The sequence below is a fragment of the Cnephaeus nilssonii genome (assembly GCF_951640355.1).
Source record: "Cnephaeus nilssonii genome assembly, chromosome: 6".
Taxonomy (NCBI): Eukaryota; Metazoa; Chordata; class Mammalia; order Chiroptera; family Vespertilionidae; genus Cnephaeus; species Cnephaeus nilssonii.
Genome location: NC_137077.1, coordinates 26,445,288 through 26,683,058, shown reverse-complemented (window position 1 = coordinate 26,683,058; position 237,771 = coordinate 26,445,288). Strand labels below are relative to the sequence as shown.

At 40.9% G+C, this 237,771-nt stretch overlaps 2 protein-coding genes across 2 annotated transcripts; both read right to left on the bottom strand.

The window, feature by feature from the left end:
- Positions 1–115,332: 115,332 nt before the first annotated feature.
- Positions 115,333–213,958, bottom strand: DERA (deoxyribose-phosphate aldolase). Its single transcript, XM_079775957.1, has 9 exons — positions 213,829–213,958; positions 184,471–184,568; positions 182,968–183,115; positions 180,942–181,037; positions 178,605–178,739; positions 160,270–160,398; positions 120,535–120,647; positions 116,465–116,614; positions 115,333–115,914 (listed from the first exon to the last, which is right to left on the bottom strand). Exons 1-9 carry the CDS (start codon positions 213,857–213,859, stop codon positions 115,858–115,860), a joined length of 957 nt encoding a protein of 318 aa, XP_079632083.1. The 5' UTR covers positions 213,860–213,958; the 3' UTR covers positions 115,333–115,857.
- A 6,892-nt stretch (positions 213,959–220,850) lies between these two features.
- Positions 220,851–237,476, bottom strand: STRAP (serine/threonine kinase receptor associated protein). The gene is made up of 10 exons (XM_079774031.1): positions 237,047–237,476; positions 236,159–236,294; positions 230,134–230,215; positions 229,520–229,592; positions 228,646–228,742; positions 227,436–227,573; positions 224,870–225,006; positions 222,818–222,967; positions 222,201–222,266; positions 220,851–221,526 (listed from the first exon to the last, which is right to left on the bottom strand). The coding sequence occupies exons 1-10, from the start codon at positions 237,156–237,158 to the stop codon at positions 221,465–221,467; spliced, it is 1,053 nt and encodes a 350-aa protein (XP_079630157.1). The 5' UTR covers positions 237,159–237,476; the 3' UTR covers positions 220,851–221,464.
- Between the last annotated feature and the right edge of the window lie 295 nt (positions 237,477–237,771).

The window sequence follows — 237,771 nt, the reverse complement described above, 5'->3', positions numbered from 1 at the left end:
ATAACAGTTATATTCTTCCTTTTAATATATTTATTGAGCATTTATTATATGCCAGGCATTGTGATCGTATACTATGTCTGAGCAAATACTAAATCTACAGATAATTTGACAATAGTGGATCTTGAGGTTACACTATCTATATGTGAACTAAGGAAATTTTCTCAGAATTGAAAAGCAATGTTACTAAAATAAAGGATCTTAACAACGAGCAGATACCCACATGCTGAAGAAGTTGTAAAATAAATGTAAGTGGTGCAAATACTGGGATTAAAGGAAAGAAAAAAATTAAGTAAGGTTAAATGAGTGCTGAGAAGTGGGCAACAGGTCAAATCAAATAGAGATGCTTACGGGATCCCCTAACCCAGTGGTTCTCAACCTTTCTAATGCCGCGACCCTTCAATACAGTTCCTCATGTTGTGGTGACCCCCAACCACAAAATTATTTTCGTTGCTACTTCATAACTGTAATTTTGCTACTGTTTATGAATCGTAATGTAAATATCTGTGTTTTCCAATGGTCGCAACCCACAGGTTGAGAACCGCTAGCAGGGTCGCCTAAGACCATCGGAAAACACAGATATTTACATTATGATTCATTAACAGTAGCAAAATTACAGTTATGAAGTAGCAACGAAAATAATTTTATGGTTGGGGGTCACCACAACATGAGGAACTGTATTGAAGGGTCGCGGCATTAGAAAGGTTGAGAACCACTGCAACCCAAATGACATCTTTGGGTCACCATTGCTACCAATTCAAACACAGTCAGAAAATTGTCTTCCAGAAGAGACTTTTCCTGTATAGGCAAAAATATGTGAAAACTCGTTTTCTAAAAAAGTAAATAAAGCTACCACCACATATCTTTGTAGCAGTGCATGTCCAAGTTTGATTGAAGACCACCTGCTTCGGGAGAACCTTCTAGCCCCTACCACAGACTGCCTTAATGCCAATCTTTTTCCAAGAAGCAGTGGTTTAAACAAACAGACCTGAATTATTTGTAAGCTCCCCAAAGTTTGAGCAAGCACCACTGCCTTCCAGGACAGTTCATGTTGGATAGGGTCGGCGGGTTTATCGGCCGACTGCAAATGATTCTGCAATTAAGTGCTCTCCCTTGTGTATACCTAAATTGTTTTAGATCTGTAGAATAAAAGATTTATTCATCTTGATTAGGTATGATATGCAGTTTTTATTGCAAAAGAGCAGGTGTAAAGCACCGGGTGTTTCTCTTACTCAAACAATATTTTGTTCATTGGCTTGTTTTAAGGACAAGTGAAAAAGAAAAAAACCAGCTCTTACAGACATCAATACTTGCCCTATAATTTCTTCCAATCATCTTTTAGCATTTGTTCTCTGACAAAACAGTGAGGCCAACCCGATATGCGGTAGACGCTTTCTTTGCTACAGAGGGTTAAATGCCAAGTTTGCAACTTGAGTTTAACGAACACCCAAAAGATCAAAACAACTTTAAACACCTCACCTTAGTACACATGAGAAGATCGAATAGTCTCTCTCATCATTAGAAAAAGGGTCTTATTTTGTGTGTTTTTTCCCCCAAAAAATGTGCCTTCCTCTCTTAATTTCTACATCATGATAGAAAAAAGTGCTCATTCTGCTTTCACTCATCCTTAGAGATAAAAAGAGATCTACAGAATTATAAAGTGGACCCAAAGCAAACGCCCAAAGAGCTTAGAATTCTCACATTGGGGTTGACACTCGTGATTAGCTAAATTGCAGTAACTACACATGCTTCCATTCGGAACGGGATGCATCCACACAGCAGTTTCTTCTCTAGTGCCTAGCAACATTATCATTGAGCACCTGGAATAGTTTAGGCATTAAGTGTAATTGGTTTTGCTTTACATAAATCTGTAGCTTTGTAAATAAGCAGAGCATTTCAGCTTCTCTATAACACCAATTAACTTAAAGGGATGTGTTGTTTGCAGAAGCCTGCTGGGTCTGTACTGTACTTCCCTGGTAATATGATCAGTGGCGGGCAAGGTTCTGTGTCCCTGTAGTGTTCCATTTACTCCCAGGCACTCAGTGCCAAGGGTCTGCACCCAGGCACTCATTTGCTCTATTTTTCGCTTGGGAAAGATTGGGGAAATGAAGCCTTCCCTAATAAGCACCTTCTGTGCTCTATTTCTGTCCATGGTCCAGACCTGAAAGGCAGGGGATTTGAGAACGTTTTCTGTGACCTGCAGAGCACAGGTCTGACCCCATCTGATTCTGTCCGCAACTGACAGGGACATCTCTTTCCTCTTTTTTTCTTGTAACACTGCAATCCAATGCAGCCAAAAGCCCCTACATTGAGCCTGTATACAAAATTAAGAAAATCATATTCTTATTATATGAAAATGTTTCCACCAGTTATTATTATTATTATTATTATTGTTGTTGTTGTTGTTGTTGTTGTTTTGGAAAAGCACTCAGAAATCCACTCCTAGAAATTGGTAAATCTGTCCAAGCTCTTGGACATTACCCCTTGCTATCTCTTTACTTGGCTTAATCCCTTATCTCTCATATCCCCTTCAGGTAATCTTGATTTATAGCATTCATTCCTCCCTGACCAACCTCTAATTCTCTTGGTTTCTGAAAGTGTTTTATTGACTATCAGATTAATGGTATCACAAAAAAAAACCACAGCTCATGATTCCCAAAAGTTTCCTGTTAATATTGTGTGACTCACAAATTGAAGGAAGGAGAATCACCCCTTTTGAAAACAGTCAAGTTTCCTTGTTCTATGAGAACAGAACTTTGGCGTTATTACCTGAACCAGTCCACCAATGAGCAGTTTTCAAAGATTATATGGGCACTATGGACACAATAAATATCTGGACCAAGAAACTGGCTACCAAATCCAGGGACTAGCCCTTTCTCCATAATTGCTTAAAGTACAGCTATTGTCTACAATATACTTACAATATTCTCAGGGGGATTTCAGTCTTTTTCTGTCCCAACAAACAAGAATACAACTCCCTCCATCCAGTAACTGCTGGATTGGAACAATAGTGATTCTTAACAACTCTATGGTGTGCCCTCCCCTTTTGTGGAAAATTACTGTCTTCTGCTTAAACTCAAAGGCATGACTCTAAAGGCAGAATTTCTGGTTCTGTGGGAGTGAGAACATCTATCGAAGAATTATTGTATGGGTACTTTTTTCGTGCTCTTTAAATCACAATGTAAACCATCTTTTCCTCAAATAAAACAGTCATCATTGGATCAAGATGGGAACCTGAGGTCAACTAGGCTCTCCACTTCCTTAGCATCTACACAGGCATCCCCTGGAATTCCTCCAGGCCTGTGTATTCATTCACTCATTCTCCAGTGAGTGCAAAATTGTCAAAGATCATCAAGGATTGTGATAACAAGACTTGGTCTTTCTATATCTCTCTGCCTATCTCTCTCTCTCTCTCTCTCTCTCTCTCTCTCTCTCTCTCTCTCTCTCTCTTTCTCTCTCTCTCTCTCTCTCTCTCTGTCGCGCGCGCGCGCTCTCTCTCAACTGTGTGTCCCACTAAGGTTGTCTAGAATGGATGTTATTTGACAGCCAAGATCACGTTCCAAGGTGTCCAAGGTGATACACTGTCACTAGTCCACTCAGAGACTGTACTAAGTATTAAATAATGACAGCACCCAAACCCTAATCTATCATCCATCTTAGACAGGTTTGAATCCATTTACTGGCTGGGAATAAGGTTGTTTCTTAAGCCTGCTAAACCACAAGTGACCAAACCTCATATAAATACAGTAATGAGTCAATAGCCTATGACAAGTGCCTATTACCATGGTAGCAGCAAGTCAGGAGCACATTTAATGACATTTATGCAAAGAGCAAGGAACAATTCTGCCAGGCATAAAAGATGGAGGAAAATGGAAACAATGTGAGGATGAAATGTGGCAAAAATCAGGAGGAAGACACGGTAACATCAAAGATATACTAAGAAAACATACATTTTATCATCATGGACAATTTTCATGTTCCCAAAGCAATCTCTTGAAGCGAGATGATAGAGTGGAGAGAATATGCTAAATTTTAAAAATAAGGGAAAGAGCTCTCTATCAGAAATGTGGAAAGAAAATGTGAGCTTCATAAGTGAGAGCAGTGAGAGGCCATCTGGAAACACTGACTTCCCATTTTGACATGCTACATTGCGCACAGTAGGTGCCTCGTTTTATATGAATTGATTATGTCCCCATGAGCATGCCAGAATGCATTTTACCATTTCCCAAGCCTCTCTTATATGAGTTAAACCTTTCTGACCAGTTTCCACAGCGTCTCCAAAAATGCAGACTTCTGTTTCTGGTGCAGCTTGTGTAGTTAGTTCTGCCTTAATTCATTGCAGCCAACCATGCCTGAACGTCAGGAACAAACAAGATGGACAAGTGTGGCTGTGAATGAACCATTTTACTGCAATTAGAAGTTCACGGAGAATAAATTATCCTCTAGTTCAAGCTGTCCAGCAGTAATTTTCATTACTAATAACACTTCAACAACAGTCTGCTTCCCACAACCACAGTGAGTGCTAGAAACTATATTATTACTCTTGAGGCAGGAGCCACATCCCAGACGGCCAGCTCAGATCACCATATGCAGCACACAGAAAGGGCTTACATGACAAAGAAGCTTGAATGCATAACTGTCCATGAAGTTCACTGGCTAGATGAGCAGGTGGAAAAAATCTAAGGGTTTCTCTCCTTCCAGCTTTCCCTTCTAATTTATGCTAAATTACAAATGGTTTTTCACACTAATGAGTAAGTCAATCTTAAAGGATACTTACTTTCCTCTCTACTTGCCTCATCGAGGACATCTCTTTTACTACAGCATCCTTATTTCCTACACATGACCCACAAGGTTACAGAGGATTTGTGGTCCACAAAATAGAGATTTTTGTGGATCTCTATATCTCCACATATTTGGACTATACATATACATATACATGTAACATATACATATATAGCAAGAGAGAGAATTCTGGCCAATAATTGATGCTGACTATTGGCTAAGGACCTCTGTGCCTCTCCATATGGACTTCTTCATGTTGACTCTCTACATGGGCTATTTTGGGCTTCTTTGGAGCTTGGTGGCCGGTATCCCAGGGCAAGTATCCTCCAAGTAAGAAAGAAATCCAGGCAGAAACCCTATAGCCTTTTATGACCCAGCCTCAGGGGCTACACAGCATCTCTTCTGTATTCTATTTGTTGAGGCGATCAGAAAGTCCTGTCTGGACCTAAAGAGGCAGGAAATAGGCGCCATCTCTTCAGGAGAAGGAGCAAGATGCTAGAAATTCACTTGGGACCTGAAATGTTGCTGTGGCATTTTAAGTTTAAAGAGGAACAGATATCTGTTAGACAAACAAAGGGCAGTGGCAAGAACATTTCAAGTACCTAATGTTAGCATAAGTAACGTAACATAAGCAAAATGGCAAAGTGTGCAAGAACACAGCTTATTCTGAGAAAGGCAAGTCATCTGGACCTCTGGAGCAGCTGTTTGGCGCACATAATTCAAGGGCAGAATAATGTGACAGATGTGTTTCAAATACAATACTCACTCAAAACAGTAGAGGATAAATCGGTAGGGACTAGATAAGAGTTAGCCCAGGTTGGTGATGATCTGGAAGTGAATATTGGTAAGAGATAATGTGATCTGAGTTAGGATGACAGTACTGTGAATGCGGAAATGGGGAAGAATATCAAGAGATTCAAAGGTAGGATAAAAGGAAGAAACCATTTACTGAATTTCCACTGTGCATTTAATCATTTCATATAATTTTCACTAACTCTATGATCTTGAAATTACTATTATCTTCAGAGTCATAAAGCATTTATACTTAAAACAGACTTTAAGGAACATCTAGCCAAATTTTTATTTTATAAATGAGGAAATGTGTGCCCACAGAGGTGAGGCAACTTGTCCATAGATAAATGCCTATTTAACTGGGATGCTTTCAGTACTTCTGACTCTAAATCTAGCTTAGTAAAGTTTGGATTCTCCAAAGAATTATTAGGAAAAAGAAAAGTGTCCATAGCCAAATGCTGGATTTAACTAACAATTTAGTATGGTTTGTTTAGGACTTCTCAGAAACTTTATTATGTACATTGGGAATCACTAAAAAGTACATTTGTTACTCCAAGTTTTCTAAATCCATGTGGCCATACAATATTTTACTCAGAGAACACTTATAAACACTGGTCTTCTTTGTTGTACATTGGAAATGCTGGTAGGATTGTATGGCCACATGAATATAGATGCAAAAATCCTCAACAAAATACTAGCAAACCTAATCCAGCAGTACATTAAAAGAATCACTAAAACCAAGTGAGATTTATCCCTGGAGTGCAAGGATAGCTCAATATATGAAAATGAATTAATTTGATACACCACATTAGCAGAATAAAGGATAAAAGTCACATGGTTATCTCAATGGATGCAGAAAAAAACATGTGACAAATTTAACACTCTTCCGTGAAAAAAATTCTCAACCCAATAAAGGCAATATATGAAAGCCCACAGTTAATACTAACTCAGTGGTGAAAAACTGAAAGCTTTTCCTCTAAGATCAAGAACAAGGCTAGGGGCCTGGCCAGCATGGCTCAGTGGTTGAGCATGGACGAATGAACCAGGAGGTCATGATTCGATTCCTAGTCAGGCCATATGCCTGGGTTGCGAGCTAGATCCCCATTGTGGGGCATGCAGGAGGCAGCTAAACAATAATTCTCTCTCATCATTGATGTTGCTCTCTCTCTCTCACTCTCCCTTCCTCTTTAAAATCAATAAAAATAGATTTTGCACTAACTGGTTTGGCTCAGTGGATAGAGCTTTGGCCTGCAGACTCAAGGGTCCCAGGTTCGATTCCCGTCAGGGGCATGTATCTTGGTTGCGGACACATCCCCAGTAGGGGGTGTGCAGGAGGCAGCTGATCAAAATGTTTCTCTCTCATCGATGTTTCTAACTCTCTATCCCTCTCCCTTCCTCCCTGTAAAAAAATCAATAAAATATGTATTTTCAAAAAATAAAGAAATGACGGAACTTTAAAAAAAAAGATTTTAAAAAAAAGAACAAGGCAAGGATGTCACTCTTGCCATTTCTATTCAACATAGTATTAGAAATCCTACCCACAGCTTATAGGCAAGAAAAAGAAATAAAAGGCATCCAAATGAGAAAGGAAGAGATAAAATTATCCTTGTTTGCAGATGACAAGATCTTATATATGGAAAATCCCAAAGACTCAATAAAAAACTGTTATAACTAATAAACAACTTTAGTAAATGTTTAGCTTACAAAATTAGCAAGTAAAAATTAGTTGCTTTTCTATATACTAAAAACAAACTTTCTGAAAATAAAATTAGATAAACAATACCATTTGTAATAGCAACAAAAAGAATAAAATAAGAATAAACTTACTAAGGAGATGAAATACTTGTATACTTAAAACTATAAAACACTGGAGTAAATTTGAACACTGACAATGTTTGGTAATATTAAAAAATTATTGTTAATTTTTAGGTATAATAATAGCATAGTAGTTATGTTGTTTTAAAATAATTCTTATCCTTTGGCTATTCACATAGAAATACTGGTAGATACAATGCTGAGATATCTATTTGCTTCAAAATAATTTAGAGTAATGGACAGTGGTGAGAGTTTATCAATCAAATTTGGCCATGAGTGGATAAATACTGAAGTTGGGATTAGATCCATGCTTACTGTTTTTGTGTATCTTTGAAATATTCCATACCAAACACTTTTGTTGAAGGTGTGCTTGTTATGAAAGCTATCAGTATGTCAGTGACATATGCAATTGGATGTTTAATAGATGATTCTTTTTTAAAAAAATCTTTATTGTTGAAAGTGGAAGGAATTTTTATGGGTAAAATAGGCTAGTTTAGGAAGTTTTAGGAATTAAGGGGTCTTTGGGGGAGAACCACAGGGCTGCAAAGCTGGTAGCTGCCCAAAGGTATATATTCACAGAATAATAGAGCTGCAGAAGGTATACATTAGAAGAAAAGAGGAACTTCATGCAAGGTTTGAGCTCTGAATCTGCTATATGACCAATCAGAGGGGATATCAAGACACACAGAACTGCAGCCTTTATAAACCTTAGAAAAAAGGGACTTAGTGGGACTCTCTCCCTCCCCATGTGGGAGTCTGTACTTGTTTCTCAATAAATTTCCACGTTTTCCTATACCAACTTTTGTCCATGGCTTCATTCTTCGAATCCACCTGGACAAGAACCCAGGAAGCTATCATTGCACCCTGCCCAGGGGAACACCATGTGTTCTAGTTCAATTTTCGCATTTCAAAAGTATATGTCCCCTTTTTTTCCCCATTGACCCCTTCTAGCCTGCCCCTGCCCTCTGCCCCATTAATAGATGATTCTTGATAATTCAGTTCTTTTTTTTTATCTAATGTTTGGAAGATCCACTGTCAAAACTAAGGGAAAGTAAATAGGAAATAAAAACCATATTGAATATATATGTTTGCCCCAGTGAAAGAAGCTCCAGATTTCAAAACTACAGCTAAATAGTATGCCCCAATCTAAAATAAAAGACTAGCATCTTCTAATCCCCATCTTTCTTATTGGCTGTACTGCCACATTGTGTTGAGCCCAACGTAATAAAGGGGAAATATTGCATTCACATGATGAGTTTTTGTCTTGACTCTGAGAATGTGTAGTAACTCTCTGTCTTTGGTATCTCTGCCTTTCCACCTGTCCAGAGGAAATCCCAGTCTACTGGTATCTTCCTTGGATTTTATTCTTCATTCCTAAACAGATTTAACTTCTATGTTTAGCTGAATTGGATATGGATGAGGTTTAACAAGAGGAAATAAGTACTCTTCTTACCCTCACATGCCAATTATAAGTAGAATTACTTTAAATGCACAAATCTTTAGATTAAAGACATGGGGGCTAGAAGTGTAATAGAGAAAGTGAAAATAAGGAAAGCAAAGAATGGAGGGAGAGAGGGAGGATAACATGAAAAAAGGAAGAGAAGAAAGAAGAAAAAGTTGACCCTTCTCAGCAGAATGTAGAACATTTCAATTTACTAAGTTTGGTGCAGATGTTCACATAAACCCATGAAGAGTGGAGCCAATTGCCCATTAAAGATTTACCAGCCATTCCTAATCTTCACTGTGCAAAGTGTCCTTTGGAGATTTCCCTGCACTAGATGGTGAGGATTATTTTTCCTTTCAAAGTCATTTATGGTCACTGAGGAATCTGAACTCTAAGAAATGGATTGTTGGTTATAAAACTAAAAATTTACATATGATTACAGGCTTTGTCAGATCTCCAATTGTCCCAAAACACTCTAATGGGACCTTAAATGTGTGCAAAAAATATTTGAGGGGAGACCAACTATTGGAAAAGTTAAATAAATAACATCCCAAAACTAGAGCATCTCCCTTTGTTTGGCTGTAAAAGGGACATTTACTTGGGAATAGTAGCCTTTCCCTCTTAAGCCGATACCTTCAGAAATGCAAAGATGTAGCCAGGCCTAAAACAATACTTCCTGTCTTCTGAGATAACTGAACTAGGAAACTCTAGAAAAACCAGTAACCCTCTGAAATGTCAAAATAGCCTGATTCAAATAGTTCAATTATTCACATTCACATTAATTATTTCAAAGATATATACTGACTGCTGACATACCAAGTTTGATACCTAATAATACAAATGTGATGAAGACAGGGAGGACTTCTCATGGGGCACACAGTCCAAAAAAGAATCAAGGGATAAGTCTCATCTAAACCCTAAAAGATGGGTATAATTTAACCAAACAAGGTGGGACATTTGGCAGCCTCCTCAAGTGAGTACATTGATATAGGAAGTCCTTGGAGATCTGGAATTATTCTTGCAAGGTCTCTTAAAAGGGGCCTCATCCTCTTCTCTCCACTCCCATTTCCAGGATTAGTTTCAAAGAGAGTGGAAAAAAGAATAAAATTCTTGAATAATTTGGGGAATGCAAAAAAAAGAAATGACAACAGACTCCCTTCTGGAACCCTGGGAAACAGCATTTGCATCCATTCAGTCAGCAATCAACAAGATTCATAGGGATCCTTGTATTCCAGGCATATCTTTATAGGCCTTTCTTTTATGCCACTAAAGCAAGGCAGCAGTGGGGCCAAATGGCTTCATGGGATTTCTGGGGCAGAGGTCCTAAGATTTCTTCAAATGATATGCTGGAGACTTGGAGACACTGACCTTTCCCCTTGTTCCTATCTTTTTGCGTTACAGATGATACCTCTGAAAAGAGAAAGAAGTGAGGGTATGGGGGCAGGGGGAGAGGAGAGAGAGAGAAAGAAAGAGAGAGAACAAGTGCCCCAGTGTGCCTTGCAGTCATGATAAAGGCCACAGAAGCAGGAAGCAGCATGAAGGACCAAATGGGTGAATTGTATATGTATCTCAGGAGAAACCAATGTAGGACAAGCAAAGACCAAGGAGTAGATACTATCTCTTCACTATTGCTGTGAGACTGTGAAAACATTACAGCTTAGAACAGTCCCAGGAAAAGGGAGAAATTATAGCTTAATGGAGTTTAAACCAGAAATAAAGGAAACTCAGAATTGACTTAGATTGTGTTGTTTTTAAGCAGGGAGTAATGGTGTCTTTGAATATATATTTAGTTGAGTTATATGAAATAAAGGTCTTTTTTTATACATCCAAGGCACTTGAAAATACTGCATCTGTATACATACAAACTGTGTGTGTGTGTGTGTGTGTGTGTGTGTGTGTGTGTGTGTGTGTGTGTTTACCAACATAACCAAATGGACCTTTCAGAATAGCCACCTTGGGAAATTCTATTTATGATGTTGTCATTGTTCAAACTCTTTCTTAAGCCTTCAGCATCATTTTATAAACCATACAGGAAAATCAATCCCATTAGTTTATATTGATTCTCTATGTTTGATTATAAATTATAAATTGTAAAAGAAGAGAGAGAGAGAGAGAGAGAGAGAGAGAGAGAGAATTTATTTGCTTAAATCATGGATTTATTCACCAAACTTGGCACAGGCCAGTTCCAAAACTCAGCAAATAGGTCACATTTATTAGCTCTGTATAATACCCAAAGAATAAAAGCAACCCCAAAGTTGTTTTAAGCAATGACTACTGTTTTGTAATACATGTGTTGTCAAGGTGACTATTTTGAATGAAAACATTCATTTGGTTGAATTAACATATTTGTGAAAAAACAAGAACCAATCCAAAAAATGGCCACATTTCTTTATAGTGATGGGTATTCAGGGCAGTGACAAACATCTCAGCTTTGACCAAATGGCTATTTCCCTTGAAATCACATGCTCTCTGTCACTGTCTCAATCTCCAGAATGTCTTATATTTCTCCACACTCTGGAAAGAGCTCTTTCAAGGAAGCCACAGCGTAAGTGCTGTCGTGCAACAAGAGAGGATAGCTTGAGAGAGTCTGGGTCACACAGCCTGCACTGTCTCTCGTACAGGTATCTTTGCATTTTTACAAGCATTACTCTTAATCTCATTTTTCATTCCCATCTTGCAACTTTCTACTTTCCTATTGATCTTAGTTCGGCTGCTTAGAGACACCAATGAGAAATGCTGAGAACATTCAATAAATAAAAAATATCCACCCACCCTGTACGTGATGCCTCGTTAGAAAATTATGCAAGTAAAGTTGTGTTTTTCTGCTCCCTGTTCGTTCTTGAGACCAAAGCCTACGTCGTGCATGTGGAATTGACTCCAGGGATGGGTAGAGGGTGTTCTAAAATTCAAATCTCAATCCTGGTTCAGAAGCCCAATATTGCCTTAGAGAAGTTGCCATCTATAATTATTGATTACCCTGCACATACTGTAATTGAAGTCACATCTACAAAGATCTCAGTTTAGATTGTAGCATTTGTGATTTTTCATGAATGAGAAATGCACTTATTTGCATTACTTCTATATTTTCTTTAAAAAGTTGTTTTAAAAAATGAGAAAACACTTCCCTATAGCACATATTTTGCTAGTTTGAATTTAGCTAGCAATCTTGGTATATCGGTGCATAGTTCATTCGAATGATTCTTGTTTTTAAAAAAATGCAATCAAAGACTACTGGAGAGGTGTTTGTTTTTTTTTTAATCAAACATTTAAGTTAATTCGGGGATCAAAATTATAGCCTTCATTTCTGTACTATAGACAATTGAGGTAAATGCCATTGAATAGTGTGGAAAGAATTCTAAGCATCAGGAAAGTGGGTTCTAATATTTGCTTCCCAAGCTATCTGGATTTAATTTGACTTTCCCAACTTTGTTTTATTTATTTGTTTGTTTGTTTGTTTGTTGGCTTTATTGGGGTGACTTGGTTAATAAAATTATATAGGTTTCAGGTATACAATTCTATAATACATCATCTGTATATTGCATTATGTGTTCCCATCCAAGTCAAGTCTCCTTCTATCACAATTTATCACCCCTTTTCCCTCCTCTACCTCCTCTGACCCCCTTCCCTCTGGCAGTCACCATACTGCTGTCTGTGTCATCTGTGAAAATGAAGGGGCTGACACCTGATCTCCACTGCCACTGATATTTCTGGAGCTTCAAGCACAAAGTGTGAAGGTATATTTTCATAAGCAGCTGTTGCACTTCGTGGCAACTTTATCTGTCCCTCTTCCCTCATTTTGAAGTCTCTTAAGAGCATGACAAATATTTGGTGATGGAGAGCAGAGTACTGAGGAGAGAGCTGAGAGGCTGCGCTTGGGAAGCAGTCTCAATTAGACCCAAATTCTAAGTGATGAAACCCCCCAAAACAACAACTACAACAAATAAACAAACAGCCTAACTTGATGTGATGAGAAAACAGCTATTTTGAATTGCTGCCTGGGAATTTGACAGTACAACAACACTGCTCACACCACAGTCTACATTTAGATAAGAACCTCAGTTTAGGATTCTACCACAAGTTCCTGCTTTGGTTTTCCCAAGGCACCTGTTGTTTTTGGTTCCATTTTCATATTCTTTTTTTTTTTTCAATTACAGTTCACATCCAATACTATTCTGCTTCAACTTCAGATGCATAGCAGAGTGGCCAGAGAACCATGCACTTCACAGTGTGGTCCCCTACCTTCCCCGCTGATACCTCAAACACCCACCTGGCCCCACACGTAGCCACCATGACTACTGACTATATTCCCCATGCTGCAACCCACACCTCTGTGACTATTCTGTAACTGCTAATTTGTACTTCTTACTCCCTTCACTTTTTCACCCAGCCCCCCAACCCTCTCTCCCCTCTGACAATAGTCAATCTGTTCTCTTTATCTATGAGTCTGTTTCTATTTTGTTTGTCAGTTTATTTTGTTCATTAGATTCCATATATAAGTGAAATCATATGGTATCTGTCTTTCTCTGACTGACATTTCATTTAGCATAACGCCCTCTAGGTCCAGACATGCAAAAGGTAAGATTTCATTCCTCTTTATGGCTGAGTAGTATTCCATTGTGTATATGTAGCACAGATTTTTTACTCTTTTAAAATAACCGCACCCTAGCCAGTTTGGCTCAGTGGATAGAGCATTGACCTTCGGACTGAAGGGTCCCAGGTTTGATTCCAGTCAAGGGCACATGCCCAGGTTGCAGGTTTGATCCCCAGTACGGGGCATGCAGGAGGCAGCCAATCAATGATTCTCTCTCCTCATTGATGTTTCTATCTCGCTTTCCCTCTCCCTTCTTCTCTGAAATCAATAAAAATATATTTAAAAAATAAAAATAAAATAACTACTTACAGTTGGGCCCAATAAAAGTTAGTGACTTCTACCCCAACCACCTTATAAGTAATAGATTCTTGCTACCCTGCTTTCTATCGCCTGCTCAGTCATGACCTAGGATGAAGGACTACCCTTCCCTGGGCACATTGCACCAACCAACCCTGCCCCACCCTGTTTCTGGGATCTCTAATAAATCATGTGACTTTATTTCCTTTAAGTGAGTGTATTGAAACTCTACCTTTAATCAAAATGACCCAAGGGTTTTCACTTCCCCCAAATGAGAGCTTGGATGCTAAAGGAGACACCTACCAACTCCATGTGGGCAGTTTGTAACTCCTCAATCAAGCAGGTCATAATCTGCATATTCTTAATTTAATACACCTGCTGCAGGCCCTCCTGCACACTTGACATAAAGAAAAAAGAATGTATTGGCTCATGCCATTGAAAAGTCTAGTTACAAATTGAATTGCATTACCTCAAAATTCATATGTTCAAGGCTTACCCCCAGTATCTCAGGATGTAACTGCATGTGGAGATGGGGACTTTAAAGAAGTGTTTAAGATTAAATCAGGTCCTATGGGTGGACCCTAATCAAATCTAACTGGTATCCTGATAAAAAGAGGGAATTGGGACACACAAAGAGATACCAGGGGTGCACATGCACAGAGGGAGACTAGGTGGAGAGGCAGCCAGGGGGATCCATCTGTAAGCCAAGGAGAGAGGCCTCAGAGGAAACCAACACTCAAAGCACCTTGATCTTGAACTTTTAGCCTCAAGAAAATAAATATTCTGTTGCCTAAGTCCCACAGTCCGGCATGTTGTTATAGCAGCCCTAGCAAGGTAATACAAGGCTCTTGCAGGACTGAATATATTACTTGAAGAACCCAATGAAAAATGATAATGTGGCATCCCTGCTTCAAAAAGCAGGAAAAAAAATTGCCACTATAGACACTATAACATTACGCTTTTATTTCCTTCTTCTCTGGCCTTCCTCTAACTTGTCATGGTAGTTTTGTTGTTTGGGGTTTTTTTGAATGTTTTTGTTTCAGTTTTTGTTATTTAAGTGATTCCAAGAAAAGGAAAATTAAAAAGTTAAATCATGAACCTGAATATTACCTCTATATTACCTCTATATTGCACAATGCCAGTTTTAAATGCAAATGTAAGATCATTTAACTCACATGTAGGATCATCAAAATTGCACAATTATATTCTGTAGCCTGTGGTACATGCATATGTATGTCATTCTCACCAGAACAATGGAAACGCTGCAGAAACTAGCTCAAGTGTTTTCATTTCACTTCTTGATACACAAGCATTCTACCAACACTTACTACCCTAGATTTATCAATGAGTATGGAAGGACTGAAAGGAAAAGGACTGAACCGTTGTCCTTTCTTTCCCTTTTCTTCTGTGTCAGAATTGTCAGTGTAAGGGGTTGACTAACACAGGGAAGTTACACACAAGCAAGAGATGATCTGACAGGGTGCTTTGGTCAGTTGTGTTTCTTAGAATGCCACTGTCTTCCTTCTGCATTCAAAGTAGATTCTGATTCAAAGGGAAAGCATGACCTCTCAGGACTGTCAGCACCCCTGCTTACTCAGTCATAAACATGACAGGCTTGCCTTGTACTTGCTTTGAGTCTCACTGAACCTCTACACCCCGGGGCTCACTAGAATTCTGTGCTTCTGGTTCATCAGGAATGCTATATGCAAATGGGGTGCCAAGGAATGGCAGACACGTATTACGTGCACTCCTCTGTTCACATGCATGCTCTATTGTCCCACTGAACTTCACTTACTAACACAAGTTCAAAAATAAATGTATTAAGATATTCAAGATTGCAGCCGCTGAGCAATAAACCAAATGCAGGGTCTGTCTGAGCACAGGGCCCTGTGCACCTGCACAGGACCTAGACCCGTGATGCGATGTTATGGAAAGCTCATCATAGCATCAGAACTCAATGTCTCTTTTCCCATTATCTGTCCCTACTCCCCTCCATGTTCCAGAATATTCCATTCCAATCCTTCTTTTTGCATTTTCCCTGCATTGTTACCATTATCATCACAAATTTACCATCAAATTACCCAGGACCCCAAAATATCATTTCTATTTCTAACTTTTATGAAAGAATTACTTAAAAACGTTGCAGTAACCAGCATTGCAACTGTTTTAGCTCTGTTCTGTTCAGACTTCCCATGAGATGTCACTCTGACAGGGGGTGGCCAGAGAGAGGAAGTTGAGGTGTTAGGTAGTTGGAGGGAGAGCGAAAACAAGGGTGAAAATGAAGTCACATTTCCAGTTATACACCATGTTTGTCCAACTCATCCCTGGACCTCTGATTCTTGGGGCATCTGCACTACCCTGGGTGGCCTAGTTTCGTCAAATGAAGAAGAGGGAGGCAGAAGTGAATGTGTTTTCATGGAAGAGCCTTCTCCACCATGTGGAGTACCAATTATTGCCCCCCCCCCCCCACACACACACACACACACACATACTCCTTAAAAAGCCACTCAAGAGGATTTCACTGGCAGAGATGTAGCACGTACCCACAGTGAGGCCACCAACTGTTAGGATCCAGCTTCACAGTGTGCCCAAGACCTCCCCAAGCAAATACCATCACTACCAGACACCCTAGTTGGAGCCTCTAGGTATCTCCAAAGCTCCTTTTAGAGCCTTTAGAGCAGTGATGGGCAACCTTTTGAGCTTGGTGTGTCACACTTCACCAAAAAACTGAGCATAACTCGGGTAATGTGTCACTTTGAGTCAAAAACTAACTCCAAGACTCTAGTCGCAAATGTTTCATCCTCAGGAGCAGCAAATGTTTCATCCTCAGCATGTGGCCACGTGTCATCAGAAATGGCTACGTGTGTCAGTGCTGACACGCGTGTCATAGGTTCGCCATCACTGCTTTAGAGTCTATATTCTGAAGCTTTTAATTTACCAAAGCCACAGTTTTGTGCCCTGCCAAAGAGTTCACCCATTTTGCACTCTGCACTGCCACACAAATACCAAAGCAGAGTAGCCAGGCACTTGTAGGTCTTTTGGTGATGTCTGTGGGAAAATGCTAATAGAAAAAAAAAACAACAACAACAGGTTTTATGTATGCAAACCCTTTCAACTACCAAGGCTAGTGATTAGACCAAGTTTGGGTGCCTAGAACACTCCAAGAATTTCTTCTCTGGACAGAGCATACGTAGAGTTGAAGGGTCTACTGTGCAAATGGGCTCCTGATGAGTGATCTCATTGGCCTAGTTTTACCAAAAGGAGATGTGTCCAACTGTCTCCAGTGACAGCAGCTTAGACTCAGGGTTGGAACTCACTAGCAGCAATTTAATTCTAATGATGAATTTGGGCAGGAAAAGGTCTGAGCTTGAGATATTGTTCAGAACTGGGAGTTAGAAGGATATAAATTAAAGAAATATTGCTCTATTTCTCATAGAATCTTCTGTCATAAGAGTGTTGAAGTTGGGTTTTATAGAAACATAGCTCTGAATGAGAACTTAGATGTCATCTGATATAATGCCTTCTTCTTGGCAGTTAGTGAGAGGCAAACTTGGAACTAGAATTCAGATAATTCTTTGTTTTTTCTCCTCATGGAAAAATCACAAGAACAGGGCAGAGATTACTGATGCTCTCGTAGCTTTGGCATTAGCCACATTTGTTCTGGAGTATGGAAAACTTGCCCTCATACAATCCACTCCTTACTCTGTAGTCTCATGAGAAATATTAGATCACTTCTTATTCTGTACTCTATGAAAAATATTATAGAGAAGCTGTCAAAATCCTGCAAATTTTGATTGGCACCTACTCCTTAGGTCAATATAACAAAGCCAAAGTCTTACAACTTATTTTCCATAGCAAGTACCCTGGCTCCCCCAGTTTTTCCATTGATTTTTTTTTCTCATCTGTGATCCATCTAAAAAAATGTTCTCATCTGAATAACTTCCTCTCACATTTACTCTATTTTCTGTAAACTAAGATATAACTCTAGAAAACTGATGAACTCACATCTCTTTAAATTTCACAGCTCTCTCTGACATTGACCTCACCTCCAAAAGTAGTTCTCCGGAGGTATGCAAGAGTTTTCACAGAGAAGAAAACAATAAAGACTTAGGTCATTTTCATAATGGAGAAACTGAAGAAGAGTTAAGTAGGAGTCAAACAAAGACACTCTACAGACATGACTGAGACATGTGTGATTTTGTTTCCAGGCTACTAAACAGAGCCTAGATAGAGGGTGTCCCAAAAAATGTGTACACACTTTAACAGTTGATAGCTCAATTTTGAAAATGAAATGTATTTTAATAAACACTGCCTTTGTAATTACCCAAAGTGTGTGCATACATTTTTGGGACACCCTATATTATTTACAGAATAATCTTGCTGACCCTCTGCTCTCTGTTTATAATTAGGTAAAGATCAGATTCTCTTGGAGAGGTTTATGTGTATGTGTCTGTGTGCATGTGTGTGTTTGGATCATGGCATCTAGCCTGAGTAAATAGTTTACTATTTAAAACAAACCTAATGCTTCCTGAAAACTAACTCAATAATCTCATTCAATTCTGCCTCCCTCTTCTTCATTCAAGTGACAAAACTAGGACCCGCAAGACTAGTCCCCTAGGTCACCACCTGAGTGATTTAGTTGTCAGCCTTTTTACTAAAACAGCCTACTTGGATCTCAATTAGTGCTAATTATTATAGGGACTCCATTACCCCAGTGAGGAAATGTCTCCCCTGATAAAGTTTGTGCTATAAAAAAAGAAATTTAAATTTGCCTGTGTTTATGATTCAAACATCCAAATTTTAAGTGAGTCTAATATCTGACCTATGAGTAGAGTAGACATTAAGATTCAGCATGACAGAAGTGTAACCCCATACCAGTAGCACCAAGTCATGAAGAGCCAAAGACAGTGTTGGTAGGAGTATCTTTATACATAAAAGATTAGCTGCCATTGGCATCTGGCATAGCACTACAGTACAGGAGTCCAGGCTACTGTTAAAGAAGCAGCCCAGCATGAAAGGAGCCATGTCTCCCTTGTCTTCAACTCTGCCACTTCTCACCGAGTGCCAGCTTCACCAGATCTGCCCCTAGTCCCCAGATGGCCTTCTACTGACATTTCCTCTAAGGCTGGGTTTCTCAACCTCAAGTTTCTTAACCTCAACAGTTGATATTTTAGACTGGATAATTATTTAAGTGGCTGTCCTGTGCATTGTAGGGGTTTTTTTTTTTTTTTGTAGCTTTCCTGGCCTCTACCTACCAAATTCCAATAGCATCTGATAGTAGTGACAACTATATCATTTCAATATGTTACCAAATGCCCCAAGAGAGGAGGGGGCAAAACTGCCCTTGGTTGAGAACCACTCACCTAGGTCATAGAAAGTGAGGTCAGGAAGAGGCCACGGGTAAGCTGGCTCTCAGAGGATGACTGTTAACCTTTATGGTGGCTCAGTACTCTCACAGAATTTGTCTGGAAAATTTTTTTACCTGTTACACACAAATGCACGTAAGTACATATAGGCAAAATTTTATTTCAGGGACCCCTTCAAGTTCAAGAATTCATTAATGTTCTAGGGCATTCATTCCTCTATGTCAATGTGGTAATTTTTCATACAGGACTTTCCCAAGAAGCAAAGCAGAAGCAAAATAAAAGACAAATACTGAAAATGTAGAAGCTCAAACACAGACAAGTTTACAAGATAGAGGCATCTTAAAATAACTGAAGTCTAATCACAAAATGGCTTGGCACAGTTTAAGAGCTCACACGCTCTACTTTTGTTGTTGTTCTCAATAACCTCATTCCATTGCTTCATTTTCCAGCTCTATCCACATCCCCTTTCCTTCCCGGGAAAGCACTGAATTGGAAAAGTACTAATAGCTAACTTTTATCTAGCACTTACTCCAGGCCAGGCACTGTTCTGAGTGCCTCTGTTTATATACTTATATTCCCTCATGTCATCCTCACAATAACTCTATGGGATAAGTACTATTATTATTCCTATTTTATAGATAGGAAACAGAGGCACTTAGAGATTAAGTAACTTTCCCAAAACCATACAGCTAATAAGTGGCAGAACCAAGAGTTACACCTAGACAGTCTGGTCCCGTGTCCATGTTCTTGGCCCCTCTGCTCTGCAGACTATGTGAGGTCCACAGTCCTAAATAGACAGTGGATAATATTTTCTAACAGTGAGAGAAAGTTTTCATTACATTTCCCAGGATGCATGATTATAGCAGTCAATACCACAGACATTTAGCCAACTTCATTTCCTCCCTGTTCCCTTCTCTCCCTCAGTTTCCCTGCCCTATGGTTTCTCTTCCCTTAGGATCAAGGTGAAGCTTTGTTTCCTCATAGCATCCCGATTAGTCTCCAGTGAATTCAAATAATTCAGGCATCATTTTATCATTGTTTCTCAGAGTTTGGGCCAAGAACTACCTGAGGCTATATCACTAGTAATACTTATTAAAATGCAGATTCTTGGGTTCCACCATTGATTCACTGAATTAAAACCTCCGAGGATGATGCCCAAGACTGTTGTCTAAACAATCCCCCTAGATAATTATGATTCACACAAAAACTTTGAGCTCAATTTAGACTTAGTGATCGGTTAGCTCAGCTAATTAGATCGAATTAAATTATAGTTCAATTCTCAGACAGAAGGGTCAACTTTACTTGGCAGTTCTACTCCTGCCCTTTCCTTATTTATTCACTGGTTTCAAAGTATAGGTAGCTAAACAACATGGGGATGTGGAGAAACAGTCTGCATAGATAAAGTCAAGCTTATTAGCCAAACTGGGAAACTAATTTCGAGTGCATTATTTTTATTCACAATGGGCAATAAGTTTTCCATTGGCATTTCTTGAATGGGTAAACATACCTAACTTAGAATCAAGATACAGTATTAGTTACCCAAAAAAGTAAACCAACAGTGAAATATACCCCAATTCTTAGTTATCTTATTTCTGTGTCTTAGATCCAAAAATCTTAAGGGCAGCAGAGCTGGTACTGCACGCAGCATCTTGCATGGGTACATTGTGGGTGGAGTCTTTTTTACAAAATATGGTCAACGAAAGCTCTCAATGGGCTAGCCAAAGCCAGTTTACAAGAGTTGTACCCCAGCCATGCACCCTGATTAGTGTGATTTCTTCATCCACCCAATTCCTGAACTTTCTAACATCTTAGCAGTTTAGATTCATACTCAACCAAGTCAAAGCTAATAACAGCCTTTGAATCTTACTCTAACAGTCAGATCAGACAATATCTCTGAATCTGATTTAACTTTTATTTAAGCTGCCAATGCCATAAAGACTATCTGATTTTTTTTGCTAACCTATCTTATCTAATAAAGATAGAATATGCTAATTGACCATTACACCCTTGCAAAGATGGCGGCACCCACAGCCAATAAGGAGGAAATATGCTAATTGACTGCCACATCCTCAAAGATGGCGGTGCCCAGTTTCCTCAGCCCTACCAGGGCAGCAGGCGTGTGGCATGGCCAGGCCTGCCCCCAGGCGCCTGCCTCCGGAGTCCCCCAGTCCCCTCAGCTGCCCAGCTGCCCAGGACTGGCCTGAGGCTCAGGCAAGCCTCAGATGGTGGATGCCCAGCCACCCAGGGCCGCCCGAGGCTCAGGTAACCAGGGCCGGCTGAGGCTTGTGCTGCTGGCAGTGGCAGCAGCAGAGGTGTGATGGGGGTGTTGCCTTCCCCTGATCGCTGGGTCACCTCCCACCCCTGGGGGCTCCCGGACTGTGAGAGGGGGCAGGCTGGGCTGAGGGACCCCCTTCCAGTGCATGAAAATTCATGCACTGGGCCTCTCTAGTATAGAAATATTGGTGCTATGGTAGAGAATACATAACCCAAAAAAGGGATGGGCTTCCTCCTCTGAGAAATACTAATTAATAGCCTGGTCATCAGTGCTTCGAAGTGAGCACAAAACTCCCCCAGTTGATGGGCTCCAATGCTGTTTTCCCAGCAGGAACTGCATGCTGGGACTGCTCCTTAGTTACAAGCAAGTTTTATTGTTTCCCCTAAATGAAAATAGAATAGTCTGGTGGTAGAATGGAATTACAGAAACAAGACTTCACTCGGGAGCCTGATCGAAACAGTTTAGAGAGGGAATTTTCTCAGTTTTCCATATTCTCTGTTTCAGACCACGGTTCCAGAAGAGACGGCAGGAATGCTGCCTCACTTTGTCCTCACTTTGACTTCTGCACGGCCCTGTGACTGATGGTGCCAAGTTGCTTCTCCTCAACCTTGCACAGCAGTCTGTGCTCCAGCTTCTCATCAGTAAAGAAACTGGTTTCATTTGTACTCTCCTTCCCTCTTTACAAAACCCTAAGAACTAACTAAGTGTAGCACTTTTCTTTTAAGAGGGTTCCATTTTCGAAGGCTTTTTTTTCTTTTTGAAGTGAAGCATTCAGTAGCTGTGCATAATTCTCCCACCCAGAAAACCTCCCTCCCTCCTTCCTTCCCAATAAAAGGAAGAGCTGATGTGGTTAAATAAATATTCATTAACTCTGAATTGATAATAAAATATACAGTATTGTGATTAAAACGAAATCTTCCTTTTTTTCCATTTTAACTAGGCCAAAGGTTTTGAAGATTTAAAATGCCTTCTTAACTTTTAATTGCCTCCCAGATTCCTAATATATCGGACATTTATTCTGTAACCACCAAGTCTTAGACTCTTTCATATAAATAACATATCACTTAAGCTTCTTGACAAATCTGGGGACAGCACTATTATCCCTCTTCTACAAACAAGGGCCTGAGGTTCTGGAAAACAAGCAGGCTTGTCCAATGTCACGGAGCAAGTAATAGAAATAAAATTCAAATCCTGGCCTCCTGACTCTAAGCTCGATATTGAGTCAATTATCCTACAGTTATTACCTGGGTAGGTACAACTGCTGAGAATAAATAGGTGATCAAACTTCAGAGTGTCTACCATGCCGAAGAATCCCATAGACTTTTTATCCTTCACTCTCAGGTAGCAGTTTCTCATGTATTTTGCAAGGTTAGCATGCTCCCGTATTCTCCTTCCTCCCAATTCATGTTTGTTTCACCTGCAGATATTATAATATCCATATCCTCAGACTTTCTTCCTTTATAGAGCTTTTTAGAAAAACCAGTCATTGGAGAGGAGTATAGAACTAAATATGCAATGACACAGGGTGACATGACCCAAAGAATTCCTTCCACTGCATTCAGTCTCTAAGTGGCCCATTTCTAGTCCATCATGCAGTCACCAAGTACAGGCAGTGCTGCCACGCACACCAGAACTCATACAGAATCTTTCTAAAGGATCCCTGCAAAATGCATTGTTTTTATAACTGCCAGTTAGGTGATGCCTCGGCTGCATTTGAGGAAGAGTGGGGACATCCAGTGGCTGTGAAGGTTGATAACAACTGAAATATCCCTACAGTGATATGTGATGATTTGATACAAACTCTTGTGCTGCAAAGGGTCTCAAAACACTTTTGGTTTTGGTAATTTTTAAATTATAGTAAGTGGGATCCTATGGCAGCCAGCATATTTGTATTTAAAGTTCAATTGGCAAGTATATCTCCCCTCAAAATTATGTTTTTGAATAACTGGGACATAGTCCACTGCTCAGAGTGAGCTACCACATTAAACCAAAGTACATGATGAGATTAACTTCTTTGTTAAAAAAAAAACTGAACATAATAAACTGTTCAACTTGGTCCATTTATAAAGATGACCTTCTGCCTCAGGGTGTGCAAGGTACACCAATATTGAAAGGAGTCTTCTTTTAGACAGGACAGAGGAAAATGAAAAAGTTTGAGGAGTCAAGAGGTCTCATTGACCAGCTAGTGTAATTTGGGAATTAAAATCATTCAACGAGGAAAGACAACATTGAATATAAAGCTCAGGTAGATAGCTCACCTAATGATTCTTCTAGAATAGATTTCCTTTCTGAGGTCTGCCATCTCTGTTTTGTGGGAACACAATGTTATATTTCAGGATTGCTTTGGAAAGACTGAGGATCAAGAGACCAGTGTTCCCGCTCTGACTCTCCCACTCATTAACCATCTGACCCCAAGCTAGTCAGCACACAGTTGAAACTCAGCTTTCTCATCTGTAAAACAAGTCAATGAGATAACCTCTAAGGGTCTGTCATTATAAAACACTCCCTCATCCCATTTCCTTGTTTGTCATGTAAATATTTGTCTAATATTATGGCTGTACTAAAGTCATCTGACACCTTGAGGTATTTTAGAAGACTCCTTCTAAAAGAAAGAACCATAGAAGTTTCATTAGCAGAAAAATAAAAACACACTCTGTATTAGCAAATTATATACTCACATTAAGCTAAATGATATATGGCACAGAAATGCCTTGTATTGTATCCTCCTCTAAACTCCAAAAGTACTTTATTATACCTCCTGTCTTCTGTGAGATGCAGAAGGGAGGATGAAAAGAGAACCCAGGAATCCTGCATTCTCACTCCCTGTTCTAAACAGTAATTATTATGATTTTTTTTGGGGGGGGGGCAGGGTACAGGGAAAAAATGCTTGTGCCATGGTTCTCAACAGTTTGCCATAAAGTGCATTTGAAGATGGTTCTCATTTTTATCCGCCTACACAGGAATAGGAGGCAGATCAGCAATGAGGTATATCACAGGAATTGGCTTTCTCGGTCTTAAGAAGAGCCATTGCATTTCTTGCCTGAAGTTTAACTTGATTATGCATTCATTAAAGACGAGTGATGGCGACGATTAAACAAAAACATCTTTAAAATGCAGAGTTCATTTCAGCCCATTTGGTTTTGTTACACACAAATTGGATTTGCATTGCATCCTGCACAGCAGGTACTCCACTTGAAATCAAAGACAGATGCTTTTATGGGATTAAAAAGAAAACCTAGAGGGAGGGGGAGGGGGAGGGGCTGGAGATTGAGAGATTTTGCATTTCGGTAATAATGGCTCCAAAATGAAATAGTGATCATATTGCCGCTTTATCCATAGAAGTGTTTGGGCTATAATTAAAAGGAAACAAGAACCCCTCATCATAACTTGAATCATTGTCAAAGAAGAACATTTAATTTGCAAGGGGGAAAATGACTTTTCCCATAAATGCCTAATAATACCTTAGCATATTTGAAATTTAATCATAAGTGGCTTAGAATTAAACCATTTGAATTTATTGCTGAAACATTTCAAGTGGTGACATTAAATGCTTTGTTTGAAATTAGCCATTAATTCAAAAGTCTTCTTTGGAGCTGCTGTGGGAGTTTAACTCCTTGTCTGTAAACAAAAGTCCCTGGTTCTCACTCTATGTAATTAATCTTCATTCCTCTAGAACACTCATATTGCTGGCTATTTACTCTGATCCTTTTGGTTAAATTACTCTGGACACTATAATTTTATAATTGATATCATCTGCTGCTTTTAAATTTGCATATACCTATCAGCTTATTGGACATCTGTTGGGAACACTAACTAAAAATAAAGTCAGACTGACAGAGCCCCAGTGTGCCTCACCTTTCCATTACTTCCAAGAAACTTTGTACAGGGAATGTGGTTAATCGCTTATAATGTCTTGCAGAGGGTCTCACTCTGTAACAGGCTTATATTAGCATTTCTCATCTATTTAATGATTGCATCTTATGATAGATTGATTGCACTGATGGCCCCTATTATTGGCCTCCCTGTATCTGTGTTCACTGCAATGTAAACTTGCAGATCTTCTCATGAAGAAGTGGAATCTTATTTCTGCAGCTCTTGAATCTGAGCTAGGCTTGTGATTTGCTTTGGTCAAGAGTTTGGTGAAAAAATGATATGCCAGTTCTAAGTCTAGGCTCTGGAGGCCTTGCGCATTCAGCTCTTTCTCTTTAACCCCTGATTCTGCAGTGAGAACAGACCCAGGCTAGCCTGAGATGTGTGGCCCAGTAACCCTGTAAGTTCTGCCAACATCTAACCTACCCCCATATGCAGAGCTGCCAGGGAAAGCAGTCCTGAGAGGAAGTTTATAGCACTACAGGCCTACCTCAAGGAACATAGTCAATCTATTCTGTTCCATTAATTATTATGCCTATTTCACACTCTACTGATTAAGGTAAGTTTTATAGTAAATCATGAAATCAGGTGGCATTCATTCTTCATCTTCATTTCTCCTTTTCAAAATTGTTTTGTCTATTCCAGATTCTTTGCCTCTCCTTATAATTTTAGAATCAACTTGTCATTTTCTATGAAAATCACATTCACACTAAGATTTTTTTATTGGCATTAGATTGATTCTATATATCCATTTATAAAGAATTACTCTTAACTATATTAAATCTTCCAGTCTATGAATATGATATATCCTACCCTGGATTTAGGTTTTCTTTAATTTTCTTTAATGTTCTTTTGTTTCTCACTACACAGGTCTTGTACGTATTTTAGCAAATTTTGTCTAAGTATTTCAGAAAGTATTAACTCCATTTTTTAAGTGAGAGAACAAGATGATCAGGAAGATTATATAGTTCATCCAAGGTCACACAGCTAGCAAGTGGCTGAGCCAAGATTTGAACCCAAAAGTGACTGAACCCAAAGACCATGTTCTTAACCACTAGGCCAGCAATTGTCAGAGCAAAGATATGAGGAGTTAAACCAACTAGGAAGTTTTTTTTCAAATCTTACACACCACCTCACTAGACATTCTGATATCTCATTAAAGAGAGGATTAGTGAGCCTGGATAGCTTGAAAAGCTCCCAAGGTGTTTCTGTTATAGCCTGCTGGTTGAGAACGACCGAGTAAGGCTTTTTGCAGTCATCAGACTCAGTATGGTCAATTTTAGCTCATCACCATTTGTAGCCCTTTCTACCTGGTTTCTAAAAAGATCAGGCCAGGAAAGAGAACTAGCTTGGCATGACAACAAGAGCCAGACAGAGCCTATGTTACCAGATACAGCTTTATAAACAACAAAAATGGATTTCGCTCCCACATTCTGGTCGCACCTAAGCTTCTATCCTATGAATAAGCTTATAGTCTAATCATTAAAGATAAGACACAGAAATTAATTTCGAATGCAAGTAATGTTTTAAAGTCTGACATTTATTTAGTTTTTCTTCACCTATTCTACTTTAACCTATTTTGTTTCCCTTCTGTCTCTCCTCCCTTTAATAAGTTGAACATTTAGTTTTGAAGAATGGAGAAGCAAGCAAGAAAAAATGGGATAATATATTGCAGATTAGATGTGCCATGTTTATAGAAAACAGGGTCATGGTCATGGGCAACCTCCAGTATGGAGCCATGCTCAGGAACTTCCTGCCTGCTGTGGGACTCGTCATGATATGCTGGCTGGGGGATACACCATTGAAAAGAAATGGGCTCAGTAGTGAAATCTGTGTATCTGTCACAGAGGAGAAGATGGCTAATATTTCACAAATAAACTATTTGAATGAAAATCAAACTTTTAATAGATATTATTCATTGTAATATTAATAATTGCTAAAATTTATCTAGTCTACTAGGTACAATTACTGCCTTTGGAGATTCATAGGATAAAAAGGGAGAAAAAAGATCATGTTTACTTCTCTATTTTTGCCTTTCTGTTGTTGTTGTTGTTCTCTTTTTCTACTTTTTTTTATATATGTTTACTTCTCTCAAGTAATTTTCACTTCATAAGGGAGAAAACAGACATGTGTAAAAGACAATTCAAGGTATCCCCAAGTCCAGTCTGCAGGACGCCCTGACGTCCTGGCACCCTGATATAAATAAGCAGGCATCTTATATGAAATAGCAGGGTACCTGGACACACTAGAGCTGAGTCAATATGGCCTAGATCAGGCGTCCTCAAACTACGGCCCGCGGGCCACATGCGGGTGTTTTTGCCATTTTGTTTTTTTACTTCAAAATAAGATATGTGCAGTGTGCATAGAAATTTGTTCATAGTTTTTTTTTAAACTATAGTCTGGCCCTCCAACGGTCTGAGGGACAGTGAACTGGCTCCCTGTTTAAAAAGTTTGAGGACCCCTGGCCTAGTTAGTTGATGTATCTGAGTGTATGTTTTTATCTATAAAATAGAATGAAAATACATGCTTTACACATTTTTCATGAGTTTTAACAGAGATAATAGAAAATGCTCAGTAAACTGTCAACATTGTTATTGGTGCTGATGGTGGCAGCAGTAGTAGGAATAGAATGATTATCATCTGTCATCCAGCCACTGCCTATAAGCCTACCTCAGTTAAATTACTTCTGTCTTCACATATTTTTAGCAAAACACATGGTACCCTTTTATCAATAAACTTATTTGGTTCCATACCTCTCATTCAATGGAGTTCCAAACATTGTCAGAATACCAGAACCAAGATTCAGATGCCTGAGTGCTGACTGTGGGACCATTCATGACCTTAGAGCAAGTTTACCTTGTTGTTAATCAGACCTAGAACATTGTTACAACTATTTGGGATCTGCGTTACTCCAAGTCAAAACACTTCCAATCCTCAAAATCTGCCCATCTACATAAAGACCTCTGTCTTGACCTCTGATGTAATCTTTGGTGTAATTTCCCCTAGAGCAAGCATGTCAAACTCGTGGCCAATGTGTTTGACATGCTTGCCCTAGAGTATCTGGCATCCTGTCATGATTAGCACTCTTGATTGATCCATTCTGGAAAGACTGTATTGCTTTACAATAGATAGAGCCACGTCTTTTTAAATGTTGAACTATAATAATACAGAACGTTTGAATCTTATTTGTCATAATGACTAACATCTAAATAGCATTTTAGATTAGAATAATAACCTAATTCCCACACACCCAAATAATAACCTTGAAGGAAAGATATTATTTCATCCCCACAGTGAGGAAATTGAGACTGGAAAAGGTGAAGTAAATTTCCCACTAATATACTAGTATACCCAAGTTAAAATTTAGAACCAGGTCTTCTGACTCTATCACCTATGAGTTTATCATGCCCAAACTTCTATTTGGTCAAATAATCCCTTTTGCCAGCTTAATCAAAACATGCACTTATTTTTTCACTCCAAAAATATTTAGTGAGTAACTTTATGTTACAAATACCTTTGTCCTCGAAAATATTCACATTCTAGCAAGAATACAACGCTGTAAACACAGGAGTGGTGTCGTATTCCACCTGGAATTATCAACTCCTAACACAGTATCTGGCATGAAGCATATTTACTGAATGGATTGATTGATTAATTAATTAATAGTATATGAATGAATATATTAAAAATTAAATTACCTTTTAAGGCAAATGTTAACAATGAGAAATTACTCTGAAAAAGCACAAGTGTTATAAATGTTAAGCAGTATAACTGTATTCAATTTTAGGTGGAATTTTAATTTCAATTAGAATGCCAGAGTGAGTTCTTAGATAATTTTAATAATGTCTTTTTTATCCTAGTTAACATTATTTTCTTCATATTCAACATACCATTGGTAGGAAGACTGTTTTAAGTTCCTACTTCAAGTGTTCTTGAGTTCTTTGACCTGATTGCAATCACTTCAGCAAATGCACCCACACCCTGATGCTGTCATTGCCAAAATTCCCATATGGAAGGGGAGGAGCTCTCTCAGAGGACTTGGCACAAATCCTTAGAATACACTCATCACATTCTATTATGATTATCTGTTGACATGTCATTTTCCCCCTCAAATCAATGCCACTTGATACTTCACCTACCAAAAGTTTTCAAGATTTTAAAACACAACTCACAACTTTTTAAGTAAAATTTTCTCCTTGAAAGATTAACCCAAAATAAAGTTCCTTTATATTTAGAAAATATTTAACAACACCTCCACTGTTCAGTTCAGTTTCCTTAATACGTCCCTTTCACTAAAGTTGTAAATCAATACATAAAGTCCTAAAATGAATATTAAATTTCTGAAACACATCTAAGCTAATTTGAGAGGACAGTTTTGAGGTAGAGAGTCCTCTGTCTCCAGCTGATGGCAATGGTACCCAGGTTAACACATTTCATTACAAAAGGTTAGTCTACCCAGGCATTACCAAATTATTAGTTAAAACACAGTACTGTGGGTCTAAGAACTTCATGAGGCACTTTCAAACAGAAGTCATGGACCTTGTGCTGATTTTTTATATAAGACAAATTTAAAGTAGCTTCTTTTAGTTTAAGAAAAATATTTAAAGACTAGGTAAACTCACTGTTTTAATAACAGAGGGTCATTGCCTCAAATTCATTTTCTTATGTGTTAAACTTGCTTGTCATTTTATGTGATAGTTGTGTTCAGAGACTCCAGTGTCGTTAGAATCTGATAATTACCAATTCCTCAGAGAAGGAGAAGTACTAGCAGTATTTTGGAAGCTCAGTGTCTGAGATAGTTGAACTAGTTCTTGATGTGATCTGTTACTGAGACCCTTAGAAGGCCAAGATTTTCCTACTTAAATATGCCACACACGGGTGTTTGGAGTTTACACTGTATACCAGCACCACCACCACCACACATTTGTATTTGCTTCAGACTTCTGAGAGGGACAAGACCAGAAACAGTATTTGACTCCCAGGACTCTCAGAATTAAGCTAAACAAGAGTAGGTAGTTGATTTTAAGTAAAGCTTGGAACAAAATCTATAATAATAAAAGCATAATATGCTAATTAGACCGGACAGCCAAACAACCTTCCAAATGAAGCCGGGGCTGTGCAGGCCGAGGTAAGCCACCGTGGCTGCGAGGGCCAAGCCCTTTGCACGAATTTAGTGCATCAAGCCTCTAGTATTTTTTTTTTTTTTTTTTACATCGATCAGTTGCCTCCTGCACACTCCCTACTGGGGATGTGCCCGCAACCAAGGTACATGCCCTTGACCAGAATCGAACCTGGGACCCTTGAGTCCGCAGGCTGACGCTCTATCCACTGAGCCAAACCGGCCAGGGCGTGGCCTCTAGTATTATATAAATGGGATAGTATGTGGCATTCGTTGTTTAGCTGTGTATTACCTATATACTATTCTTTATACAAATTCTAAAGCCCATCCTTTCAATTCATTATTCCCCCAAATTATTTTCAAAACATAATTTCAGACTAATGATGGTCAGAAAGTTCATTTTAATGGTGAACACAATAGAAGTAAAAGACTCACAGACAAGTTAAAGAGGAAGTTTGGAGAAGGAATATTCTGTCAGAAGAATTCCAGCCATATTGGCAATAACTCAGTGACAGTGGTTATTCCTATAGTCTACTGTCGAAGGACTGACACATTTCATCAAAGCTTCCACTCACTGCCTCAGCCAACTGTCGCTGGTAAATGACTTAATCTTTGCTAAACTTTTATGCAGGAAAAGCAGAGTAGTTGAAATACACCCACATATAGACCTAAAACTCTAATGAGATCATTTGACATTCTGATTGATAGGAAATCTACATTATGTTTTGACTTGCCTGCCACCCTTGATATGGTGTATTTCCAGTCTGAAAGGTTCAAACATGATAGTTATTTTACAGTACATCCCAGCTGTAGCTGAGAAAGAAGAAATGTGGAAATGAATGAGTTAATTGCCAGTTATTTGTTACAAGGTAAATTTTTAATCACATTTCATATGTATTATTTTTATTCTTAGTGAAAGTAATTGGTTAGGAGGACAGCGGGACATAAATATTTTATGTAATCTCCTAAAAATAAAGAGTCGTGTGGGTTCTTTCATGAATGTGTATTTATAAACCTTAGGTTGAGGGAATTTACTTGTGAAGGCTGAAATGCAAGACAATACCAGTTACAACATCTGCTTGAGTCCATTGTGGATCGGGCATTGCCATCCTAAGACACCCAAAGCTTTACTAGAATTTTGGATTGATTTGTATTTTATGGTAAACCCACGCTTTCCAAAAGTGTTGGTATGGCGTTTTTCTGCTTAATGCTGATCTTTCCTGCAAACCTTTCCTAGTGGAGGCACCCAGAACCACAATGAATTCTGGGTGCCTCCACTATACTGTATCGCTAAGTCAGGTAAGTCCTATTATTACATTTACATATGAGGTGGGCAGAGAGGTCTGGTATCTGCATTCACGTGCATTCCTCCATTCCCACCACTGTTTTATCTGTTTGAAAAAGATAAATTGCTATTACCAGGAGAATTAAGAGGAAAAATGTTTGGCTAATGTCATCCAAAGCTTCTTTACCAGGGGAAATCGGCCTAAGCTTGTTAGTCACCCAACACACTAAGGCTCTGGGATCAAAGGCAACAACCTCCAAATTGCATTCTGACAATCACTGTTTTCCCTTCCACTTCTTAAAAAAATGTCAGTCCATCTGTTCCTGATTCTTTACAATTGAATTTGCACATTGGGTTTCTCTCTCTCTCTCTCTTTCTCTCTTTTTCCCACTCTCTCCATCTTTCAGAGTCTTAAGAACTGATTTTCTTTTAACTAGGAAGTTTTATCTTGCCAGCAATCAGAGCTCAGATACAGACATACACAAGTTTCAGTCAAAACTCTTAATACGTAAAATTTTAATTGCTACAAGGTTTGGCAAAATGCCATGCTTTTTCCAAATTCATAAGACAGATGAGACACAAGAGTGAGATAAATGATACTGCCTTGCTATTTCAAATGCCATATTGATATAGTCATTATGTGTGCCAATAAGGCTCACTGTCATCTAATTTTAACCTGTTTCTGTGTTGATTATGCTTAATTTTGGTCTTTTCTCTCTTTTGATATATGTTCTTCATTTAATAGCATCTAAGTTTGTGAAAAACGAAATCTTTCAGACAACTTATTAAGTGCCTATTACGTGCAAAACACTGTATTTCTTATCTCAGGCAGAGGTTAGAGATTATAAACACTAAATATTCCTGACACATAATATGGACTCACTAAAATGTGTGAGGAAAAAAACAAATAGGAGGAATAAAAGGATAGCAAGACAGAAGAAAAAGACAGCAAGCATCTAATAATTCATTCTACTTAAGAAAATGTATACTCCATCCCATCATTCTGCCATAATTTCTTCATAGCAGATATTATTACCTAATATTGTCTTGATTACTTGCTGTTTATCGTCTTTCTCGTTAGCCCAAAAATAACGACCATGGAAGCAGCAAACTTGTTGGACTGACTCACAATTGTAAAAAAAATCAAAAATAAAAAGTGTTTTTGCCTAGACCCTGGGAAATGCCAAAGAAATGTGAAATCAAAGAAAAATGAATTAATCCCCTGACCTTAGAAGGAAAAGAATACTTTTCCTCTTTCCACATTCACCCGCAATGAGAAGCCTTCCTTCCGGAATCTTTACTCCCACCATGGTGAGGAAACCTGCTCTGAATGTACCTTGCTCATCTAGTAGTCAATTGTTGTGCAGAAAAGAATTAGAATCTGAATTTGTCCTCATCAGGTGAAGAATTTTCTAATGGAATCCAGGTTGGAAATTGCTTTTTCTTTTTTAAACAGGTTACATAGATTTTTTTTGTCTTTTTTAAAAATTGAGGTAATGCCCTAACCAGTGTTGCTAAGTAGTTAGAGTGCCAGCCATGTGCAGAAGGGTCATGGGTTTGATTCCCAGTCAACAGCATGTTCCTGGGTTGCAGGTTCGATCCCTGCCCCTAGTAGGGGCATGTGCAGGAGGCAACCAATCAATGTGTCTCTCTTACATCAATGTTTCTCTCTTTCTCCCCACCCTCCTTTCCACTATCTTAAAAAAATCAATGAAAAAATTATCCTCAGATGACGATTAACAACAACAAAAAGATAAAAATTGAGGTAACATTGTTTTATCATATAAGTTTCAGATGTACAACAGTATAATCTGACATCTGTATACACTACAGTGTGCTCACCACCACAGCAGCACTATTTATAATAGCCAAGGTATGGAAACAACCTAAGTGTCCATCAACAGATGAATGGGTAAATAAGATAAAATAGATACATATATACCCACACACAGTGGGATATTACTCAGCCATATAAAAGATGAAATCTTGACATTTTGGGGACAACATGAATGGACCTTGAGGGCATTATACTAAGTGAAATAAGTCAAAGACAAATACCATATACTTTAACTCAAGTGGAATTTTAAAAATGAACAAACAAAACAAAAACAAACTCACAGATGTGACCAAAGATTGGTGGTTACCAGAGGGATAGGTGGGGGGAGGAGGGCAAATGGGTAAAGAGGCCAATTGTATAGATGTATGGAAACTAGATCTTTGGTAGTGAGCACTCTAAAGTGTATACAAATGTCGAATTATAATCTTGATTGCTTTTCATTCGACTTCCCCTAGCAGGTTAGAGGCACAGTCTCTATACCTCCCTTTTAGTCCTGCTTCCTGCTTCTCAGCCTACCCCTTCTTTCCATTTCATGTTTATTTGGTTTTTCTTTCATTTAATTCTTATACATTTAGCCTACAAAAGTTCTTCTACTTTTCCTGACTCAGGAGTTCTTACAGCTACTTCCTTGAAGTTTTATCTTTCTTATTTCCTATTTTGTTATATAATCTTTTTCTTTATCTTTTTTTTTCCACACACTTCTGATTGACCACAAACAGTAAGCTATTTCCTCCTGGGAAAGGTATGGTTGCCTCAGAGAACACACTATTAAAATAATGGAAAGTTCATAGTTGATCATTGTACTGAATGATAGTTCAGATACTCCTGAAAAATTATTTACTCTTCTTTGCAATTAAGTGTAGCAATTAGGAAACTTTGTATATCACTCTCCAGTTATCCTTTAAAAGTCCTCCTGTATTTGATGGTGGTGTAATTGGCTCTTAATTTTATATTGCACTAGAGGCGCAGTGCACAAAATTCATGCACAGGGGTGGGGGTCCCCTCAGCCCAGCCTGCACCCTCTCCAATCTGGGACCGCTGGCTCCTAACCACTCACCGGCCTGCCTGATGCCCCTAACCACTCGCCCCTGCTGGCCTGATCACTTCTAACCGCTCTGCCTGCCTGCCTGATTGCTCCTAACTGCCTCTGCCTCAGCCCCTGCCACTGTGGCTTTGTTCGGAAGGACATCCAGAAGACATCTGGTCTATCCGGTCTAATTAGCATATTACCCTTTTATTAGTATAGATAGGTAGGTTAAAAAGAGGCAGCTTACTTTTAAGATATCTGATGAATAGGTTTTTAAATAAGGTGATAAGGAAATTAAGACCACACTGTCTGTCACCCCACTTGAGTCTGGGGTCTCAATTTTCATGTTGGTAGAAAGCAAAAAAGAAAAGTGTATCACATGAAATGATATAGTTTTATATAGGCACTAGTAGCCCTGCACACAAATCCGTGCACCAGTAGCTCGTTAGTAGCTTGCTGCGTCCTCCAGTAGCTCTCTGCCCACTGCCTTGCCCTCCTGTAGCTCCCCCTGCTCCCCTCCCCCTTGCCCCCCCCCCATAGCTTGCTGCCCTGCCCCCTCCTGTAGCTCTCTACCGCCCACTTGTAGCTCGCTGTCCCTCCCTCCTGCTGATCCGTGATCCGGTCGTTACGTTTCATGGCATAACAACCATTTGCATATTACATCTTTATTATATAGGATTGCTTTTGAGGTCAGCAGTCGATTTCCCAGAGATGAACTTTCTATTTTCTGAAGGGCTGGAAAGAAAAGTGATTGTCTTCCAATTGCTTCCATGTAAACATGGGGTACTAGGTCTTTCAGTGGAAAACTTAGTTTGCAATTTCTTATTCCTCTTAAATCTGTGTCTTTAGTTTTTGGAGGAAGTGGGCTTTGTTGTCTCTTCAGGAAGCATGCAAAATCATGTACTGGGCTTTGTGATCTTTCGGCCATGCAGTAGTCACTGCCCCCTTTGTGGTACCAGTGTTTTTCCCATTTCCTTTGCTTAAACTCCCTTTTCCACTCTCCTAGTATGGAATTCTGGTGCAGTTGCCATCACTCCCCAGTGCTGGAGATGAGCATGTAACTCAGAAGAAAATTCCATCCTCCTAGCCATGGTGATTTATTTGGGGTTGAGACTAGGACCATAGCTGGGCTGATTAGACACAGTCCCAAGACTTATGCCTAGACTGTTTAGGGAATGGAGGTCTACTTGGTCATGAGACATGAACCTTGGAAGATGTAGGGCTGGAGGTGCAAGTTTCCCACTTGCTACCAAACAGAATCGTGAATAAAGCCAATAAAGAAGGCAGATGAAGAGACGACGAGAGAATTGGAGAATTGGTCCTGACTGCATCATTTTAGCTGGATCAAGGCACATCTGAAGTTACTTCTAGCCTGACATTTTGCAGTTCCCAAGCCAATGAACTCTTTTTTTTTTTTCTTTACTGCTTAAGCAAATTTGAATTGGGTTTTCTGTCATTCGTAAATCAAAGAGTTTAATATAAAGAAGATGGTTGGAGTTATGCTACCCATCGGAAGAAAATTCCAGATGACAATCTGCAAATGATCTGTCGAGAGACAAAAATCCATGCATCACTCCCATAGCCTCATCTGTATGAGGGATACCCATTCAGAAATCTGGCTCTCAGTTTCTTTGGTGTTAAGTTGATGGAGGAAATCCATTTTATTGTCTTCAGGTGTACCTGGCACTTTTAAATCTGCCCCCACATTTGTTCAGCTCTCACAATACCAGGAATACAGGATAAAGATTTCCTTAGAGACTGTAAGAAAATTTGAGTCAGATTGTCAAGCTCTATTCTGCTCCTTAGAATATGTTATGGCTATGAGCAGTGGCACTGCAATTCTAAGACCTAGCTAGGATTATTTATGTAAACCTAATAAACTTGTCTCCAGGTTTCCTGCTCTTCAGCTTGGGGGTCTGATTACTGTCATAATCAATTTATCAAGGATCGGGGGCCAAAGGGATTTTGATCTCAATATTATCCTCCTTCAGACTCCTCCCCCCCACCACCCCACCCCCGCCCATTTAGGCAGAATCTTAACTAAATGTGTTTAAAATAAATCTATTACCTTTTTACACAGATCAATGAATAGCAGGTCAACTGACTTTACTATATCCACATGGCAAACTACAGAAAGAGGTAACTTTTTGTTTGTTCGGTTTGGTTTTTTTGAACGAAATAGGAGCTGGCACTGCCTAATAAACCTTGTTCTTTTCATCCTCTGACAAGGGTTCCCAAAGGAAGATTCCGTGGGACATTATCTATCCCGGCAGGAAAACAAACAAAAGCCCATCCTGCTTTTGAAGTTTATCACTTTAAAATATTGCTATTATGATGATAAGCCCTTTTGAGATTGACTTTTTATTTTCATGGATATTCTGATAGTGTTCAAATCAGAAGCAAAACAAAGTCACCTTTGGATTTCCTCTTTTGTGAAATGCACTTCACTGAAAACCCGAACGCCTCATTAACGGGGAGAGAAGAGGCCAGCAAGGTAGAGAGGCCTTTAGCTCCAAAACTGGGTGCTCCTGGGTCAGAGGACGGGAGGCTCCCTAATATAGGCTGCCCAACATCTCTGTGTCCTTAGACACAGGACCCATGCATGGTCTCAGTGTACTGACAGTGCTTCTTCTACTTCTGCATTCTAGAAAAATGTATGTTATATAGCTCAGCCAGCTGAGAAAATATTTTATCTTTGAACCCTTGTGACCAATTTGTAACTAAGAGATAATGCTTCCGGGGGGCGGGGGGGGGGGGGGTCGGCGCAGGGATTTAGTATGGCTATTGGAATATGAGTGGGATATCCCTACCCTTCCCCTAGCAAGAGGCAATCAGCAGAATCAAAGTAGTCTTCTTACACATTCAACAGATAACTGTTGGAAACTCACAGTGGTACAGGCATCCTTTAGCCTCATCCTCAAGAAAGAATATCTATAGTAGTATCGTTGACTGAATATTATTTATCACTTTTAAAGCCTATTCTAAATCTTGACATGAGAGAAGTCTGTTTTGCCCTATTCCCATATAGCCCACTTACAATATTTTCATGTAAATTGTGAATGTCAATGGCATAGGATCAGAGTAGACAATTCACAGATGAACAATTGAACAACAACAAAATTAAAAACCATATGAAAAATTTTTCAGCCTCATAACTTATTTTTAAAAATCCAACTTTAAATATCAATGATAGAAAACCCAATTTAATCTTCACAGGGAAAAGCCTACCAGGAAAATCCTTCCCCAAACCACACAATTCTTCAGAATTACTTACAATTCTTTCTAAACCTTATTCCACTTTCACTCCGTGAGTTCAGTGCATGGATGGCAGCATCTTGTCCTTCATAAAGCTGTCCTTTTTGCAAACACTGTGCCACAGACGTGGACCACATCCTCTTCCCTTCATGTTCATATAAATAACAAACTGACCAAAAATGGATGGTGACAGACAGGCTGTAAATCACTATTTTTCTAAGCCCTACTTTCTCTAAAGACTGCCTTGCCCCCTCTATTTTCAGAATCCCTATCCTAGGACTCAACCTACCCCCCAACTCCTTCACCCTTACCCTCCCCACCTCTGCTCTGAATCTCCCACCCACATCGAAACTCAACCTCCCTCACTTTTTCCTGCAGTCTTCACCCCCTATTGGCTCCAGTATAGTGAGTCACGTCGATTTTTCCCTTAATAATAAATTTCTTTTGTGTGTCCCACCTTCAGCACAGAAAAACCAAACTGGCAGAGTCTTTGATATTTCCTGCCTTTCCCTTCTGTCAGCTCCACAAGCTTCTCTGAAAAGAATGGAATGGTTTAGATATTTGTATTCTCATGACTTTGAATTGTGCCATCTCCTATAAAAAGCAGAAACTGCTGCAATCAGTTTACTGTTGCAATCAGTTTCGGTTTTAAGTAACATTTTTTTTCTTTTTTATATTAAATTAAATAACATTTTCACAACAGTAATACTCAATGTTAGCGAGGGTATAGTGAGACAGACACATTCACACTTAACTACTAGGTGTACAAAATGATACAAATTTGCTGAAAATCAATATAAAAAGAATATTAAAGTCAAGACATTTTAAAGAATCCAATCTTTAGAGCCTCATAATTCTACTTCTAGAAATTTATGCTAGAAATAACAATTTATGAATTGTCTTATATGTAAGGATATTCCATGCATTATTACTTATAACAAATTTAAAAATCCAATGATAGAGGATAGTTGAACAAATCATGGGATGTTCATACAAAATGTAGGCATTAAAAATTGTGAGATTTTTGAGGAAATTTTAAGGCACGTGATTCCTATTACTGGACTTAATCTCTCTAAAACATGATTAATTGATGACTAATTCATATTTATACCTCCCAAAGTTACAGCACAGTGCCTATCATGTGATACGTGCACAATAAATATGTGTTGAATCATAAATAAATGAATAAATAAAACAGTGAATTTTGGCTTTGTTAAATTCCTTCTCATTTCCCCTAATGTTTTATGATTCTACATGAATTTTCTGTCAGAATATACACTTGCATTCCCTTTGAGAGTGTAAAGGTTAGATGGGAAGACAAGATAAACACATAAAACAATCATGAATGAAAGAAGACTCTGACATGAAGTACTCCTGACTTCACTGAAGTACTAGTTTCTAGTTCTGCATGTAAGGATCTTGGAAGTCACCTCTCCATGCTAACAAGTGAAAACCTGAACAGACTGAAACATCAACTCTCCTTGGATGTGTAAGAGAGGGGAGGACACAAGGCACACTGCTGCTCCCAATACTGGGAAGACAGGGGAACAGAAGGAACCATGGCTTCCCAGAGCAGAGACTCACAAGCAGAAACCACATGGGAACCGGCCGGGGTAGGAAAACCTGAACTGAAATTGACATATTGCTGGAGGCTCAGTGCGGATAACTCTAAGAGTTATAACCAAGTTCTGAATTAGGTTTATACTATGGGAGGTGGGGGACAAGAAATCATAAATGTCCTGGTGAAAACTCATAACCCATCTCCACTGCTTGGATAAACAGACCCACGTATGTTAGCTACTAGCCTTTCAAGAGTTATATAATATTCATAATCAAAGGATAGCACATTTTTTTCAAAAGTGCAATAAACATCTTTCACCCAGACTCCTACTCTCTCCAACACTTTGAGGAGACTAGCATAGTTATATAATCCATGAAGAATTCAGATTTATACCTGTTAGCCTATACTAAAGTCATTTTTGTTCACTTGTTAGTCTTAAAACCAAGTTTCCAACAAAGCCCGATCCTTATAAAAATCACCTGGTTAAATACCCTCCAAAATAATACTTTAGTGAAGGAAATTTTCAATGGTTAAAGCTGCCTATTATAAGGTGAGATTAAAATAAAAGACAGTTAATGTATATCTCTTTATGTACCACAACTCTTTGGAGGGTCATAAACTAATAATTCTGTGTCCAGCCCCGCCCCCAGAACCAATTTCTGCAGTCTTGGAGGCAAGGTCATCCCCACTGAAAATGAATGGTCCACACTACTCTAATGGGGGGAAATGTTTAAATGCCATGCTCTTAAAATGCAATGCTGGATCTCTAGGATTATCTTTGTACATAAGCTTCACCACATATATAAAAGGCAGCACATTACTTTCTTAAACACTTGATCTAATCAGTTTGAATGTCTCCCCCTCCCCCAAAATGGTTTCTATGTCTTTGAAACAGGGGTGAGAAGTAAAATTTTAAAAAAGAAAACAAAACTCTGACAACAGAAAACCAACAAATGATTAAATTAGAGATAAAATTCACTGTCTAGTCTAGCATTCCTGACATTCCTTTGATAGATTGCTATTGGCAATTCTATACAGAGTAGCTTGCATTTCTCTCTTTGTTCCCCTCCCCCATTCTCTCTCAATCATTCATTCTGTGTATAACACATACAGCCACATATCTATATCACTGAGAAAGGATCAATCATTTTTCCCCCTGTGCTGCTGAGACATACAATATTTATCACAGGTTAAAGAAAAAGAAGAAAAGAAAACCTAAGAATGTTCCCTTCAGCTGTATTTCTGTTGTGGACCCAGGAGCGTCCCAGTCCTCCTCATTTTACTTGTTTGTCAGCTCAGCCCAGAACAATCTGTAGTGCAATGAGGCTGATAAAGTTAGGTACCCACCGGCCACTGGAAAGAAAAACAGACCTGGTTATTGGTGATCTTCCTCACTATATTAAACACAGCTCCCATTAGGCAAACTCCCTTCCATTTCTTTAAACCTCTCAATACCTTGTAAATCAAATATTTATCAACTGAGAACCTCTTTTCTAGCTGTCTGATGTTTCAGCTCTGACAAAGTTGGACACTAGCCAGTTGGTGAAGAAACCTGTGAAAGAAAATCAGCCACAAGAAAAAAGAAAACTCTATTTCATTTTTATTTCACAGGAACAAACTGTCAATAAATCCCCCTCCCTCTTTTTCCCTTTAAACTTGGCCTTGGAAAAAAATACTTACCTGGAATGAGCCGGTCTGGCCACTGACTTAGTCAACAAATAATTACTGGACACTCATCAGCTGGGCCATATATCTTTGGGTCCTTGTAATGCATATTAAAATGTTGCTGAATGGCTATTAAGGTGGAGATTGTGAATAATATGCAACTTATAGAAGTATGTGCATAAGATGCAGCGATTTACAAAGGTAGACCAGAATCCGTTTGACAAACTGTATTCTTAAGGAGAATAGACAAAGCTGTTTATGGCAAGCTTTCCGAAGGAGACAAGCCCTGAACCCTGACTTAGAACAGGAGAAGGAATCCATATGGTGAGTGGGCAGCGAGGTGACAAATCTACAGGAAAGCACAAGTGGCATCTTCCCAGGAAAAGTAATTGCTCCAACAAAATTACCATATAGATGGGCCACGTTTTAAATGAGTCAGCCCCAGCTGATGTGGCTCAGTTGGTTGCGCGTCCTCCCATACACTGAAAGGTTGCCAGTTCCATTCCCTGGCAGGGCATATACCCTGTTGTGGGCTCCATCCCCAGTAGCGGGCAAGCAAGAGGCAGCCATTGATGTTTCTCTCTCTCTTTCTCTCTCTCTCTCAAAATCAATTTTAAAAAATCTTAAAAGAATAAAAATTAAAAAGAACCATTTTCAGGACTGTTCTATAACAATCATATAGACCATGGCCTAAAGTAATACGACTGATGATTATCTACAGAATATTTTCAATTAAGAAACTTAAATGTCATTGCCCGGCCAGTATTGCTCAGTAGTTGAGCATTGACCTATGCACCAAGAGATCATCCATTCCATTCCTGGTCAGGACATATGCCCAGGTTGCAGGCTCGATCCCCAGTAGGGGGCGTGCAGGAGACAGCCAATATATGTTTCTCTTTTTTTTTTTTTTTAATATATTTTATTGATTTTTTACAGAGAGGAAGAGAGAGGGATAGAGAGTTAGAAACATCGATGAGAGAGAATCATCAATCAGCCGCCTCTTGCACACCCCCTACTGGGGATGTGCCCGCAACCAAGGTACATGCCCTTGACCGGAATCGAACCTGGGACCCTTCAGTCCGCAGGCCGACGCTCTATCCACTGAGCCAAACCTTCTCAATGATGTTTCTCTCTCTCTGATCTCTCTCCCTTCCTTTCTCAAAAATCAATGAAAACATGTTTTCCTAAAGAAACTCAAATGTCATCGATAATCTGGTATTCATTGTAGTTACTGGTGTATAGATTTAAAAAGGACATACATACTGAACACAATCTGGTTATCCAGGATCAAAGGTCATTCTCTATTTTGTTCTAAATGCCAGTGGATCCAGAGGGAGAGCGGGGACTTCAGAGCTTTTCAAAAACTCTGCAGACGATTCTAAGTTGCCTACAAATGTAAACTATGGCTCAGCACAGTTTCCTATTACAACCAGTTCCAAAGTAACTGCTTCAGCTTATTACATGAGCACATCTATACACGGCTTTGAAAGTTGGTTCTTTAGCTTACCATACATACTTCATTTTCAGAATCTACACTCCCTTTTGGCAGAACTTTGTGACCACTGTACTCCCAGATGCTATATAGCTAATGGTTTCTGCATAATTTACTAGTCCCTTCCTTATAACACTAAGATAAGAACTCTTACGTGGACTGAGTATGCAACACTGTTTGTAAAAGCCTAACGGTAGTCACATGACCAAGAAATGTTGGTAAAAATGTTGCTGATTCATATCAGGGATGTGTGTGTATATATATATATGTATATAACCGAAGAAGAAAATAAGGAAGATAAAAGTTCTGGTCCCAGCTCTCTTATCAAGTGCCCACACAGGACCAGGCACCTTGCTAGGCTCTGGGCCAGGGGTCCTCAAACTTTTTAAACAGGGGGCCAGTTCACTGTCCCTCAGACCGTTGGAGGGCCGGACTATAGTTTAAAAAAAAAACTATGAACAAATTCCTATGCACACTGCTAAGTCGGCTGCTAAGCAGGACAGGCAGCGGCGGCAAAAACACCCGGCGGGCCGGATAAATGTCCTCGGCGGGCCTCATGTGGCCCGCGGGCCGTAGTTTGAGGACCCCTGCTCTGGGCACTGGGGGATTGCTGGTTCCCTCACCAGCTCTGCCTTCCTGAATCTTACAGTGGAGCAGGAAATGAATGAGGAAGTGCACAGCCTGTCATGTAAGTGAAGGGAAGAAAATCAATTAGGTACGTGATAGGGGAAGGACAAAGAGCCTTCCCAGACAAGAAAGTCAGAGAAGGTCTCTTTAAAGAGGTGAATTTTAACATTTAAGCTTTCAGCTAAGACATGAAGGAGAAGGCGACAGCCATTTGAAGCATTTCAAGCATGTGAGAAAACCTGGGGCTGGAAAGAACTTAACCATCCTGGGCCATCTGTAAAATGATGAAATTGAGCTGCACAGTTTCAAATGCTATTTCCTGCTCTAAAAGTCTGTAAAAAAACAGACTCAAGTAATTAGTGGCTAAGTAAGAAAATGAAAAGCATTAAGCAAAGCATTTTATCCTAATCTGAAAGACATACTAAAGTTAGAGATGGAAAAGATGTTTGTCTCATTCCGATTCCACCAATTGGTTTAATGATGCAGAAATAAGGTTGCATAGCCTTTCATATTAGTATAACCAGGAACCTCTGTTGACAGATCATCTATATGGCATTTCTTGAAAACATCACTCTAAAAGGGAACGCTTAATGGACAAAAATACATAAATGGATAATGTAAAAAGAAGACAGGAATCAATTATTTTCATTAGTCAAGAAGACAGAACAAGGACTAATGGCTTTTAAGCCTTAGTAGGGGAAACTCGTGTTAAATAGAGCAGAACCTTGCTAATTCTCCCTTCAATAATTTCCAAACCCTATAATTTCCAGAAAGAAAACTAGTAGTCTTAGTTATATTTCAATAAGCATTTACTAATACAAGGTAGACAGAGAACTCTCATGAATTACTTTTCATTACTCTCCAAAATATGCCACAAGAATGTTTGCTTGCCAGGGTCCCATGTTATATTACTAATAAAGTAAGTCCTTTGTCAAAAGTAACAAGCTACATATACATTTGAGTACTGTCCTTATAGAACTTTCCCTCTCATTGAGCTCTTATTCTCAAAGTCAATATATCATCAGGGGGTTTTCTATATAGCAGTATGAATTAAAAATCAGACATCAAAGCATCCTTTTTCCACCAGCAAGGATAAGGTTTGTTTCATAAATTTTTTCATTGTATTTATTTTATATTGATATATACATCACATAGAAAGATGAAAATTCTCCTACAATGTCATCTTTTCTATATACCCAGAACACAAAGAAAAGCATTACTTAAAACAAAAAACAAGAAACAAAAAATAAAACAAAATGTAAATGATGTCAGCATTTAAGAAGTTAACCATTTGTCCTTTTAGCAAGTTCATGGCTATGCTTGGACATGGGGTTATTCAACACACACTAATAGATTGCAAACCCTCCACTGACATATTAAAAATTCAACCCACAACATGGGGTGATGGATGTTTAGCAGATGCTGGCTTTGAGAGAGGATATCAAGAATCAGACATTCTCCTATCCAGACCCTGCCCAAGCCTTAGCACCATGCAAGGCCCCTGAAACTCAGTCTTGGCTCCAGGGGAAGGAAGATAAACCTCAAACTGATGGGCATTAAGTGCCCAACACCTTGGGAGAATATATAAATGGAAGTTTAGCAGAGTTACACTTTTTTCTTTCCTAGTTTATGAACTGAAATTCAGATACACTGCAGTATATTTAAGGAGGGGTACAAAGTAATTTTGGAGCAAGAGAAGAGCAGGAAAACCAGGCTGGGGGGCTAGGAGTTATCTGCCAGTAGCAATGGCCTTGAGCTAAGCATGACAGGAAGAGTAAGAATTGAATGCACAGGAACAAGGGATAAGAAAAATGCAGAGACCTTCCTGGCAGAAAACAATGTGAGCTTCGGTCCAGAGGCAAGAAAGAATATTGGGGCACTGGAATTCTTTCAGTATCAGCGATATAAAAGCTGTATGAGAAATAGTAAAAGGAGATGGGGCTCGTGAAGCCACTGGAGCCAGGTCATGCATGTCAGAAGGATGGCTCCTGCAGGTAAGTGAAGAAGAGTGGGAAGTCCTACTTCTCTTAACATTAACTTTTCCTGGACCTTTATATAGGTTGACCTTCACAATTTATCTATAGCACTCATGCAGTAAATCTTTAAAAATTAAAAAATTGCTCCAAAAAATAGACTAGCCTCTGATTTAAGTTAGGTACTTAGGTTTGTTTCACTAACATGTCTTCTCAAGTTTTCTCTGAGGCTCATCCCCAGATTCTACCACTGGAAGAAGTTAAAGGAATAAAGTAAATTCAGTGGCTATGCAAATGAAATGAAGTAACTAATACATACCCTATCCCTTCTCAATCTCAACAATCCAGATTTGGTGGTTGGTGTCCAGCAAACTCATAAATACTGATGCATAAATGTCTTTAACATACTAGATTTTAAATTACTCAAATAATAACTAAAATTTACTAGGTTGTTCCCATTTGCAAACTCGGAGTTAAGGAAACAGGTGTAACCTCTATCCATATATGAATTGATATTTCTTAGGCAGCTTCTGTGTGGTAGCAGGCTGTCACCTGGTTGTCTCCCACAGCATGTAGGTTTAAAAAATGGAAGGGATGCAGGGAAGGAGGGAGAGAAAAAGGGAAGAGGGAAGAGAAGGGAGGGAGGGAGAAAGGGAGGGAGGGAGGGAGGGAGGGAGGGAGGGAGGGAGGGAGGGAGGGAGGGAGGGAGGGAGGGAGGGAGGGAAGGAAGGGAAAAACCTTAGCTTTTATCTAAATACTCAGCATTGAATAAGTCATTTGAGAACTAGACAGCAGAGTCAAATCGCCTTTTTGTGTCTCGAAATAAATTATCAGCCTGGTACAGACCCCGGCTAAGACAGATATAGCATTTAACTTCACGGGTGGCTATAATTTCTGGATTTGTGGAAGAGTGATTCCTGCTTAGTATATTCCAAAAAGGACATGAAGTTTCTTAAAGGCCCTGTATAAATCAATTCACAATCATTCTGAGGTAGTTTGACTGTGACTCCAAAATGTCTGCATTTCATTTTCTCCCTGTTAGGGATGAAACCACTGACATTCATTTTTTATGGACATTTCCAGCTAAAGACATTTTGGTAAGTTAAAATTTGAAGAGCATGAAAGAGAAATTATTCTGATTTATGACGACTTCCAATCAGGACCAATTAAGAGAAAATGAACCAGGGAAATTGGAGTGGGGAAGGGAAATAAGATCCTGCAAAGTGAAAGTATTTAAACCTACGTTTTCTTTCACTGGTGTTCCCCTGGGGAGAATCCAGCAAAGGCAGCTTCAGGCTCCAGGGTCCCTGGGCCCCCTAGCCCTCCCCCACATCCTGCTTTTTCACTGCTAATCTTGCTCTGGCATTAGTCTACACTACCCTTTACTCGGGAGTCTACCAGATCCACAGAAATGCTCCTCCTTTATTACAATAGTCAAGCTAAAGGAAAAGCGAATTCTTCCAATACAACTATATGCTCCACTTATTTCTGACTTGGTTCCCACCTAAACACCTTCTGGTTTCAAGCTTAAAGTTCGAGGCCTCAAATTCGCACATTTTCCAAAGGTATTTATGTCACCACTTCCCTTAGATCTGAGCACAAGGAACCTCTATGGTGGGTCCCCATAGCACTCTGCCCCCTCACCACCACCACCACCACCACCACCACACACACACACACACACACACACACACACACACACACACAAATACATTGATTAAGGATGCATGGGTGTCGCTGTCTCTCAGAATCTGCACTGACACAGGACAACTTGTATTCTCAACATCCACCCTCATGACCAACCCTGTTAAGATCCCAGAGAAACACTCGTCATCTCTTGCCCCATATCCTCTACACAAAAGGTGACTTCATTCAATTACTGTAAAAGTTTGTGGGCTGTGCCAATGCTGATGAATGGGCGAAGGAGGCTTCAGTGGCAGAGGTACTTAAGAGACAAGACAAATTAATTAACCTGTCAAATCTTTCCTCTGAGGTAGCGTGTGAATGCATGGATTACTGCATAACAAAGTACTGTTTCCCAGTAATGCTAAATGTTTATTTGCTTTTCTCTGTGTTCCAGTTCATGGTTCCAGAGGTACTCACAAATTGGGACAATAGATGGGGGATGGGCAAAACTTGGTTTACAGTTAGTTGTTCATATGTTTTCCAGATAACTGACTGCATAAAAGCTCGAGTCTTTAAAGCTTAGATAGTAGGACTTGTAGAGATGGGCCACAAATGTGACTGCCTAGTGACCAAAACAAAGGGAGAACCATTATTTGTTTCAAAATTCACAGAAGGCATCAGAAAATAAAAACAACTAGTTGTTCAAAAAAAAAAAAAAAACATGCACCTTTTCCAGGAACTGGAAAACTGCAAAAATCTATTCCAGATTCTTGGAGGTAAAAATCATGTTTTGTATGGATCACACCTAACATTTATAGCAGGAGGTTTTCTACACCTACCATCAATGGGGGAGAAAAGGGGAGAGATGTAATACTTTCAACAATAAAGATTAAAAAAAAGAGCCCGGCCTGTGTGGCTCAGTGGGTGAGCATCGACCTATGAACCAGGAGGTCATGGTTCAATTTCCAGTCAGAGCACATGCCCAGGTTGTGGGCTCAATCCCCAGTAGGGGTGTGCTGGAGGCAGCTGATCAATAGTTCTCTCTCATCATTGATGTTTCTATCTCCCTCTCTCTTCCTCTCCCTGAAATCAATAAAAACATATTTAAATAATAATAATCCTATATAATAAAAGGCTAATATGCAAATCAACAGAACGGCAGAATGACCGGTCATTATGACGCATACTGACCACCAGGGGGCAGTCGCTCAGTGCAGAAGCTGCCCCCTGGTAATCAGTGTGCTCCCACAGGGGGAGTGCCACTCAGCCAAAAGCCAGGCTCAGGGCTGGCGAGTGCAGCAGTGGTGGCGGGAGACCTCCCTCCTCTGTGGCAGCACTAAGGATGTCCGACTGACAGCTTAGGCCTGCTCCCCCCAAGGGCTCTTGGACTGCAAGAAGGCGCGGGCGGGGCTGAGGGACCCCCCTGAGTGCACTAATTTCATGCACTAGGTCTCTACTACTACTAATAATAAAATATAACTAACAGGTTCTTTTCATATTATGCTTTCCTTCACAGGAATGCAACGGAGCCCAAGGTAGTGCATTTGTTCTTACCCTTGCTTATTGTCAGCACACTGGGCTTCCCAGGTGGTTTCAGGGTGGGGAACCAGGAGAGATAGACCCAGGAAGGCACATTCATTCATGCATCCCCTAATCGTCAGGAATGTACTTCAATGGCAGCATTGCCTGGGGCACCAGGAAATTTCTTTTGCAATAAACGCATCGTACCCAACCTTTCTTTATCTTCCCCAGATTCTGGGCACAGAAAATGACCTGTATGTTGGCTTCTGGATAACAGGCATCTTATCACTGAACAAAAGATATTATAGTCAGAAATTAGAGAGGAGCCATCACATTTACACATTTCAAATCACACATTTTTGCTCAATAAAATTAAGTGCTTCTATTACCTCATAAAATAGTGAACTCAGCAGAGGGGAATGGGAGTGTGCATTACACTGTACAAAAAGAACCATACTTTTTATAAACAACTATAAACTTATTGCAGTTGAATAATCTAACAATTCTCACCAATGCACATTTCAAGTAACCACTTCAGTACAGTTTGGTTACAATTATCAGGATTATAAATGGCATTTCAAGTAGTGTCCTGGGGGGCCTGACAAAGTTTTCCATTAAGTGCATGGCACCCCAGCTCTCAGTGGGGACCGGAGGGACTGGTGGAACCCAGTGCTATGTGCTTTCTTCCAGAAGAGCTTATAAAGGACCCTGCACTGAGCAGAAACTGCTGGGATGTAATCACAATTGAACAGAATGGACCCAGTAGAGGCAATGGAGAGGAAAAAAAAATAAAGATAAAAGTAAGGAGGAGAGCAGAACCCAGAAGTCTTAGAAAACAACAGAAGAGAGAACTCTCTGAAGTTAGAGCAGCTACCCCAAACCAAGCATCTACAATTTCAGAAGAATGATTCCACACAAAAATTAGCAGCAGGAAAGTATCAAAGTCAAGTCCTTTGCAAAGTGATCTATACTAATAAAAGGGTAATATGCTAATTAGACCAGATAGACCAGACACCTTCCAGACATCCGTCTGGACAAAGCCACAGTGGTGGGGGTTGAGGCAGAGGTGTCTAGGGGTGATCAGGCAGGCAGGCGGAAAGTGGTTAGGGATGATCAGCCTGGCAGGAGGTAGCAGTTAGGGGCAATCAGGCTGGCAGGGGGGAGCGGTTAGGGACGATCAGGCCGGCAGGGGGGAGCAGTTAGGGACGATCAGGCAGGCAGAGGTGGTTAGGGGTGATCAGGCTGGCAGGGGGGAGCAGTTAGGGATGATCAGGCTGGCAGGGGGGAGCAGTTAGGGACGATCAGGCTGGCAGGGGGGAGCAGTTAGGGGCGATCACGCAGGCAGGCAGGTAAGTGGTTAGGAGCCGGCAGTCCTGGATTGTGAGAGGTATGTCCAACTGCCAGACAAACCAGCAGTCAGACATCCCCAAGGGGTCCTGGATTGGAGAGGGTGCAGGCCGGGCTGAGGGACCTCCCCCTCCCCGTGCACAAATTTCGTGCACCAGGCCTCTAGTTAAAAGATAAAAGAAAATAAAGAGCAGAATAATATCACTATAGATAATAAAGGCATATCAGAAAGACAGGGACAGATCAAAACTGTAACATTTCAAAATGAGCTAAAAGACATTAAGAAAATTATACAATATGTAAAAGAACAGTATAAATTAGAAAAACTCAGGAATGAGATGATGGAGCATAAGGAAGAATTATAAATAAATAGACATTTCTGAAATAAAGACTAAATTAGAAGGAACACAAAAGTAAATAAACACAAAAGAATAGAAGGTGAAAAGGAAGAATATTTTAAAAATAAGAAAGAAAAGAAATAAACAGGCTTAAAGAGAAAGTGTCAAAGAGAAGATAAAGAAGATTCAAATTACATAATATAGAAATCCCTGAGGGGGGTAAAAAAAAAAAAGCAAGAAAGAAAATAAACACTAAAAACAATAATTCAAAAAAACTTTCCTGAAATTAAAAGTTAACTGAAGCTTTATATTGACAAAATACACCTCACATCTGGGATTATCAATTCAGAATGACCAACAGCAAGGCATATGCTAATAAAATCATCAGATTTTAAAGAGAAAAAAAAATTCTTTGAGCATCCAGGAAAAAAAAGGCAAGTAATTTATAAGAGGGAAAAAATAATGTTGCCATCATACTTTACAACAGCAATGCTTTGTGACAGAAAAAATAGAGCAACCTAATTAACATACTCAGGGAAAGAAATGTCTAAAGTAAATATTAAAAAAAGGATTATTTTTATCCAGCAAAAGTGACTTTCAGATATAAAGAGCACAAACAAGCTATTATCAACATGTAAGAATTCAAGGAATATCATTTCCATGAGCCCTTCCTGAGGAATATACTAGAAGTGAGCTTCTTAGACAAGGACTGGTGGTGAGGACTAACTACATAAAGCATATAGTTATTATAGAACTAAGACCAAATGAGCATTAAAGAGGAAAATATAGTATTAATGGCTATATGCTTATGCAATAAAGATATAGTATAGCTGTAAAAATTAATAGAAGATGTGGGAAAACATATGAAAAAAATTAGTTATTTTTAGTGATCATATTGCCGGTAATAGTATTAGTATTTGTGTATATAATATTGAAATTAAGTAAATACATAATGATGAAATATTCTGATTCTATACTCCTCTGTGTCTTTGAAGACTCGGATTTTGTATGGACGAAAAGAAATAGAGATATAATACAGAAGTTAAATAAAAAACACTGTGTTCCTGAATCTAAATTAGAACTGTCAGATGTCCTGGCTGGATAGCTCAGTTGGTTAGACTGTCATCTCAGTACTCCAAGATTGTGGGTTTGAGCCTCGGTCAGGGCATCAGCCAGTGTATGCATATATAAGTGGAATAGCAAATCTCTCTCTCTCTCTTTCTCCCTCTCTTTCTCTCTCTCTCTCTCCAAATCAATAAATTTTAAAAAATTAGGATTATCAGTATGAACTCATGAAGTAACTCAGTCCACTGAAGAGACCTAGAAACAATGGCCATCCCTAGCAAACAGATTGCAGTTTTGAAATACCATTTTCCCTGAAAGAACACTCAAGGCTTCTTAGAGAAATAGCCACTGGGGCAGGGAATGTACCAGATGAGCCTGGAAAACCCTATCACACCAAATAGCAAAGACTTTATCAGAAAGTCACATAGAAGAACTCAGAAGCCAACTTGAAGAGCCCACCTTGTGCTACACATGTGAGAAGTGACATCCTCTGTGTGAGAACATAAAGACCCCTGCAAGACAGCTTAGTCTTCCTTGAGTCTCTGGTTACCATTTTTAATGTTTTTGGGATACGTTGGGTGGCTGCATTGAGCTGGAACCAAGGCCCTAAGCCCACCTTTCCCCTGGAGTGTTCTAGCTCTTAAAAGAGCACCTTCTTTTCTATCTAGAAATAGTATGTAATGTAGAATGTCTCATGTCATGCTCTACAGCACACCAACTCCAAGAGAGAGGACTCCATGCATGAAGGTTATAGGGAGTACCCATGGAGACCAACATCTGTGAATAAGTGAAGGAAGAACTGGGCAGAGGAAAGAATGGAACTGCAATGCAGGCAAAATATAGACCTCAGACAATCCTAGAGAAAAATATAGAGCTATCCAGAGTTGTCCCACCTTAGAGAAGGAGGCATGGGACTTCATTGTCACCAGGACCACCCCATTATCCAGTCTTTGAATGTGGGCTGTTCCTGGGGAAGCATTGTGACCTTAAGCTAAGTAGCTCTCTTCCCTTGAGGGTAATGCCCCTAGGGTCACTCAGCTAAGAGCTTTTAGCCACAAATATGACCAGGTGTTAGGATGTGAGTGCCTCAGTCCTAAGGAGGATCTGGACAATACACCACAGCATCCACTACAGAGAGCAATTCTACCACCTCACTTTGCTTCATTCCATCATGTCTCAGGCATATTTTGTCTTCAGAAGTTTCACCTTGCATTTCACCTTGTCTCTTCAATACCTGCGGTCTTATGTTCTAAAATAGTGTTGCTTCAAAGTTCCAAAGATGCCTAAGAGCTTGGCCTCTGAAGAATATTCTTTGCATATCAAAACTTAATTTAAGTGAGGACTTGCAACACATTCCTAAGATCACAATATTCTCATTCACTCATTCAACCAATATATTCTGAATGCGTTCTAGGTGCCAAACCCTAGGAGCTAAGCAGTAGGAACACAGTGGTGAATAGAACAGAGTCCTCATTTGACTAAAGCTTGTTCGATTCGGCATATAATGATGACATTCTGCATATGTTAATTTTTCATTTTACTTCCATTCTGGGGTTGAATGCTGTAGCAGATAATTATGTCATTCTTGAAAAATCTGTAACACTTCAAGATTTTTCTGTGACATTTTTTCTCTGGCTTAAGTGGCTTCTTTGACTTGATATCTATGTGAGATTGTAGCCAGAAAAATTAGGATAGGGATTTAGATAGCAATTCAAGATAGTGTCCTGACATGCTTATAATGACCAAGTTTCACATTCTGGGACAGTTGGGAAAAAAAAATCACACCACCTGTGATTGTAATCATTTTATATCATTCACTTTCTTGCATAAATCCATAGAACAGGTATCAAGATATAAGTCTCTGTGGATCACTCACATTTCTGCATGTTTAAAGCTGAAACCTAATTCTTGGGCAATGAGATATATTTATCACTTTATAATGATATTGTTTTTATTAGCATCAGGTTGCTTTATTTCTAATTATTTGCATACAAACATCATTCCTTCCTGCCTTCCTCAATATTCTGCCCTATCATTTATTTCTTCTTCCCATTTGTCACTTCTATTACTTGCTCTTCATAAGTGCCTTTGTCTCAGCTAATAAATATTAAACATACTCAAATTTTCTCTACCTTAAAAGAAATCTCCTCCTCAACTTATTTTCCTCCTGGATTTATTGATTTAGCTCTTCTCTTCATTTTGCAGTCAACTTTCTTGAATGAGAAGTCTTCACCTACTGTCTCTATTTACTAATTTCTTGTGTATTTCTCAGTTCTTTGATATCTGAATATCACTAGAACCATCAAAGGATCTCCTCTTAATAAAGTAACTAGTGATTTTTCACTGCTGTGATAGTAATTCTATGTATCAACTGGCCTGACCAATGGAGTGCCCAGATATTTGATTAAACATTATTCTAGGTATGTTTGTGAAGATATGTCTGGATGAGGTTAACATTTGAATTGGTAGAATGAGTAAAGCAGATTTTCCACTCTAATGCTGGTGGGTCTTATCCAATTCATTGAGAGCCTGAATAAAATAAAAGGTGGGATAAGGGAGAATTCTGTCTCTCTGCCTGACTGTTTTGACATCTGTCTTCTGCCTTTGGACTCAGACTAGATAGATAGATAGATAGATAAATAGATAGATAGATAGATAGATAGATCATTGATTATAGATAAGATAGTTGATAGATGAATGGATAGACAGACAGATAGATGATAGATGATAGACAGATGATAGATAAAGATAGGTACAGATCCTATTAGTTCTATATTTCTGGAGAATGCTGATTAATATAATCATTATGTCCAAATTAATTCTACTTCACCTATTTATGGCATATGACGTTGTTCACCAAACTTCCTCTTCAAACTCTCCCCCCACCTTAGCATTGCCACACCCCTCTCTTCTAGTTCTCTTCTTACTTTCTGACTCTAGTTTATCAAATCTCCTCTCAACTGTCCACTAAACTTAATAATTAAAGTGATTTCTTTTTATTTATCCCTACTTTGTTCCCCTGGAGGACTTTATCCACTCCTTCAACTTCAACTACCATGTATTTGCTTTGTCTACCAAGTGTTCATCTTTTGTAAGTTTTTATCCCCCTGATCCACACACATTCTAAGAAGTGTGCTTACCTGAATTCTAATTCTAATGTGATCCACACACATTCTAATTCATGTGCTTACCTGAATTCTAAGAGGTGCTTTTACCTGAATGCTTGCATGAGCTTCAGTCTCTACAGTCAAGACTAAGCACATTACTCTCATCATCATCATCATAATCATTAACCCAGTTATCTATCCTGAAATGCAAAGTGACTTCGACCCTTCTTTTCATTAGAAGTTTCCTACATTCAGGGTTTACCAAATCCTTGCTATTTTACCTAATTGGCATTATTTTGATTCATCTCTTCCCCACTCTTCTGCCTTATTTCTGGACCTTTATGAAAACAGCCTCCTAGTACCTCTTCCTACCTTCTGTCTCTCCACCACCTATAGTCAACGACACTGCCAACAGAGGTATTACTCTAAGCAAAGACATGAGAGTGTCCCTCCTCTGCTTAAATGACTTCTAGGGTTCCCCATAGTCAAAAGAACAAAATATGCATTCTGACTCAAACCTATTTTTTCCAGCTCATCTCACTCACTCCACCAAACACACCATGTCCAGTTGAACCAGGAATTCATAGCTGTTCTTCTTTCATGGTGACTGCTATCCCTCTGCCAAGTTATTCTCCATCTGGTGAACTTCTATTTACCCTTCAAAGTCCTCACTAAAATGCCACTTCATCCTGAGCAAATTTTTCTCAACACCTTCAGGTATAATCAGTCACTACTTCCACTAACTATCCATAGGGCTTGCTACATTCTCTAGCTCTTTTGTCATGGTTGATTTACATGTTGATGTCCCCCACTCTATTAAGAAGTCCTTCAGAGAAGAGACTACATTTTATCTACCTTTTGTCTCAAGCCGTAATGAGGTCTCTTGAACATGGGAAAGACTCAAAAAGTATGTTAAATATTAGTGTGTTAAATAAGTGTGTTAAAATGAATTAAACTTGAGAACATGAAACTGCATTATAATGGTAATATCTATAACATTTTATGTCATTAACACAGCAAGTGTTAATTAATTCTAAGAATTTATCCTAAATAATTTAAATTGTACACAAACATGTAGCCAAAATGATGTTTGAGTTTTTACTTTTGTTTATTTCTTTAATGCTTCTTGGAAACTTGGATACAAACATCATATGTTATCTTTAGTCACTACACCTCCTATAATTGGGGGAATATATTTTATATAGAAAAAAAGGTTTCCAGTATGCCTCAATTTTCATTTTATGACCTTAAAAACAATTTTTTTCTAAAAACCTTGATCCTTTAGCAAAAAGCTTAGACATTTATTGAGGTTACCTATGTCTTTTAGCTATTATTAATACACAAAGATTTTAGGAATAGGTGACCTTGGCAACTATATTAAAGATGTAATGTTGACACAAGTTTTAGTTTCTCACCCTTCTTTGGCCTGTGTACCTATTAGAAGACATTTATTCTCTTAGATGAGAAGCAAAAATGTTATCAGATTTTATAAAACTTAATGAAGTACAAGAGGTCACCTACAAATGTTCTGTGACACCACTTTACTGGAGCAAGATGACAGGGAGCTGAGCTGCAGGTTAGGGCTCCTCAGAGAGCTTCGGGGCCCTCATGAGGAAGAGATGGAAGATCTGGAGGAGTGGACAAGCTGGGACTCTTGATGGACATGGTGGGCCGTGGGTGCCTGGGTGGCTGATTTCACTCTTCCAGCCATCATCTAACTATAGAAAAGATTCTCGTAAGAGTTCCTGAAACCATTTTCCTCCTCCTTCTGGCCTTCTATCCAGACAAGTGCCAACAGGGCTATCTCTAAATATTCTTGAACTTAAATCAGGTGAAATTGTGTATCAGCTCCAATCTCCACGAGGATCACTATGAATACTTACCTCCAGGCCCAGCCTGCAGCAAAGGGAGCCCTTGCCATGCTATCTGCATGCTATCTGTCATTGTAAGAGTGGTATTTAGTTTTAGAGTCATGAGCTGCTTCCCGAAGAAAACCATGTCTCATTTAGTAATAGCAAATTGGTCCAAATTTGAACATGGCTTTCTGTTGCAGGGAAGTAAAAATTCTTTTAAGGGATTTATTTTAAAGCAGTGCTAATTAATCCCTGGAGCGACACAAGGGTGTTGTTTCATGCTGTTCCTGAGAAAGAGCCTCTCTCGGGGCATTAGCATTTTTCTCCCAGCTTCAAAATGCAAAAGCTCTCTGGAGGAGGCCAGCACAGTTGTACACTGTCTGCCACCACTAGGCAGAGACCACAGAAGTGTCCTTCTATTTTCTTGAGAGACTCAGCAGATACCCCCAAGATGAATAGAAATGTAAGTAGAGTCAGGACAGAATGCGGATAGAGCAGTTCAAGAATTCCAGAACTTGATAAAACTGAACAACGATATAGGCTCTGAATGAATCAATATATGTATGCACAACTTTAATTCTCTTTTTGCTTTATCCCATGGGATTAGGGATACTTACAGAAGGCACCATACTTAGAGAAGGTGCAAAATTTCAGTCATAGCCTTAGAGATGAATGCTTACATTTACCTTATGTTTCAAAGTATTAAAGTATAAAGGCCACCTGTAACTGTAGAAATATTAAACTGCACTCTGTCCAAGGGCCTCTTTAGAGGAGGGGAGAAAAGATAGGAATCCACTAACAGATATTTGCAGGAAAAGAGAAGAAAAGAAGTTGATGGAAACTTAGGGACACAAAGCAAATTGCAAGTCAGGAGTTAGATTTTGAAAGATGAATAGGCACCAAGATGAGGGAGGGCATTTGGGACATAGAGAATAGCATAAGGGAAAGTGGAGAAGGGTGAATGAGCAGGCATTGTTCAGAAAACCTGGAGAGTGCATATTGGTGAATACGGATGGTTACCTGGGAATGAGGCTGGAGGGAGGAGGGAGGCCAGGCCAGCTAGGGCCTTTTTGCCACACAAGACTTTCCTTTCAACTTGATGACTTAGGCAGTGGGAACTCAGGCCATGAACAGCACCATGTCACAAGAGCTTGAAGTACAGAAACACAATGTGCTGTAATCAAGCAGGAGAGAGCCACTTCTTCTCAAGGGCGTACATGAAAACTCATCTCTCTACTCTGTAACCAGCCTTGTGTTCAGAGGTTCCAGTCCCAGCGCTGACATTATTCACTAAGTGAGGAAGTCACCTCCATCTCTATGAAACTCTTTTCTTTTCTTTTTTAATATTTTTATTGATTTCAGAGAGGAAGGGAGAGGAAAAGAGAGATAGAAACATCAATGATGAGAGAGGGTCACTGACTGGCTGCCTCCTGCTCGCCCCCAACGGGGGATCAAGCCCACAACCCAGGCATGTGCCCTTGACCGGAATCAAACCTGGGACCCTTCAGTCCTCAGGCTGATGCTCTATCCACTGAGCCAAACCAGCTAGGGCTCTATGAAACTCTTTTACATCCTTCAAAGGGGGGATATTTATATCTATTTCACATTATAGTGACAATTAAATGAGTCTCTAATGTGGGTGAAAGCACAAAATATAATGCCGGGCATGTAAATATTCAAGAAATGCTATTTTCTTTTTTTCCTTTCTTTTATATTTGTATATGTTACCATAACCCTATTGAAATAATTTCTACCCCTCCACCCATTCAAAGCTTACTTTATTTGCTTATTTATTTATTCATTAATCCATTTATTCCACTATGATTAAGTGCTTGTGATAGGGGGTTGAAGATATATACAGCAGTACCTGTTCTACAGAAAAGGAGAAATGAATAAATACACAAAAGCAATCCTATATAATAAAAGCCTAATATGCTAAGTGTCCAATCACCTGCCTCCAGGAACTCTTAAAATCTTTTTATTATAACTGTGCTGGGAGGATATGTATGATATTGTTACTCAAGAGAAAATAAAGTTGTTTATCAAAGAAAAAATTATTTGAGATAAGAGAAAGGATAAAAAAGAATAATTTGTTTGCATTCAGTAAATGTTTGTTTAATTGAATAAATAAATGAATGGATGATGGCATCACTACTCCTTAGCAAAGTGCTGACATAGGAGATATATCTTTGGTTCCTGCCTTCCTTTTCTGCAATTATTCGATTATTCCTGTCTCTCCCAATTTATGCAACCTTTCATGTTGACCAGTCTCCTTTTTGAAAGAGAAAATGTGATCTGATAAAAACTCTCAGTGTGAGATGTAGGAGACCTCTCCTAGGAATACTCGCGTGTTGAGAAGTCAATGGGGTTGCACAGTTTAACAAAAACAAATGAATGACAAGTGAGGATAACTGGGGATTCATCAAGGGTGTCTGCAACCATCTCATGCTGCCTGTGAAGAGCAGAAACAAAATTCTCATGATATAAAGGAACTATAAAGAAGTACTTATTTTGATTTGAAAAATACATTAGGGAGATTGCAGTGTTTATTATCCACTGTATAGAAACCGTGTTCTTAGCTCATCTTCTTGGTTGCAGACTTGGTGACATGGGGTAAAAATGAGATGTATTTCAATTGTCTAAAATGGCCCTTGTGGTACATGGTTTTTATGTCATAAGTCATATATTTAAACCTCAGAAACCATCATCCTTTATTCAATTGTTTAAAGGAGAATGGAAATTTTTTCAGACATGTCAATTCTATGGACAATTCTTGCATTCAGTCATTAAAGTCCCTTTTTAAAACTCTTCCGGTATTTAAGCGGATTTTTTTAAAAAGTGCAGGACAGTTTATATTTAAAGAATTACATAATACTGAGTTGGCTTCGTCCATGCTTTGTTTTTTCGTGGGTTTTTTTTTTTTTCAAACTTGAAGTGGCCCTCAGCTTTATGTGGAGAATAACGTGCTCACAGTAATGCTGGTAGGCACAGCAGTGTCCCTTTTTCCCAGGCGGCAGGATGCCTCATCCCACACGGCTAAGATGGCTAAGACGCTGTCGTACACTCTGAGCTCTCCCCAAGGCTCACCACATTCATGCAATACATTGGCGAGGATATAAGAAATTTCAGGGTGGGATCAGAATAGCAAGAGACTGGTCTTTGAAAGGCTGTGACATTATTTCACAAGCCTCACATCTCAACGCAAGAATATTTTACACCATGGATACTATAAATTACATCCAACTCTTTTTTAGTATCTGCTAAAATGTGTTTTCTTTTATTCCTGTGAAGACATTAGCATGAAAAATTGAAGTGTTCCCATTCTGCTAAATAGCAATGCTTCATTTCACTGGCATCTACACCTGCCACTGTTACTTTCTACACCAGTGATATCTGATGAATAGCATCACTGAAAGCTGTCTCTGTTATCCCCACCAACAAGCTGTGGTATAACGGAGGAAAACACAATTCCACCTCTCTTCCTCCTCTGCATGTCTCCCCCAAAATATCTCTTCCAAACACAATTCTTCGTTCATTTATTGAGTGTCAATTGTGGGCAAGAAATTTATATTCTTCCCATCTCTGCCAGAGCCCCCTTTTTTTGTGATGGTGGTAGTAGTAAAATGCTAAGGGGTATGACATACTAGTAGAGGTATTGACTTCCAACCAAAATGAATAACAGTGACCAGACTTACCATCTACCTACAATGACTTTTAAAAAATGCATTAACGAAGTAGTTTTTGAGAAAATGGACATTAGAAAATTAAGGGCAATGATTACTAAGAGACAAGAAAAATGAGATGAGCCTTACTACTGCCCTGGCTTCCTAACTGAGGAGTGTCCCCCGTCTGCAGCACAGGAAAGGAGAGTGCAGGGTGAGCCCACAGGTGGCCTTGAGTTGAGAAAGCAGAGCTGGAGGTCTGAGTAGGCCACAGCAGCTAGAATTCATAGGGAAGACTAGCCAGAAAGTACAGAGCTACAGATAGAGCTCTGGAGATCTAAATGGGTCTTCCTGGAGTATAAAACAATTATGCCCCATAATAGAATTCTGCCCCAAAATAACATAGTTGATGGGATTAGTAGTAGACAAGTACATTGAAATAGTTATTATAATTATATCTTATGTTCACTAAGTTGGAGGAAAGATTGAACATGTAGAGACATAAAATATATGTAAAAGATGCAAGTCAAACTCCTAGAATAAAAGCTACAATGCCTGAGATGAAAAGTGCACCATATGGGAAAAATGCATCAAATGTTGCAGATAAAAATGTTAATGAACTTTCAGACATACAATTAGAAACTATCCAAAAAGAAACATGAAAAGAAAAAAAGACTAAAAAAATAATAAACCTATCTTCCATGAGTTATAGAGCATCTTCAAGTGGCTAAATATACACACAATTGGTATCAACAAAAGGAGAGAGCAGATAAATTATTAAAAGGTATAATGATAAAATTATTCCAAATTTGGCAGTTGACTGCAGGCTTGCTTGTTCTGCCATTCATTTTTGGAGTAAAGCAATGTGAGCCTATAGCATGGAAAGAAACTTGACCAAAAAAAGCACATGAAAAATATCTACCTGTTACTTTTTTAAGGGTTCATTAGTCGTTTTGTGTGCTTTAAATCAAAGTCACCTATTTGTGTCTGTGTGCTTGAATACCCTCAATTAAATCTGCCTAAACTCGAAGAAAATTTATTTTCCAAATTTGATGAAAACTATAAACCCACAAACCCTAGAACCTCAAAAAAAAAACAAAAACAATACATATGAAGAATACTACACCAAGGAACATCATAATTATACTACTTAAAACCAATCATAAAAATTATTTTAAAGCAGCCAGAGATAACAAGGCACGTTATATACAGAAGAGCAAAGAATAAGAAGGATAACAGACTTCTCACTGGAAACAAGACAAGTGAGAAGACAGTGGAGCAGCATCTTTTAAGTATTGGGAGAATAAAACTGTCAACATAGAATTTTATATCCAATAAAAATATCTTTCAAAAATGAAGGCAAAGTATTTTTTGAACACATAAGGTGAAATAATGCATTAGAAACTATGTGGATAATATAAAAAAATTTTTCTTATTATTTAACTTTCCCTGAAATATATAGCATTTAAAGCAAATATAATAAGCATGCATTAAGTGGATCTTAAACATCATTAGTAGTTAGGGAAATGCAAATCTATATATATAAAAGCATAATATGCAAATTGACCAGATGGTGAAATAACCGGTCGGCTATGATGCACACTGACCACCAGGGGGCAGACACTCAACACAGGAGCTGCCCCCAGTCTGCAGTCCCCAATCACCTGATCAGGGCCTGCGGCCAACCTCTCAATCCCTCCCCCCAGCCAGCAGGCTCTGATCACCTGATGGGGAATGGGGAGCCAGGGGTGGGTGGCAACAAATGCAGGCGGCACCAGGGCCCCGATCACCCAGTTGGTCACCCCACACACAGAGGGCGACCAGCAGCAGCAGGAGCGGGGCCAATAAGCAGGCGGGAACAGCCAACATCTCGGTCCCTCCCCCTTGCCGGCAGGCTCCGATGGCCCAAAGGAGAACTAGGAACCAGGGATGGGTGGTGGTGGAAACAGGCGGCACCGGGGCCCCAATCGCCCCGCCCATCACCCCACACACAGAGGGCAACTGGCAGCAGCCACAGCAGGGTTGGCTGCTGGCAGCCGGGGAAGATCGGCCCTGATCGCAGGCCAGGCCTAGGGACCCCACCTGTGCACAAATTTCATGCACCGGGCCTCTAGTTAAAATATACAATGAAATAACATTACACAGCTATTAAAATCTCTCAAATTAAAAATTCTGGTAGTGCCTTGGCTGGTGTGGCTCAGTTGGTTGAGTGTCGTCCCATACACTGAAAAGTTGCCAGTTGGATTCCTGATCAGGGCACTTGCCTGGGTTGTGGGCTAGATCCCCAGTAGGGGACATGCAGGAGGCAGCCAATTGATGTTTCCATCTCTCTATCCCTCTCATTTTCTCTTTAAAATCAATAAAAACATATTTTGAAAATAATAATAATAAATAAAATACTGATGGTATAGAGCAACTATAGCTCTCATGCATTGTTGAAAGAAATGTAAAATAGTATAAACACTTTGAAACAGTTTAACAATTTCTTAAATAGTTAAACATAGGCCTACCAGCCTTTCCATTCCTAGGTGTTTACTCAAGATATGAAAGTTATCTCTACACAACTTATACACAAATGTTCACAACAGCTTTATTTGTAATAGTCAATAACTGAGAAAAGTTCAAATGTCCATCAACAAATTAATAGATAGACAATGTGGCATATTCATACAATGGAATTCCATACTTGCAGCAACATGGATGAATATAAAAATAATTATGTTGAGAAAAAGAAGTCAGAAAAAAATAGTATATATATATATATATATATATATATGTATATATATATATATATATATATATATATATATATATATATATATTTCTAGAAAATACAAACTAATCCATATTGACAAATGGTTGTTTGGGAATTGAATAGAGTGGGTAAGGGATTTAACAGGCATGTACATATACTAAATGATATTACTTTAAAGTTAAATTTTATAGTTTAAATAGATGCAGTTTATCATGACAGTTACACTTCTATAAATCTGTTTTTAAAATATAAATGAATGGCATCCCAACCATAAATGAATGACTGATACATACTATATATTTACTGAATATTTCTTGAGTCCAAAGTACTAGAAAAACTGGCATGTGGTTATAGTTGTCACATGTATCTGTGCCTCGTTGCCTTTTCTCAAAACCTCATGTGGAAGAGGCCCATTGTATTAAAATATGCCCCTACTCTTTTCATTGGCCACTAGAGATTCTTAAATACGGGATATTTTTAAATATCAGATGGATTCTGGAAACAATGCTCAAGGATGGTAGATATTGCTCTCTGTCCACCAAATATGCATGGTCTGCTTCCATAATAGAGAGTTGTTATTGGGAAGGGGCTGCCCTTCAAGGATTACATTTCTCAGCCTCAGGCCATACTAAACAATTTGTGTGGCCTAGTGCAAAATAAACATACAGACACTTTTTTAATTTTAATTAATAAGAATTCCAAGATCATGATAGCAGAGCATTGAACCCAGCATGGAGCCCTTCTAAGTATGAAGTCCTGGGCTGCACAGGTCACATTCCCATGAAGCCATACCTGCTCAGCCCCCACTGCATCTGCAGTATGGCCTGGCACAAAACAACAAGTGAATGCTGTGTGTGGTAGCAGGGAGTGAGCTAGAAAGCTATAATACAAATTCCCTTTTGCTTGAGTGTCACGAGCTTTTCGGCGGGGTTCAGAATCTGAAGGAGGAGCTGATGCACAAGTGAAAATGCTATACAAGAAATATGAATTTAGAAGGCATTGGGGGGCAGGTGGAGCCTTTTTCTTGAAGAGACACACCAACTTCTGGCCTAATCCGCTATTTATTTACTCGAATACACATTTTCCCTTTAGCAATGCATATTGGCAGATCAAAGGTAAAGTTTGGTAAACAGTAAAAGGATTATCAGGTTAGAGAATTGCCTTGATACAATTCTCTCATCAGACAAGGTGCTTAGCATCAGCCCTGCTAATGCCCAAGGTCCATCGGCCTTCCGTGTTCCTTGGTGCACTCCCATGACAGTATTGTCAAGTGGTGGCTTCCCACATTTGAGGAAATCAGAGCTTTTGGAATCATTTCAGGGTGTGCTCTATTGCTCTGGTAAACCATCACTTCTAGTGTTTTATCTAGGGAAGAATAGTTTAGACCGTGAAGCACTGGGCAAAAAGATCTCAGTGCAGCCCTAACCAGTGTGGCTCAGTTGGTTGAGCATGGTCCAGTACACCAAAAGGTCATCAGTTGGATTCCCAGTCAGGCACATACCCAGATTTTGGGTTAAATCCATGGTTGGGGGTGCATATGGGAGGCTACTGGTCAAACATCAATGTTTCTCTCTCACTCTCCCTTTCTTTCTAAAATCAATTAAAACATATTTTTTTAAAAAAAGATCTCTGCATATCTAAATCTGCTCAGGGTAACCCAATTCTTAGATCAAGAAATGGTAGAAATTGGCAAAAATGATCAGCTCAGATGATGCTAATTTCTTGCCATGAAATTATAACTGAAAACCAGTAAAATGGTTTAAGTTTGTGCTGGTTTATTCTCCTAAGCAGATGTGTCTTGCTTATCATTTGTTTTAATTATTCCTGATGTGTTGCCTATCACATCACAAGCTTCTTCAAAGAGAAAGGAATAAGCAGTTGTCATAACAACACAATTCTTCATTACCCTGGGAACCTTCGACAGCTTTATTTAAAATGAAGGGAAAAAAGAACCCTAACCAATTAGCTTTATCAGTCCGATTCATGTTCTTCTTAAACTGATAACAGTGTTTCCTGAAGAACTTACATTTTGATGGGGAATGTGTCATGAATATTTATGGTAACATAAACTCAGGAAAAAAAAATTGGCAAGCTAATTATCACTCAGAAGGTGTTTCTGGTCAAATTCCTGCCCAATGACCCATTTGATTTTTTAAAGTGACTTTTATTGAACAAATCAAAGAATTAGTGGGACTTTTGACAGCATCTACCCATCGGTTCAAGAACAGCAATGAGAACTATCTAGGTCTAAACTTTAAAGCTCAGGCCTCACCTGCAGCTAATTTGATTTGCATTAACTTCACTTGCATTCCGTTAAACCGGAAATGTTCTTGCCTGCTTTCTACCCTTCCTTCTCTGTGCCGGAGATACAGCGAAAGTCCCTAGAGAATTTTAATTCTGCCCTTCTCTGCAGAATTAAAAAGGCAGATGTTTTCTTCTGGCTGCAGGAGATAAGACTGAGAAGTAATTATTGTTCTGGTCCCAAATCCCACAGGTGTTTTCATTCCTGCCCTGTGACCATAAGAAAAATAAACAGCAAATCTGAGAAGGTCTAGTTGGGGTACTCTTTAAGTTCAATCTTGAAGCCAAATATTTGAATATCTCCTGCAAGACAAAAACTATTCAGGAATCAGCAAGCTTTTTCTGTGAAGAACTAGATATTAACTATTTTTTTTTTAATTGTGTGGGACTGACACGCAACGTTGCCTTTGTGGTGTGAAACAACCACAGGCAATATGTAGACCAATGGGACTGGCCTGGTTGGGTCCAGCTGACGCAAAGGGTTCCTAAGAAATTAGAGATCTACCACCAAAGGAACACATGCATAAATTCTTCAAATAAACAATAGCAAACCCTTGAAAAGCACATGCACAACGGTTTTCACATATAATTTCATTTAATCCTGAGATGAGGATTACTCAAAGAGGCAGCCATACCATTTTTTTTCTTCTACGCTTGAGAAAACTAGACTCGGGATACTCAGGTAAATTCCTTGCCTTTAACAATCAAATAGCTGATTTCTTTTTTAAAAAATATTTTTATTGATTTCAGAGAGCAAGGGAGACGGAGGGAGAGACAGAAACATCAATGATGAGAGAGAATTACCGATCGCCCACCTCCTGCACGCCACATACTGGGAATTGAGCCAGAAACCCAGGCATGTGCCCTGATAGGGAATCAAACCATGACCTTCTGGTTCATAGAGGTCTATGATCAACCACTGAGCCATGCTGGCCGGGTTGAACAACTGATCTCTTGATTGCAGTTTCAATTATCTTTCCACCACACATCCAACTGTCTCATAAACAATGCACTTCATACCGATCAAACAAAAGAACTACGAATAACAAATTTTAAACCATGTCTCATGAATAGATAAATGTGGTTAGTGCTCAAGAGTTTTTTAAAAATCTATCAACACACCTCAACCTCTGTTGAGTAACCCCCTGACACTAACTCAAGCGTTAGAACAACCATTTAGTAACCAGAAAGCCAGAAAATACTACATCCTGAGTCCCAGGGTAATTTCAGAATTAACCATATCAGCTAGTTCACACTGAACTAGCCAAAGTGAAACCAAGAAGGACTTCATCAGTTGTTTGGGGTCAAAGAAGGAAGTCTACTCCAAAATATTCTGCACTGAATCAAATGCAGGATCAGTTACTCAACAGGATTGGTACATACTTATAGCCCACATATAGGAAAGATTCTTCAGTTATCAAAGACTGAGCAGGCAACTACGACTTAATTATGACAACTATACACAGTCAGGATACTGCATTAGGGAAGACAGATGCACCATCTGTTAAGGAAACATGATTTAACTGATTTTTCCCCCACTAGACTTTAGACTTGTAAATATTAACTCTACATTGTTCAGCTCAAATGAGAGTCTCCATGAAAAACACTGCTGATGGGGCACCTGTAAATGATATCCTCCATATCCAATTCAATTCAATTCTCTAACATTTACTGAATGTCTCCTAGGTTTCAGACATAGTAAAATAATCTCTGCCTCCAGGGAGTTTATACTGTGAAGAATAAGAATAAAACATTTATACGTTAGATACATGGCAGAACATGGTGTAGGGAAGAGTTTAATATTACATGGATTCAGAGAAAAAAGAGATCTGGCGAAAGAGAAGGGAGGTCTCATGAAAAGGATCAGGGGAAGTTTCAGCGTGAATTCACAGGAAAAGAGGGAAGACAGCTGCCCTGGCCCAGGAACTAGCATGAACAAGGAGACTGGGGCAGGAAATTGAATAAGGGGTTAGTTTAGCTTGCCACAGAGCTTAAAGCTAGAAGTTCAAGGACAAGATTCATCTCAGAAACTTCATTTTCTTTTTGGGTTTAAATGGTGAGGTGTGTGTGTGTGTGTTTTAATTTGAATCAATCCCACATTCAAAGGTTCGAAATTTCACATAGGAGTTAGATTCCAATAGGTCACTGGTTTGATTCCTGGTCAAGGGCACATGCCCAGGTTGCAGGCTTGATCCCCAGTAGGGGGCGTGCAGGAGGCAGCCAATCAATGATTCTCTCTCATTGTTGATGTTTCTCTCTATCCCTCTCCCTTTTCTCTCTAAAATCAATAAAAAACGTATTTTTTTTAAAAAAGCTAGTAAACCAGAGGCACCATTACTGCATGTCAACAATCAGAGCTGTGTAGATGCTGACGTTTAGACAGGGTGCCCTCTCCCATTTGTCTAGTCCCCTCCAGATCCACTGTACCTGCTGATGTTACCTACATGCCCTTGAGAGGCATTGGAATTTGCAACAACCAGTCCAGAGACACACATGAAGTATCTTCTAAGAACCTGAAACAATTTCAATCTGATTAGAAAGGTGCTTAAAGTTATTCTGTTCACTTCAAAAAGAAGTGACTAACTATTAAGTTATAAGCCATGAATTAATGAAATAGAAAAAATAAATTGAGTCATCTATACTGTGTAGAAGATAATTGAGTTATGATAAGCTGAAAATTTTTCATTTGATTCAATAAAAAATGGTGAGCAAGTGAAGGTTTTTGTACAGAGGAATGATATGATTGTAGCTAATTTTGGCTCTTTCAAATGATGTTAATTCTGACTAAAGTAAATTTTAAAATTTATACACTTTGTTTCAGCAAGTGAACAGGTTATTTTATGAACTATGTTGGAAATAAATGTACTGTGAAATACATTTATATTTTGATTTATAACTTGGTTGACCTCAATATGAATCATTTGTCCTATAACTGTTTTTCAGTACTCTACATGAATTTCAAAACACTTCCCATAAACTCAACCATAAATATCTGTGGAACCAAATCATTAAAATACTTTAGTTTTATAAGTTGTATGTTTGCCTATAACTTTACTTTTCTTTATAGCACTTACAGGCAATTATTTCCAAATGAAAAATAATTTATCCTGAATTTATTCTAAAGACCATTTATAAGTAAAACACAATCATCTGAGATTTATGTATTCGAAAATTCTTCACATTTGCTGTTGACTTTTTTTGCAGTTCACTATATAAAATGCCAAAATGTCAGTTGATTACATAAATTTAAAGTTATTTCTTTCATGACATTTATATATGCATAGTCAGCCTTTTGAGTAAATAGTATCTACATTTAGAACATTCATGTTTTCTTTATATATTCATATAATAAATTCAGTAATCTGTGACATAATATAAGTATCCTTTAAAAATGAACAAAGGTAATTTTAAGCACCTTCCCGATGAAAATTAAATTAATTCCAGCTCTCTCACCTTTTCAAAAAAACTATGTCACTGAGAGCACATCTCATCCTTCAACCTTTTTTTAAATAATTTCTTCTTTTCATTCCATTACCTCTTCTTTCCTAGGTTATTAGTCACCTGTCCCTTTAAGATATTATATTTATAAAATTTTAAACCCTGACTTGGGCTATTGGCCAAGAATAAGTCCAGCAACAACTACTAGTTTTCTGTCAGCTGAGGTTATTTCTCATTTCTATTGCCACTAGAGCCATTTGTTTTTAGAACTATAGTCTCTTTAGTTTATTACAAATGAGCTTGAATTTTACAACTGCCTGTGAGTTGCACATAATTGTATTTCCTGAATCGCACCTGCCTGATGACAAAGTTTAAAATAATCTCATCCACCAGGCAAGGGATCTTACTTAAGCCAACAAATGCTTATCCCTGAGAATAGAACTGCAAAAGAATACTATAATTATTTTGATAACCATTGGGTTCCTCTAAGAGATGTGCACATATATGCACATATTTAGGTGATTGTTGTGCCATTCATACCTCATAAATCAATCTGGCAGGTCCTTATAATCACTCGTGCTTTTCACATACAAATCTCCTTTGTTTTTCAATGTCTTCCTTGTGCTGCAATCCTGAGATCATGTGTATTATTCCAAAAGTGTTTCGCCAAGGAGATATAAGCAGCCTTGCCTATATTTTTCTTGATCTATAATGTGATTTCTTTGCTTAGTCTACCGAAAGTCATATTGCCTTTTTTTCTGCACCCCCTTGCATTACACGTTCATATGAATTTGCTACGAGTTATCACCCCAGGCCATTTAGCGTTACTACTTTCCAAATTTTTCCTCTATTATGAGTGTCTGTGTTTCATACCACATTTTCCAAATACATTAGCTCCATTTATCGAAACATCAATATTTAAAATAATTCTATGCATTAGTCAGCAAAATTTCTCTTCACATTTTATGCTCATACAAATTCCAGTAGGAATTTGGTGATGGTTTTGAGAGCCCCTCTAACAAATAATTACATCAATTTCCAAAAATATTACTGATACTGAATTTCCTTCATTTAGATTTCTAACTTACTCCTGCTTAAGGTATTAAGTTCATCTAGCATCATTGGAATTAGGTAATATCTACCTCTTCATGATCTATAGAGTAATGCTATCTCTGTGTGAAAGAAGAAATCAAAAACTCTAAATTATTAACAGCAGAGACAGAATGTGTAAAATGCTAAGTTGATAAGGAATATCATTGCTCACATATCAAAAACAGCCTTAGTACATGTCTTACAATAGTATCTTATATTGCCGTTTAACTCATATATTTAACTTTTTATACCTTGTCTCCTCAAATGGATTCTTAAATACTTGAGAACATGGAGTGTGTGTGTGTGTGTGTGTGTGTGTGTGTGTGTGTGCGCGCGCGCACACACATGCACACATTACATGAGATTTCTACAGCTCCTACCACTATGCAGCGTGTATAACAGAGGGTTAGAAACATCTGAAGAAGGAAGGAAGGGAGCAAAAGAGGATGGACTAAGCACTGGGAATAAATGCCCTTGAATAACACCAGGATGGGAAAGACAGGGGATCCAGGGCTTAGTGACCATCCTGCCAACTCACTTGTAGTAAAATGTTTACAGGCAAGAAGAGCAATAGATTGGGAGAGGTAACCCAGTCATACAGTGTTCATGCTTTTTCTAAGAAAAATCATGGCTATTGTAGAGAAAAGGAAAATTAAAAGGAGCTGAAATCAACATAAAATATAAAGCATTGCTGACATTCATCAGATTTCCCACAGTCATCCAGTGCATAGCAGGGACTCAGCACATGATTGCAGGATCCACTAATAGTGATATCTCACCACTCGTATGAATTCAGTCATATGCCAGTCACTATGCAAAAAGCTTTCTGTGAATTATCCATTTGGAAAAACTCATTAAATTAAATGAACAGGTAATCCATTTATTTTATGTAAATACTTATTTAATGTTTATTGAATTCTTGCTAAAGCTCTATGATGGAAGTACTATTATAAACCCTATTTGTACATTTATACAGAGTAAAGGCCTGGTGCATGAAATTCGTGCATGGGGGGGGGGAGGAGAGGGAGAGGGGTGTTGTGTTCCTCAGCCCAGCCTGCACACTCTCCAATCTGGGACATCCCTCTCACAATCCAGGACTGCTGACTCCCAACCACTCGCCTGCCTGCCTGCCTGATTGCCCCTAACCGCTTCTGCCTGCCAGCCTGATCACCCCCTAACCACTCCCCTGCCAGCCTGATAGACACCTAACTGCTCCCCTGCCAGCCTGATTGCCCCTAACTGCCCTCCCCTGCTGGCCCAGTCACCCCTAAGTTTCCTCCCTTGCCAGCCTGGTTACCTTTAACTACCCTCCCCTGCAGACCTGGTTCCCCCCAAGTGCCCTCCTTTACAGGGCTGGTCCCCCACAACTGCCCTCCCCTGCAGGCCTGGTCGCCCCCAACTGCCCTCCCCTGCAGACCTGGTTCCCCCCAACTGCCCTCCCTTGCAGGGCTGGCCCTCCCAACTGCCCTCCCCTGAAGGCATGATCGCCCCCAACTGCCCTCCCTTTCAGGCCTGGTCCCTCCCAACTGCCCTCCCCTGCTGGCCATCTTGTGGTGGCCATCTTGTGTCCACATGGGGGTGGCCATCTTTGACCACATGGGGGCGGCCATCTTGTATGTTGGAGTGATGGTCAATTTGCATATTACCACTTTATTATATAGGATGAGGAAGCTGAAGCAAAAAATGATGAATAACCAAGCTGACCCAAGCTTCTACAACTGGTTGGAAGGTGACTGGCAGGGTTCAGACTCAGGTGTTCTAACTCCAGAGCCTGAATTTAGGCGCTACTCCAGAACCCCATGTTACTTAGATAATATGTCTTTCTAAGAGCGATTTATGCGATTCTGTTGGCTTGTTCTTGCCATGCTAGGCACCATATGTTAACTGTATTAGATGAATCTTATGTATAACAATATCCAAAAAAAATGATATAGCCTTGGGACTTCATTAAGAGATTTCTGGGGAATGCTTGAATCCATACACAGGAATGAGAGTTACATCCATTTGGCTATTCTTAGGCCTAATTACAGACAATAAATGAGAAAAACTGTACAGTGACGATGACATACCAATTCCTCTTAGGAACCTTAAGCTACCATGAGCAAAAGAAGAGCATATCTCTGCTTTGTTCTAGTCTCGATTTTTCTCTGAGTGGTGTCCCCATTCTCCCATACTTTTGTGTTCTGGGAATGTCTTTCTGGATTTTGAGGTCTCCGGGATGAATTCTTGTTCTTTTTATATGCAAATGCCTGTCGTTCTCTTTAAATAAACCCTTTATGAGGGCTTTCTTCCCTTCCAAGAGGTAGAGTTCTAGGTGCTTATCGTCCTCAGTTCTTTTGTTTTGGGCTCAGACTAGTTTGTCCTAGGAGAGCCTTCTCAGACAATTAGTCTCTTAGGCAGAGAGGATCACAGTGTAGATTTCAAAGTCCACTATCATTGGCAACAAGAACAGTTTCTGTTTTGAAAAGATATTTCCCAGTGTCCCACGCCATAATGATGTCTGTCGGTCTACACATCCTGTTGGACGATGTGGCTCAGAGACATTACTCTTCGATCCTTTCATACTCGGTATCATGTGAGCTCCATTTCTACTTCCACACCCCCAATTCCTTCCCTGTGTTCCTTAGGACTAGCCTTTATTGCTAGTCATGTCAGGGTTCTTTGTATCTTTTCCATCTTTTGAGATTTCCAGTTCTGTGGTCCTGGGCCAGAGAACACCCTTACTTAGATAAGCCTAAATTCCAATCCATGCACACCAGGGTGTCAATCTCTGCTGTCAGTGATTCTGCAGTGGTTCCAGGTCATCTTTCACTAATCTGTTGTTTATCACAGAAATAGGAAGTACCCGAGTGCTTTATTCTGAACTGTGAGTGAGAATATTTGTGATCTGATCTAGAGAAGTTTCCGTCACTCAACAACAACAACAAAAAATTAACAACTTCAATGTCCTAGAGAAACAGCAGTGAACAAGCAAGGGCTCTGCTCTCATGGAATTTACAGTCTATGACTTTGTCATTAGTTAATATTTATCAACTACATTTTATATGGAAAACACATGTTAGGTATCTGGGGTGGCCAATAAGTAAAATCTCTTTCTCAACTGTTTAGAAATGGGAGAGATAGACACATGGAGATCAAACCAACTACTTTATTACTGTTAACACTGATTGGAGAATGTGGCTTTAGATCTTCCTTTATTGCTGAATTTAAAAGACTGGTTTCCTTATTCACTGGTATAGTTTGACAGCTGTGGGCCATTTTTCCCTAGAAACAGAGCCCTTACTACAGAGGGCTGACAAGAATGCATAAATCCAGTGGACATGCTCACTCTGAAAAAGAAAAGTCCAGAAGAGGCTGAATCTGGCATGTTCCCTTTCTTTAAAACTCAACAAATCAGAATAGCTGAAGGGAGAGGCGACTTAGGAGTATTGTTCTAGCAGAAATCCTATCACACGGAAATGTGGGAACAAAGTGATAATTTATACAAATAACGAATTAGTAAATGAGACTATGAAAACAAGTATAGTTGAGTCAGGGAAAACTTATTTGCCCTTGGAACCCTGAAGTTTATTGAGACTTACCAAAAATTCTCCACAGATTAACTAACATTGATTTTGAGAATTTGTGCCATATAGTAATTTCAGTAAATGGTCATAATACTAATGGTGATTTTATTTTGAAAGCAAAAGTTGCAGGTGAGGCAAAGATATATAGATCAAGACTTGCAAGCTTTCCATTCACATCTGAATTAAAGTAAACAGCAGCTTAAAATACAGTCCAAATAACAGTGAAGACTAGTGACAGTAATTGGAGAAAATATTTTTAACGAACCATTACATGCAGAGACAAATTGTTTGAGTAAGCCTATCATTGAAAATTTAGTATCAACTTCTTGTAGGGTTGGACTTAAACTCTTTTCCAACATAATCTATGGTTTTCTACCATAACCACTAGAGTAACCAGCAATAAGACTTCAAGTAACTCTGGACCTCACTCCGGAGGCTGCTGCACACACAAGACTCAGTCCTATTCCAAAGCTCTGTCCTTGTTCCTAGGAGATCAGGTCACACTGTTGAATCCCCCAATTTATTTAAATCTGTTATTTTATTTCAAGGGCTAATTGTCTCTCACTACAAACAGAGACTTCTCTCAGATGCAATTATTGGTATTACAATAGATAATCAACAGGAAAGCCTGAACACAGAGAGGGAAGGGTTGCCTTGGTTACAAACCTGAGGTGCTTTTATTATTACAGTTCTAGCCACGTTTTGAAATTTCCCAAAACACCCCAAGAACAAAGTATTCCATTTTTTTCTTTTCTTCTTTGTGACCCATTCGAGAAGTTTTAACCAATGTGGAGGCCTGGCCTTCTACAGATATCTGTACAAGGTCTCTTCAATAAAGAACCCTACAAAACAGAGCTTTCATTTAGAACATTTGTATATGCATGTTCATGCACTTCTATAATAATAAGGAACCACTGTTTCATGCTAGAGAAGCATAGTATTATATTTGCTCGATCCATAATCACATAATGCAGTCATTACTCCACATATACTCTCATTTCTCTTTTTGCAAAACAAACAGAAAAATAAATCCCATTTAGCCCATTACTATCCCATTCCCCAAATTTATTTTCCCTCTTGAGTGCAGATTTAGTAGGGCTAGTAGGGCAGCCAAAAGGCAGACCTCTCTCAAGGCTCTGTTAGTAATTTTTGTTTTGCTGCTTTCCCATTTATTTGGGAAATTGAGGTTTTAAAAATTAAGATGGTTATGCAGATAATGACCCATTAATGTTACTAGTGTAGGAAAATCCACGTTATCCTTCATAGAATATTTTGTTGTTTATTAGGCTGTATTAGTGGTCGGTGTGATCTTCCCCATCGATCATTAATCTTGATTACAGGAGATAGGTATTTTTGTTTATTTCCAAAATATCATGTGTACCCCCATGTGACTTACATTTCATCTGCCTCAGTAAAGATATTCAGAAGTGTAAATGATAGCTACTATTTATTAAGGACTTCATACCTGTCAAATCCTGTATTAGAACCTTTAACAAATCCTCTACTATCTAAACATTACAACAATCCTATCATGCAAAAATTATTGTCACTATTTATAATAAGGAAATGAAGGGTTATGACTTGAAGAGATTATTTTAATCCAAAAATGTTTTTACTAAAGAGGTAGCATGAAATGCTTAAGAGTCAGATTAATGGATTAAAATCCTAGCTCTGCCACTTAGGACTGTGTGATTTTTGGCAAGTTACTTAACCTCTCTCTGCCATAGTCATTTTATCAATAAACTAGAGGCCCAATGCATGAAATTCATGCAAGGGGCTTGGCCCCCGCTGCCCCAGCTTTGTTCAGGAGGTCGTTTGGCTGTCTGGCCTAATTAGCATATTATGCTTTTATTATTATAGAGGGGGAAATGATAGAAATAGGATTACAGTGAGAACTAAGTGAGTTAATACATATAAACACTTAAAACACTGCCAGACATATGGTAATTATCCAATGTTAATCCTTTAAATATTTCGAGTACTGTAAAATTTCCCAAAATGATTACATTCTAATGTTTCAATTACATTACTATAGTTATTTCTTACATCTACAATAAGTTTAATTTTTTATCAGAGTCATTGAAGGTTACAAAGTATTACTATGAGTATAAAGTATTTCTATACTATGCTTAGCAGAGTTAGATAGGCAATACATATTTTAAACATAAATGTATATTATTATTTTGCTATTTAAATACTTACTAATATTTACAACTAGCTTAAACCCTCTTTGTTAACATTACCGAGAGCCATAAAATACTTCAGACAAAGCTGACACTATGCAAAACTGTCACAAGGATACCTCCTATTCTGCTGTCCACCCTCCTAGTAATTTTATGTATGCTCTCCTCCATTTCCATTAGAATCTATTTCCCCAGGTTTTCTCCTATGTCAGAACAGTTTTCAAATCTTTCCACTAAGCCCTGGCTGTTGTGGCTCAATTGGATTGGCAGCACCAAGAGGTTGCAGGTTCAATTCCCGGCCAGGGCACATGTCCAGGTGGTGGGTGAGATCGAGCCCTGCCAGTTGATGTTTCGCTCTCTCTCCCTTCTCTCTTCCTCTCTCTCTAAGAAATCAATAAAAACATTTAAAAACATAAGTGTGCTGGTTATTAAACTAATGTCTTTCAGGTTGAAATGCATCCCTCTGTCCTTTCTGATGCTAGGGCTGGACTTGGCAAAAACTATTTTTCCTTTGTCTATAAGGCATGACCAATAGAGGGCAGTAGAGAGAGAGGGAATAAGGGCTTGATTTTTATCTTGGTTATTCTGTCTTGCCAGTACTGGATTAGTGGTAATAGTAGTCCCAGACTCCAGCTTGCCTCATCATTCCAAATACTTTAGAAGCACCAGCTGGGAAGTACCTCTCCTCAAGGTTCTGAGTCCGTAGTTCACGGGGCCACTCTTTTGACCCTCTGAGGTACCAGAGTTGCTATACAGCTCCCCACTACTGAGAAGGCGAATTCCAACTCTGCAAGGCCTCTTCCCTAAGTTACTAGGTTTAGATAATTCCAACCTCTTCCCTTTTTTTCTGGGGCCCTGAGTGGTGGCTACTCTGTAATTACTATTTCTGTGTTACTTATATGGTCACCTTTTGCTTTTTCATTCTTCCAACAATTTTTTAAGAATTTCTTTATTTTATATTCCCTCTCATGAAATACCTGTTATTTCCAATTTCCTGTCTGGACCCTAACTGATCCAGAAGTGCTATAAATAACTGTTTGAATGCTATATTCTTGAAAGTCTTGGAAACATATCAAGAATTTTTTAAAAAAAAAGAATGAAGAAGAATTTTAGGCACCTTTCAGTAGGCAGAGAAGACTTTTGTGGGGGTAAAAAAATTTTAAATGACCCCCCCTCCCAAGTAATTACATTACTAGGCAGCCAGTTCTGCACACAGGCAGGAGGAATTCTCTCTTACTCAGGGGAGAGTCAGCCTTTTTGTTCTAGTCAAGCCTTCAACTGATTGAATGTGGCCCACCCAACTTAGGGAGGGCAATCTGCTTTACTCAGTCTAACAATTTAAATGTTAACCTCATCCAGAAACATCCTCAATGAAATACCCAGAGTAATGTTTAACCAAATATCTGGGCACCCCATGGCCCAGTCACATTGACACATAAAATTAACTATCATGCTTGCCAACAAACCAAGTGACCAGTTGAAATTTAGTCCACAGTCAACTCAAATAGCTATAATTGAGGAAGAAAACTTTGGGATAATTCAGAAACCCATCACAGTCTTTCCCTTCCATCCCATCCCTGCCTTGTGAACTCTCTTTGTCTTTCCCAGTTGGGAGTTTTACCCCTGTCAGCCAGGTTTCCTGTATCTTTCTAGGCTGCTAGAATGGTTCTTAGTCCTTGGGGCTCTGCAGATCATAAGCAGTACATGTCAGTAGCAAGGAACTGAGAAACCTATCAGGAACCAAGAAATATCTTGGGAAGAATGGACTGAATAGAAGGTACAAGGTACCAAGGTAATCTCAAAAAAAAAAAAAAGATATTATATATATATTAGAGGCCCAGTGCACAAAATTCGTGCACAGGGGTGGGGGTATTTGTCCCTCAGCCCAGCCTGCACTCTCTCCAATTTGGGACTTCTTGAGGGATGTCCGACCGACCATTTAGGCCCGATCCCGGTGGCGGTTGGACATCCCTCTAACAATCCAGGACTGCTGGCTCCCAACAGCTCACCTGCCTCTGCCTGATTGCCCCTAACTGCTTCTGCCTGCCAGCCTGATCACACCCTAACCACTCCCCTGCCAGCCTGATCGACACCTAACTGCTCCCCGGCCGGCCCGATTGCCCCTAACTGCCCTCCCCTGCCATCCTGGTCACTCCCCTGCCAGTCTGGTCACCCCTAACTGTCCTCCCCTGCAGGCCTGGTCGCCCCTAACTGTCCTCCCCTGCTGGCCTAGTCACCCCCAACTGCCCTCCCCTGCAGGCCTGGTTCCCCCCCAACTGCCCTCCCCTGCAGGCCTGGTCGCCCCCAACTGCCCTCCCCTGCTGGCCCAGTCACCCCTAACTTCCCTCCCTTGACAGCCTGGTCGCCCCTAACTTCCCTCTCCTGCTGGCCTGGTCTCCCCCAACTACCCTCCCCTGCAGGCCTGGTCCCCTCCAATTGCCCTCCCCTGTAGGCCTGGTCCCCCCCCCACAACTGCCCTCCCATGCAGGCCTGGTCCCCCCCAACTGCCCTCCCCTGCAGGCCTGGGTCTCCCCCAACTGCCCTCCTCTGCCAGCCTGGTCACCCCCAACTGCCCTCCTCTGCTGGCCTATTCACTCCTAACTGCCCACAACTGCCTGCCCCTGCAGGCCATCTTGTGGCGGTCATCTTGTGTCCACATGGGGGCAGCCATCTTTGACCACATGGGGGCGGCCATCTTGTGTCTTGGAGTGATGGTTAATTTGCATATTACTCTTTTATTAGATAGGATATATTAGAGGCCCAGTGCACAAAATTTATGCACTTCGGGGGGTCCTTCACCCCACCCTGTGCCTTCTTGCAGTCTGAGAGCCCTTGGGGGATGTCCGAATGACAGGGAGTGGGCCTAAGCCGTCATATGGACATCCTTAGTGCTGCTGCGGAGGCAGGAGAGGCTCCTGCCACTGCCACTGTACTCGCCAGCTGTGAGCCCGGCTTCTGGCTGAGCACTGCTCCCCCTGTGGGAGCACACTGACCACCAGGGGGCAGCTCCTGCGTTGAGGGTCTGCCCCCTGGTGGTCAGTGTGCGTCATAGCGACCAGTCATTCCACCATTCAGTCGATTTGCATATTAGCCTTTTATTATATAGGACTAGTAGCCCGTTTGCACGAAGATTCGTGCAATAGACCTTCATTCACCTGGCTGCCTGCACCAGTTTTCTGCCGGCACCAGGACCCAGGCCTTGGCTGTGGCCACCGCCTTCTGCCTTTTTCGGGGTCGGGGCTTGGCCCCGGGCAGTGGCCTTGGGCTCGGCCGCACCCAGCGTCCCTGCTACCGATCGCAGGAGCCGACCCCCAGTGGTTTCCTGCGATCGGTGCAGGCTCCCCTCTGGTGCCCAAGGCCGGGAAAGCCTCGGGCGGCTTTCCTGGCCTTGGGCTCGGCCGCACCCAGCGTCCCTGCTAAGGATCGTAGGAGCCGACCCCCTGGTCATTGCCTGCGATCCGTGCAGGCTCCCTGCTGGTGCCCAAGGCCGGGAAAGCCTCCGCCCGAGGCTTTCCCGGCCTTGGGCTCCACCACACCCCAACGTCCCTGCAACGGTTTCCTGGTGGGCGTGGTTTGGTGGGCGTGGCTTGGTTGGTGGGCATGGCTTGGGCGTAGCAAAGATGCGGTCAATTTGCATATTTGTCTATTATAAGGTAAGATGTTTTTAAACATATAGTGAATTTTAAATGTGTACAGTCTTTCCTAAGATCTGTACTAATACAGTTAAGGTACTTCTGGAAAAAACTTAAACCAGGAATCAACAATATGAATTTCCACTTCATTATGAGTTTTTGTTGACTCTTCCCTTTGTTATCTGAATTATGTCAATAGCAAATAAAACACAGGGTCTAGTAATATATGAAATTTTAAATTATTCAGAGACTGATTATATGGCTTGTGAATTATTGTATCTCTTTTCATATCTTACACTTCCACATACACTGGCGTCTCCAATAAGAGTATGGCTTTGAAATATGAAATTCATAAAACGGGATCTTCTCAATCTGAAAGAGACTTAAAAGTTAACCATGCCTACTCCTTAATTTTGTGAGTTAGCCAATTGTTTTAAGAGGGGAAAGTAAATTACCAAGGTATGTGAATGAGTTAGTGGAAGGGATTAAAATTAGGCAATTTACTGGTAAACCTACTAGCTTACACCTCTAGGGTGCTTTGAGAGAAAATATGATAGTGTTAATAAAAGTAAGATTGGAGAATTATATAAGGATTTTAATTTTCTGCCTTATTCCTACTCCTTTGGGAAATTGGAAATTGACTTTAATGAATTGTTTATGTTCCTGGAAGAGAGAGATAATGTTTCCTAATCCAGAGTCCAAGACCTAACTGATGTGTGATCTGGGACTCATACACACACGTGCGTGCACACACATACACACACACACACACACACACACATATACACACATGTCCTTCACCTTTGAAATGTTAATAACATTATTTTTCTTATTCATGATTAGAGCTGAAAGGACTAAAGCATCCCTGGCAGATCTGCCACACTGAGACACATATAAAATGTCCTTTCTGATGATGTCCCTTGACTCAAGCACTGTCACTGACTAAGGCTGGTATTACTTGGTCTGCTTTCAACCAGAGTCCCTGCAACAGCCACAGCGAGCTTTCAGGCCTCTACAGGGGACTTTCCAGGAAGATTGGAAAAGCCTGGGACATAACTTGTCAATTCCCCGTGGCCATGCCCCTGGCATTTCAGATGTGTTTAAGGAGCAGAAAACGGAGAAAGGAAGAGAAGGCAGGGGGTGCACACTGAAGACATGTGACGGCTTCTGCGAAATGTTGGAAATAAACACTGCACTAAGTGCACTAACTTTCGATGGCTCCCTTTTGAGATGCGATTAAAATTTGTCCACGGCCACCATTTTCCTCTAAGTAAAATGCCAGACAAGGTTCTTTGTGATTTCACCTCCGACAATTTATCCAGCTTCATTTCTCACTGCATTTGCCCAGCACCACCCTCCTACCTCCGAAATCCTGAATCTTACAATTGACATTTAAACACTTTCCATTGCCCTTTTATCTTCCCAGGCCTTTTCACACTCCAGTACCTTAGTTGGGAACATTCCTCTACTCTTTACTTGCTAATGGGGCCCAGCAGACAAACTCCACTGTTCTCTCCTCAGGAAACTTTCCTCCCTCCAGTTTGTCCTTACGGGGTCTGCGGTAGCCAGCCTTTATGGTGGCCCCCAATGAGCTTACCTCCTGATATTCATACTCTTTTGGTCTCTTCCCACACTGAATAAGTTGACCTGTGTAATCTAAGGAAATTGTCAAATGTGTGACTTTTGACAGTCATAATAAAAATAATAAATCCTCCCTTGCTCTCTCTTTTATCCCTTACTTCGGGGGAGAGGGGGGGAGGGGGGGAGGGGCGGGGCACAGCCATATCTTAAAATCATCCAATCAGCCCTCTGGAGAAATCAATGTGCTGAAGCCATGTGCCAACAGCGAGTATCAACTCTCCAGCCATGTGAGTGAGCTGTCTCAGAAGCAGATCCTCAGCCGCACTGAGTCTTCAAATGACTGTAGTCCTGGATGACACCTTGGCTTTAACCTCCTGAGGGCTCCCAAGCCAGTAACATTCAGCTAAGCTACTCCCAAATTCCTGGTTCACAGAAGAAAAGTATTTGTTGTTGTTTTAAGCCTCTATGCCAGGCGTCCTCAAACTAGGGCCCGCGGGCCACATGCGGGTGTTTTTGCCGTTTCGTTTTTTTACTTCAAAATAAGATATGTGCAGTGTGCATAGGAATTTGTTCATAGTTTTATTTAAACTATAGGCCGGCCCTCCAACGGTCTGAGGGACAGTGAACTGACCCCCTGTTTAAAAAGTTTGAGGACCCCTGTTCTATGCTTTGGAGTAAACTATTATGCATATACAGGTATAGGGTCTCTCTCCTCTATTTTTCCATAGCATCCTGTGTTTCCCTCCATCAAAACCTACTTCTCATTGTTTATTTACCGACCTGCCTTTGCCACTAGCCTGAGGTCATCTTGAAAGCAGAGACATAGCAAGTCATCTTTTTATTATTATTACTAGAAGCCCAATGCACGAAATTCATTCAAGGGTAGGCCTTCCTTCCCCAGACTGCCAGCAGCGGCTTCCCTCCGGCTGCCAGCACCCAGTACCCGGGCTTCCCTCTGGCTGCCAGCAGCCAGCCCCACCACATGCTCACACCTGCCTTGGCCTGGCGCTGCCTACATCCACCGTCACCCCACCCCCTTCCCCCTCGATTGATCGCCCCGCCAGCCAGTGGCCTTGGCCTCCCTCTGCGGGCGATCGTAGGGCGATAATGAGCCCCCGGACCAATCGCATCGCACCCTCCTTGGCTGGCCTGGCACTAGTGCGTGTCATAGCTTGGTCATCTGGAAGGTCGTCCAGAAGGTCGTCCAGACAGTCATTCTGCTATTCGGTCGTTCGGTCGATTTGCATATTACACTTTTATTATTATAGATTATTATCATTATCATTATTGATTTCAGAGAGAGGAAGGGAGAGGAATAGAAGCATAGAAACATCAATGATGAGAGAAAATCATGAATCAGCTGCCTCCTGCATGCCCCCTACTGGGGATTGAACCCACAACCTGGGCATGTGCCCTAACTGAGAATCTAACTGTGACCTCCCAGTTCATGGGTCGATGTCAACCACTGAGCCACACCGGCTAGGCACAATTCATCTTTTAACTTAATTTATAAAGCTTCAATGGTCCAGAGAAGAACTACTCCTAATGACCATACAGGTTGTATAAATGCTCAAAAGCGCCTGCCTGATGTGCTGAAGCAACGGAGACCTAGCCCTTGCTCACTCAACAAGTCGAATGCCCTGGTGAGGGCTGCTGCCCCTGGAAGAGAGAGGCACTCCTTTCTTTGTAGAAAGAAAGGTACTTTTACTCACTAAATCTTGTCAAGGGGTCACCATTCTAGTTCATCCACTGTGTCATCAGGGTACATTCAGGAGACAGAATCCATACAAGGAAAGTTTAGTATCAAGAATAATTATCGCCCGGACGCAGCGGCTTAGTGGTTGGGCGTCGACCCATAAACAAGGAGGCCACAGTTAGATTCCTGGTCAGCGTAGGTGCCCGAGTTGCAAGCTGGATCCTCAGTGTGGGGTCATGCAGGAGGCAGCCGATCAATGATTATCTCTCATCATCGATGTTTTCCTCTTTCCCTCTCCCTTCCTTTCTGAAATCAATAAAAACATATTTTTAAAAAAAAAAAAAAAAGAATAATTCTCTACAATAGGGGATTGGAGTACTAGGATGTTAGCCACTAATACAAGAGTAACTGATATAAGGATCAGCCACTGCATCCACAGCTGAGGCAAAGTACCCAAGTAAGGAATAAATGTAAGAGAAAAACCCCTGTCTCTCCAGGGCTTTTGCTGCAGAGAGCATGGCGGGGTCCGCTAAATGGCAGGGGAGTTTGCTGAGGTGCAGCAAGAGCAGAACTTGCTGGGAAGCCAACCTTGGGCAAACTAGAGGGAGATACCAATGGGGAGGTGGCACTCATGCCAAAGGAGAGCACACCCTGAAACCAGGAAGAGAAAGCCCCAGCTTCCTTCTGTGTCCCTCCAGTGCCTTCTACTGACAGGCATAACTTAGTGTGAGTTGGCATGGGAGAAATGTTCCAGCATCATTAGCAGGGCAATGAAGAGCGGATTTGTGGCTGAGAGGCCATCCAGATTGATGACTGGCACATCCAAAGAGAAAGCAGTCCTCTTTCTAATTTGTCATTCATAAGGGATTCCTTTTTCAGACTCTCATTAAGGCATTCTACAGCCCTCGTGGTTTTTTAAAGAGTCCTGAAAAAAATGATTTAGGGCACTTGGTGTCTCGGGGTTGTTCTTAGTCTGGTCTGCTCTGAGCAACTGTAAGGCTCAGATGGTTGCTTCTCAGAGACAATGGGTGCTAGTATAATCTCTTGGTTATTTCTATTGACCGTGTCTTCAAACTGAACTTTGTAGCCTCTTGGCACTTCATGTCTCAGGTCTGACTGAGTTCATCTACAACATGATTCCCGATCCTGGTGGCTACATTTCCCACGACACTGCAGCCCGTTACTCCCTGAACACTGATGTCAACGGAACACCTGGACACCTTCTTATTACAAATGTGGGCCTTGCCGTGGATGTTACAGACAGTGAGTAATGTGACAGACGGAAGGTGAAATCTTCTCAATGCTGGATCTAATGAGGATACCGGACTTCTATCATTTTATAGTAAAGGCTGCCTGGCTCTTAAAAACACTCTGGTTTATAATATCTGTCAGAGAGAAGTGATGCTTTGTGGCATCAAATCACAATAGTATCTTCACTAACAGGGATAGAGTAGTAATGGATACTCGCATAGAGTTACACAGCATGAAACTGTGGCTTATCATCTCTATTTGTATTATTTTTCTATAAAATGAAATAGCATCAATATAAATACCTAGCAGTCTCTGTTAATCCTGCTGCTCTGAAGAAATATGCTAAGTATATGCTGAAATAAAAGTTCTATTTCTAATGTACTAAGGGCAGAATTAATGTCAATTAGTTCAGTCAACGTTTATTGAGTCTGGTGAAGTTACAAAGAAAGAAGATTATATTCTCGCCTTGAAGTCACATGCAATCTAATATTTCCTGCCATGGCTTTCTGTGGGATTCTATATACTACACTTTTTTTACAGTATTTCTCCTCTTTTTATGATACTTTGATATTAAATGAAAGCAGAAAACTGGAGAGCTGCACCATATGACTATCTGGATTTTGTTGAGCATTCCTGTAAACAACTTCTCCTTAATCTTGAGATGCACATCCTCACCTACTAAAGAATCTTGGAAAGGTAAACATTTAGAAAGTAAATTTAACCTACTTCTATCAAAATGTCTTTGGTAAGCAATTTCCAAATGCGAGAGAAGTGTCACACAGAACAAAATCTACATAGCAGCCATGAGTGCTTCGCAGTAGTTCTGGGAGACATAAAGAAAAAAAGGAAGATTTGCAAGCAATAAAAGGTAGTGGGCCTAATAACCATTACTTTTAAGAAAACAAACACAAACAGCTACTGTAAATCAAACTTATTCAGCAATGATGTCTTTCTACAGAATTTAGAAAATAAGCTTGATTAATACTAATTCAAAAAATGTAGGAATGATGCTGTTGAGAAAGGAAAGGGATCAGAGGTACAATGATTATAATAAAAATAATCATTGTAATGCTAACTAGTACTTCCTGAACACTTTCAATGAGCTGGGCACTATTCTAAGCCCCTAGGTCAGTGATGGGCAACCTTTTGAGCTTGGTGTGTCAAACTTCGCCAAAAAACTGAGCATAACTCGGGTAGTGTGTCACTTTGAGGAAAAAAACATTATTTCGCAAATATTTCATCCTCAGGAGCAGCAAATGTTTCATCCTCGGCATGCGGCCGCCTCAGCGGCCGCGTGTCATCAGAAATGGCTAGCGTGTCAGTGCTGACACGCGTGTCATAGGTTCGCCATCACTGCCCTAGGTAGTGTATTAAGGTTCTCCAGAGAAATAGAACCAATCTGTATCCCTGGAGAACCCTGACATATATACACATACACATGCACCACACACATATATGAGATATGTATGTATACATAGGTAACATGTATAAGTGTACATATACATATATGTGACATTTACATTTATACATACATATGTATATTATATATATATATAAAAAGAGAGAGATTTCTTATAGGAATTTGGCTCAAGCAAGTATGAAAGCCAAAAAGTATCATGCTCTGCTGTCTGCAAGCTGAAGACCCAGGAAAACTGGGGTGTAATTCAGTCCAAGTCCAAATACCTGAAAACCATGAGTGCTCATGTCCAAGTGCAGGAGCAGATGGACATCTCAGTTCAAGCAGTGAGAGTGTATTTGCCCTTCTTCCATGTTTTTCTTCGATTCAGGCCCTCAATGGGTTGGGAGATGCCCACCCACATTTATGAGGTCTTTCTTCTTTACTCAGCCCACCAAATTTAAATGCTAATCTCTTCTGGAAACACCCCATGCCCAGAAATAACATTTTACCAGCTATCTGGGCATCCCTTAGCCCCGTGGAGTTCACATAAAATTAACCATCACGGGTGGATACTGTTTTTATCAACCAGCCTAACTACCCTTTTAACCACACTGCTCCACTGCCTACTAGTATTGCCCCAACTGAAAACAGAAACACACTCTTTAATACGTGTTAACATACTTATGGAAAAGCATGAGATTTTCATCAGTATTAAACTATAAAATATAGAACTCTTAGTTGTTGTAGTCTTTACTAAATAAATGGGAACAAAAAGAAAAACAACAACAACATTTAAGAGACTGGGACTTGCCAAACACCATGGTAGGTGATTTGATATATACTATCTTGTTCATATGTATTCCTGATGTTGTGTGTGGTACTTGGCATCTTTGTTTTTACCCTTTGTCAGTCCTGCCTTCTGATGACGGTATCAATGCTGGGGGAATGAAAACAGGTGCCTTGGAAGCCCGTGAATAAACACGTGTTGTGGTGTGGCAACTCAGAGTGGATTGGGTGAAGCAGAACAGAAGCCCCTCAAAGAATAATCATAGTTTTCTTAAGACTCTTTTGGTGTGTTTTTTTTTGTAACAGGAACTCACACAAACACAGTTAAGAAAAAATAAAAAGGCAAGTCCCAGTCTCTTAAATGTTGTTGTTGTTTTTCTTTTTGTTCCCATTTATTTAGTAAAGACTACAACAACTAAGAGTTCTATATTTTATAGTTTAATATTGATGAAAATCTCATGCTTTTCCATAAGTATGTTTTAGTAGAAAGTCATATGAGTCTCCCATGCAACCAACTGCAAGAAGTGCATCCACGTCTCCTGCAGATAAGATCTGGGGAAGAACATGTTGCTAAAGTTTGCTCTTTCCTTCCCACCAATGGTCCCGCTCAATCCCACTGCTCTCTACAGTGATTCTTCTCTGTGTCAGCCTGCTGGCCTCTTCTCTTTCCTTAGGTGTCTCTCTCAGTCACCCAACCCAAGATACTTTCAGCAACCTTGGGAGAACGGAAATGTTTCACCTAATTCAGCCTTTGAATGCTCCACCCTTAAATCCAATTGTCTATGACCTGAATGGAAGGGTCAGAGTCATCCTCTCTAATAAAATGGTAATATGCAAATTAACCATCACTCTGCTACATAAGCCACGCCCACCAGCCAAGCCACGCCCACCAGCCAATCAGGGTGCGTATGCAAATTAACCCCATCCAAGATGGCTACAGCCACAGAGAGCAAGGTTTCCCAGGTAACAGAGCAAGCCAAGCTTTCCATAGCTGTTGCAGGCCTAAGCCTCCACTCAAGCTACAAAGTTTCAATTATAGAAGGTAAACAAATTCAAACAAATGGTGGCAGAATGGAGCTTGAGAGAGCAGGCCAGGGTTGCCGGCAGCAACAGGGGAAGCAAAGCTTTCCGCACACCCTGGCCGGGCTCACCCGCTTAAGGCTACAAAGTTTCAATTGTAGAAGGTGAATTAACTGCCACAGAAATTGCTGCCGCCCCGGAGGGAACAGCAGGCTTGGCTCCACTCCAGGCTACAAAGTTTCAATTGTAGAAGGAAAATAAATTCCAGATACCAGGGCCTCCTCTTGGGTCGCCAGGGGGCGTGGCCAGCCTGCAAACCACCACAGGCTCCTTGCTCAGGCCACCCCACGCCCCAAGGGAACCCCACCCTGATCAGGGACACCCTTCAGGGCAAACCATCTGGCCCCCACCCGTGCACCAGGCCTCTATCCTATCTAATAAAAGAGTAATATGCAGATTGATCATCACTGCAACACACAATATAGCTGCCCCCATGTGGTCAAAGATCCTGCCCCCATGTGGACACAAGATGGCCACCACAAGATGGCCAGCAGGAGAGGGCAGTTGGGAGGCACCCGGCCTGCAAGGGAGGGCAGTTATGAGGGACCAGGCCTGCAAGGGAGGGCAGTTGAGAGGGACCAGGCTTGCAAGGGAGGGCAGTTGGAGGTGATCAACCCTGCAGGAGTGGGCAGTTAGGGGTGACCAGGCTGGCAGAGGAGGGAAGTTGGGGGCAAACAGGCTGGCAGGGGGGCAGTTAAGCATCAACCAGGCTATTAGCGGAGTGGTTAGGGGGTGATCAGGCTGGCAGGCAGAAGCAGTTAGGGGCAATCAGGAAGGCAGGCAGGCAAGCAGTTGGGAGCCAGCAGTCCTGGATTGTGAAAGGGATGTCCGACTGCCCTCCAGGAGTCCCAGTTTGGAGAGGGTACCGGCTGGGCTGAGGGACAACCCCCCGCCGTGCACGAATTTCGTGCACTGGGCTTCTAGTAAAATATAAATGTGCGGCTGTAATGGCTCAACTTAGGTCAGATGAGTATATGGGGGAAAGAGGAGCTGGAGGCAATTTAATCAATATCTATTCTACATCAGTACTAGAAGGTTACTGCCACACTACTTCCCATGGAACTTGAGTAAGATACTTGACCTCTGTGTGCCTCGATTTCCTCAACTGTGAAATGGGGTTAGTAATTTTTTTGTGAGGATTGTTAATTCATATGACATGCTGAGAATGCAATAAATATTATCTGTTATTATTGTTGTTGTTTGCTGTTATTGTCTGCGGTCAACTCCTAACACCTGTAAATGCAATAACCTAGAGATTAAATACCATTCACCACACTCCTTATTTTACTGGAATAGTCTGTCCTTTCCTACATGAAAAATTTAATAATCCATAAATTTGGAGGTAAAAATATTGGAAGATTCCAGAAAAAGAGGAATGGGAGGTATAATTCTTTTAGAAACACTGCCTAACTCCCCAACTATTATTTGTCATATCAATGACAGTGACCCATCATTTTAGGTCACTCACATTTCTGCACTCTAGACATGAATTTAAAAATGTTGTGGTTGATAAACAATGGAAATTTTTTGATTCCAAGGAGGAACATATAGAAAAAATGAGTCTTGGGCAGTGGTCCTTTGGGCAATTGGCTGAACTACTGTAATGGAACTGTCCAGTCAATTAGTTCCATTTAATTGGCTGGTAGCTTGACCACTGTACAGAAACGCTCTGAAATGTGGGCATTATTGAACAAAGCAAAACAAAGTGACCCATTAAAATAGATTGCAATGAAAGAAATAAGGCTCTGCTGGGATTGGTGTTGAATACGCTGACCCGTTCTGAATAGCAGAGGCTTTCTTTTCAAACCTTCATTATTTGGAGTCACTTTGTGATTTAATTCTGGTACCATTCTCTGTCCCTTGAAACAATCTCCCCTCCATCTCTAGACTTCTGTGTAACAGAAATGTAGACAATTCTTCTAATTCTAATCAGTGTCTTAATTCTTATTCTTTCTCTGAAATCTAAAACTATACACTTAGTTTAAAGAATTTAAAGAATTTTCTGGTTTGTCCTATAAAAGGGAAAACTGCTTTTTTTTTTTTTTTTTTGCTAGATTGGTGTCCCTACCCCTCCACCTCCCTGTATTAACTTATTATTCACTTTGTTCTCCCTTCTCACTATAAAAATTAAGAAAGTTATTTTTTAGTTCTTTCCCTCTGTACTGTCACTTCAGATTCACAGTTGCTAAGTGTTCCAAGGAGCCTACCAAAGGGACTTTCTCATGGTGTGATTTGCAAACTTTGAAATAACACCCACCAGCAGAAGCACCATATGCTATGAAGTTACACAGTAAACTGACAGGAGCATCTCATTTGTCATTTGAAATTCAGAAAATGTCAGCAATTTTCATACCCAGCCATTGCCTAAATGCCTCTCTGGTTAGCAAGGAGTAACATGTACTATAAATGCACATGAAATATGAAAAATTTTATTGGGATTCTAGAGGAATAATAATAGCAATGCCAGTATTAAGACCTATACAACTTGATGAGCATATGGACAGACTTATCAAATTTCTATAGTCATTTTATATTCTGTGCACATATCTCTAGATGAATGGTTTTATCTGTAAGGTTTATGGCATTTAGACTGTTCACATTCTATAACATTGGTGATTCAAATGTGCCTTTTTATGATAAAATATAATACCAAAGAATATTTTTAATCTATTAAAGGCAAATTTAACATAAAACACAAGCTGTTCCCTTTGTGATGAAGCTGAATTTTCACCCAGCTGCACTTAGCTACAACAGAGCCAAGAGAGAAAACTACTTGGCAATTCTTCCTAATTAAAGGATGTTAATTACTGCTAAATACTATACACTTTCCATGTTATAAAGGTTCACCTAAATCAATGTTATTACAATACTAAAGAAATTAATGATAATTTCAGGTCTAGTAAGTGTGTCCAAAGTACCCGTCAGTTCATACTTTTAAGTGACTTCACAATGAAATTTCTGAATCGGCATTGTATAAAGACTCGAATGGCCTCACACACTCAGCACATCTTGTGTGTAATTAGTCATAGTACCTGGTGGTGTCCCTTCTTTTGTAGAAGAAGAGGATTTGTGAAAATAAAGAATGGAACACACTCAGTCTCTAGGTGTTTACTTCACTCTGAATTTGCCTTTGGCCAGGATGGCCTCTTTAGCATAGAGGATGCAAGACTGAGCTCTCCTCTCTCTGTATGACCAGTGGATCATGACCTATAGGGACAGGAAAAGTAACATTTCCTGAGGCTTGGATGCTTTCTCATTTGATAAAACAGTCCTTCAAGGTACATATAAATACCCCTGTTTGCATATGAGGATTTGAGGGCTTAGAAGTCAAAGCTGCCAAGTGTATTCAATTAATAGGTGGCAGAGCTATACTCCAAGCCCATTCTCTCTGACCTCAATTCACAGGTTCTTTCCATTTGTTCCCTGTTATAAAAGGGAAATATGAAAACATTTTGCTTTATGAGCCAATATTATTCCTTCCCTTATCACTTGGCCACAAGTCCTGCTATGTTTATTTGAAGTTTGGCTCAAGAGGTGCCTACAGACTTGGCTCTACCACTGATGGAAAGCATAACCTAGGAAAGTCACTTCATGCCTTTGAGCATCAATTTCCTCACTTACAAAATGAGTAATCACCCTAAGTCTCTCCTAAGATTTCAATGATGAACAAAGAAAGTAATGTCTAAGGAAAGAAGGTATTTACAAAACCATCTATATATCTATATATATAAAAAGCCAGCCGAAACTGGTTTGGCTCAGTGGATAGAGCGTCGGCCTGCGGACTGAAAGGTCCCAGGTTCGATTCCGGTCAGGGGCATGTACATTGGTTGCGGGCACATCCCCAGTGGGGGGTGTGCAGGAGGCAGCTGGTCGATGTTTCTCTCTCATCAATGTTTCTAGCTCTCTATCCCTCTCCCTTCCTCTCTGTAAAAAATCAATAAAATATATTTTTTAAATATAAAATAAAATAAATAAAAAGCCAGCTACCTTAACAACCAGAGACCAGAACACCACGGCCCCTCGCCCAGGCTGGCCTGCCCCCGCCCCCTCCAGGGAGCAGTTAGGGTAAGGTGACCAGACGTCCCGCTTTTGGCGGGACAGTCCCGATTTTTAACAATTTGTCCCGCGTCCCGCGGCGTTTTAAAAAAGTCCCAATTTTTGGAAAGAATGCACGACAAGCTAGGGAACGGCGGGAGAACGGGAAGGGAATATACGGTTTTCGGAGGCCATGTGGCTATTTAGCCAGGATAAATAATGCACTAATAATTGTGGAATACGCGCTGTCCTTACCAGGAACTAATGCTGCGACTGAACGCGTTTTTTCCACTGTAAATAAAGTGTGGACATCAGAAAAATCACAATTAAGTGTTGAGACTTTGAAAGCCATTTTACGTGTGAAATATAATTTAACAAATTCTTGTGAAAATTTTCATGACCTTTTAAACAACAACAGCAATCTACTAAAAAAAATTCACTCAAGTGAGAAATATGCCAAAGAATAAAATAATACTATACATAATTTTATTTATTTATTATATTTGTAAATTGTACTTAGGTTGAAATTTTAAAAAAATATATTACAATACTATTTTTGCATTCTATGAAAATTTTTGTTGCTCCATATAGACCAAATTTTTAATCAAGAACCCCACACACACCCCCCATTAATGGTGTCCCATTTTACCAATGTTAAAATCTGGTCACCTTAGGTTAGGGGTGCCCCTAGGCAACGCGATAGGCTGTGAGTTTGATGGGGGAAAGTCGAAGAAATAGAGGAGAAGGACTTAAGGGTCTGCGGGGTTGGGGTGGTCCGCCGGAGTAGGTTTGGAGTGTGCTGGGGAAGGAAGAGGAAGATCCCATTGGAAAACGGCTCAGCACAGTACCTTTCTCATTGTGAACGAGGACGGCGCCAGCTGTGGACTGAATGGGCGATTGTTTCGTGAGTGTGCTTGGGACCGACATGTTCATGGCAGCGGCAGTGCTCCCAAAACTTCACTCATTCCAAATAGTAAACAGCTATCAACGTCAAAGAACAGAAAAATCCTCTCCAACTAGAGGCCCTGGACTTGCAACGTGACTGAAGGGAAACAACATTTAAGGAGGAGCTAGAAAAACCGGAAGTGTGCGCCCAGAGGATTGTGGGATGGTGGAGGACGCCTGGGCACCTACCGCTAGAACGTGAGCCTGTTATTGCGCATGTACGTAGTCATCCGTATAGTCCTCGGTTTCCCAGTATTTGGACGTGACTTCTGGCGGGAAATTATTTCTATTGAGGTTTGCTGTTCCCATGTGGCGAGGAAGATCAGAATTAAAGGTTTCCTTTGTTACCTTGGTTTGAAGCGGAGGACAAAAGCCGCGAGTATGACCAGCTCTACGAGTACACACGCACCTCCCAGGAACTGCAGATGAAGCGCACCGCAATTGAAGCCTTCAATGAAACCGTCAAGGTCTTCGAAGAGCAGGGCCAGACTCAAGAGAAGTGCAGCAAGAAGTATCTGGAGGCTTCCCGCATGAGGGCAATGAAAAGGAGATGCAGCGGATCCTGCTGAACTCAGAACCGCCCAAGTCTCACATCCCTGAGATCCACGAGAGCCGCACGAAGCTGGAACCGGAGCTGCGGACACAGGCCTTGGACAACCGTGAGACCGATAAGGCATGCACAGCCTGAAGCCAGACCTCATGCACCGGGCCTCTAGTAAAGTATGATACCAGACAAGGTACTTTGGCCAAGTGTTCCACAGGAGAATGAATAGGAAGGAAGAACAAGTTGGACTCTTTATAACCCACAGATGATAATTATTTTTAGATTACTATGACCCACCAATGATTATAGGCAGTTGCATAGCCGAGTGATTACAGTACTGAATCCTTAGGAATGTGAGTTCTTGGATCAGACAGACCTGAGTCCAAATCCAGGCTCTCCAAATGTCTGTTTGTCTGAGCTTAAGTATGTTACTTAACCTTTCCCCCATCAGTCTCATCTGAAAAACAAAAAATGAGATACTATATCATAGCCAGGGCTGACTTTATAGACATGCAACCTGAGTACTTCCACAGGAACCCGTGCACTGAAGGGCTCCACCCATGGTTTAAATGCTCTGCGGTTCCTAACTTGAACTTCTTCATAGTTTTATCTTTGGACTTGTGTTTTGTAAGTGAAGTCCAATGTGATGATAGAGCATGCATGTAAGAAGAGACATTCCTTGCTATCTGAATTCCTTGCTACTATGTCAGAGTATAACAGGATGCCCCATGAGGGGAGCCATCATACATGGGAGTTCAGTGAGATTTAAAGCACGTGCATGATAAGCATGTTAGGTCTATGAGTGAGTAAATGGGAGCACTGACAGCCTGAGAGGCTATTCTTGCCCTTGGAACAAGAATTTCTTTGAAATAAAGAAGGCAAGTGCAGCCCGTCTGGTGTGGCTCAGTAGTTGAGTGTCAACCAATGACCCAGGATGTCATGGTTCAATTCCAGGTCAGGGCACATGCCAGGGTTGTGGGCTTTATCCCCAATAGGGGGCATGCAAGAGGCAGCCAAACAACGATTCTCTTTCATCTTTGATGTTTCTATTGCTCTCTGCCTCTCCCTCTCTGAAATCAATAAAATATATTGAAAACAAATTCATTCAATTTATATATTTTTTTAAAAAAAGAAGGCAAGTGCATTCAACCAAACAGAATAAAATCTGTGAAATCATTTGGCAGAGTGTCTGATACTTACTCAACACCTAGTAAAGGTTGGCTACTATTGTTGTGATTCTTCTTTCTGAAATTGTATGCTGTTAAAACTATAAAACAGGTGCATGTAAAAAGTGTTAAAAATGCATGCTCTGGAGTTAGACAGCCTATTTCTAGGTTAAAATCCATGTTCTTTCACTTTGTAGCTGTGTGATCTTGGGCAAGTCCCTTAACTCTTCTGAGCCTCAGAAAATGACAGTGCAGACATCACAGAATTGTTGAATCAGTGAGTCAACGTGCCTAGAATAATACCTATAAAACATGTACATGCTCATTATCTTTTTAATGATTTTTGTTTTGTTTTGTTACTGGAATACAGAAGAGGGAGAAATTAATTCAATTTTGAAGAAATCAAGGAGGGCTTTACAGAGGAGATAACACTGGCGCTGCCCCCTATGAACTTCGCATTCATACGTGAAGGGCGGAAATGAAACGCCATCCGTATATAGACAGCTCAAAAGGGCCTACACTGTTTACTGACTCTGAGGTCCAGGCCACATTCATCACAGGCTCTCCAAACTTTCAAATAACTTTTGTAAAATTATTTAGGCTAGCAAGCTAGTCTCTTTCCATGTTGATTTATGCTCTTAGGAAGACCATTATAAGGAAAAATAAAACTCGTTAAAAACACATAGGTGTCAGAAACAGTCCAAGATTCCCTCCCTGGAAGACTGCGTCAGAGAACCTCTTAGCAGAACAAAATCGCCCCTGGTGCTCAGGAGCAGGCAGGAATCCATCAGCCCTTTCCCGCAGCTCTTTCTTGTCTGTTCATTTTCTACAGTTGCCCAGTCTGACAAGACATCCAGAGAAGGGCTGAGGAGTGTTGTCAGCATGACGATGGGAGAGAAGCGATGTAGCTAACAAAAGGACTCACAAAGTCCCTGAAGTCGTAAATCCTTGCGGCTTCTAACATCTGTTTCCTTTGTAGGATTGTTATGATGGCGCTCTGACAGAGAGCTCTTTCCATCCTCTCCCCTGCATGGCGCGAACCCTGTGCTAAGTGTGTGGAGAGAAGACAAAATGCAATCTACCTTCCTGCCTGAACTGTTCTTCCCTCTCCATGAGGGTCTGGTGCAGCCTTGCTGATGCAGGCCCCTATTTTTTCTGCCTGGGCGCCCTGTCCTCCCATTAATTCTGATGGTTGCCTCCTGCCCACGTGCACTCGGAGAACTACCTGATTCGCTCACGCGTCAGTCTAAATCCTGGTACCAAGCCTTAGTTTTTATTAAGTAGGTGGGTTTCTCCTTGGTTTCAAGTAGGGTCTTCAGGGGAATCTGCCATCAGAAATATTGCGAATCACACGCTGGATTTTGACTTACCACACGTATGAACGGTATTTAAGAATTCTGCAAACAGGTCATCTCTGAGCATGAGCAAGGATCACCGTGTTGGAGGAGGACATCGAGAAGATGTGACCCGAGAACTGGCCTGGACAGTAGGAGGCTCCTGACTGACTCCATCCCCTGTCCTTGGGATGCACCTGCCGCCCTCCGTGTTTTTATCCAGAGCCATTTCAAGGAAGCAATCTTGACAGAGTAGTGTTGTTGATATGGACAGTGTACGTGACTGAACCCAGTCAAGGCCTCTCTATAAACTTTTAAGATTCCGACTCATATCACAGACACCCAAGACAAGTTCTCTTGCTTATTAAAAACTGCCACCTAATGCCCAGTGTTGCTCAGTGGTTAAGCCTCGACCCATGAACCAGGAGGTCATGGTTGGATTCCCAGTAGGTCGCATGCCTGGGTTGTGGGCTCAATCCCCATTGTGAGGTGTGCAGGAGGCATTCGATCAATGATTCTCTCTCATCATTAATGTTTCTTCCCTCTCTCCTCTCCCTTCCTCTCTGAAATCAATAAAAATATATTTTAAACAGACACACACAAAAAACTGCCACCTACCCATCAGGAGTGGTCTGCCTCTTTTTCCTGTCTCTCCTTGCCTTCTATGGCTGGGTTATCAGCTTCCCCCAGGGGAACTCCTGAGGTTTCAAACCAACACACAGACATACTCCGCTGCCACATTTCTATATTTGGGATAATCTGCTTTCTCCCAGTTGTAAAATACAACTGATGTTTATATTAATTCAGGCACAATGCAATTAGAAATATAAATTGATAAGTGCCACTATAAAAATGTACTATCCAAAAGAAATACTAATATCTTTTTATTATTGGCGTTTTTATTACCGATACAGGGGTTGGCAAAAGTAGGTTTACAGTTGTTAATATGGGAGACAGTTTATTCTTGTGCTATTATTTATTGACTAGAGGCCCAGTGCATGAATTCATGCACAGGTGGGGTCCTGCGGCCTGGCCAGCGATCCAGGCTGATTGGAGCCATCTCGCCCAGTCCCTATCGGGGTGATGGGGGCTGGCCAGCGGGGGGGCACAGGAGAGGGACTATGGGTGGTTGGCCAGCCAGCCAGGGGGAAGGGGCCATGGAAGGTTGGCCAGCCAGCCTGATTGGGGCTGATCAGGTCCGGCCGGTGGGGGGTGAGACCGCGGGAGGTTGGCCTGCTGGCCTGGGGGAGTGACCACAGGAAATTGGCCCACCACAGGAGGTTGGTTGTGGTAGCGTACTGACCACCAGGGGGCAGCTCCTGCGTTGAACATCTGCTCCCTGGTGGTCAGTGCGTGTCACAGCGACTGGTTGACTGGTCGTTCTGTCGTAATGGTTGGTTAGGCTTTTACATAGAGAGATTATTGTATTATTTATTTGTATTGCAACTGTAAACCTACTTTTTCTTACCTCTGTATATTACTTTTCCTTATACAATGTAAATATTTCAAAGTTGCTGGAGATATATAGGAACCTAAGTACCCTTCCCCCAATATGGATATTTAAAACAAAGCCAAAATAAATCCACCTTTACAAAATAAATCTAAATTATTTTCCCCTTCAACCATCTATGGCAAGCAATGCATTTTTGCCAACGCTACTGCCAGTGCCCCAAACGTCTGTGAGTGTGTGGGTCACTGTCTCATCTTCCCCTATCAGGAGACAGTCCCAGAGTGACAGACCATGAGGGGCAGAGCCCGGCTGACCCAAATGGAGAGGGAGCAAGATGTGAATCTGCTGCACATGAAAGCATCCTTCCCTGGTCCATGATGAGCAATTTGATGCAGCGTTCAGGGCTATGGAAGAAATCCAGTCTCATTACTTTAAGGCTACTTTTTCATCCTTTGTTTTCCTTACACAGCTTGAGCCTGCATGTCAGTCATGGGTAAATGACTTCAGGCTGTTTGAACAAATTAATTTTGCTCTTAGAGGGTGAGAATCACTGCCACCGAGTCTTTAGCCACTGCTCACGGGGATGATGGATGAGTGCCGTGGGTGTGTAGTCATTTATCTAGGGGTTGGACGGGATCATGGTTCCCAGGGTCAAGCTGGACCAAGAGGGTGTCTGCCTGAGCTGCTTATATAGCACCTTAGGCAAGAGAAAAATCAGGATCATGGACGAGAAGAGAAGTGAAGATTACAGCTAAAATTGTGGAGCTAGTTGTCATGTCTGAATTATACAATGAGTTGCAAATGGAAGATTACAGAATGAACTCAAAAAACTAAGAGGATCGGAATAGAGTGAGGATATGGAGTAAGAAGAGACTCCGTAGGAAGAGACCCAGGATAAGAAGCCTAAGACTTAAGGCAATAAAATGGTGAGAGAATATTTGAAGCACATACGCTCCCCACCTCCTTTTTTTTATGGAGCCACAGAAGCCTGAGGATATTCAAAAGAATGTTCCTAAGACTTTGAAGGCAATTCCAGAATAGCAATTCCAAAAATGTTTTTATCAGTGACAAAGTGACATTGAAGTGTATAAACATCCCATGATGCCTACTTTGGGGGGAGGGAGGAAGCACCCATTTGGGTGTGTGAATTCTGGCATATTTGTTAAACATCAGACGTATTACTTCAGAGTGACTCTTTAAATATGCAATATGTTTGGATATAGGAAAACCCAACCTGGAACACGGTGTGCTTTATTCCTGTATTGCTAGAGGTCCTATACTTCTCTTTGTTGTTTTTCTCAAACACAGAGTCTTCTCACTTGAAAAGAGTTATGTGTGTATGAGAGGATAGGAGGTTTTTGTGCATTGTTCTTTGAAAACTTTTTGTTCCCTGTGTTACTGCATTCTCACACATCTTTTTCCGTGGGGCAGAATGACTTTGTTTTTCTTTATAACAATCGGTTCATAAATCCACAGAGACCCTCCATGGCACGGCTCATGATAACTTTCTAGTTCTGAAAGATTTGGGGGGAAACTATATTAACTTTCTATCAGTAGATGAAATGACTCGGCTTTATCTGAAATCTTTATCAGCCTGACCCCATAAGGAGAGGTACCTTGGTTTGCTAGGTTGTCTGGTGACTGTGATTCAACTTACAGTCTGAATTCCACCAGTTCCCTCTGAGATTTGGGCTCAGTCACTTCACCCTCTGGAATTTGTTTCTTCTCCCCATGTTCCCCACTCACTACACAAAGATGCTGTGAATGTTAACGTCCAAAAGCTTTGAGTACTCTTGAAGAAAGGCACACCTCCAAATACAAGGCATTAAGTAATCTGAAAGGCTTCACTTCATGATTATCATATAAATAATCAAGAGGATTTGCCAAGAGAGCAGTTACTTTGTACTAAATCCAGCTGAATAATAATTTTTAAAAAATCATGCAAGAGATAGAAAGTAACGTAAGTCCTAAAGATGTATATACAACAATATTTTAATAGGGGTGAGAATAAAGGTAAATCAATAAGCAAACTGTTTGTAGGAGGTACTTGACACTGTCAATGTGCTTGATTTTAAGTTATTGTCCTTCCTGTTTGATCAAGGACATAGAATTCAGTGCAGGGGACAAAAATCTGACAAAATGCTCAACATCATTAGTCACCAGAGAAAACGCAAATTAAACCACAATGCGATAACTACACACCCAGATGAATGGATAAAAGTGAAAAGATTGACATTGCCAAAGGTTGGTGAAGATGTTAGGCAGTCAAAAAAATAAATTGCTTGTGGGAGTGCTAACCGAACTTTCTTTTAAAGTTAAACGTAACCTACACAATGACCCCACAATTGCATTTCTACGTATTTACCCAATCAAAATGAAAACCTATATCCACAAAAAGACTTGTACAAGAATGTTCATAGCAAATTTATTCATAATAGCTCTAAAGTGGTTATAACCCAAATGTCTATCCACAGGTGAATAAACAAAATGTGGCATGGTTGCACAATCAAATGCTATGCAGTAATAAAAACGACAAAACTGCTTGGCCAGTGTGGTTCAGTGGTTGAGCATTGACCTATGAACCAGGAGGTCACAGTTCAATTCCCAGTCAGAGCACATGTCTGGGTTTTGGCATCTGTCCCCAGTAGGGTGCATGCAGGCAGCAGTGGATCAATGATTCTCTCTCATCATTGATGTTTCTATCTCTCTCTCCCTCTCCCTTCCTCTCTGAAATCAATAAAAAATATATTGTTTAAAAAAATAAAGAGAGAAAGAAAAAAAAAGGAGAAAAATCCTCATACAGCAGCAGGATGGATACAGCTTAGTCACTGTCTTGTGTGAAGGAAACCAGACAACAGAATTGTCAGATTGGCATTAACTATTCTGCAATTACATCCACAAAGATTGTTGCCCATTTCTAATCATAATACATATCTATTCACACACACACACACACACTCACACACACACACACACACACACACACACGTGCACACAATTTGTGGCATGTTGGAAAGTAAAATCATTACATAAGTTTAAAGCAATTAATTTTAAATTTTTGAGTGCTTTCTATATGCCATTCACTATGTTAGGTGTTTCATTTGTATTGTAACACTTAATGGTTAAGGTACTATTATTATCCCCATTTTATAGACAAGAAAACCGAGGCTTAGAGAGGATAAGTGCTGCCCTGCAGCTAAATATAGAACTGGAACTCAAATTCACATCCATCTTTTTTCCTCAAAGCCTGTAGGAAAAACCAATGTCCCCTCACCTGGTCCTCACTGTTTAGTGCTAGCCTTGTTTTTACAGAAATGCAGAACCTAACCTATCAGCCCTTATTAACCTATGTGATTTATCACATTGTGGTAGAGAGGAAATAAATCATGGAGGGATTATCGATCTATATAATAGAGGAATATGCAAATTAGCCGGGACGCCATACCATCACAACCAAACAGCAGAGACCTGAGGCTGCATGGTGCCTGACCAGGGCGAGGAACCTCAGGCCATGCCCCCCCCCCCCCGTCCCGCAGGGCTTGATGGGGGACCTCAGGCCACGCCCCACCGCCCCAGCGCTGGGCCAGGAGACCCCAGGCCACGCCCCTTGCCCAGCAGTGCTTGACGGAGAACTCAGGCCATGCTGCTCACCCAGCGGGGTTTGACAGAGGACCTCAGGCCATGCCCCTCGCCTGGCAGGGCTTGACGGGAGACCTCAGGTCGTGCCTCCTGCCCCGGCACTTAGCCAGGGGACCTCAGGCCACACCCCTTGCCCCGGTGCTGGGCCCAGGGAACCTCAGGCCATGCCCCCTGCCTGGTGGGGCTTGATGGGGGACCTCAGGCTGCACCCTCTGCCCCTGTGCCAGGCCGGGGGATCTGTGGCTGTGCCCCCCACATGGTGTCAGGCTGGGAGACCTGAGGCTGCACTCCCCGCCCAGAGGAGCTTGACCAGGGTGGAGCTGGCCGGGTCTGTGTCTCACCCAATTCGGGTGGGCGGCCGGGTCTGGGTCTCCTGCATTTTCGAAGTGCGTGCGGGTTGTGGGCGGGGACTGGACTCTAGGTCCCGCGGCACACCCCAGACTCTGACAGGAGGGAGATTTTCATATACATTTTACTAGTGTTCTTTAATCTCTGACACTTCTATTATAAAGGGCAAATAACAATATTAAAATATTTCCTCTAATTAATTCCCTTTTAATGTACACAAATTTCATGCACCAAGCCACTAGTTTACTGATAAATATCTGCATTTATCAGGGCCGAGTAGTCAAGAAGGGAGAGAAAGCCCTATCCAATCTGGAAACAAAAAAACACAGGTTGCTTGCAAGAAAAGGTCCTGATATTGGTGGCATCCAAGAATTTACTGTGGTCGTCAAATATATGAACTGATTCAATCCATGGGCTGCCATTGCTAAGTTTCATTGCTTACTTTAGTTCCTCACTTTCTGCCTCCACTAGAAGCTCAGAACTAAGTCTACTCATATTCATTCTCACACCACACAGCTAAGTCAAAGGATCTTCGCTCCCACATTAGATACAAAGACTCTTGACTTCAGTTCCTCCAGGAATTAAGGCAAGATGTAATAAGTATTTAGATAGCTTCAACTCCATTCCTCCTACAATACACATACTCGTGTTTACATTCATCCATATGTACACACATATGTACATAAGTACATACATACATGCATACATAAGGGAGCTTAATATCAGTAATTCTCCCATGTACTCTGATGCTGACCAGTGGGGGTCCCATGTCCACTTGCTAACCCTAAATTCTGGGAACTGGTGGCCCAGGGGCAACCACTAGCACCCCCTATGCTGCCTTGGGTGAAGCTCTCTTTGCCCACATGTGTCGAGTCTCAGGAATGGATTGTCACTTTGATTCCCCCTTCCCCATTCTGTTCTTCCTGGTCTCCTTTCCTTGGGGACTAAAGCCTCTCCTCTTAGCCTTACAAAATGGCTCAAGCCCTGCTGTACCATAAAGATGCCCCTAATTAGCCATGTTTTCTGTCTACCTGGCCATGAAACCCTACAAACCAGATTCCCTCCCATGAGTCTATGCATGGTAAGGTGCTCTGTTTTTGAGAGCAGTGGTGTTCTGGTAATGTTTAAAAGTGGATTCTCCCACCCTGACCGATGTGTCTCAGTTGGTTGCAGTGTTGTGCAATGCACCAAAAAGTTAGGGTTGGATTCCTGGACAGTCAGGGCACATACTGTACTAGGTTTTGGTTTCAATCCCAGGTCGGAGCACATATGGGAGGCAACCGATCAATGTCTCTCTCTCTCTCATATCGATGTTTCTCTCTGCCTCTTCTCTCCCTTCCTCCCTCTCTAAAATCAATTTTTAAAAATGTATAATAGATTCTCCCAGGAAAATGCCCTAACTTTCATTTATTAATTTCTGTGATATAAATACTTCCGCAATGAATAAATCCAAACTACCAACTTGACATCACTTATCATGAAGTTGGGATAAGAGGAGGAACTGCAATTATTATATAGTATTTCTGCTGTATACAGATACAACAGAATAAAGAACCTCGAAAGCATCGGTGATGGTAAAATGTCATAAATGCGTTGGGAAGTAATACGTTTTGAGTGTTTATTCTGTTTCTGAACTTCCCAAGACATACTTCTTTTATTATCATAACTCTCTTTGGTGAAGGAAACTAACAATTACTGAATATATTCTGTAAACTAGCCATTTATATATCTTATTCCATTTAATTCTCATTATTACTCAGATGTTGTAGGTATTATTATCCCCATTTTTAGATGAAAAAAATGAAACTTTTTTTAAAAAAATCAGCAAAGGTACTCTTTAAGGCCAGATCTGTCTGACTGCCAAGTTCACATTCTTTTCTTCACACAGACTTCCTCTGAGCTCTCCTATGCAGCTTTCCTTGATTATATGCATGGGTAGGTGTGCCTACCATTTTTATAATAGCTTATACTGTAGCTTACAAGCTTTAAAAGTATAAAAGAGTATTGTTCCTGCACCATTTAGAATAATGGGAGTTTAATAAACTTGTTGACAGATTTTATAAAATCTGTTTTATTTATTGCTTTGGTTATAAAAATAATACATTTTAAAACAGAATACTTAAATAGTCACAAAGAAGAAAATACATCATACATGATCCCACTACCTGGGGTTATCCAATTTTTGCTATTTTGTTATTTCCATGTTTTTCTCTCTATGTATAACCTTTGGAAATACAATTGGCATCATACTGTACATATTCTTTCATATTATTTTTACTTTGATTTTTTTATACTTGATATCATTTTCCCTTGACATTTAATATTATTCTACAATGATATCCTCATGTGTTTATCTAATCATTTTTCTATTATTGTTCCTTAAAATTTGTTATAAATAATGCTTGATTTACATTCTTTTTTTTTTAGATTTTTTTAAAATCCTCATCTGAGGATATTTTTCCATTGATTTTTTAGAAAGAGTGGAAGAGAGAAAGATAGAGAGAAATATCAATGTGAGAGAAACACATTAATTGGTTGCCTCCTGCATACACCTGACCAGGACCCAGGCTGGGAGGAGCCTGCAACCGAGGTATGTGCCCTTGACCGAAATCGAACCCCCAGGACCCTTCAGACTGCAGGCCGACACTCTATCCATTGAACCAAATCAGCTAGGCCTGATTTACATTCTTATAGATACCTAGAGGCCCGGTACATGAAATTCGTGCACGGGGGGTGCGGGGGAGGGAAGGAGGGGTGTCCCTCAGCCTGGCCTTCACCCTCTCCAATCTGGGACCCCTCAGGGGATAACTAAACCAGCAGTCGGACATCCCTCTCACAATCCGGGACTGCTGGCTCCTAACCGCTCGCCTGCCTGCCTACCTGATTGCCCCTAACCACTTCTGCCTGCCAGCCTGATAGCCCCCTAACCGCTCCCCTGCCAGCCTGATTGATGCCTTACTTCTCCCCTGCCAGCCCAATCGCCCCCAATTGCCCCCCCCCCCCGGCCAGCCTGTTGGCCCCTAACTACCCTCCCCTGACAGCCTGATCACCCCAACTGCCCTTCCCTGCCGGCCTGATTGCCCATAACTGCCCTCCCCTGCTGCGACCTGCCTCCTCTGCCAGGCCCCACCTCCACTGTGATGGCCATCTTATGACAACCATCTTGTGATGGCCATCTTGTGACGATGTTAGAGTGTGATGTGTGAGGGCGTGACGACCACCTAAGCTATTATTAGCATAGAAGCTTTGATTTTTTTTTTATTCCTCTTGTGTTACAAATGTTTTTTTCTAGATTATTTTACTTTAAAAAAAACTTTATTTTAAATAGTTACAGATTCATAAGTTGCAAAACATAGGACAGAGTGCATTGCTCACCAAGGTTCCTGCGTGGAGACATCTTACATTACTGTAGTACATTATCAAAACCAAGAGATTGACATTGGTACACACTGGTTATAGACTACAGACCTAACTGGATTTCTTCATATATTTTTAAATCTACTAATAGAGATTTTAGACAAATTTTAAAGCATTCATTCTTATTTAAAACACACACACACACACACACAAAAAAAAAAAAACACAAAAAAAAAACTTTCCACTTCTGGTTCCGCATGTAAGAAGTTTTGGAAGTGGCCACCCCATCTTGACGAGTGAAAAAACTGAAGAGACTGGAAGATCAACACCTCTTCTTGGGTCCATAAGACAGAGAAGGAGCCAGGGCAACCAGTAACCTGCAAGGTTGGAGGCATGGGGGAAGAGAGTCGTGGCTTAGGAGAGCAAAAACTCACCAGCAGAAACCACTGTGGGCACCAGTGCTGGGGTGGGAAAATCTGAACTGTAATTGATGAATTGCTGGAGGTTCAGTACAGACAAGTCTGAGAGTTACAAGCGCCAACATTTTCTACCTACAATACTCCTAGTCATCCTCAAACATTACCTATTGCATGCAGCTTTATTCAACTTCCTGACATATTCTTTCCTTTGCTTACATAACATATTTGCACCTATAAATAAGTTCAACAAGTAATATTGACTATTACATGCAAGATACAACGGCTACAAGTAAGGCAATATTTCTGCCATCAGAAACTTGGGGTGACAATATCTATGACAGCATCTCTGATACAGCGCTCAGATTTTTAGCTTCAACATTTATTCTGTCAACAAATTTAGAAGCACTAAGCACACAGGCACCCTTTTTCTACGAAACAATTTACCCATGTCATCGCACCATCTGAAATCTGTCTAGATCATTTGACCCGCACAAATCTGTACTTGACTTTCACAATGCCCCTGAAATCTTTCCAAACTGCTCTCAAGATCTAACCAGACCAGAGCCCCCAGTAATTACCCCCAAACCTAACAATTCATTTTTTATCCGTCCCATTTCCCTAGTAATTTTATACATGGGTGGATGCCTTTGTGCGTTTGTGTTTTATATTTATAGTTACAATGGTAGAATCCTACAGTAACACAGTTCATTATATAAGGATTTGGAAATAACATAGCCAAATCCCAGATCCTAAGATGCAGCAGTAAATATAATAAAAGCCTAATATACCCTGTTTAACCTATAAGGAAGGCACTGTTTCAGTCCCTGAACAGCTCATTATAGAGATTCCACGGCATTGCTATTTCCCCCCATGTCCGTGGCAGCCTGCAGACTTGCTGGAGAGCGTGACCAGGGGCAGGATGGCTAAATGACCACTGGGGACCTGTTTTTACCACCTAAAAGTCCATGTGTTTCCTTTTCTTGGAATGATGGCACAAAGGCTGCATTTTACCAAAGTGCCTGGCACATAGTCTGCCACAATAGTTAAAAGTACAGATGCTGGAGCTAAGAGTAACTAACCAGCCTCTAATCTCAGCTGTATGTGTGACCTTAAATCCCTTTGTGAGTCTCTGCTTCCATCAACTCATCTGTAAAAGGATAATAATCATACCTAGTCCATAGGTATGTTGTGAACACAAACTAGCTCATACCTATAAAGCACTTAGAACATTGCCTGCCATATACTGAGTGTACAGTAAACTGTGAATTGCTAGGTAGCACCAGCAAATATGTGTACAAAAAGCTCTACAAGTCCATAAATTCCCAGTAACTTAAAATATACATGTAATAAGAAACACTGGAGAGTAATCTTGAATCTGAAATTTATAGAGTTATCCAAATCCTTCTAAATACATTGTCTCACTAAATTGAAAGATTTTTAAGTTAGAAAAGAAGATAGTATTTTTTGAAAATGAATTCTCAGCATATATACCAGGCATATATGTGTTAAGTTAACCAATAAAATCCTCTTATAACATGTTTGCATAATTTTATTAAAAATATTTATATCCATTTTTTAGAGTTCAAATCAAGCATTTACAGAATTACAATATCTCTTCTTTGCAAAAACTTGCTGTAGGTATGTTAAATGTTCTAAAACACTCCACCAGGTGCAGACACTGACTTCAGTCTAAAAGATATAATCAAACAGCATATTAAATAGTTCCAAAGGCTTAGTCAGTGAAGCTAACTTCCAACCACAGAATGGCTTAAGCAGTGGGTAAGTTTGGCACATTTGCTCTTAAGTCATTTAAAAAGCATTAAAACATATTTCAAAGATTTCAAACATGCAATTATTTTTGCTGCTGCTCAAAACATAAAATAAACATTGCCTTAAAAAAATATGTGCTTTTTGATCTACCAAAACAAACAACTTAATGAATAAAAATTGTTTTCCCAAACCATTTTTCATACATTTGCAACTCATCCATCAAGTTTTAAGTCTGAAATTATAGAAACCATTGATAAAATGTATCATTGTCCCCCCCCCAAATTAAAATGAATTAAAACTCAAGATGTGGTTATTTTATGAAAAACTCCTCTGAAAATATGTATCATGCATTTATTTAGGAATTCCATTCACCAGCAAAGCTATATTTTGTCCACCTGGACAGCACTGAATTTTGGTGTTTATCTTGTGGATCAGTCTTATTTTATAACCATATCTTCCTTGTATTTATCTGGAGTAATAAGTACCGTTTAAATTAGTTTAACAAATTAATCTGGAGCACCTGCTCTCTTTAAGTTACTTTACTGGATATTTTAATGGGTTTTAAGAGGATACAACAGGCCTACCTATCAGAGTTCCCACTAAGGGTGGACATACAGGCAGTGCAGACAGGTAGGTTGAAGATCATACGCTCTGTCTCTGACATTTTACTAGCTCCAGACATGGTGTCATCATGATGAAGAGAAAATACACAGGCCAGCCAGACTTTTGCCCTAGACCACCCCAGTTTACAACCTGCCCCTAACTTCTCCTTCTGTGATCTCCTAGCTTAAAATCTATTTCCCTATACCCATCCCACATGTAGAGCCTCTTTGCTGACTCAGATTCCACTCTTAAGTTCCAGACTCGAAAAGCTCCAGGTAAGAAATCTGTCTGCCAGTCCTGCTGTATAAGACTGGCACTACTGAGTGAAGACCCCTTCCCCTTCTCCTTGTCCCATCTACCCACCACCCCCCAAAAAAAAAATTGACCTGCCATAAAAGGAAAATCAGAAAAAGGCAATAATTTACTTATAAGAATCACATAAAAAATTATAGGAACCAGCCACTACTGTTAGTGAGATAAGTGAGAGCAATAGCTTCTGATTTTGAATCCTCTTTTCTGATTCTGCTTAGTGATGGATGGGCTTCCAGGATGCCCAATAGGAGGAACTGGAGCAGGAGAGGCATATTTATGCTCATAAAAAGATTAGATTTGTATTACCAAAATAGTATATTTTTATACGGATGATTTTCCACCTTTTTTTTTTTTTTTGCAGTGTCATTATGGTAGTAGAGAGAATAACTGGAATTTTTGAACAGCTTTTACATGCCAGATACTTTCCAAGTTCAGTTTTACATCCCTCTCCATATTCCAATGGGAAGATGTCTTATCTGAGGGTGAGATATGAATCATGCCAGATGCCTCAGTCACTATAGCTTCAATCCCCATTTCTCAACTTGCTGTTGTTTCTACTACTGTTTTCAAAGCGAACCAGAATTTATATTCATCCCAAACACAATTAACAACTCTTCCTATTGTAATGTAACATTTATGCAAATCCTAAATCCTTGGCCTCAGAAAAAGTCAACAGATCAAAGTAGGTGTCACACCCTGGGAAGGTGGACCCATAATTTCTATGGATAAATAGGGAAAGGTGCATAGACTGGCAGCAGGAGTTTCCCTGGACCTAGTTTGGCATCAAAGAGAAGCAGAGGAGTTATAGCTAGAAGAAAAATCTTACAGCGACCCCATATTTTTAGGAAGCAGCCTGTTATTGAGGCAGGGCCAGAGAACAGAATTACAATGTGAATAATCCTAAAGCTATTGATCTCTGGTAACTAGGGATAATGGCGGACAAAATAATCCACTCAAACACACAATCTGTGTCATAAGGAACTATGTGTCTATCTATGAACAGTGAAAAACCTGCTGGACTAGGGCATGGACATGGCATCTCTCCCATACAAACCTCCTGCCAGTAGCTGATCCAGAAAAAAACTGATATCATCTATGCAAAGCTATGACAAGAAAATAAGAGAGGAGAAAAACAGATAAAATGGAAGAGAAAGACTACTTTTCAGGAAAAAAAAAAATGTGTCCATAGAGCAGATAAAAATTTGGGCTATACATATTGTCATAAACTTAAAAAAAAGACCTAAACAAAGCTACCATATCTATAAAGCAAGAGCTCATATCAAATATACAAGAGCTTGGAGAAGATACTGTAAGACAGTAAGAAATGAAAGATGATTTGCAGAGCCCAGGAAACATACATTTCACTGGCAGCAACCAGGTTCTGCTAAAAACATGGAAAGAAACAAGAATGTTAGAAATAGAAAAAGAGTACAATGCAACGAAGTAGAAAAAAAGAATTAGAGAAAAATAGTAGCTAGACAGACAGATAAAAACGGCCTTATCATATGCAATAACCTGAACAACCTGCAGTATTCTGAAGAAGAGGCAAAAAATAACAAATAGGAAAGAAGTTAAAGATATACTTCAAAGTAACTTTTCAGAAATATAAGTCACAACTCTATAAACTCAGAGGGCACACTGAATTCCAGGAAAAACTGATACAAAACATTCAACCCTATATCATGTTTCAGTAAAGTTACTGAAATTGAAAGGGAAAAAAAAAAAAACCTGTTGTGCATTGGGACAAAAAGTTTAAGTCAAAATGTTACTTCCCACAGCAATGGTCAACATTAAAAGACATTGGAGAAACAGGAAATGAAGTGTGTGATCTGAGAATTGTACCCAACCAAATAGTATAGAAAATGTAATGAAAGTAAGTATTTTTTGTGCTTGCAAAAACTCAGGGAATATCCCCCAAACCCTTCCTGAAGAAACTACTGTAAGCCACATTTTGAAAAGCAAAGAGGTGAATGGAGTACTAGTCCTCAGTGTCGACTTCATTTAACTATAGGCCTAAAACTAAAATGATTGTGGAGATTACGGTCACAGAACAAAATTACATGTTATAAACTCTAATGATGTAGAAATAATATAGCGAAGGTTTGGAGGGGAAGAGGACAGATGGTGGATAGTAACGTCAATATGCTGATTTTCTCATCTGGTAGAGCAGAGGATACAGAGATTATTGAAGCTGATAAATCATGTAATAGAGCTATAAGTACATTTCAAAGTCTAAAGAATATGATATGAAAAATTATATAATCATCAAGAATAAGTTGAGTTTGGGAGGAAGATGAAGGGGAGGACGTGGGGGGGGGGAACAATCTAATTTTATCATGATTCCTGGTAAGAAGTCAACAGATGTATGTCTAGAGATATATTTAAGTATTTGAGGGAAGGTACACTGTCATATATTTCTGGTTCGAGTAAGTGTAAGGACTTCATGGGACTTCTCAAGAGACCAGGGTTGACTGCAGAGTTCAGCTTTAGAGACTGACCAGAAGTGGAAATACAGCCAAGAGGCAATGAGTCCTTTTCTACCACAAAGTATTGATAGGGGGACTTACAATCTGATAGATAGAGCACCTGAATTAATCTGAAAATAATCATACTATTTTAAATCTTAGAACACATATACTTATGTGCATAGGGGGTTAAGTTTTTCTTACATTTCCTTTCCAAGACCTGTGCAAAGCGATTAAGGAAGTGATTCAGCTGTGAATCCAGCAAGCAGAACCAATAAGCATGATCAGACCGACCCACCAGGAGCCAAAACATCATCTCATCAACATCACCCCTTTACCTGAGGATTAAAGATAATAGCTGACATCTGTGGACCTCCAGGACTGCACATAGCTGCATTCCATTCCCAGCCTCATCCTAGCCCCTTCCCCTTTATAATCCTGTCCCCTGCACCCTGCTGTAAGACAGGATTTGAATGCTTGTAAACACCCCGTCTTCTTAGTTGGCTGGCCTTCTCAATAAACACCTTGTATGATTCAACCCTGCCAACCCGAGCCCACCTGGGGATTTCCGGGAATGGTATGAGCCATCTCCCCAGTACCACCTTGCTATATTGTGGTTGACAACTAGCATGATTACTCTGTGCCGCTTCTCCCAAGAAGGCCAAATGCACTTCCCAGCCTCCTTTACGGTTAGAGTTCAGGCATGTGACTGAGGCTCCAACAAAGCAGACAACCGCACAGGAGTGTGTTACCCAGGACAGCAGTGGAGGAACCCATCTTTGGCCAGTGTGGTCAAGGAGGGGTCCAACTTTCAAGGGTGGCAAAGGCACAGATTGGGATATCAAGTGCCCAGAGGTGGTAGCATTGGGTCTTCACTAGATCAGTTCTAAAAAGGGTTTGGGTGTTATTCCTAGCTGGCTGCCTCTGTGCCCAACAATCTCGCCTTCTTCTTCTGGAAGATACTCAATATGCTTTCAAAATAAATGTCTTTACTGCTTAAACTAGGAAGAGGGGAGTTGTTATTGCAATTAAGAACCATGCTTGCTCTGTGTCTGGCAGAACACATACTTAAAATAAAAATAAATAAATAAATAAATAAATAAATAAATAAATAAATAAGCCCAGCTGGAATGGCTCAGTGGTTGAGCATTGTCCTATGAACCAGGAGGTCATGGTTCAATTCCCGGTCAGGGCACATGCCTGAGTTGCAGGGCTCAGTCCCCAATGCCTGGTCAATGATTCTCTCTCATCATTGATTTCTCTCTCTCTCTCTCTCTCTCTCCCTGTTCCTCTCTGAAATCAATAAAAATATATTTTTTAAAAGAAAAAACAAAAACAAATGTAAAACATCCTTTTGTGTTAAAAAGGAAAAGGACCTAATGTTTTCCTTACCCCCCCCCCCACTGCCAGCCTAAAGATCACTTACACAGTAGCTTCATATTAAGAAGCCAAGCATCTGAGGAAAGTCCCTTTCTTCCCTAGAATATTTTATCTATCCTACCTAAAATTAGAGTAATATGCAAATTGACCGTACCTTCGCTATGCCCACGATTGGCCAGGAGGCGTGGGGGGGCGGGACTCGGGGTGGCCAGGGTGGCTGATTGGGCCAGCAGGACACTGAGCTCGCGTCGCCATGGCTGTGCTGCAGCACAGAAGGGGCCTCTGGGGCAGCGAGCCCACATCCTGCCGCCGACCATCAAAAGCGGGGAGCTGGGTGTCTGTCCGCTCTGGCACCAGGCCAAAAGCCTCCCCTGGAGGCTTTTGAAAGGCCTGGAGCACCAGCGGACAGACACCAGCTTCCCTGCGATCGAAAGAGAAAGCGGGGGAGCTGGGTGTCTGTCCGCTCTGGCACCAGGCCAAAGCAGACACCCAGCTCCCCCTCGATTGAAAGCGGGGAGCTGTGTGTCTGCTCCGGCACCAGCGGACCCCCTGCCATCAAAAGCGGGGAGCTGGCTGCCAGCAGTGTCCGCGGAGCGTGCTAGGCTTTGCGGGGCAGTGGATATGGCCTGGATGGCAGGTTAGGCCTAGGGGACCCTACACGTGCATGAGTTAATCATGCACTGGGCCTCTAGTTTCAAATATAAATTAAAGAATGGGCTGTGTTAAAATAGGTCTTGGTTTTAAGTGCAATTATACCGGAATCACTAAAAGTTAAGGCATTCCAATCGGTAAAAATCACATACAGCTGACTGACTATCTCGGCTTGCTGAAATCCCTTGGAAGATTATGTGAATAATGATTCTAACCTCATCTAAAATGTTTATTCTGGGCTCCAAAGCTTGCTTTTAAGCCCATAGTGTAATCAAGTTCACTGCCTACTGTGAAGGATTAAGGGATAATGTCATTTCCATTGTTCTGTCTCCCGTTCTTGGCTATGAAAAGTAACAAAATACACACCTCTATCCTGGAGTTTCATGATTAAGAAGTGCTGCCACTGGTGGGTTTTACCACTGAAAGAGGCATTTACCTTGAAATCTACGTGTTGAGTACTGGCTTTCCAGTCAAGTGGTTTTCAAAGTGTGGTTCCCGGGTCATAGCATTAATATCACATGGGAACTGCTTGGAAATGCAAATTCTTGGTTGGGCCCCATAGCCAATTTACTGAATTGGAAACTCTGGGGGTAGGGCTGGAATTCTGTTTTATAAACTCTCCCAGTATTTCTCAGGTAAAATCGTTTGGGAACATAGGGAACTGCTTTCTTTGGCAGCACAACTACCACTGCAATCAAAGGATTTACTTCTGAGAAGGGAATAGCAAATGTACCTTTTTAGTAACACACTCCAGAGCATTAAAGGAATCTTCCCTAGAACTAACATAACTTCACATGTAGCATAAGCTCATTTCTTCTTCTCTAGAGGACATACAGGACTCTTGTCTACTAAGATCTAATGCAGAAGGACACTTTCCTGGAACCGTTAGATATCAAGTACCCTTCAATCTTCTCCCAGATCCCTTTACCTTTGTTTATAATGGCTTTTTAAAACTCTTCATCATCCTCAAGCTCCAGAATAAAGTATAACCTCATTTTACTGTTCAAATGAATTACAACTTATTTCCTGTCACTGAACCATAGAAAATAATGCCACAAAACCTAGGCTTCTTCTATTCTACCTACGTTTTATAGTATAAGATGTACTTCTAAAAATAAAAAAAAAATCAAATTTTATGCCTGTTCTTTCTAGATACTCTGATTCCTCCTCCTCATCCCTGTTCTTCCTAAAAAAGTTTTAGTTCATCATAAGGTCACTAACTATTTCACATATATTGCATTAAACATTCGATCCTCATTTGTCCTATTAACTGAGAATTGACCAGATGGCTATTCCTCTGACTCTCTCTCCTGAGCAGGTTTTAGTTAATTAAAAATGATTATTTTTACTACATATTTTATGTATCAGCCAGATGTTACCTGTGGTCATTTCTGGAAAGGATCATTTGGTGGTGGTTATAAAATATCGATGTTCCTTTGGGAGGCAAGACTCTTGCGCATGATCAGGAAAACAATTGTAGGAATTGATTTCACTCAGACCTTTTTCATGGTGCCCAAATGGGCATACTGTTTCATTTCCTTAGAAAGTACAATCAAATCAAATTCTTTCTTCTATTTCTGCACTCTGGCACTATTTATGTTGTGTATAAAAAAATATCAAGTTGACAGAAGAAAAATTAATATTGGTCTCCCCATGTACTAGAAGAGCAAGCTGATTTTTCCCAAAGAAACTGACGTGGTATTTCTACATTGGGCTTAAGACACGGATGTAGGACAGCAAACTGCTCTGCTCCATCAGGACAGACACTGTGTCACGTTCTTGTGAGGATGCACTTCCAGGGAGATATATGAAATGGTTCCCACTTTGCATAGGTCTCCTCAGATGCTGTATTTCATACAAACTAATATGCCTAAATTTCCCATTAATGTTTGAAATAATCCACAGTGAGGCAACAATATTACAATTATGAAATTGTTTTGCAATTACACATCATTTTCTCTCCATTTGTAGACAAACTAGAATCCAAACAAGCCCCCCTATTTTCTTTCTTTTTTTTTTTAATCAACATTGAACTACCTTTTTAAAAAATATATTCAGTTCTTGAGGTCACTAAAAATTCTGAAAGTCTAAGAAATGAAATTAACCACACCAGCATTTGGACTAGATTTAGATGGCTGATTATCTCCAAACACCATTTAGAAGACTCCTAGAGGCAAAAGTGAGTCCTTTGAAAGTCTAAAGTTCACATGGGGACAAACATAATAGTGGGTATGGCAGGATTTATAATCAATTACGAAATGTTCAATTCCAAAGCCCTGGCTATGACCTGTAGAATATGTCATGGCGTGATGTGGATCTGCTTTCTCTATGACTTTGTTTGCATAGTGACTTCCCACTTGGAGTTTCTCTTCTCACGTAAAAATAAATAAATAAATAAACAAACAAACAAACAAATAAAGATAAAATTAGATAGTCCCTAGAGTCATTTTAAGCCTCTAAACTTTATGATTGGTTGTTTCACATTATCTTTAAAACCTAATATGCTTTATTCAACAATTGTGACAATTTTGGGGGAGGTTGCTTTTATGAACTTAGAAGCTTTAAACAACAACACAGCAAAACTCATTTTCTGGTTGCATAAAGCATCTGCTCCCAGTGTTCTCAAGCAGACAAATCTGCTTGTAGTAAATCACAATCACCTCAGAAATGACCTCTTCCTCTTATGTTTTCATAGCAATCAACATTTACTGGGAGCATCTATTAAAGTCATCCTTGTTATATTTGACTTTAAGAGCCAGGTAAGGGGCAGACATTTCTGATGAAGAGGCCAATAGTCCTTGGAATAAATTGTCCCCCAAAATACAAGATTATTTACCTTTAGAGTAGGCCATGCTCATCAGCCTCTAATAGGTCTGAGGGACTCACCAGTCTTAATTTCCTGTGTGAATCTATAATTGTCCGCAGAGGTCAATTTCCGTGGATGTCTCATATAAATTAGAATTGAAGATAATGATGCCTGTTCACTTGATCAACTAAAGTGACCAGCTGGGTTTAATGGGAGGAAAACAGAAACCCCTGTGAAATGGGAACAGCTTCAAAGGTGATAGAGTGTAATTATTTTCTGCAGTTTCTTCTCCAAAGGTGACTCACCTTTGTGCTGGGGGACACCTGGGCCAGCCTGTTATGAAGGTGGAAGTGGCATTCAGAGTCACTGACCACGACCAACGACATAAGTCAAAAGCCAGCTTTCTGCTAAGGTGTTGGGGGAAAGGAGGATTACTTCTCTGTACTTATTTTAGTCGTTTCATTTACAGTTAGAGAGGTGCTTTGAGGGACTTGCCTAATTGACTCCTGAGAGGCAAATTCTAACTTAGATTGCTTCAATAAACTTTTTCTCTTTATAGCCATAAAGCATCTTCTTGGATTTGTTACAGTTTATCCTTAGGGTATTGTAATGTTAGGGCTGAAAGCACCTTGATATCACCTGCCTCTATACTTTTATTTTACAGATAAAGAAACTGAGGTCCAGAAATGTTAACCTACTGGGCCAAGGTCACAAGGCTAGACAGAGGAAGGGGCTGGGCCAGCATCCGGCAGATGAGAGTCACAACTGCAACTGACTCCCAGTCCAGGGTTTCTCATTCATGAGTAGCTAGAGATTTGCTCAGGAAGGAGAAGACTCCACAAAGATCATCATTAAAAAAAAAAAAATAGGGGCAAGAGTGGATAAATGGTGATGGGAAAAATAAAAATTTTTTAAAAATGAGCAATGCCCTGAAGTGTCTCAATACTGTGTCTGAGTACCTGATTCATAGTGTGAACTAAGTAAATGTCCACTTGGAAACATCATCAGTTTCCTGGTGCAGTTTTAGATTGAAAATTAATATCAATTAATTGTATCAAAATAAATTATTTTAAATATTTGAAAAAGGAGAAAAAAACAGGTTGTATAATGTGGTAAAGGTGCTAGCAAGCAAAACAGGTGGAGGTGTAAAGTTGGGAGAGAGGTGGGCAAAGGAACCAGCTGACTAAAACAGAGACTATCATCCCGCACAGCTGACAGTGAGCTGCTTGAGTGCCTGGGTGTGCTGAGGGACAGTTCCACACGGGAGTGACTGCACAGGCTCGGGAGCCAGACTGTCGGCTCGATTCTTCACTGCTCATTTTTAAGCTCTGTGACTTTTGGCAAGTTACTTAAACTCTCAGTGCCTCAGCCCCGAATATGAATAAAAGGATGATAATACCAGTATACATTCTTGTAAAGATTCAAAACCTTAATGTAGTTACATAACTGTTAGAGAGATTAAATTACGGATTAAGTAAATTGAAATATGTAAAGAATTTAGCACTGAGTGTTATGTTAGTGTCTGCTGTTTTACCCCTACTCACTGTACTAGTAAATCTTAAGTTTCAGTATATAGACATAAGTTGTACTCATTAATAATGGACTGCGGTGCTTCACCTGAGATAAGTACCCCTGGACTCTAGATTCAGGATTCAGAACGTCATTGATAAAACTTCTTTATATGTTTCACGAATTCATTTTTGCAATGTGTATGGTGACAACTTAAAGTTAAAAAAAAATAAACAACTACAGGGATTTTTTTATTATTATTTAAAAAATTCAATGACATCCGTAGTTTCACATTGCAATGACAGGCATTTCATTAACAAAACAATTAATAAAAGAGCATATATGTTGCAAAAATTAAAGATGGATTTTCATGGTAGGAAGTTAGTGCCGAGCCAGTGCCTCCTGGGTCGTTGGAGGGGAGCAGCAGGTCAGTTTCTTCTGCACGTTTCTTGGGCACTTTAACATTTTTTTCCTTAGAATTTAATGTTGTCAAAGCTGTCGTTAACATGATACTCAGAGTTTTAAAGAAAAAACCTTCACACAATTAACAGTGCAGATCTAGTCACTGAAGAGCATTTCAGATGTGCCTGAAATGAGTTCCATGTGTGGACTGGCAGGCATTTTTCTTTCATTCTTTGAATTAAATTCAACGGAAATTTTAAGGGGAAAAAGCCAGTTACCTAGTCCCTCATTTTTAAATTAAGTAATTTTCCTAATTAGGTAGAGAAATGATTTTTAAACGTTGTGAAAAACTTTGCTGGAATCCGTTGCAGGTTTAACACATTGGAAGATCATGATAAGCTGCATATCTTCCAGTCACGTGATGATAAATCTATGAGGGAAGCAGTTTTTTAAATTAATAATTATTATATCATTACACGTATTAATTAATAATCATACTATTATACAATAATTAATTATTTTAATTAACACTTCATTATAAAGCCTCATTATTCTGCACTTCAGCAAAACCTCCATCCAACCTACTTCAGGGGAAGTTTTGCTTGGAAGAAGGCAGAGTTTGGGTATGATGACATACGTCAGATGAGTTTTGTTTTGTTTTGAAATATATTTATATTGATTTCAGAGAGGAAGTGAGAGGGAAAGAGAGAGAGAAACATCAATGATGAGAGAGAATCATTGATCGGCTGCCTCCTGCACACCCCACACTGGGGATCGAGCCCGCAACCCGAGCATGTGCCCTGACCAGGAATCGAACCGTGCCTCCTGGATCATAGGTCAATGTTCAATCACTGAGCCATGCCGGCCGGGCAAGTCAAATGAGTTTTCATCTCTAGTTCTCACAGTCCTATAGGTGACTTTTCATTTCTCTCTCAAAAACACTTATCAGTTTGTTCTAAGGACAATGGGTTACTACTCACCTGCCTCTCAATGTCGGAAAGCAGAGCGCTGGCACCGATCCGAAAGAGCTCTGGCTTCAGCCACTCATCTCCTAGCTCCTCCTTTATGAGGGAGAGCCAGGCAAGGGAATCCTTTGCAGTGCGGATGCCTCCTGCCGGCTTAAAGCCTACCTACAAGGGAAGGTGGGAAAGACAAGGTTTATTGTCACTGGGTTACTTTTAAAAATGCTACTGCATTAATACAGGTCTCAATTCTCTCTCTCTCTTTTTTTAGTCTATTCCAGCTAACCCAACAAAAGAGCTTAGATGACTGACTCATGCCCAGTCACACTACAAAATGACTTTTCCAAGACTATTTCCAAGACTAATGAGAAGAATGTGCTTCTGAGGAGGCACTAATGAGAGTTAATAACCCTCATTAACATTGCACTTATTGGAAAGTCATAAACCTCAACCACCTATACTATAGCTGTGAACCTGGGATAAGCAAGAAAGTGTCAATAAATAGGGAAACATATCACAAAAGCCCACTCATTCTACATTTCTGCTAGTAAGCCTGGATAGACGCCTTTCAGCCCTTCATCTTGAGGTGCAAAAGACACACGTGTCTCTAAGACAAGAGCAAACCAGAGAGCCCACACTCACCACACTGGCAGCAATCAGCAAGGAGCGCTGACAGTTGTTTTAATCAGCTTAAACTGCAGGGACGCCTCCCCTGAGTTGTAAGTAGACAGTTATATAAAGCAGCCAGACTCATTCAAGAAGCACAGCAGAAAAAGACAGTGTAGGGGCTCTTCGCACTTCAGTAGTCTTTGAAGGTGCCCATAAAACAGCACCATTTAGCCAATAACTGATGTTTACAAATGATGTCCCTGAGCCCATTGGAAAAGGACAAATGTGCTCTACACACAGTAAAACCTGCTTATCTGGATTCACCTGTCTCAAGAACTAGACTATCCAGTAGAGTAGAGACTCTCTAGACGGGAGCAATCAAGAAAACACCCCCTGGCCCGAGTCCTAACTCTCATGCACTTGACAACTCGGAGTTGTGGTTTCCTAGGCACACCAGCAGCGGTGACAGCTAACAGAATACTAGAGAAGGGAAGCAATAATAAACGAACCCAAGCTAGAAACCTCGTAGTTCACCAGGACTCCACCGTTTTCCTCACCACACCACACCCAATCGATCAACCGCCAGGTCCCGCCAATCCTACCCTCTTTCACTTCTCTATGCCCCCTGTGCACACTTTCCTATCTACTCTCACTTTCACTGCTTTCGTTTTGACCCTCATCACTTCTCACAAGGAATATCAGTAAAGGTCTCCCAACTGGTTTCCCTGCCTCAATCACACACGTCGCACAGCTAAGCAGCAGCTGTGTAGAGATTCTAACCACATCTGCCTATTGCTCTGGAACCCAAGTGACTCTATAAGAGTGGAGGGAGTTGGGGGAAGTGGGGCAGGCAAGTGGGATGGGGTTATTTATTAAAAAGAGGCAAAAAAATCTATTAGCTGATATTAGCATACATGTTAATCAGAGGAGCACTGCTATCCAGTGCTGCCTATAGATTTTCCTACATGATTCAGTTGTGTCAGCAAGTCTGTTTGGCAATGCTTCTGAAGACAGGTTCTAGAATAAGTCTGCACCTTTTATAAGGCAGAGAATATGGGAAACATAAATCTGCAATGAAATCAGTTATGAAATATTAAACCTCTGCTTCTCAGGAGTGGCACTAAGCATGGTCTGGAAGGCGGCTGATCCCATTTCAAAACTCCCCTTAAATCAATGATGTAGAAACTTTACAGTCTAAGGGCTGCCCAGGCAACCTGTCAACAACCCGAAAGGATGCACCTGATTTGCAAGGCACACATACGAGCACCTCCCTGTGTGAAACCAACTGTGATGAAAACGAATACAGTTTACCTTATCCCTGTCCCTATCGTAATGACACTAGGATGAACTTGGCTTTCTAGCTGAGGAAAGGGTCAACACAATTCAAAAAGAGAGTGCTGAAAGACAGCAAAACATCTCTGGCTCTCTACTCTGGTCTAGAACATAGAGCATTTAAAAATTCTATTGACATTCTTTGCTTGTTGTCTAAGGGATCTCCTGGGAAGAGACTTGCTCATTTTTGTGTCCCTAACATAAAACATAGGTTAACATGGTACATAGTAAGGACTCAATGAATGTTTGTTGAGTCTAAAACAGGACTGGGTTCCCAATGGAGAGTTTTAGTCCCATGGAGCTTATGAAACGTGGACATGCCTGAGGACTCCCCCTGATGCAGCACTGCAGGGATGCGTGCCCAGGCCTCTACAAGTAGAAAAAGCTTCCCATCTATGTGGCTGTTATTGGGCTGAGAAAAAGAAGTGCTGATCTAGTAAGTGGTGGGCCCACTCACTCAAATGGGGGAGGGAGCATAAAGATAAGAGTTATCTCATTTTTAGAGCTTTAAATTTTTAAATTTGGATCACTACAGAAAGACAACCAAGTAGAGGTTATTCAAGTTGGGTCAACTTTCATATGTAGGTCACAGTTGTTACTTAACCTATTTTGTACTTTTTTAAGATACAAAGTTATTCTTTTATACACGTGTATATACTAGAGGCCCGATGCACGAAATTTGTGCAAGGGGCTCGGCCCTCGCAGCCCCGGCTTCATCTGGAAGGTCGTCCGTCCGGTCTAATTAGCATATTATGCTTTTATTATTATAGACTATTACAGATATATTAATTGATTTCAGAGAGGAAGGGAGGAGAAAAAGATAGAAACATCAATGATGAGAGAGAATCATTGATTAGCTGCCTCCTGCACACCCCACACTGGGTACTGAGCCCACAACCCGGGCATGTGCCTTGACCGGGAACTGAACTAGGACCTTCTGGTTCATAGGTTGGCAATCAACCACTGAGCCACACCAGCCGGGCAAGATATGAAGTTATTCTGAAGGAGAAAATTCTGGAAGGAGTAATTGCTTCTCAAACCCAGTACATTCTCAAAAAGGTCTCCGATTCCAAAATAAACGGAAGCTACAGCCACATATAAAGTCATCACATCCAGTTGGCAAAGGATTAAAGATCTTTTTAGGGGTTTCTATTCGGCAGAAATCACGAGATTGGTTTTACAGGATGTCTTCTGAGGAAGGGAAAGTCTCATTAAAAAAAAAAATTATCGTTCTTTCCAAGGATGTAAAAAAAATTCCTTTGAGATAATTTGCAACTAAACAAGCAACTTGAAGTGAAAAGAAAAATGCAAACTCATTTTAAAAAACACCTCATACGCATTTTTTCTTTTAACTTCATGTTTCAAAAAATATGTATTATTTTTCGAAAAGCTGACAAAAGCTAGCATATACCCTCCTCAGCTTAACAGCCTTCCAAAGAGCACATCTAACTGCCATAAAACGCAAAAATGGATATTTAATTCAAGAGCTATATAACGTCTAGCTACCTTTTCCCTGCTGTTTCACAGCATTTCATTATTTTGTTTAATAAGTTCATCTCCTCAAGAATTTTCTCTTCACCTCATATTATTAAAAGTAATAAGTTTTTCTGGACCGGGGGTTTCCCAACAGAAAAACCAATTTATGTGTGTCCTTCAATAATGACAGGAAAAGATTATTTCCCATTATATTGCATACTTTTCATATCACCACCACAGCTTATCATTCAATAAATGTTACTCTGCAATTCTTTCCATTCCTCAAGGAAGTTTAATTTCTGCATTAACCTGTTTTCTCTGGCCAACACCTTACCAGAAAGCCTCTGTGTTGCAGCAGAATTAGTTCGTTAAAGAACCCATTTAGGAATTTCTTGTCAGTGATAAAATTGTCTTCGGTTAAGAAAAGGACATAAAGTAAGTTTACATCTTGATCACACATACTTACTCCCACACTCACACTCACTTTCTGTTCCCTGCACATGTTTCTCCGGGCATGTGTTCTTTTGTAATGAAAAGTAAATTAAACATTTATCTTAATAAGGGTAACTCATTCACACCTTCTGCATGCGAAGACAGTTATCGTGGCTGTAACACGTATTATAAATAGCATTAGCTTTGCTCTGAAGGAAGATGTGCTGGCAATAGCATACCTTGTTTCCAGTTTTCCAGAAGAAATCTCTAATGGCCCGTAGCATTACTATAGCTACCGGGAAGGTGGCATTTACTGTTTCTTTTCCAGTAGAAGTCTTAATAAAATCTGAACCTAAAACACAAGGCAGAAACACTGCGTGTCAATTTAAACACTTATTTTTTTACACTTTTGAGTCAGTGGAAGAAAGGAGTTGTGTAAATTTCTTTTCCCGAAGAACACAACTTTTTTCAAGAATTAGTTGAAAAACTAAAAAATATGTATCTCTTTAAAATAATTATTTCCATGCTCTTTTTTCTCCTTACTATAAAATGAATTACATTAAGCACCAAATGAATTCTTGCGAACCCCCGGGGCCCTTGCCTCTATATTTCCATATCACCAATTAAAATCAAGTTGGTTTATTTAATGCATAACTGAGATGAATAAAACAATTTTATTCCCTGTACTTAGCATCATATAACACTTTACTACAAAAATGGATTGCCAACTCATTTTCCCCTCATTTCCGTATGCTTGATAGAAAGCACACAGAACAGCTGTGACAACACAAGATGAATCACCAATAGCTGATTTCCACTGTGTTGTTTGTTAATAAATGCACTGTCTTCCAACCAGATTAGGGTTTTTATGAAAATCCTATGTTAGTTCATAACTTGCAAATATTTTAAATGACTTCTTGTCTCTGAAATATATCTTCTACCTATTGGTGCAGTTTAACAGAATAACATAAAGAAACAAAGAAACGATAATAACAGTTAAGATTCACCAAGGGCGATGCACCATGCACTATTCTAGGTGCTCTGAAAGTATTAACTCAGTTAATCCTCATGACAGCTGTAAAAGTTAGGTACTAAAATGATCCACTTTTTTTGAGAGAGAGAGAGAGAGAGAGAAACATTGATCGGTTGCCTCAGTTGCCTCCCATACACTCCCCGACTGGGGATCGTACCAGCAGCCTTTCGGTGCATGGGACAATGCTCAACCAACTGAGCCACTCTGGCCAGGGCAAATGATCACCATTTTTAAAGAGGAAATTGAAGCACATAATGTTAAGTAACTTGCTTGAGGTTACATAGTAAGCAGAGGAGGTAGAATTTTAACCAAAGCAATATAGCTTACCCAATATGCTATAGTGTCTCCAAGAAACTTACTTAGTTCACACAGACATATAGCCAAACAGAGATCCTGTCTTCCATGTGGTTACCTATTCCTGAAATACTCAAAGTGTGGATAACAGACCAGCAGCATGGGTACCCTCAGGGCACCTGTCAAAAGTGCAGACTTCTCAGGCCCTACACTAGACCAACTGAATCTAAATCTGAATATCAGCGAGGTCCCTACGTGATTCCTGTGCAAATTTACAGCCCTAGCCCATTGAATCCATGGATCCATAGGTAAGGCAAATCTCTGAGAATCTCTCATGGTCTATCAAAAAAATGGTCGATGGAAGTGGAGGGAAAAAGTGGCCAAAACTTTCCTCTCTAGTTTCCATTGGAAAAGATACATCCACAACTATTGTGTGTATGGAAAGGTTCAAAATGATATGTCTTTAGCATGTGCACTGTGTGTAAAGCACTGTGAAAAGTATAAAAAAAAAATCCACACCCTTACCCTCGAAGCCACATACATTCTACATGCAAGTGGAGGTGAAACCTAGTCCTGCGTAATCACGTGATGAGCTAGAAGTCAGCAGATCTGGTTTCCAGCTCTAGCTCTGAAATTTACCTTCAAATTCCATCTCCTAATCTCACTCATTTTTAAAATATATTTTTATTGATTTCATAGAGGAAGGGAGAGGGAGAGAGAAATAGAAACATCAAAGATGTGAGAGAAACATTGATCTGCTGCCTCCTGCACGCCCCCCCACCAGGGATCGAGCCTGCAACCTGGGCATGTGCCCTGACCAGGAATCTAACTGTGACCTCCAGGTTCATGAGTCGATGCTCAACCCTGAGCCACATCAGCTGGGGCCTAATCTCTCTTGTTTGTAAAATAGATCTGAAAATTCTTACTGGCTTCATAGTGCTATTTGAGGAATCAAAAGAGACAGTCTATGTGAAAGCACTCTGAAAACTGTTAAGCGTTATACACATGCGAACGGAGCGAAGACCTAGGTAGGGTTGCAGTCTAGAAATCCCATAGGAATTCCGACATATTGGAACAGGTCACTGGAAGCCGTCTTTTCTTTGGGTCTGGAGGCAGGCCCATGTGGGGAAAATGGAGACATAATTGCCATGCATGCATTCATTCAACAAATATTGACTAAGTGCTTACTATGCTCTAGAGTCTAGACTCTTCTAGATGCTTGGAATAAACCACTAAACAAAGTTCCTGCCCTTGTGATAATTTCTGGAAGAGGAAGACAATAAGCTTAAATATATAACAAAAGTTAGTGCCGTGAAACAAATAAGCAATGTAACAGGAGAGAGCGATGGATTTGGGGAGAGATGCTATATTTAAATAGAGTCCTCATAAAAGCATCTCTGATGAGTGAAAAGAGCCTCACAAGAAGGAAACCAACATCTGCCTTCCTCTTCACATTGCCTTCTCTCCCCTGTGTGAGCTTACGCTTCCTCTGCCTCCCTCTTACCAGAACATTTATGATGGCATTTAGGGACCACCCAGATAATCCAGAACAATCACTTCATCTCAGTGTCCTTAATTTAACCACATCAGCAAAATCCTTTTTTCCCAAAAATAAGCTAATATTCACAGGTTCTGGGGATTAGGATGTGGACATATGTTTGGGAGCCATTATCAGCTTACCACACTTCCCAATCTTATACCTTTTATCCCATTTTCTTGTCTTATTGCATCTGGTAGGACTTCCAGGACAATGCTGAACAGGAGTTGTGTGAGAGAACAGCCTTCCTTGTTCTTCAGGGGAACTTAGAGGGAAAGTATCTAGTTTCTCATCATAAGTATGTTAGATGAAGTATGTTCATTATCAAGCTGAGGATGTTCCCCTCTATTCCAAGTTTGCTGAGAATTTTTATTATGAATCGGTGTTGAAATTTATCAAATGCCTAATCTGTATCAACTATATGATCACATGACTTTTCTTTCTTACATTATTGATACAGTGGATTACATTATATCAAGCCAGCCTTGAATCTCTATAAAGTAAATCCCATTTGGTTGTGGTGTATAATTACTTTTATACATTGTTGGCCGCATTTTACTAATATGTTGTTGAAGATGTTTGCATCTATGTTCATGAGTGATATCCTATCTAATAAAAGAGTAATATGCAAATTGACCATCACTCCAACACACAAGATGGCTGCCCCCATATGGACACAAGATAGCCACCACAAGATGGCCAGCAGGGGAGGGCAGTTGGGAGGGATCCGGCCAGCAGGGGAGGGCAGTTGGGGGTGACCAGACCTGCAGGGGAGGGCAGTTAGGGGCAATCAGGCTGGCAGGGGAGCAGTTAGGCATCAATCAAGCTGGCAGGGGAGTGGTTAGGGGGTGATCAGGTTGGCAGGCAGAAGCGGTTAGGGGCAATCAGGAAGGCAGGCAGGCGAGCAGTTGGGAGCCAGCAGTCCTGGGTTGTGAGAGGGATGTCCGACTGCCCATTTGGGCCTAAACGGGCAGTCGGACATCCCTCGAGGGGTCCCAGATTGGAGAGGGTGCAGGCTGGGCTGAGGGACACACACCCCCCATGCACGAATTTCATGCACCGGGCCTCTAGTTGATCTATAGTTTTCCTTTCTTGTAATGCCTTTATCTGGATTTGATATTAGGGTAATGATGGTCTCACAGTCTCTCTATTATTTTCTGGAAGAGACTGTAGAGAATTGGTATTTCTTCCTTAAATGCTTGGTAGAATTCACCAGTGAAATCATCTAGAGCTGAATTTCATTTTTGTAAGGTTATTATTATCTTTATTTGTAAGGTTATATTATTTTTGTAAGGTTATATTATTTTTATTTAAATATTGATTTTAGACCATCCTATTTTTTAACAATTTATAAAGTTATTAAATAATTTTAAAACATTCTATAGTTTAAATATTTTATAAAATAGATTAAAATTAAAATAATTTCTTTAATAGTTATAGATTTATTCAGACCTTTTCTCTTTGTGTGAGTTTTGGTTGTTTATGTCTTTTATCTATTTAATCTAAGTTATTTAATTGTGGGCACACAGTATTCCTTTATTATTGTTTTAGTGTTCGTAGGAAGAGTAATGATCCTCCTTTCATTTATAATATTAATTATGTCTTTTATCTTTTATTCTTCAGTAGTCTGTCTAGAAGTTTATCAATTTTATTGATTTTTTTTTTAAAAAAACAGCTTTTAGGGTTTTTTAATTTTCTCTGTTGTTTTGTTTTCAATTTCATTGATTTCTGCTCTGATTTTTATTTCTTTTGTTCTGCTTGCCTTAGGCTTGCATTGTTGTTCTTTCTCTATTTTCCAAAGATAGAAGGCTGAGATTATTGATTTTAGACCATTCTTTTTTTTTAATATATATACCTAATGTTATAAATTTCTCTCTAGGCAATGTTTTTGCATTGTAGAGTCTGCTTTTTCGACAATCTTCTTTTCATTGCTAGATTTAGACCATTATCATTTAAAGCTATTGTTGATTTAGTTGAATTAATATCTACATTGTTTATCAATTTTCAATTTATTGTGTTTTTATCTTTATTAAATTTTACAACTCTTTTTCTGACTGCTCTAGCTATAGTTGAACATTTTATATAATCCCATTTTATGTCCTCGCAGCATATCAGTTAAATTTCTTTTGTACATTTTTTTATTGGTTGTCTTAGAGTTTCCAATATACATTTTTAATAATCTAAGTCTACCTTCAAATAACACTGTACCACCACACAGGTATTTCAGGTACCTTTTAACAAAATATTCCTAATTCCTCCCTTCTGTCCCTTAGAATATTGCTGTCATTCATTTCACTCATCTACTTAGTATACTTACCCAATACATTGTTACTGTTAATACTTTAAAGTTTTAATCTTTTAGATCAATTGAAAGAGAAAAATTATTTTTACTCTTCATTTATTCTTTCTCTGACATTCTTCATGTTTTAATATAGATTGGAGTTTCTGATTTACATCATTGTCCTACTCCTAACATTTCTCATAGGGCAGATCTGCCGGCAACAAATTCCCTCAGTTTTTGTATGTCGGAGCTCCTTCACTTTTAAAGGATAATCTCACTGGACATAGATTTCTAGGTTGGTGAGAGTTTTCCTCTCTCAATACTTTAAGTATTTCACTCTACTCACTTCTTGCTGACATGGTTTCTAATAAGAAGGCCACTGTAATTATTTCCATTTTTATCTATAGGTAAAGTATTTTCTTTCTGTTTTTTAATTCAAGATCTTTTATTTGCCCTTGGTTTTTGTCCATTTGAATATGATATATTTCATTGTAATTTTTTAAAATATTTATCCTGCTAGGTGTTCTCAACTTCCTGGATCTGTGGTTTGGCATCTGTCATTAATTTTGGAAAATTCTTGACCATTACTACTTCAAATATGTTGTCTGCTCCATTTCTTAATTTTCTTCTTGTATTCCAATTACACATATGTCACACCTTTTGAAATTGTCCCAAAACTTTTAGAAACTCTGTTCTGTATTTTTCAGCCTTTTTTTTTTCTTTCTCTCTTTATATTTCACTTTATGGGGCTTCCCTTGACCTATCTTCATGGTCACATGGTTCTTTCCACAGTCTACTGGTGAGCCCGTCTACTAATGGGCTCAGTCCTGCCCAGTGATGAGCCCATAAGGAATTCTTCATTTTTGTTCGTGTTTTTGATTTCCAGCATTTCCTTTCGATTATTTCTTAAGAGTTTCCATCACTCTGCTTACATTGCCTTTCATTTTCTCATGCTATTTTTTTCACTAACATAACATACTAATCATAGCTATTTTAAATTTCTTTCTGATAATTCCAACTTCTCTTTTACATTTGAATCTGATTGTAATGCTTGCTTTGTCTCTAAAGATTGTGGGGGTTTTTGTAGTGTGTGTGTTTTGTTGTTGTTAATCCTCACCTAAGGATATTTTTCCATTGATTTTCAGAGAAAGTAGAAGGGAGAGGGAGAGACAGAGAGAGAAACATTGTTGTGAGAGAGACACATCATTAGGTTGCCTCTGGCACATGCTCTGACTAGGACTGGGGATCAAACCTGCAACAGAAGTACGTGCCTTTGACTGAGGGCCAATGCTCTATCCACTGAGCCAAACCAGCTAGAGCCAGACTGTACTTTTTCTTGCCTTTTAGCATCTCTTATAATTTTAGATGAAAGCTTGACATGACATATTGGGTAATAGGATACAACTATTATATAAACAGGCCTTTGGTGTAAGATTTTATGTTAATCTGGCTGGGAGTTGGGCTGTGCTTAATGTTTGCTGTAGCCATAGGTACCAGAGTATTTAAATCCTATAGTATCTTTGTTTTCTTCTTCCCTGCTTACTTAGGGCTTCCTAAGCACTCCTCCTCAGATAGTCTATGTTTTTTCATTTAGCTCTGTCACTGTAATCCACAGGATTATTGGAACCCCATTACTGTGATAGTAATGTATGGGGGAGAGAAAATCCAATATATAAAAGCCTAATAAGCAAATTGTCCCTTTGGGAGTTCAACCGGGAGTTCAACTGCTTGCTATTACATGCACTGACCACCAGGGGGCAGCGCGAAACATGGCGGGCATCAGTAACGCGGCTCTGGCAGCAGGCGGCAGTGGAAGCACTGCCGGCCCCGATTGGCCCCAACGAGAGCAGGACTGTGATGGGATGGTGGAGCAGGTGAGTGGGCGGTGCCAGGCCAAAGCAGGTGCAAGCGGGGGGGCCTGATTGCACCGCCAATCACCCCGCACATGGCGACCAACAGCAGCGGCAGAGGGCGGGGCCGCCACCTGGCTCCCAGGCACTGAGGGACCTGGGCAGAGGGCCCAGCCCCAATCGATCGCCCCACAGGCAGGATGGTGGAGCAGGTGAGGGGGCGGCACCACGCCAAGGCAGGGTGCCAGGTGGGGATGTAGAGCTGCAAGGCTGGGGGCATGAGCTGAGGCCTCATCCCCGCAGGCCACACCGAGGCACCCCACCCATGCACGAATTAGTGCAGCACCGGGCCTCTAGTATTTTATAATCTTATAATTAAATATCAGTCTTCTAGTGGGCCTGTGTTGCTGGGCTATAACCTTCACAAATGTGTCCTAGCTCTTCTCCCCACTTTGGTGAGGTAGGAAGACTAGAACCCACAAAAGTATTGGGGTTACACTCAGCTTCCAACAATTTGTCAAATTTACCATTTAAGTGTTCCTACCAGTGTATGGTTCTAGCAGGTAAGCAGATCTCGATGGTGACTCTTAGGATTTCCCTGTCTTTCCAGACTTCAAGGTGGCAGTTTGCCCTACTACCTAAGTTCTTTGACGGTTCTTAGAAAAGTCATTGATTTTCCATTTATTAGGCTTTTTCATGTTCTAAAGAACAGGAATAGCAACTTCCAAATTCTTTACATGTTGAAGCTAAAACTAGAAGTCCTTAAATATTAAGAGCAGCCTTTATTATTTAGAAGTTAGATATGGATGGAGATACAAATTATATATGGTATTTAAGGTATTTTAGACATATGCCAAGAAACTATTACAGTCAAGTAGAATTGGAAAGATTCAGAGAGATTCACTTTACCTAGAATGATATGGGACTGGTAGAATTTGGTACAAACCCTGAAGGAGAATAAAGAAGAAGGGAATAGAAGAATGACACCATTAGAAGAAACACAACAAACATAGAAAATATAAGACACATCTAAAGAATAACAAGTGGATCCATCAAAGGAATCTCTGTGAGGGGCAGGGAGCATGAGGGTTGGGGGATGGTGATATTTGGTGTGAGTGTGTCAATGTGTGTTTTGGAACATCCTATATAATAAAAACCTAATATAAAAATTGTCCCCTTGACCAGGAGTTTGACCAGGGGGCAGGGCAGGTTGGCCAACTGCCCGTGGCCCCTCGCCCTGGCTGGCCCACCCTGGCCAGTGGCAGCAGGCGGCCGGGGGAAGGGAGGCCCCGGCTGGCAGCCAGCAGCCACTAGGGACCCTACCTGTACTCAAATTTCATGCACTGGGCTTCTAGTGTGACTATAAAAATCCCTTGGGAAACATGAGGTCTGTCCCCTGAAATCAGTGTTTAAGATGCTAAATTTGGTATCTTATTAGATGCGGGGAGGAAAGACAATGGAGAGTCAGAGATCACACAAGAGATTAACACAGGTATGCAGGCACCACTGGCTATTTCTGTAAACCAAGGAATAAGACTTAGCTTTCACTACACAAAATACTATAGAAAGTACATTAGTATTATACTACTGTCAAAAACAATGGACTTTCCCATGGGACTAAGTGGCACACACTTTTGTTTTACTTCTCATTTTAATATTGCTTCCTTAGCCCCTCTGCTAAAACAAAATTACCTTAGAGAAATAAATGCTAGATTTAGAATATCTAACACCACAGAACACCATTGACTCTCCTCAGAGCTTATGTAAATCCAACCTTAACCAAGCTCACTTCTGCTCAGCTTGGGGAAAAAGACCTTAAGAGAAAATATCTCACAATTAGAATAGCTATCCATATAAATGTTCTCTCATCAGTGCCCACAATTTCAATGAAATGACTAACTTGGAAGATGAAAGGCCTGGAAGTCAAAAGTAACACATTAAATAGACTAGTATTCAACTGTAATTAGTTGAAATTAAAATTAATAATAAATTTATAGTATTATATCAAAACGTATTTTTTTCTTTTCCTAATTTGAAATCTCTTGCACAATACTTTTTTCGTGGTCTAAAGCAACTCAAAGCTTTTCTAAGGCCCATAATTACAAGTCTCCACGGTACAGTTTCATTAAAAACTTTCATTAAACAACAGCTGCCCTTGTATATGGTCTTCTAATCAATTTGGTCAAACAGAATGACTTCTAATCAGCTGTTGATAAAAATAGAAGATGAAATTTTAATTCTAATAGATTAACCACAAACTCAAGACAGTCTTCAAAATCCATCTAGCTCTATTCTCCAGTGGATTTAATGACTATTCAGCAACTCATTACTAAATAGAACAAGATGAACATTTTCCAGTTCATTAAAGAAATGTACTATGTATTTTTGCATTGTCCTCATGATTCGTTACAGGGAGTCTTAATTACAAGATAATGGATAATGGTTATTAAATGCAGACTGCAGTAATGAAGCTCTATTCATTTGCGAACCTCAGAGACTGCAAAGGGAAGAAAATAAAATTACTAGCTTCAAAAGATTAACGGATCAAATTATTATTCAATTTTGAAAATCTCATTCAGACTTCATAGAAACAAGAAGAGATTAAAAACTAGTATTAAGACCAAAGTAGTACATTTAAAAAAATAATATCTTAAGGCTATTACTGCATAATAAGCTTCAGATGTGATTATTAGAAAAACATATAGCTAACAATGGGAAAACATACATTTTTATTTCCTGAACAACTCTTATTTATGAGATAGGAAGTTACTAGTAGAATCTTAAAGAGAGTCTTGGTGAACATGGGAGATATATGCTACTATGCTACAAAAGAAGAGCACAATGGAAGGTATTATTAACATTTTATACCTCACTAATGAAAATAGGATTAAAATCAACTGCTGCGTGAGAAAGCTTGTCATTAAGTGGAATTCATGCCAACCCAATAATAAGAGCTTCTGGGCACATTACTCATTAGCACTATGTTTTCTATCATTCTCTAAAAAAAACCCTGATTAAAGTTAGCAAGAGAGTTTTGTGTGGTAATTCTGATACTAATTTATACTTGCACTCTGCAATGGGACACCTTTTTTAATCCTCACCAGAGGATATGTTTTTATTGAACCTGCAACCCAAGTATGTAACCTGAATGGGAATTGAACTGGCAATCTTTTGGTGCACAGGATAATGCACAACCAACCGAGCCACTCTGGCTGGACAAGGACACCTTTAAAAAAATATATGTACATGTATATATATACACACACTGAGTGGCCAGATTATTATGATCTCTGGACGCACAATAATCTGGCCACTCAGTGTATATCCTATATAATAAAAGGCTAATATGCAAATTGTCCCTTCGACCAGGAGTTCGACCAGCAGGCAGGCCTGCCAACCGCCATGTCCCCTCCCCCTGGCCAGGCTGTTCGGACCCCACCCATGCACGAATTCATGCACCGGACCTCTAATATATATTGTATATACATTGTACAAAAGTATGAAGCCCCAGCCCGGCCAGTGTGGCTCGGTTGGTTGAGTGTCATCCCATGCACCAGGAGGTTGCCAGTTGAGGTTCAATTCCAGTTTAATTCCAGGTCAGGGCACATGCCTGGGTTATGGGCCTGATCCTCAAATTAAAACATATTCTTTGACATTATATTCTTTCACTCAACAAAGGCCTGAAAATAATTTAGGGAGAGATAAGGACCCAGTGTTATGGTTGAAGAACTGGCCAAAGATGAAAGCAGAAGCCCCCTGAGGGGTATCAATATGGTGCTGATACTCGGTCTAGAGACCAATTATACCACAAACACATCCTTACATGACCCAGAGATAGAGGGGAACATTTTCTAAAAGAGAGAGGAAAAAACGTAAGAAGGAAAGAAAAAGAAAAAGAAAAAGAAAAAGAAAAACACCTGCTCTCTCAGTTCTTTCCTTCATCCTGAATAGTGAGCTCTGGAAATACTTCTCAGCTGGCCCAGTCTATCACATGAGAAAGGCAACAGCGCAGCATAATTAAGCAGTAAGGCATGTTCAAGCTCAATGGCAATCAGAAAGCAATCACAATCTCAGAGGCAGAAAATATCCCAAATACCCCTAGGGGAAGATTAGCTCATGATAACCACATTCCTTGTAGTTGCCTTCGCCTCAATAAAAATAAAAATGTGGCCAGTTAAAATAATGCAAAAACAGTAGGATTCAAATGGAATACAAGGTGGGGACTCTGACTATATAATACTTGGTAATTGACAGTAAATGTCCTGGGAGAATATCTTCAACAATTACGTTAACCATACAAAGATATGTGGCGGAATCTCTCGCCACAAACAAGAGTCCTTGAGTTGTGTCTAATGCTACAAGTTCCCTTTCACTTCTAAAATATAGCTTATTTAAAATGAGTGTCAGAACTGTAATAATACCAGAGGTGAGTTACCCATCAATGCAAATATCTATTTTAGAGTGGATTTAAATTTTTCAAACAACTCTAAAATGTTTGTTTGTTTGTTACAAATTTGGAAAAAGAGAAGAGTTATTTAACTCAAATGTTTACAAGGCCATACTGTCAGCATTTTGGACCAAGAGTCAAACTGGGAAATAACAGAACGTCTCCTAAACCAAGCTCTATATAGCCTCTAATTTTTAATATTGCATGGGTGCTCCTGAGGGTGTTCACAAATATCTATAAATAGAGTTAACTGTTCAGAAATGGGTTCCCCAAATATCATGCTGCACTTCTTGGTTCTCACCTCTCTCCCCACCCTCCTTCTTTTGAGGAAGTTTATCAAGGAAGAAGAGTTATGGGTGAGTCCTAGAAATCTGTAATTAAAATAAGGGGTCTGAGATTACAAAGTGGGGAAGGCTGCAAAATGCTGTGAATGTACTAAAAAACCCTGAACTGTATACTTTGAAGGGTGAGTTTTATCTCGTGGCAATTATATCTCAATCCTATATAATAAAAGCCCAATATGCTAAGTGTCCGGTCGTCCGTTCAACCGATCAAAGCGTAATATGCAAATGATATGCTAAGGCTGCTCAACCGCTCACTATGATGTGCACTGACCACCAGGGGGCAGAGAGTCGACCGGTCGACCAGCTGCTATGACGTGCACTGACCACCAGGGGGCAGACGCTCCGACCAGTAGGTTAGCTTGTTGCTGGGGTCTGGCCAATTGGGACTGAATGAGAAGGGCCGCACACACCCTGGAGCCCTCCCATGGTCCCTCCCTGGCTGGCCAACCTCACACGTCCCTTCCTGGCTCCAATTGTGCACCAGTGGGGTCCCTTGGCCTGGCCTGCACACGCTCACAATCTGGGACCCCTTGGGGGATGTTGGAGAGCCGGTTTTGGCCCGATCCCGCAGGTCAGGCCGAGGGACCCCACTGGTGCACAAAAAAGGGAGTGTGTTCATGAGGGAGAAAGGGGGTAAAAACTAAGTAAAACTACATTGTGGAAAACAATATGGCGTTTCCTCAAAAATTTAAAAATGGAACTGCCATTTGACCCAGTAATAACATTTCTAGGAATATATCCCAAGAAAACAGAAACACCAATCAGAAAGGATATATGCACCCCTATGTTCATAGCAGCACAATTTACAATAGCTAAGATTTGGAAAAAGCCTAAATCCCCATCAGCAGATGAATGGATTAGGAAACTATGGTACATCTACACAATGGAATACTACGCTGCTATAAAAATGAAGGAATTCCTACCATTTGCAGCAAATTCTTACCATTTGCAACATGGATGGAACTGGAGAGCATTATGCTAAGTGAAATAAGCCAGGCAGTGAAAGAAAAATACCACATGATTTCACTCTTTTATGGATAATAAAGAACATTATAAACTGATGAACAAAAAGATACAGAGGCAGAGAAGCATCAAACAGACTGTAAAATTACAGTGGGAAGGCTGGGGAGTATTGGGGGGAGGGTAGGTAAGAGATCAACCGAAGGACTTGTATGCATGCATATAAGCATAACCAATGGACACAAGACAGTGGGGGGGTGGGATGAGGGCATGTGCCGGGGGAAGGTCAATGGGGAAAAAATGGAGACTTAAGTACTACTATCTGTAATACTTTAAACAATAAAATAAAATAAATAAAAGTAAAGCTAACTCTGAGTAAAATTATCAATTAGTTAAATCAAGTATATATAATCACCTGGACCTTCACCCCTTTTTCTGATCTCATATCTAAACGCTATTCCTAATTTTAATTTGTACTTCCCTAATAGCTAATGAAGTTGAACACCTTTTCATATATCTGCTGGCCACTTGTATGTCTTCTTGGAGGGGTGTCTGTTTAGGTCTTCTGCCCATTTTTTAGTTGGGCTGTTTGTCTGGTGTTGAGTTGTGTGAGTTCTTTATATATTTTGGATAGTAACCCCTTGTTGGAGCTGTTGTTTGCAAATACCATCTCCCATTCCGTTGGTTGCCTTTTTGGTTTGTTGGCAGTTTCTTTTGCTGTGCAGAATCCTTTTAATTTGATAGAGTCCCAATCATTTATTTTTGCCTTTACTTCCCTTGCCTTTGGGATCAAATTCATAAAATCCTCTCTAAGACCAAGGTCCGTAAGTTTAGTACCTATGTTTTCTTCTATGTAATTTATTGCTTAAGGTCTTATATTCAGGTCTTTGATCCATTTTGAATTAATTTTTGTACATGGGGAGAAGATTCTGTCTTTAATTCATGACAAGATCTAGCACTGTGTCTTAGGAAACAGAACAGGCAATAAAGCTGGAGCCAGAAGACCTGGGTTCAAATAATGACAATAGGTGATCTCTAATTGTCATGAATGATTATAACATAACATTCAGTCATCATTGGTCTTAACAGACATGATTATTTATGGGTAACTAGTAGCCCTGTGCACGAATCCGTGCGCTAGTAGGTCGCTGCCGCCCTCCTGTAGCTCTCCACCCGCTGCCCACCCTCCTGTAGTTTGCTCCACTGCCCCCCTTCATAGCTTGCTGCCCTGCCCCCTCCTGTAGCTCTCCGCCTCCCACTTGCTTGCTGCCCTGTCTCCTCCTGTAGCTCTCCACCCGCTGCCCCACCCTCCTGCAAATCTGTGATCCAGTCGTTACACGGTCAGTCGGATACTTAGTATATTCTTCTCTTATTATATAGGATGTTTTAATAAGGTTAACCAAATGAAGAGCATTCATATCCAAGCATTAAACTACTTAAAATACTACTTTTGAAGAAAAATACTCCCACACATCATTATATTTCCTTAAAAAGATTTTTAGCCCTTGCTGGTTTCGCTCAGTGGCTAGTGTAGGCCCACAGACTGAAGGGTCCCAGTTTGATTCTGGTCTCAGTTGCAGGCTCAATCCCCGGCCCCCTTCGGGGGATTTCCTAACAACCAATCTCACATAGATGTTTCTCTTTCTCTGTCTCTCCCCCTGCCTCCCTTCTACTCTAAAAATCAATGGGGAAAAAAAATCCTCTGGTGAGGATTAATGAACAAACAAACAAAAAAGATTTTTAAAGAGTGATATCAACAACTGAGAATTTCATGCTGTCCAAAGAGAGAATTTTTATTTAAGGGCCTTTTAGGACCAGTTCAACGATGCCAGCTGGGAGTCACTGACTTTGCCTTGTGCACAGTCAAAGACTATACTGTCTAATGTGGCAGTCACTCGCCAGTGTGGCTAACTGAGCACTTGCAAAGTGGTTCATCCAAACTGGGATGTGCTATAAGTATGAAATACACAGAGTTTTGAAAACTTAGTACAAAAAAGAGAATATAAAATATCTCACTAGTACTTTTTACATGGATTACAAACTGAAATGATATTGTGGATTTATTGGGCTGAATAAAATTTATTATTATAATTACTTTCACCCATTTCTTTTTACTTTACTAAAGTGGCTATTAAGAATTTTTAAAATTATATATCTCTGTTAGGCAGGAATGGTCCAGAGCTTCAATGAGACACTGAAATCTGTATTCACCCTGCCTAAGCTACAATTGGATGTCCTTTTAAACTAATATTCTTTAAGTGTTGGTTTTCATTTATTTAGGAAAAATAAAGAAGGCTTAAATCTGCCCAGAGGTAGAGTAAGAAGTTCCCTAGTGACAGCACTTAACTATTCTCTCTCATCCAAAGAATTCAGTTCTGTCCCCATATTTGAATATTTCACTCAGCAAACAAAAGCTCTGTAATTAACTGGACCTGCCCTCCTTAGAAAGCAGCCAATATCTGTTTGGAGAACATGAGAACACGCCCCTATGTCTTATACCCCATCCTAATCATATACAGTAGAGGCATTCTAGTAAACACAATTTTCTCTGTCTTGAACATTTTCATTGGTTTCAATGCCTCTTATGGATTAGCACCCTGGGAAACTGGCCAGCTGGCTGGCCCCTTAATCCTGTTTGGAATTGGCCTTGCTTTCCGTTTTCAAACACACAGGAATAATTCTAAACCACACTTACAAACTCATGACTGCATATGACTTGTGCTCACAGCTCTGTGCTCAAGCCAACCACTCAGTCTCCCAATCTTTCAATATCCACTCAACTAATATTCACTGAGCACCTACTATGTGCTAGTACTATTGTATGAACTGGGGACACAACAGTATCCTATATAATAAAAGGCTAATATGCAAAGCGACCAAACAGGGGAACAACCGGTCACTATGACACGCACTGACCACCAGGAGGCAGACGCTCAACACAGGAGCTGCCCCCTGGTGGTCAGTGTGCTCCCATAGGGGGAGCGCCGCTCAGCCAGAAGCCAGGCTCATGGCTGGCAAGTGCAGTGGTGGTGGCTGGAGCCTCTCCTGCCTCCGTGGCAGTGCTAAGGATGTCCAACTGCTGGCTTAGGCCCGCGGGAAGCGGGACATCCACCGAGGGCTCCCAGACTGTGAGAGGGCGCAGGCCGGGCTGAGGGACCCCACCCTCCCACCCCCGAGTGCACGAATTTCGTGCACTGGGCCTCTAGTACATGATAAGAATTTCCTTAATGGGCTCCTGTTACAGGCAACACTCCCTTAATGGGCCTCTGTTAAAGGCAAGACTGATTCAGTTATAGAAGTTATTTGTTTTTTCTCTGTCTGGCTACCAAAAGGGGAAAAAAAAATCTCTGTCTCCATCACATTACCCTCTGTTTTTCAAAGAGCTGGTGGCACTGCTGAAAAGGAAAAAATGAGATTCATGACATTAGACTAGTACCCGATGATCAAAAGAAAATGCCAGAAGTGCCCACAGGCACTGTTACTGTATAGGTATAATGGTTTGGATAAAACAGCAAAGGGTTTTAGACTCAATATAAAATGAAAACATCAACCTGCAAATGAAGTTACTGATGCCAAATGCCTCAAAATCAAAATGCTTTCCTTTTTAGGCCAGCTTGTTACAGCTGAACTTACCGGTGTAGAAATTTATTATGTTAAAGCAAATGTCCTCTACTGATATGGTATTTTAAAGTCATCTTATCTAGAAATGACACAACCATATCTAACACATTCTCTTTTCCTTCTCATTTGCTAGGAGAAAAGAGGGAGATGGAACCTCAATACGAGGTAAAATGTGATTTGGTATCACTACATATACTTTGGCGAATAAGAGTAAAATGAAGACGCATTTTAACAAAATAACAGGGTAGATATGCTTTAAACAACTGGATTTCATTTTGATTGTGCTTCCCATTGTCACAGGCAAGTTTGGAACATACAGTATACATTAACATTGAAAGTCAGGTATGCTTGTGTGGAATCTATTAACTCGAGAGAAAATGACTCAAATTGAAGAAATAGCTGCTTAAAATGGATTTGGAAACGTATTTTACTGAACAAAGCAAGCTAGAAAATTAGGCTACTTTATCAGGATTAGAAAAGTGCTATGAATTTTAAACACAAAGCTTTTAAAAACAATGCAGAACATAGTTGAGCTTATCCTGCCTCAATGTCATCATCAATCTTTTTTTCCAAAAACTGATGATGTCTGTAGAGTTACTTTTTACAATGACCTGTCTTTCATATATATATTTTTTTAATCTGTGTTAATTTTTCTGCAGGGAGTTTTATCTCCCGGTGATTGTTTCACTGTACCTGGAGACGCACACACTTTCCATTAGCAGATCTCTAGATGGTGAACCTTGAAAAGGCTCTGAATGGGAACTATTCACCATATGGGGCTGGCCATGTGGGTTATTGCAGTCACCACTTACCAACCACTTATAAAGACAATGCTGCCACTCTCCTACTGTTCACAAACCATTGTCAAGTTAAAACCCTATCTCTATTTTTCAACTAGTCACGCCTTCATTTTTATCTGTATTCCTCTGCACTCAGCCACCACCAGAGACCTTGATTCCTCAACAAAAGAGGTACACGTTGGCCAAGAAGGCCCAGCAAATCTCCTCTATGGTAAGGGTCTGATCAGACAGGGTCATCTCAAACTTTTGCCAAGTCATGGGCCTCATCGGGATATGAGAATCATTCACACATTCCTGAGAACACATGAGGCAAGGAGAAAGGATGGGAAAAAGAAGTTTGCAAATTGGGCAGGAAGAACGGTCCTGACCTAGACTCCGAAAAAGGTATGAATTAATACAGCATGTCTACAAGCTGGATCCATTTTGCATATTCACTAGAAATCATCTAGGATTCCCTGGATATCAGACTGTCCATTTTCGACAGTTTTAAATAGAAATTATATAGAACCATAGGGTAATGATGTATATTTCAGAGAAATAGTTTACATTACACACTTAATACAGGCGTTTTATCTGCCTCTCACAGAACTTCCTATTAGAAGACGAACAGGTTTGATTAAAGGCTATTCATTTTTAGGAGATTTCCCTCATCAGAAAACAGAATATAAATAGTTTCTTAATATCTATAGATATTTACCTACCTTCCTTTTAAACCCACATTTAAAAGTTCTAACACATTTTTAATGTTTTAATACCACCTGGATAATTACTTTGAGTGTGGCATTTATTTCCTCCCCCTAAAGTACATGTTATATCATAGGTGTAATTTCTCCCAGGTATTTCAGGGGAGGTATTAAATGTCAAAATCCAAAGTGAATACAAACGTAACTTAAAAATATAAGACCTCAGTCAAAAAAATATTTTAGCTGTTAAGTTTATTTCCAAAAATGGGAAATGAAATTCACAATGATAACCTGTAAGGTAAAAAGGCATTTAGAAAATGGAGTTAGAGACAGTTGCTGGCCATCCATTTGCTTATGCTTCTGACAAAGAAAAATCATAAATTTGCTCTGGAGAAAGAAGATTTTCTGTGTGGACTTGACCCAGCTTTTAATATTTAATACATGAAAACTAAAGAGCACAAAAATGTTTAAGTGTGAAGGGCTAAGAAGTGTTGAAATGCGGAATGGAAAGATAAGACAGGTTTGCTTGTGGCATTTTTCATCTCAAAACTTTCAACTGCTTACAGAATAAAATTCTACAATTTCTACTCTTCAGGATCTGAATTTAGCTAATATACCATCGGTGCCTTCTGCTACTCACCCTAAAATATCTCGTGTTCTAGCAAATTATGAATAATAATAATAATAATAATGACTATATATATAAAGAGCCAGGGTCCGTAAAGACCAAAGGCTTGACCTAACACTGGAAGTCAGTGCTGGGGCAGTGACCCAGCACTGCCTGCCGAGGGGGCTGCAGATCAGGCTCGGAGAGAGGCCTGCAGAGAGAGAGGCAGAGTCTGATCTGCAGCCTCAGTGGCAGCTGTTGATCAGCCATTGCCTCTCTCTTTCTCTCCAGCTTCAACAGCAGCTGGGCCTCTGTTTCTCTCCAGGCCTCCCGGCTGCTGATCAGCCCCGCCTCTTTGATTAGGTCCAGAGATAGGCCTGGAGACGCTGACTGGCATAGAAACCAACCAATCAGAACCAAATCTGAGTGAATTTCCAGGAGCCAATGGCTGCCTAGGAGGTGGAGCTTTTGACGCTGACTGGCATAGAAACGGACCAATCAGAACCAAATCTGGGTGAAGTGCCAGGAGCCAATGGCTGCCTAGGAGGCAGAGCTTTTGACGCTGACTGGCACAGAAGCTAACCAATCAGAACCTAATCTGGGTGAAGTGTGAGGAGCCAATGGCTGCATAGGAGGCGGAGCTTTTGATGCTGACTGGCATAGAAACCAACCAATCAGAACCTAATCTTAGTGAACTATGAAGACTGAACCTAAGGTGGGGGCTGAGGAGGAGTTTTAAGGGCAACAGCTGTTTGGTGTAAGGTGTAAGAAAGCAGTTCAACTTTTTAGTGACTGCTTTGGCAGTATAGTGTATATGGCTGGCTATCAGTCCAGATATAGGGATTATGTGTTTTTCTCTGCCAAGAGCAACTTCTGCTGAAATAGGCTTTTTTAAGCAATCCTATCCTATCCCATGTAATCTATCTATACTAATAAAAGAGTAATATGCTAATTAAACCAGAGGACCTCCCGGACATCCTTCCAGACAAAGCCATGGTGGTGGGGCTGAGGCAGAGGTAGTTAGGGGCGATCAGGTTGGCAGGGGGGACAGTTGAGGGCAACCATGCTGGCAGGGCGGGGGGGCAGTTGGGGGCGAGCAGGCCGGCGGTGGGGAGCAGTTGGAGGCGAGCAGGCTGGCAGGAAGGGGTAGTTGGGGGTGATCAGGCCAGCGGAAGCGGGGGGACAGTTGGGGGCAAGCAGCGTGGTTAGGGGTGATCAGGTGAGCGGTTAGGAGACAGCGGTCCCAGATTGTGAGAGGAATGTCCAACTGCCGGTTTAGGCCCGATCCCTATCAGCAGTCGGACATCCCCGAGGGGTCCCAGATTGGAGAGGGTGCAGGCTGGGCTGAGGGACACCCCCCACCCCACCCCGTGCACAAATTTCATCCACTGGGCCACTAGTAATAATAATAATAAAACAAGCCCAGCTGGTGTGGCTCAGTAGTTGAGTGTTGACCCATGAACCAGACGTCACAATCTGATTCCAGGTCGGGGCATATGTCTGTGTTGCAAGCTCGATCCCCAGTAGGGGGTGTGCAGGGGACAGCCAATAGATGATTCTCTCATCACTGTTGTGTCTAACTCTCTCTCCCTCTCCCTTCCTCTCTCTGAAATCAATAAAAAGCATATTTTTAAAATAATAATAATAATAAAACAAAAACAACATTAACAGTAGTAGAATGCATCATCTCCTTTTTGAGAACTCACAGGTGCTGGGCTCCAGCTAACCACTTTATTTATCTACTCTCATTTAATCCCCACAGTAACTTAAAAGACAGGCACTCTTATTCTCTCCATTTACAAATGAAGAAACCAGGGGTGACAGATATTGAGGAACTCATCTAAGACTATAATTTATAAACATCACACATGGAATTTAACACAGCTTTTTCTAACTCAAAGTCCAGGTTTTTAATTACTACACTTCTGCCCCCTAAACCAGAGAAGGTGTTATTTCACAGAAACACCCTCTACCTTACCAAATTTGTACTCTCCATCCTTTCTCTCCCTGTCAAAATCCTACCTGGCCAGTTCAACCGTTTCCTTCACTCTGAAGCAGCACAGACATTGCTTTCCTCCTATTTTGAATGGAAACATGATGACCGGAGCTGTGGCAGCCGCCTTTCAACCATGAGGAACACGCCAAGAGAATAACAGAGGCAACCAAACCTGGCACCGATGATGAACCAGCAGTTGTGACTGACTACGCCTCTGCACGTTTAATGAGAAAAATAATTCCTTATTTATTTAAGTCACTGTTCTTAAGTTTGGTGCTTTCTGTAGCCACACTCAATCCTAACTGATGAGGTCCTGGGACTGTTTGTTTTTGCTCTGCTGAGCTAGAAATCCAATGGTGCACCATATCTATTCATTTCCCTTGGCATCACTCCCTGCAACCATGGACACTGGGTACCACTTCCCCCCCCCCCCCCTCCCTAACACACATACACAGCCTCTGCTCTGCATGGCTGAGACCCCTGGATATGCCACCAGCTATGCCTACCCAGACCCCTAGGTCCCCACTCCATCTACATTAGTAAATCAGACAGGAGTCAAAAGTCCACCTGAATAAAATGTGGAAGGAAAAGTAGCAGGTGAAAGGGCACCCTTGTAAGCTGTAGGTATTATTAGGAAAAGCTAAAAGTGAAAAGCCACAGGAGAACAGAGATTTCTGTTGGAGAGACAACTGTCTGAGAGACTAGTGAATGGAGCATCTATGCACCAATCTGAACACGTTATTGAAGAAACAGAGAAAGGAACTGTTTTATCAATAAGCAGAGACTATAAGGAGTTCTAGCAAAAGTAGAAGAGGAGGAGGAAACTAAGGTATAAGCCCTAAAAAGCTAACTGGAGAACATACTGGGCGCGGATAAGCGGGACCATTTTTCAATGTGTGTGTCCATCCCAGTGCACTAACTCCGCAGCCTTTCAGAGCATGGCTACCTCATTCACTGGCGTTATACAGACCATATGTAGCGAGCACAGTGGTCACAGTATGGAATTAATAAATACAAAATCTAAATAAGTTCAAAACCAGGTAAGCTCTGATAAAGCATAATGTCTGTACGGAACACAACTAAACTCTTCAGCAATTCCACAGCTGTATAATTGTATAAATACATGAGTTTCTACTTAATTAACCTCTTTAGTAAACACTTACATAGCACTCAGTATGTGCTGGGTACTGTTCTGAGAGCTTTATCAATAACCTGACAAGTATTTTTTTTAAATATATTTTATTGATTTTTTTTACAGAGAGGAAGGGAGAGGGATAGAGTTAGAAACATCAATGAGAGAGAAACATCAATCAGCTGCCTCCTGCACACCCCCTACTGGGGATGTGCCTGCAACCAAGGTACATGCCCTTGACCGGAATCGAACCTGGGACATTTCAGTCTGCAGGCCGACGCTCTATCCACTGAGCCAAACTGGTTAGGGCCTGACAAGTATTAATAAAATAAAAGTTATTGGCACTTCAGGATCTGACTGAAGCTACCTTGCTGAGTAACATGGGGAGTAGACCTATGTTAAGGCGAAGCATCTAAGAAGTAATCTTGAGAAATCCTATGCTTCCTGGCCCAAGGGGCCTTTCCTTGACCTAGTCTGTCCCACCACCAGTATCTGTGAGTGACTACCGTGCTCTAGGCTGTGTGCTGGGCAGTGACTAATAGGCTTTCCTGAAACTGCTCCCTTCTGAGAGAGAGGCTAAGTGGAGAATGAAGTGTTGGAGGTCAACCAGGGCACACAACCTAGAGTTCACCGGGTGGATGTGAGGACATGAATGGCTGAGTTCTCTTTCTTCAGTGGGCGGGGTCGGAGGAGCTGTGTGGAGAGAGCGCAGCTGATCCAGGACACTATAAACAAGGGCTACTCACTAAGTGGTCAAGTTTGGGTTTTGTTTTTCTGACTTTAGTCCTAGTTTCAGTCAGTTTGACTGAGCAAAACTATATTAAATTTCTCCTTCTCTCCTCTTCTAAGCTGTTTGTTTAGTCAGAGCACTAATATAAAATAGCTTGATTGGCAACACTGTTTTCAGCCTAAAGAGAAATTTTCTCTTTTCTTGAAGAGTTTCTGATTTTGGTTGAACAAATGTCCTGACTTCTTTTCCTGGGAGGTGGGATTGGGGGGGGATCCAAGGTGAGAAAGGGATTCTAACTTTATGGTTTCAACTCAATGGATATTCTTTTATTCAAATATTTCCACAAAGTTCACATCTAGTTCTCTGCATCTATCAACTAGTTTTGCTCAAGTAATGTTACAGAGTTATTGAACCTGTCTCTTTTTAAAAATGCATTTACATTTTATTTATTTTATTTTTTAAATGTATTTTATTGATTTTTTACAGAGAGGAAGGGAGAGAGATAGAGTTAGAAACATCAATAAGAGAGAAACATCAATCAGCTGCCTCCTGCACACCCCCTACTGGGGATGTGCCCGCAACCAAGGTACATGCCCTTGACCGGAATCGAACCTGGGACCCTTCAGTCCACAGGCCGACACTCTATCCACTCAGCCAAACTGGTTAGGGCAATGCTTTTACATTTTAATAGGCTTAAACTAAAGAGTGAGGATCGAACAGTGGAATTTCAGACATTAGCCACAGGAACAACAGGAAGGGGGCGGTGTTTGAGGAGATTGCAAGGGAGGTTTTCTAAAATTGGACCGCTTACACTGGCAGGCTTACGCTCCCATAGTTACGTGTTCATTGTAATCTTGTCTGCTTAAAAATGTATACTCCCACAGCGCATAAGCTTCTATGTCTACAGGACCCGACAGAACCTAATGATATTCACTGACTCTGGTCTTCGGTTCAATATTCATAATGACACATGAGAAAAACTTTGCCATACATAAAAATAAGTGTGGTCTGGTGGGCTTAAAAATACAGTTTTCCTTTCTGTAAACTTTCAGGATCTTTTCTAAGTGCACAGGCACCGTGAATGGCTCGTAGGGGTACATGTTACACCATGTTCCCAAAGTTGTCTGATCATGTGACCTCTTCTTCAGAGACGTTTTCATTGAAATATTGCATCACAGAGCGCAGTTTGGAAATCATTGTTTTAGCTGAAAATGATCCCCAAACACACACCTTTTCTTTATTCGTTTGGTTGGAGGCAAGCTAGTCTCTGGAATAACCTTTTCAGTTCTGACAGGACTTGTCTAGAACTCCAGATCATCCGGGGGCAAGTGTTGTGGAGTTCATTACCTTGGCTAGCTCGTGGAAATGTGTTTTGAAGTAGACTGCATGAGAATTAAGAACCTCTTAAACTTCTAAAACTGTTCCTTAGCAAAATTTAATTTGAACTTTCTAGGGCATGAAACCAAATCCTCAGGTGCTGTTTCTTCTTTATCTAGTTATTCATAGACTCCAATCCTTAAAATAGGTTCATAGATCCCATTAACTTATCAAAAGATTTCTAACCCTTTGCACTAAGAAACACACATACGCAGATGAGCTCTGCAATTTATAAATCAACGCTTCCTCACCTGGAGTTTGGAAACTCCCAAGGTATTTCTATCTTAATCTATAAATAAAATTTTCTTTACATCTCAAAAAAATTAATAAACGTAATCCATGTTAACTTTTGAAAACAAAACAAAAAAAAGGATGTAACAACAACAAAAAAGCCCCATTCAGTCATTTGTTACCATTGTACAAGGGATACATTTGCAAATACCTTCTGTCTTTAAGAAGAGAGCACACAATTTAATACACTAAAGAGATTACTAATAAAAACTTAAGAAGATGGCTGGTTCTTTCCTTTCTTATGTCAGAAAATGCCGCTCTCCCTTTTCCACATCAGCTTCATTTTTTTCGGTGCATTAACACAAATGGAGATTTGTTGCATTTAAAATTAATCTTTTATGAAAACTATGAGATGCCTAGATTCATAAATCAAAGGGAAAAAGCAGATTGGTGGGGAACTAGGTTGTTAGGCAGCAATTAGGCTTTTTCGTCCGGTTTCGTTTCATTTTGCTTTCCGCGGTGGCTCCTTTGCAGTAGGTAAGGTCTCTGGGGGGATTATGTGTGCTTCTTATTTTTTCTCCGTATTTATTTATGTCTTTTGAATACTTAGTTTTGGATTCAGATTTAAATGATCTGCCTATGTTAAACTGCTAATTGACTACATAGATAAACCAGTTACATTTTCTACCTTTAATTATTAAATCGAGCAGTTTAATACATAATTTTCACAACCTAGAAGTGGAAGGCATTCCAAAGGCTCATAAATTCACAGCAGGCTGGAAATTAAAATGTTCCTCTACAGATAAACACTATTTCAACCGACAGTAAGTCCCAGGTCAGCCCTGGTAAGCATGGTGTACCTGCCCGGAATCCAAGTCCTACCAGCCCCTCCTAAGCATAACAGTGCTTTCTTAAGAAACAGAGGAAGCAATGGTAAGATATGTACACATATAATACCTTAATAATAAAAAAAATTGGGGAAAAAAAAAAGAAACAGAGGAAGGCCAGGTGGTACATCTGACTGTCAGTCTCTACAACCCATCACTTCTATCATCTGCCAGGTTGGAGATGGGGTCACTCTGAGCTTTAAATTACCAAAGGAGTTTACACTTTCAAGGTGAGAAGGGCTGGGTAACTAGGACTTGGGGGGAGTGGGTGCTGAGGAGTTATGGGAGCCAATAGCTTCTTAGTCACAAATCACTAGAAATGCTCACTCACTCAAAAGCCACATCCTAGTCACTCTTGCCTCCTGGTACTCTCCCACCAACCACAGACTCACTTGCTTTCTTCCAACAGCCCTAGAATCTATATCCTCTCCAGGGTCTCTTACAGGTTGTTTTAGCTGGTGTGCAGCTCACCATAATAGAGAAATATAATCTCACTGCTTCTCTTCTATTTCAAACAAGTACTCAGCCCTTAAGCGCACGAGCAAATTGAGCAAAAAGGTCCTCCCTGAACTCTACTTGGCTTTCCTTCTTTAGAACTCACTTGTTATGAGTTGAATCGTGTCCTCCACTAATTTCATATGTTGAAGTCCTAATCCCCAGATGTTGGAGTGTGACTTTATTTGGGGAAATAGGGTCACTGAAGATGTAATTCGTTAGTGGAGTAGGAAGGGTGGGCCCCCAATCCAATATGATTGGTGTCCTTATAAAAAGAATGCCGTGTGAAGAGATAAACACACACACACAGGCGCGCACACACACACACACACACACACACACACACACACACACGGAGCGCCGTGCGAACATGAAGGCAGAGTTCAGAGTGATGCTTCTACAAGCCAGCACACTACCAGGAGCCAGAGGAGAGGCCCAGAACAGATCCTCCCTCTGCCCTCAGAAGGAACCAACCCTGCCCACTCCCTGACCTCAGGCTTCCGGTCTCCAGAACTGGGAGGCAATACATTTCTACTGTATAAATCACTCCGTCTGTGGCACCGTTATGTCAGCCTTAGGGAACAATATAAGAATAAATTTAAAAAGTTAAGAAGACATCACGCACACAGGTATTAAGAAGTGAGTCTTGTACCGATCAAGATCAGGTCACTTATATTTCAGAACAAATTCAAACTCAAGTCTCCAGGGTATTTCACCACAGAGCTGGGGCTTGGTAGGGGCTGATAAAGAGATGAGATGAGGAAGGAGGGTGCAGCCAAGGAACTAGCACTGGGCCTGGCAGAGCAATGGTTGCAGGAGAAGAGAGATGAATGGGACTACCCCAAGACACCGGTGGTATTTCAGGAGAGGATAAGAAAACAGCAACAGGCGGCGACTGGCTAAGGAAAAAGAGAAGAAGAGGAAACTCCCACAGGGCATCTGTGAGGATCAGGGCTATTATTCCCAAGCTCTTTGCCAATGTTCTGGCTAGTTCCTGGTCATGTGTAGGAGCCACATTTAAGTCAAGGTGATGCACATTGGGTCCTAGACATCTGTGATTTCTCTAGCGAATATTTAGAGTTTATAACAGTGCCTGGCAACCATTATCCTAACTTTGAGTGAACCTATTTGGGGCAATAAGGAAAGAGGCCGTTTGACTGAAAAGTCCACATTGGGATTTCCTTTCGAAGCACCTGAACTGTCGACAAGCTTCTAGCCGAACGCCGCCTTCCTAACTCTGCGGAGCGGGAGACAGAGCCCTCAGTCTTATTATTCTCCCAGCTCATGACCGCACCCTCCTCAGGAAACTCTCCCTCTAATACCATCTCCTCTACTAACACTGTTTCCACCATCTAATAGGCATAAATTCAGGCAGATCCTGTGGAAATCGGTGAAGTCCGGCAATCCCATCTACGTCTAAAATTACTCAAACAATGCACAGCTTTAAGAGCATCAAATACAACATCACATAAGATCGCAAGACTGTGGCTTCACATGCATCTATATCTCTTTGTTTCTAAGTACAAATCTCTTTTCTATCTCTGTGTGAGTCACTTCTCCTCTGAGCCAACTGTCTTGAATGAAAACCCTGAACTTTTCCAGCCTGCTGAAGGAGCAACCAAAGAAAACAGTTAGTGGAAAGAGATGGATTTAACTAAGAAGTATATTCAGGTATAAAGGAATGCCTGATCACCTCTTGGGAGTATGGATGTTAAAAACCTGGGCCCTGGCCAGTGTGGCTCAGTTGTCTGAGCATAGTCCCGTGCACGGAGAGGTTGCAGACTCAATCCCCAGTATGGGGCATGCAAGAGGCAGCCAATGGATATTTCTCTCTCTCATCGATATTTCTCTCCCTTCCTCTTTGTCTAAAATCAATGAAAAGATATTTAAAAAATAAATAAATAAAAGCGGTCTGAGATTTTTTTTTTTTTTTAAAGCAGAGCAGGCAGAAACAGTATCAGCTATGCCTGGGTGTGTATTTATGAACAGGAGATGAAAATGAAAAATGAACTTCAAAAATAATTTCATCAGAAAAGTATATTTAATAACCACTCACTTTAGAAAATACCATCTCCAATGAAAATGCCTCAAAGTCGTTTTAAAGATTTTTATATTTTTGAAAGGCCTTACACTAATGAAGACTGTACAAGGAGGACGCTGCGGAAGGCAGAAGACAATAGGCTTTTTTAAGTGTCTCAGTTATCCAGCTACAATACTAGTCAGAAGCCTCAAGATCTGTGAATGCAAATATAGGTAACATTATACACTCTGAGGAAATTTATGTGCTTTTTCTTTTTATTAAAAAATAAACAGGAATATTTTAATTATTCACTAGAATGTTAATATCAAACCAGTGTGATAGCAGCTAACATTCTACAAACAGCCTTTTGCTGGCTTTGTGTGACACGGATGATCTAAATTCTTCCCCATTTCATGGACTATTCAGTGCCTCCTCTGTTGTCCCTGCCCAATTTAGCAGCTTCGTAGCATAGGAAGCAGGCTTTCGGATGCCCCAGTTGATGATGAATTTTTTACAAAAGGCGTACTATACCACTCATTTGTGGGTCACTAGAAGACAAAGCATCACCCCAATAATTCACGTCAAAGCATGAATTTCCTTTTCCTCCCGAATCACTAAAACAACTGTATTAGTTCTCCATTTTACTTGGCATGCCTTGTCTTGCTAATGTTTTCTAAACAGAAGGAGAGCCTCTCTTTCTTTTATCTTCATAGCCTGAATCAGATCTCCTCACCAATGTTTAATTATTTTTTTTTCTTGTTAAGGAACAAAAAAAGGAGAGGGCAAGTGGTGAGACTGAGGTGCGTCCTGCAGGAAGCCAACAACAGAATGAACAGGTGGAGGAGGCCCCACAAAGGGAAGCAGAGGCTTGGACTCCTGGCCTGGGAAACAGCCTGGCTTCTCGTGAATTCCCTAAGCTGACAAAAGGCACCATGACGAGCTGCTCTGTCCTCTCCCTCCCAGCTTGGTATACAATCATTCACCAAATTCCATTATTCGTGCTGCCCCTTTAATCCTTCCCATAGCTGTCCACTCCTCGCCATTGCCACCACACTCACTACCACAACTCAGCTCCTCATCATGGTCAGCTGGGCTGTTACAACAGCTTCCTTAGGGGGTCCCTGTCTCCAGCTACAGTCACTGCCCAAAGGTTATGTTTCCAATGAGACTCTGATCAACCTTCCTCTACCACAGAGTGTTTGGAGTAAAGGTATCTTGTGGGTGACCTTCATCCCAGTGCCTGGCACAGAGCAGACTTCACCAAATCCTTGTGAAGAAGCGGAGGGGGCAGTTACAGTACGTCTTCACGGCATCTTGGTTTTCCCACCTACCCAAGGGAAGCTTTGCGGTTAATGAGACTCCTTTATGCTTCATGATCCTTTTTTAGTTTCAAAGCATTTGCAACTTTTATGAGTTAACTTTTGAATGTTTAGTTGCTCCATTTCTCTTGGCTTCCCTGACAATGTACAAATCAAGGGAAAACAGACATGAATTTGTAAAAACCTTTTAGTGACTTAGACAAAAGGACTGGCAGGCACAATTCCAATATGAAAAGTATGTTTCCCACATACTAACTAGTTCCTGGGAGGACAAAAGTAACATATACAATCACCAAATTTTATGGATATTTTTTGAGAGCCATTGTGTTAAATTTTTTAAAAGGGGGAAAAAAAGTTCCATACTATTTCACTCCCTCAGATGTGTAGTTTCATCATTCTAACAATGACTTTTTTTGCATATGCTTCCATTAAAGTCACAAGCTGATGATTTCAATAACGCCCCCTCACTTCTTAAGCCGTTTTCCTCCTGCAGGGCTTGCTGAGCAATTTAACATACAAGGTCCCTAATTTCTTTATGCTAGTGACGCCAATACAGCCTTTGTCTAGCTTCGACCAATTTTTCCCTCTGTTAACACATCTTTCCAAGTTTAAAAAAAATATTTTTGCATTTATTTGGCTTGTAGACTAAACCCAGAAACCTGCAAATATTTTTTAAAAGCAAATAAAGAAATATTCAGCCATGCAGAAGAAAGGAGAACACAGGAGAATCGCTGGCTCCATTTTATAATATTATGGCACATTGTGTAGTGTTCTGTCAGTATTTATTATCAGTCATTTAGTTTATGATAGAGAATAACTTTTGATTACTGATGCTTGTAGCATTACTCACTCTGTCTTGGACTGTTTGAAGATCTGTATTTTTATTACAAAGTCTAATAAAAATAAAGTGAAAAACCCATAGGTCCCCAAACGGATTCCTGGCTTGGGTTGTATGTCACTCCTTTCCAATCTAAAAAGTATTTCTTTCTGCTGTTAGTCTCTGTCTCTTGCTCATAAGCAAATTTATCTCCTAATGCCTCATTCTTTATTTTAGCCATTAATCTCCCATTGAGAACCTTACCAAATGCTTTTTGGAGATAAAAATATTTAATATCTACTAGATTTCCCCTACCTACAAAACCCTCCAACATTGTTTACAGAGGGGGGAAAAAATCAATCTTTTGTACCTGAATTTAAGTTTGCTGGTTTGACTCAGAGTCTTTTTCTCTGACTTCTTCGGGTCTTTTTATGGGAAATAATAGAAACACAATGCAAAAATCCTATTTCTCTTTCTTATGAATTGAATTGTGAGTCCGTCCCCCCGCTCACCCAAAACCCCAGTTCCAATCCCCAGTCACTCAGAGAGTGACCTTGGAAATAGGGACACTGCAGATGTAATTCATTAATTAAACATAAGGTCTTACTACATTGGGTGGGAAATGATACAACTGGTGTCCTTATGAGAAAAGGGGAGAAGATGGCCACATGACAGAGGAATGCCAAATATTGCCAGCAAACATCAGGATCTAGAAAAGGCAAGGAAGGATTCTCCCCTACTGATTTCAGAGGGAGCAGGACCCTGCAGATACCTTGATTTCAGACATCTACACTTCAGAACCATGAGACTACATTTCTGTAGTTTGAAGCCACCCAGTTTGAGTTAATTTGTTATACAGCACTAGAGGCCCTGTGCATGAAATTCGTGCACTCGGGGCGGGAGGGAGGTCCCTCAACCCGGCCTGCACCCTCTGGCAGTCCAGGAGCTCTCGGGGGATGTCTAACTGACAGCTTAGGCCTGCTCCCTGGACATCCTTAGCACTGCCACGGAGGCGGGAGAGGCTCCTGCCACCGCCATTTCACTCACCAGCCATGAGCCTGGCTCAGGGCTTCTGGCTGCGCGGTGCTCCCCCTGTGGGAGTGCACTGACCACCAGGGGGCAGCTCCTGCATTGAGCATCTGCCCCCTGGTGGTCAGTGCACGTCATAGCAACTGGTCGTTCTGCTGTTTTGTCAATTTGCATATTAGCCTTTTATTATATAGGATTCCTAGTAAATCAATACACTCCTCCTTCCCCATTGTTTACACATTTTGAAGCCCAGTCTAGTTCACACATGCATGCACACAAACACACACACACACAAACACACACACACACACACACACACACACACACACACACAGAAGAAGCATCTCTAATGGTTGCTAAGTGACACTTACTCTAACAGTAACTCTTTCAGGTTGACATCAAGTTTGTGATTTGAACATTTACCTCCTGATGTGGCCCATCCAATTTCTTATACCAGGTCAACTCCAATTTCCCATAACTTCTTTCTTTTTTTGTAATATATTTTTTGTTGATTTCATAGAGAGGAAGGGAGAGAGAGATAGAAACATCAATGATGAGAGAAAATCATTGATGAGCTGCCTCTTGCATTCCCTGCACTGGGGATCAAGCATCAACCCAGGCATATGCCCTGACCGAGAATTGAACTGTGACCTCCTGGTTCATAGGTCAACACTCAACCACTGAGCTATGCCAGCCAGGCTTCCCATAACTTCTTAAAGTTGGACCCTCCTACCTTGGGGTAAGAAAGAGCAATCATCCTCTTACAGCATGTGTGTGTGAGTGTGTGTGTGTGTGTGTGTGTGTGTGTGTATGAGTGTATGTTACAAGTATTTGAACACAACATCACAACCCCAACGAGTGCTCTCTTCCTAAATAAGACTTTCCTTCCAATCCACTTTCCTTCCAATCACTCTTCATGGGAAGGTTTCCATTTCCCCATTCCATGCTGAGGGATTCCTCTGCATATGCTCCAATACTATTCCTCTCTCCCATCCCCTTTAATCTCACCCCTTCTGCTTCTTCATCCTCAGACTGCCCTCAGCTTTGACATCTCTCCTCCTCCTTCATCAGATGGACAAGAGGAAGAAAGGTCTACTTTTACTGTCACTCCCTAACTGTTCTCTCAGTGCCCCAGGTGAGGGAATCTGAAAATAAACCAGAACGTTAGTACAGAACTCAAGGGCAGCTGTTAAGTCATGACCTTGCTAATATTCCCAGTGCATCACCATGGCACCATCTGAGGAACAGGTAAACGCACACACACAAAACAATGGAAGTGTCTGAGGTGAAGGTGTTCTTGGCATCCTTTCCCTTCATTTCAACAAGGATTTACTGTGGGCCTATCATGGGCTGGCTTTTGTTTTTATGTTTATTTAGGTCTATCACCCCCTAAGCGTTTCTCCAAACACAGTGTCTCCCTCCTGTCTTACTTTCCTTGTCCTTGATAGAAAAGTACAATTCAATATATAAATCTCATTCAGTGACTAGAAATACATCTGTGCCTCCAAAGGTTAAACACAGCATATATGCAACTTTACATACAGATCAATTGCAGGGTGGAGAACAGGATTGTGCAGTAACTGAAGCGTGGAATTTGGAGTCAAGAGTCCTTCAGAATTCTGCACACCCTCAATGTATAGCCTTGGTCTAGTCACTTAACTTCTGAGCTTCAACGTTTCATCTACTATTTCCCTTTTAGGACAACTGCAAAACAAATATGCAAATTTCACATGATTTAATTAACCTTTATTTCCTCATTCAACAAATTGGTATATCAAGTATAACTATTCAAGAATTCTAATTTCCAAGCATTTAAGAGTTTGCTAGTAGATCAGTAACCTAGCACAGACATTAAATAATAATAACCAAAGTTAATGTGTCAAGAATTAAAGGCAAACGAATAAATAGCACAATCTCAGAGACAAGAGCAAATGTCTACAGGTCTAACATCTGTCATGTATCACAATTTCACTGAGAAAAAAAAATGCTTAAGGTTTGTTTTAATGGGAAAATACTGACTTATTAAAAATTTTAATTTTATACATGTTGTTTACAAATATAACTGTTGATGCCCCTTTACCTAATAACTGAACCCATCAGCAAGCATTTCCTAGGCCCTTGCTATGTATTAGCCTGTGTACCCATGAACTTCTCTAGGCAGGCCAGGTCTGGAGAAGGCAGTTATATGATTTTGAAATAAGGTAGACTGCCCAAACCAGCATAGCTCAGTGGTTGAGCGTCAACCTATGAACCAGGAGGTCACAGTTCTTTTTTAAAAAGAAATAAGGTAGGTTACAGTTTTTTAATTTTCACACAGTGAAATTTTACACAGGCTAGTATATACCACATAAAAAACTAAGCTTGCAAGCTTCTTCTTTCCTTTTTTTCTTTTTTAACCCCAGAAGCCCAGCCACGAGGAGGTAAAGAAAGTGCTTTCTGTGTAAATGTATAGACTTACCCTTTTCTTTAACATGATATGCATATACAAGATTCACCATCAGTAGCACCTGCAGTGCTGGGAGGCCAGGGAATATAACCTCCCTTCCACAGAGCTCCTGATCGTGCACTCGCAGAGGATGGGGAGGGCGTGGGTGCATGGGGGTAAACTTTCTAAAATTTTTGCCTGGGGGTCTGAATTTAAATTTACTCCCTGAATGAGATGTCAAGGTAATTAGTGTTTGCCCTATAAGCACTGTCATTTTCAGAGCTAGTTTAAGAAACTGCAAATAAATTTACACTTTAAATCCTTATCTCTTAAGCTAACATATGTCAATAGTCTTATGCTTTCCCCATTGATGAACTTTCCATTGCAGCACACCTTTTCATAAATTGAAATGCTTTTCCCATGAAAAGCAAATCTTATTTTTTAAAAAAGAGAGAGCTGGAACACCGTAGGGGTCTAGATGTGCCATCTGGATCAATATTCCTTGAGTATACAAAGATTTATAAGCCTAAGACAAAGGACTCGGTATGACTTGTGACAATCTTTAGAAATACAAAGCTACACTGTCATTTACTCTATCTGATTCATGTTTAAATTTCTGTAACTGTCTTTTTAATTCTTAGATGTGAATTTGGTATTAATCACAGCATCTTTATAGGGTTTTGGTTTCCTTCCGTCATAACAAGTTATCCACTACTTCTTCCCTTTACTTAGTATTTTTTACTGGCCTCCCTTATATATTATTACTCCGCTTCATCTCATTGTTCCTGTATGATTTTGATCTTATTGGGTTAAATTTCAAATATCCCCTCCCCTGGTTCCTATTTTTGTGTTGTTGTTTTTTCCTACACGTTACAAAATCCCAGCCAAGTTCCAAACTCATTTTGCATTCCTTCAAGGTCTGCATTTCTCAAGCCCCATATTTTCGTATTAGTACTCTTCCCACAGATCTTCATCAGCAATTCAAACCTGATGACATTATGATTGCATCTTCAGTGTTTTTCTCCTCCAACCTTATTTATCAGGCCTGCATTATTTCCAAAGATAAGGTCTAGAATAACTTCAGAGCAGAGCTTGTTAACTGTTGCATGTGTGCGAACAGCCCACCATAAAGATAAAGAGAAAGCCACTTTTCTACATCCTGGCATTATTCTCAACTTGTGCACTTGCTGTGCTGAAATCCCTTAGCAGAGACTGATCTGCTTTTAAACTTCTCTTTTCTGTAAGCATGTTTCCCTTTCTATCTTACTTCCTATCACCTTGTTCTTGCATAATTCAATGAAAAAAAATATAGCTCTCCTTTCCTCCTCCCTGATTATATTCCCTTCAAAAGGTTTCCTTCTGCCTCATCTCCTCCTTTATTTGTAAATCTCTCACCACATTTCCACTAATGCAAATGGGAGATCCAGTTTTTTTTTACAAAAAGCTAAAGCAAAAGGGTTTCCTTAGTACTTTCTTGCCTCCATAGCTACTTCAAAATCCTCACAAACCCTTAATGTCACACTCTACTTGGATCCGCCTAAACCAGCCGTCGCCAACCAATGGTCAGCAGACCACTGGTGGTCTGTGAGGTCCGAAAGGTTGGCGACGGCTGGCCTAAACAATGCCATGGATATATAATCTCCTGCTCAAGGTTTGCTCTCAAATTAACATGTCCAAACTCCACAAAGCTGTTGCACATGTGGAAAGATGAATCTAGATCTTCACATTTCACTTTCCTGTTTTCACTTTTCCTTATATCGCTATCTTTCTTTCCCATTCATTCATATATTCCGAAATATTGTCTCAGGCTCTCCTCGATGCCAGGCACATAATAATCACAGGAAATAGAGATAAGTAAGATATAGTCCTTTGTCTCATGGAGGTTCACAGTTTTGCAAAAAATCTAAAAAAGTAGAACAACTGATGGTAGTACTATCTGACAATGCTACTGGTATTTACAACTGTCCTCGGAGCACAACAGTATGAACAATTAATTAATTCAGCTTTTAGAGGATCATGGAGAGATTTGACAGAGTTTGGAAATTTTATTAAAAGCTTTAAAAACAGTTAAGGGGAGGAGGGGGAAAAGCTATAACAGACAGAGAAAATAATAAATAACAAAGACAGAAATATCTGGAATATTTCCAAATACCAATAATGACCATATGGAATAGAAGCAAAAATATCCTTTGAACTGCTGTTCTTATTTTACCACAGGAGAGCACCTACCTCATAGAGTTGTTGTGAAGAGCAAATGTAAACATACATAAATCCCCTAAGTCGCTGGCATATGGTAAATGCTCAAAAAACGTGAGCTGCTATTGTTTTATTCCAGATTACATTTTTAATATGTCATCTTTCTTTTTCCCCCTGGTTCATGGCTTGGTTTTGGATCATTGTGGCTGCTGAGTAACTGATTTCCAATTAAGTGACATTTTATTTGGATACACATCTAAAGAACTGAGGTGGCTGCTCTAGCTTCCAGAGAAAAAGAATGAAGAGAGATGACAAATAAACAGACCTGAGATGTGTACCATAAAAAACGTAGCTATACCACATCTAATCGTCATTCTCAACTAATCAGACTCTTTTTACACCTTTCTTTTTCAAGACAGAGTCAAGAGTTGACAAAACGAGTTCCTATCTAAGATTCATTGAACAATCCTACCAATATAGTAAGCTTTGGGATAAGTACAGAATGAAGTACAGCTCAATATCTTACATTTCCTAAAGCTACACCAAATGACTTTGAAAACTGAGGTTCTGAATGATGCCTTGTAATAGTCTAGGGGGGAAAAAGATTCAATTATGTTCCTTCCTTATTGAGGTGGGATGGGGTAGGAAGGTATACTAATATTTTTTAGTAACTTGCAAAGTACTTAATTTATAGTTTATAATGTAGTCATATAAATTATTTCATTTCCATTGATAATCAGATTAATGTATTTGCTCAAGGTCACAAAGTGTGCAAGACAGAACAAGAGTGCAGGTCTTCGTATTCCGATGACCATGCTTCTTTCCCTAAGACATTTTAAAGATTCCTAAACAAGATTAAAGCAAAAGTAGGATACTGATCATTTATTTAACCAAAAATGCAAATACCCTGGTTAACTAAGTTTTTATACTCACCATGATGTGTATAACACCAGATAACATAATATCTCTGCTTTATCTCCAGAGAATTATTTTTTCAATAATCGAAATGGCTATCAAAATTAGAAGATAAGTTATGAATGTAAATGATAAACCTTTCTTTTAAGATTTTGAAACTAAAATAATTAAAAACAAAAGCAATAAAAAAAAATTTCCAGACACGACAGAGTAAGTATTACCAAGACTTGCCTTCTTACTATAAATAACTTTACAACTGAACAAAATATATAAGGCAACTGTTTTCAGGCACTGGAAAATTGGCAGCTTAAGGTACATTCCAAGATAATCCAGATATATATTAGCAGTTTGAGGACTTAAAGGAAAACATAATCTCAATGAGTGACTAAATAGAAAAGTGCAGCAGGGAAATGAAAATTATAATAAATAATTAAATGGATATTCTAAAACTAAAACATGTACAATAGCCCTGGCTCAGTTAGTTGGGCATCATCCCAGGTTCGATTCACAGTCAGGGCACATGCCCAGGTTGTGGGCATGATTTCCACTAGGGGGCATGCAGAAGACAGCCAACTGATGTTTTGTTTTCACATGGTTGTTTCTGTTTCTCCCTTCCCCTTTCTCTAAAAATTAATTTTAAAAATCTTTTTAAAAAATAAAATAAAATATGTACAATAGCATCAATTTCACTGAATGGGCTTAAAATTTGAGATAGAAAATAAAGGGAAATTACAAAGTATTTTAAACTAAATAATTACAAAATGAAGCAAAATATTGGCTCTTTGAACAGATCAATGAAACTGGCAGCCTCCTAGCAAGACTCATTTTCTACAAAAAAAAAAAAAACGAAAAACAAAAACAAAACAGTAATAACAGCAATAATGACCAATCTATCATAATAAAAGCGTAATATGGTAATTAGACCAGACATCCTTCCGGACAACTTTCCGGATGAAGCCGGAGCTGTGAGGGAAACCCGGGTTCCGGGTACCAAAGGGAAGCCGGTGCCAGCAGCTGGGGGAAGGAAGGCCTACTCTTGCACGAATTTCATGCATCGGGCCTCTAGTATAAGGAATAAAGAAGTATATATAACTACAGATCCTGTAGACATCAAACTAATAAAATAATTTTAGAAACAACTTTATATCAATAAATTTATCAACTCAGTATATTTGTACAATGAAAACTCCTAAGCAAACTCATACACAGAACAACATGGATACACCTCAACCCTATTATCTTTGATCGGGAGGAGACAAGCACAAAAGTCTCTATGGTATTCTAAAACTAGCAGAGCTAATTTACGGTGAGTGATAAAATCCGATCAGTGCTTGCAAGTGGGGCAGAATTCAACCGGAATTCACTGTCAAAACTCATCACATTGTACATTTAAACACCTGAACTTTATTGAATATAAATTTACTTCAATAAAATTGACTTTTAAGAAAAAATTTTAAAATATCACAAAAATGGGAAGCATTGTGAATTTAGTTTGATTTTTTTTTTAATTCTTCAAAATTTTAAAATTACTTCTTTTCTACTCTATACCTTCTTAACATGATAGGAAGCACAACTGTGGGCCAGGAAGTATGCTGGTTGCTTCCACATAGGCCACTTCACAAGACTGTGTCTTTAATTCATGCCAAGATCTAGCACAGTGCCTTAGGAGACAGAAAAAAACAAAAAAGGTGGAACCAGAAGACCTGGGTTCAAATAATGACTATATGTGATCTCTTAGTTTCATGACTGTAGACAAGAGACTGTAGACTGTAGACTTAATTTTAAACTTCACCAACTAAAGGAATGATGTGAAGATTAAGAAATACTATTTTAAAGTAGAAAGTAGACAACGGTTAAATGAAGGACATAAACAACAACATCGACAGGGAAAGAGTAGGCAGGAAGATGCAGGGAGAGCATGTTTCAAATCAGGTATTTGTTTGTGGACAGGTAGAGGAAAGGGTGGAACAGAGGCGTCCAAGTGTGATGACTTAATACCATGTTCCCGTCATGAGCAGTAGGTGCAGTGATTAGGATAGGGTTGGCTGATGTCCCAGAATGAATATACTTTCATTATGTCCTGAATGACAGCATTCTGGGCTAGCAATCCCTTGTCCTGACAAGGAGCATGAAAAGGGAGGCTCCTTGTCCACTTAAGACTCCCAGGGTAGGTTCCTAAGAGTTGAAGACAGTCTTCTATTACTACACATCTTTTAAATGCCAACATGATTGATGACCACCGATTCTTTCTCATCCTTAGGTTTTCAGAGATTCTGCTCTGAACGAGAAGAGATCTGGATACAGCAGCAGTGACCAGAGCATCATTAATGCCTAGTAGGCTGACCTTCAGTAGAGTTCCAGGGAACAATGTTAGTCTGACAGAGTATTCTAAAAGTACATGAGCATAAAAATCTGGAGGGTGACTTCAAAGATGCCCAGATTTAAGACCTAAAAAGTCTCGTATTGCCCTAACCGGTTTGGCTCAGTGGATAGAGCGTCGGCCTGTGGACTGAAGGGTGAATTTAGTTTGATTTTGAAGGGTCCCAGGTTCGATTCCGGTCAAGGGCATGTACTTTGGCTGCAGGCACATCCCCAGTCGGGGGTGTGCAGGAGGCAGCTGATCGATGTTTCTCTCTCATCGATGTTTCTAACTCTCTATTCCTCTCCCTTCCCCTCTGTAAAAAAATCAATAAAATATATTTAAAAAAATAAAGTCTCGTATCTTCACCCAAATATGGAGCCACTTGTAGGGCACCTAGAAATTCAATACTCGATCACAGAACAGTGCGACAAGTTATCTGATAGAGGTTTTAACAGAATGCAATGGGGGCACACAGAAGCGATAATGAACCAAGCGGTGGGGGAAGAAGCAGTACTGGGACCCATTCTCGAGAAGAGTGACACCTGTGCGGAATCCAAAGACGCTAAGAAGTTATTTGGGCAAAACATACCTCAAGGCAAGGGGCACAGCACAAAGACTCAAAAGGGTTGGACGGTGACATTCACCGAAAACTGCAAGCAATTCCACAGAACTGGAGCAGACGGTGTGAAGGGAGAATGGGGAGATGGCAGAGGCCTGGGCAGGGTCTTGGGAAGGACCACTTTAAAAATCAGGCTGGAGGAACTTACAGTTTACCGTGAAGACGAAGGAAAGTCGCTGCAGGATTTTAAGCAAGGAGTACCACAATCAAACAGGTCATTTCTAAGAGATCATTGTGGCAACAGTGTGGAGAACAGACTGGAAGGGGACGAACGTAGACATGGGGACACTGGTTAGGAGACTGCTGAGGAGACCCCTGTGGGAATGACAGTGGCCTACCACAGCAGCACTCAGAATGGAGAGGAGATGTAGTAGATACAGGAAAGAGGTCGAACTCCCAAGATTTACTCACCGATTCATGTGAAGGTGAGAAAGAGAAGGAATCAAGCAGGTCTCAAGCTCAGGTGGACAGGCCTCCTGTCCACCAAAAGAAAGAATATGCCAACTTCTATTTGAAAGTATCAAAAACAATGATTCGGCACTAAATTTCAGAAAAAAAGAATTAACACAAAAGCACAGGTTTCCTTAGACAGTATGGATACTCTATCCCCAAGAAAAATCAAACACTTATATTCACAGAGAGGAATAAGCCAGAGTTAAAGAAATTCCTAACATGTTGATGAATGAATAATCAAAGAATAACGCAGTAGGCAATTCACTAACAAGAGCGCCATCTACTGCCCTATCAGGATAGTGCAGCAATGAAATGCCAACGAAGAGTGTAGAAGGAAGCCAAGTGCTTGGACACTTCACATTGTACATGTAGTCCCTAAATATCTGACACCCCCTCCCCGCCCCAAAATCCAAGTGGTTAGCACTTTTAGCTAATAGCCAAATGTTTTCACTTACTTGTTTCACCTAAAAACATCAATTCAATTGATATGATCATTTGAATAGAATATGCTTACCTGCCATCATTGCTATCATGCTGGCTTTATAGACATTAGTGAGCGATCCAAGTTCTCCTGTTGCTAAGATGGTTTTGAGATGAGCCTTCCCACAGGCCTTGCGGAACTGACGAATCTCATCATACAGGGCTGAGGGAGGAAATAATTGAGGCCGTTACAAAGCAGGCAAGTGATAACATGACTTGGCAGCCGTTTAGAGCTGGTAGAGCCCATCTCAGATTTAGGAAATATAAAACATTTGTCACTTTCTAAAAATCGCCCTAATTTAATATCGCCTAGAGCATTCTGTTGCAGTTCACATTCTGTTACAAGGAATGCTTAGTTTGCTACCATGAAACAGTTTCCAAGCCCTGGCCCGAGGTCCAGAGACATGAAGACTAAAAAAAATATCATTATAATGACATGCAAATTACAAATAATTTCTACCTCTTCCTGATGAAGGTTACTTATAAGAAAAAAGAAATTTACCGACCATATGTACAGGGGTGTACCGCTTTGCAAACTAAAGGGGAAAAAAAATCCTCGGGTCCCTATTAACTCTCCCATTCACACATAATAAGTTCTCTTGGAATATAAAGCAGGCCTTTCCTGAGAGCCCTGCTACCGACAATAAAGACATAACAGCTTGTCGCACTATCTGCCAGGGTGTGTGTCTATATCTCTGATGAAAAAGTGTCGAGGTGGCCTTGGATGTATGTGTGCAGAACCAGCTGTGGAGGGATTTACAGATGCGGCCTTGAACCTATTAACCCCTGACCCTAGAACCACCTCTGGCTTTCTCAGGCTCCACGCAGCACCCTGAAAGCAGCTCGATCATATGCATATAAAGCTGTACACAACAAAATAAAGCCGAGAGGAAAAACAGTTCCTATTTAAAGTAACAGAATTTTAGTAAACAAAATCAGTAGGGTAAGTATAAAAATTTTTTTTAAAAAAATATTTTACAGTCTTTTGTCCTGACACCAGTGGATTTGGGCTCTCACCCTGCATCAGCTTGGCCATATTCATTTCCTGAACTTGAGCTATGGCAAATTATCAGGACTAAGGACAGGGCTTTTTCTTTCTTCTGTATGTGTGTTTCATAGGAAGTAGTTTTGTAAGCACGCAGACTAAACTGAACAAGAAAGAAACATTCATAAGCATTTTTTAATACAACAATGAGAGCTCTGTAATTCATAGGTTTTCTAAAGAACATATAAAGTACTTAAACGTCAGCAAACTCAGTCAAATCCATGAAAGTTATAACAAGAGGCAGAAAACTTGTCTTCCCAATCCTAGAAAACTTAACTTGAAGACAGAAAGTGAAAACTGGATACGAATAAAGTCAAATATTCTATTACAAGATGTTTGGTAAAGTTCAGTGTTTACTGCTACCAGACATGGTCTCACAGGTTTTTCAAGAAAAGATTGACAGGAAACCAAGATGGCGGCATAGGTTAAACACCTAACCTACAGCCGGGCACAACAATATCAAAAACACAACTAAAAGTCAAAACGGACATCATCCAGAACCACAGGAAAGCTGGCTGACTGAAATGCCCACAATTAGAAGGAAAAAGAAAACCACAAGGAAAATCAGAGAAGCCGTAAAAGCGTGAGGTATGGAGACACAGGCGGAGACACGAGCCCGCGAGCGTGCGGGGAAGACGGAGCCGGAGAGGAAGGGGCGGCTGACGGCCTGGCTGGCGTTCTCTGGCGGGAAGGAGATAAAAGCGCCAGATTGTGCTGAACCCCAGCTCCGACTGCACTGAACCCCATTTCCCGGCGAAACCCTGGGAAGCCGGGCTCATGCTGGGGGAGTCTGAGCTGTGGGACGGAGACACAGAGGAGCTGCGCCGGAGCCGCGCACGGGAATGCGCGCAGAGGAGGGTCTGTTGCCTGTGCCGCTGGATTGCCCTAGCGGGAAGGAGACAAAAGCTCCGGACTGTGCTGAATCCCTAGTTCCAACTGCACTGAACCCCAGTTCCGGGAAAGACCCGGGGAAGCCAGGCTCATACTGGGGAAAACTGGACTGTGGGGCAGAGATGCAGAGAGGCGGCGAAGAACAGAGCACCGGAGGCGCGCAGGGGATTGTGCGCGGAAGATGGGCTGTTGACTGTGCCGCTGAGTCGCCCTGGAGGGAAGGAGACAAAAGCGCCAGACTGAGGTGAGCCCCAATTCTGACTACACGGAAACCCAGTTCCGGGAGAGAATCTGGGAATCCAGATTCATTGGGGGAGAGACTAGACTGTTTGGCAGCGCGCGAAACTCCAGGGCGCTTTTCTCTCAGAGGTGTTTGCTGGGAGTACGGAGGGACACAGGAACCTCATAGGGCGGGGCTGACAGGAAGCCAAGGCGGTAGGCTCCGCCCTGTAACTCCGCCCCATCAAAGCTGAACACAGAGGCTTTTACAATTTTGCAAGTCTAGTTGAATGGGGCTGTCTCCCGGCATAGACACAGCTGATCCTCACAGCCAATTGGGCCGGAGGTCACATCCTCCCAGTGTACCAACAGCAACCAAGGCTTAACAACACCAAGACTTTGCACTCAGCCCACAAAGGGGGATATCAAGAGCGACCACCTAGGGAGATTGGGGAAGCTGAGCGATAGGGAGGCAGCCAAAAGGGGAAGGCACCGAAACAGGTCACGAATATAAGGGATGCTGTAATTCCTGCTGAGGGGCCACAGGCAGTAGCTGACCTACACTACATTGGAGACCCAGAAATGAGGGCATCTAGTGGTCGGTGTGAGATGACACCAGACTTCGACCACTCCCATAAGGGACACATTCAAGAGGCAGACGCAGTGAGCGCCGAAGCCTTGCTGCACCAAGACCCGGCACATAGGCGTGTCTTCCGCACAGCAACTCTTCCTTTATAGACACAGAGGGTCCGCACGGCCAATAGGCCTGGAGGACAATTCCTCCCAGTGACACCAACAACAATCAAGACTTAACTATACAAACAAGGACCAAGATGGAGGCATAGGGCAGAAGCCTGATTGCTGCCTACCACAACGGTTTTGAGACTACAACGGGAGAGCAGAGCAGACACCATCCAGAACCACCGGAGGGCTAACTGAGCGGATGCTATACAACTAGAATAAAAGAGAGGGGTACGCGGGATGAAGCTGATGCCGGTGACCCAAAGACCACACTTTAAAAACTACGGCTCAGGCGACACAATGGTGGCCTGGAACGTGCTCGGTGCAGTTCCCCCAGCGGTCTCCGGCTGAGGGGAAGGCTTCACTCGCTGCCGAGCACGGACAGACGAGCCCCTGGGAGACATGGGGCGGGAGACTACGCGCTTGCTGACCTCCGAGTCCTTCAAGAATCTCAACACCCCGGAAGCGGCCAGGTGCGCACGCTCGGCGACCGGCCACCGCTGCAGACCCAAGGGCCGACGCAGCCACCCCGGACCAGCCCGCCGCCGCGCACCGGGCACACCGGAGCTTCGCCGAGCCCGCCGCCCAACGAGTTCTGCGGTGGCTGCCCTGGAACTCTGAGAAAATGGCCGAAGGAATTGCTGAGAGGGAATTGACCAACAGGAATTGGGATCAAGAAGACGAAACCCCGCTGGGTCCCGGATCCGGGTGAAGCCGCGTGCCCCTGGGTATGGGTGAGGCTGGGAACTGGGTCAGGGTGAGGCTGGGCCCCGGGTCCGGGTGAGGCCACGTGCCCCTGGGTCCGGGCGAGGCCATGCGCCCCTGGGTCCGGGTGAAGCTGAATCCTGGGTCCGGGCGAGGCCGTGCGCCCCTGGGTCCGGGTGAGGCTGAATCCTGGGTCTGGGCGAGGCCGCGGGCCCCTGGAGCCGGGTGAGCCCTGGGCCCCGGGTCCGGGCGAGGCCGCGGGCCCCTGGAGCCGGGTGAGCCCTGGGCCCCGGGTCCGGGCGAGGCCGCGGGCCCCTGGAGCCGGGTGAGCCCTGGGCCCCGGGTCGGGGCGAGGCCGCGGGCCCCTGGAGCCGGGTGAGCCCTGGGCCCCGGGTCGGGGCGAGGCCGCGGGCCCCTGGAGCCGGGTGAGCCCTGGGCCCCGGGTCGGGGCGAGGCCGCGGGCCCCTGGAGCCGGGTGAGCCCTGGGCCCCGGGTCGGGGCGAGGCCGCGGGCCCCTGGAGCCGGGTGAGCCCAGGGCCCCGGGTCGGGGCGAGGCCGCGGGCCCCTGGAGCCGGGTGAGCCCAGGGCCCCGGGTCCGGGCGAGGCCGCGGGCCCCTGGAGCCGGGTGAGCCCTGGGCCCCGGGTCCGGGCGAGGCCGCGGGCCCCTGGAGCCGGGTGAGCCCTGGGCCCCGGGTCCGGGCGAGGCCGCGGGCCCCTGGAGCCGGGTGAGCCCTGGGCCCCGGGTCCGGGCGAGGCCGCGGGCCCCTGGAGCCGGGTGAGCCCTGGGCCCCGGGTCCGGGCGAGGCCGCGGGCCCCTGGAGCCGGGTGAGCCCTGGGCCCCGGGTCCGGGCGAGGCCGCGGGCCCCTGGAGCCGGGTGAGCCCTGGGCCCCGGGTCCGGGCGAGGCCGCGGGCCCCTGGAGCCGGGTGAGCCCTGGGCCCCGGGTCCGGGCGAGGCCGCGGGCCCCTGGAGCCGGGTGAGCCCTGGGCCCCGGGTCCGGGCGAGGCCGCGGGCCCCTGGAGCCGGGTGAGCCCTGGGCCCCGGGTCCGGGCGAGGCCGCGGGCCCCTGGAGCCGGGTGAGCCCTGGGCCCCGGGTCCGGGCGAGGCCGCGGGCCCCTGGAGCCGGGTGAGCCCTGGGCCCCGGGTCCGGGCGAGGCCGCGGGCCCCTGGAGCCGGGTGAGCCCTGGGCCCCGGGTCCGGGCGAGGCCGCGGGCCCCTGGAGCCGGGTGAGCCCTGGGCCCCGGGTCCGGGCGAGGCCGCGGGCCCCTGGAGCCGGGTGAGCCCTGGGCCCCGGGTCCGGGCGAGGCCGCGGGCCCCTGGATCCGGGTGAGCCTGGCCCCGGGTCCGGGCGAGGCCGTGGGCCCCTGGATCCGGGTGAAGCAGTGCCCCTGGGTCCAGCCGAGACCAAACCAGAGGGAGTCGGACCTGCATTACCACCATTTGTCCACCATCCAGAGCTGAGGGGTCAGTGCCGACATGTACTCATAGGGAACCGGTGGACATTGATATTGGGTCTCAAAAGAACTGTTGGTCCAGAAAGAAACTCACTACAGACTGATTCATTTGCCTGTCAGCATAACTATTTTTGCTCGTCGCACATTCAATTCTTATAAGTATATCTATAGTGACACATGATTTCGCTCATCTAGGGGAAATGATGAACAACATAGACTGATGAACAAGAACAGAACCAGAAACAAGGAGGCATCGATCGGACTATCGGGCCTCAGAGGGAGGATAGGGGAGGGTGGGGGGAGGGGGGAGAGATCAACCAAAGGTCTTGTGTGCATGCATATGAGCCTAACCAATGCTTAAGTTCAACAGAGGGTTGGGGCATCCAAGGGGAGGGGTGTGGGATGGGAATGGGGGGATGAGGACAAATATGTGACACCTTAATCAATAAAGAAATTAAAAAAAAAAAAAAAAAAAGAAAAGATTGAATATTTTCACAAATCCCTAAAAATCTGTAGTTTTGAGTACTAGAGATGATCTGAGATGCTACACCACCTACCCTGGCCATCCTTACTAAACTGTGATAAAATTATTACTCATACATCCAATCTGACAACATGTGAGAATGGATGGTCTAAACAGTACAAGACTATGTGATAATAACAATTTATATTCTTTTAACTCAGAGGATGAGTTACCGAATCTAAACAGAGAAAGTTGTTCTCGAAGAAGTAGTGACAAGGAAATTTCTTGATCTGAAAATTCAAGAATGCTAATCCAGAGTTAACTTGTAATCTAATCAATGACTATTCTTCCACAATACAGTGTTGCATTCAAAAGCAAGCTGGAGGGTCAGAGAAACATGGATTTATTTTTTTAACTTTTTTTTTCATTTTTAGAGAGAGAGGAAGAAAGAAATATCAATGCGAGATGAAACATCGACCAGTTGTCTCCTGTATGACCCTCACTGGGGATCAAGCCCGCAACCTGGGCATATGCCCTGACCGGGAATCAAACTGGCAACCTTTCAGTGCATGAGCCATCACCAGCCAGGGATAGACAAATGTGGATTTAAAATCCAACTCCACCACATACTGTAGGACCCTGGGCAAGTTATTGCTCTTAGCCTCAATACCATCCTAAAAGTGTCAATAAGAACGTTTATTTTATAGGGTTATTATGAGGATTAAAAGAGAATATGTATAAAGTACTTTGCACATTGCCTGGCTTATTATAAGCACTCAAATCATGTATTCATTATTAAGCTCAGAATTCTAGTAAAATGAGTTTCCATTAAGTGTTGCGTGATGAAAGCCAGATCTTGTTTCTTGGCCTGATCCAAATCCTTGTACTGCACTTAAATTTTTTAAATGGATTAGTGCTTACAATCAATGAGCCATCAGATAAGGCTTGAAAATATTTTCTTACAGCATTTGTTAAACTGAACTTTGGCCTATATAACAAAGTTCTGGAAACACTGATCCTGATCCTATTTAGGCCATCCTTTTCCTAAAGAATATCACCTTTTGATAGCCAGTGAATTTCCTCACCTACAGTTAAACTCAACCAGAAAACCCAAATGTATTTTATGACTCAATTATCAGCTACCTAGGAGTAATGCCCTTTAATCCATGATCCAAACAGAATGAAACAAAAATAATCACTTAGAACTTAACTGGATTTAGCTAGTATGCAACCACTGCGTTCTTAGTCTTTACCTGCCAACTCCTCAAATCATTCTACTGACCGTTTCAACACGTTAGGAGGGTCACGTTTTTCTGAGCAAATATATTAATTAATAAGCTCAACATTGGGAAAGTTGTTGCTCCTTTCTCTTACTATTCCGCCCAGAGTATACCAGCACAATTAAATAAAAAAAGTATATCAAATCTGGCCTTTTAAAAATGTGGCCTGAAGACCCACAGCCCGGCACACCCACTGCGCACACCACAGCTACGGCACACCACAGCTACCGCACACGCTGACCGCAGGGGGTCCACAGCAGCTCCCCACCACTGATTCCAAAAATAACCTCCTGCCCTAGCTGGTATGGCTCAGTGAATAGAGCGTCAGCCTGCGGACTGAAGGGTCCTCGGTTTGACTCCGGTGAAGGGCACGTACCTCAGTTGCAGGTTCCCCGGCCCAGGTCGAGGTGTGTGCAGGAGGCAACCAATCGATGTATCTCTGTCACATCAATGCTTCTCTCTGTCTCTCCCTCTCCCTTCCACTCTCTCTAAAAATCAATGGAAAAATATCCTCGAGTGGGGATTAACCTAAATAAATAAATAAATAAATAAATAAATAAATAAATAAATAACGTGGCCTGAGCCCTGGCTGGTTTGGCTCAGTGGACAGAACGTCCGCCTGTGGACTGAAGGTTCCCAGATTTGATTTCCGGTCAGGGCACATGCCCAGGTTGTGGGCTTGATCCACAGTGTGGGACGTGCAGGAGGCAGTCAATCAATGGTTCTCTCTCATCATTGATGTTTCTATCTCTCTCTCTCCCTCTCCCTCCCTCTCTGAAATCAATAAAAATATGTTTTAAATTTTTTTCTATAAGTGGCCTGAGCCCCCTAGCTGGTTTGGCTCAGTGGATAGAGCATCAGCAGCCTGTGGACTGAAACATCCCAAGTTCGATTCCAATCAAGGGCACATCCCCGGGTTGTAGGCTTGATCCCCAGTAGGCGGAGCTCAGGAGGCAGCTGATCAATGATTCTCTTTTATCATTGATGTTTCTATCCCTCTCTCCCTCTCCCTCCCTCTCTGAAATCAATAAAAATATGTTTTAAATTTTTTTCTATAAGTGGCCTGAGCCCCCTAGCTGGTTTGGCTCAGTGGATAGAGCATCAGCAGCCTGTGGACTGAAACATCCCAAGTTCGATTCCAATCAAGGGCACATCCCCGGGTTGTAGGCTTGATCCCCAGTAGGCGGAGCGCAGGAGGCAGCTGATCAATGATTCTCTTTCATCATTGATGTTTCTATCCCTCTCTTCCTCTTCCTTCCTCTCTGAAATCAATAAAAAATATTTTTAAAAAAAGAGTTTAAAAATACATACATACATACATACATACATACATACATATATGTGGGCTGGGCTACATCAAGTGAATACTTCAACCTGGGCCTTTGAATCTCAGTGAGTGATACAAAGATGAAAGAACAGTTAGAGATTTTTATTAGCAATGCAGCATCAGCCATGGCAGCAGATGCAAGAGTCCAGCGGCCACCAGCCAGCAGCATGTTACTGTACTGGCCAGTGGTGGCGGCAGCAGCAGTGGCCCTGTGACCAAGCTCTTCCCGGGGCTCAGTCTGGCTGTATCCTCTGCTCCCCAGCCTTTCATGATCCTACTTGTTTTCCAAGCCTGGTTTTTCAGGCTTCCTACGGATGCAATGAGTTACTATATATTCTCCTAATAAAGTCCTTTAGCTTAATTTAATCAGAATTGGTTTTTATTTGTTTTCAACTCAGAAGTCCAGCATAACAAATATTTGCTGAGAAAGCATGGTAAAGCAGCCAATAGTGGGTGCCTGGCTGCGTGGGCTCATAGCCTAGCTATAAAACTAATTTGTTGTTTGGTTTGGGCACGTGACTTAACCTTTGTCTCAGTTTCCTCATCTATAAAACGGGGATAATAGAGGTATGAGCAACTCACGGAGTTATTTCAAGCATCAGACAGGTTACTACATATAAAATGCAAAGGACAGCATTTGTCATGTAGTTAACACCAAGGAATGGCAGCCACTTGTTTTCCTGTTGCTGGCAGCAGTGGTGGTGCTGTTACTGTGACTGCTGAGTGCTTGTTAGGTTCAGAGCACAGAGGGGCTGATAAAAGCAGAGGACACCATGACCTGTGTATACACAACCTCTTTGGGGCACTGGAAGAGCAGTCTGGGAAAACGCGTTTACTATATCACAGACAATTTTTTTTTAACACTCAGAGCCCATGCTCCTTTGGATAGCACAGACTCCTGGGATAATAAGACAGTTGAGCTACTTACTAGATTTGCAAACTTGTAGGAATTACTCATTTTTTTTCTAAGCCTAATTACTCAGGAGCTACAGTTTGCTCACATATTTTTGTGAAGATTAAATATAATAATGCATGTGGCTAGAACAGCACCAGGCATATAGTAAGCATTTAATCATTCAATACTAGTTTTCCGTATTTTTTCCTTATACACATACTTCCAGGAATTTCAAAAACTTTAAAAAACAAAATGAAGCAAGCCTGCCCTAACACTTATGAAAGTATAATTAGAATGTATAGATCTCGCATATAAGAAAAATAGACCACCCCACTCCAGCACAAGCCACAGAAACCAGGAGAAGCACTATCAGAGGTGTCTACATAGTTCTGGGCACCTTGGCATCACAATGATGGACACCTTGGAACAAGTTAGCCGATAAACGCAAATCCAACGACTTGATGGCTGAAATGTAACCCAGTCTATCTCAAATCAGAATGCCCTTTAACATACTCAACTGTCACTTTCAAGATAAACAAGCAAAACAATGCAAAAGCTAATGGGTGGCTTTTCTCTACATTAGCAGGAAAGGATAGCAGGGCGTAGATTTACATAATTGCAACTGAACTATATATGTGGAGAGAATTACAAGTGAAGTGGTAAGTGCAAGAGATCCTCCTTCCAAAAAATTCTTCACGCAGAATAGTTACTCGAAAGAATGAAAAGTCCCCTACGTTTCAAAGCATCTTCCTTTAAAAATTCTCAAATTGTTTTCCGTGCATCGAGGGACACTCTTTACCAGTGAGGGTGGGGAATTCTGGAGAACAACCTGAGTACACCAAACTGGGCGAGGGAGACAGCCCATAGGAAAAAGAGGTTGTTATATACAAGGAAATTGATCAAATAAGTAAATACACTGAGAATAATTGGAGCAAGATTTCTCACTGACAAGAAAGAGCGACATAAATATAGAAAGGGAGAGGCAAAAATAAAACATGTGATCTTGGCTTATAGTAAAAGTTGTCCGTGTGAACGCATAGGTTCTGGAATAGATAGATAGACAAACGATAGATAGATAGATAGATAGATAGATAGATAGATAGATAGATAGATGATAGATAGATAGATAGATAGATAGATAGATAGATGTGTTTATATGGGTGCATTGTGTATATGTGAATATTCACATATTTCCTAGAGCTGTCCTCTGAGAAGGCCTAGAAACAATTACATCCCTATACCATCTTCCATTGCATGGTCACAAATAATTTATTCAATCATTTTTCTATTATTGGCTATTTAAGGTTTCAGATCTTTTGCTCTTATAAACAATATTTTAGTACCATAAATATCCTTACTGTTAAATCTATGTATATATCATGACCTTATTCCCTAGAGTACTTATTAACTTTTCTGCTCACATATTCACATAATACATATTCATTGTTAAAATCTCAAACATTACAAAAACTGAAAATTCCCCATTAAAAACAAAGGAAGAAAAAACAATTCTCGCACGTACCAGAAAAATAATAATTTGGAAGGCTATTATAAAAGATGACTGACAAATGAAAATGGAATTCAAACACCACGACTGCAAATTAGTCAGAATAATGCAAAATTTAACAAAACACATACGCCAGAGAAGTGGCTGGCACGGTGATGTCACATTAAAAACCTGATAATAAATGTTTTGACTTATAATGAGGTTCTCAGGAGTAGCGAGAGTGGGTGTACTAGAAACCCAGGCTATATTACACTGCAGATGCTCAATCAATACAGTGTCTCAACCAGCAGAAAGGGTTGTCTCCTGTCTGGCCCCCCTCATCCCTCCTACTACTGCCACACTGATGAGGAGAGATGAAGGTCACAGCTGACCTTCTGCTCATCCTTCCCAGATTAAAAAAAAACAAACAGGTGAGGGTGGAGTGCTCACTGACAGGGATCAGAGAACTTAGCTGCACTGGGAATGGTCTAATGCAGGCCATTGTGTATCCAAGTTGTGGGGTGGGTCATCCTTCCCGCACCTGTCTTAAATTTTTTATTTATTTATTTTAAAGAACAGGGAACTTATACAACTTAATAAAAGGAAGATAAATGATCCAATAAAAAAAAAATGGGCAACGGACCTAAATAGAATCTTTTCGAAAGAAGACAGAAGGAAAGCCAAGAGACCTGTGAAAACATGCTCAAAGTCACTAATTATCCGAAAGATGCAAATCAAAACGACAATGCGGTACCATCTCACACCTGTCAGAATGGCAATCATCAACAAACCAACCAACGACAAGTGCTGGCGAGGATGCGGAGAAAAAGGAACCCTCGTGCACTGCTGGTGGGAATGCAGACTGGTGCAGCCACTGTGGAAAACAGTATGGAGTTTCCTCAGAAAACTAAAAGTGGAACTCCCATTTGACCCAGTAATCCCATTCCTAGGAATATATCCCAAGAAACCAGAAACACCAATCAGAAAGGATATATGCACCCCTATGTTCATAGCAGCACAATTTACAATAGCTAAGATTTGGAAACAGCCTAGGTGCCCATCAGCAGATGACTGGATTAGAAAACTATGGTACATCTACACAATGGAATACTACGCTGCTATAAAAAAGAAGGAACTCTTACCATTTGCAGCAGCGTGGATGGACCTGGAGAGCATTATGTTAAGTGAAATAAGCCAAGCAATGAAAGAAAAATACCACATGATCTCACTCATTTATGGAAAATAAAGAACATTATAACCTGATGAACAAAAAGATAGATACAAAGGAAATAAAGCACCGAACAGACTGTCAAATTACAGCAGGAAGGCTGGGAAGTGTTGGGAGGGGGGAAAGAGATCAACCAAAGGACTTGTATGCATGCATAAAAGCACACCAACGGACACAAGACACTGGGGGGGGGGGGGGGATGAGGGCATGTGACAGGGGGTAGGGGAGGCTGGGGGAAGGTCAATGGGGGGAGGGAGGAGATATATGTACTACTATATGTAATACTTTAAACAATAAAAAAAAGAAAAAATTTATTTTAAAGAGAGAGAGAGAAAAATATCAATTTGTTGTTCCATTTATTATGCACCCATTGGTTGCTTCTTGTATGTGCCCTGCCTGGGGATCGAACCGGCAACACTGGCATACTGAGATGACACTCTACCCAACTGAACTACCCGGTCAGGGCCATCCCGCACCTGTTTTAAAGAGCATCCAAAATAGGTGGAAACTGACTCTACCTTCTGCTCCCTGGGTCAGCAGTAACTTGCATCTACAGCATTTTATTTTCTTTATTTAAAATTATCTGTTCCTCTCCAGTTCCCACCTTAAAGGAAAATATATTCTTAATCTTCAGGCTGCTGACAGTGAGTTAAGTTTTCTGGAAAAGCACTGTTACAGACATAGAAAACTATGTTAGTAAAGCTTTCCTGTATAGAAATTATGATTTAAGGAAGAACCTAAGTGTTTAAAGACTGTGTTTCCTATCTAAAAGTCATAAACTGGATTTCCTTTTATAGTTCGTGCTATTCAAAGGCACTTAAAAAATAATTGTTAACGAACATATCTAAGCAATTAGTTTTTGAGTATCGGAAAGATGTTCAACACTGCACAAGAATGGCCTGGAAATAACTCTTATGATAATTATATGTACAGTAAAACACTTAATATAAATTGTACAGCAACCTTTTAAACTAAAAAAGTCACAAAATGTTCAAAAACAGTTTTCTACCACCAAGGCCTCTAATTAATCTTGTCTGAGTGAAACAGAGATGAGCTCAAACACCAGGCAGTAAAATAACCTACAGGAAATAAAACACACATTTTGGTCAATAGTATTTGAAGTTTTGAGCCTAAAAACAAAAACCATAAAAGCATACAGCTGCCAGAAGTATCTCTAGCATTTTCGGTTATAAACAACTCCCAAAACGGAGAAAGCACAGATTATAGCTGATGTGATTCTTCCCAAGAAAGTGTCTAGAGAGGTAGAGATTGCTTTTCTCGTTGATATTATGATTAACAGCTCTACAAAACAAAGACAAACACCAATTTCTCTTAAGGGATGTTCTTTCTACCATCCCTCTTGTGTAAAAATAAGTAAACAAGAAAAATAAATTGGTGCCCAGATTCAAGATCTTCGGGATCCACTAGGGTCTGACACAATGACAGACACTGTAGCGTTGGCCCGAATATTTCCTTCTCTCACCCTAAAACTCTTGATAGCCAGGAGGCACGTCCTCCACAGACCAAGTTTAGAAGAGCAACTCGGGGCTGCGGAACTGAAGGGGGTGAAAGGCACAGGAGGGTCTGGAAGCAGGAGACAAACAATATTTCCAACTGCTGCGCTGAGCATACCATTCTGGGGAAATGTCACAGACGAGGCCCCCTGTGGGGTCATTTCTGTTGGTGTTCCAGGGCCAAACGGGTTTCCGGACACAGCTCCAGGTCCGGGGCTCAAGGAACCAGAAGGTTGTTGAGCGAGGCCGAATCTGACAGCATTTCTATGTCCCTGGTAATAGAGCAGGGACGGATATGCAGCAGAGAGAGGTCGTAAAAAGGTAAAAAATGAGCACCCCTGTATATTTACAGAGCGTGGAATGCACTGAATTTTCAAAACCTGCTTGGCAAGATCTGAGATGAAGAATCCCTTCTGGGATTCATCAAAGAATGGTTTAAGGATGCACCTTAGATGTCAACTTGAATATCGTCGTTAAAAAACACAGTATTGCAAGTGCTTGTCATGGGAATGATACCCACAGACAATGAAATGCCAAATATAAACTCACAGGCCGTTAATGCTCTAAAGGGCTGTGGAAATCCTTAAGTCTTATTCCCCCCACCCCCGCACTGGTAGCTTATTTAAATTTAGGCAGAGAGAAGTGTTTGCCCAAAGTAAATTAACAAAATTACAGAGACTGAAGCCCAAGCCCTTAGAGTTCCACTGCAGTGACTCCATACATGTGCTTGGCCACACACTATCCTCAGCAGGAGGGAGAGGGGGAAAGCGGAGGAAATGCAGTTGGCCAGGACAGAGTCATCTGGGCTGAGCAACAGGATGATCAACTCACACGCATTATCTCATTGAATCCCTATTCCGACCCTGTGAAGTGGATGCCATTATTGCTACTTTACAAAAGGAACAGAAGGCACCGAGAAGGAACTTGCCCAAGAGAAAAGAGCTACTAATGGTGGTGCCTGGACTGCAACCAAGGTCCGTCTAATGCAAAGACTCGGCTCTCAGTTCTTCTGTCTCCCAGCCCCACCTTCCCTTCCTGCTCCGCAGGGTACACGTTCTGGGTCTGAGTCCCATGATGCCTGGACTATCTGGCTGGTCGGCTGGGTGCCCCCACCTCTACTACAGGCCAGCACGGCCCTCCCCACCCCACCACAAGCTGGCGGTGGGGGGATGCACAAGATTCTGTGAGGAGAGGTGCTGGGGCAAGTCATCTGAAAACAGAAAACAGACTGATGGTTGCCCAAGGGCAGGGGGGGGTGGAGGGCTGGGTGAAAAAGGTGAAGGGATTAAGAACTACAAACTGGCAGTTTAAAATAGTCCTGGGGATATAAAGTACAGCACAGGGAATATAGTCAATGATCTATATTATAAAAGGCCTGTGGCCCTGACACTGTAATGACCAAAGACCAGTGCGGGTGGGCGGGCCATGTGATTTTGCGCACTGGGCTTCTAGTATTGTAATAACTATGTATGGTGCCAGGTGGGTACTGGAAATATCGGGGGGAACACTTTGTAAAGTATAGGATTGTCTAACCACTATGCTGAACACCTGAAACTAATACAAAATAACAGTGAATGTAAACTGTAATTGAACAATAAAATCGAAAGTTCTAAAAAAAAAAAAAAGTCTGCCAGGTAATTCGGAGGACCAGCATACAACCCATACCCTCGGCAGTTAAAACAACTGCCCCGAGCGATGACAGGTGGTGTACCTCTCTGTGCCCGGACGGAAAGGATCGAGGGAAGCACTGGCAGGGAAGGGCAGTGTGCCGTAAGGAGCGAAGCAGGATGTGATAGCCATAAGCTTAACAGCAAAGGGCCAGGCAAAGCAACAACACCAAAAATGTTTACATGTAAAGACCTATGAAGTCAGACAGCACAGCAGTCTGGCCCGTGAGCTGTGGGGCAAGTCAGCTCAGACATCGCTGCCCCTGAGAGAATCACTGTGCTCCAGTGTAACACAACCATGGACACGACAGGGCTGAAATAAAACTGTGTTTAATAGAAAGTGTTTAAGTTGGAGAGATGTACTTTTTTCCCCCCTAAAATGTCTAGATTCTCTGCTTGGGTCAAGATTCACCGATTTCCGAATGTCTGCTTATGTGAAAAGGATGGATGAAAAGCAACAGAGTTTAGTGGGGAAACGGAACATGAGTTCAGGAGTCAGGCAAGACTCAGGCTCTGACACTGAGGAGGTTTGGAAGTCTCCGGCCCAGGGAATGTAGCCTGAGTCAGCGGAGAGAGGAGAGTGTGTGTGCAGCGGCGGAGGGAAGTCGCAGAGCTGGCTAGGACAGAACCCGGGACCACCGACTCTCAGGGATGCCAGAGGAGGCAGAGAAGCTTGTCAACAAGAGGCAGGAGAAATCAGAATGACGGAGGAAAACCTGAAGGACGTACAGTCACCAAAACCATGGCAACAGAGTGTTTCCAGCATGTGTCACATGCTGCTGAACAGTAGAGCTAAGTAGAAGGAAGAGTATCCCCTGGACACAGTGAAATGAGAGGGCATTAGTATCTAGAACAGATTCCAGAGGAACAACTACATCTGAATCAAGAATTTTAGCCATCAGGGGGAGAACAGGAAGGGAAATTTAGCTGGGAACAAAGGGGGAGGTTGGCATGTGGGGTTTTCAGTGAATAAGAAAAGCTTGCATATGTCTGATGCTAATGAGAATGAGCAAGTAGAGGGAGGCTAAAGAAACAGGAGGGGGGAAAAAGGCCAATAAATGGAGTAAGGCCTCTGAAAATGTGGAAGAAAATGAAAGCCCCGTCATAGCAGAGGGACTGGATGGAGAGGAAGTACAAAGGGAAGCAGATCTGATGCAAGGACCTGAGGGAGTTCCTGTCTAATGTTTTCTTTCTTCTCTGAGAAGTAGCAGGTAGGTCGTCTGCTAAGAGTGAAGGAGCCTCCAGGTGGGCAGAAGAGTAAAAAGTCTGAGAGCAGTAGAGATTTTAAAGCATCACCATGGAGAATCCAAGAGGAGGAAGATGAGGCCCCTCCAGCCTCCTCTTTGAATTCATATCCTAAACTGGGGACCCTTGTGACCATAGAAATGGTTGAGATGCACTCCGAATGCCAGATTTTTAAAAATGGGATTCTTTCTTTCTTTAACCAGGTCCTACATACCCTCAGTACACAGAGAAGGACCCAGATTTGAATGTGTAATAGCCCGACAGACATCTCCATCAGCAAATTCCAAGAAATCAATTTTAGACTCATATTTTAATAAACGGCTAATATTAAAACCTAACACTGAAAATATACAATATGTAATCAAATTGAGAACCGAAAGACAAAATACTGCAGTGGAAAAAGTCCTAAGTCATTGCTGATTTCTATTTAGAATTACATTTCTAATATTAAATGTTCCTTTTCCATTTGTTTTGGGTCAAGAGGTTATTAACACCATAAAAAAGGGTTAATGGAAAAATATGGTCTAGGACAAAAATGTGTTATTATATTTTGCATGAATGCCTGTTATTGGGAAATTACCAGTTCTTATAAACAACCATTCCTAGACCATTAAGGGACTGCCAATTACATCAAAACCCATCTCCTACTGTATTTTATTTTCCAATTAGTAGTATTCTAGAGACAAAAGCACAGGTTACAATATAAACTATACTTCTGTATCTACAACTATTTTTTTAAACTTAGAAAAACTTTTATTAATTAAAAGGTATTACAGCCACAAAATAGAGAGAATGCAATAAAAAAGAGAATAATATGTAAACAAGAAAAACATCATAAAATTACAAATATAAAAGTAGAGATAATTTTTAAATCAATCAAATAATTGGAAGGTAAAGTTGATAAGATCTTCCAGCAAATAGTACAAAAACCTAATGATGAAAAATTAAAAAGTAAAAGATCCACACCATTATAAAGTGCCTCAATACAAAGGACAGAGAAAAATCCTAAAAACTTCCAGAGAAAAACATAAGGAATCACAATGGTGGTGGATTTCTTAAAAGTAACACTGGAAGCTGAAAGACAATGGAGAAATGACTTCAAGATTTCAAAGAAAATCAAACCTAGACTCCAACACCTGGACACACTTTCATGTCCATGTGACACTAGAACAGAGGTATTGCCAGGTGTGTGAAGTACAGTAGACATTACTTACACCAATATTTGTTTTTCCTTTCCTTCCTAGTACCCAGAAGACTACACTTCCCAGATTTCTCCAAGTTAGGCGAGGCCATGTGTCCTGATCAAGTGTCTGTGGGCAGACGTGGCATGTGCCATTCCTGCCAAAGCATTAAAGAGAGGTGTGAGTGCCACATGTTCTGAAGAGGCCTCATGTTGAGATGGTAGAGCCACAAGATCGAAGCAGTTTGGATCACTGAGAGGCCACAGGAAAGACAGCTGCCCTGGAGAGGTAAAATCTATTTCTTTACTATCTATAATAATAAAAGCGTAATATGCTAATTAGACCAGATGTCCTTCCAGACGACCTTCTGGACGAAGCCCGGGCTGCGAGAGAAGCCCGGTCGCCAGAGAGGGCAGCCGGGGAAAGGAAGGCCTGCTCTTGCACGAATTTCATGCATCGGGCCTCTAGTCCAATTATAAAAGATAATAGTGTGTTACTGGAATAGGCAACATCCTATTGTAATCAGAGTGAAAGTAAATCATGAATCTCAAAGGTGAATATGAAATAATATTCATAGGAGCTATGTCAAGAACAGAAGTAAATACAGACTTAGCAGACATTAATAATTCCACATCCTAAAAATCCACAAAGATTAACATATAAAAGGGAAATTTCCTCCATCATATTAAAATACTTTGCATAAAAGACTTGCCTGGAGTGATTATTGCATTGATTAACAAAACAATACAGAACAGGATAAAAGTTAATAATCTACTGCATGGAAATAACTATTCACCTAAACACTCAAAAGGATCTAAAAAGCTCATGCAGGTAGGCAAATTCCAGGATTTATCAGGGGCACAAGGATGAGTGATCTTAGCCATGGCTTCTCCTAGATTCAGCCTCCAATCCAATCACTTGTGATGTGGAGCAATAATTTCCAAAACGTGCTGTCTCTGACCAGATCCCCACCAATTCGTCCACCGGGGAAGAACTGTGTCTCCCTTGTAGGTTAGGACATGCACCTACCTTCCCACTGGCCTGTCAGCACCAAGGTCCTGTTAATTACCACATCGATCTCCGTAGCTCCATCTTCCACAGCCAATTTGATCTCTTCTAATCGTGTTTTTAAATGAGTCTGTCCAGCTGGAAAGCCAGTGGCCACTAGTAGAGGATGGAAAAAAGAAAAGAAAGGAAGGAACTTCATTTGGTCAACAAAGAATTTCAGACAAAATAAATCAGCATTTAAAGACCAAAGCATTAATGACACTTTAAGAACTTCATGAATATCCTGATAAGTGAAGTGTGAAGAAACAGAATGTTATCTCATATCGTATTGGCATTAGGACAGACATCAGCATTACATCCTCTCGTCTAGAAGACCTGAAGTCAAGTTGCTTCAGAGATGCTCATGAGGGTACTCTGAGCAAATAGCAATTTAAAAAACGTCATCATCACACTGATGCTCATAAAATAGTAGCTGTATCCCTATCTTGGTATCAGGACACTAGTTACATGTATGCATCCTACTCAGCTGGCCCTCAATGTGTTTTTTATGTACCATTCACATTTTCAGCCATCGTAACCAAATTGTAAGGTAGGTTCCTCCCAATGCCTATCTTAAAACAACCAGCTAAGCAGATAGGAATAAAGGAAAGAGAATAAAGAAAAAGTACCTGATCAGTCCACAAAACTGGGGAAGGGACAGAGCTGGGAAGAGCAGGGCCAAGTATAAAGAAAATGAAAATGCAACTACAGTTTTGAAAAAGTATTAAACATTTTGACATATGCATCATTAATTCCATTCTGATACCTATAGATAATCCCTTGTGTTACCTTGATGTTATTAAATTCCTTGGGTCTGCTCCCTTAGAGGAAAGCACATTTCTCTGTTGTATAGAGGAAAAGCTGAATTGACTGAGAAATTAACATCAATAAAGGTGTAGCTGCCAAATACTTTGGGAATCTTCACAAATGAGCTACTGTATATAATGTTTCTTTTGATGTATTTTGAATAAAATAAATTAACAATCTTTATAGACACTTTTTTAAAGCACCAGGATATTCCTACAACATCTCTTTTTTTAATATGTTTTTATTGATTTCAGAGCGAGAGGAAGGGAGAGGGATAAAGAGATAGAAACATCAGTGAGAGAGAAACACCAATCAGTTGCCTCCTGCACGCCTGCTACTGGGGATCGAGCCCTAACTGGGAATTGAACCAATGACCTCCTAGTTCACAGGTCAATGCCCAATCACTGAGCCACACCGGCCAGATTCTCCAACATCTTTTAAAAGTAAAATTTAACTTTATATCCATCCATCCATCCATCATCCATCCATCCATCCATCCATCCATCCATCCATCCATCCATCCATCCATGTGTAAGAGGCAGTTGCTTCAGAGATGTCTGAAGAGCATCTACCCACACACACACTATATTGAAGCTTTTAAAAAGACTTTTCTTTCTCTTATGCCAAGTCCTAAGTGTCTATCTTAAATCAGTAATTCTTGAACATGCCTTCTTTTCTTTATCTTCCAGGCTTTGGGGTGTCTCTCATCATCTCACACAGGGATAGGGAGAGTCTCCCTAAATCCAGCTCACCCCTTCTCATTTGCCTGCTACCATGCCCTAACTCAGGACATCATGAAGCGGATCGTGGTCTGCCTCTGCTTAAAACCTTTCGGTACTTTCCCCATCACCAGAACACAGCCCAAATGGCACAGCCTGGCATGGTCTCCCATAAGATCTCCAGTTTCAACTCCCACCGCCCCCACTCTGTCCCACCTTAGGATCCAACAATTGCAAACCACCTGCAGTTCTCGGAACATGCTTCTGCCTTCACCCACGTGTTCTTCTGTCTAGATGCCATTCCCTATGCTATCAACACTGTGAACTCCCTTACCCAGTGCAGTTATTGTTTGTCTCTATGAAGCATTCCCTTGCTCTCTAAGTGTCACCCACCTCTGCAGAATAAATCAGTCCCCGCTCAGAGTTACAGCTACCTTCTGCATGTCTTTATGATCATATTTTACATTTATATAACATACTACACATCTGGCATTACGATTTTTTAAATTTGATTATCCCTCCAAAACAACTAAGTTGCCTTAAGGACAGGGATACAGTTCTATATTTTTGGGAATTAATACAACTCCCTTTGATTAAAGGAATTAGTAATTAGTTAATGTTAATTGCTACTTAGGAAGGCAATCAATAAATACTAAAAGAATAAATACAACCGATCAAATACATAAAACTGATTAAAATCATAGTGTACAACTATATGTAATACCCCAAGATGTTTGAGTCGAAGAACGGGAAACATGTGGAAAGGCATCAACAAAAGCCACACCAGTTTTACCTGACGCCACGGGAATATTACAGCCGGCAGCCTTCAGCGCTTTCACGGCATCACACACGCGGGCAGGGTAGACACAAACGGCAGCCGTGGTGATGCCTATGAAGAAAGAAACCACAGCAGCCTTCTGAATGTGAAGTTCAATATGCTTTTAATTATTATCTATACCACAATATCAGCAGAAATCAAAATGAGAGGAAAAAAGAATCCCCCCACAATGCAGCAAAAATTAAAAGGTTTTTATTTTCCACATTCCTTTCCAGTTCTTGACAACATGGACCATTTTCTCATCGTTACAGTCATAGAATAAAACAATTGTGATACACTGTTCTTTGAAGTTACATAACACACCTTTTTAAAAATTCTTAAATAATAAGTATGGTGGTCTTGGGTCAATAAAAAATATCTTATTTCATGTAATTAACAAAACCCAGATTTGTCCAGCACTCAGAAAGTGGATTAAGAAAAATATAAGCGAACCTTACAGGGTAGTATGGCAAAATGACATTTAATTAATACTACCCCCTCTTTTATAAGAAATAATCTATATATATATAAAAGCCCAGCGACCAGAACGGCAGAACAACCAGAACGACCGCAATGACCGGTGGCTATGACATGCACTGCAGCAGCCAACCAGCTTGATCCAGGCCCTGATCAGCCCCCAACCCCCAGCCGGCCCGGCCCCCAATCAGCCCCTCCCATCCCAATGGGGGTTGGGGCCAGTCAGCCAACCTCCCTCGGCCCCTCACCCCTGCTGGCCCAGCCAGATGGGACCCCATCAGGGTGGCCAGCCGGATCCCACCTGTACACAAATTCGTGCACCAGATCTCTAGTAAAATATAAATCTGGAACCTCCATTTTGAGGAATTAAGCTCTTACAAAAATAAAAATTAAATTAGACACTGTAAAACAAAACAATAACATAAAGCATACAGAGTTGTTACATTTTTTAGCCCTTCTCCCCCAAAGCTGTTACCATTAAGTGTTACTAGTAGGTGCTGTTTTCATTGTCAACTCAAGAAAAACATCATAAATATTTTTCAAAAGCTGTCCAGTTTTTAGGCCTACAACTTATCTACATCTCCAGTTGCACTCATTACAGACACCCTTCATGGAAAGACCTGGCTCCTGACACCAGTCCAGTGAACAACAGGGCACGTCCTCCTAGAAACAGCATTTAGCCGTCCAGGTCTTGGTCTCCTCATTTAGAAATATTAGAGCCCGGCCAGCGTGGTTCAGTGGTGGAGCATTGACCTATGAACCAGGAGGTCACAGTTCGATTCCCAGTCAGTGCGCATGCCAGGATTGTGGGCTCGATCCCCAGTGTAGGGCATGCAGGAGGCAGCTGTTCAATGATTCTCTCTCATCATTGATGTTTTATGTCTCTCTCTCTCTCTCTGAAATCAATAAAAATATATATTTTTTAAAAAGAAATATTAGAAATAAGGAGACTGACTCTCAAAGGTCTCCTCCATTTCTAAAATATTAAAGTTTTGTACTTAGAGCAACTTTCTAAAGTTGCTGTAAGTTCTTTCATGTATACTAAGAGAGTGAATATAACTTTTCTCAAAAGATCGAACCTAATATACAAGCATGTAATATTTCCCATTTGCATTTTATTCTCAAAAGTATTTCATTTGCTCACAGAAAATACTTAATGTATGAGATGTGATTATTAAGTAATGAGACTGGCTTTTTCACATGTGGCTGGGGAATCAGAATCAGTATTTTAGAGTCACTAGATAGAAAATTTCCAAAACTGAAGAAATGAAAAGAAAAATCAAGAAGTTCTCTACCAGCGACTTGAATCCATGATGGAAAGAACAGACCTACACGTAAGACTAAGATTCTCTCCCTGCTGTTTTCCAGAGAAGAATCTAATTAGTTGTCTGTGTACACAATTCTACCACTTAGATTTTATTGTTGCTGTCATTTTAGCAGCTGAATCTTGTCTTCAGTCCTCTGGATTTAGTCATCAGTATTGTAAAAAGGGAAAAAACCAGACAGATTATACACCATACATTACCTTTGTCGTGCATATTTAAAGCTTCCAGGAGATCTTCCCGGATTGGATACTTGGCTTTATAACAGAGCCTTTGAATGTTGGAATATGTGTCATCGCCTGAAAGTGTAGTAAGATCTATAAAGGTAACAGCTTTCAGGAGCCAAGCAGCCTGGTTTGAAGAAAAATAAAAATAAGGTTAAAAAAAAATCAATCTCCAACCCAGTTAGTTAGTAAAGAATCACTAGACAAACATGAATGCTAAAAGCTGACATCTATACTATTCAAAGCATATCATTCTGTTATAATATAAACATTGCTCAGAGTGACCAACAACCTGAGCATTACATAGAATAAAATAAAAGGGGGAAGAGTAGTCTTACATTTTTTTTCTCCCATAGATATTCCAATTTGAAATCCCTAATAGATCAAGTCTCCCCACATCTAACTTCTCCATCTCATCCACAAGGAGCCTCTCACAGCTACCCCACAGGGGAGAATGTAGGAACAAGAGCATTTCTGTCTTACGTTTCACCTCCAGCCCTGGGATCTCAGATGAGATATAAAAAGACTCCATGCCCTAGCTGGTTGCTCAGTGGTTAGGGCATCAGCCCTCCGACTAAAGAGTCCCGGGTTCAATTCCAGTCAAGGGCATGTACCTCGGTTGCAGGGTTAATCCCAGTAAGGCATGTGCAGGAAGCAACCAATCAATGTGTCTCTCTCACATCAATATTTCTCTCCCTCTGCCTCTCTCCCTCCCTTCCACTCTCTCTAAAAATCAATGGAAAAAATAGCCTCGGGTGAGGATTAACAACAATAAAAAAAGACTCCCTAACTTCTTTGTTTCAATTTAATCCAATTCCATTTTTAAATAATATTCATATTATTTAAATCAGCATATTTTCAATCAGCATATTTCCAAAGATGAACAAAATATGAGATGTCACCCGAAAGGATTCGATCACAATACTTTGCCTCCCTTGTAAAATGGACTCTCGATTCCTGTTAGTCCTGCGAGGCACAGCACGTCTCTGGTTGGTATCCACAGGAGAATATGCTAACCACAAGTACTCCACGCAACATCATCTTTCTGAATTTTGAAACATGGTTTATGAAAATTAATACGAAGGAAAACACGATGGTCAAAGGAGGTCTCCTGAGGGCCTCGACAGTGGGCACACCAGGTTTGGATGTTACGGTTTGAAAATTAAAATAGAAGACATCCAAAGAAGGTATGTCTAAGAAACTGAATAAATGTGTTGAGAAGAGATGCCATTGAATGCACTCATGAATAAAGATGCCTCAAAATCATTTGCGGCTTTGCCACTCAAGAGTGATAACCCTTTTAACTTGTTTGGATAAATGTGTTATCTTTCTCCAACCCATCATCATCGTATATGAATTATTAAAATAAGCCGTGGACAGCTGCAATCTTTTAAGGTTAGATGCATCTTGAGCGAAATTCAATACTGCGGCCTTGAGGGAAGAGCCGTGCACTGGGAAGCGCAGGCCCAGAAGAGGCCTCACCTGCCACTCCTTCTTCACGGTCCTGCGAGCCTGGATCTGTTGAGCGCGCCTCAGGACCGCCGGTTGGTTCACTTGTATTTTGGAGATCCAGCTGAGGTCTAAAGGGGAATGGAGACGACTTTTTAAAACTTAAAAAGTTTTATTAAATACAGTCACCCATTTTTTTTTTTTTTTAAACACGGTCCTTGAAAGGATCTATTTATCATCTGGCACCAAAGCTCTTTTAGAGCTTATGTTTCTTTTTCGCACAACTACAAATAAAGAACCTTGTTGAAAGAAGCCCGGTCATGGTAAGGCATGCTTCGTGGAACGTTAAGTACATTTGGAACCGGAAGAGCCTGTATTGATTCATTACACAGACGTGCCTAACCATGGGGGGAAATACTGGGCTGCTCGGGCCACGTGCCTCCCATCTGACAGCAAAGACTTATGTGTGAGTGCCCAGGCCAGGAGAGCAAATGATTAAAACATACTTAAGTGGATTGATGTTGGGCCTTAAAGGAATCCTCAATCACTACCCCCGTACTGACAAGATTAATATCTACTACATGCTGACATGATACAACCCATTCTTCCCTCAAAGGGGAATTTTTCAGAATGTATTAGAAATTACAACATTGATAGAACAGAGGTTAGGGAAAGGAAAAGAAACAAGCTGCTCAAAATTCCAGGAGAAACATCTCTGTTGCTTCCGTTTTTGAAATGCTCTTTCCGACTCCATCCCACCCGCCATTCTCTGCTCGTTGACGGAGATTTCTACTTTAAGACCCAGCCTACGTGGTTTTCTTAGTGAAAACACTGCCAGCTCCCCAGACAGAGCCAACATGTGGATCTCTCTCTACTGGGGAACTTGTGTTAGTTCATATTGGAGTTGGGGTACAACTGTCTCTTGCATTTCCTGTGTTGTGAGTCATGACCTTATTCCTCTCTGAGTGTCCACACCAAACACAGCGTCGGGGGCACATGCATTGCCATTGCCCCCACCAACACTCTGGAACACAGGTGGCCGCACCCATTTACCTTCCATAACCAACCTCATTCTACATCCCTCTAGCAAGCTCATGTTTTTAAAGAAGCTTCTCAGAAGAGCCTTAAAGGACTAGTGTAGAAAAGGTTACTCATTAGGAAATGTGTCACAATTCAACGATTATTTATAAAGTGATGGGGAGAAATGCTCATTGCATACTAGACTATGTAACAACACAAATAATAAATTATTTGCATCTACCACAAAAATAAAACTACAAGATAGTCAGTGTCTACAAAAGACTCTCTCTCTCTCTACTTCTCTCTCTCTCTCTCATTTCCATTCGATGGTGTAGAAATTGCAAGTTAGCATTTGAATGATTAGTAATGATATTCTTATTTTAAATATCACTGAAGAAGGAACATAGTCTGGGTGCTTTTCTTCCTAATTAAGTTATTGTGTTAGCCGAAATCATTTAACAAACGGATTTTTAACATTTCAATCCATCTGCTCCTCAAAGACATTGTATGTTTTCCTGCTTGTGTGCTGAACCAACTTCACAGAGGACTGGAGTCTAAGGTCAGGCACATGAAATCTGCCTCTTCCTCCCCACCCCAAAAGGAATTTGGTTCTCGGTAGACCCAAGGGAATAAAATCAGATAGACACACTGGACTCATCCAATTTTTCTGAGACCTATAAGAACTTCTCTCTAACCAAAGGTAGGGGGCTTTTTTTTTTTTTTTTAACTACTACTAATGGTGATCAAGTTCATGGAAAAGAATGTTTCAGGCAGATAGTAAAAACGTGTGAAGCAAGCAGCTGGGTGACACAATATTCACCACCAGGCAGCCGTGGACAGTAATCAAAAGAGGGAAGGCTATGACGGTGGGGCACACTTTGAGGGGCTGTCCTTTATTTCATGTGACACTTCCGGGAAGCACCTCCCCATTTCTTCTCTACTCCCCACCCACTCCGGCCACAGCTGCCAGAGAGAGGGCTCAGGCAATCCCAATCTTCATAATCTGTCTTCCTCCTCCCCCATGCCCTGTCTTCTCCCTCTCTACCAACTGAACTCTGTGGCACAGCCTTTCCAAAGCACTGGGAGTTCACTGACACATTCCATCATGTTCTGTCTCTGGACCTGTGCAGGCTGCCGGTCCCTTCTGCCTAGAATGCCTGTCCTTATCTCGCCTGGACAGTGAGCCCTTACTTAACCTCTAAGACTCAGTTCAAGGATCTGAATAGACATTTTTCCAAAGAAGACATACAGATGGCCAACAGGTACATGAAAAGATGCTACACATCACTAATCATGAGGGAGATGCAAATCAAAACCACCATGAGCTAGCACCTCACACATTTAAAAACATGACAAATAAGTGTTAGTGAGGATATAAAGAAAAGAGAACCCTTGTGCACTGTTGGTGGGAATGTAAATTGGTGCAGCCACTATGAAAAACAGTAGGAAGGTTACTCAGAAAAATGAAAAACAGAACTACCAAGTGATCCAGCAATTCCACCTGGATTTTTTTCTAAAGGAAACAAAATCACTGAATCAAAAGGACATTGGCACCCCCATTTTCACTGCAGCATTATTTTACAGTAGCCAAGATATGGAAACAACCTAATTGTCCACTGACAAATGAATGGATAAAGAATGAAATGGAATATTATGATGTTATTTAGTCACGGAAAAGGAAATTTTGACATTAGTAACACTACAGATGGACCTTGAGGGCATTACCCTAAGTGAAATAATTCATTCAAAGAAAGATCTCACTTAGATGTGGAAGCTAAAAAAACAAAATTAAAAAAAGCTGAACTCAGCCCTAGCCGATTTGGCTCAGTGGATAGAGCGTAGGCCTGTGGACTGAAAGGTCCTGGGTTCGATTCTGCTTAAGGGCATATACCATGGTTGCAGGCTCCTCCCCAGCCCAGGCCCTGGTCGGGGCACATGCAGGAGGCAACCAGTCAAATGTTTTCCTCTCACATCGATATTTCTCTCTGTCTTTCCCTCTCCCTTCCACTTTCTCTAAAAATCAATGGAAAAATATCCTCCAGTGAGGATTAAAAAAAAAAGCTGAACTCATAGAACAGATTGGTGGTTGCCAGAGACACGGGGTGGAGGGTTGGGTGTGAAATGGGTGAAGGTGGGGACAGAAGGTACAAACTTCTACAGTGGTACAATACATTTATCAACCCATTATGTTGTACACATAAAAACTAGGACAGTGTTATATGTCAATTATATCTCAATAAAAAATTCTCAGTCCAAGTGTCACCTTCTCCGTGAACCCTCTCTGACCCACAGAGGTTGAGCTATTTTGGCTTCTTTTGTCTTCCATGGGCTCCTTTACAGTCTGCTTTCAGTACCCTCCCCTTCGTTCTGAATGGCACTGATGTCTCTAAATGCTCATTCTCCCAACAGATTTTTTAAAATCCAAGCAACGTGCTTAATACATGGATAGCATTCAATAAATTAGCTAAATGGCTCCCAAAGTCCAGAAATGACCTATTCTAGAAGTCTTTGCCAGTTGCTTTTTATTTTTAATGTTTATCTTTTTTCCCCCAGCTTTATTGAGGTATAATTGACCAATAAAAATTATATATATTTAAGGTATACTACTTGCTATTTGTTTTTGTGTGTGGATTTTTTTTTAATTTAATTTTTTATTGACTTTAGAGAGAGAGAAACATCGATTGGCTGCCTCTACGTGTGCTGGACTCGGGAACCAGGGTACATGCCCTGACCCGTCATCAAACCCACCACCTTCTAATGTATAGGACAACACTCCAACCAACTGAGCCACACCAGCCAGGGCTACAACTTAATGTGTTGATATACATTTTATATATACCATAAATTAATCACCACTATCAAGGTAATTAACATATCCATCGCCTCACACATCTACCTTTTTCGGGTGTGTGTACTCAGAACATGTAAGATCTACCTGATAGCACATTTCCAGTATACAATGCAGCGTGGTTAATTCTAGTCACATTACTATATAATAGATCTCCAGGACTTAGCATTTGGGATAATGAAACTCTGTTCTCTGATTGCTTCTGATTAGAGAGGACTTTTGGATCTCCACAAGAGAAGTAGGGACTGGGCGTGAATGGGATCCCTGAAGACATTCACCTTAAAAATTAATTTTTAGTACAATTCCCCACCAAAGGTTAGAACCCGTGAGGCCTACTCTCACACTTCTCAGATACCACTTGCCAGAGGTCCCTGCAAACCATCTCTTGGAGAATGTAATAGGATTACCTCGCTCACAGTATCAACCTCCACTGCTAAAAATATCACTAGTGGTCATAAAATTACCCAGCCCCGTGTTCAATCTAGTCACAGAATTTGCCTCTGTGACCTCCCATGGTAATGAATTATAAGTGACTATCTCGTTTTATTAGCACTTAATTTGCTACTCTCTAATTTCATCAAATAACCCTTGTTCTCATATTATGGGGTCTGGGGAAAAGAAAGAACTGATTGGCCTTTGTTATGTCCTTCATAATTTTTAATATTTTACTCGAGTACCCTTTAGCGTCTCCTTTCCAGGAGAAGTGATTCTATTGCACACAATCTCATCAGGACCATAGAATCCACTCTTAGGGGCCAGGAGGGGTTTCAAGTACATGAGTCTTTGGGGAGAATAGATATGAAATCATAATTGGAAGGCAGTAATACTCTTTTCTTAACACTCTCCAGTGAAGAAAATCCCACGGTTTCTCTTAGTATGTCATTTGGTGCCTTTCAGGCTCTCTGTCATTTATAAATTTGTTCTCCAAGACTCTTCTCACAATTCTTTATTATTATTATTTTTCCTGTTCCAGTCTCAGTGGAGAGAGATCATTTTCCCCAAAAATCTACTTTGTAGCCTTTCCATCACTCCCATTTGTGTTTCTATGGCTATTTGTGAACTTCTTCACAATATAAAACGTGTAACACCAAATAACTGTATAAAAGAAGGTTTATTTTGTATTTTGATTTTACCTTTGTTCCTAATGGAGAAAAAAATAAATTGTGATACTTTATTAGAGACTTTTTCCCCAAAAACTTTGGAAGAGTAAGAAAGATAAAATTTCCCATGTTTTCTCTTTTCATTCTTCCTGGGTTTTTATATGGAACTAGAGGCCCAGTGCACGAAATTGTGCACTGGGGGTGGGGGGGGTCCCTCAGCCCGGCCTGAACGCTCTCGCAGTGTGGGTCCCCTCGCTCCTTACCACCCACCTGCTCACTGCTCCTTATCGCTCAACGCGCTGCTCCTTAGTGCTGCCACGGAGGTGGGGAGAGGCTCCCGCCACTGCCACTGTGCTCGCCAGCCATGGCAGCTGTGAGCCTGGCTTCTGGCTGAGTGGAGCGCACTGACCACCAGGGGGCAGTTCCTGCGTTGAGCGTCTGCCCCCTGGTGGTGAGTGTGCATCATAGCAACTGGTCATTCTGGTCATTCCGCTGTAATGGTCGCTTGGACTTTTATTACAGGCAGTCCTCGGGTTACATTGGACTCGACTTAACGTCGGACTCGACTTATGTCGTTTTGTGGTTATGTCGCCATCTCCCATTTACAGTATTTAAAAAAAAAGTTCCGTCATTTCGACATATGTACATATGTGCTTTATGTTTTTTATTATTTATTTACCACAAGTAAAGGTCAGGAATTGTTATCTTTCTTTTATAATTTTTTTACTGTATCACTTCATTACTGATGTGTATGTGCTCCAGGTGAGTGACGTAGGTGCTTATGTAGGTGGGTTCTGACTTACGGCAAAAATCGCGTTACGTCGCGCCGTAGGAACAGATCTACAACGTAACACGAGGAGTGCCTGTATATAGGTTGTACCACCCGACTGTGTTCCCTAGTGCTGTCTCCAGTCATTTTCTGATATGCACTTGTACAGTTTTCATCCCAGACTCTATTACTGAGAACCTCTTGCTAATTGACCATTATTTCTGTGTTGTTTATTTTCAATTCTAATTTGCAACTTCCCAGGGATGAGCCACACCCTCCCATACAAGTGCCTAGCACAAAAACAGCTGCTCAATACATCTGTTGCATCACAGTAAATTTATTTTTTACTTCAGACACTGACACTAGTGAAGTATCAACTTGATTGCATCTAGTCTTTCTACCTTAGCCATGGAAAAGGTTAGCTTAGCTACAAAAAAAAGAGCTCTGAATATCAATACATGCCTGATCCAGCCAGGCTCAGAAGACATTCAATTTAAATAAATGAGCAGACCCAGCCTCACCCAGTTCCTAAGCCAGAAAGATATAAGACAGAGACTGTGCTGGAGCCTGATCCTTGGACCAGCAGATGGAGTCTAGAATTAGTCTTCCTCCCAAAGCCCAGTATCCAATAAACCCCGGTGAGCCCATCATAGGGCATCCAGGCCCCCACTGGACATTAGCCAACTCTCCCAAGTCCTCAGAATCCTGAGCGATGCTCTACAAACCAAGACACCAGCAACCTGACAACCCAGACTGCCAGAGCACTCAGAGCCTTGCTCCTCTGTCATCTCCCCAGAGCCACTCTGCCCCTAATCGCTAATTCCCATCCCACACACATCACCACCAGATCATTCTTTAGGATACCAGTCCAAGTCCAGGTCATTAATGAGTTTATTACACCCTCTGAAACACTTCAACTTAAATTGCTGGCACCAAGTTAAAAGCCAACTTGATCCCTCTGCAGCAATCTTGTCTATTCTCTGCTTACACTCCTCTTCCATCCGGCTGTCATTTCTGGTATGTCTTGTATCCACAGGTTATAACACTCTTTCAGAATGTTGGAGGGGGTGGTCAATGTCCAATGGCGGCATGGATGCCCTAGAGGGCTCTCCCAGGTCTGACTATGATTTCCATTTATTCATCCATTCGATGCCAGGCACTGCTATAGGCTCTGCAGATTCCGCAGTGAAAGAAAAAACAAAATCCTACTCTAAAGAGCTTTTTCTAATGAGAAGAGCCTGATAAACATATAATTATATGTGGCTGCAATGAAAAGTTATATAGGGTAAGAATTGGAGGATGCAGGGATGGGCACAGAGAAAGTCTCTGATAAGAAAACATTTGAGCAGAACCCCAGTTGAAATAGGAAGTGAGCAATGAGGCCACTGTCCAGGGAAACAGTGTCCAGGCAGAAGAAGAGCAAATGCAAAGAAAGGGCCTAAGGCAAGAGTGAACATGTCGTATCTGAGGCAAAGCCGAGACACAGGTGTAATGGAGGAAAGTCTGCAAGAGGAGCAGGAAGTGGTAGAGAGAAAGTCAGAGAGGAAGGCAAGGGCCAGGCCATAGAGTAAAATGTTTTCCAAACTGAGAATCATGACCCATAGATGTGTCATGATATCAACTCGGTCAGCTGCAACCAGCATTTTTTTAAAAAAGAAGAAATAGAATAAAATAGAAAACATCAGGTTACACTCTATGTAATATTGGGGGGGGGGGAGGGTGTCATTTACGGAAGTTATGTTTTAATCACATGTATGTAGGCAGGTACTTTGTGGCAATATAAAACACAAAGCCTGTTAGAAAGCCCCTTAAGTAGGACTCTTTCAAGCTGGAAAGGACTTTAGGTGTGAAATGGGAAGTCTTTGGAGAATTCTGAGCACAGGGCTAAAAGGATTTGATTTACATTTTAAAAGCAAGCCTCTGGCTGCTGGGGGGAAGCCAATTAAAAGGCTCACACAAGAGCAGGTGTGGCTCACACCAGAACACTCCAGTGGTGCGGTGAGTGGTGGAAACCTCATCAGTCCACTGACGGGAGCATTTCTATTCTGCCTTCAAACAAACAAGAGCGACCCCCTCTCTGGTGCCATTATTCCCATCTGGAGAGTGAGCAGTCCCCGAAAAGCTGACATTCCAGAAGCAGCTCCAAGGTTCACAAAGCACACAGTTCAAGGCCGTTTCCTCTGCTCCCCGCCCATAAACACCCTCAGATAAGTGGGAGATTCTCAGATTAGAACAAGCTGTCAGGGCTGCCCTCTGGGCCTCCTCTCCGACCCTCTCCACACTTGGACTGGAATGAAATCTAGCCATTCCTCCCAGTACTGTCCCTCTGCTGAGCTTTTAAATATATTTTTATTGATTTCAGAGAGGAAGGGAGAGGGGGATAGAAACATCAATGATGAGAGAATCATTGATCGGCTGCCTCCTGGACGTCCCACACTGGGGACCAAGCCAACAACCCGGACATGTGCCCTGACCAGGAATCAAACCATGACCTTCTGGTTCATAAGTCGAAGCTCAACCACTGAGCCACACTGGCTGGGCCATCTGCTAAGCTTTTAGTCTTCACTACGGTGAGCACGTCATCTAGTTGGGCATTTGTCTTGTATATTTCATTTTAAACAAACTTAAACCAGTTCGGGTTTGGTAGACCCCAACTTCTACCATGGTCTCCAATAATAGTGTTAAGGGCGTGCAGTGAGCAGAGCTCTTACCTGAATATGTGGTTCACTCTAAGAAACCAAAACTTGACTTTTTTCCACCTTCCCAAACATAACAGAAACAACACTCCCAGTACGCAGGGCATTCACTGGGGGCTCAGGGCATCGGGAGTGTTTGTGGCAAGCATCAGTCCTTCCAGTCTTGAGTGATGATAGGAGAAGTAAGCAACAATGTTCTTTCTCTGTAGCCATTTGCTATAGCAGCCAGCTGTGCCCGGGCCTGAGCCCCAAACTGCAAGAGACACAGCCACACCATGCCACGCGTCCGTAGGGTCATGAGAAGTGTTTGAATGTGTAGGTTGGATGAACATGGAATATGTCGGGGAATCTCTAGATTCCTTGAGGAGAGCTGACTGAAAGCAATGCTTTGGTCATTTTTATATTCAATAAATCTATAATTATTTATTTCGGGTTAGGTTTCTTTATTTTGGAAAAAAAATCCATCAGCAGCAGTGAACTCAAAAAAAAAGTACTACATTTAATGAAAAATTAGATTCTGAATTTCCATTTCTCAGGAAAGTTGATGATCTGTAATCTGCACAAAATGCTCTTCGACATTTATCATGTGTCAACATCGCTCTACAGAGATATCACGGGCTCCAAGAAGACCCAAACTTGCTTAAAAAGCATATGTAGATACCCCCAAAATTAGCTGTTATGTTAAGAATCCTTCCTGTGCCTAAAGATGACAATTTAATACAGCCTCAAAAGATAGTCACATAAAACTCTGAAGCATGGCTTTCCCTTCAGATAAAATGCGTGCTCTAAATATTGCTTGTTTTACATCCCAATTTCCTGATGTGTGTAAGAAATAAAAAAAAACAGCAGCTATTCATTTTTTGTTTCCAGAAGCAGAATTTCACAAACAAGTAGGAAATAACAGTTTTATATCAGAATCAAACCAAGATTCATCACATAGCTGCTCTGTGACAAGAAAACGTAAGGAAGGGACATCTGGGGACAAGGAAGGAGGATTCATAAACGGCAACGACATCGGAGGAAGTGTGCATCAAAGGGGAAGGGAGAAAAAGGTGGGTGATTTAACGACACAGAGAATCAACTTAAAGCAACTGCATTATTTCCCTACCCTTCGTGAAATAATTGATACAGGCAAGCATTATCAATGGATGCAAGAGACACTGAGTGATAAGTTCATGGGTCAACTGGATATGCACAAGGTATAGAAGTACTGCCTCATACATTACTTGCAGGTCCAAGGGTTGAACGGGAACTGTACAATCGGCAGATGTAGCTGCAATCTTCTTAGACATATGACCCAACTTAACACCAAGCAGACACTCAGTGTATGCCTCATGACATGATGCAGTATGAACTACACAGCATCACTACTGAAGTGCTCTGACCAGACCTGTTTAATCTGAATCTAATCAGGTTTTAGATATGGGATGGTTAATTTCTATTTTACGTGCCAAATGGACTGGCTCACGGGGTGCCCAGGTATTTTTGTTTAAACATTATTTCTGGGTATATCTTGTGAGGGTGTTTCGGACGGGATCAACCCCTGAATCCGCAGACTGATTAAAGCAGACTGCCCTCTGCGATGTGGGTGGGCCTCATCCAATCCCTTGAAGGCCAGAAGAGAACAAAAGGCTGAGTAAGAAAGAACTTTCTCAGTGTCTGCCTCACCCAGCAGGGACACTGGTCTAGCCCAGACTTCAGACTTGCACTCAAAAGGGAACTTACACCATTGACTCTTCTGGTTCGCAGGCCCTCAGGCTTAGACTGGGACTCACACCATCCGCTCTCCTGGGTCTCCAGCCAGCCAACTGCAGGTCTTGGACTTCTCAGCCTCCAGAATCACGTGAGCCAGTTTTTTATACTAAATCGCTTTATTTATATCTACATCTATTTATCTACTAATGATTCTAGAAAAACCAGACTAAGGCAAGATACAACTTCCAAATTAGAGGAAATACAGAAGACAGAGAAATACTAAGTTAAATGACAACATGAGGAAATAACCAGATAAATCCCCAACTTGGGGCAATCTATACGTCAGATAACCCAACAGCATCAAACTCAGTAAAAAAAAAGAGATTCTATTTCAGGTTAAGGGAAACAAATACAATTGAATATAATGCATAGTCCTTATTCGGAACCTGGCTTGAACAAACCAGTCATAAAATACATTTTGGGGACAACTGAAGAAATTGAAATATGGAATTGGTATTAGATGATATGAAAGAATTATTTCAAATTTGGTTAATGTGACAATGGTATTAATAAGAAAATATTTTTATTCCTTAAAAATGCTAAAAGTATTTATGAGTAAAATGTCACAATGATTATAATTTTAATTTTAAGTATTTCATGCCCTGGCCAGTGTGGCTCAGTTGATTAGGCATTGCCTGTGCACTAAAAGGTTGCCAGTTCTATTCCTGGTCAGGTACATGCCTGGGTTCTGGGTTCGATCCCTGAAAGGGGGCATGCATGAGGCAGCTGGTCCATGTTCCATTCTCTCATCCATGTTTCTCTTTCTCTCTCCCTCTCCCTTCCTCTCTCTCATCTAAATTCTTAGGTATAAGCAATAGCTAATCTAAATTTCAGTATCTGCTTAAAATTACTCTTTTGCCCTGGCTGGTGTGACTCAGTTGGTTGGACATTGTACCATGCACCAAGAGGTCACCATTCAATTCCCTTCCCGGTCAGGGCACATGCCCGGGTTACAGCTTGGTCCCCAGTGGTGGGCATGCCGGAGAAAGCCAATAGATGTTGCACTCTCACTTTGACTCTCTCTTTCCTCCCTCCCTCCCTCCCTCCCTCCCTCCCTCCCTCTCTAAAATCAGTATTGTAGACAGTGCCTGGGAAGGCACATGGGCATTTCTTTAATTATCATCAGCTGAACTCAGGGCGATAGGCAGAGCCACGCCCTGGGAACATGCTTCCCCAATAAGGCTGGACATGTTATCAGCTTGGCCTTCATATCAGCCCAGGTATGGGGGGGGGGGGGGGGGCAGGCTTTGATATGTAAATCCAGGCAAGCACCAGGAATGCTGGGGCCTACTCAAGAATGCAAATAAGCTCCTTTGATCCTGTTTTTTGGTGATACTTCCTGGTATTGGGGGTATAAAATAAATGTGCTGCGTGGGCTCAGGGTCGTGTCGCTGCCTCTCCATCAGAGAGAATGGCATCCCACCTGGCTCCCAGCTTGCTTCTCTTTCTGCATCTTGCTCTCTTTCTTTCATTTCTTAATCCCTAGCTCCTCCACTCAGCAACCGGACCCGTTCCTTTTCCGTGCTGGACGCGGAAAAGAGAGAAACATCTCCACAAGTATTTTAAAAATATATATTTAAAGTAAATAGATTGGTCAGAATAGCATTACCAAAGAAAACCTCAAAAGCCATTTGGACCCCTCGCCAGTTTGGCTCAGTGGATGGAGAGTTGGCCTGCAGATTGAGGGGTCCCAGATTTGATTCTGGCCAAGGGCACATGCCTGGGTTGCGGGCTTGATCCCCAGTAGGGGGTGTGCGGGAGGCAGCCAGTCAATGATTCTCTCTCATCATTGATGTTTCTATCTCTCTCTCCCTCTTCCTTCCTCTCTGAAATCAATAAATAAATTTTTTTTAAAAAAGCCATTTGGAGGGCAAAGTCAACAAAGGACTTCAGACAAATTAACAACAACAACAACAAAAATTATATATGTATACACACACACACACACACACACACACATATATATATATATATGACTAATGTAAACATATAACTTTCCTACCCAATGTGGTAATTTTAAATCCTGACTCTTAAGCAAAAATTTCATTTAGAACCTCACTGCTTTTATTTACTTACTTACCTATGAAGGACATGGTATTAATTAGTTAATATAATTAACCACCAACAGCCTTTAGTATTATATCTCTGGTGCTATTTTTCTAATTATATGGACCTTTATAACAAACTGACAGCTGACTTGATCCACTTCCCCAAGTAATACTGACACATCTAGTCAAGTAAATTTATAAGCCTCATGCCTAGAATACTATTCCCTCCATTCTCACTGGGGAGCTCCCTCTCATCCTTCAGGTATCAGTTTAAACATTCTCTACGAAGCTTTCCCTGATGCCTCATCCATAAGGTGTCCCTGTGAATGTGTGACCTCCACACCCTGTACTGCTCTGCTGTCAAGATTACCATAGAGAAAAATAGGATGAAGGGAAAGTCGATACTCAGTGCCATCACCCGCGCCCTTCCACTACTCAACTCTGAGAACACTAGCACCAGGCTTCTGTTCCCCCAGGCAAAACACGGGAGGATTCATCTCCAGACAGGTTAGTAGGCCAGGACAAGTGGAATAGGAATAAGTGGAACTGAGACAGATAGTTAAATGGCCCAGCAGTTCTTGCCACCTATTAAATTACAAAGTTCTATCTTCCCTAACTAAGGACACTTGAGAGTAAATGGTTTACACTTCTCCTCCCAACCAGAGAGCAAATGGCTTAAATCACCCTACTCAGGAGATAGATAACAGAAATTCAATCAGTGCCATTTGCGCCAATCACACCCAAGGATGGATGAAGTTAGGGGAATAAATCTCATTTTGGTGCATCAGCATAAAGCTGACGAATATTCTATTGAGATTCTCCCCTAAAATTCCTGCCTTTAGAAAACAGAAAAGAACCCTCAAGACAAAGACCCATCCCTGGTTCTCTCTCTCTGGAGCACACCCACACCTTTCTTCCCTCTCAGGCATGCATCTTTACTTTTCTCCCTTAAACTCGAAGGGTCCCCACAAGACTTGCAACCAGGGGAGGAATGGTAGCGGCAGCTCGTCCTGGGCTTACCCCCTGAACTTGTCTCCAAGGCCCCCTTTTCTCTGGCTTTTCAGTGAGCTAACAGCAGCCCCATCTTGACTCACTTCTGTCACTGTGACTTTTACTTCTCAGTGAGGCCACACAGCCCAGTGTGGCTCACTTCTCTCCTATAGCAGAGCATCACCTAGTCTCTCTCTTGTTGCTTCTTCTACCCTAAGCCCCTCCTTTGTTGCACTGCCCCCAGCTTTAAGAAATATACTCTCAAAATCACCTGGACTGGTCTTGTGAAATCTTTCCTGCACAAAGTCAAGAACCCACACACTACCAGCTGGCCTGAGGCAGACCCAGTCTGGGCCCAGGCCCCTTCCCATGACAATCTCTGCCAAAACTGACCAGGCCAAGAAAAAGACCCACAGATATTGAACAACTGGGAGTCTTTCAATGAAATGGCCCAGCAAGATCATCCTATGTTGATGAGTCCCATTGGTGCCCAGAAAGCTTTTAATGTGCTTAATACTGCTCCAAAGTTTAGAGGAATTCCCAAAACGACCCTCACTTCTGATACCAATGGTCAGTTGGGGAGGGAGGTCCCCAAGACCACTGTCAGGTTCGATAATTTATTAGAAAGACTTCCAGAACTCAGCGAAAGCAAGAAAGCTGTTATAATTGCAGTTATCGTTTGTCACAGAAAAAAGGATATGGATTGAAATCAGCCAAAGGGAGACACGCAGGAGGCAGAGTCCAGGTGGGTTCCCAGCACAGAACCTCCAACTGTCCTCTCTCAACAGAGCAATGGACAGTGCTGACTCCTCCTTGCAGCAACGTGTGGCGATGTGCACAGAGTACTGCCCACCGAGGACGCTCACCCGAGCTTTGTTGTCCAGAGTATTTAGTGGGTCTTGGTCACAAAGGCAGTTAACCCCCATGTGTCTGACCTCAGTTCCCAGCCTCCGGAGGTCAAGCTAATACCACATGACCCAAAGCAGTCACCAGGAAACACACTGTCGGACTATCTGTTGTGGCCAAAGCCCCAGGGAAACAAAGACACTCTTACCAGGCAGGACAGTCCAAGGGTTTAGAGATCGTCTCCCAAGAACCAAGGATAAAAGCCAGACGTGTCTTTGGACATGACTAAATTCTTTACTACACAAATGCCTGATTCTTAAATGTGAAGGGACAACAAAGGATTACCTGATAGGAAAGGAAAGCTTCTAACAGAGTAAAAACAACTGGACAGGCAAGAGTGGAGGGCACTAAGAGGCAACAAAACACTGTAGGAAGCAGAAGAAAACTTGAGAATGACTATAAATAATATCCTCATCTATAAAACAAGAGGAGAAAGCTATTGTGGACAGAAAGAAAAAGGGGGTTCTATGGAAAGTAACCTCACGGGTGATCTGGTCATAAATTTCTAAATGGGCAGCTCAAGATGGGTAGTCACGCCCCAGGCATAGAACTTCTTTTTATTTATTTATTTTTTCTTTATAACTTCTTTAGTAAAAGGCTAATCTTTGCCTTAAGCAAGCCCTACCCATTGTTTCTGTGCATCTAAGTAAACACATCTTTCAGACAACCATCCTCAAGAGAGAACGTAATCTTACCTGGTAACTATCCTGTAACCTAATTCCCACCTTCTCTCCCCCACCTCCATGTCATCTTCCTTACTTTTCCTTCATATTTCAAATGCATAAAAGACGCTGCAAAACACTCATTCTCCTGAGCATTGCAGATATTGCTCCTAGGCATATGTTGTCAGTTTAGCTCAATCAAACTATTATAAAAATTCTCTACAGGTCTGGACATTTTGTAGGTGGACACTATTAACAAAAAAAAAAAACTATTAAAGAGCTCTTAGAAATTAAAAATGTGATAGAAATGAGAAGTCCAATGGAAGACTTGGAAGATGATGTTGAGGGAAATCTATTCCCCCATCCTCCCAAGGGGGTGGGGGGCAAAATGAGACAGGAAACAGGAGAGAGAGAAAAAAGATACAAAGGATCAATCGAAAAAGTCCAACATCTAAGAGGTAGGAATTCCAGGACAAAATTAAGAAAACGAAAGGGAAAAAATTAACCAGAGAAAAAAGAAAGGTCACATTACAAAATGGGGATAAGAAGAGCATCAAATTTGTCAAGAGGAACACTGGATAGAAGCCAAATACAGTGGAAGAATGCCGTGAAATTCCCGAGGAAACAGAATTTCAAATATAGGATTCTACTCTCAGCTGAAATATCGATTAAATATGACCGAAAAGTAAAAGCATGTTTTGACATTCAAAGCCTTTATTTTCAGGAAGTCGCTGATAACTGCACGCCACCAAATCAGGAAGAAAACCATGAAAGAGGAAGACATGGAATCGGGAAAACAGCGCCTTAATAGTAGTGTGAAAAGAAAGCCTTGGATGAAGGTGGGGGGAGAGCCCAGTCCACCAGGGATGCAGCAGGCTTCCAGAGAAGCTGGATTCAAACAGGAGAGATGAGGACACTAGGGGTGATGTCTCCTAGAAAAATACAGACCTAACGAATGACATCATCGCTTTGAATGTACCAAAAAAGCAGTTTCATTGCTGACAGCTGGTGTAGGGTTGAATTAGTAATAACCACATTGAAAACTGAACAAATGAGACAATTCCAGAGAAAATAAAAATTTATTCAAAAAATAAAATGTAATCACAGTGTACCATATGGCTTATAAATGAATATTGACACAGTCTTAATAATAGAAACACTGAAAATGTATCTAACTAACATGATATTGCCATAATGAGAGGATGGAAGAGGAGCCCTAGGAGAGGAAGGGGGAGATGCAGTGCAAGAGAGCTAAATCTTCATCTTCCACAGCACAACGTCAATGCATAAAATTTAAAGCTGAAAAATTAACACTCCCAGTACAAGCGTGTTATTTTGAAATACGGAGGTAAACACTAGAAGAAAAGGCTCCTTTGGGGAGCAGGAAGTAGGGATGTAGAAGGGTGGGACAGGAGTTTGCTGTATTAACTCTTACAGACATGCCTTTTTAAAGAGTATAGTATATATCCAATAAAAATTAAAATAACATTTGAAAAGAGAGGAGAGAAGCATTTGCTAATTAATCAGGATGACTACCAGCAGGCCTGATACAGTACAATAAAAGAAGTTGGGCCCTGACCGGTTTGGCACAGTGGATAGAGCGTCGGCCTGCAGACTCGGGGGTCCCAGGTTCGATTCCGGTCAAGGGCATGTACCTTGGTTGCTGACACATACCCAGTGGGGAGTGTGCAGGATTACTTAGTTGAAAGTGAGAGTCTGAACCCAAGACTGACACTGAAGAACCCACTTCACCTCAGTGTTTATAAACCGCTTCGTATTTGTGAATTATTTTATCCCTCTCACAATTCTCCCAAGAGATTTGCCTCCAGGCATACATCCAACATTAAGGGTCAGATTATCTCCCAGTAATTCTCTAAGTTCCATTCAGCTATTTCACGTCCCCTCTATTTCATAAATTTCATTAGAAAGCATACCATTACATTCCTAAAAGATGCGGCTTCTCCTTTCCTAGAGGCCATCAGGACTTACATTCTGGACTCCACATATGGACTTACAGTATGACTAAAATCTCAGTGTATCCCAGAGGTTTTGATTTGTACAGATAGAAGCAAGTATCTCGAGGGGGATATAAACAAAATGTCCTTTACAGGTTGTTCTATACCTGGCCAATCCTTCACTTTTATGAAATGAATTAAATTCTACCAGTCTAAATCAAATGTTGGTTCTTCAGCCTCTATCTATACCTGTTACTTCACCAGGCAAAGTAAGTTAAGGGTCTATATGAGTTCATAAATGCTTGTCAAATTTGGAAAACATACATGCACATACACACACACACACACCAAACAATATTGTGAATTAATTCTTGAATTGACAATACTTTGAAAACTGTCATTTAAAAATTAGTTCTTTCATGTTTTTCAGTCAAATTAACATCTTAAATAAATTTGCTAATAGACAAAAATTCCCATCTCACAGGACATATTACCCAGATCTCAAGTTTACTACTATACATTCTCTTGAAAATACACCATCAGACTTAATAAACCAAACTTGGATTTCTGGGAAAATTTCCGATCCGTTTCTCCAAGCCCCTACATGTGCCCAGAGTTCAGAAAGAATCATTAGACCTTGAAGAAATTCATCAAGAAGCTGGAAAACTTTGGCACCCTGCTCGGTAAAGATCCAACTCAGCCCTTTGAGACGATTTGATCAATTATTCTAGGAGCTTCAGAGAAAACCTATTTAAGTCTTTCCTCTCAATGAGGCACTTGATGACAGACTTTCCTAAATTAAAATATGAGAATGTCCAAAAATGCCCTGTTATTTATTGATTTCACATGATAAGTCCATAGGAAATATTATTCATAAAGCTGCTACCCATGCTGGAAGTTGTGCTAGTCACACAAATTAGAGTCTGCAAGGATACTTACCTAAGAAAACAGACCTGCACACAATTAATCCTGTCAAAATATCATACACATAATTTAAATGCTCCAGAATAAAACTAAAAATAATAACTATTATTATTTTGTTTAAATTTAATTATGTTCAGCTCCGGGGGAAAGAAGAAATACGTTAATGGAACTTAATGGTTCTATAAAATCTGTACCTATTTTTCCTGAAACCTATTTCCCCATTACCAATCCTGTACTCAATGTACTCTGCTCTCAGCACACACACACACACTATCCCACTTAAATCTCATTCCAGGAAAAATCTATTACCAGTCATTTGTACTATACCCATGGATTTAAGGTAATATATGACCTCTCCCAGGAAGATTTACTTTTATGTTTGACCTCTAAAGTAAGATATAGTAAATAATGAAGGACATATTTTATGAGGGGTTTAACAACTTATTTCTGAAAGTTTGTGAGTTCATATTATTCCTGACACCTAACCTTTTGGGCAAATACTTTGTAAATGACCTACTAAGACTCACTTCAAATCTGCGATTAAAATTTGTATATTTAAATTTTGAAACCAATGCCATAGTTTTACCAAAAAAATATTGCTAGCTCTCAAGCAATAGCATATGAGCATGTGTCTGGGCTCATATATCTATAATAGTCATAGGATGGCACCAATAAATCTTATCAAATGAACACTTATTCTATAGTCTTGTTATTTATTAATTTCAAAGATGCTGATCACAAAAATAAGTTAGAACAATAAAAGAACTTGGGATGGATAAATTCCCATGGGGGGGGGGGGTCCCCAATGATAAATACCTTTAACATATTCCCATAGGAAGGAAAGCAAATCATTAGAAAGGTACTGAGTAGCTATCTAGTTTCAACCACCACTGCATTCCAGCATGCACTGCAGCTCCAACTGCCCTAGACTCTTTGAACTTCTCCTCACAATTTTATGTTACACTAGAGGCCCGGTGCATGAAATTCATGCATGGGTAGGGTCCCTGGCCTGCCGGTGATCAGGGCTGATCGGGGGCCTCCCTTCATTCCACGCCCCCCCCTGGTGGTCAGTGCACGTCATAGCGAGTGATAGAACTCTCGGCCTCCCTGTCAAACTCCAGTGGGGACACTTTGCATATTAACCTTTTATATAAATAGATTATATAAATAGATTCCACTCAGCAAACACCCTTGTTCACAACCAGTTATTCCCTAGTTTTAAGTTTAGAACTTCCCCACATTCCTATATTTTGTGAAAGGGAAGGGTAAGGAATTCTTATTGCGGCTCACTACCTTTCAGGCACCATGCCAGTTGCTCTACTTGTCATATCTCTTTTAATCTTCACAATTACTCTGTGACTGAGCTTTTATTAACCCCATTTTTTTTAAGTGTGAAAACTCAAAAGACAATATAGGTAGAAGAATCAGGATTTGAATCCCACAGATTCAGAATTCAAAGTCCAATTTCCTTTCAAAAAAGAAGCTATACTTAATTAAACGGGTAACCATCCCAACATATATATTAATTTGCAGGAAATTTTAATCTGGGTAGCCTAGGACTAAATAACCAAATTCTCTCCATCTTGAACATGCAATTCTGGTTTGAAACCAAAATGAACTAAGTTTTGGAAGTAAAGGAAAACTTTAAAAAGAAACATGTATTGTGTAGCTGGTATGTGTATTATCCATGTTTTATGTCACCTCCTCAGAACCCTTTGATTTGCAGAAAATATCAAATGCTTTCCAATCCCACCTTACCACAGTCTCATGCTCTCCAGTACTGCCTTTATATTTTTAAACACACGCAGAAGGAGCTTGGAATGTAGGTGTGCCCCTTAGACAGCAGGCATCTAACATGTGCTAAAACACCCTGACTGTCGGCAGACAGGGCTGGAGTTGATATTGTCTCCCAAAACAAACAAACAAACCCCCGTTACATTACGGAGCACAGTGACTTCCAACGCTGTCTGAGAATATCTGTGCAACACTGAACTTGAGTGGAAATCGCCACCTGCTGGGTGCTGACTCAAAACACCGCCCCCAGCCGCACCTGGTCGCCTTCTGCAACTTCTACGCTGGAAGGAGTTCTCTTATGGCACCGCTTTTGACAAGGTGACTGGCTTTCCTTGTGTTTTCAGATGCTCTGTGACAAGCCATTGAAAACGTTAGAGCACCACCACCCTACTTTAAAAAAAAAAAAAAGCCATCAGATGTGCCAACTCCAAAGTCAGCCTGAGTTAGCTTTACAGTAACACCTCCTGGCCAAGTTGGTCTGGAAGGCCTCCCCCTAGTGGAGCAGAAGAGAAACACAGGCTTCCCACCGTCTGCTCCAGGGAGCCAGGTGAACCAGTCCCACAGAGCAGGTAAAGGAAGCCTTCGCAGAGGAGATGAAGTCATGAAGGTAGTAGTAGGGACAGTACTGGAATAGCGACTGCCATTCATCAGTTAAGGGTGATTTACCTACATTCTCACTGAGGGTTCACACTAACTCTACCACGGGGGCTTTAGGTCCTTTTACAGATGAGAAAACTGAAGCTCAAAGAGATCAAATTATTTGTCCAAGGTCAATCACACAATTGATGTCAGAGTTAAGATTCAAACAGGTCTCTATGATTCCAAACCTAAGTTATTTCCAGAATGCTTATATGCAATCTTCAGAGTGAAACACGTATTTACTTAATTTATCTATTTGACATACAATTTTACAAGGATTTAACGGGCGTCTCTATTCCCAGCCTTGTGAGATTTTTACCTGACAAACCTGTTCATCACTTCCTCGCAGCACTATCTGACTGTCCCCACCAAGTCAATTGTTACTTTCTACTAAAGACAGAGATGACATTAATCTGATGCAGATTATATATAGTTTTCATGAAATGGAAGTACATTCTAAAGTAACCAAATAGTCAACATAGCAAACCTGAAAATGTGTACTATTTGAACAAACAACAAGAAAAAAGTTAACCAAATATGGATTTTTCTGAGGCAGATGAGAAATATCAGAGGCAGAGAGATGAGCTCCGTAGGAGGCATCATCATGATTTAGGTGTGTGAAGGAATGAGGCAAGGATAGGAATAGAAGGAAAGAGGAAGAGGTGAATCCACAAGATATTTTTTCTTTTAGTGTAAGAAACATTAAGACTATACTCAGTATTCTGTGATGCAGAGGAACAAATACAAAATAAAAGGCTCTGCTTCCATAAAGAGTTATGAAGTCAAGATATGCACTACTGAAACACCTAGAGAGAAAATCCTACGTAATAATAGACAAATATATAAATTGACTGTACCTCTGCTATGCCCACAGCCAATCAGAGTGAGTATGCAAATTAACCCAACAAAGATGGCAGGTTAATTTGCATATGCAGGCGCAAAGTGGCCAGGAGGGGCGGGATGCCTGTTATGAGGGGGAGGGGGCGCGGCAGAGGGAGCTATAGGAGCAGTGATCTGGACAGAAGCGAGGACATGCTGGCTCCCGGATGGGCTGGGAGCGGGGACGTGCCGGCTCCCGGGCAGCTGGGAGTGAAGCCAGGGGAAGGAAGGCCTATTCTTGCACGAATATCATGCAACAGGCCTCTAGTATATAATAATATAGTCAATCATGTTCAATCACCAGAGAAAGGGGCGGGATGTGAATTGAGCACTGGAACTTACAGCCTTGAAAGCCAGAGAAGACTGCGATGGCCAGAGAAGAAAGGACAAGGTCTGAAGTCAAGCACGGGAACAACCTACAAATCCACAGAATGGTAATAATGCTAGGTAATAATCAGAAAAGTTCCGAACTAAAAGGATCCCCAGGGATCATGTGTCTGTTTTCTGTTTTATTTTTTTAAAGAGACCTCATTTTTTGAGAAATTTTAGGTTCACAGCAAAATTGAACAGAAGGTACAGAGATTTCCCATTTACCCCTTGTTCCCCCCTAACACCACAACACATGTATACTGCTTCCCCCACTATCAACGTCCCCCACCGGAGCAGGTGATGAACCTCATTGTCGCGTGTCTGTTTCAGATTTGAAAAGTACAAACCAGTGCCCCTGCCTATGGTCACATGTCCAGATGCTATCAAAGCTAGGACCAAAGTGCCTGGGTCCCCATCCTACATAGCAAATCCTTCCCAGATAAACCCCAAGGCATTCAGTGAAGCATACAGGGCCAAGTACAGGTTCTCTGGCATTCCTCTGTGGGACGCCAACTTTCAACTTCTTCTGTAAGTGTAACTACTGTCAAGCACCAAAGCTTGAACTTTCTGTAAGGGACTAGAGAAAGCTCTGCTATCCAGAGCTTGAACTCCTTCACAGCTACAAATCCTATATAATAAAAGGCTAATATGCAAATCAACCAAAGGGCAGAACGACTGGTCGCTATGACACACACTGACCACCAGAGGGCAGACGCTCAATGCAGGAGCTGCCCCCTCGTGGTCAGTGGGCTCCCACAGGGGGAGCGCTGCTCAGCTAGAAGCCAGGCTCACAGCAAGCGCAGCAGTGGTGGCGGGAGCCTCTCCTGCCTCTGTGGCAGTCAGACATCCCCCGAGGCTCCCGGACTGCAAGAGGGTGCAGACCGGGCTGAGGGATCCCCCTGAGTGCATGAATTTCGTGCACCGGGCCTCTAGTACTAGTATAATAAGCACCACCACAACCTACCTTCCTCCACACTACAAACTTAATAATTTCCAAGGAAACATGAATGTTCCTCTTTCCATGAGAAAATTAACTGAATTCTCTGGTAGATAATCTCAGATCTTCAGGTAATGGGAGATCTTTAGGGTCTGTCCCCCCTGGTCTCTGAGATCATGCAGAAGACATGCTCATGTCAATTTCCAAACTCATCATGAAGAACACTGGTTATGCTTTTCCATCCGCCACTGGCATCATCTGAATAAAATATGCTCATTTTCAGACATAATACACCTTTCAGATATATGCACCTGCTTAACCACCTTACCCTCCTGGGTTTTCCAACTTCTCACACTCATTTTAACACATTTCTTCACTTAATTTAATCAGAAAAAATGAAAGGCTAATATCTCTACAATTTCCTTGTCAAAGCTTTGCTAACCAAGTATTTAAAAAATATAACAAACATATGGATATAAAGGTAAAAGTGACTGAGAGGATTCATCAAGAAATAATATATAGTAATTTAAGGTTCTCCGAATCTCTAATTAATCTGAGAAACTCGATAGCTTACCGCAGGGCTCCTCTGAATCTGCGGTGTTCCTAAGAGCCATCTGGGGAGCTTGTGAAAATGCAGGTTCCTGAGCCCCTACCATGGACAGCAAAAACTACTGTGGGGCTCAGGAATGTGCATTCGTAACAAGCATCCTGGGTGGTTCTAGTTCAGGGACACAGCCTGATTGAGCTTCTACAAAGCTAATGGCAGGAGAAGTAATGCAAAGTATTGGAATAAACCTGCACAGAGAGAGCCTGAATTTCAATTCCAGGACTGCCTCTAACCAGCCACGTGACCGTAGGCTTCATTTCCCTGTGCCTCAGTTCACTCGTCTGTAACAGGAGGGTGTTGGACTGATAGCTAAGATATCTTCCTGCTATGAAAATGTGATATTTAAAGAAAAAGTAACTATAAATGTGGACACTATTATTTTTCCAGAAAATAGGGTTTGAAATATTCCTAAGTAATGTTTACTCAAGGATCTCTACATTAAAGAGTCTGTATACCTTAAGCTTGCCAGATACCTAGTTGAATGTCATGTTAGACATTTTAATGAAAACACACACACACACACACACACACACACAATCCCCTATCTTGTGGCCCTGGGGTAAGGAGCGTGACCACCATGTGTTCAGTAGAAAAGCTTATCTGAATCTGGATTACAAGAAAAGTTGAGTTAGCTACTTTTTTAACAATATTTTTTGTTCCTTTTTTTATTGAATGTATTGGTGGGACATTGGTTAATACAATTCTATGGGTTTCAGGGGCACAGTTCTATAACACATCATCTGCAGATTATGCTGTGTGTTCACCTCCCCCAGTCCAGTCTCCTTCCATCACCACTTTGGCTACTGTTACCAGCCTTGACAGTATCACCATGTTGACATTATTAACCACATTCCAAAGGAAGCACAGCGCCGCTTACGTGACACCTTTCCGGGAAGTAATTACCAGGGCTCCTCTCATCTGAGACTTTGCTTTAGGGAGGAAGGCCTGACTGTACAAAGAGCGTCAGAAGCTGCAGCCAGAGTGTCTCAACGTTTTTAAAAATCTGTATAAACTGGAGCTGAGATGAAACATTTATCCTCCTCCTGCAACCACTTTGGTTTCCAGGGAACTGACTGGCGCGGCGGAGGCAGGAGAGGCACCTCCGCAGCCGCACACACGGAACACACACCACAGTTAGCGGGAAAACTTCAAAGTGCCTTTTTATGCCTTTAACTCAACGATGAACACATTTCAAGGTGACCCAATCCTCAAGTGACAGGCAGTGCTTTAAAAGGGCCAGAGCTCTCCACTTAAACAATTTCTAGTGACACGCTCCCAGCGCGTCCTCAAGGGCTCCACCTGCTGTCGCCTTGACTGGTCTTGCTTTCCTGGCAGAGACATCCCGTCTTCCCTCCTAACAATTAAAATCCAAAGGGCTCAGGTACTTTAGAAACGTGTTTGCTTTTTAACCTAGCAGACACCATGGAGGACTTTTAATTATTCCATTCTGCAACAAACCCACATTATTATTTTGTAGTGTGTTTTTTTTTTCTATTTATCCAAACCAGCACCAGAATAATAAAACACAGCCTCCACTGTCATGCTTGTAAGCAAACAGGGAAAGGCTTCTAAGGTAAAAATCAAAGGCAGGGTTCACCAAAGGACTCCCAATTTAGAAATCTGAAAAGGTGCGTGATCATCGTGTTGACTTGGTGCGTGTATCTCATACACGGAATATGATTTTTCCCTTCTCTCTTCACTAAAATATTACTCTTTGTCATGACGGCAAAACGAGATGATGGCAACAGAAATCTGGACATGGGGTTCCTATGGCTAATGACACGTGCCAGGCCGGTTTTGCTCGGTTCCTTTGGAGAAACTACACCCTGTCCAAGATGTCCTTTCCCAGGAAACCTCCCCTGGACTCTAGGAGCTCCTCTTACTCACCTGACCACCCCCTATGGTCACGTTTATTGTTGTTGTTATTGTTATTCCTCACCCGAGGATATTTTTCCCATTGATTTTTGGAGAGTGGAGGAGGCAGGGAGAGAAACAGTGATGGGAGACACATCTACTGGCCGCCTCCCGAACATGCCCCAGTTGAACCCAGGTAAATGCCCTTGACCTGGAATCGAACCCAAGACCCTTCAGAGCGCGAGGCTCTAACCACTGAGCAACACCAGCCAGAGGCCCTAGGGTCACTTTTATCTTACTGCAATGATCTCCATGACGGTCTCCCTTAGCTGACGGTGAGCCCCGGGAAAGCAGAGATCAGGAAGCTATCTCTGTGGAGGTGCCCCAGCCATTAGCATGAGCAATAAGGTACAAGTGCCGGGAAAGTGGGCACTCCACTTGTTTGTTTGTTTTTAATTTTGTATACATGTATACGATATGACAATAAATTTAAAATTTTATTCGGGGCCCCTGAACAACTGTTCTAAATGGGGGAGCGGGGGTGGGGGGGGTGAATGTGAGCAAGGTAGACTGATGGGGGGAGCCACTATGGACCATAGCAGGGTATCGGAGCGTAAACAAGTGAGGGGGACACTCATATATGGGGGCGGCCCAGGGTCCAATCATAACACGGAGGGTATCTGCACAAAGGGGCAGCCAAATACGGGAAGTCAAGACAAGCATGAGAAGGAAGCTGTCTATGTGGAGGGGCGGCCTGACCGACTGCCACAGACCTGCTGGGGGACCACAGGCCAGGGTTCTCCACGTTGGGTGTGTTGCAGAACCACCCAGAATACGTGTTAAGACTCGGAATGCCAGGCCTCAAGACAGCCACTTCTGATTCATGAAGACCTCATGGCGCCTGCATTTTTAATGAGCTCCCCAATAATGTCAATGCTGCTGGTCCCGGGGCCACATTTCTGGTTCAAAGAAATCAAGCGGCTTGGCCGGAGCTATAGGCTACTGAATAGGAGGGCCAGGTTTGGGTTCGTTTGTTTTTTCCTTCTGACTCCAAACTAGCCAAGCCTTCTCTCTACAAGGACACATCTGTCACCTACCCACATAGGACTACCACTGCCCAAAGAAAAAGGTTTCTTTAGGTTTATGTTTAGTTGGAGAAAATCAGAAATGAACATTTTTAAGTAGAAAATATCTTTAGCAGATAGCAGTGCCACTAAACACTGACATAAAAGTTAACATTAAAGTTAGAGGATTTCTCCTTCTTTCACATATCCAAATGCTATCATAAAAGCACATTTTCCTTGAAGGGTTTTATCATGAGGGTCAGTCTTAAATGAACCTATTTTTTTTTAAGTCTATTAACTAGAAGTATATACTTTAAAATATAAGTACTTAGGATTGGATTAGTAATAATTTTAGTTTTTTGTGCTAACTGTATTTTCTAAAACTTTTACAATAAACATGAATTCCTCTTGTAATAAGAAAAAGAGCCCAGCCGGTGTGGTTCAGTGGTTGAGCAATGACCTATGAACCAAGAGATCACCGACTGATTTCCAGTCAAGGCATATGCTCTGGTTGCAGGCTCGATCCCCAGTAGCGGGCGTGCAGGAGGCAGCAGATCAACAATTCTCATCACTGATGAAACGTTTCTACCTCTCTCCTCCTCCTCTGAAATAAATAAAAATATATTTCAAAAAATAAAAAGAAAAGTAAAAGTTAATTTCTTTTAAAAAGTTATAATATATATTTTAAAAGACTTAATTAGAAAACTCTATAGAAGACATCAGATAAGCTACTGCATAAATTAATAGTGAAGTATTTTTTTTCTAGTACATAAATAATTCAAGAAACTTATTTTAGCATTTTAGGCTAATGATTAATGATTAATACCAGTGAAGGAAAAACACTCTTGTGTATCTGATTTTAATTAAACAAAGAAAATAAAGCAAAACTATGATCATTGAAATCACTGCATAAAAACCATACTTACTATTATTCTATATAGCAACTGTTTTTGTCTATACTGTTTCTATTCAACAAATGAATGGAAGTGATTCTAATTCTTGCAAATTAAGAAAGCAAAAATGGCCCTGGCTGGTTTGGCTCAGTGGATAGAGCATTGGCCTGCGGACTCAAGGGTCCCGGGTTCGATTCCAGTCAAGGGCATGTATCTTGGTTGCGGGCACATACCCAGTAGGGAGTGTGCAAGAGGCAGCTGATCAGTGTTTCTCTCTCATTGATGTTTCTAACTCTCTATCCCTCTCTGTAAAAAATCAATAAAAATTAAAAAAAAAAAGAAAGCAAAAATGTTATATGTCAACTAGTGGCTCGGTGCACAGATTCATGCACACTAAAAGGGAATTGATTAGAAGAAAGATTCGTGTGGTAATTACGTTACTGCAAAAAATTACATGTCGCCGAAACCGGTTTGGCTCAGTGGATAGAGCGTCGGCCTGCGGACTGAAGGGTCCCAGGTTCGATTCCGGTCAAGGGCATGTACCTTGGTTGTAGGCACATCCCCAGTGGGGGATGTGCAGGAGGCAGCTGATCGATGTTTCTCTCTCATTGATGTTTCTAACTCTCTATCCCTCTCCCTTCCTCTCTGTAAAAAATCAATAAAATATATTTTTGTTTTGTTTTGTTTTTTAATATATTTTATTGAATTTCCACAGAGAGGAAGAGAGAGGGATAGAGAGTCAGAAACATCGATGAGAGAGAAACATCGATCAGCTGCCTCTTGCACACCCCCTACTGGGGATGTGCCCGCAACCAAGGTACATGCCCTTGACCGGAATTGAAAGTGGGACCCTTGAGTTCGCAGGCCGACGCTCTATCCACTGAGCCAAACCGGTTTTGGCTAATAAAATATATTTTTAAAAAAATTACATGTCAAAATAGTATATATAATATAGTATTATAAAATTAATACACGCATGCGATTGGCACCAGCGAGAGCTTTATATGTACTGCGCATGCGCAAGTCAATGTTTATTTTTAAATTACAAGTGCGTGTCATTATTGACCAGCCGGTCAGTCGGTCGGACAGTCAGACGTACGTATGGTTGGTCACTTAGCCTTTTATATATATAGATTATATCTCAAATTTTAAAAAAGAAAGTAAAAATAGTTGAACTGTATTTCTTGAAAGAACAAAATTAAACCTCTAAGTTTAGGGAAAATAAAGGTTCATCTCCTATGGGCACAAAGCCAGAGTCACATCCCTGAAGATCTGAGGTAAGACCTGCACCCCATCCCTATCCTCCCACCCCCCATCTTTCAGGATCTTCCAATCTAGGGAATATTCCTTTATTACTAAAGTTCACACTCCAGAGGTAGAGCTAGAGTTTAAGACATAATCTCCCAAAAGCCAGTGACTAAAGGGGAATCAATTTGGTGAAGAAATCAACTGTCATTATAAAAATACGCTCTTACCGTTCCACCAAAATTCTAGACTACCTCTAGACTGTTTAGTTAGAAAAGATATTTTTAAAGAAAAAAAAAAGTACCTCTGTGTTATATCATTTACAGCTAATGCTCTCAAAATTAGCCCCTAAAAACAGAACTCTCTATATAATATTTTTATTAATGCCTACTAGGTATCCACAATGTATCACACATCCTCTCATTTAATCTCCAAACCAATTTATGAGGTAAACACTATTATACACATTTTACAGGTTAAGAAACGTAAGCACTGAGTGGTTAAGGAATGTGCCCAAAGTCACACAGCTAAATTCAAGATCCACCATACCCCTGGTCGGCAAACTGCGGCTCGCGAGCCACATGCGGCTCTTTGGCCCCTTGAGTGTGGCTCTTCCACAAAATACCATGGCCTGGGCGAGTCTATTTTGAAGAAGTGGTGTTAGAAGAAGTTTAAGTTTAAAAAATTTGGCTCTCAAAAGAAATTTCAATCGTTGTATTGTTGATACTTGGCTCTGTTGACTAATGAGTTTGCCGACCACTGCACCATACAGATAGCGAAGTTATAAAGCTTAAACCGAGATCCTTAACCTTTGGCCGACCATGGTTTATGCTATGTTTGAATTACAAATTTTTCACACTTTCTGGAAATCACAATTAAAGTTTTCTAGCAATGGCATTTTTTAAAATAGTGCAGTCATTCATTGGGCACTTTTACAAGTCTTCGTACCTCTAAAACCATACTCAATTCTCCCTAAGTTATCTAGTCCCGAGGCCTGACAACTCCTCCAGGGCCAGGCCAGTGCTGGGGGAAGCTGTGTTAAAACTGTCTGCGGAAACCGAGCATTAGGCCACACGGGGATTCCACACAAAGTGGGCAAGGAAGGCTTTCCACTAGTTCTGCTGGTTCGGGGTTCGGGGTCCTGTTCTTTGCAATCAAGGAGCTGCTAGAAGGTACACCAGAGGGAGGCTGGGAGTCGAATCCTTCCCTATCCCCTCGGCTTAGAAAGAGCAGGCGTGGGTGTCCCGGCCGGCGGGAGCGTGCCCCAGACTCAGGTCTCCCCGGCTCCGCCTGGGGGTGGGGGCGGCCGGCGCACTGCTTCCCCGCCGGCGAGCACCCGCGTGGGCCCAGGGCCCCGGGCGGCGGCGAGCCCCTCGCCGGCCGGGAGGCGGCAGGACGCGGGAGGCGGACGCGCGGGAGGCGGAGAGGGGCCCTTACCGAGCTCCGTGCCCGGGTTGTGCGGCGACATGGTGCGGGGCGCTGCAGCGGTAGCCGGGTCCTCCGCCCCGGTTCACCTCCGCCCAGCCCTTCTCCTTCCTCCTTCCTGTGCGCCCCGCGACTCCGCCGCGATCGCCCCGCCCCGCGCCCTCGGGGCGGAGCCGTGCACCTTGGCCGCGCGGTGAGGACCCGGGCGGGGGCTCCGCCGGGAAATCCTGCCGCCCCCCCACCCCCTCTTCGGGGTCCTCTCCGCGAGGGGCGCCACTCCAGCACCAGCTCCCGGAAGGAGCGCTAGCAAAACCCGTTCTGAAATCCTGAAGTTGCCGACTGCACCTCGGAGCACCAACGTTTAGAAACTCTTGCTAGTAGCTGAGAGATTGCATACCAAGACGGGCGGCAGCACTGTGGCCAGGAAAAGAAGGGGCGCAGGAGTGGGAAGACCTGGTTTCTCAGCCTCGCTCCGACACGGCGACCCTGCGCACATCAAATGCCCTGCCACGCTTCATGTTCCTCATCTGTAAGAATGACCTTGACAACTTCCTCATCTGTAAGAATGACCTATACAACTTCTTGGAGCTCTAAACTCTGAATGTGTGACACGAAGATTTTTTCTTTTCACTCTGACTTTTGTGATCAGAAGTTGAAAATGGTCTGAAGTCGCTCAACATAGGCGACTAGTCATTCCATCTGTACGCACAATCCTGGAAGAAAACTTCGTTATGGCTTGCCTGCCATGACCCGGTTACTGCTTTCAGGTGTATGCTAGCATTTGAGTCTAGAACAGTCCTGCCAAGAAGGTGTGATATCTCCACAGCTATACCTACAGACACCAGATTTCTGAATAGAGAGGCATCCTGAGGTAGTGGAACCCCCAATATACCAGCAATTCCACTTAATAACTACGCGATTCTAGGAATGTTATTGTCTACTTGTCTGAGAAATGGGGATCAAAATGTATTCGCCTGTAAAGTTGTTGTCTATGTGTAAAGCATGTAGTAGGTGTTCAGCAAATGGAAGCTGTTCATGTTAGTGTCAGATTCACAGGGCAGTTTGGGGATTAAATAGGAAAAGTAATCCCAGTCCTATTCCCTTATACTGAGCTGCCTCTCAGCCTTGTCAACACAGAACTATTGTGAATATTTTGGATGTATCTAGATTCTATTCATACATATAATAACATTTAGTTTAAAGATAAACTAAAAATAAAAAAGCAGGCCCCGTAAGTCTGGAGCTGGCCTAGCACAGCTACATCACCATGCTCTCCAGCTGAACATAAACAGCTTCACAGAACGCCAACATCAGCCAAGGCCATTGTGACCATGATGAATCAACAAAAACAAGACCACTCATAATCATGTCTGAACACAAAAACAAACAAACAAAAAAACAAAACAAAACATGAGCATTTCCCAAACCACAAACATGGCCTAACCGCCTCCTCCTATCCTGCCTAATATAAGTGACTGTCACTTCGTTACCCATCAGTTTTAGCCTCATTCCATTCTTCTTGTGTTTTAGGTAATAATTAAGTTGCCTTGTCATAGAATTATCACTGCTTCCTCCCAGCAATCCAATCCAGAGCAATGGCCCAATTCCTTGAACTTTCCCCAAATCACCAAACAAAAGGCCAAATCCCATGTCATTTCTAACATCCTCTTCCTGAGACATCTCACAATTCCCCATGGTGAGCATTCTCCCTTGTTGCATCAAGTCAATGAACCCAAATTTATCCTACTCCAGATGTGTTCCTGGTGGTCTTCAAATGGAGAGCATTGACATCCTTAAAATATACAAAGACAACAAATAGAATCCAATTTAAGGGGAAGATACAACTCTAAGCCAAATTCCAAACCATTCATTATACATTCATGTATAGTGTAAATTTATTAAAACTAAAACAAAAAGTTGTGAGGATCCCAACTTAGCTGAAAACCAGAATCAGGGCAGCCTCCTACAGCAAGCATTTTAGCAATATGTCTAAAAAGAATTTCTCAAGGACTTTTTTTCTAAAATTGACCCGTTATACAGTACTCATCTAGAATTAATCTCTAGAGTTTGAAAGTATATTAAATTGGCAGCATTCTGAAAGATAGAGGTGATAGAATGCAAAAAATAAATAAAATAAAAATGAGTTTCTTTAATGGAGAAATGTTGCCAAGGTTCACTTTGTGAGTTCCCCTTTTAAACGTATTGCCTTCCAAAACTTCTGAAGAGCCCCTAAGGCAAGGCCTCTCAAAGAAAGATCTATAGAGCACCACTACTACATTGGAATCCCCAAGCGTTTTTTATCTAAAGTCAATTCTAGGCTTCACAACAGCCTTACTGAATCTGAATCTCTAGGGCCCTGGAATCTGTATTTTAACAAGTTCCCTCAAATGATATTCATGTGAGCTAAATATAGAGAATCATTAACCTAGATGCACAGGAGAGCAAACTATGCATGCCCATCTGGTACTATACCCAAACTGGCTCTTTTAAAAAAAATGTATTTTATTGATTTTTTACAGAGAGGAAGAGAGAGGGATAGAGAGTTAGAAACATCGATCAGCTGCCTCCTGCACACTCCCCACTGGGGATGTGCCCACAACCAAGGCACATGCTCTTGACTGGAATCGAACCTGGGACCCTTTAGTATGCAGGCCGACACTCTATCCACTGAGCCAACCCAGTCAGGGCCAAACTGGCTATTGTTAACCTGTCTTTATTTTATTCTTTTTATCCATGAAGATTTTGCATATCATCCCTTTTTGTGGATGTTTTTAATAAAAATTTTAAATTGCCATATAAATTGTCTGTCTTCCCATCCACACCCCTTCTTCAATTAAAACTGAAGCCCCAGGAATGTATCCTATTTATCTTGAAGCCTGAAGAACCTACCTGGCCTGGGAGATAGGAGTAAATTCCAAGGGCATTGACTATTTGCTGGTTTGTCATAAGCCTAGCGTTTAGTACAGTACTTGGCACATAGTAGGCTGTGAATATTTGTTAGATAAATGATTGCATATTACTATGCTATTTTCTTAGAGTGCCCATTGTTTTATCCAGCCCGATTTCATTTGACTGGTCTCTAATTCTATGATTTCTCAGAGCAGTCATTCCACTTAGACTGGATTGCAAACCAGTATTTCTAAATTAGAATGGGAAAGTATAGAAGCAGGAAGGACTAGGGAGGAGTGTGAATATTAGAACTGAATTATTTCATAACTGGAGGGAGACTTATAAACCATCTAATTCCTACTTCACGGTGAAATAAGAAAATAAGAATTATACTGAGTCTTTTATGAAGCTAAATTTATTCAATTTAAAGAACAGTTCTTCATTCTGAGACTACGTCCTTCACTACAACTTGGATTTTAAAATGTCCTATTTTAAATGAAGATTGTGGTGGCAATTTTTTTTTCTTTTTTGACAGCTTCACTTGGCAATATTAGAAGCAGACATTCTATTGTGCCCACCTCCATTTTTCTAAACTATTGGTCCACCAAATCCCAGAGTTAGGGAATTACTGAACGATTAAATATATGTTAGCTAATATTCTTATGAGGTAAGCCCTTTACATCAATTATTTGATATTTCCCTCTAAAAGAATCTGTGTGTGAGAACTATCATCTCCCTTTACAGATAAAGAAGTTGAGTCTTAGAGAGTTTAGACTATAAGTGTTAGAGGATGATTCAACCCCAGGCTATATAATCTTACACACCACACTTACTAGCCCACTCTCCCTCTCTCTCTGAAGCTGAACTCATTAGACAAATCATTTATTGCCCCCTAAAATCAGGTTCCCCATGACATTCATGTGCCACTTAGCAACAGGGATACATTTTACGAAGTGCATTGTTAGGTGATATCATCACCGTGTGAACATCACTAAGTGCACTTACACAAACCTAGATGGGCTAGCTTGCTACCTACACTCCTAGGCTATATGGTGCAGCCTATTGCTCCTAGGCTGCAGACCTGTACAGCATGCTACTGTACTGTATACTGTAGGTAATTGTAACACAATGGTATTTGTGCAACTAAACATCTCTAAACATAGGACAAGTATGGTATAAAAGTTAAGTGCCTCTGTATAGGGCACTTACCATGAATACAGCTTGCAGTACTGGAAATTGCTCTAGTTGAGTGGCGATGTGAAGGCCTAGGAGATTCCTGTTCACTGCTGAGGACTTTATAACACTGCACGTAGGCTACACCAAACTTATAAAACACAAAATGATGCAATCAAGAGATGCGGTAAACAAAAGATGAGGCTATTGCTGGCGTTACGTGGCACACTGTTTTACAGCAAATTTTTTTAAAAGTAGAAATACATGAAAATAATGATAAAAAGCATAGTATAGTAAATACATAAACCAGGAACATAGTTTATTATTATAGAGTATTATATATTGTACACAACTATCTGTGCTATAATTATACACTGTCTGTGCAGATTTGTTAACACCAGCATCACCACCAAAGTGAGTAATACATGTACTACAATAGATAAGACAGCAATGATGTCACTGGGCAATGAGTTTCTCAGCTCCTTTATAATCTTGCTAGAGGCTTGGTGCACGAAATTCCTGCATGGGTAGGGTCCCTAGGCCTGGCCGGCGACCAGGGCCCATCTGTGGGGCCACCACCACCGGTTCCCTCCCTCTGTGGGGCGACCGGTGGGGCGATCAGGGGGGCCCCTGCTGGTACCTGCCTTGGCTGGCCTGGGGCCTGAGGGCTGGGGGCAGCTCCTGTGTTGAGCGTCTGGCCCTGGTGATCAGTGCGCGTCATAGTGACTGGTCGTTCCACTGGTTGTTCAGCTGTTTGGTCCATTTGCATATTAGGCTTTTATTATATAGGATGGGATTACCATCATATATGCAATCTTGTAAACTAAAATCAGTTATTTTCCACTACACCAAGTTCCATTCTCTCATTAGCTGTGTAAAGTGATTCAACCTATAAATATTGCCCATTAGCTATCAGCAGGTAAATTAGATGCAGATTTGTTTCTTCAGGACCTCTATTGGTTTTAAAGTACCACTGACTAGGTGACACTGTGTCTATCTAGTTCACATTATGTCACACTGAAAATTGTGCTTTTCTATAGATAAGCCAAGCCTCCTGAGAATGTTCTCAGCAATTCTTCCTCAGGAATCCTCCTTGTGTAAGAGAACAATATATAACGTATGTGGTAAAACATAAGGTACCGCCCAGCCGGCATGGCTCAGTGGTTGAGTGTTGACCTATGAATCAGGAGGTCACAGTTCAGTTCCTGGTCAGGGCACATGCCCAGGTTGAGGGCTCTATCCCCAGTATGGGGCATGCAGGAGGCAGCTGATCAATGATTCTCTCTCATCACTGATGTTTCTATCTCTCTCTCTCCCTCTCCTTCTCTGAAATCAATAAAAATATACTTAAAAAAAACACCATAAGGAACTTACTAAAGATATATTGTCCCTTGGTCTGCATTTTCAACTCCCCATTTTATTGTTGCTGCTTTCTGAAAAATTACATCCCTTTTCCCATCTCCCACCTTAGCCTCAAAGAAAAGGCAAGCTAAATTAATATTCCATTGAACTTAAACTATTAAAAATGTAACCTACAAGTTAATATGAATTATGGTACATCTTTACTATACTCTTTGACTAGAGTATACTATACTCATTGACTAGAATTGTTGAACTTTATTTACTGACGGGAAAAGCACGTAAGAGAATTGATGGACCACACTCAACCTGGTTTCTTTGAAGAAACCTATGGATGACACTAAAACTGAAAAGTAATGATTCATAAGGTTAATTACTAAAATTAGGCAGGATTTGGGGTTACCATAACCTATCGGACACCAATACTAATAAAAGGGTAATATGCAAATTGGTCACGACGCCCTCCCAGTAACAACAGAACAGCAGGCTGTGTGGGACGACCAGGCCAGCCTGGGGGTTAGCAAGGGATGACCAAACGACTGACCAGCAGGCTGCGTGGGGCGACCAGGCTAGCAGGGGGGTTAGCAAGGGACAACCAAATGACTGACCACCAGGTTGCGTGGGGCGACCAGGCCAGCAGGGGGGGCACTAAGAGGCGACCAGGCCGTCGGGAGGGGGGGGTGCGTTAGGGGCGACCAGGCTGGCAGAGGGGGACAGTTGGGGGTGATCAGGCTGGCAGGGGGTGCGGTTAGGGGCAATTAGGCAGGCACGCAGGGGAGCAGTTAGGAGCCAGCGGTCCCAGATTGTGAGAGGGATGTCCAACTGCCAGTTACAAAATGTTAGAAGACATTCCCCTGGATCATAAATACCAAGGTACTTCATGAGTCTAACCTAGTGCATATAAATCTTAATTTTATGTAGCATACAGTAAGTATCTACGATTAGAGCCTGTCACACACTAATACTGCTTCTATAAAGCAGAGGACCAAACATGTAGTAAGTTGGCTCTCCCTATGACAAACCTCTTGGCCTTCTAAGGTGGTCATAACCCACAGGGCTTTCTTCTAGTTACCACCAATCAATAACTTACATTCTTTGGTTGAAGAGAAAAAGCAATTTGGCAGAGAGGTTATTCATTGTTCAAAAGTACTTCCAAAGCACAAGATTAATATCCCCTCCCTATTTAAAAAAATAAATACAAATATAAGTTCCATTCATCAATTTTTTTGGAAGGTTGGTAACAAGGCTTTTTGAATGCCATCTGAATCTAAAGAATAAAGTAAAATAAACATTGCAGGTCTACAATTATCCCATTTTTATAAAACCTTTTCTATCTATGTCTATATGCACAAGGATGCACTATTGTGCATTAATGTTACTGAATTTCAATAGATTTTTGGGGTGGTGGGATTTTGAGTGATTTTTCTGCTATATATCTGTTAATTTTTAATTGTTCTTCTCATAACGACCATGTATCATTTAAATAAGTTATTATTCTGAAAGTTTGTTTTTAAGGCAGGTCAAGCGTTTCTAAGAATGTGTTAAGTGCAACGAGCAAATTGCAAAAATTCAGTACAAGTAATTGAATCTCAAAATTAGGAAACAATGTTTACTTCAGATTCTTTAATCAGATTATTTTGATACAGTTGTGATGTAGGCAATTTCCTTTTACAAAACTCAAATCAATTTTCCCCAAGAAACAAACATTGTTTTGTTTTAGAGGCATTTTATTTAGACAACTAAAAACAATTAGGTGTTCAGAAGCAGTGTACAATGAACAAGAAATCAAGCCAGTTACTTTATCTATCATGAATTCCCCCTCTTCTTTACAATGAAAGACACACACACACACAAAAAAAGGCTTTCTGCTGTAAGGGAAAAGTCAGAAAAATAGGCCAATATATTTTCTTCTTCGTAATAACATAAACAGCTACAATAAATCTAACTGTAATAAGAGAAATTGGACGTTGGCTTGTACATATTCATTGAAAAGACAACAGGCCATCGAATTACAAGAGCATAACGCCACCTGCCTTCACCTGATACTCTTGCATGTTCACTTACAGGTGACACCAAGTTTGTTAGTTCCACACTGGAGCTAATTCATATTCCTCATAATTTACTGCTCCATGTTTGTCTTAAGTAGAGACCAACTCTGGAAGGCTGATGCTTTACTCTGCTTGTCTTAGTCCGTAGTTGTATACTGTTTGAGGCATATGCATGATACTCAGGCCTTCACTTCAGGAGTTGAACTATAGATGGAATCTGAATTCTCTGAAGCAATTTCTTCTACAATTATAAAACAAAACAATCACATTAGTTAACTTTATAAAGAAAAGAAGCAAATCTACATTTCTGTGCAACGAAGGAGTTACAAAGTTTCTTTTATTGTTCTGGGGAGGGGAAGCAAAAGAGAGTAAGTGCATATGCCATTAATGACTAGACTCATGCCACTGATAAAGCCATGAGGAAGAATTCATGTGTTTTACCCCTTAACTCTTTTACTCCATAACTTTACCTCTAAAGGGCCCCTCTTCTTAGTTAAATTGTCAATGAGTGTGTCATATCTCCGGAAGATCTAACTCCTCCTTTATTTATTTGAACTCCAAACAATATGATATAATCAGGGCATATACAATTTGTAATTCTAGATTTGGTAAAGAACACTTAGCATTTAATAAGCATTTAATCAATGTTAAATAACAATTACAACTGTAACAATGTACTTATTTATCATAGCATCTGCCTCCTGAGTTAGACTTTTAAGTTCAATAAAAGTAACCACATCAGTGTCTCCATAGTACATCCCTGTGCCTACTAGGGATGTACTAGTAGGTATTTAAATATTTGTTTTATAAATGTGTATACTAGATACATATTTAAATATGTTCATATTTCATAAATTTCTTTTTGTCCCGAAGTAAGACTCACATAACACTTCAAGTTAATTCATTAGTATTTACCTAGCTCCTCTTCCGTTGTCTCTGGAAAACTGATCTTTGGCTTTGCCAGCTCACCACTATCTTCTTCTATAAAAGAAAAGCAATAATGATGATGATGTGAATTACAATATTACCAGTAATAAAAAGTATTTAATATGCAGGAAGAGTAAGCCAAGACTATTCCAAGCAATGAGATACAAAACATAATAGGAACAACAACTTTCTTAGTAATTATAATAGTATGTCTTTCCCTCAAAAATTATGTTGGGACCAAAAACTAAGTATTTTGATTAAAAAACATGTCTGCTTTATTAGTAAGGAACAGGGAGTAATGCCCCTCAGAGATTAAATATATTTACTTACAAACTTCTTATATTGCTCTCTAACAAATTTTGAATAAGGTCTATTCCATTCACCAAATTACCCAGTGTACAAATTCAGAAACAGAACAGACTACTATACAACAAATTTAAACAAACAAAAGAACACAGTAGCCAATTTATAATCACAGGCTTCTCTTTGCTTAAACCATGTTATGTACTTTAAAATCTATGAGACAGAAACATTGTAATAAAATGATTAAAAATTACACAAAATCATGAAGTTTAATTTGATAGCACTGAATATAATTTTCTTACCAGGAAGCACACATTTCCAAAGGCCGTATGTTTTTCCTACTACAGTTTGCCATAGTCTCAAAGTTCCATCTTCAGAACCACTGGCATAGAGTTCTCCATCAGGACTAAATCTCACGCAGTGAATAGGACCAAAGTGCCCCTTGTAGGATTCTGAAAGAGGAGAAGGGCTATTAGATAATTTAATAAATATAGGTTAGGTATGGATACACTTAAGAAAATACTGTCTAAATTATTGGGAAGATACGAAATTCATAAAAAGAAATACGAAGAACTATACTTAATAAAAAATAAAATGATTTGCATTACCAAATGGTATATCATGCCCACCATTTATTCCTAAGATTATCCCTTTCCAATTCTAGCACACGTTCTAGTTTCAGATGGTCTCTCCCTTTAAAATAAAAATGAGTCTTTGTGTCCTAATAAAAATGAAGAAAGGGAGTAAATGCAAACCTCCCTAAATTTTACAGAAAGTAAATCTAGTCTATCAATTCAATCCCATATCCTAAACTCACTGCCTCTTTACCAGAGAACCAATTCTTAATTATGACTACAGAGAGCCACTAGATGGAGCTCTTTGACACACTCACACTTTGTCTTAATTTCCTACCAGACTATGTTGAGTCCACTAGTCCTTCTGTCACAGAACACTGAGATACAGGATCAATACTGATCCTTACATATTTTAATCTATAAAATTTAATGAGAAAATGTACATATTAGTAGTGGTGATGATCTGTTTAAGTCATATCCTTACTTATGAACTTTTCTCATTTACTTTCCAATGCCTCATCAGCTTATTAGTTTTCAAAGTTCTTTGCTAGACCAATGTTCCGACTGTTTCCATATCTATTTAGCTCAAGGACTCTCAAGCACCATCTTCCCCCATCGCTGTCCTATCAGAGAATATTATGAGAGGATTTATCATGAGTAAAAATTTTATCATGAGAGTGGAAAGAAAAAGAGGTTTGGAATGAGAATGGCTGGGCCCAAGGTCTGTTTGCTATTCACTATGATCTCAAATATCAGGCAAATAATTTACTTCTCTTTTTTGAAAGAAAACAATACATGTGGCCACAACATTCTAAAACTTTGAAAATTGACATTAAATAAAAAAAAAAAGAAATTCTTACTTAAAAGTCACTTATATTCAAGTAATAACAGGTAAACCCTAAGTAATTAAAGTAGATTCTATATGGTCCATCTGCCAAGGTTCCACTTATCCAACCCAAATTTATCAGTTTTCCCAAAGAAACAAAACGTAAAATTGTCTTTTGTTCTTTTGTGTATCATACAACCAAGCTTAGTTCACTGGATGGTAAAGTAGGATAGCTAGAAACAAAGTGGCAACTTACAGACAAAAAAAAAAAAGTATAAAAACTAAATACATTAGTTCAAAAAGCAAAAACTATTTGGGATGGCTAAAGTAGATTTTGAGAACCATACTATAAAATACCTAGTCCATCAGATAAATGTAAAGTTAGGATGAGCATTAACTTCAAATTAATCCTACATGTCTTTCCCTTTCCTTTATTAAGGAGTATTATGAAAATGGAAGCAAAGTAAAGACTCTAATACCAAAGTACCCCCCCCCCCAATTCAGATCCCTAAGATTTCCCAATAATGAGCTATAGTTGTTCCCCCCCCCACACTATTCACTATAGAGCCTTAGGGATTCCTATGTTGGTAAAGAGAGGGGGAGCTAGGTAGATGGAGCCACATACATGCACTATACCTCAGGGAGAACTCTCCTTGCATCTGTTTAATATAACTTTGACAAAAGATTGCCCCCTTCCAATAAATATACTGCACTATTGTATACAATGTCAGAGAATGATGAACTTAAAAGGAAAAGGTGAATTGAGTTCAGCATACTTTGTTTATAGTTCTATTAGCACTTCTACCCAAAATGGATTAACAATCCTTTACTTTCCCACTTGGAAGTCACCAGCTTTAGTTAGCTGAAAAAATTTGCTGTTATTCATCAATGAAACCTAAAATTTGATAAAGGTAACTACATCATTTTATGGGAGGAAAAAGAGGACAACTCACCTAATTCTTCGCCACTATTATAATCATACTTATAAAGTTTAAAGTCTTCACCACCTGCAACAAGAAATTCTTTTTCAGGATGAAGAGATGCAGAATTGATGGTTGCAGGAGCTTCAAAGGATTTAATTGGCTCCAAACTGGGGGAAAATTGAAATAATAAAGACTTATAAATTTTGAATATTCCATAAATCATACAAGGAAATAATTAGTTACATTTAACTGGCCCTAAATTCTGAAAACCAAGGAACAAGTAAATATTCATTTAGTCAAATATAGTGATGTTAAAAACAAACAAGCAAACAAAAAACCTCTAAATAATATTAGCAAAAAGTTCAGAAGGATACTATGCCCAAGTGGAGTTCGTCTCAGAATACAAAGACATTTCAATAGAGGAATATCCACGTTTTGTGCATTCCTGGAAATGTGTGCTGGCTAATTAAAACAATGTCTAATGTACTGGAATTTTTTGCTTTGAAAAAATTTAATTCTTTATTTTTTTATTTTCCCATGACAAGCATACATTATCTTTGTAACAGAAAAAGTTTTTTACAATAGGTAATTACATTAATGGATTATTTACAATAAAAGAATAACTAAATTTGAGGCTATAGCTATATAATAAAAATCAATGCATAAAACAGCTTTGCCCGAGTATCAATGAGTTTTAACATTGGCTCTTTTCCAGTCCAACCTTAAAATTCCTGAAAGGCCTCCAATAGAAAACATTAGTGCATTCCACCTCCTAAATGCCACCATCCTATTCCACAATCACACTTCAAAGCATGAAAAGTAAAGTTAGTCATGATGTAGATGGTATCATTGAATAGAACTTTCTGGTTCAAATGTTAGAATATTCAATAGGCCAGCAAAACCTCTGACACCAACATGCGACTAGGCAATAGTCTATAGCAGGACTACATGTAGCCCAATCCAGAAGTGACCAATTAACATAGTTGTGCAATTTAATGGCTCTGGGCAATAGCACTCTATTTTTATCAATTTACTGTGTTTATGAACTTTTTTATATTCTTAATTGCTCTCTTCCATTTTCACTACCTTTTCTTTCCTCTGTCATTCAGTGAAGCTTAGCTTTGCAAGTGGCCCTTTTGACAGAAGTTTAGGACTGCTATCAGAGTATAATGTAGTATAATCTTTATGGAAATCAATTAAATAACATGTATACTAAGAACTTTAAATTCCTACCCTTTCTACTCTACTTATAGAATTCTACTGTAAGGGAACACTAAGATGCACCATAATACTCACTGCAGTTAAAAGTATGGAAAGTGACACATAATTTAGTGCAACCTATAATGCAACAACACCTAGTAAAAAAGTTTTCCAAGAATTTCTAATGGCTAAGAATATTTTAAAATAAAAAATAAAAATCACACTCATTAGGGTTCCAGTAACCAAAGGGGGAAGCGGGGGAGAAGGGCCCCACAAATATCCTAATAAAAGAATAATATGCTAACTGACCGTACCTTCGCTATGTCCACAGCCAATCAGGGCGCTATGCAAATTAACACAGGAAAGATGCCCCCCCCTGCACTGCCCCGCCCACCATCGCGTGAGTCCCACCCCCCGCGCCTCCTGCCGGCCCATAGGCCGCTGCTGAAGGGGGACCTATCGGGCCGCCTGTGCCTCCCACCGCTCTGATCAGCAGGTGGCCAGAGCCAAGGCCTGGGTCCCTGGTGCCGGAGGAAAACTGGTGCCTGGTGCCGGCAGCCAGGTGAAGGAAGGTCTATTGCACGAATCTTCGTGCAACGGGCATCTAGTACATATATAAAAATACAGCTACCATTAACATTCTAGAATCTATGGGTAAATTTTTTTAAATTGTATTTTCCAAATTTTCAACAAGAACATTTACTGTATTTACAGTAACAACAATTAAGTCTGTTGAAAAAAAAATCATTAGGTCTACACATACTTGGAAATGGGGGGAATCACTATTTCTCCAAAACTTTAAAGTGAAAATAGGAGAATCAAGATCATAGTGGTTTTATATAATAATGAACAACATTAAGTATAGCACCAGCCCAGTAATCCTTTAATTTGACTAATTCCTTTGATTAAAGTATACCATTTTCTTTAAAAATACATTATTAATGGTATGGAAACATTTCCCTCCATATTATATAGCAGTAGTTTTCAACTTTCTATGCCACAGAAGTTTAAAAACATACAGTACCTGACTATTTAGCCAGGGTCACTGACCTCTTTTCCCTGAGATTGTAAAAAAAAAAAAAAAAAAAGAAAGAAAAAGAAAAAAGAAAGAAAAGACAGCAGCCAACACAACAATAGCCATCCATTGTACATGAATCAAAAGTACACTTTTTTTTTGTCTGATTGGTAAAAAAAACACATTTTTGGTGTGCCACAGAATTTTAGTTATTAGTTTATGTGTGCCAGGAGAGGAAAAGGGTTGAAATTGCTGTTTATAGTATAGGTCAAAATTTGCCTTTTAATAAGTTAACCTTTTCACATATGCCTTCTAATTTTTAAGTACTCTAGGTTTTCCTTTGTTAGTAAAAAAGAAAATGAAGGTATTTCTTGGACATACCTTACTGCACTATGAAAAGCAATAGATCGTCCATAAGTTATTACCAAGATCTCTCCCTCAGGAATATATTCCATACTGCTAACAGACATATTAAAATTTAGAGATTTCACTTCTGTCATAGTGGCATGATCCCAAAGGCTGCAAGAAAGAAAGGAAAATATGATTTACTTAAGAAAAAAGTTTAAATCCTAATTACACCTGAAGATTAACCAATAATCACAATTGTAAAACAACCTCCATTCCAACTCATAAATTACAAATGATACACAGAGAAGTTTTGGGTTCCAATACTAGATCAAATTATTTGGCAGTCTGTTGGTAAAGTCAACTTTCATATTTAAATACATTTCCCAAATAATTTAGCAAAACCATGCAGTTAAGATACATAGGTCCCAATCTAATTAACTTCAGTGGTGCTCTAAATAATGGTTCTTACATTTTTGTGAATTTAATGATGGCTCTTACTTTCCACAGAAAACTACATCAGGTGTCAGCACAAAAAATTGTGTATACAATTTCAGGGGTTTCACAGACCCCCTATAGCCAGGTTAAGAGAACCTGCCTATAAATATGTAGTTTTAATTAAGTGTCTTGTGAATACTGCTGTTTATAATAGTAAATGGATAGCTCCAAGAAGAATGTGACCTATATGCTGTGGAAGTTTTTTTTTTTTAAATATATTTTATTGATTTTTTACAGAGAGGTAGGGAGAGAGATAGTTAGAAACATCGATGAGAGAGAAACATCGATCAGCTGCCTCCTGCACACCCCCTACTGAGGATGTGCCCGCAACCAAGGTACATGCCCTTGACCGGAATTGAACCTGGGACCTTTCAGTCCGCAGGCTGACGCTCTATCCACTGAGCCAAACCGGTTTCGGCTATGCTGTGGAAGTTTTAATGTTCAGAGATAATTCTTCCTACATAATAGTTATAAAAAATATTTTAAATATAAGCTCTACGGACAAATATTTTTCTCCTTTTAAAAAATTTTTATTTATGGATTTTAGAGAATGGGATGGATGGAGGGAGACATTGATTTGTTGTTCCACTTAGCTATGCATTCATTGGTTGATTAATATACGTGCCCTAACCAGGGATCAAACCCACAACCTTGGCATATCAAGATGACAGACACTCTACTGAGCTACCTAGCCAGGGAAAGGTCAAATATTTTTCAAATTTAAAATTATTCAATAAAAATCACTTACCGGACAGTTTTATCATCAGCTGAAAGAATCTGTTTATCCTCACTGCACCATAGAGCCTTTTTAATACCAGAGGTATGACCACTGATTTCCTTAGGATCTTAAGATGAAACAATTTAAAATACATTTGTTAACATTTAATCTCTAAAACTCAGCATTGGAACAATTCAATATGTAAAAAGGAAAGAAAAACATATTTTAAATTAGACTGCAACTTTATAAAGCCCAGCACAATTCAAACTTGCTGTCGACATAGAATCCAATTAATTTTTCAATATTGGAACAAAAAATGTTTCTGCATGACAAGGAACCCAAGAACTATGATTCTTGTAGCAAAAGTAAATACAACACACCCTCCAGGCTATTTTTCTGCTTTCAAAAGTTGTTTCTGTATCAGAATAAAAGAATAACTAATGTGGCACAGTTTAATAAGAACATGGACCAAGGAATAAGACAACCTGAGCAAATTCTAGTACTATCACTAATCATGGAATCCACATCCAAGCCAGTCAGTAGTAACAGAAAAAAAATAAAAAATAAAAATGGGGGGAGGGTTAAGGAATGTAGAGGCTGGAAGAGAAAAGGTGAATAAAAAAAAAAAATTCAGTATTCCCAAGAATACTGGGTGGGGCAAAAGTAGGTTTACAGTTTTGAGTATGCATAATATAGTAAGTCAATATTCAAAAATATAGCTGCACAGAAAAAAAAATTAGAAGAATATGAACCAAAAACTAAAGATATTAAGTGATTAATGGATAATGGATTAGGTTTTCATTTTTTCCCACATCTGAGTACTGAACATGAATATGAATTACTCAGGAAAAGGCATTTAAATTAAAAGGAAATAAAACCATAAACACGTATAAATTATGCTTACCTGCTTCAGGTTTGTTCAAGTCATATATGCGTAAGAGTTTATCTTGTCCTGCAGTTAACAAGTAATTACTATCCTGAAAACACAAACAAGTAATATGTTACTAGATTAACCATTTTAATGGTTATCTATCTTTGAAACTTTTTCAACACCAAATAAAATCCAAATAAAACTCACAAATGTCAAAAAGAGATGCAACACAGGCCAAATACTTCTGAGAAGATACTGTAGATCATTTACCTTTTTCATAATGCCAAAGCCCTTTAAACTTCATGTTACACCACCTATCACATGAATTTGCCCAATCTGCCCTGATCCTGCTCCCCACCCTCCTGAGTAGCAGTTCTTCGATGATCTCAAATTTATCCTTTCCCTTCTGAAAGTAGTTGGGACACATTATTTGGGTAGTTTAGATGTCTGCTACTATTGATGGAGGATTGATACAAGAGTGCCAGGGAATTTTAAAAGCCTCATATAATAAAAAAAATTAATTGGTATAGCTTAACCTACAATCAAATAAAATATATGCCGACATACACAAAATACTTCCCCCAAAACCAAATATAAACCAAATACATAGAAATTTAACTCCTTAAAAAAACTCCATTTTCTAATACCTGCGTAAAATCCACAGACTTGACAATGTGTTTATGAGCCAGGGTCATCAACTCATCTCCTGAGACAGCATCCCACACTTTGCTAAAAATGGAAAGTAAAATTTAAAAATAAATATAATAATTGCCAAATAATTTAGATATTTGAAATGTTACATAAATGCACTATAGATCTCCATTATTTCTACTATTCCACCACTGATAGTTCATTTGATAACATATTTAAATGAGTCTAAAGGTAAAACATTTTAACCAATTTTTAGTTTCAACTTTCCAATTTTTTCTCTATTCTCTACTCTCATGTATATGCAAAATAAAAATTGACAATAAGTAATCCTTTTAAATTGTACCAGAGAATAAATGACCCTGATACAAGTTGCATAAAATTTTAAGTCAACAATAGAAAATATTTTCCCCAACTCTTCTTCCAAGTTGACTCTTAAATTCTCAAATCCTAGTCCCATTAACATCCTCCCAAAGTACTAGCCTTTGCTTATGCAATACTAACACTCAGGATTATTAATCTCAACTCTGTTTCCCTGACCCATCTCAACCAAAAATATATGTGGTTGTGTCTATAAAGATATATTATGTCTGTGTACGTCAGGAGATAATAAATAATACTTTACAAATATGCTGTATGGGATTCCCCCCAAATAAAAATGCTTAAACTTTGCATACAGGGAAGAGAACTTTTAAAAGTGAATAACTATGCTCAATAAAGGTTTCCATTTCAATGTAACTGACATTTATTTTCAGGAGTACAGTGAAAAATAAACAGTAGAGAAAAAAGAAAAGAAAGGGGTATCTTTCCTTCATTTACTCAATAAGCATACAATAAATATATCCAGTTATATATTTTATATCATTCTAGACTTAGTGCTAGGGCACAGGGAGAAAAGAAATGATCCCAAAGAAAGTTCTTGCCTTAGAAGTGCTGTAGCTGAGGAGAAAAACATCCGTTAAATAAATATAATTAAAATACAAACATATGTGGCTATAGAAACAGAAAAAAACACACTACTAACTATACCAGAAAGTCTGGAAAATCTAAGCAGTGGAAGTCAATAGTCTTAAAGAGCAAGCAGAAATACACTATGAACAAAAAATAGGGTATTGTAGACAAGCATTAATAGTATGTACAAAGGTAAAAAAAACCACCAATGACCATCTACCAGTAATTACTACTAATCCTATATAATAAAAGCCTTATATGCTAAGTGTCTGATCATCCGTTCAACCAATCAAAGCATAATATGCTAATGATATGCTAAAGTCGTTCACTGCTCACTATGTCGTGCACTGACCACCAGGGAGTAGACGCGCCAACCGGTAGGTTAGCTTGCTGCTGGGGTCTGGCCAATCGAGACTGAGCAAGATGGGCTGAACACGCCCTAGAGCCATCCCGTGGTCCCTCCCTGGCTGGCCAACTTCCCGTGTCCCTCCACAGCCCCTATCGGTCCCTCCCCAGCCCCAATCATGCACTGGTGGGGTTCCTTGGCCTGGCCTCTGCCCTCTTGCAATCCGGGACCCCTCGGGGGATGTCGGAGAGCTGGTTTCAGCCTGATCTCGCAGGTCAGGCCGAGGGACCCTGCTGGTGCACGATTTCGTGCACTGGGCCTCTAGTGATATAATATAAATCTTGCCTATTACATAATTGAGCCATGAGTGGCTAAATAAATATATTCTGAAATAAAGTCAACGATGAGTTTAGTAGTACTAAACTCTCAAGTATTCATTTCTGTTTGCAAAGGAAACCTGCTCTAATCTCTCCCATTTCCAATTCAATTCTGGCCCAAACCTACTTTCCCAACCTCATTTTGTATTATTTATTGGAATCTAGTCATACCAGATTATAAACCATTTCTAAAACAAGCCATGTATTTTCTTCCTGTGTCTTTGTTGAAATTGTTCTCAGCTATCCAAAGTTCTACTCATCCTCAGGGCTCATTTCAAATGCTATCATTTTATGAAACCTTCCATTTATCTCACCTCCAGAAACCATTCTTTTCTTTCACAGAACTCAGATTATACTGATTATGTGCCTAATTCTGCTTTGCTTTTATTTTTAGCATATGTTTACTTTTAATCACAAAGAAATCAGGGATAAGATTTCACAAAGATTAGGATTCCAGGCTGTTTTGATGACAGAGGTGTCAAAAATGAAAACAGCAACCATATCTGAAATTTCTATCCTAGTGATTCACATGATGCCAAGTCTCAAAACAACTCTGGGCAACAGCCTTTGAAATACTAATTTTAAGTATATTCAAAATCTTCAAAACCTCCTTAAAATCTTAAGATTCTTTTTAAACCATGTGCACTCACTTATGAAAAGAACTTACATAAGCAAAGCAGTAATGGGGGTAGGGGACGCAGGCAATGTACCTTTTTCCTCCCGTTTATAAACTACTAAAATTGAGGATGACACTCTGACAGAGCATGTTCTTACCACTTGCACTAACTTTGGAATATTTTCATTATTTACAGTAAAAGTCGTAAAAAGGTCTTAAGAGTCCTCAAAAGAAACTGGAATAAACTAAATATATTTTTCAATCTCCAGGCAAGAAACTGGTATTAACTAGGTGGCTACAGAATACAAATCAAGACAACTGAAGCATCAGCACCAATATACTTTTTCATCAGCTGATGTGATGAAACATTTATTTTATGTACAACTCATGAAGTACTTGTCATCTTCCTAAAGTACTGATACTTTTTATATCCCTAGTTTCTTGCACATAATAATCAATACCATCTGTTCAATATTTTCATATTCTGTGAATGGACTTACCACAAGTCTCAAAAGAGGGGCTACTTAAGGTCTTTCAAGCCTGATGAGCAAAACTAACTATTTGAGGGGGAGGAAATTGTCTATCTTAACATGTTAGCCAAGTAGTCAAAAAGAAGATAATACCACCTTTGATTTATTGGGAACCTTACTGAGAGAAAAATTAAATCTTTCTATTGACTTCTACAAGAAAGAAGAAGTAATCATACACTTTGGTTAGATTCCTGGGCCCAACCCCAGGTCTACTCAAACATTCTGTGGAACAGAGCACAGGAATTTTCTCTGCTTTTGGCACTCTGTCCAGATGACTCCTGCCGGGAGGAAAGAGGTGGTGCCAAAACGATCATGACAAGTAATGTTAGCATTAGCTTTTTGAATTAAAAAAAATAGAGAGGATGGTGTTTCAGAGACAGTGTACTCATCATCTGACTTGACTGCCCAAATCACCTCAAGATAACATTCTATGACCCACAGAATGGCCCTGCTGAATACATTTTCTCCATAAAAAAACAAGAAATCTACCTCTTGATAAACATGACATTAATGAATTTTCTGAGAAACATAATAATAGGGGGGGGGGAGAGAGAACTTCCTAAAAATGGTTTATACTAACTATAATTAATCAGGTAAGTTCAGGGAGCTATTCTTTAGCTGGATCAAGTTCCATAAGAGCAAAGCCCAGACAAGTCAACTAAGAGGAGCATATAGACAATGAATGCACCCACTCCCACACCTCACAGACATACACATAACAAGTGAGGGTAAGTCTCAGCTACCATTTGAGCACCCACTATGTAACACACTCTACTAGACTTCAGGGATATAAGTACAGAAAGATCCCTGTGATTCTCCCATAACTACTTTGGCCTTACACCCATTTTACAGATACAAAAACCAAAGTTTAAGAAGCATCCCAAGATCAAACTGAAACACAAAGTGTGGCCTGCATGAGAACTCAGCTTACATCTTTTCCACTGTATCATGGCACCTGAAAGCCGTAACTGAGGGGAAAAATAGTATTTCTTCTTGATATTTATATCTACTCAAACTCGTCTGCATGAAACCAAAAGGTTTCATGGCTTTACCCAGGTGAGTTACAAAATAACATATATGATTTTAGTCTAGTGGGGTTGGTAGCTATTACCTTATACAAGCAACACTTATATATAGCTATTAGATTTAGGCAATGCTCTAAATATTAGGGACATATAAACTCATTTCATATTCACAATCGACATATGAGGTAAGCATTATTACTACTCTCATTTTTATAGATGATGAACTGAGAAAAGGAGAGGTTAAATAAAGTTCCCAAGTTGTTAAATGATGGAGCCAGAATTTTAAGTACAGAATCAAGTTTATATTAGCATTCATGCTTTTAATACCACTTGTAAATATAGACACAAACTTGAAATGTTAAGAAAGCACAGAAATAACACAATACCTATCCACAATAGCTTCAGATGTGTGATTTTGGTTATTAATGCTCTGTGACCTAAACAAAGACAACTGTTCCTCTGGCAGCAAGATAAAATCCTGACTACTCTTTTCATGACTCTCTTAAATTATTTCAAGTCCTTTTCTCTCTCCATTTCAGAGTAATTATCACATGAATAGCAATATCTATGTAATGCTCTACTTCTTTTCCTGAGGACTGGCATTACAATTTGGCCAAATATACAAGCTGAGATAGTCACAGATTTTATAGACGGGCATCTTTCCTACCAAGCTTTTGCACAGGTCTCTTAAAGATCAGAGCAAGACCATCAAGCAGGAGGTGACTAAATATTTTGCTTAAGTAATTAATATTATTAGGGCCAGATAACACAGAATTGAGGTTAACAAAAATGGATCTTTCCAAAACTGCAATTCAAAAACTTGTCTCTTTTAATAATAATGTCCTAAAGTGTCTAAAATAATGTGTGTAAAATCTTCTTATATTTATAAACTTAATTATATTTAATTTAAAAGTTTGAAATACCATTTTACTAAATATTAACTTATCACCACCAGACTAAAACTTAGTTTCAGTAATGACATTTTAAAAATCCATTTGACAAATATCTGAAATCTAGAGTTATTTAATCCCAATTTTCTACCTCTGGTACAAAATCAATGACATTCATTCCAAAGACAATGTTATGTTCCACGATTTAGCCCTGGCCAGTGTGGCTCAGTTGACTGGAGCATCATCCCGTACACCAAAAGGTGGTGGGCCCAGTTCTCAGTCAGGGCACATACCCAGGTTTCGGGTTTGATCCCAATTGGGGCGCCTATGGAAGGCAATCGACTGATGTTTCTCAGAGCAATCTCTCCCTCTCTCCTTCCCTTCCTCTCTCTAAAATCAATTAAAAAAAAGAAAGAAAAAAAGCAGGACCACTTTTACTCTCTAGACTCTTAAGTCTAATAAAATTACAGGCATAATAGCTCTTGACATTGCCTTCATTAGTTTAAATATTTAAGTGTCTGCTAAGTCACAAACACAAGTTAGGAACTTGAGATACCAAGATTATGTAAAATATGACACATGCCCAGAGGGGAAAGTGGGTCATTGCAAGCCACTCTAACTACATGTACAAAAGCCAAAGATCAAGATAGGTAAGGTGTATTCTGGCAACAAATAATATAGCTAGACTGTAGCACATATGGTGAGCAGTGCCAGATGATGCTGATGAACTGGGATGAGGCCAAATTTTAAAGCACCAGCAACTGAAATTTAACCTTTAGGCCAGTGGTTCTGAGGCCGCACATCAGAATCACCTAGAACAACTTTAGGGAAGAAAAAAAAAAAAGATGTTGGGTACTCCATCCCCAGACCAAATCAGAATTTCTTGGGTACATGCATCTGAATATTTTAAATGTTCCTCGGGCTATTCTAATGCACATCTAAGGTCATGAACCATTAAAATAGCAGAAGAAAAACAGGAAGATTACTGGATGGAGACGTGACATGATGAAATTTGTGCTTAGGAAGACAAGTGGCAATGGAAGATTAACAGACAGAGAGTAGAGGCAGCGATATGAACTAAGGCAGTAGTAGAAGCTAAGAAGCACTGTAGTCAGGAGTCATTCAGAGAAAAAAACAGATAGGACCAGGGTGGATTTTGGTGAGAACAAACATCATGTGGTCTATATGGCATTTATTGAGAACTGTATGAATAGCTAAGGTTGAAGTTTGATTATTCCAGAACACAACTCACAGAGACCTCCCAAACTGGCCATTTTGGCTATACTTACGCTGTGAAATCTGCAGCTGCTGTAGCTGCTTTGGTGGCATCCTTATTCAATGTTGCACCCCAAACAGCACCCTTATGACCCAAAAAAGTTCCAATCCAGTCTCCTGTATCCCCCTGGCGTAGCATAGGTTTACCGTCTAAAAAATATTTAAAAAGACATGTGATTTAGAGGTTTAGATTATTTTAAACCTTAGATTCAAGCATAAAATGATCACGCTCAATAACAAAGTGGAAAACTGCGTTTGCTATCTACCTATTCTCTCTCACTGAGGTCATTAAGGAATAACCAGAAATAAATTAGCGTAAGGAAGGGAGGGAGAAGGTGGGGCAAAAGTAGGTTTACAGTTGGTATAGACAGTAATTAACAATAATGCAAAAATAAACTGTGTTTCACGTACTCAACAACTGTATATACATAGGGTAACTAAATAAGCCATTCTCTTAAGAACCGAGCTCTCTGGGAAGCATTTGTAATTCGGTAGGAGAATAACTGATCCGCATCAAAATCTAGAACCGAGTCTCATTTTGGATAAACTTGCTAACCCAAATCTCAGTGCCCATTTGCAAAATGGGGCTAACACCACAAAGGAACATCCAATGAGCTGATGGGAGTGACGAGCCTTTGAAAAACAAGGAATGACTGAGTCTGGCCCTGTTTTCTCCATGTCCCAAACCTCTGAAAGATATTTACAGTCTCGACGAGTGAGCAGTCCCACTTCTCCAGAAAATAGCAGTAAAAGTGAAAGGAGAAGCCTTCGTTGGAGAAAAGCTGCTCTAGGCTCCAGCTGCGGGATCCCCCACACCTCTGCTGTGAACCCCCCATTTCCCCATGGGCGCTGGGGTGCCGGCTCCACTCCCTGTGGGAACCCGGATCGGGGGCCCAGCTCACCTTTGCACGCGCTGATTAGGAAATAGCCGTAAGGCGTGATGCCACTGAAGGCCAGGTCCACCACGGGCCGCGTGTGGCCGGAGCAGGTGAGCGGAGTCTGCCTCATCGCCATGGCGGCGCGGACCGAGCGAGCGGGACGGGGAGCCGAGGGTCGTCCTGGGTCCTTTTCTCTCAACCGCAGTGCCTCCGGCTCCGCAAGGCCCCCGCCCTGACACCGGGAAACGGGCAAAGGAGGCCAATCCGGCAGCCCCGAGGCCAGGAGAGGGTTAGGGATGGGGCAGGGAGTCAGCGACCGGCGACCGACCGCCTCCGAGGGAGGGAGAGGGAGGGAGGGAGGAGAGTAGGGGAAGGGGAGAACCAGAGCACCGGCAGCCGCGACCCGCACCGTCCACACCGCCACCGGCCGGAAGTTACGCTCAATGACGCTCGGCGTCCGCCGGAAGTGATCTCTCGGCGGGAAGGCGGGTGTGCTGGGTAGCCGGGGGAGACAGTGGGACGGCAGCGCGCAGGCGCGGGTCCCGCACACGTGGGGCACGTGATGCTGGCCCCGCGCTGTCTGGGTTCGGCGCCTGGGGGCGCTCTAGGCTCTTGGGTGCAGTCCTCGCTCCTCTCCGACCGGAAACCTCCTTGCTGTTATCCCTGCGCCGCGTTCGCCCGGTGCCGCGAGGTTGCTCAGCTCCGCCCAGACCCTGTACCTGGCGGGTCCTGTGGACGACGTGCCGGGC

What these genes read in the sequence shown, in the direction of transcription:
- DERA (XM_079775957.1), bottom strand. Translation starts at nt 213,859, where the DNA reads ATGTCGCCGCACAACCCGGGCACGGAGCTCG. An exon ending in CAACCCGGGCACGGAGCTCG is followed by an intron (nt 184,569 to 213,828) that starts GTAAGGGCCCCT and finishes ATTCCCCTTTAG; the next exon opens with ACCTCAGCTGGATCTCCAAA. An exon ending in CCGTGAAGAAGGAGTGGCAG is followed by an intron (nt 183,116 to 184,470) that starts GTGAGGCCTCTT and finishes TCTTCAAACCAG; the next exon opens with GCTGCTTGGCTCCTGAAAGC.
- STRAP (XM_079774031.1), bottom strand. Translation starts at nt 237,158, where the DNA reads ATGGCGATGAGGCAGACTCCGCTCACCTGCTCCGGCCACACGCGGCCC. An exon ending in GCTTTTCATAGTGCAGTAAG is followed by an intron (nt 225,007 to 227,435) that starts GTATGTCCAAGA and finishes ATTTTCCCCCAG; the next exon opens with TTTGGAGCCAATTAAATCCT. An exon ending in TTGGAAATGTGTGCTTCCTG is followed by an intron (nt 222,267 to 222,817) that starts GTAAGAAAATTA and finishes TTTCTTTTATAG; the next exon opens with AAGAAGATAGTGGTGAGCTG.